General features: G+C 33.0%; 7 protein-coding genes and 3 long non-coding RNA genes across 38 annotated transcripts; 4 read left to right on the top strand and 6 right to left on the bottom strand.

Annotated features, from left to right (window-relative positions):
- Nucleotides 1-7230: 7230 nt before the first annotated feature.
- Nucleotides 7231-41366, bottom strand: atos (atos homolog atossa). Of its 4 annotated transcripts, none has more exons than XM_074139281.1 (15): nt 40508-40699; nt 33650-33742; nt 32398-32543; nt 21188-21564; nt 20672-20865; nt 20318-20597; nt 19894-20062; nt 12384-12494; nt 11791-12009; nt 11619-11703; nt 10238-10609; nt 9895-10067; nt 9620-9783; nt 8802-9016; nt 7231-7813 (listed from the first exon to the last, which is right to left on the bottom strand). In XM_074139281.1, exons 4-15 carry the CDS (start codon nt 21431-21433, stop codon nt 7648-7650), a joined length of 2394 nt encoding a protein of 797 aa, XP_073995382.1. In that variant the 5' UTR covers nt 21434-21564; nt 32398-32543; nt 33650-33742; nt 40508-40699; the 3' UTR covers nt 7231-7647. The 4 variants fall into 4 exon arrangements, with proteins under 4 accessions (XP_073995382.1, XP_073995380.1, XP_073995383.1 ...); XM_074139279.1 differs by lacking the exon at nt 40508-40699 and adding an exon at nt 33868-34114; XM_074139282.1 differs by lacking the exons at nt 33650-33742; nt 40508-40699 and adding an exon at nt 41209-41366.
- On the bottom strand, nt 34224-36743 carry LOC141459851 (E3 SUMO-protein ligase ZBED1-like). The gene is made up of 2 exons (XM_074139385.1): nt 35523-36743; nt 34224-34343 (listed from the first exon to the last, which is right to left on the bottom strand). Exons 1-2 carry the CDS (start codon nt 36741-36743, stop codon nt 34224-34226), a joined length of 1341 nt encoding a protein of 446 aa, XP_073995486.1.
- A 168-nt stretch (nt 41367-41534) lies between the features above and the next one.
- LOC141459816 (translation machinery-associated protein 7-like) lies at nt 41535-43972 on the top strand. 4 transcript variants are annotated; one of them, XM_074139333.1, is made up of 3 exons: nt 41535-41685; nt 41845-41917; nt 43037-43972. In XM_074139333.1, exon 3 carries the CDS (start codon nt 43041-43043, stop codon nt 43233-43235), a length of 195 nt encoding a protein of 64 aa, XP_073995434.1. In that variant the 5' UTR covers nt 41535-41685; nt 41845-41917; nt 43037-43040; the 3' UTR covers nt 43236-43972. The 4 variants fall into 4 exon arrangements, with proteins under 4 accessions (XP_073995434.1, XP_073995432.1, XP_073995435.1 ...); XM_074139331.1 differs by having other exon boundaries at nt 41557-41699; XM_074139334.1 differs by having other exon boundaries at nt 41581-41703.
- On the bottom strand, nt 43710-49043 carry LOC141459820 (uncharacterized). Its single transcript, XR_012461630.1, has 2 exons — nt 47698-49043; nt 43710-45527 (listed from the first exon to the last, which is right to left on the bottom strand). It is a non-coding gene; the product is annotated as an uncharacterized lncRNA (long non-coding RNA).
- A 160-nt stretch (nt 49044-49203) lies between these two features.
- LOC141459809 (cysteine dioxygenase type 1) lies at nt 49204-64210 on the top strand. 2 transcript variants are annotated; one of them, XM_074139320.1, is made up of 5 exons: nt 49204-49338; nt 56494-56837; nt 57612-57892; nt 63342-63511; nt 63590-64210. In XM_074139320.1, the coding sequence occupies exons 2-5, from the start codon at nt 56677-56679 to the stop codon at nt 63623-63625; spliced, it is 648 nt and encodes a 215-aa protein (XP_073995421.1). In that variant the 5' UTR covers nt 49204-49338; nt 56494-56676; the 3' UTR covers nt 63626-64210. The 2 variants fall into 2 exon arrangements, with proteins under 2 accessions (XP_073995421.1, XP_073995420.1); XM_074139319.1 differs by having other exon boundaries at nt 49214-49338; nt 56675-56837.
- A 988-nt stretch (nt 64211-65198) lies between these two features.
- or (AP-3 complex subunit sigma-2 or) lies at nt 65199-71692 on the bottom strand. Of its 3 annotated transcripts, none has more exons than XM_074139321.1 (7): nt 71554-71692; nt 71298-71397; nt 71111-71202; nt 70435-70618; nt 70052-70159; nt 68914-69086; nt 65199-65753 (listed from the first exon to the last, which is right to left on the bottom strand). In XM_074139321.1, the coding sequence occupies exons 1-6, from the start codon at nt 71592-71594 to the stop codon at nt 68970-68972; spliced, it is 642 nt and encodes a 213-aa protein (XP_073995422.1). In that variant the 5' UTR covers nt 71595-71692; the 3' UTR covers nt 65199-65753; nt 68914-68969. The 3 variants fall into 3 exon arrangements, with proteins under 3 accessions (XP_073995422.1, XP_073995424.1, XP_073995423.1); XM_074139323.1 differs by having other exon boundaries at nt 71481-71624; XM_074139322.1 differs by having other exon boundaries at nt 71298-71357; nt 71454-71568.
- Nucleotides 71693-71925: 233 nt separating this feature from the next.
- On the top strand, nt 71926-76370 carry LOC141459818 (uncharacterized). The gene is made up of 2 exons (XR_012461628.1): nt 71926-72293; nt 72718-76370. It is a non-coding gene; the product is annotated as an uncharacterized lncRNA (long non-coding RNA).
- LOC141459817 (uncharacterized) lies at nt 76341-91497 on the bottom strand. 4 transcript variants are annotated; one of them, XR_012461627.1, is made up of 6 exons: nt 91483-91497; nt 90589-90665; nt 79765-79883; nt 77373-77536; nt 76635-76720; nt 76341-76383 (listed from the first exon to the last, which is right to left on the bottom strand). It is a non-coding gene; the product is annotated as an uncharacterized lncRNA (long non-coding RNA). The 4 variants fall into 4 exon arrangements; XR_012461626.1 differs by lacking the exon at nt 91483-91497 and adding an exon at nt 91168-91182; XR_012461624.1 differs by lacking the exons at nt 90589-90665; nt 91483-91497 and adding exons at nt 85629-86312; nt 86411-86425.
- A 1472-nt stretch (nt 91498-92969) lies between these two features.
- On the bottom strand, nt 92970-99490 carry Mlc-c (Myosin light chain cytoplasmic). 2 transcript variants are annotated; one of them, XM_074139328.1, is made up of 7 exons: nt 99330-99490; nt 98291-98428; nt 95480-95558; nt 95367-95406; nt 94925-95065; nt 94268-94432; nt 92970-93247 (listed from the first exon to the last, which is right to left on the bottom strand). In XM_074139328.1, exons 3-7 carry the CDS (start codon nt 95480-95482, stop codon nt 93141-93143), a joined length of 456 nt encoding a protein of 151 aa, XP_073995429.1. In that variant the 5' UTR covers nt 95483-95558; nt 98291-98428; nt 99330-99490; the 3' UTR covers nt 92970-93140. The 2 variants fall into 2 exon arrangements, with proteins under 2 accessions (XP_073995429.1, XP_073995428.1); XM_074139327.1 differs by lacking the exons at nt 95367-95406; nt 95480-95558; nt 98291-98428; nt 99330-99490 and adding an exon at nt 95144-95299.
- Nucleotides 95861-202135, top strand: l(1)G0196 (inositol hexakisphosphate and diphosphoinositol-pentakisphosphate kinase). 16 transcript variants are annotated; one of them, XM_074139260.1, is made up of 28 exons: nt 95866-96710; nt 97001-97107; nt 103732-103899; nt 104082-104225; nt 107376-107466; nt 109485-109639; nt 110361-110462; nt 111426-111616; nt 111708-111902; nt 112587-112673; nt 113473-113658; nt 113746-113843; nt 114401-114538; nt 184679-184913; nt 185813-186021; nt 186100-186326; nt 186916-187052; nt 187576-187690; nt 188141-188268; nt 188370-188532; nt 189412-189494; nt 189590-189729; nt 194670-194837; nt 196717-196881; nt 199026-199113; nt 199209-199315; nt 199504-199659; nt 200232-202135. In XM_074139260.1, exons 2-28 carry the CDS (start codon nt 97033-97035, stop codon nt 200414-200416), a joined length of 3936 nt encoding a protein of 1311 aa, XP_073995361.1. In that variant the 5' UTR covers nt 95866-96710; nt 97001-97032; the 3' UTR covers nt 200417-202135. The 16 variants fall into 16 exon arrangements, 15 of the variants coding, with proteins under 15 accessions (XP_073995366.1, XP_073995361.1, XP_073995357.1 ...); XM_074139259.1 differs by lacking the exons at nt 95866-96710; nt 97001-97107 and adding exons at nt 102221-102288; nt 102532-102611; XM_074139262.1 differs by lacking the exons at nt 95866-96710; nt 97001-97107 and adding exons at nt 102314-102447; nt 102532-102611.
- The last annotated feature ends 274 nt before the right edge of the window (nt 202136-202409 follow it).

Genomic DNA, 202409 nt, shown 5'->3' with positions numbered 1-202409 from the left:
AAATTTTTTTTATAACATTCCTTTTGAAGAATAAATTCTGATGAATATATTAATTACTGCGTGGTTTTTTAAATTGTAGAACATGGCCCAGAAAAGTGTGAAAACAGTTCAGACACTAACCATCTGTAGACATCATTTCCTTGGTGTGTGGACGCTGCTAAACTGAGTACAGTACTGTTACATATGGTGGAAAGATTTAGCAACAATTCTCTTTGCTTTTTATCTTTACTGGACGTAGGTTGCTGTTTGTATGAATGTGAGGCATATGAGAAACGTTACGCTGGGTCAGAGATCTGAAGAAGTGGCTAGTCTCATTAAGAATGGTAACAAAAGTATTTGTTTTCATTATTTGCCTAATTCTACTGCATGATAAACCTGATTTCGAAAGTTGGATTACGGAATTTAGGAGTCAAAAAACTCTCCTTTGCTAATGGGAAACAGACGCGATTTTTTTGTGCCAAGACAGTACTACAAAAAGCCTCCCTAGCGGCACTTAATCGAACTATTAGAAAAATTTAGTTTAATCATTCGCCGCTAGGTAGCCTGACAATGCTGTAGTTTTCATCATCCAGTTTTATATTTAAACTGAATAATCATCGCTGATAATGAATGAAAGTGCAAAATATGTAAGGAATTCAACAAATATTGTACTTTGATGAACAAAATCAGTTACATTTTTACAGATACATTTCACATTCAGGTAATAACAAATGTTAATACTTAGTGATTTTTCAAAATAGCATGTTTTAAGATATTTAAAAAATAATACTTTCTTTTATTATAAACTAACTCCTGTTTGGGGTTTTAGCGAAGTTAACTTGTTTACATTTGGTTTTGGTTGATTATTATCGCTATATTATTTTGGTTACAAAGATAGCTTACATTTCTTTTTCATAAATTAGGAATACTAAAATTGTATTTATCGCACAAAGCATGAAACTTCATTTATGCTGTCTATAAAAATGCAGAATCTTTTAGGCAGTATAAATCTTATTTTTTGAAAGATGTTACTGTAAATATTTATATTTTGTTGTTTAATAGCCAGCTGTAATGAGCAGTCAGTTTTCTATCCTTATCCAGAGCTTTCCAACACTGTCCAGTTGGAGCTCAGTATAATGTTCTGCTCACATCTGAAATAATTATTTATCTCTCTATATTTTACATACAACAGCACGCCGATAATATTCTCATCTTGTCTATTGTGAAGAGTAAAGAAATCAAGAAAATCTACTTACCACTCGCCTGTGGAGGACTTTTTTTCAGGTAGTCTTGTCTAAACTCCAAATATGAATTCAGAGAGAAATCAGAGGGCGCCACTGATCAAGCAAGTTAAATAGTAGTTTCTTAAATAACCACTAGGTAGCTCTGCTGTCTGTACCACTATATATTCGTCAAAAGAAGCAAATTTTCTTCAGTAAGATTTGAGTGCAGAGGGATATACATCGTTCTATCGCTCGTCATTCCGAACTTATCTAATCTAGTTTTACATTTATTCACCTTTCGCTCTTAAAGAATCATGAATGTAAAGGTGGTATTGGTTGGAGAGATGTGTTCACTTCGATGGTCAAAGGGCAAAAATTTTCTAATAATATTGTTTACTTTATTTCTGTACAAATCAACAGACACCGCGTACTGTACCTAAAATAAAGCTATACCCATAGTGTTAGAAACAAACAAACCTGACAATTGCATCAATCATCATATTTAAGCACACTAAAAAAAAGGATATAGCTCGTAATTTTAGAATTTATCAATAAATACTTACTTATAAAAAGGGGTGCATGTATGATTTTTTGTTAATAATTGAAGAATGATCCATTTATGCGATAATCTTGACAAAATGTAACAATATTGTTGTAACAATAAACATTAATTCAGTTTTTTACAAAATAAAACTAAAAAATTAAAGTATTATATTGATAATAATAAATAAAGGATTCGACTGCATCCAATAAAAAGGTTTTTATATTATAGCAACTAGTTGAGCATTGCTCACTTTTTCACGCTAAATTGTCGCGATATCGTTATAGTGATGGTGTAGTTGGATTAGCGTTGACCTATAACTCGGATCCAACTTTCATGGAAATCTGCTTTATTGGGTTGCTAATATTGGTGAAAAGCAAAGTTTTTTAATGTTCATCCAATTATAATACATTTTAAGCCTTTGGAGAAGGATTTCAAGTTACCAAGAAAAATAAAATTACACGCTGATATAATTTTTAAAAACAAAGCTTGTATTTTTTAGATTATATAGCGCTGGAATCATATATAATAGAAAACTAATACTAAAAGTAATTACATTTGAGAAAAACATATTTCCTGGTTACAACTTTTATTTTCAATTTCTAACGACACTTTTGTAAAAAAAAATTTTTAATGAAGAATTGTTTCGATTTATTGTTTGTACGGAAATAAATTCTTTTAGTTTAGGACTTTTGGAATTCTTAAAGAGATCTCTTGGTGCTGGTTTATTTATTATCATTGCCATTTATTGATGTTTTCACTTATAAATTACACATATTAGATTTATTCTAATTCAAAAATAATATACATAACAAAAAATTCTATGGCTCCCAACTGATATTTTGAACGCGTCTTCTATTTGTACAATCATTCTTTCTTCTACTGCCCCTCTTTCTTCCGCTTTCACCAAGAATAATGCGACTTTTGAATCGGACAACGGATACAATTAATATCATTTTAACAAGTCCAGAGCGTGCTTCAAATTAGTCTAGAAAAGAAATTGGTTATTGATGAATGAAAATATCAGAACCATCAAATCAACCGTGACGTGATCCGCATCTTCATAGGCTTTTATCTTATAGGAAGAGACGTGAGCCGTGATGATGCCAATCCGCAAAATCTTCGTCGAAGTTAACTTATTCAGTTTGTTCTTTTATGGATATAACTAACCTTAACACTTCCACAATGGAAGTACTGATCCCCAAGATTTCTTTTTTTACTACCAGTCCTCTGCATGTAACACATCTTTTATTTTCGAGACTGACTCGAAGACATAACCAAGGACTCGTTTTTAGAGGTAGGCTACTTAAGGAGCCTGTAACCTAAGTGGGAGACCTAGGGAGGATTTGGGTTTCTATCAGTGGACGACCTCCCTGTTCTGATCTAGCGACGAAGATCTAAACACAATACCGGAGATATCCCTCCCTTCTACGACCCTTAGTGCTTTAAGGTCACCATGAGAGGCATAAGTTCTCCCCTTTTGTCTCTGATGATTCAGCTAAAATAACAGAGTACTCTGTCACCAATTAAATCTGATAACTTTGTCAGGAAATGAAAGAAATGTTACGAGAATGTCACTTTGCTGGTGACATGACTCGCGAACACTTTGGAATAAGTTGGCCATGTTAGGCAATTATGGGTTCTTTTTCTCTGCGTGTATAGCCCCCATTTTCTTGAGTTTTTTCAAAGTCAAACTTTCTGATACAAATCAATGTAATGTTTGCAATGGATATCGAAAACAGATTAATATTTTGTGCAGCAATATGTACTTGTGAGATAATAGTCAGTCCTTCCCTCTGCCGAAATACAATCTCGAAATTTTGAGTGATTTCTTGATTGTCAGGACCTCAGAGCACATATTTATTCATGGATGGAACATTCAAAATAACTATTAAAATATTTTTGGGTTGCACGAAAGATATCGAAATCGATATTCTATACACTCCCTTATCGTACTGGTGGCCTGCTTTGGATTTCTTGACACCGCCCGTCAGTAACAGGTATTCCAAGGAAATAAAAATCAACTGCGGCTTCCTTCCCTGGTGGGAAACGGGACAGAGCACCAATAATCAGGATGCATCCACCTTTCTACTGCCTGGTACTTGCACTGTAACCGTAGCCTAAGGCAACTCTCTCTGTTTTTTTTTTTTTTTTTTTTTTATGGAAGCCCAGGTTGGCTGACTTTTGGCTTGGCACTTTTTGTATAGCACGATAATCAATGTTAACCTTTCTATATAGTGTCCCCAACTGGGTTTCATTATTTTTCTAATAGCCGTGATGTTGCAGTCTAAAGGAAACGGATTCTTGTTTTCCGTCTTACTACATCTCAATTGCTTGTCTGCTAAAATCTCTCTAGCACTTAAGAGACCAGGGGAAATACCAAGAAATAGAGTTTGGTGGTAAAATCCAGGACGTGCCAATGATTTTCTTATTTCGCTGCAGTAGCTGGGGAAAAAGAACCGTCCTATGACTAATTTATTCGACTGCCATCAATGCTAAGCTTATTTTTGCTTTTGAAACACGTATGATTATTTTTAACTGGTAATGTCAAGCCAACTGGAACTTGACATTTGACTTTAAATGTCTGATAAAAGCTTATGATGGATGAAGTTTTGATCAAATTCGGATACCTGGACTCTTTTTCCTCCCTCCGACCGTTTATTACTGGAAACCCTAACTCTTAGCCATTTTCGAGAGATTTTGTGAACAGTCACAATCACAAAATTTCGAAAAAAGAAATATTCTAACAAATTCACTTTTTTTTTTAAATTTTAACAAACCTATTAAGAAAATGTAATGCCTGATCAAATAGAAATGAGACAAGAAGGTAAGTTAAGAATGCAAAATATTACTTTTTTCCTTTATTAAACACACTGACTCTTGAGATAAACTGTAAAAACGCCAAAAAAGAATATAGAAAAATTTACTAAATAAAATTCTGGAATCATTGGCTTTCGCCTAAAAGAAAAGCTACACATTACTTTTTATTAAATTTTCAAATTCCTTTTTCTCCGTTTTAATTCTGGAAATTTGGAAATTGTAATATGGAAAAATTGTTGAAGTTACGCTGACAAACATTTTTTGCACGTGTAATAGCCTAAAAACAATAGCTAGACTTACTTAATTTGGTGGTTAAATTGTAAATGCAAAATAATTTTAAAAGAAACTTAACCAAAACTAAATTTCCAGAAAAGTAATCATAAAAATTATAAATTTCTTAAATATCCACCAAATTTACAAACTACCAATTTGTTCTTAGACAAATATTTTTTTCTCTTCTCGATTAACACTTAAAAAACCTTTAATACAATTAATTTGTAATCCTACCTATTTATTGAAGTTTTTAATCACTATTACACTTTATAATGAAAAATATATAATTAATTCTACTTTTTTTTTTTTTTATTTCATACATTCTATAATCGATTTAAATTGTAATATTGAATTCACAAAGTGTTATAGGGATTATTATCGATTTGAATTTGTTTTGACGAACAGTTACAAAACCTATCTTTCTGTTAACGGACATACAAAGAATGTTAACGTTTCTTACTATTACTAGAAATGGCATATTTTTTCATCATCACTCTAAATATATAAACGTTTTTATATATAATAAGGAAGATTTCTAATATTTTTTTCTTTTTAACTACTATTATTATCGTTACTATTAAACTCGTTATTAAAAAAGATTACCCATTTATTATCTTTAGTTCCAATTTTAAAAGTTTGTCTCATGCATTTTACATTTTGAAAAAGTATTTTTGAGTTATGATGGAACCAGCGAACATTTCAATGTGTACCTCTATGATTGCTCACCACCTATCGATACAATATAATTTCTGTGAAGTTTCCCTATTTCGTATGTGGCAGTAAGAAGTGATAAAACCCGGGCCGATATTCAATAAGTTAGTCAAACTTTAGCCGCAAAGAAAAGAAAATGGGCATTTTCATTATATAAATAGGCAGAATGCACGATTTTTGTTTGGTCTGGGCACACTCAGATGATCACAACACCGCGCTACCAATCGAGAAAGTAGTTCAACAGTCTTGATTATCAAACGAGAATGAATAGCAGCACAAGGCAGATAAACCCAAAAATATCTGCTAGTGTAGGTTGGCAAGAGAAACAAACAGCTCTAATCCTTCCAGGTCAGATATTTCAGCTCCGAAAAATAAACTTTATCATTTAAAACAAAAGAGCGATAAGTGTTCAAAAGAAAGAACTTGGATCGAGCTATGACCAATCCGCGAAGATTATTATTGGAAAAGGCGCCGCCCTAAGGCTAAAAACCCTATCGACAAGTCGGAAATTTTGTGCAGCTAGCTATGGAACGAAATTTTTGAATTAAAAAGTGGCGATTCCCTGCTTTTGACTGTAAAGGGAGCAGTGCCTGGGTTGTAGGGCCACGGATGACTTAATACTTACTGTGTGTCTCACTCAGTCTGGTTCCAAAACTTGTTCATGGAATTCCTGACCTGACGTACTATCGGTGTTAGCAAAACATTCTTTTATCACTTGGTACAGTATAGGTAATGGAACTGTTCTAGACGGAAGTGCTTGAGCTAAAGTTTCTTGTGAACTTGTAAAAAAGCAATGGGGGTGAGGGAACGTTTCATATAAAAATAATTTAGGAACAGAAATAGTGTAGAAGTTTAAAGAATAACATTGGAGCTAGCTTTAGAACAAGCTACTTTTGACAAAATTGTGAACAAGAGTCCAATAAATTTTTATTTCTGGTTTAACGAACAGTGTAACCAAAACGAAAAATTTAAGTTTAACCTTTCTACGTTTTTTATTTAGATATTAGCCCATGCACTGAAAAACTTATATTCGTACTGAAAACCAACACTTGACGAGTAAGGCATGAATGAATCAATGAATAAATTACTGTGCCGACACCTCAATCAGAGCGAGGATGTGAATGTTACATAAACTGTCTTAAGTATTAAAATATTACTGATGTGACAGTCTTCAATGGTCTTTGTTTCAGACACAAGCTACGCTTTATTGGGCTGCGAATTATCAAATGATATAGATGTTGTATAAAAAAAAGAAGTGACAAATTTGGGTGAAACGTTCATAAAGGGAATGTATTTGTATTATGTATAATGGGGAATGTAAATGTGGAGGTACAACGATCAGGGTTCCACCATTATTAACTCACAATTATCAGAAAATATCTATGTTAGAAGGGACTGCTTGCTGTTATATGTAAAATTTTATTTTCATTTCGTATTCACTTTGTAAAATAGGACGCACAGCCATTATATATCAAATAGAGTTTACGTTTCGATACGAAACTTATAATAATTAAATTCAACACTTACATTATATTTATCGCTCTCTCTATATATATAAGTGTAAATATATATGTTAATTATATTATAAAAAGCACAACAAAAATATTACACATTAATTAGTTTGTGTTTTGATTGGCGCACAGTGAGGTAGTGGACAACAAACGCCTACTTGATTTCTTAACCTTCTTTTTTTTTTGTTTTACTAAATCAGTTATTAACACCGATTTGTATTTTTTATTTTTTTATATATTTTTTTGATTAATTATGAAAAACTAAATAGATCAATACATTCAAAGTATATCCTAAACTTTTATAAAATACAAAAGAAAATTAATTTTCTTTATAATAAAATTATTTGTTTAAATATATATAATATTGGTTTCTTCTTTGTTTGTTAAAACATCTTCGTCAGCAAAATATTTTTTTTTTTTTTTTTACTTTTTATATATATCTTTTGAAAGACATTGGTTGGTAGCATGCTAAAGACCAAAAAAATGTGTGATGTGGTGCTCTTTTTTATTACTACTGGTAATTTTGTAATTATCACAAATGCACACAATTTTTTTTCTTTCTTCATTCGTCTCACTTTTATCGCTGCTCTCACTTATTGGCTGAATATCTCGGTGATGATGGCGTAATCGTTATAGATTTTAAACAACCAGATTCAAAATCTAGACCAATCGAACTATCTACATCATATTGCCTGCTCAGTATCACCTGTATGTCTGATGTTAAACTCACACGTCCTGATTTACTACTTCTTAATCTGCAAAATATTAAATAAATAATAAGAAAAGTATTCAGAAACAAATAATTATATTAAACTCTTTTTTTTCCAAACACAAAGTGTTCACATAAAAGTTTTCTCAGTTATCTTAAATTGTAGAGGATGCTGTAGGTCTTTCCTAACCCATAAGAAACAATAACGATAAATCTAAGAAAGTCACGTAAAAAATGTTTAGGGTTTACTTCTGTAGAAAAAAGAAGAATGTTGGCTTTCAGGTTTACCATATGTTCACAATGCGAGAAATGAAATCAATTTTCGCAGGAATTTATTTCATAATATGTTGCAATGTGCTTAGGTCTGCCCAGCAACGATTTTATCGATCAACTTGCATGTGTTTCTTATTTCCGGTCGATTGATTAATTAGTCTGGTAAAGAGAATTAGACTTCCACTTGCAATGCTTGACGTTTAGTACCTCTATATATGAAAATCCGAAACCAGTCAGATAATATGAAAATAAATTCACAAGCACACTATGACGGATAAACTGAACTATTTTACAGGATATATTTAAAAATTGGTATGCACGATTTAGACTTTAAAGAGAATAGTTCGAAAGAATATGCTTGCAGAAGATCCTCCCTTAAATATATGTCGCAATACAAGCAATTAAGATGGCCGAATGATGCAAAGGATGGTCTACACAGGGATGGTAAAGCATGTAGCGAACAAAGTCGGCCACAACTGAGAGAAATGGTACACTCTCATAGATAAGATTACAGTCCTGCAACAGGATGTTACACCAGAAGAAGAAGAAAAGTCGGAAGTCAGACCATACCGTCATGAAGTAATACATACTCTTTAATTCTAAGTTTCGAATTTTCATCGACTTCCGCTTATAAAATCCGTTATCACCGAAGCTGGCTACTATCCTTGCAGAATGGAAGAAAAACAAATTAGCTCCCTCCACAGTGACAAATAGATTTAAGGGGGGAAAATGAAGAACCAAAAATTTTATAGTTTACATACCTGAGATGGATAAGATATCTAAGCTTGTTTGCATTTGGCGGCTCTGTTGAGACGGTTCTCTGCCTTATAAAGGTATGACTATTGGAAGGCATATCTGATACATCGTATCCGACTACGAACATTTTAATAACTGTGCCAAGTGGATTCAACAATGTTAGCTGTATGGTCCCGCTCCGGGGCACTGTATAACCTTTTTTACCTAAATTTATTTCACCCTGGAATTATTTAAACAAAAATATGGTGAGAATACTGAAACAACTTCCACTAACAGTATTAGATTTATAAATTTATAATTTTTGTTAAGACAAAATGTAAAAAATCGTGACCAGCGTTTCTTATTTATATTATAACTAGCGTTATAATATAGATTATACTACATATTATAATTAAATGAAAAAATTAAACTCCTGCTGTTAATTGCAGAGAAAATATTTTCTAATAAGACATCATTTCTGTATAAAATGCAACCAAAAATTAATAAATTATTAACATATTTAAATAATGAGATCATAATACCAGATTAAAATTTTATGACTTATTATTTATTTGAATTAATGTATCGATTTTTTGATCACATGAATAGTTAGAGCCAATCTTATTGTTAAAACACTTAATAATGTCATGATATCATGCTTCGTTAAGGTGTCACAATCTTTATACTATTTTTCCCTGACCGAAGCGTAGAGTGAAGATCTGACGACAATCACCATCGACATGAATATGAAATATTCCTTCCTCTTTGGAAATTATTCTTTCTTTTAGATATTGTGAATGTAACTGATTTTTCTTTACTAAGTTTTAGAAATAAATCAATTTACCAGATATGGTGCCGAATGAGGTTCAACTGAGAAGAATGAAACGGTAACTGGCAGTTTCAGATGTTGTGGACAAAAGTTTCCGCTCGCGCCGAGATCAGCTGTGAAGCCATCCACTTTGCAGACAGGTCTTAGCCTTCCACTCAAAATATTCTCTTCAAAGTTGCCTGAAACGTTAACAAGAGATATTTCAGGAGACTTTATTACAAAGAAAATCGTAATTAAACAATAAGTTGCTCTTTCTCTAATCACATGCAATGAAGAGAGTGACAAATTACCTAGAAGAGGTCTTGAATGGAGCGCTGCAGGCCTGTGCACCGGAGAGGATGCAGCCAGTCGAGCTGCCGCGACAGATGATACTGGAGGATGGAGGTTACGAGTTCTAGTTTTGTTTAAATTTACGGGAGACTCGCCTTCTGTTTCTTCGGAACTGGAATCTGTACCCCAACATCTAAACACGGAAAATGGAAAGAGAGGAAGAACTTAGAGACAAATAGCTTTTCTAAAGTGATAGCCAACATCCAGATGGCAACGTTCCGCATATAGAACAAGAAGAGTCGACTAAAATTTAAGTGCAAGCTACTACTAAATGGCACCTGGCAAAAAAAAAAATGAACTCACTGGGTTCTCAGTTGAGGGATGGCAAGTGGAGCATTAGGCCTGGGCGGCGGTGGAAGCGGGGGTGGCAGAGGAGGCTGGGCAACGTTGTTGTCTTCATGATGTGATATGTCTAATCTTGTGAAACGTTCTGCCAATTCTGTAGCTTTAGTTGCCGCGGAAGAGACCAATTTCTTGGAAGCACCTTCTGCTGAGGTGGCTGCCGCAGAAGTCACCCATTTCCTTTTTAGTGGATTCACTTTACTTCCTCTTGCGATTAGAGCCGACAGTAGTAATTCCGCTTTACTACTAGTACTGGACGCATCGTTTCCGCTGCAATTACTACGCTGGTGCAGCGACTCTTCTGGTAATTCTGCTTGACTGTATGTCTCACATCTGCAGAAAAGAAAGGATAAGCTTCGCATTAAAATCTCATTCATTGGAATAAAGTACCATTCTTGCATGGACAACTTCACAACTTCTTATAACGGCAGATTTATTTTAATAATCACTATTTGGGGGAAAGTAGCCTCGGCACATAAATATAAATAGTGGGGGGATAATAGGTCGGCTAATAGGCGAGCAAACTCTGATCTTAACTCCACTTGATGCCTCCCGATGCTACCGGAAACTGTACAAAAACTTTGCCACAGCCAGGATTGAATGAATTCTCAAAATTATTCCTCATCATATTGTGGTTGGTTGGAAGATGGGCAATAGTAACCTCAGAATATCTGGAAAAAGGCGTTAAAGGGGGGATAGTATGTTGGCACTAGGGAGTGTTCATTTCTGACAGCTGGCTGCCACTCTTCCTAGGCCTTTCCTCAGGGTCTGGGAAGATATCTGAAAAAGGGAAGAAATTTGGACGAAAACTCTCTAGGTTCTCGTAATTCAGCGATCACTCTAAGAATGTTTGAAAAGGGCGTTAAAGGGAAGGGGTATATAGACGCCGAAAAAAGGACTATCCCTGACAATCGACTTCCTGCTTTAATCTCCCTCAATGTTGAAGCAAAAATTGACTACAAAACCATTTCTAGAATTCAAAAATGGTAATACAAATTGTGTGAATATAGGGGAAGCGATCATGAGAATATGCGCTATGAAGAGAGTGGAGGTTAGTGGTGATTCTGGTCAAAACCTTAAAACTGAAAACAAAGAGACAATGAGAATGGAATATCCGCTTTGATTTCTTTCCTTTGAGATATCTATTGCCGTATGGCACCTAGGCCCGAAATGTGGTCCTCCTACTTTCCACATTAAGATATTTTGTATTGCAAACAAATTTTTAGATTATTGCAGATAACTTAAAAATATGTATTTGCGGTGAAAAAATAACCGCTAATGGATACCATCTTGTACAACAGTAGAAGGAAATTTAAAAAAAAGGAAAACAAAAATAGCTCACCTATAAACGTTATAAACATCGTGGACACGTGGTTGATTGAGATCAAAAGAGTTGTACTTAGAACTTGTACCTTCTTTAGGGTTACCTGTCAGGTTATAAAGATAAATGTAAACATCTAGTCAATAATGAGTTTTACTTACTTTCTTTTTGGAATAAACAAGTAACATAATACCTGAGCTGTGTTGTGGTGGCTGCTGAAGATGGCCAGAAGAGCTATGTTGTTGGTAATGATGATGATGATGATGGTAATGATGATGGTGATGATGATGATATGGCTTGTGACGTGACATCCGCTCGTCGCCAGACCCTCCGACACACGATTCTAGATCGTCCTCGCAATGATGTTTTCCAATATGTTTACACCCGCTCAACATTCTATCATCCAATACACCTGCAAATCACCATGCAAATCTCTTGTTACAACTTCTAATTTATTCTTGCTAAAATTAAGGTAAATTTAATTTACAAATTTTCCTACAACGAAATGTTATAAAATACGTAATTGTAGGTATAGGAAATGTTTTTCCCCAGATTTATGTTATGATAAGGGTCAGGAAGCTATTTCCCACAAATGAACATGTACGCCTATTAAATTTAAGCCAAAATCTCAAAATTTAGGTAATATTTTTTTTAAGAAAAATATCTCGAATAGAAGTTATTGGTTGGTCCTAAAACAAGGTGAACAGTTCCTAAGTCTGCTTTATAACTTGGCTTAATTTATTTTGTACTGGGATTGGGAATCACAAGCATTCCAACTCTACTTACCTGGAGTATGTGTAGAGCATTCGCTGCTTAGTTTACTGTTTAACGGAGGAGATTGTCTTTGTCGTCTGGTCGGTGAGGAGGATGCCTTGCTATCACGCCACATGGTAAAGCCTGCAAAATTTTATCAAATTAGCTAAATTTTTGTCGGAGCCTACTAAAAATAATAAAAGCAAGGGATGCGGAGAATAAACTTTGTTTAAAAAAATAGAACACCAGAATGAACCCCCGACTAAATTCTACACAGCTTCCCTCCTCTTCAAGCAAATAGATTCTATTAAACTCAGCAACTAAAACTACTACAACTGACGGGTGACTTTTTTAAATATTCTAAAATAGTGAGCCAACTTTGGCAAAAAGAGGAATTGTTGTTTTTTGTTTCTGGACCGATTCCTCGCTAATTTGCATTTTTAATATATTATTATTGACAGAATAATAGAATTATTACAATTTAAGACCGTGACTGATTATCCTTAAGTGGATTTACTTTTACTTTCTGGAAAAGAAGTGTAGCAAATCTCCTCTGGAGGATAACTACTTCAGCCAACCACAGCTACACGGTTTCTGAAGACGAACTCATGGACAAGCCAAGTATTTAACGTTAAAATAAATGTTCTAAGGCTGCTATAAAAATCATAAAAACAAAGAGAAATTTGATGATCTACATACATTTTGCATACATTTAAGCATTCTTTTTTTATTATACGAACACTTAAAAATTAATGGATGTACCACATAAGAGTGAGAGAGCGCGAGACGATAAAGGAAGCGGAATTGCCTCATTAGTAGGAAACGACTGCCTGACGATCTACACCTGTACGCAGTGTGCAAAGACCTTCGAGGAGAATAGCGGAAACTAACAACATACTGACACATGAACACATACAGGGTGACCAGAGTTATATGCTCCACCCACTTTTTTTTTTAACGGCGGGAAATTTCGAAAAAATAAAAAACGCGTATTTAACCATTTTTAGTCTAGTTTATTTTCAGTGATTGACCCATTTTTTTAAACCCCTGTATCTCGAGATACAGCATCCAACTTTTGTTTTTTAAATGGAACGTTATATTTTTTGTTGCATATTTTTGTAGTATTTGAGCTCCTAAAAACAACAAAAAAAATTTTTTTGAAATCTGTTAGGTTTTTCAAAAGTTATGTTAATTTAAAATATGAAAAACAAATTTCAGTTTACTGTCAAAATTACGTTATTTCTTTTAAAGAATCTTTTCAAACTGGGCACAACCAACGGATAGGCAAGCCAAAACTCTGGACTCCCACGCTTTGGTTGTAGCAGCACTTATGGTAGCGAAGTCAAGATCTAGGCAGGCTAGAGTAATTCGACGTTTCAGATCATCGATTGAAGCCACGGGTTTAAGGACACTACACTTTATTTTTTAGGTATCCCCACAAAATATAGTCCACTTGGGTCAAGTCCGGAGATCGAGGTGGCCATTGGATGGGACAATGAGTCCTTACGCACTTTTAATGGAAATTTCTGCCCAGCTAACCTCGAACCACTCTCGCCGGACAACCATCTTGTTGAAAATACATATCTATTCGACGTTGTAGATGAACATCTTCAAGCGGAACTGGCAAAATGTCTCTGAAAAAAAAGTTGGATACCTTTCACCAGTTAAGTTCTCTCTGTTTTTTTGTTGTTTTTAGGAGCTCAAATACTACAAAAATATGCAACAAAAAATATAACGTTCCATTTGAAAAACAAAAGTTGGATGCTGTATCTCGAGATACAGGGGTTTAAAAAAATGGGTCAATCACTGAAAATAAACTAGACTAGAAATGATTAAATACGTGTTTTTTATTTTTTCGAAATTTCCCGCCGTTTAAAAAAAAGTGGGTGGAGCATGTAACCATGGTTACCCTGTATATCTCATTAGACTTCCTCTATACAGCTGTTATATTAATAATTATAAAAATATCTACCAGGTAACAATAAATTTTAGGGAATAGTTTACTAACATTAAAAATATTCAATCAAGTCAGTTGTCTAGTCACAATCAACCTCAAATACAATATCTACTTAAGCGGATTATTTCGACAACATTTATCATTATATCAATTTGTTAATATCCCGGCCTGTCAATTCGAACAACATTCTAACCGACATCCCCAAAATAAACACACACACATAAAGGCCTACCGAAGAACTCACAGAAAAAAAGTATTAATCAGCCCAATCCAATCCAAGATGTGCAAATACGCAGCAAAGAACAGATGGCCTAGAAACTGTCGAGAACGAAGTACGTATTTGTATAGGCTCCTACTTCTTCAATCTTGGGCAATTACTTAAGTTGGTGAGCGTATTCATTCCTTTGAATACAATCCTCTCAACTTCTTACAACGTTGGACAAAACAAAACTAAGTATTTATGGGGATTCGAAATATATTACTGTTCTTTTTATTTTTGTAGATGATATCACCTAGAAAGTTTGGATTGCTAAAAGGAATGTGGATAAATTCTGGAACAATGTCAACTTATTTTTCATGATTATAAAATGTATATGCTCTGTTGTGAGGCTATTATCACTAAGAATAGACCCTTCCCATTGTATTACTTTACTTCAATTAAAATGATTTGAACTTTCTTCAGCAATGTTGTACGTTTCTCTTGCGGCCATTATGACGTATTTACGCTTTTTTATTTTGTTTTTAACATCTTCTTGAACGTTGTACAAAAGTGGCCGCAATAAATGTGTAAGGTTGTTTCCTCTCTTTTCTCGGTGGCTATAGCGTTCTCTAAGTGATGATTGGCAGGTCTCAGTGTGAGCCCATTATATCTAACCATGCTATTTGAAAAAGAAGGTCTATCTTAAAGTCTTTCCCACTTTTTTCCAAGAACTTCTTTCAAATCTAAAAACACTGTTTATATTTTTATCACAGATCCATTTATGGATACTACACTAAGGAGCTGGGAGCGCGTTATTTCGCAATTTATCCAATTCGAGGGATAGAATTAAGGGAAGTAAGATTTTAAAGGAGATTTATTTCGTATTCCGCATTAAAACAGTGGCAGAAGTACGATCAAGGATTACTCTGGTGGCATACGTCGGCGGTTGTTCTCATTTTTGGTTTTAAGCGGAAGTACGCGCGTTAAAAATGTCATCCAGCTGAACAGAAGAAAGCTCTTTCGAGTTACTCAGCATTTACTAATTTTCAAATTCTGTGTACATTTAAATGGTTTATTTAATTAAATGAACACCAGGCATTCTTCTGTTACGGTCTATTTTATGAATTTTTCCATACTGAAAATAATGAATTTCCTTTCTCAAGGATGGAAATCAGAAACTGAGTATGTAAAATTGTGCATAGTTCTACTCATATACAAGTATATGAGGTCAAAAAACCTAAAAGAAAAGTTATACTTAAAAATAATCACGTAATACCAGATGTTAGAGTGATTATTGAAATTAAACGATAAATAAAAAATGAAGTCCTGTTCAAATCTCTGGGTTATTTTTACTCCATGTCAGCTTTAAATAAACAGAATTACGGCTGTCTCAAAAATAATGTTTATTAATTCAAAATATACACATAAATAGTGAAAGTGCTGGGGATAATAAATTGCACTTTTAAGATTACTGCAAAATTGTCCATTATCATGTTTTTTGGAGAACCTAGGCGTTAGATCTGTTGAAAAGATTAAGTCTCACTATTAAGGGGTCCTTATATGCTAAGATTTTCTGTCATCATCAGGGCTATAGAAAATAAATATGAAGGAACGAAGATAAAACAGAGAACGATAAGAATTAATTAATCTTGTGTTATTAATCTTTCTATCAGAGGTTCACAAAATTTGAAGAAAATCATAATAACCATTTTCAAGAAAAAAAGGGCGAAATCCTTACTGTTAACTGAGATACTAGCCCGTTTGAGGAATTTGAGCTGGACTGCACCTTTTACTGTGAAGTGGCATTCAGCTGAAGGGATGTAGTCTTCTCACCCCAATAGTGCCCCCCTTAATAGAATTCCCTTGGGAAATGTTTCGAGTTAAATTCTAGAAAATCATGAGTGCAATGAGTAGATTAGGTTTGAAGAGAAGACTGGAGCCGTTTTCGATAAGATCTTGAAAAAAGGGAAAAGGTGAACAAGTGAATGCCTTTTTTATTGGAACATACAATATTTTTGGTACATTCCATTTAGTACTCCTCCATCAATATCAGGACAAACCAACTTCTCAACAAAATAATAATTACAGTTAGTTCAAATAATTTGGCTCATCACTGCATTACAATATGTTGTAAATCATGTCTAGTAAATGCCAAAATAAATGGAATAGAGATTTTGAAAATCAGTTTTTTAATCTAAACAGCCCTAATGTTGACAGAAAACTGAACTTAGAGCAAAGTCTGATCCACTGACAACCATTCTCCAAAAAAACAATAAACTCATTTACTTTGACTGAAATAAAATGATCAATACTTAAAAGAGTAAGATAAAAAAAAGTAATTACAAAAAAAATTATATATTATAAATGAGCTAAGCTAAATTTAAAAATTCTATGTTATTAAAAAAAAATAAATAAAATGATGAATTTACTGACTTCAAAAAAATATTCCACATTTTTCAGATGGTTGGACGTTATTATAGGTGTGTTGTGATCTATAGATGATGCGATGGACCAACCGGGTTCGGGAATTTTCTCCGGATACATAGATGGATCTCGCGGAACCAACAAGTTGTGGCCAAAGTAGTAGGTTTTCCCAATAGATTTTCCTAAATCATCCGCACTTATATACCCACAAATTCGGAAAATATTAGATAAAACTGAACTGGTTTTTCACACCTTTTCACGGCATATTTTTTTTTTACTAGTAGTTTCCATCATGGTTTGGTTTCTCATGTTTTTCAACTATTTTTCTTTTCTAATTGTAACATACTAGATAATTTTTTTTTTTTTAATTATGTTTATTGTTTTTCTCTAACACTATTCTTGTTCAAACACTACTCTAATCATTTTAATTTGTTTTGTTTAGAAAAGCCGTTATATAGGTAATGTTTCACTTTAGGTAAAGGTTCCAAAAGTCTGAAACAGAATTTCTAATTATGTTCTACAATGCATTTACGAGGAAAAAAATTTTTAAATAAATTAATAGCAAAAAGAAGGTGGAAATTTAGCATTAAATGTTTTTCTTTACCTTCCATTATTTTTCTGAAAATTAATTTAAAAACAAAATTGTTTATACAGAACAATAGAAATCAGGAAGTCAGAATTGAAACTGGAAAGAAGAGGCTGCTCCCAGCTGAGTCGGTAAACGTAAAATTTAAGATGTGTTCATCTGAGCCAATCTGTGTGCCCGTATTTAATGTGTTGGCACTTTTCTGGGTAGTGTGTTGTATTGTCTCTGTAACCGATGAATTGGGATAGCAAACGACTAAGTGGGAATTGTGCAGTTTATGATAAATTCACAATTAAGACACAATAATCATCAAGCATTATAAGACCTTAGAGAGGGTAAAAAATGAAGTATTTTAGTATTCATGATAGTCTTGCGGCAGTACATTTTTTTCTTAAGTAAACAAAAAAGTAACAGCTGGCCTCAAATTCAAAATAGGCTAAATTCGAAAAATAACCGCCTACCCACTTTTTACCTGTGGAGTTTTACATAAACAAAACAATTTCGCACCCATGATGCAGCCTTTGGACTCTTTTTACAGATTATAAAATCTTAGAAAAATAATGTATAATCAGACCATCTGACGAAAGCAGTTTTCTTGGCTGGATCAACTGGAGAAGAAGAGATGTCCTCCGGCAACCCTCTCGCGTCAGTTAATGATGAAATCAAAACTTGCAATTCCAAACCATTTTAATTTTTAAAAGTAAGCAATTAAAATTTCGAATAATGAAGTAAATCTGTAAACTAAATTGATGATGACTTTTCTTGTCAACAGTATTAAAAATGTTTTATTGAACCCAAAGAGTTATTTAATAGCAGTATCTTGTGGTCTAGGTCGTTGGGTATCTAGATTTCCCAGCTTAGGGACATCATACTTCTAAAGAATTCTATATAAAAGATACTTCTACTTTTATCGTGAAAATGTTTTCATGAACATACCTTCTACTGCTATTTATTTTAGAATGTAAAATAATCAAAGAAAGATAATGTAAGCTGGAGAACACTAGAAGAACATGGTTTATTTAAAATTCTGGCTGTAGGCTGATGACTTATTTAGAGGTTGTTCAAGGCAAGAAAGGTGACATTTATTCTGTTGCTGATAAATAGAAAATTATTTGTTCTTATCTCTCAAAATAAATTAAATTTGGATATATTAGCTAGTTGGTCAATTATTATTAATATTTACAAATATTGTTTTTATTTGAAAATTATGCAAACAGGAAAGGGAATCAGAAGCAGTCGTCGAACAAGAGAAGAGACACATCATGAACTACTTAGAAACGAAAATCAACTTTTATAAATGTTAAAAGTAATAAGTCGAATGAGTTAACTATTCAATAAAAACACCCTAATCTCCCGATTTCTTGCATACTAACACCCCTCAAACTACATGATTGTCCTGGTTACCATGACAGTTAAAAGTGGACAATTTGTTGGACAAATTTCTCATTTCACTCTCAACCTTCTTAAAAAACGTATTCTTTGTTGATATATGTAAAATTGAGTAATTTATTTATTTTCCCTAAACTATCAAGTTTAGTCCAACTGTGAGGTAGATGATAAATAACCGTACACTAACTTACACGCCCCTCAATAACGGAAATCTCAGTCGTATATTAAAAACTGAAACAATGAGCGCGTAATCCAGATAACTATAATTAACTAAATGAACATTAGTAGAAAGAAAGAGTACTGGGGATACATGGGAGATTGTGAATAATCCACAACAAAGTTGTATTTTGGCTTGTTTTTTCTTAAATAATTTTGAAAATTGGAAAATAAAAGAGCTCACAAAGTAGAGTAGCTTTGACGGTAATAACGGCCCAAGATTATTGAGTGGAAGTATCAGAGAAGACTCTCCCAGTCGTAATAGGATCAACTTTAAACCGACTTTGGCGAAAACAATCAACCGAGAAAAGACCATGACACCAGCCTGGACTGAGAATCAACAAGTTTAGTAAAGAGATTTACGTGCTTGATCTAGTTTCCTCAAAGGATCGGAGAATGTCAAATGAATAAATCTACTGAACAATAACAGAGTATCGTACTCCATACGTTCAATGTATTTTTTTTTTAATTTAATTTAATTTAAATTTGATACGAGTCTTCTTCTGAAGTTAATGTTTACTTTAATGATGCTTGTTCAACAACCCTCAAGTTTGAATTACGCAGATTTGCAAATTATCTCGTTGGGGAGAGAGAGACTACGTCCTCCTTATCTTTGTACTATTATATTGATCTTTACATAAAAATAACAATAAATATCACCGAAAATATTGTTTTGGTGTATCTCAAAGAAAGGAAAGTGAAAACAAAAAGTCATCTGAGGTTTCCAACTGGAATGAAGATACAAATTATTAATAAATAATATTCCAAATACCATGTCTAACTGCTGGTATTCTGGCAGGAGGATCAAGCAGGCATTGGCCTAGTTCAGCGAATACTGATTTGAATACGGTGACCGTGGCGTTCAATGTTGACTGACCTGAGTGCACTGGACAGCTGACTACTGGCATCACGTCAGTCCGAGGCAGTGATTTTAAACAAACCTGGAATGAAAATAATTTTTTTTTTTTTTTTTAATTTCTCAAAGTTCAAACTGATAACTTTTTAAAATTTGGAATCCTATTATATTTTAGTGAATAATATACGAGTACAATAACGACACTATTAAAATTAACTGATCGCTCAGTTACTCAAAGCGTACTCAGATACTCTAAACTTATTTCTAGTGAAAACTAAAATCTGGAATTCCTGCTGCAATCTGTGAAAGAAACAAGACTAAGAGCATAAGGAATACTAACCTTAATGGAAGTAGTAGGTGATATCTTGGCCAAAGGAAAATTGTGTTGTACAGGAGGTCTTGTAAAGCCAGAACAGCCAACCGGATGTGACAAGCGGTAACAAACATGCCTCACTTTGCCCAGACTGTACCAAGCCGACAGCTGCGAGAAATGTAGCTGAGATCTTAAAGCCTGCAGAAGTACTCTGTCGGATACCTCACTGCGACATCCACTACTGTTACCACTGCAACCCGCACTGTTGCTACTGCTGTTGCTGCTGCTACTGGCCACGCAGACATTTCTAGTGCGCAGCAATTTTGTTTTGTTTTATAATTGCATGAAATTAAATAAAATCACTTACTAAAATTTACTTACTTGGTATTAACCACTGACACGGTCCACTGTTCAATCAGTAGATCTGCTGATGACGGAATCTGGCAAATGTTGGTTGAATTAGCTCTATTTTGACCACACGAGCAATCCGGACACAACAATACATCTATGCACATTGGCGCAGAGTTTTCGTTCAATAAAGACATGTGACGTCTTAATTTTGAAGCTCTTTCACACTAAAATATAAAAAAGGTTATTTAAAATATAAGTGCTCGACAATTTACATAGTTAGAAAAACTTAATAAATGTTTAGCTATAATTCCAGATTTGATGAAATTCGGCTCATCGTTTTAGAGCTCTCTAAGATCACAATATAAGTTTCTGACATCTTCTTAGAGAAAATAGGCACAGACTCTTTAGTAAATAATTGCCTCACTTGGCACTAGTGATTTTTCGTTAACGTCTCTCCAGAAAAAAAAATCACCTAACTTATTCACATGGGTCCAGAATGTATAGTACTACTTAGACTACACTAGTAGTAACTGACATAACGCTTACTAAAAATGAGGAATCTTGGCATATATGATGAGTAGGAGAATTAGTGATGTGTGGACAATGAGGTCCCTCCTTGTAGCCTCGAGGAGTGCCCGGTTCGGCGAGCCTTCCCTCGATCAGCAGCATGCCCACATCCACAAACAGACCTGCATTGCCATTGTTGATGGCAGGGCCAACTCCACTGACCGTCGTCGAACTGCTACCGCTTCCACCACTGACGTTCACACATTCTGCCACAACTGAAGACATTTTGTTATGTTTCTTTCTTTCTTGTTTTGTTACTAAGTTTAACGTTCCTCTATCTTCTATACAGATAAGAAATGGATATTGTAAGTGAGAAGCCTTAAATCACTGCCGTCCCCTCCTCAGCACGACCGCCTCTGAAAAAGACAAGAAAATTACCTTAAAATCTCTTTCTTTTTATTGTTTTTTTTTTCCACCCCGTTGTTAGAAGGTTCGTCATAATACTTGGTGAACATTCACCAGTATGTGACGTTCAACTTAACAACGTTTTACAAATAAAGAAACCTCGATTGAATCAAAGTAAGACAAGTACAAATCTGACGCAAGGAAAAGTATTAAGGGGATGAAAGATGAGCATGTGCGGGACGTTTTGCCATAAATTTAGCTACAACCGTAATTAGCGCACTGGCAACGAAGCCTGAAATGGTTAAAATGCTCCAAAATTCTTACTGAATATAACTGACAATGGACAGGTCCATACAGGACACTAAAATGGTTCCTAAAATCGTTATTAACAGAATTCTTTTGAAAAGTATTCGAAAAAAAAGTTTTTTTTTAGGTATATTTGCTTGTAAAATTCAAAATTTGAAGAAAATCCTTTGACTTTAAACGGGTGAAATCTAGAGTGTTTCAGTTCTCCGAGCTTTCTCAAGGACCCAAAACAGCGAATTCCCCCTTAAACTTGATGTAGTACTTATTCAAGAATAGATATGAAATTCGATTGAAACTGCTTCAGATTTTAAAGAAGGGTCTAGGAGAGATAAAACCTGCACAATTTTGGAACCAATAAGAACTTAGAAAACATAATAAAGTTTCTCAAACTGTCAGCATTGTGAGAAAGTTTGCGAGTGATCAAGTCGACTTCTTTGTTCACATATAATTGTATAATTTTACCCAAAAGTTATATTAGCTTAAAACTGTTAAGTAACCGACGTTTATGCCATTTACCACGTTGAATTCAAAAATTCTCGACTTAAACAATACAAAATTTGCTAGTTTATGTTAATTTCATCCAATGACTTCATACAATAAAGTTTCCTACAGATACTAAAGAAATATATTATATATAAAAAGTACAAAGACAACTGTCATACTTATTCTCTATTTTGATGAAGACAATTTATCTTCATGTACGATTACAAACGTCATGTTATTGCTGCAAAGATGGACAATAGATCAAAATAAAATTCAATGAATCAACATGATTAAATATACAAGCAGTATTACCAACCTACTAATTTCAAGAGGGATTTTTGTATTACGAAATGTGATGCTTTTTTAATTTTTTTTAAATAATTTTTTTCAGACTTTGTAAATTAAAATTGACATTATTGTGGTTGAAAACACGCTTTCAGAGGTTAAGTAATAATGGAAATTGGGTTTAGACGTTAACGCTAAATTAAATATTTAGTTTTCCAAATTGTCAAACAAGTTTATCTTAAATGTATTAAAACTAAAAAAAAATGGCAAAGCAAAAAATAAAGAATACCTTTTTACATGCTAGACATGTGTCCTATCGCCCATTTCTAATACTTGCAATTTAGTGCACAGTATTTTCCTATGGTTACGATGTTTCTGTCACAAATTTTACATAATGAATATTTAATTGTGCCTTGTTATCAGCAGATACGTCAATAATTATAATATCGATCTATTGTTATTGAAATAATCAGCATACAAAATGGCACTCCTAATTTATTAAATGTTTTCTTTACGTTATTTGTCAGATCGGTGACCATAATCTGTGTTCTACAACAATTATTAGAGAGATATGCTTTACATTGTGTAGATGGCGTTTTGGGAACCATTTTTGAGTAAAGCAGGTAAAAACTTGGAAGTCTTTTTTCAAATACCCACTTCAATTGGCTGAGCATTTAAATCAGAAACAACGATGATATCTATGTGAAATTCCGAGTTTGCGCCTCTAGTGATTTTTTAAATTTTCTGTTCAAAGAAATACGAATACTTGGAACTTTTTTAAATTCACATAAATAAGTGCCCAATTACCATAATTTTTCTTAAAAGTGGAGTAAAAAAAAATGGGGGAAAAATTGTTCTAACTGTATAGGTAATACAATCATAACAACCATCATCATTTCGACCAACAAAAACCTCGTCACACAAGACAGGTCAACGTCACATTGATCGCCAATATGGATCCACATGAACACACACTTTATGTTGATCAGGAGTTCATTACTTATTACTATCATGACAGCAATAGCGAGGAGGTACCATCTGAAATATTTACCATTTAAAGGCTGCTCTGATTAAGAACACAAGTATTGCTCTTAAGTTGGCATCCATCTGATTATGGCGCTAATTGTGGGATTGGTGGCATAAAAAGCAATCGGCCACCTTCAGTTGCGGCCTTTTACACTGTCATAGAAAACAGTGGAAACTAGTGGCTGGTATTTGGCTCGCTTCAACCATTTACGTTGCGAGTACGAATCAGGATCGCCTGGGTGGGAGGAGATGGATTAGGAAAACAATGCCTAGTGCCAAACAGCAGGCTGGGAGCCGGTCAGTCTACGGCAGAGAATGTGCAACACAGTTCTTTATCAGGGACACAGGCAGCCCCCACTAGAACTCCGTCTGGTCAGCTGGCCGCCATCAGCTGACAATTAGTAATAATTATATTTACTCGCCATTTCTTAATATTTCCTTAACCACCTCTCCTCCTACCAGTTCAATGTTTTCAACGCAATATTGCTTGCTCATAAACAATTGTTGTTGTTATCAATGCTCTTACTCTTTCAATTTCAAATTAACGGTTTTGTACCCAAACAATGTTTTCAATTTCTTGGGAGGTTGCAATTCAGTTTTCAGTTTGACTATCAAGATATTGAAAAAAGATATTTTCACCAATAACCGGAAAGTAGAGCAGTAAATATTATTATGCCAAATAACCTCAGCTATCTGTTATCCTGTTGTCTTTTACTTACTAAAACTGGGCAAAATGATGCTCACTTTCTATATTGTGCGACAAAATGAACATCCATGTTTACTTCACATAAATTCTAGCATAAGGGCACAGCTGATTATTTTCAATTTAAGACGGACTATTTATTTATGAATGTAAAGGGCAAGGATACTATTATAAATTTTTCAAATAATGTTCTGGGGAAAACGTGTTTTTTGGGGAAAAAAAAAAGAAAAAAAAAGCAATAGTAATTCACTTAGAAATTAATCGAGCACCTGCCTACAGAATCGATAGTGGAAGAATCATCGCATTTCACAGCTGTTTTGGCTACTTCTCCTTAACGCAAGTTATTATCCAAATTTATAAAATTCTTTAAATCCTAAACTTTAGGGATGATGAATTTGATGCGGCATATGGAATTGTAATCAAAATAAAATCTTTGCAGAAATTGTTCTTTGAATAAAATTTATTTCTGTAATAGTATTGATGATTTGTTTGATGATGTGTATTCCAACGTGGCTCAGAACATTCTAATGTGGGTAGAAACCCCTTATCTAGGACATATTCAAAAAAAGGAGGTGTTTAATAAACATTTTCCTAAGCAGGAAAAATGACTGTTGAGACATGCGGGTTTTGCAGAATCTCCCAGATTGAGTTCCCCTGCTAAGTGTAGTATGTAGCAAAGAATTCCAGCCTAAACCAGTGAGCCCTAAACTGAACAAGCTCTGTGCGGCCATAACTGAACATCTAAAAATAGTTCAACTTGCAAGGACAATGGAGCCAAACTACAAAGCCTTCATTTAGTTTATCGAAGAGAAAGGCAAACAAATATCTGCGTCCACGAAAAACGGTCAGCAATACCACTAGTAGATAATATTATTTAGGCGACTAGGAGATATCCATCGATATGCGCCTCTATCTTGACAACACTGCCTTTCTCTTTTGACAGGACAATAACTCAGGGAGTTAAGAGATAACCTAACTTGTTGACTCACTCGCTCCCTCCACAACTATTTAAACAGTAACGGCCTTCTTTCAATTATTACTGTGGAAAACCGTCATCATATTCTGAACCAATGGGATATGTCCTAGTTGCTTCTTTAATTCTGCGCACTAATTTGTCGCCATGATACAGTTTGGGCCATTGAACGTTACAGGAAGGCCGTTCAATCTGTACTTCCAGGTTGGCCAACTCTAACTTATATATTCTCTCGGTTTGCAGCAATTAAATGGGAAATTTACCTCCTAACTGGCCATTTTTCTTTCTTCAGCTCAACTTCTATAAGAAAAACTTTCTTCCAGATTTCTTATTAGCTGGTCATCATAGTTCCATTGTGATTTATTTATTGAAAGAATCCTTTTAATGAATACATTCCCTCAGGAAAAAGGAGTATTCTTACGGAAGTGGGGCGCTCAGTAGTCAAACTGAAGTGAATTACAAGCAATGGCGGACGGACCCAAGTACAGTTCATAGCTAGAGCCCACCCTCTCCAACATATAAATATAAAATCCTATTCAAATGAAATATTATTTTTGAGCTTGCTGCGATTTTTCTTTTTCCTTTTTAATATTCTGAGTTTTTACGCAGACTATCCTCAAAAAACCTACTGGTCGTAATTATTCTGTGCTCGTCAAAAAAACTTACGTACTTTCAGTTAAAATTCTCAATCGATAATTTGACTAGAAGAAAAAAATAGAAATAACTCTAAAGACAGTAATTGAATCAATAAAAAATATTTGATTTAAGGGTTTTCCAAAATGGTGAATATTCTAACGGCCATGGAGGAGGAGGAGGAGAATTATGAGGAGGGGTGATTAAGGACAATTGTGTGCAACCAACGAAATAACAACAATCACCTGAAGGTCAAAAAAACTATTTACCAGATATAACCTTCTCTCGCGCTCGGTTGAGAATGTACAGCTGGTTTAGACGACAATATTTAGTAAATCTGATAAATTAATTTTCAATATTACAAACTGTACTGCAGTATAGTAAGCAAGGCTGTGGTAGATCCAAGAGATCAAAGTCTATACACTTTATTCCAAGATATTCTGCCTATCGTCGTCTTTTACTCGTACGATTCGAGTAACCTTCTTCTCAATCTCCAAATCTGGCTCTGAACATACTCACGTCTTCCCTGACCTCAATACTCAAAAGGTTTTTTTACTTTGAAACCTTTGGGAAGCTTAGAGGATCTAAGGATCTCTCAAGTCGTGATTTCTTGTGAAAACTCGGAATTCTAAAATTGGTAGGATTACAGAAAAATACCTCCTTTACTTAGGAGGAAGTGACGTTTAGAAAATCACAAAGAGGGCAGAACTTTTCATAAGAAAAACAGAAAAGTAATGTACAAGAAATAAATGCTGTCAGAGCGTTTTAATAATCGCCCTTATTCGTCCTTTTTGATGTTAGCGCTCTCATTTCTGGGATCACTGTGACGCAAATTGGCTACAATCCAATTACGCAGTTATACGCAGAAGGTGTTAATCACATTCTTTGGAGCAGATAACATTCATTACCCTATTCTTTATGCAATATAAATACAACGCCTTTCTACATTTATCAACAAGATATGTTGAATATTTACGCATTACTTCTTTTTATATTACGCTTATTCAGATGTGAACAAAATTGCGGGTGCTTCTTCGACACTGAACAAAATCACAAGCTTCTATTGGTGAGAAAAAATAAAAAACTGTTCGATTGCAATACCACCTCCTACAATTCGATAGACCTTAAGTGGAAACCTTGTACATATCCATTTCTTCAAAGTAATCTTAGTGAAGATGTTAAAAAAACATTCTGCGTGACTAACCTTACCACAAGGTAACAATAACAATTAAATATAGGCTTGGAGATGATGATGTATACACGAAATAGGAACTGAATGAAAGAAAATCACATGACCTTAAATTTTTATCAATCGGGGGGGGGGGGGGGACGAGTGTTCGAGCCAACTTCCGCCAACTAACCTGATTTTCCATACCAGCTCTAAGTAAGAGGAAGTATTGCAATTCTGTCGAATTTTAGAGTTTCTTTTTTTAAAAAAATCGCTAAAAGCGACAAAAATATATTCAGTGAAATAGCACTTCCGGTCAGCCAAATTTTCTTCCAATTTATACCAAGTTAAAAAAAAAAAATCCCAAAAAACTGAAATAATTAGTAGTTGGCAACTTTGTCGAGTTCAATGGCGGCCGGTGACATAAACCGGATATGTAAAATATGAACTAGCATCGATTTTGGTTTCTAAGTTATGCTGAACACACCACACTCCACAGATCGACAAACGAACAGATGAATTGGTGAAAACTTTTTTTCTTTTTGGACTCAGGGGGCTCAAAACGGACATTTTCGGTGGAAACACGGAAATCGAAATTTCGACACGATCACACTACTTCCTCTTATCTAGTGAGAGAAAGTGGAAACTGAGAAATTCTGATCTGATCATTTAAGCTAGAGGAATACGAGGACATGGAATTTTGCTTCTATGTAGGTGGTGGTCCAACATGCGTAGTGTAAGCTAGCCCAGTGACACAGCATGAATCATCATCTTCCACATTAGTGTTGTTGATCTAAATAGCATTACTAAGCTCTTACTACAGTAAACAAGATGACACCGCAACTGAAAGGGGTCCCATAACTCCGCAATTATCTCATTAAACAAAAATTAATGGATAAATTTTGCTTAAATCTCCTCTTGGCTTGACCTTTCGGGGAGAGGCGTTCCTTAAACATCAATTTAAATGAAGAGTACACAAAATGGCGCTAATAAGGAACCAGGGATTCACTCCTCTGGATAAGCGATTTTCGTTCTAACTCGGACTTTGTGCAGCACATCAAATACTGCGTAGGTCCATAGAAAAGGCCCTTAAGGGAAACAGCGCTTAAACGTTTCCAGGAAAATGTTTCATCCAGATCGTAATATTTTTACCGCGCAAAAAGTGAGCCATGGATCCGAGGAATAAGTGGTAGTCTGAAGAAGCGCGGGGTCTGCGTGAGGAAGTAGTTCTCGACTTCCGCTGGCTAATTTTTGAGGCTGTTGGTTCTCTGCCTACGGAAAAAAAAAGGGGTGTAAATGACAAATCGATCCATATTTCATGTAGATCGATTTGACCAAACCCTTAGGATAGAAGTCTCTTGGTTCTGCAATATTTTGCATTTGAGTTAATCTAACCACCAGATAATCAGCCAAACATTAATCAATTTGAAAAAAAAACAAGTTTTTTCATACTCAAGACAGGTTAAAACCTGTATTCATGTGTATTGCAAGCTGGAAAAGCTCACTACTGATCAAATAACAGTTGCTCAATCGCAAGTCTTTGTAGATAAAATAATATTTACCGCACAGCTGATTACGAGGGCAGTGGAGAACTAAGTGTGTCAAGTAATGCGAACAGAGGGCTGCCCTTCTCTCGCAGAGCTGTTACATCACGTGGTCGAGTGTCATTTCACGGCTTATATAACTCCCACACTGCACTTGCTTTTCGGCCGACTAATAACTTGCCAGGAACAAAATTCATGTTTTTTTTTCTGTTAACCTCATCTTTTTCCCTTGGTCATTGGAATGAAGTGAGCGATGGTGGGTTTACTTAATTCTCGGTAATAACCTTGCCAAGGACAGACGCACATACTGCAAGTCTTTTAATAACACTTCCATGACGTCAAAGGTAATGAAGCGCAGTCAGTCAGCAATTTTAACAGATACACTTTCAACCCTAAGCTCTGACTGGACAGCTCTTTATAAAAACAGAATAACTATAACAGTGGGAGAGGTAACTTTATTTTTACCTTCATTAAGACGACCAGCTATTAAAATTTTGCAATTTGAAATTTATAGATTTCATTGATAATCCGTTCTTGTTTTGAGGTAGCTGCATATGAAAGAGTTTTTTAGAAATTGTGTGCATGTATTTACCTAACACAAAGACAAAAATAGCAGAAATTTGAAATTTGACGGACATTACGGACCAACATTATTAACAAAGGACGTCACAAAAAGATTTTGGCGAAAATAGGTCAACCAGAATTATCACTTTAAAAAAACAGAAGTTTTTTCGTTTTGTTTTCAACATTTTCTCGAAAATAGCACCAACTATCTCCTGTAAACTTGGCATATAAATTGCACAGATGCAGACTTTTCTTCTTGCAACATTTTCACGGACAATTCGATTAAGAGTAATTTATCTTGGGAACATGGATGAGATTTCCCTCTAGAGTCATTTTTCAGTAATATATGGTCTTAATGGAGGGGGGGGGGGGGTTAAACTCGATTGCTGAAATCGAGTTTGAATTTCCACAACCAGAAGTATCTATTTACTGAATAGAGGTCACTATCTTGAAAATACTATAATCTTTCCCGGTAACCTTCGTACATACATACATTATTACCTAAACACAGAAATTTTCTTTTAACATTTGTCTTGAAAAGTTGGTATTAGGCCGACTGTCGGGCACAGCTGGGCCCTGTAAATTTTAGTGTAATGTGTGATACCAGGTGTAAATGTGTAAAGGGGTTTTAGTAAAGACCCATGGCCATTAAAGAAAAAAAAAATTCTATAATGTTAGTAATGATTAAATGTGACTTCAATGTTTGGTGCCTAATATTTAACGCGAAAAACCTTAGAGAAAGTCGAGTTTACTTACTAGTACTAGGGTTGCGTCTGCATTTAAGACATTAATGTAGCAAAGACATTGAATCTACAGCTAGCATTTGGAAAATATATTCTCTTAAACCGACTGAAACAATATTGTCTAACGATGAAAGAAAGTAGACATGATCGCCACAGTTTTCTTAAGAAAGCACGATGAAATAAAAAAAACTGAATCTGATTTCTTTATATCTTTGCTATGTTTGGATGTAATTTTCAACATGTTTAGTATAATATAAATAAGATTTCAATGTGTTAAGTTTTAGCTGGTATTGTAACAATATGACATAATATAAAGCGTTCAAAATGTCTTATTTCACAGATTAGTTTTTTTTTTTCTTCAGACACGAAGGCGGTGGTGTTAGCATGAAGACAATGTTGGCAACATTCGACACACTGACCTAAATAAGTTGCCTAAGTTCAGGGAGGGGGCCCTCTGTTAGAGAGAGAGAGAGAGAGTGAGTAGGTCCCCAGTTCTGTACTCAATAAATTGCCTAAACCTTTTGTCTGATGTAATCTGTCCTTGAGAAATGAAAACACAACAGTAAATGTGTTTGTAAATTATGGGGAAAAAAAAATTGGAAGGGAGAATAGATTAAAGGCCCAGCTGGAAGTAAGCGAAAGATATAACCTTCGATAAGTGCTAAACAGAAAACAGAGTAGTAACTTTTTACCAAAAACTAATTACGCAATTAAAATTAAAATAAATTGCTTGAGGTTATAAAATCCCTCTATCAGCGTTGATTGGTTAATCAATCCTAATACAGGTTATTCAAAATGAAAAATAATATCTGGTCTCACTTCAACTCTCTCTAACCGCTATTTACCTAATTCATTTTCTCAAAACTTACAACTTGTAATAAAGAGTTAATTGTTAAAAATATATCTTATCTTATTTTATCTAGCATATATTAGATAAAATATGATACGAGAAAAAAAATGTAATACATTATTATGGTACATGGGAAGAAAATTCCCTTCAGTAAGGTAACTATTAGGTTGTAAAAAACAAACAAAACAAAAAAATACCGGAAGTCCAGTTCAATAAGTACTAAGCCATTTTTTTCTACTCCCGATCTTAGAGAAAAAAAAACGTGTATCTTCAAAAATACAACTGACAAAATGTTTACTAACTGAATTATAAATAAATAATTAATAAAAAACAATTTGTTTTAAAAAATTGTTAAAAATAAAAATGGTTATTTATTACCAACTAAACAAATAGCATTCCAAGTTAAATAAGAAAAATAAGAGGAACGGTTTTCAGAAAATATAGTAAATTAACTTTGCACAGACTGAAGTACAAAAAACTGAATACCAATTTTTATGTACCGAAAGTGTGATTCGAAAAACTAAATTTCGATTCCGATAATTTCACACACGATTTTAATACTTGAATAAAAGCAAGAGAAAATAAAAACCTAAGAAAGCAGAAAAACGGTTCTAACTGATTTTCTTTAAATTTTACGCAATATCTAGGCATATCTTCTATCACTTTTTTTTTTTTTTGTCTAATAACGTTTTTAGGGCAGTTCTGCCACTATTGCTTGAATGTGCCATTTAGGTGAATTTATACATTTCTACCAACTATATAGAAAAAAAAAAAAAAAAACGGTTGAACCGGAAGTTGCGAACGTTACGTTAAATCTCTACAAAACTAACAGTCATACAAAAATTAATTGAATAATTTTAAAGAAAATAAAAAAGTTTTAATTTTAACACTAAAAATTAGCGATAAGTATTGAGTGAGAATGTGACACTAGAAAAGCAGAACACATTTTTAACAAAATTATCCATTTGAAATTCCCGGAGTAGTGAGGTTGTACTTTGTAGGAGGTGAAGGTTATCGCAATTTGAAAAAGAAAATCGATTAAGTTCAAATTCAATAAATAGGTTCCACAAGTTTTGGTCAAAATCGATTAACCGTAAATACTAATTGATGATTATAATTTTCACCATTCTCATTGCACACAGGTACTAAAAGTTTTTATTTGTAACATTTTTCCAAGAAATTACTTCTTAAAGCTTCTCTTGGGGAGAGACGGAGATGTTCTAGGGAAAGACATCGTTACTATATAACAATAATACGAAAGAAGTGTTCGCTGAGCGGATATACCACAATTAATTTCATTTCTTTTTTTTTTCTTTCAAATTCTAAGTTAAAATTATAAGAAAAAATTTATCGACGCAAACGCGGTATGAGAAAGTCGTGTGAGTGATATAACAGGTTTTATCTAGTTTTCTAAACTATTTAAGAGGGTGAAAAAAAAAAACAATAATCATAATATAACTGTAAAAATTTTTTTGTTATTTAAAAATATCTAATTAAAAAAATTAAATACTTTTAATAAATAATTTAAAAAAAAACAAAAAATACAAATATTTAAAGTGAAATCACCTGGGCGGAAGCTCTGAAAGGAGTAATCAATCCAGCAGCAGCTGAGTTAGTCAATACCTGCGTACAGAGCCATCAGCTGCGAGCAAACAGCTGTTCGCAAGGACAACAACAAACCAAATCGTGTATTGGTGGACGGCTGGTGGCCACTGAAATGTTACACATTCTCCATTTTAGAAACTGAATTCAAGCCTATTAAAGTTTTAAAATACATTTAAATTTTTATTAGTAGTCATTTTTTAATCTATCAAATTATTTAAATTTCATGAAGGTAATTTTTTTTTTGTATCCCAAAATGCGATGTTTAAATCAAATTGATAAACTATTGTTTATGCGTTAAAGTTGTAACGTACTCAACTAGGTACACAATAAATATTATTATTTTTAATTTATTTAATATTTACTTATTTATAATAGTTTAATATTCATGAAGAAATTAAATCGAATCAAGTTAATGGAGGAGGTTGGTGACCTCTGGTTTACAATGGTTACTTTGAACCCTTCAAAAAGACAATAAGGGTCAGGACAATAAGGCTTTTTTTCCCCCCTTCTTTTAAGATATGATTTACTTAACTTTTTTCTAATTATTTATTTTTTTAATTATAGGTTACATTTTAAAATTTATATGAAGAAATTCAATTCTAATATTACGCAATAATTTAAAAGTTTGTTTCAAATACTATTAATAAAAACAAAAGCTTATTAATGACGAAACCGAACACATCAATCTATACGTTTTACACAAACATCTTAAAATTTAATGTTTAATATAACGATTCCCCCCCACACACAAAAATTTAAAGTTTCGTAATATAATGCATTTCAGATTTAAGGAGTTGTGTTTTTTTTTTTTTAATCGATTCGTCAATCCAAAGGGAAGAACAAGTATGGCCATAATTTAAGTCATAATTTTTTATTCCCTTTTCTGACTAAACAAAACAATATATAAATATATATATACTGAAATTGGCAATCATCTTTTTTCCATGACAGATTTAATTCACAGTAAATTACTAAATAAGAGTTCTTTTTGGAAAAACAACCTCGTAAATGTATGTTTTATTTCCACCAAACAAAGATAATAAACTATGGATTAGAGTTGAGCATGCAAAGGTTCTGTAGGAAATGTATCTAAATATAGGCAAAGTCAGCTACACTAAGATATTCCAAGAGTTATAGTATATTTTTCACTCTCTCCTCCTGTCTAAAGTGGAGAAGGGTGCTGCGAGAGTTAGTAGCAGTATAAAGGACTTACCTTGTAAAATCAATTGTCATAAAACAGACCCTCTGATATCCAACTTTCTATAAATGTACATCAAGTTTGAAAACATTTTCCGCACAGATTAAACTGTAAATTATTAGATAAATTATAAGAGAAACTATTGAAAATATAAGAAACACACAAAGAACGAATATCCTCTGTTGCCAAGTGCATGTTTAGCTCTGTCAAGACTGGGCCCACTGCCAACTCACCTTCCCTGACTACCCCACTCCAATTTAATTTTTAACAACAGTAAAATAGTTTTTCTTTAAGGGAATTTATTTAAATATACTTTATTTGATTATTTTTCACATTATACTAAAGTAATCATAAACTAGAAACAAGTTTAAAATATTATTTTACGTTTTCCATAATACACTTATAGGTTGGCAACTCACAGCTGGTCAGGAGTCAGCTGTGTAGTGGATATCCTAACTATGACAGAGGGTTTTCATTGGCTAATTCTGCCTGTGCTGTGTAAACTAGATTTAGTGCGCACGCTCAGAACTGGTGACCCCCCACTAACTGTCTGTCTACATCTTGCACCCACACCGAACCAATCGTACTTTCATACTAGTGATGGGCTATACGAGTCCGCCTGTGGAATCATTGGATTTGAATCAACTCCAGGGTCGGAATCGATTCCAAAAACTCGTTCATCGATTCCAGTTGCCGTACCTATCCTATGCTTTCGTGCAAATATCATGCAATTTATTAAATATTTTATTAGTACTTAACTTCATCAGTTAATAACAAAACTACATGTAATTTGCAACAGTTTTAAAAGATATATAATATCTAATTGTTATTGACAACATCAAATAAAATTAGCTTTACACAAGAACAAGATTTAAAACAAAGCAGTTTTGTTAATATCCAGCAGGACCACTGGGAGGTTGAAGTTACCCTGCCAGGAGGGGAAATGAAATGGGAAGGAAATAAGGTTGTTAAAGGTATCAATGATGTTAGTTGGACCTTAAAATATGTACATGCAAACAAATTAAAATATAACAATGAACATAAACTAAGAAAGATTAACGAAATGAAATTATATTACTAAATATTTAATAATGAATAAAACTAAGCCGTCTATATATATATATATATATCCCAATACAAAACAAAATGAATAATTTTTATCACAGCATTATCACAGACTAGAGAAGGATTAAAGTTTAAAGCTACTTAGAACTTAAGAAATTAATTAATGTAAATTTTTATTCAGAAATAATATCATAGAAACATTGCTCGACTTTAATCTATTGCGTCTGTCAACTAATATTTGTCCAGCTTTAGAGAAAATCCTTTCGCAAGGAACTGAAGTGGCTGGAATGCATAATCTTTTCAAAACAACGTCATACAATCTGGGATATAAGTCTTTCCTCTCTCTCCACCAATCTAACGGATTGGCTTCTCTATTTAAAAAAGGTTCTGCCAAATATTTGTCTAATTCAATTATACTGGCAGATACTGGGGTCTGTTTCGCGTTTAACGTTTTAATTTTTGCATCGAATTCCCGCCAAAGACTAGAAGTAGAAGTTGTGGATGATGGAACATCGGTAGATAACGAAGCTTTCGGAATTTGAATAAATGATAATTTAGTGGCAAGAGAATGGTACATTTTCCGGAATTTAATGTCGCTCGAAAAACCTTCGTTTTTAAATCGCGGATCTAAAATCATCGATTGACCTATAATTTCTACCGATTCTAAATTGGAAAACCGATTTGAAATATTAGCGCAAATTACTCGAGCCATTGATTGTATTTCAGGTCTGTAATTTGTGTGCAAAAATTTTGAAACGTGATCGGTCATAAAGCGCGAGAATATAATAATTTTAGAAATTGTTATATAATTTTCCGAACTTACTTCGTCCGTAATTTCATTAAATATCTGCAATAACTGAACCGCGCTCTCTAATATTTCCCAATCGATTGTTGTTATATTATGTTCACCCTGTAGATTTAATAAAGCTATGGTCGCGATCAATGGCTGTTTGGTTTTTAAAACGCGATCAAACATTATAAATGTGGAGTTCCAACGAGTGGGGACGTCTTGTTTTAATTTTAATTTTGGGAAACCCATCTGTGTTTGTGTATTATGTAGCTTGGTCAGAGAATGAGAACTTCTTTTAAAATATTCTACTAAAGCTTTAATTTTGTCGGTCGTTACGCGAATTTCTGCGATTCCCGAATGGACAACTAAATTCATTGAATGGGCAAAACAAGAAATATGCCTCCAATTGCACTGCTTTACTGCCGAAACAATATTTGCACCATTATCAGTAACAACGGCAGTTACTTTATTGGTGAGTTCCCATTCTTGGACCGTGGATTGCAGGTGTGAGGCCAAGTTATTCGCTGTATGTCGTTCAGAGTAACTAGTACACTTCAATAAATGTGTTTGTAAATTTGTGTTTTGGTCTATGTAGTGGGCAGTTATAGCAATAAAGCTTTCATTATTCACCGATGTCCAACAATCAGTTGTTAAACAAACGGCATTTACTTCGTTGAATCTACTTTTTAATTTTGATTCTTCCCGCTTATAAATCATTGGGAGTAAACTGTTGGATATATACTTTCGTGAAGGTACATTATAACTGGGGCAAAGCAATTTAATTAATTTTCTGAACTCTTGATCTTCAACAATACTAAAAGGATGATATTCTTTTACTATCATTTTGAGCAATTGTTCATCAATTTCCTTGGACTTACTGGGGTGCAAAGGTTTGATTACTTCTACAAAGTCAGTCAAGGATTTTTGAATTACCGGAGCCTTATGGGCAGATGAAGAGAGAGGAGCGACATCTGCAACTTCTGAATGGATGGAAGCTAAACTAGTAGAGGGAAGCGAGCTTAAATTTTGAGTGTCTATAGAAGTTAAATGAGATTTCTTAACAGGGATCTCTTCAGTGCTTTGCTCTGTATTCTTTCTTTTATTGAATGATATAGGATGTTTTCTCTTCATATGTCTGAACAAATTACTAGTAGAGCCACTTGTAAAGCTAACGATTTCGTGGCAATACCGGCATTTAGCTTTGACAGAATCAATAGAATTAAAGTGATTCCAAATTTCACTGCGTTTTGGCATTTGTCTGAAATTAATTTACTAAAAATTAATAAAATATTAAATTTAAAAAATAAGAAACAATAGTAAAAAAGGCGATAATAACCCCGTAGTTGATGGGCAAAAATAAATAAATAAATAAAATAAAATAAATAAAAAAGTAAAAAAATTAAACTAATTTATTAAATATTTTGCTTTTAAAATATTTTCAAATATTCAATAAAGAAAAACAAAAGATAAAAATGAAATAATTATTTAATTTAGGAAAATATTAGTCTTTGAAAATATTTTAGAAATCAACAAAGCACATGCTCTTCAACTTAATTAAGATTTACCACTGGAAAACACCCTTATCTGCTTATCATCAGAAGACAGACACACATGAAATATTGTTATCAGCACGAAAGATGAAATTGAAATGGCCCTTATTGCTATAGCTACATATCTAGAGACAAAAAAATTATATTACCTAAAGAGCGTACTTACTACAGACTCCCTCCCACTCTTATTACCTATTTCACAAACATTCGGCGATTGGAAATATTTTTTAGCAAAATATTATTCTATTTATTCTAAGCAGATTCTTAAGATGATTTTAATTTTTAAAATTTATTTTTGTTTATTACTCTTATAAAATACGAAGAATTTCAAATAAAATATAATATACAAACACAGAATGATTTAGTATGCAGGTGGAGTCAGTCGTCGTTACCATGGTAACGGAACCGTTAAACGACTCCGGTTCCAGCTCCAGCAATTTCTATTGGCTAGAATCAGTGAACGAAAAAGTGGAACGAGTCCGGTTTCAAAAGGATTTAAATCACTCCGGATTCGACTCCACCAACTCCAGTGGATTTAACCAATGAAAATGCTAGAGTTGGGCCGGAGTCGTTTAACGGTTCCATTACCATGGCAACCACGACTGACTCCACCTGCATACTAGATCATTTTGTGTTTGTGTATTATATTTTATTTGAAATTCTTCGTATTTTATAAGAGTAATGGACAAAAACAAAATTTAAAAATTAAAATCATCTTAAGAAAGCGTTATTATGTTTTTTGTATTCAAATGAAACGAATATTTAACTACAAAATATTTCCAATTGATGAATGTTTGTGAAATAGGTGATAGAGTGGGAGGGATACTACAGTAAGTAAACCAATTAGGTAATACTACATTTTGGCTCAGTTTTACTTTGACCGTCATGCGGACATGTACACGTTTAAACTTACGCCAATGAAGATAAGAGTAAGAGTGTCCAGCGCTTAGTTAAAGATTAAGCACACAGCTTTTTCTTTTTGTAAAACAATAAGATAATATTTTAAAAGCTTGATATTCAATTCTTATTAGATAAATATTGTGAGTAATTATAATTTTGTTTGAAGGGTTAGAATTTTTATGGAATACTTTCCTACCCATTTCCGTTTCTCTATTGAATCCTCTTGAAGCAAGTTAACTCCAGTCTTCCAGTGGTCAAGCTAGATAATGACAAAATTGCTTTAATTTATAATTGACTAGCCTATTTTTGGGTTAATATTTGTGTTACGTTGTTAATTTTATATTTATCAGAGCAACTGGAAATTAGGGATAGTACTTAATGTGTGTAAAAGAAATATAGTTTTGTTATTAACTGGAAAAGCTAACTGTTAATGATATATTTTAATAAATTACGTGACATTTGTTCTTATGTTTAATCGTTCCAAAACCTCTGCTGTCTCATTTTCATTTTAATTTTTTTGGGGCGGGGCGGAATCACTTTTTTTTAAAATAGGGATTTGAATCAACTCGTTCCACCATCGGACTCGTTCCAATGGAACGAGTCCGCTCAAATAGCCCATCACTATTTCATACACACAAAAATGTCCCTAGTTAAAGAGAAGACACAATGAGAGGGCACGTCCCCGTTCATGACATAGACGGGAGAGGTTAGAAGAGTAGGGAATAAAGGCTGCACCGTGTTGCGGAGCAGTGCGACGTAGAGGCCGACCACTGAACTGTAACTATGTGGTATATGATTGTCGCCCAGCGTGTTGCACGGCCGAAAAACTAGCACGATAATTTGCTAAATTAGCCCAATATTTAACCATTAATAGAATAGAGCATCAATTCATCCTACTGTAATCACGGTAGCCACCTCAATAGGTTCCGGGAGATTGTCCAGGGAACACACACATCATTAGCTCTTAAAAGAATTTTCAAGGTTTTAGTTATATTTTAATTCCCTATAGAGCGCCATATTGGTCCTATTTCTGCTCTATAACTTATAAAACTACTTGAAAATCTCGTGAACACTTACATGATTTCTCTTTGCGCAGTTTAAGTAATTCTTTCTCGAAACTTTGAGAAGACCAATCATTATACAGGTTTGCATCATTGGTGTCATTTGTGAAAAAAAAAACACATAAAACTACAAAAATCAAATTTGGAATTTTGAAAACTTATTTAATTCAATTATTAATCATTGTGCAGTAATTCCTTACATATCACTGAAATAGAACTTTAGAGGAAAGCCCCAGCTACCTCCATTATTTTAGTGCAGAATGTAAAGTGCAGTTTTACGCTAGATTTGTGTTTTAGAACCTTGAGAATTGTAGAAGAACGACATTAAACTCACCAGATTTTATTAAAACTGTCCGGTAGGACAGTTGCATAAGGGTTGATCGTCAAAAAGTGCACGAAAAAGCGTAACGTTAAAAAACACCCAACTTTGACAATTTTTTTCTCTTTTTCTATAAAAGATAAAATTCCCAAATTTTCTTTAAAATATAGAGCAAACCCTCCTTTATAACTGAAATTTTTTTGCAACCACCCAGACCTAATAGATTTCGAGAAAAAAGTTGCCGAAAATGAGCAAAAACGGCATTTTCAGAAATTGTTGTTGTTCTTGTTCTTCTTCTTCTTCTTGTTGTTGTTGTTGTTACCTTTTTTGTAAACTACGTAGCGCCTAAACGCGTGAACCGATTTTCATGAATGAGGTGTCATTCGATTCGGAATTTTATGTAGATGTGCCTTTTGGGGGTCTCGTCTATATATAAGTAGTGAGTAATTTTAGGTTTAAAAGTTTAAAACTTTCTTTACAAAACGTAAAAAAATCACCGCTCTTGTTTTTAAGCCATTGAAATGTTGCAACCAGAGATTTAAGTAATAAAAACCTGCGGCGAAGTATTTTCGTTAGAAAACCAACAATCTGGGTCGACAACGGAAATATGATAATCCATGGATACTGTAAATGGGTTCTTCCGTCTACATTCTTATAACCCTTTTTAGTTATAAATTTTCCAGTTAAAATGACATAATATATTTATGAACAACAAAACAAAAACAAGCAAGACCTTGAGACGATTAAAAAGGGAAACTTCCACTATTCTAAAATTTACGCTGATAAAGAGTAGGAAACTCAAGTGGTTAAATCTGATGCGAACTTACTCTTAGAAGCAACTAAAAATCCTCATTAAATTTAAATTTTTGTACGTGTAATTATCTGGAACTAACCGAATTTATTTGTCTTAAAACGCTATCCCTATTCAACCGACTTTATTGCACCTTGGAATTTTACTTACTTATTGTGAGCTTATAGTACTATACAGGTTAATGTGGACGTGAAGTATTCTGATATCCTCCCTTAGAAGAAAGATGAAACACATCCCCCAGAAATGTATTGAAAAGATTCTTCTGTAATAATAGCATTGATTTTATCATATCATGCCGGCTTCGTGAGATTCTGATCGGTTTCAAATTTTCAACTATTCCTAGGCAATAGGTTAGTATAGAGAAATTTTCTACTTACTAAGTCAACTTCCCCACAGAACTAGATTCCAAATAAACTGAAAAATCATTTCAGTAAAATGACCATCCAGTAGTCCGATTTATACTAAGAGTTTAATCGTCACTTCTCCAAGTAAGCACTCTAATAATAATCAAATATGAACGTTCTGCATTTTTCCGTTATTGACAATATAAAACATATTATTTACAAAAACAATCTAAAATTTGTAGAAACCATTTATTCTAGCTCAGGGAACCTTAACCAAAAAAATCAGCTCAAACGCAATGTGTTCTCTTAAATAACAATTTTAATTAGATTCAAAATAACTTTAATCTCTCAGTACTTTTTGGAATAGGCACTAAATTGTAGAGTTAACATCTACGACAAACTAAAATCCAAGAAAGATTATTTGTTAAAATATTTCTTATGGAACAATTTACCAAAAAAAAGTCTTTGGATAAATTATTTAAAAAAACAAAAAAGAATCTTTAAATAACAATTATTTATAGAGTAGTAAATATTTGTAATGACTAAAGATTGTATTACTTTTTGAGGTTAACATCATATCCAAACGACACATTCTCAACTAAAGTTAAGAGTTAAGATATTTAATAATCAAATAATTAGATTTTTATGGAAATAAGAATTAATTTTTAGAAAAAAAAATTTCCTTCACAAAAAATAGTTATAATTAATAGGAATATTTTAAAACAAAAACTTACCTAAGTGTAATTCTCTATCTGGAAACCACTCAATTGTTAAAGTAAAGCTATTTTTGCCAAATAAAAATGTATAAAACATATTTTTTGTTAGGAGTACCATTTTAATACTTGGATAGAATATGTAAAATTATCACATAATGTTTCCAAACTTTAAAACTTCCAACGTGTGAGCCTTTTTTCCACAGATGACTTTACTCCAATAAACGATATAATTTATCGATTATACTATCTTGAAAATTGAACCTCTTCACTTTTATCTAAAAAAAAAAAATGAAATAAATTAGAGATTATTTAATTATTATAATTATTAAAGCACTTTTATTTTTGCATAGAAATGAAAGAAATGTACAAAGTCTTTAAAATAAGGTTTTTTTACTTTCTATAAACTATGATAACCTATCCAGCTGGTGATCTTAACCAAAGTTATAAGTAAAGTAAATCAATTATAAACTGCCAAACTTGAAATATAGCAGTCAGGTTTGTTTGGAATTGTAGGTGATTTCTTAACTTTTGCATGTCTACAATAATTATATATTTGTATTTGCAAAATATATACTTATAATCATTCTGCCTGAAACATATGCATGTAAGTACCGGTTGTAATGTTTTCTTTTTATTTTTCCGATTGTTTTTCAGAATTTCTAAAAGATTTAACGAGAATATTGAAACGAATCAAATCTGGTTGCTGATTACAGTGTAGAAATTGTGTGTAAGTGTATAACATTTCATTGTGTTGGTTAATCTACATATATGTGTATACATATATTTATTTAAATTTCATCTTCAGTCAAAATTAAAATTTATGAGTTATTTGAATAGCATTCTATTTATTAAGGTGATGTGAAGACAAGACATGTACCTGCAAATTATATTAAACTAGAAGAAATCTAGTGAATTAATTAAATTATTTAGAACTTGCTTTGTAATAAGGCATTTAGTAGTTTATTAGTTCTGTTTGTGCCGCCATATAATCCTTTATTATGTTTTCCATTAAAAGATTCTATGTAGTAAGACGTTCTTATATTTTCAATTTTTAGACGAAACGTTACTAAGTTTCGGCCTGTACAGTACTCATATTTCTGTTTTGGAATATCGTTTATTCTTATTCCACTTAATGGCTTTGACCAGTTTTGTAAAAAACCAATAGCCATATATTTTTATTAGCCCGAAAGGACCATTAAAATTGTGTAAATGTACAGGAATCATCGAATGCAAATGCCAATCCTACGAATCTTTTCGTATGTTCTTCTTTTCACCAAATTACTTTTTTCCATGTTTGAGATATTTTGAATAATGAAGATAGCTCTGGCGAATTTCTTTAAAAATTTTTATCCTCATTGCACTAGGGTTGGCCTCAATTTTTATTTGATACATTTTAACAGGACAGTTCGATTAAAGGGACACTTTGAAAGGAGTGTATATTTTTTTATCCAAAATACCATTTCAGTATAATGTAGACTCATCACTTATTCTATATTACAAAAGGGGATTTAATGATAAAAAAAAGTTCAAATTCATTGAAATTCTAAAATTACGGTATTTTTTCCTTTTCTGAGATTTTTTCTAAAATATCTACTTAAATTTTCTCTTAACTTGTATTTAGATCAAACGTTTTTATGACAATAATTTGAGAAAAATCGATTTGGGCATTTTGAACTGTGTAAAAATGATCTCCTATAAGATAAAAACTTGAAGATTGTCAAAGAGAAAAAGTCATTTGAGTATTCACATAGGACTTTATTGAACTTTTATGATATGAATAGATTACAAGTGCCTAATATAATCATGAATCGATTATATAACTAATAAATTCTTTTATATATTTCAGCAAAATGACAGGAAGGGACGGAGGTAAGAAGAAGCCGTTGAAAGCGCCAAAAAAGGATAACAAAGAGATGACAGACGACGAAAAAGAGGCCAAACTGAAGCAGAAAGAGCAGCAGAAGGCGCTGGCCGAGATGAAGGCGAAAGCAGCCCAGAAAGGTCCTCTAATTGGCGGTGGTATAAAGAAATCCGGGAAGAAATGACAAGGCAATCTTATATTTCCATATAAAAGATACTTTATTTCTGTTAATTTTATTTCCCTATTAATTACAAGTGATTTTTTGTTTACCTTTTGTTAACAGTTCTGTAATGGATGTTTTTTATAATCTAATATTGTACTTTCTTTTATACTTTATAAATCGACCAATTTATGACATAAACGGAACAATATGGTATCGAAATAGGGAACATCTCAGTAGTAAATTACTTTCACATTCATTAAAATTTAAAGCTATTCTTGTGAGAATAATTCAAGCGATTTCAAATCTATTTGTTACGAAAAAAACAGATAGTGACCAATGAAAAACATAAGGGAAACTTTTGCCAGATTTTGCTTTTCCTTATTTGTAAATTACTTAACTGAAATTGACCCCTTTGTCATAAGCTAATGAAAAAACAAAAAACTGAGAAATGTTAGACTTAATTTCTTTGTTATATAATACTTTTTTCCAGATAAAGTTCACATAAAAAACAACTTTCAACTAAAAAAGAATATCTTAATAACAATTTGTTTTCTTTTGGTAAAAAATGGGAATCAATGCATACGACTTAATTCTTGTTATAATGGACTGCGTGGTCTATTAATTACTTTAATTTTTACATTTTACCATAAGTGAAGATTCTCTTGAAACTGAATTATCAAAATTGAAGCTTTCACTTAAATGTAAAAACAATTGTAAACAAATTTTTTTTTATTATAAAAAAAAGATATATAAATCAATATTTTGTTGGTGTTTGTTTTTTGTACATTCTAATATGAAAAAATAGAATTATTGATTATTCTGATTAATATTAAAACTGTCTGGTAGTACAGTTGTGCAAGGGTTGATTGTCAAAAAAACAGAACGTAGAAGCGATATGTTGAAAAACACCCAACGTTGACAATTTTTTCCTCCTCTACAAATCTTTAATATAGTACGCATATCCTCGTTTATAAGCATAATCATTCCCAACATGGCAGTGAAAATTGATTTCAAGAAAAACGTTGCTGAAAATTGGGAAAAAAACGGCATTTTCAGAAAATTGTACTTAATAATTTTTATTGTGAAGAACGTAAGCGCCTCTTTACCCCTTTCAAGAGAAGGTAATGTTACACTATTTTATTTTTTATTCTAATTCCACTATTAGCCTATAGGTGTTTAAAATATGATAATGATTTAATGAATGCGAAGCTAGATATTAGGAATTAGATTTAGAACGTATTTGGAAGTATGAAAAGTTCAGCAGCTTCCATTGTCTTCAAGACTAATACATCATTACAATAGATTTTTTTAAAAAATTTGTGTTACTAATCTTTTTTTTCAAACGCTGATATTGTCAATCAGTGTACAAGATTTTATAATGATCTGATGAATGAGAAACGAGATATTTAGAGATTATGTTGGGACACTTTTAATACTTAAAAAAAGTATAGCTTCTATTATCTCTTAAACTAATGAATCGTTAAAATTGATCTTAAATTTTCTTTAAAATAAAGACCATAATCTTGTAATTTATAATAATTATCATAATTATAGTAATTTTTTTGCAACCACGCAGAATAGGTTTCGAGAATAACGCAGTTTCTAAATACGACTATTATTTAATTTGCCTAATATCTAATTTGGGATTCTGCATGTTTTTGTGCAGTGGAAATATACAAAACCCTAAAATATATGCTTGTTTTCATTGATTTTATTTAACTATTTTTATACAAAATTTTTATTTTTCATTACCATTTTAATTAACAAATGCACACCTTCTTGCTTGTTACTTCCACACTTATTCAGCAAGTGTAGTGTGTGAAGTAAACTTTTTGAAGTCAAATTCTCTACACTAACTGATTAAACTACCTCTGATTATGGAGTTAAATCTGAAAGCAGTTTTAAATAGAAAAAAAAATGATAAGGTAGATTAAAAAATATATTATAAAACAAGAAAATTTTCATGTCAGTCTACTCAAAGTAATGATAACAAAATAACCAGAGGCGTAAGGAAGTAAACCATTATTTCAGCAGAATCATTTAATGATAAAGTTATAATTACAGTAATATTTTGAAAAATCTTTTATCAAAAATTGAATTATAAGACAAAATCTAGGAAAATTTTGTAGTTATTTATAATTCATTTCAGATTGTATTTAACTAAAATTTCGATCTGCACAAAGCAATCTGTGTACGGCTCTGACATCTAGTAGCAGTGCGCTGATCTAAAGATAGGCTGTACAAGGTTACAAGGACGTCTGAACTTCCAACAATACACATCGCTCTATTCGTTTTGTTTTACTGTTTCCTTCGCTACAAAATAAACTATATTAGTGGGATAGGTATTGAGATTGCACTTTTCGATATGTATTTTCTTAGGGGACTCCAACAAAGTGACAGTTTTTTTTTTAATTTAATACTCCTGCAAAGGAGTTTATTTACTGAATTCACCTTATTGCACAAGCTGTATACGTTCAAAGTTGCCGTAATTATACAAGACTTATATTTTTTGGTTACATGCATCAATGTTGAATTTTCCTATATGTACTTGATATAATTTGTGTTAAAACATTTATTTATAATTATTTACAATCAGCAAACTAATGCAATAAGTTAATTAGCTGCCTCGTACAAATTGTCTTAGAAATAACTTGGAAGGAAGTGGCCAGCATCTCCTTCCTGGACCGGTTACTCTTCATCCTCTGAAAGAGGGCCAAAGCGCCTAATAGTAAGAGTCGGTAATAATATTGAAGCTGAGTAAACAATAGTTGTACCTGAAATGAATACTTAGAAAACCCAGGTGAATTTATTAAGGACAATTTGATTGTTGCCCCTTTGGCAGCGCTAGCCCATTGATGGACTTGCTGGCTGGGAAACTGAGAAACCGTTGGTAGTTCACTTCTTTCATTTGTGAAAAATACCACTAAAAACGATTGAAACTTAGTGGTCAAGATCTCCTTTTCGCTAATAATGCTTTACTGAACGGATTTCTTCATATTCTAGAGATCTTTGTCGAAATGGTATCGTAAGATGTTCACCTCTAGACTTCCTCACAGATGTTGTACATTTATTTAAATAATTTGATTGAATATTTCTTTTAGGGTGGATTTGAGGAGCGGATATGGGCAGGCTTTCATCGAAAGTCATTTCCTATTAATGAAAGAGTTTATAAAAGCTAAAAAAGTTAGTAAGCATTGATACGTCTCTAAAATTAGAAGATTGTTAATATAAAGGATAAAGGCAGAAATGGTTACAATGGAAAAGACAGAATATGAACGTTTATTAATAACATACACACGGTTTTCTTCTGCAATTAATCTTACAAGTTTCAATTTAGGGATTCCTCATCTGCTAAATATTAATTGGCCACATTTTAGGGGCCCTTAAGGTAGAACCTGGTTCCATTAAAAAGTTATTGTGGGTGGTTTGTGTATCACTTACATTCCGTAAAAAGAGCTGAAATGTGTTTTGCTAAAATTCCAAGTCTGAACAAAATTTCTGAATCTTTTTTTAAATTACTTCCGCAATATAATTTAATCACTTAGATCTGTGAATGTAAGACTTTTATTTGAATAATTTTGAAAATTCGTTTTTTGAGCAGTTCTGGATAGGATTACAATTTCTTCTCTTTTTTTTTGTAAATTCCGAGTATGAAGAAAAGTATCAGAAAGTTGAAAAAGTCGAGAGAAAGTTCAAACTAGATTTTCCACTTAATTTTCTTTGAATATTAACCCTTTTTTTTACTAACTCTGTTGATGGACCAAATTGAAGACAATGCTGTTATGAACAGTCCCCATTTTTTTTTTGAAAGCAGATGGTGTAGAATAAAATATAACCATAAATCTGATTACCTCCTCCAAAAAAAACTGGCCAGGGTAATGCATTAATTGGGAGAGTACAGTGGTGACTTGATCGGTAGAGGTGGCTGGTTTCTTCAGAGAGGGGACTACGTCTAGATGTAAGCAATAGTGATGGGCAGAACGAGTCCGTCTTTGGACTCGTTGGATTTGAATCAGTTCCAGGGTTGGAATCGATTCCAACAACTCGTTCACCGATTCCGGTCTCTGTACTTACCCTATGCATTAGTAAAAATGTCACGCAATTCATTAAAAAATATCATTAAATGTTAGCTTTCCCAGTTAATAACAAAACTATATTTCTTTAACACACATTGAGTACTATCCCTAATTTCCAATTGCACTGATAAATATAAAATTAACAACGTAACACAAAAATTAACATAAAAATAGACTAGTCAATTATAAAAATTAAAGCAATGATGTTTAGTCATTATCTAGCTTGACCACTGGAAAACTGGAGTTAACGTGCTTCAAGAGGATCCAAGGTAGAGAAACGGAAATGGGTAGGAAATTATTCCCATAAAAAAAATTCTAACCCTTCAAGCAAAATGATAATTACTCATAAATAAAGAAATATTTATTTACTAGGACTTGTATATCAAGCTTTAAAAATATTATCTTACGAAAAGAAAAAGCTGTGTGCTTAATCTCTAACATAGCGCTGGACACTCTTATTCTTATCTTCATTGGGTAAGTTTAACCGTGTACATGACCGTGAGACAGTCAAAGTAACACTGAGCCAAAATTTAGTATTACCTAATTGGTTTACTTACTGCAGTATCCCTCCCACTCTATCACCAATTTCACAAACATTCATCGATTGGAAATAATTTTTAGTTAAATATTCGTTTTATTTGAATACAAAAAACATTATAACGCTTTCTTAAGATGATTTTAATTTTTAAAATTTGTTTTTGTCCATTACTCTTATATAATACGAAGAATTTCAAATAAAATATAATATACAAACACAATGATCTAGTATGCAGGTGGAGTCAGTCCTCGTTACCATAGCAATGGAACCGTTAAACAACTCCGGTTCCAGCTCCAGCAATTTCTATTGGCTAGATTCAGTGAACGAAAAAATGGAACGAGTCCGGTTTCAAAAGGATTTAAATCACTCCGGATTCGACTCCACCAACTCCAGTGGATTTAACCAATGAAAATGCTAGAGCTGGGCCGGAGTCGTTTAACGGTTCCGTTGTCATGGTAACTACGACTGACTCCACCTGCACACTAGATCATTCTGTGTTTGTATATTACATTTTATTTGAAATTCTTCGTATTTTATAAGAGTAATGGACAAAAACAAATTTTAAAAATTCAAATCATCTTAAGAAAGCGTTATAATGTTTTTTGTATTCCAATGAAACGAATATTTAACTAAAAAATATTTTCAATCGATGAATGTTTGTGAAATAGGTGATAGAGTGGGAGGGATACTACACTAAGTAAACCAGTTAGGTAATACTAAATTTTGGCCCAGTTTTACTTTGACCGTCTAGCTGACATGTACACGTTCAAGCTTACGCCAATGAAGATGAGAGTAAGAGTGTCCAGCGCTAAGTTTAAGATTAAGCACACAGCTTTTTCTTTTTGTAAAACAATAAGATAATATTTTAAAAGCTTGATATTCAATTCTTAGTTAATAAATATTATGAGTAATTATAATTTTGAAGGGTTAGAATTTTTATGGAATAATTTCCTACCCATTTCCGTTTCTCTACCTTGAATACTCTTGAAGTAAGTTAACTCCAGTCTTCTAGTGGTCAAGCTAGATAATGACAAAACTGCATTGCTTTAATTTATATTTGACTAGCCTATTTTTGTGTTAATATTTGTATTACGTTGTTAATTTTATATTTATCAGAGCAATTGGAAATTAGGGATAGTACTCAATGTGTGTTAAAGAAATATAGTTTTGTTATTAACTGGGAAAGCTAACATTTAATGATATAATAATATAATAAATTGCGTGACATTTGTTCTTATGTTTAATCGTTCCAAACCTTCTGCTGCCTCATTTTCATTTTTATTTGCCTAAATTTTTTGGGGCGGGGCGGAATCACTTTTTTTAAAAATAGGGATTTGAATCAACTCGTTCCACCATCGGACTCGTTCCAATGGAACGAGTCCGCTCAAATAGCCCATCACTAGTAAGCAAAGCAGATCAGAAACTCTCAGTCGACCGAACGTTCTTTCTGTCAGTGGCACGTGAGCGGTATCAACCTGGTTCGTTAGCGGTCTATAATATTCACTATCAGGTATCTCAGCCTCATTTAGTAGTAATCCATTTTCTAATTTATTTACTACATCAAATAAGTTTTAAAAGTAATATCAGGCGACTTTTACTGCAAAACATGAAGGTAAAAGTTACTTTAAAAAATCTGAGTGGAGAAACGGAGCGGCTGTCACCATTTACATAATTATATTTTCTTCATCTTAGAATGTGGTAGCTTGCTTCAATATTATACACAAATCAAAAGATTCTTTTGAAGGATATGTAAAGACACATCTTCTCCCAGGCCACACCAGTATCATCTTTTGTTCTCAGACAAACCAAGGTGGTTTGATGAGAAATGTTCAAGATCAAATAAATCCTTTGGCAACTACATCAATTTGTTTTGTTTTTTTGATGGGGCCACCACCCCTACGTCGTAATCGGAGGACGGAAAGCATATTTCTGTTGACATTTTTCCTACAAAAAGTAGCTATACAAGGATCTCGAATTAGAGAACTACTTACTTAGTGCGCATTCATATAAACTAAATCTATAGGTGATTGATACTTGAACTTTTTTCATTTTCCAATTGTCTAATGTCAATTTCTGGCATTCTATTTGAACGTGGCATTTCTCTCTTAATCCAAAGAGATTATCTTTGAAATTATTACCTTCCTTGATATTAAGGTTTGAAAGAAATGGAGCAATAATCATCCACTATCTTCTATCAAAAAAACATAGTTGGAATGAATGAGTCACTGACCGTTGAATTAGCGGTATCAGTACATTATTTTATGTTCTGCATTTTCGAAATTGTTTCATCGTCAAAGAATTTGCAAGCATTACTTTGACCAGCCAAGCTGGAACTCTTGTAAGAAAAGCCTATTAGTTAAACAAAATCTTTTTTATGATTGTATCCTTTAGTGGATGAAATCACTTAAGGTGAGTGAATACATCCGCGGTAAACGACGATAGCAAACTATGTACGCTCAAATTCAATTTGTTTTCCTGGTTCTCCAGTGGATCTCCATTGATTAATCCATTTCGAGAAATTGGCCGCTTTTCGTTACACTACTTGATCTTAAAGAAGAGTAAAATTGAACCGAATCATGAGTCATATATTTCTTATAGATTGGCCATCAACTCTGGATGCCTAAGAAAAACCTCTTCAGTCTTTAATCGACCAGGAGGGTCAGGGCTTACCAGGCTTGGCTTCAGTTTTAGTAAGCTTCGACGTCTATGGTCATTAGTGCCTTTAGCAGTCTTATTATAATTAACAATTTAAACCATATCTGCTACGAAAGCTTACACTACTCTTTCTCACGTTAAAGTTACTAATTGAATTTTCTTAAAATTTATACTGAAAATTTAATTACAACCCGAAAAACTAGAAGATCTATTCATTAAAGTGGCACTTGGGTAGAGTTTTTGCCCAATGGTGGCACCCAATAAAAAAAAAAACACCAAATTAGGAGCCGCTATTTGAACATTTTGCTATTTTTTTATTCTTAAGTTACACAGATCAAGATGGATATAAGGAGCGCGCAACAACCACTCCCTCTACCCCATTCTTCCAATGGTACCAACCACGACTTGCTGAAATACTAAATATTTTATTTCCTTAACACCGACCATAGACAGAACGCTCAGACCATATAAAAAACACTTTTTTACACCCACTGTGTCTAAAATCGGTTATTTCTAGAGGAAACCCCAAAAACTTTGCACATATTTTAGATTTTCTCGTAAAATGAGGTTAACACTCATATTCTGTTCCTCCAACTCCTGCAGTTAAAGCATTAATTTTCTGCAACCTTGGAATTTTAGCCAGTTATTAATTTAATTCCCAGTAAATGCTTATGGTTGGTAATACCGTAGAATTACCAGAAATGACTAATGGGGAGCCCATATATTCCACTCCTGGAAATCTTCCTAAATTCATTTCCCTTTAACTTTTCAAGTTAAACTGTCAGACAAAATTTCAATATTACTGAGTATGTTCTTCACATTAGTTTGATGCCTATAAAAAATGGCTTCATCCAAATTTTTAGTAAACCTGCAATGCTATTTGGAACAGTTCACTGTTATTTGGAACAATTTTCCTGAACAAAATATTTCCCTTATATGTATATAAATATATATAATTTGAAAATACTTTTGAATTAGACGTCTTGTAACTCTGCGTGTAATTTTAACAGGCCCAACCAATACTTACGATATAATTTATCACGCTCATTAAAATTAAATTTTATTTACTATTGCAATTGATTGGAAGGTATTATTTGAATTGAAATAACAAAGTTAAAAGAAGGTCATGAGAGTATCACACCTAATTTTTCCAAAGTAGTTCCTTAGACTTTCTAAATTCAGGAATACTTTACATATAGATTAGCTCTAAAATTTGTTTTAAGAGAGGAATGGAGATAGCCATTCCTCTAAAGAGTCATTTTGTGAAAAGTAAAAACAATACAATTTTACAAATTATATTGTTTTGATTATTGCTAACGCCGCAAAACGCAATTAACCTGAGGCTACCAGCTGTAAGAAGAGTATGTAAGAAGTGAATATGCCTGAAAATACAGAGATTGTAGAAAATCTATACCAGTCCTTGAATGAACAACTTTCTAAAATTATAGTAAGAGAAAACAGTTGGAATGCTCTCTCCAGATTTGTTGATTATGGTTGATCAAGGTAATGGGTTTGGGGTAGGTTAATAACTAACATGACGTTGAAGCCATTACGCCCAGCTGAGAAGGGTCATTAGGTCGAGTCTTTTCTTTTTTGCTGTTGATCTAGTAATCATTTTGTTGACATTGAAGCACATCTTAATTATCTTCTATTGAGTGGAATTTTTCTATTGCACCACAAACCAGTTCGGTCTGTCAGAATTGCTGCCAGCCATTGATTAATTATTAAACAATTCATTCAACAATTATTCTTAAGAACTGTTGATTTTATAAATACGTTCTAAAACGCAAGACTTATGTTGAACGTCAGAATTTGTCAGTAAAAGAGAAAACACAAAGAAGGCTTCGGGTGCCAATGGGGTCTTGACGTGATTATAATTCTCGTACTATTTAATTATAATAAACTTCCTTCGAATTACACAGAAGATGGGTTTTTCAGAATATTGTGAAAGTAGAATTCAGGCCTTTATTGTACAGGAAACTGTGCGATTCCTGTGAAATGAAAAGGCTAAAATATCTAAAGATGAACTAAAAATATTATTTGGTTCTTGAAATATTTATTGTGCTTCAATGCCAAATATCAATAAAATCGTTTTATGGAAACCGAACTGTAAAGTTGATAAGTTCTACTTTTAAATTTACTTTATAAATTATTTCAATCTTGTGTTACTGTCAACAGTGTAGATTATATCAAAGAGATTTCGTTCGGAAGGTCTTGTTAATTAATAGCTATCTCTAGTTTTTTGGTTAGTAAACCGGTAGTCGTATAATAATCTAAAAGTTGAATAATATCACGCTGGAAATGGGGAATCCCTACAAGATTGAAATCATATTCGAGAAAATTATTGTCCGATTTACGATCAAGTTATACTCGTAACATTCCCAATTAGTCCTTCGGATGTCTTTTGCTGAAACGTAACTTATAAATTCTCAAATTCTCCTGATTATTACCCAATCATTGTTTTACTATTTTGGATTTTAAAGCAATGTTAACGTTGTCTGATACTGAGTTGGGGTTACTATAAATGTTGCTTTTAAGTATGTAAGAGTAAATGATCTATTATACTAATATTTTTATTTCTATTTGTTTAAACTTTTTTAAATTTTAATAGCTGGATCAATTTTGTCTTTTATTGGATATTAAGGTTTCCCAGTCAATTGTCTTCTTGCAGATAAAATTAGGAAATTAATTTCCAATAAATTTAAATTACTACAAGATGTTCAAGTATCTCCACTCATCACTAATTAATATATTTTGCAATGATTTCTGATTAATGACATAATAAAATTTTTAGTTGTTTCTTTACTTGGGTGACCACTTATAAACTTTTTTTTTTTAATTAATTTTGGTTAATTGATTTAAATCAATCCTTCAATACGCGGAAAAATATCTGTAAAAATTAATTACTGTTCATTATTTTTGGTTATTGATTCATTGTTTCAATAGGATGAAAAAATAACTGCCAGTTTCAGTTATGATATATTCCAGTCCACGAACAGACTAGACAAATGACACACCAACCCTTTAATGATGTAAAATATTACATTGTAAACTAGCTCTGAAGATGACCTAGTCCCTAAGTAGAAAGCTCGGCATAATGAAAATATATCATGACTGAAACTGGCATTTATTTTTCCATCCAATGCAAAAATTAAATTCCTGGACCTTCCGAATTTACAGAAAATTGCTTGATTGAATGTGGGCATTGGCTCAAAACGATTCTCTTCTTTATGAATTATGTACCATTTGCGGAAGTAGTTTTGACAAAAATAATCCTTTCCTAATAGTGGAGGAATGATAGAGATTTTTATTACAGTCATTACTCTGTTGTCTAATAATTAAATCGAGAGCTTAACTAAACCGATTTATTTATTACCTGTCATAATTTTTTCATAACACTAATGTTCTCAATTTTAAGACACTTTTATAGCTTACAATATTCATCACAAACAATAAAACATCATGCAATCTTACTGATATTTCCCTTTTGAATTTAAAAACCATAAAATCCGGAGTAATAGCACGATTTTCTCTCCTTACAATTTTCAAGGTCCCAATTTATTTATTTTTCAAACTTAAGACGGAAGACTACCTCTTCTTTTTAAAACATATGTTGTCTGAAAAATGATTGTAATTTAAGTTATAGATCTGTATTTAAAGTTATTGATGTATCTATTAGATTTACTAGGTTACTACACTTAATTGTATTGCACGGTTTTCTAACTGAATAATGTTAGTTACATTTTTGGGTCTTAAATTTTCAGTTGGTAAACAATTGTGAGTTGAACTATTAAAATTGTAGAGAGGGAATATCGTGTCAGTGTTCCACTAGATTTTCCAGTTATGCTACTGGACAAACCACAGACCTAGCCCTGAGAGCCCTTTTTTCGAAATAAAGTAATTTCAAAAAAATTAATTTCGAGAGAAGTTTGCTGAATGTTTTTTAGTCAAAACTTGTGTTTAAATTATCACAGTTGTGCCATCGTTTCAGTTGCTCAGTATCATCAATTCCAACTACGCAATCTCTCACAATTAACCTGTCAACATGAGAGCGCAACCTGCGTCCTAAACAATGAATCCCCTTTTCTGTTGACTGATTTGTCAATTTTATTTGTATTTTACTGCTGCATAAATTTCCTATTCAGTAAATCTCAAGGTGGCGTGATACAAATATCGAGGACGTTGGAATATTTGCCAATCGATCTCTCTGTTTTCAACGACTCTTGCAATAATAACTTACAATTAACTTAAATTTGAGTTTCCTACACGCTCGATAAATAAGATGATTTAAGCAAGGTGTTGCAATCGTCTGTAATCGGCGCCGACCGTAAACTTACGTACTTTACATACATATGGTACACAAATACTGCTGTAGAGTAAATGTTATTAAAATGTTAAATCAGTGTAATTACGACTGAACACTGTCCACAAAAGTATATACTACTTTTCCATTGTACCAAGTTTTGCATTTTTGATCATGAGTAAGGGCCTTTTTAACCTTCTCCATTTCTTGTAAGTGCAAGGAAGGTTAAGATTGGAACGAATTATCGATTTTGCGTTTTCTCCTAAAATACACTTTTGAACTCCACAGGAAAGGGAAACTTGAATAAGTACTATGGTAGTATGAAAGTGAGCCTGCTAATGTGAGTGGTCATCCAAACTCAAAACAAACAAAAAATCGTAGCGACTTAAAATTTGCTGTTGCGATTTAGGATGCAAAGAAGAATTCATGATTTTAATTTGTACCAACTATTTTTATAACCTCCAAGCTAATACCAGCAAAAAAGAAAAGCTTATCTTCAAAAGTGCAATTCATTTTACTAATTAAACTCATATAAGTGTTAAAAAAAAAAAAATTACAAATAAAAAATCGTAGGCGTCGAAAAAAACTTCTAAAACTGAAAAATTAATTCTGTTAAGTGGCACTTTCTGTTTTTTGCCTGGGAAATTAAAAATTTGAACAATTTTTTAGTTACCTTGGCCACACCCATTCAATTTATTAGTCATTTTTTCAGACTCAGAAGGGATATTTCTTGTGAAAACAAAACTAGATCACAATTCCTTCTTTTACTACTAGACCAAAAGTCCAAACGAAAAAATGTAAGTTTTGTATTTACTTATAATCTTACAGAATGCTACATTTGACGTATCAACATGGAAAGGTTAAATAAAAGTTGGAAAGCCGGTGTCTACCCTCTCCAAAACGTAGTGTCCATTGGACTGGTCAAGTAAGTTCCAGCGCGACCTACTAGAATGTGAGCAACTGTTTTTAGTGTCCTTCAAAGATCAATAAAAATCAACGTAGATTGTACCAGCAGCTCAATGAACCTGTTCATGTAAACAATAACAAGGATCCAAGGAAAAATCCACGATGAGTTGTTCATTCAGAATCTTCTTCTCCTTCAAACTTGTATGCTTTTTCATAGAAACAACTTTTTTACACAGCTTTACTGAATCGATTGTTAACTAAAATACGAAGTGTTTGTAGTATTTCATCGATAAGGGCTATAACATTTTCTTTTAACATCGTTTAATCATACCACACATTTAGTTCGATTATTTTTTTTAGTCATTTTCGCAGGAAAATGCTTTTAATGACCATTTTAAGTTGAGGGGGGTTAACCTTTACTATTAATTGGCTTTTAGCTGTTATCACGGCTCACTACTACCATTGCACCGAACCAAATTTTACTTTGAAGAAAATCTATTGAAAACAAAGTGACACTGTATAGTTTTAGCGATATTTTTCACCCGAAATAGCTTTACAAAATTCTTTAGTAAACTTTCAGTAAAAAGAAATCGAGTGAGTATTGGCACTATATCGGTTTTCACTGGTAATATCTGTTCTACCAGTCAGAAGTAGTGGTTTTAAAATTAATATCTATTAGTGTATCCACCGTAACTCTAAAGAAAAAAGTAGTAAGTTCAAATTCGGCACCTCACTTATGTACATAAGTATTTTGTTTTTGTTCTTAACGAGTTATGCTTTTATTTGGACAATTTTTTCTAGGAAAATGAGTTTTACTGCAGTGTTAGGGACGGATTCTGGTGTTATCAGAATGAAGTCTTGTACGAATTTTAAATTCTAAACAGATATAAATCCGTACAATTAGTGATGGCCATACAGTCGACATAAATCTTATAAACAAAGGAATAATGTTTTCTTTCCATTTGTTTTACAAATAATATAGACATGGATATCGGGAAGGTTACCACTTTGGAAGATGTATTGGAGCACCTTAAGGAAGCTTTCAGCGGCGACAAAGTGAACGTTGACCACGTGATGAACATACTGGAAGCGTACAAATCTAATCCCCAGGAATGGAGACGTTATGCAAAATTTGACAGATACAGGTATTATTTCTTTAGATTATAAAATTATAAATATATATTTTTAAATTCAAATCACAGCTGTTTGAAGAAAGTATTTTACCTTATCGTAACAGTTATGGTTGGTGAAGGTAAACAATAAAAGGTCAAATCGCAAAAAACCTGACAGAGTCCATCACAAAGCTCTGCACTATGTTTGTAGGGTTTCGTTGTTGTGAAGATGTAAGATGTTTTACTAAAATGGACTTTGAACAGATAGTGGAGACTTCAAATTGTGTCAAATTTATAAATTTAGCTCATGGTTTTGTTAACGAATTCTTTTTACTATTTGATACTATTGATGTTACTACTTGGATCTATAAGTGTCGATTCTTCTTGAGCAGCCTACTGTAATTTAGCAATCAAAAGTCCATATATTAGGACCACTTATTTTACGCTCTGTGTTTTATAATGCTAGGCAAAGAATTAGTCTAATTGCGCAGAATTTTATTCAGATTTATAAACATTCATGATACTTCATCTCTTCTTTATTTTATTTTGAAAGTTGATATTTCTTTTAGATCAATAAGCAAGACGGGGATCAGGCGATAATTGAGGATATTTATTTTAATTCTAGAATCAAACTCGGGGATGTGCTTCTAAAAGTATAAAGTTGAATTTTAAATAGGAAGATTTTTTTTTTGTCTGTAATTTATTCTTCTATTCTTTTATTGTTAGCTCCTCTCTCAGCTGTGAGTCTATCTTAAGTTGATAAGAGAGATGTTCATTTGCTAATAAAACAACTTGCTAAAATTTCAGGTATACCCGCAATTTAATAGATGAAGGTAATGGTAAATACAATTTAATGTTGCTATGCTGGGGAGAAGGTCACGGTTCAGCCATTCATGATCATGCTGACGCGCACTGCTTTATGAAGGTGCTGCATGGTAAACTCTCCGAGGTCAGATTTGAGTGGCCGAAAGAAACCTCGTCCCCGGAACTGAACGGCGGCCGACAGGAACTTGTAGCGTCTGAACTCACTCCTATGGTGGAAATATCCAGGAATACTTTGAATTCGAACGCAGTTTGTTACATTAATGGTATGTATTTGATCGAAATATATTTTTCTGTGCTCCAACCCGTACTCATACCATTGCTTAAACAATGATTCATGCGGTCTTCTTTTTACGTCAGAATGCATTACTTGTTGAGGCCAGTTTGAGGTTTTGCCCTTTACGTCTACATTAGACTTTATTATTAATTTTGAGTTGTTTAAACGCAATTAATAATTTAATTGAATAACAGTTCATTCAGTAATAATTGTTTGTAATAATTCTTTATTTTTAAAGGTGTTTTTTATTCCTTTATGGCTGTAGTTTATAATAATTGAATCATTTAGCCATTGTCTGTTAATAGTTATTTCTAAAAACAGAATTTGTTTTTCTTGAATATTGTCTATTGTGTGCAGGCCATAACATATCTCCCTTCCGCTCAACGCAGGAAAAATATTCAATCATTTTTGCAGCATTTATCTTTTGGTTGTAGGGATTTTATTTTGATTTTTCTATCAGCTCATTAATCCTATTGCTCAAAATGGAAAGTCTTACCCCCGAACTGACCGCAGAGATCACTCCTCTGAAGTCTAAACTCCAAAGCTTAGCACATGACTTTAAAGCTATCCTAGAGCAAGGGCGATCCATCACTGAGAACCCTTTCCAATTGTTCCTGTTCAAGGGCATGTGCAGGAAGTTAGATTCTTATTTTGACACCTTTCAGGCTACGTGGGATAGAATAATAGAGCTAGTAGTCTCCCGGCAGTTAACTAGCATCTTTCCTAGTCAGCAAGATAAAAGATAACAGTAGGCAGTGAAGCGTTATTATTAAAAAATTAGCGCCATCTATGAGCGTCATATGAATCCAACTCCTGTCTCGTACAATAAGAGCCACAAGTATATTTACAGCATATAGGTTTCTAGTGTGGGATGCTTGCTATCTAAATTTGGGCTGATAAGACCCGATAAGCAGCGTTGGGCAAGAACCTAGCAGTAATATCTAGCTGCTGTACTAAGTAGACCTCTTCCCCTACGGTTCTTGTAGCTTGTGGTCGTATTGAGAAATCTGCTGAAGCGAAAGATCCTGCCCCCTTTCGAGAAGGACCTATTAACTCAAATGGGGTTAGCAGAAAACTTCTCTCCCAAATTGACCGACCACATACTTCCACTGACAAGAGGAAGAGAAGTCAAGATATATTTTAACCAACATTGCTATTTAGGTGGCTAGCTGTACTGACATGGCGCTATCTTAAATAGCCGGACTATCAAGCAACTTGCCAAACTGCCTTCTTTAATTTGATAATAGTTCCGTTCATGAGGCCCAATTTTTTTAATTAATCTGTTTTCTTTGGGTGAATGTTTATATGTTTTGTTCTTTAGGTTGATAATTTTAGTATTTACAAATAATATTGTAATAAAATAACCATCCCACTCGTAAATTTTATTTTTTTATTTTGTGTGTGTGAAGAATGTAGTTGATAAGGCAGTGGTGGTACAAACATATCATACGATCGCGATATCGTGCGGGTCAAGTCGTTGTTACACTTAGTTTCACCTCCTTATCGGCGCGATAGTAATGCCAATCACAAATTTATTTTTAAATTTCACTGACTAGGAGAAGAAAGGGAAAAGGAAATACTAGAATAGTGCGTGCCATTCTGAAAGGAATGTAACCTCCTTTAATCACCATTATCTTCGAAAGAGGGATAAGTATAAATACTGAAGTGGTTCTTTAACAAACTCTATTCTGTTCAGTACTTCATCTAGGAATCAGAATCTTGTCCATTCTCTAGAAATGAAGAAATGGAGGCTTCAAGCCTTTGAAAGAGAAATCTATGCCTCCCTATAAACCCTTAAAAATAAAGCCTTATCAAGATTTTGATGCACCTATTCCAAGAAACCAATAAGACAAACGTAATAAAGCTAGCTACATTAAGGTGGTCTCCAAAATGCTGTTGGAAAAGAAATAGTTCCAGAAAAAGAGGTCTTAAAAAACCTAAATTATGATTGGTGCCTTAATGTAGGAGAATGCCAGAAATCTTTTAGAAAATGTTTAGAAATGGGAAGGTTGCAGCAAAAATTACTAGAAGACTGGCAAAAACGCATTGAAGATTCTAGGATCATTGGCCATTAATATGCGAGGCGCCTAGAAACAACAGAATTGGAAAGGAGGAATTGATTTCCACAGATTGTTTCCGAGTCTAGGTTCGATTTCTGGCAAAGCTGTCATTGAGTACACTATCCGGTAAAGTATTGTGATTTGGGGCGCCAGTGAACTCGATAGATCGATGTTTTAATTACGAAAACACACACACATTCCACGATCAAACATAAAATAAAAGTTGCAAAAATGAAAAATAAAACGCTAAAATTTTTTGGGAAAAATAAAAGAGAAATATTTTTAATAGATCATAAGGCGGAGTTCATGAATAGACAGATAACTTTTTCTATAATGTTTTAACCTTCATTTCGTGCGACAAAGAAATTATTAATCTCATATTATTCCTTCTTCTATAATGTACTTGTCCTTTCAAATTTACACAAATAAAATTAAATATTGCGATAAGAGGGTTCCCGATGAAAAACAAAATACTACAATTAGATAATAGATAGCGTATTTACAATCTCTTACCAATCTTACAGATTACCCAGAAGTGTTTTTATGTAAATATGGCGCTACAGAGAAGCAAGAAGGTTGGTCCATTGATTGCGAATACCGTGTCATCAATTAAAAGTTGCTTGAGTGGCCCTTTTTTTTGTTATTCAAATGAGATAAAAATCTTAAATTTTTAATTATGACAGCTAAAAATATATTATTAAGAGTGAATTTGAGTAGGGGTCCTTCAACATTGCGTGTAATTTTCATCTGACAAGATAGCTCGTATCTCTGCAAATTTTTTACGTACAAATTAAATTTATGTTTAAACTTACATTTTGTACTGAATGTATTGCAATAATACTGACCATGTAGAGTCCGCCTATCGGTTAGAGAATAATTGTTTTATACGACGTTATAAAAAAAAAAAAAATGCAAATATTATGTTCAGCCTCCGAACTGTTTTTCCTTGTCTCTGTTACTCCAATTTCTTGCCTTGTTCTCATTATTATTTCTTGGGTAAATCAAGACTAGTATCTCGGTATTACAATTCGTTTAACCATTCGAATGAATGGAGATGAACTAATTTTTCTTTTACTCACTTTTATATTATCTTTTATTGACTGTAAACTATTAATACTTAGAACTGAAATGGCGACGATTTGGTCAAAATAAAAAACAACTCCGAGATTATGCCGTTTCGACAAATTTATTGAATTCCTCAGGGTGAGGTTATGTGAGTTGGTTGAAAGTTCGTAGTTTTTTTCTGTTACTCTACCGACATAACCTCACTCCGAGGAATACAATAAATTTGTTGAAACGGCGTAATCACGGAGTTGTTTTTTATTTTGACCGAATCCTCACCATTTCAATCCTATAAACTCACCTTACTCAATTAAGTCCTTTTAAAAAAAAACTTCCCTTTTTAAAGTGACCGTCAGACCAATTTAGTTAGTTTTGCCTACTGCGTGACGATAAAAAATCCCGATAACTCAGAACAAAATCCTTAGACTAGTCACTGATCAAATTTGTAGAAAATCGTCTGACCAGAAATGCTGGTTGTCCCTTCTTTTTAAATACTTCAAATTGACTTTTTCAAAAATGGTTCGTATAAAGTGGGTATGTAGAAAAATCAAAGAAAACTTGTATCTTTTAAGTTTATTCCAGGTTTCAAAAAACTTTAATTACGTAAACCGGAAAATTACCTAATATACTTCTGGCGTAGATGTAATTGTTTCTAAAGGAGAACAGTTTTCTCCTTCAGAATTACTGCTTTCTTTTCCCGGACGAAGTAATCTACCGTGTCTATGTTACGTGACTGAACTTCCTCTATCTCTTCCTAGGCAAACCAAAGCGTCGTGCAACATTAACCAAGGTGGATGAAACTGCAGAAACTTTTGACGCCCCCCAGAAAGCTTTCATACATATTGGTTAGGAAAAGAGAATTCCCCCTCTTGAGAGGAGGAAGTTTAAAGCTCTATTTCCTAAATATTAAAATCTAATATCGAATATCTTTCATAATCCTATTTTTTTTTTCAACCGAATCAGTTGGCTGAATCTCCTTTCTACTGTAGAATTCTTAGAAAGACACAGGGTGTGTCACGTTGTGTCTTATCTACCTATTGTGCTAATCTAAAAAATGTTAAATTAATAAAATTAAGAGGGAAGAGACTCTAAAATTTCATCCTCATGTTGGTTGGAGTGAAACAGCACCAACCTGAAGCCAAAGAACACCTAAACATCTCATTTAATACTCAATCATCCTAAAAACAGGTGATGATATTTTACAGCATTCATTAAATTGCCTTTTGCTGTTAAAGATCTAATGCATTCGAATTATGCTTTTGTAAAATGAAGCCTTGGAAAATATCAAATCTCATTTCAAATCTAAATAAAGGTTAAGATGTAAAATTACGGTTGAAATTGTGTTTTTTAATTGATTCATTTATATTAATTGGGAGTAAATTAATTGCTTCCATTAAATTCTAAACTGCCATTTATCTGTGGTGTGCGATAATAAATTTCAATTGCGTGTATAAGATCCAATCAAAAACAATAATTGCATCAATATTATTCAGAATCGGTTAATTGGACGATCATAAAAACATATTTAAAAGGAATTTAAAGAAAAAAATACTGATGGAAAATTACGCTAGTAAATATTACGAGAGATAACCTGAGAATGGTAAATCAATTCGATAACCTGAAGAAAAGGTTATCAATCCTCATCAATTATCTCATTTTTGGGAACTGGAATGCTGTATGCGCAAAACCATCCCTAAAGGGACAACAAAGGCTAATGCAATAACTTATTTTATGAGGAAAACGAACATTCAGTAAATATTATGCAACTACTATTTTGTTTTTAGCAACCTCTTCTTCCGTTTGATATCTTGACCGCAAAAAATGGAACACTCAGTTCACCAGCAGACAGGACAGAAAACACACCAAACTTGAAATTACAATGTTAAAAAAATATTGCAATTTGTCAATAACATGATGACCTAGTCTCAAGGTCGAAAGCTCGGCAAAAATATTTAAATAATGACTGAAATTGGCATTTTTCTTTCTTTATTCTGGATTAATGAATCACTCACCATAAACAATGAACAATGACTGTCTAATACCATTCCGGTTGGAAGCAGGAAGTTAGAAGTCATATTTTGTTTTGGTAACTTTTTGAAAATTACTACAACCTGAATGCATTTTTATGAAACAACTGGTGAATTTATTTTGTATTTACTGTATGGCTGAAATCCATCACAGCTCGCGTTAACGGTGTACGTATTGTTATTTTTCTTTATTTTATAAATAATATTTAACCAAATAAACTATATTTATGCACCTATAAAAGCACGTACCAAACGGTTCTCTTTGCTTAATTTTGTGATGATGTTACAGATAGCATGGGATTACACCGTGTAGAGAATCCAAGTTCCAGCGACACTGCGGTCAGTCTACATCTATATTGCCCGCCTTTCGACGCCTGCCATGTATTTAACCAACAGACCGGCCATAAAACTAAATGTCCAGTTACTTTTTGGTCCAAATTTGGCAACAAACCAGATAGGGTAAGCTATTTGTCTCATATTTTAAAAGTAATAATAGTAGTTTCTAAAAAAAACTAAAAATTATATATTTTATTACAGAAAATCCAAGACCAAAGACCACCGGAGGATAATTAAATGTTACCTACTGGTGGAATATACAATAACATCTTGGAAATGAATTGTAAACATTCTACGATTTGTGGCATTCCATATTTCAACAATGTTGTCACAATTTTATAATTCGAGAAAAATACAAATAAAATTCGACAATGGGTGATACCATAAATAAACTCATCCAACTAGCGAGAGCAGAAAAAAGGTTCCTCTTTTTCTCAGTCAGGTTCTTTTATCTCGAATGCTCGCATTAGAAGAAACAAACTATTTTTACACACTCCATGAAACATTCTACCTTGATCTGTCTTGGCCTTCAAAATAAACAAGACCAACCTTTCTTCATTCATTATTATGATGGGCTTCTCCTCCTCCATTTGGTTGCAGGTTATAGTACTTTTGTGAGAAAAACTAAATACTTTATTCCCTAAACTTGCCGATATATCCCCAAGAACCAGAAGAAGGCTTCCACAAATTAGTATAATAAATAGTTCGCTGAAAATAGAATAAATAAAGATTTACTTGTTTTTTATATCAAAAATATTTCACAGATTTTAAATGTAAATTTATATATTTGTAAATTTATTTTATATATATGTATTTCGTAATTTAATGTGTTTTTATTGGAAGACATTTATATATTTGTATTAAAAAAATTGTTGGAAAATAAAAACGAAGGTAGAAACAAAGACTGTTTCTTTAAAATAAAGAAATTATCAGAAAAAAGTATATAATTTTCAAACCATTATTATCCATATGATAAAAGGCTCTCTTAAGACGTTTTCAGTTGTCAATCAGAAAGTAAAGAAAAATAGCAATCTCTAAAGTTAATTGCGGAAGAAAAAGATGTCTCGGGCTCTCAGGAACGTACTACTCTAAATATCTGCCTTTCACACCATTAGGATTTCTCCATGCGGAAGTGAAAATCGTCTCGGACAGGATGTGCGCACCTATAGTTTTACATTGCTCGCCAATTTTGTGGATATTCACTTTGTTAAAAGTCTTTTATCTCTATGGCTATCAAATCTGCTTGAATAATGAGGCCACATTGAGTCCAAATGGCTGGAAGAAGTTATTTGGTCGCCGAAAATGAGACTAAACAGATGATTAACGGGGGAACGAATCATTTTATTACAAACTGCGGAAAGAAAGTGTCGTGATTCTAGATTTTTATTTAAATGGACTTAAATAAAGCAACCAAACTGTTGGAAATTTCAAATTTTATTTTTTTGTTAAGAAAGTTTCAGGCCTAAAGCTAATAAGAACAATGACGGTTCAGTTTGTTCAACAATTCACCTATCTTTACTTTTTACATTATACTACTGATAAATTATGTACCATCAACACTATAATTTATGCTCAAAGTAATTGACAAAGATAAAATTAATCAAAAGATTGGAATATTAGATTATTATACATATATTAAAAATAACGATAATTATTAACCATAATGCACTATCATCCGCTGTTTACAAACGGAAAATATACGCAGGGTAAGCAGTACTTTATTTGTTTTTAGTTGTTCATTTTGTCTAGTAATGCTTGGCTAAACTGTTTTGGGTTATTAATATGGATTTAAATAAGAATGCCCACACAATAATGTAAGAAATAGTTTATTTAACAGATATAAAAACTCAATTGGAATCAATAATTTCCTTCAAAATATACAAAAACGAAAATATATTCATTTACATTACCTAACTTAAATAAATAAAACAAAAACAGAGTTACACGGAAGTTATATTTTTTTTATCTTTGTATTTTCTTCATGAAAAATTGAGTTTTTTTAATATTTACAATATAATTTGTTTTTATTTATCTACCAATTTAGTATTTACAAAATATATATAGTCTTTATTTAACTCTATTTTCTTATTTGATAGATAAGACTTAAATAAAACACAAACAAATTCAGCATGTGGATAGGACACAGATTTTACTTTCATTTTAAAACACACAGCTGATGTAAACATTATACTTGATTGTAAAGTTCTAGAAGCTACATAGCTGGCGTTAGCTTCAAATATTTGTGTCAATTCAATTTATTCTTCTCTATTTTAGATTTCGTGGTAATTTTTTGCAAGCATTCCTAGTGCATGTCAGCAGTGTTATTGTTCCCCGTGGAAATATTTGTCAGACAGGATCATAATCCCTAAAAAAAATATAGAAATTTTAGGGTTAATTCTCTTTAAACTGCACCACAAGCGGAGATGGGCAAAAATTTGATCAATTAAATTGAATTAAACCAAAATTAAACACAAGTTATAATAAATGTGAAATTTCGAGAAAAAAAAATTACAGAACTATATAAAATGCATGTTCACTTGCATCTTTTTCACCAATCTTGGCATAATCTACAGGGGACACTTCAGACTGAAGTTACTCAAGGAATTCCAAAAATAAAACAAATTTCTAGAGTAAATGTTATTAATAAAAGTTAGTGTATTTAGAAAAAGAAATTTAAAATAAATAGTTGCAGAAATTTTCATGAAAATCTGAGAAACAGAAATAGAAAGAGGAAGTTCAAGAACAAAGGATCAACGTCACAAGACCATGTAGTCAAAGAAAATATTAAAAACTTAAATTTCCTGCAATTTTACCATTTTTCCCTTTCATACTTACTTTCTCCCTTTCTTTTTCCTTTAGAGGTTTTTACTCAAATTATAAATTTCCAGAAAAAAATTAATGTAGACCCGATTATAATCAAATTCTTTCGGAAAAGTGATCAAATACATTTGATATTTCGAAAAAAATGTCAGTTTCAATCACAAAAGTTTTTATTAGAATTTTAATAAAATATTTGGGCAAGAAATTTGAAAACCATGTCCCTATTCTTTGCAAATGTAACTTGCAGAGATATGGTTTAATTGAACTTCATTATTTCATAACGGAACTTATGTTCTAAAGCAAGGTTACAACGTGACAAAAGAAAGAATACAATCTTGACGTCCTTCCAGTATTTATTTATTTATTGACTGCGTACAATTTCTATTATTTGTTATTTATTGTAGCTAAAACACTTCCTGTATGAGGTGTGTTTGTGTGAGTGGCCAACTCTATAATCTATTCTAATACTTCAATACATTTAATTATCTATAAATAAATGTATAGAAATTATAAATAGATAAAATAGTTATGGCTGGATAAAGTCAACTGACATTTAGAAAAAACTTAATAAATATATTTATAAACTGAAGACGAGAATTAGTGGATGGCATTGAACAATATTCATATTATTTGTTTATTTTAAGGCGCGACAACATCTGAGGCCATTGGTGCCTGGAGATTTTTTTAGTGTATTGCCAGCCAGCCTCCAGACAGAGTTCTCTCATCACAGACAAGTCTGTTAGAACAAGGGCTGTAAGAAGCTCCTAGGAAGAGAAAATCTAAGGGTCAGTAGTTGGATTCTGAACTCGTAATCTTCGCGATGGAATCCCAGTATTCGCTGTTAACCAACTACTCAGCTTTCCCTGTTATTTATATATTAATTTTCTAATGGAATATATTTTCAAACTTAAGAGAAAGCTCAACGTACATCGACTCTTCATGACAAGGGGAGAGAAGGTTGCCTAGCATAAACCACTCTTAAGACAGGAAGTTATCCGTTATGGTTCCTATTACCACTGTTGCCACATTCTATGAAATTGCCCTTCCACTAACTAATTTCTCCTCACCTTTGGAAGTATTTTAAAATTCTCTACCTCGAATTGATATTATGCCGGCCGCTTACAATATACTGAGAAGGTATTTTAAGGACATCCTCTGGTGTGCCATTTCAGTGTAACATAAGCACTTTATCACCTATTAAAAATTATTAAGGATTTATTAGGTAACCTAAATTTTTAATTTACAGAGAACTGGATGAACGGAAGTACTATCGCTGCGAGAAAGGTCGTGTAAGTGTTCTTTCCAGATTTCTCCTGAAAATATAGTCGTGTGGGTTAAAGATACTTAAGAATGAAAAATATTTTAGGGATTTTATTGGGTTACACGTGTAAAACTACCTTATAATATACTGATTGGCAGTATAATTCTATATAAATTTAGGATCAACTGCCCAAAATAGCATAATATAGTATTGCTTTCACTACATAAATTGGGAATACGCTGGCTATTGTAATATATTAAGTACTCTTGGAGCTTCAAAGAGAGTTCTTTCTACAAACCTGTGGGTGGTAACTAGTAAGGTTTAGTAAGCCCACAGTAAAACTCTACCACTAGATATAAACTCAATGTATGCTATGAGCATGCACACTGCCTCACCTAATTGTTGGGACCCTGTTTTGGAGATCACGTGCCCTTATTCCTCTCCAACTGACTAAAATAGAAAATCTAAGTAGACAATCCATGGTTCTCATTCTTCAGTACTCAAAGTTCAAACTGCTAAATTTTAAAAAAAAATATTTCGTTCTAGGAAGTTTTTATTTTTATAAAGTTTGAAAATCTGGCTTTTCTCTGAAAAGGGTAGACGGTACCCACCGTCTCTAAAAAAGTACCATTCATTAGAGTAGTTTTCAATGATAAGTGTATCAAATAGAAGATGTTAATCTACGAGGGTGAAATAAATGTACCGACTGGAAAAAAAAAAATTGTTGATGCCATTTTTGAGCTTTTCTGAAAAATCCATTCGTAAAGTGGTACACCTGTAGTAGAGAGATTTTCATCGCTAAATCACTGTCAGGTCTAACACATGTTAACGAAACATAAAGTTGAACCTTCTTGCGATTTTCCCTGTTCACAAACAAACCCTCTGACAATGTTTTAAATATTAACTTCCAGAATCAGAAGACCTCAACAAGAATACATAGTAGTAATCGCCTATTTTTTCAGGCGGGGCTTAACGTCCAACTAGGTGTCGTAGACGGAGGCGACTAGCAAACATACTTTACTGTAAATTTCTTTTGTTAACCATTAAATAAAATCCAAGGCCAAGACTGGGAATCGAACCCAGTACCACCACAATGCGTATTAGCTTTGCAGGTCTCGCCTCTTAACCCGCTCGGCTACCATAGCGCCTATCTCAACAAGAATATTCCTGGTGGAAACTCGATATTGAAAATGTAACGACAAGGGATACTCACCAAGTGGTTAGAAGAAGTGATAATAACAGGAAAGATAACTAATTTAAAAGGAATGAATGCACGCTATGTGCTCTTCTTTGATTAGTAACTAAATAACCCTTCCTCTTACAGAACCGGTAATGGATAGTGTTGCCTTTCACAACCAAACACACTCAACGACATTCGAGTCGTCCGTAAAATTACCACAAAGTGGTGCAAGTACTGACTCATTTTGTTTTATACGTATTTTACCTGCTAGCGTGTGGTGAGGTGAGGATAGAAGCAGCTTCGTCACCATGGATACGAGGTCAGAATTTAAGATCTTTTATAGCTTGAGGAAGGTCAGGTAATTTCATTTCTTTAAGTTGAGCTGGCAAATTGATATTCTTCACAGCACTAACAGCTCGCGCAGCCGCCAAACCAGTCTGTAAAAGAATGAAACAAATATAAAAACGTTTCAGTGATTGTCAACTAAATTAAGGTTTGAAATAAATTATTATAATCAGGTCTTAGGATTCGATTCTCTCAATAATTTCTAAATAAAGTACTTTCGATTCAGTACAAATCTGTACTCGATTTCCGCAGGATATAATTCAAGGAACAACTATTAAAACTACTCGTAAATGTTTCGAAAATATTAAAGGAAAACAACTTGTCTGCAGAACTACAAACTTCTACATTCTTAGGGACTATTCTTTTATTCCAATAAAAAATGCAATCATAAAAAGAAATCAGCCTTTGTTTAGTAAATTTAAGTCGCTAATAAAGAAAAAATTCAACAATGCTGTACTGCGTGACCACTCGACGTGATACTGCAGGCTGAGGAAACACTCGCAACGGTCTGGTAACAACGAATAATCTGTATGTTTTGCCAGTAATAAAAGGATCAGCGCCGCATATGTTCCGAGTGAAGCGCAAAGAACAGAAATTTCAGACAAGAAAAACTGATGCCTTAAGAGCTAACTGCAAACCTCCAAACGTAATTGCCTCTAATTGACAGAAGGAAGAGGCTCTAAGGAAGGGTGCTGCAAAATATTGTTTAGAATTATGGTTGGTATGCTACTAGATCACCATCAATTAAATAGTGATTTTTCGTTCGGTTCTTAAAAGAGAATCATAGGAAGGAATTAACTAAGTTGTTAGGGCTAGGCTCTCGCGCGGGAATTTCTGTTCTGAGTCAAACTGACATTCCTTAAACGTGTAGACACGTCGCTTGTCGTAAAGAGATCCCTGATCTGAGATTTTTTCATTATGAAAATATGAGTGGGAACATGAAAATTCAAGTTTCACATATTAACTTATATAATAGCTTACTTATAGTAGCTAACCATCAATGTTATAATAGCTAATACTACATTACTTATAATATTAGATTAACACAAACTCTAACCTCTTGCTTTTCTAACTTGTTTTGTTCTGAGATCCTAGATAATATTTCAGACATATTCGTTTCTAACACCATGCCACCCATGACTAATTCATTCAATATATAGTGCACCTAAAATCAAAAATGGGATAAATAAGATTAATATTAAATTTTGAAAAGGAAAAAAGAAGCAGAAAAATTTAATTTTTTTAGTGACTAAAGAGCATGGAAATAGCATGGAAAGAGCATGAAAAGAGCAAAATGGAAATAACACAGATCAAAGTGAACAGCAGATTTGACTTAATTAGCCATCCATTCTATATATGTAAATACGTAACTATTTATTTTTGATGTTAAAACTTTTTAAAAATAAAATAAAAACAAAATTAGAAAAGAATTTTGTTTACCTTATCCACATGGAATATAAGATCAAGTTCGCAAACGTTTTCAAAGCATTTATCTAAAGTTTCGACGAAAACTTGAATTAAGTCTAATATACCAAGTTCAGATTCTGATGAATCCACACAGAATACGAAATAAAGTGTAGCGTAATGTCTATAGATTAATTTATAATCTGATCCACCAATCAAACTGACAAAAATAAAAATGAAAACAAAGTTATTGCGAATATTTGTAGTAATTTTTTTAATACTATAATTTGAAAATTTGCATGAACACAACCTAAACTTAAAGTAGTCTCATTTATTAAGTGAATATGATGACTGTTCAATTTCAAACATGAAGAAGTTATAAAACATTAACCTCTAGATAAAAGGATTATGCAGCCTAAGCAATACATTAATCACTCTGACACAGTAAAGTTTAGTTGTGAAAAGTAAAACTTCAAAGGATCCTCTTAAAAGAATTAGAAATCTAGAAAATTCCATTAATACTTATAATATTTTTGTTTTTTTGATCCCAAAGAGAGAAGACAATCGAATATGTACAGAAAAAAAAGACAGATCAGAGTTTCTTTTCTTAACTAAGTTATAGGACCATTAAATAGTTTAAATATACCATTCACCCTTCATGCAATAATAAAACTTTGTTTCTATTTATTTAATTGCATTAATATTTACTTACCTTCCACCTTCAAGAAAATTACAAACATTATCATCTCTTTTGGAAACTAGCTGAAATGTCTCCTTTATTATTTGCTGTTGCATATCCTCTGTCTGGAATGTTATTCATATTTATTCGTTTGATTATATGAAGAGCAATTATATAACATCTGGTAACAAACATCATTTTTCTTGAAATATGTACTTACAAAATATTGATAGAACTTTGTCAAACGCGGTTTGCCATGGTTATTAAACACTAATATTGCCTTAATCATAATAGCATTAATTGTAGAAACATATATCAACCTTAAATTATGAAACCAAACAAAAAAATAAAAATTTTAAAATGGATTGTAACTAACTTCAGAGACAACACTGGAAACATATACCCCACAATCTCCAATCTGCTCCACTCGTGCACATACTACACACATTCACTAATCTCGACAAGAGAAATACTACCATCTGCAATCTCCGATCACAGAAATCTCCAGTACCAGCATTCATAAACCGATTACAGACAGTATTGCATTAATTAAAAGTAACAAGAATATTTCTAATTAATATGTAGATCTTCAAATGTTAGTACAGGCATTAGAACAATCTTCTTTACTGGCTGAAAAATAAATCAAAATAGTAATATTAACCTAATGAGTCGAACAGTAATGTCTCTAAATTACTGGTGAATTACCGTTAGAGATTAATTTCAGTTATTAATTAATTTTACTGCGATATTCAACTGCCATATTATATTCTTTTAATAAATTTTGTATAATAATCGAACTGTATAAATCTGATCGATAAAATATTTCACCCTTTGGCGCCAAGGTTTGTATAAATGTTTAGTCAGGATTTAAAAGTAAAATGTTTTGTATACTAAGGTAGTAAATAAGTGTAAAAGGAATTTTTTTTGGTTTTCTTCATTTTGTTGGCTGTTTTCTAGGTGGATCAAATTTTCGTTGGGGCGACATGAACTTGGAAATATTTAGTGGAGACTGTTGATTGTTTTATCATTCCCGAAATATTACCTTAGATATTATCAAATCACAAATGCCTTTAATTCTCATGTTTCAGATTTTCATCTTTCGTAAGATGTAGGGGGAAAAGTTTAAACAGGGAACTTCGCTAACTGCATGCAAAATAAATTATTGTATGTTTTATAAGCTTTGCTATTTTGCCGCGAACGTGTTATAAAAGGCTTGGTAAGTTTACTTTTTGATTTAATACAAATTTTGGATTCTCTGAAAAGTGAACTGTACATTGATTGATCAAAGTTAAGTGTAACATTGCCGGGATGGATGTTATTATTATAAAGAAAACAAATTTTAATAATGAACTCTTCTGTGGGTCTAATTTATAAAGTGAATGGACGTAAACGTGAAATCTTGAATCGTTCTGATACAGAATGAAAAGTAGGTGCAAAGATTTAATGAGTAAATTTCTTTCCTATATGTTCCCTTATGTAAATTATGCTGAAAATAGTTGAATGTTACATTTAAATTAGAGATCAGTAATACTGGATATGTTCTTGAGTTTGATCGCAAAAGAAAAGGTAAAACATTATAATCAATAAATTATTTGAGCAAGAAAAAACTCATGTGATGTTTCATTTGATTTTTTTTCCAGGCGCCTGCCAACTAGTCAACCAAAACTGCTAGCTACAAAAAACAAGCCAAAAGGTAGAGCTGTCATTCTGTTAAAATCTCAGTTTATTCGAGATCGTTGTTACTCTAATTTCTGATGGCACCGTTTTTAAGAGTGAGCGGAAAAGTGAAAGGAAGCAGTTAACCTAGTCGATCCTCTAAAAGGAAGTCAGTCAGGAAGTAACTTCTGAAGTGTTCTCAGAATGGATGAAGGAACGTGTGCCAAAGCTACAGAAAAGCCTCATGATTTTTATTGAATTAATACAAGTTTATGTTCCTTCATATTTATTTATTGCATTACTTATGTATTTGAATAATTTTTAAAACCATAATTTTAATTTTGGAAGCCATTTTCATATTGCAAAGGGCTAGTTGGATTTCTTTTTTTTTTTTTGCAAAGAATGATATAACAAAATACCGCAGTATGTAAAATTAATAGTAATTACAAAACAAACTCTTCTTATTAGGGAGGAGTTTCGACCAGATTTATTTATTTTCTTGTATTTGAAGCGCGTTATCATCAGAGTTATCGTCGCCCGAAGCTTTTTTCGGTGCATGCCGGCCTCCGGACAGCGTTCCTCGCTTCAGACAACACTGCCCGACACAGATGTAATAGGCGCCTAGGAAGAGAAAATCTACGGGCTAGCAGCTGGATTCGGACCCGGGATCTCCGCGTGGGAATCCAGTATTCGCTAACCAATCAGCTAATCCCTCTCTTGATTTTTTTTCTGTTAATGTCATTATTACTATCTGTAAATCATCTTGTTCTTAATTTTGATTTTTCATTTGAAGATGAATTTATAAGCAATTATTAAGTTAATGCTATAATTCTTGTAAATGGAAAGTGGAATGTATTAGATTTTCCGAAAGCTGAGGTATAACTAACGTCAATGTATGGTTACTTCAATTTGTTACCAAACTCATTAAATATCTAGCGCATCATCTAAAACCAATATCTTACGTGTACTTTCGTTCTTTTACAAGATGGGCCTTTATTTACTACTGCTGATTGTCACCTAAATTCGCTATCAATTACACTGCGTAAATCAGATTATTTTGATTCGTCTGCTAATATTTACAAACGTCTAAAATAGTCGGTATTATCCACATTGCTAACATCAATCCCAAAGATATATAAAAACAACTGTCTGTTGCTGTTCGTTTCTCTTGAAGAATCTTTGAAAGTCCCTCGCTAGAATCCTCCTAGTTATTTTATGGCAGACGAAATCCAACAGTGTCTATACGCAAGCCTCAAAGCCATTTAGAAGTCTTCGTCTCAACCGTGGGCGTTTCAAATTTCCGATTTGAAGAACCTCGCTCTTGCTAAGTCTTCGCAAGAGCAGAGATAGGTGTTATCTCTTTCTCATCCAAGCAAAACCTGAAATTTTCACCTCTAGCCATTTCCAATACATTCATATATCTCTAAGCCTGAAGTGTCCTCTTAACAGAACCAACTATAACTGTGACAGCCATCCGGCCCTGATTCAGCAAGTCGGGTGTATTTTGATCCTCAAATGTAGATTTCCGCTCCTCTTTGGCCTCTAGGGGGAGGGGACTATTTCATCAGGCCTACAGGTTTAGTGGGAAGTTTGAAATGTGTATTTCTTTGACTGTTAAGTAAAAATTGGAATTTTATTAAGGAATGTTGTATTGATATGTAATATATATATATAAAAAAAAAGTAAAAAGTAAAAATAAATGAAAATAAAAATTTGGTAATTTACTTTATTCTAAAAGCACTAATTGCTTACTTAAACAAAACAAAACAAAAACTCAAAAGATAATAATAACATGATTCACTACTACAATATACTATTTAATATTTCAATTATAACAGAACGAAATTTAATTTTATATCAAACTAATTGAATTTTAATGTTTAAAAAAAATATCAATGAATTATATGAAACAGCTATTTTATTGCTTTCTAATTGTAAACTTAAAACTTCTTAATGTAAATTATAAATCCTATGTGCTAGCAAATTGGACTAAAAATAATAATATACCATTTTATTGGTGTTATTCTCCAGGCAAAAAAAGTAAACGATCTTAATAAAAAGCATTTAGTGATTTTTATCGTTCTGGAGTTAACAAGTTAGTCAAAAAAATATTGAAATTCAAAGAATTGTTGGTTGAGGTGAATAAAAATGAGTATAACTCAGCGTTTAACCATTTGGTGGTAAATACCTTAATTGATCTAAATAAATAAGAAGTATGTGCTCAACTGGCTGAGAACGATACATGCAACTTTCAATGTTTTACGCGGTACTGGTTATTTTGAAGGTATTATTAAAACACAAAACATAATTTTAAGGTTTAAGCGAATCCATTCCTACACTTTCGCTCATCGTCACCATGAACGCCTTATAATTCAAACTGGCTATATGAAAGCAGATATATATCGAAATAAAGATAATGATGAATAACAATGATAACTTTGAACACGAGGGCACAGTTTTACAGCCCAAGATCAGTTCATGTATAAATACCGCGATTCCCTTGTTTATCCCGCTTTTTAATCAGAATTTCAAATGTTAACAAACTAGGTTTTAAACAGTCGCAAGTATGAGCTCAATTCTCCACCGTTTTAAAGAATAGACGTCAATTTTTTGTGAATGTTCTTCAAACAGATGGGATACTTTCTAGTTGTTTATCTAGTTGGTAATATGAACACATACTATACAATAAAAGTTCAGTATAATTAAGTAAATACTCCAAATAGTTTTAAATATAAATATACTATTTTTGTTCAACTCACTCAAAAACTATTACATGGAATGGTTGAATTTAAAATTAAATTTTATCAAACAAGGTGAGGTTGGAACAAAAAAGAAAATGAACAAATACAATTACTTAAATAATTAAGAAAAACATCATGCTTTTTTTTTTTAATTTTTTGAAATATTTTATTATTTTTTTGTATTTTTATTTGTTTTACATATATATTATTAATATATATAATACATAATATTTAATAATTCTGTTCACAATAAACCACAAGTCACCCGTCTCTTTCATTCATATCCATCTTTAATACATTATATTATATATTTAGATTTTTTTTGTTAATAGCAATAAATTTATGGGCAGGGAGATAATTAATAAATGTTTTCTTTAAAATACAACTAAATTTTTTTTATGTTAACAACTTATTAAGAACTTAATTAATAATTTTGTATTTAAAGTAATTTCACTGAACTTATTCACCTTAAAGTTCTCATAATTTTATCTCTTTAATTATCCAACAAAATCACAACAAATCCACATTTGTAAAAGAAAAGTGCAAAAAAAAAAAAAAAAATAGCTTACCTGCAATAAGTGGAAGTAGTAACTATAGAAACGCTATTTAAAAAATCACTATTAAAATTTAAAATTGCACTTTCTCCGTTTATTTTGAAATTTTTTTTCAAGATTAAAAATTTTAATTAATACGATTTATATTTAAATTTATATGTGAGGGTAATGTCTGTGAGTGTGTTTCCTTTAGTGTGAATTTCTCATAAATTAATTACAATTATATTTGGTTTATTAAATTAAACAATAGCATGTCTCATATAGAGATTTAATGTATCATTGTTATGTGGTAATAGTTCATGACCTGGTGGCAGTATTGAGAAGCCAAGATACATAAAAGTGCGCACCAACTGGGCTGAAACAGATATTATCGAAATATATAAATATATTTTTTAATTCATTTATATAAACAACAAACGGTTCTGTAAAAGAGATATTGTTAGAAGGAAGTCAAATGATTTGGGCGAAGGAAACATTGTACTTTTGACTCCTCTGATCTCTTTTGCTAAAGAAATGCTCAGGGAGATTAGGAGAATTATCGCAAGCTAGAAAAAGTTCTAAGATCACTAAAGATTATCATAAAAGCTAATGAATTAGATTAAATACCTCTGTCTGGGCGATCCTTCTTCAAACATACGATGATGTCTGTGCATTTTAGTACTTCCTCTGCATATTCAAGCAGGGTAATAAATCTGTAATTAGTAATAATATAATGTAACATGTATAATGTATAAGTTTTTCAGAAAGAATAAGTAACAGTACTGCAGGCACTGAGTACCTAATGTCCTTGCAATAGGAACTGAGGACTGGCTGAAAGTTTCGACTCGTTGGAGAAGAAACACGAGAAGTCTATCTTTCTATCATCTAAGTCTAAATCTAATCAACAAGAACAGGACTGCTATATGTAGAGGGTGGCAAAACAGACCTCTGAATTGCGATGAAATAGGGTCGACCCCTTCGCCATCTAATTGAAACTTACATCTACATCTAATGTTCTAGATTAAAGAATTACGGGTAGAATAAAATCAGATATTCATCTTCCTATAAATTTTGGAGAATTGAATTACATAGTACCATTTTCTTACGTGTTAAATATCTATGTAATCCAGGTAAATCAAGAAAATGACTAAATTGCGATTTTCAGATATTTTTTTGTTGCGAACGAAGCATCCATTTGCATTCAATGCGATAGCCAACTTATCGAGAATGCTGTTAATACAGGAATATTGAATTTTAAATAATGTTTTGGGCCTACCAAAACGATTAGTATGACAATTTAAATGGAAGTAATGTATTTATAAAGGAATAATTTTAAAAACTTCTTTTTTCAAATTTATTACTTACGCTTCTTTGGATCCATCAGGAAAAAATGAAGGACGAACTTGTATGTATAATCGTTTTCCAATAAGGAGAGTGTCCCAGATGGCCTCAGTTTGTTCTGTAAGCTTTAGTTCAAAGGTTATTCGTACACTACCCCCACGTCCAGATGCCTCAAACAACTCAGTTTCCTGCACAAATATTGCTATTATTAGAAACTTTCTAATATTACCAATTTCAGCATTAGTACACTAATAAAAAAATCTTAAAGGAAAAATGGCAAAGTAATAACAAGAGAAAAACAGCAAATATAAGGCAATAAACTAGATTAAAGTTTTATTTTTAGTAAAATGAGTTTCGCAGCTTCCATTTCCGGTCAAGTTAGCTTTTTTTCAGCATTCTGAATTTCCGGCCGAGTTTTCTCTATACTGACAATAATCTGTTCTAGTTACTTACATGGTTCACAAAAGCTTGTGGCTTTCGATATTCTTTACGTAAAGCTGACAAACAGGAAGATGGCGGCGGAATATACACTGGAATGTACCTCGATTAAGAATTGTTTTAGATCAAGCGAGTTGAAAAAAAAAAAAAAAAAACCAGGTCGCTCAACTAAAAGAGAGAGAGAGGGAATGTCTTACAGCCAGGTGAAGGTAGCGTGCCTTACAGATCTGCTGGCTCATTAGAGCACAAGTCTGTGAGCAAGTGATATCTTTTAGCATTGGGCATCTTTGATCAAAAAATCCAATAACTTATACAAAATTACTGCTTCTTCCTAAGATATTTTTAAAAGCAGTAAAGAAATGCACATATTTTTCAGGGGGCTTTACGTCCAACAACCAATTAAGTGTCGTGCACGGAGGCGACTAGTAAATCCAAGGCCTTGCACCGGGAATCGAACCTATTACCGCAATAAATATTAGCTTTACAGGTCTCGCCTATAGCCGGACGGCTACAGTGGCGCCTCTGTGAACTATATTCTTCAGATTATCTAGAAAAATTAAGCATTTGCCATAAGATTAAACTCTTTAAAAAGTTACTATACTAAATTAATGAAACGAAAGGAAACAATACAATCAATCTGACAAGCTCTACTCTTTCTTATCGATCAACCTATTTTTACGTCATGAAAAGTATGACGTCAATATTATATACATCAATATCAAATAAATATATATATTTAAAATAAAAACCTGCACCGCTTTTTATACAAATATTTGTTTCCCGTATAAATGCTGTCGAAAGCTTTTTCGAAATCATCAAATAGTAATCCCTAGATATTATGTATTTGTATGTATAATGTTTAATAAATGGCTATTATTATAATTATTTGTTTCCCATTCTTTTGATTTATTCCTCAGTTTATAAGGGTGATTTAAAATTGAAATATAAAAGAATTAACTTTAATTTTTAATTGTACGCTAAACGAATCTTTTTCTAAGGATGATTACCTCGCTTAGTAACAAAAAAAAAAAACAACACTTGATGAAGGACAGTGGTGATAGGAAGGATATCTCTCCTGGTAAACACTTCCTTTCTCCTTCAACTGATAGGAGGAACCAACGCGATCGTGACAACATGGAATATTTACCGGAAATACTTTTTTTGTGAGATTTCTTGAACACGCAAAAAAAAAAAGAAGAATTTTAGGGTGTTTATTGCCCTGCGAACAGATTGTACTTGTCTCTCCTATCGGCAGTGGGCAAGTTCGCTATCTTTTCAGCGCTCCATTCTTGGTGGAAGTAAATTTGTAAAATATATAAATTGAGAAAGAGATGGAGAAGGCAATGCCGAGAAAAAGACCAGTAGCATTCTCTCACTAATACCTTAAAAAGAAGCGACTACATCTTGAACAAAACATTCTATTCTACTCTTCTAGCGTTATTCTCATTAATCGAGTTGAGCTCTCTAGTTATGCTATTCAGCCATATAGTTATAATCTTAAATTTTATTAGTTCCCTAGGTTTTATTATTTTAATTAATTATTTTAATTTCTTTCGTATTAAGTTAGTGTAACGCTAGTCACAAACAATATAATATTTAATCTATCTATTTTTCTTACTAGCCATTTCTTAATCATAAATTACCACTGGAAAAAGCTTCTTTGTGGAATCACTGTAGCTAGTATCAAGCCCAATTACTTCTAAGCCCTGTAGCTTATCCCAAGAATGAAGAAATTCTCTGCGGAATTGCAACTTACAATCCCAGAAATCTTTCAGCAACAAAAAAACTGAATATCAAAATAAATAAATAAAACCAAGTAGCCTGAAGCAAAAAAAATGGTTTTTTCCAGGTTAGTCCAAGAACTTTGGGATTCTACTCAATTATATCTAATTGTACATTTGTGGTTTGGTCGTACGTGCTGGTTAAAGTCAAGGATACATTCTAATTAAAGTAAATATTAAGTTATGTCTATAGTTACTTGTGGTTTGTTGTGATTTTGAAGTTGGATGTGGGGGACATCAGGAGCACCACAGAGGCCCTGTGCCAAGCTGCACCTTGTAGTGGGAACCTGAGGCTTCTTCTTCCATGATGCCGGCCCTACAAAAACATCAACACTCATTAAATTCAAACATAAATATTTGCAATGGAAGCAAAAAAACAAAAACAAAAGTCTAGACTGGAAAGAAATGAATAAAAGCAAATATAGTACAAGTATGAATACAATATAAATCCAAGAAGAAGAAGAATATGGTGCGGCAGAAGATGTATACGCGGTCTGAACTGATGCAAGAGGTCAGAAATCTGGTGTCAGGGACTACCAAAACGATTAGTATGACAATTTAAATAGAAGTAATGTATTTATAAAGGAATAATACGGAGAGGTTGATACAGAGCGAGCGAGTAGAACTCCTAACCATATATTGTGTACTTGTGGAGCTCTAAAACTGTCACTATTTTTCCCCTCCATTAATCTATATAAAAGAAACCAAGTATGATACCCTCCCAAGACTTTCTTATTAAAAATGTCGTAATAAAATGGTCCTGTTCAAGGATGGTGACGTAAAAGTTTCACTAAAATCAATTTCCAAATCAGTAAATAGAAAGAAAAATTTACATTTCTAGTCCATATATTATTAACTCTCTATCCGCATTAATTGTGTTCATTTTTCAAGATATAACAAAACATATTTTAGTAAGACAGGCCTCACCGATTCATAGATAACTAAACACGTCTAGGAAAATGTTCGAGATAAAACTTAGAACTGAATTGATTAGAGTAAGACAAAGACGTGGAAGTGTTCTCATTTAGCCTTTTTGTCAACGGATACCATTTTTAATTTCTCTCACTTTACTAGTGTAAGAGGTGTGTCGATTTTCGATATCAAGTATTCAGTGGAAATATTCTTTTTAAGGTGTGTTGAGTGCAAAAAAAGTAATCTTTACACATTTTGAATTCATTTAAACATGTGTATGGATATAAACACCGTTATTTAAGAACGAAAAATATCAAAATGTTCAAATAGGATATATTCCCTTAGGTTTTAACTGAGATTACATAATAAGGTTTTGATCAGTCCGTTAGCCGGTAGTACACTTTACAGAATCGATTCTGCATTTGTTTTAGATTTAGCATCGATTTTCTTCAAACTTGTACGAATTGTATGCAAATAGATCTGTAACTATTACTTAAATCAAAAGAGGAAATTTCGATTTAGGCACTTCTGAAAGAGGGGCTTCTCTCTGAAGTGTTGCCACCTAGTTATATAAGAATTAAATGTGGAAAATTAGTACCTCTAAATGAATAATTGTTTCAACATTTTAAGGTGTTCTAGAAAATAACTTCTACGACTTTCTTGAAGCTTTGTGTACTATTTGTATGAACTGTAATATGTCCATTTGCGCAATGCAAGCTGTACAATCGACTGAAGCAATATTCTCGGTTGAAATAAATTTAAAAAAAGAAACTTTTCGTGTAACCTTTGTTTTATAACAAGGAAACAATGTTAAAAAGGTTATCTTCAATTTGTGGCAAACTGTGAAGGTTAGCCGATTACGTTGACCCTAATAAAACTCAACTGATGTCGGCCACTGTTAACTGGTCTCCATTTAGTGCGGTCAACTTTTAAGAAATAAGAAAGAAAATTTACAGAATTGCAAAGATGAAGTTAATGCATGATGTCTGCCTTAAAAGTTTCACATCATATCAGCTTCACGGCAAAAAAAAAAAAAGGTGATACCTAATGAACAATACCTACTACAATTTACAACAATTTTCATATTAATTTCCCAGATAACATGACCAAAAGAAACTAATAAAAATTTTCAGCAAAAATACGGCAAAAAATAATTCTTAAAACATCAAATTGTTTAAATAACTGCATCATGTTAAATTTAAAATGTTTTTTTCATTTTACAGTTTTCTAATAAAACACTATTCCCAACGGTAATGAGGTTAAAAAAACACAATGGTTATCAATGTTTTGAAGGTTGCGCTAAGGTTATCGGATAAAATTTCGGATATTTTAATATCATATCAAACACTTTTTCTTAAAAATTTCTTTAAAAAAAAGGGTTGCTTCTGGATTTTTATTTTTGTAAAGAATTATAACAGAAATTGTAATGCGAATGGTAACTAAAAAAAAACAAAAAACATATGTATAAACAAACCTTTTTGAAACTTTTTGCAGGAAAATTTATTTATGTAAGTAATTATGTGTGTAAAGTTAGGCATCTGTCTAAAGTGTCTAATTTTAGAACCATGTACAATATTATCAGCTGTACCACATTAAGGGTCTTTAAAAGCATTGCTTTTGAATTGAAAATAAGTTACATAGAAAAGTTTCGGAATGGTGTACAATGGTTGATTTTTTTTAAATATATACAGTCAAATAAGTTTACACGAAATACAGTTCTTGTTCTCGTTCTAGACTCTAGTTCGCTGATGTCAAAACTGCTTCACACGTACATCATACATACACTGGGCCAAAAAAGTCTGTGAACACTAACCTAAATTTTATTACTTTTATTATTATCTTATTAGAAACTTCTTTTATTTTCAAATGAGATATACTATTCGATAGAGAGAAACCAGAGTTTTCATTTTATATTCAATCTTTTATTTTTGTTCAGCAGGAATATCACAATTAAATGTTTAACAAAACAACACCCCAAACGAATGCAAAAAAAGTCTGTGAACACTTTGCAGAAATAAATCATTGTTACACATTGTACGTGAATTATAAATTTTAAAAACTTGTAGGACCTCCTATGTTCCTAATCACTTCCAACAAGCGAGCTTTCATCGATCCTAATAATTTTGTGGTCGTCAATGTTGGAATTTTATCCCACTCTTCTAAAATAGCGTTTTTTAGTTGTTCACGGTTTCTTATTCCTCGTTTATTTATTTGGCGGCTGATTTCATCCCACAAATGTTCTATTGGGTTAAGGTCTGGCAATTGTGGAGGGGTGTTTAGGCGCCAGAGTGTATTATTTAAAAGCCATTCCCGAGTTTTTAGTGCGGTATGTTTCGGGTCATTGTCTTGTTGGAAGACAAACGTTCCCTCCAACCCTAATTTTTTTGAATTTTCTTTTAAATTGCGTCTTAATATATCCACATACACATATTGGTCCATCATACCATTAATTAGATCTAACTTGCCCACTCCTTTAGCACTCATGCACCCCACACCAGAATGTTGCCTCCCCCATGCTTAAAAGTAGGCTTCATATTTTTCATTTTCATAGCTTCATTTCTTTTTCGCCACACTTTTTGTCGTCAATCAGACCCACATACATTGAATTTCGACTCATCTGAAAAGATTACGGTTTCCCAGAAACTAGAAAGCTTAGAAACATATTCTTTCGCGAAATCCAATCGGCGGTTACGATTTATTTTATTGATTAAAGGTTTTTTCCTCGGGACTCGACCGCAATAATCGTATTCATGAAATTTATTTCTAATTGTCTGTGGTGTTACGCTTACACATAACCACTTGATAATTCTTGACTGATTTTTTGAGCGCTTGTCCTGGGTTCTTCTCGAACAGACTTCAGAATTTGCCGTTTATGAAAGGAATTAAGTTTTGGTGGCCGTCCACTGCGTGGCCTACTAATCACATTTCCGTACTTTTTAATTATATTATGCACCGTTAAAGGGTTTTTTTGAACTATCTTCCCTATTTCTCGAATACTTTTTCTTTCATTTCACAACGTCACAATAAGTTCTCGAATTGGTCTGGGAACTTCCATATTAGTGGTTAAATATGTACTAATTAGATTATTTATTCACAGAACTGACTGTAGTGGTTTCTACAATGCAATAGAGAACTTTCAAACTTTATTCAATCGTTTTTATGTTTGTTATCTTAATGTTTTTACATATTTATACAGCTGTTCACAGACTTTTTTTGCATTCGTTTGGGGTGTTGTTTTGTTAAACATTTAATTGTGATATTCCTGCTGAACAAAAATAAAAGATTGAATATAAAATGAAAACTCTGGTTTCTCTCTATCGAATAGTATATTTCATTTGAAAATAAAAGAAGTTTCTAATAAGATAATAATAAAAGTAATAAAATTTAGGTTAGTGTTCACAGACTTTTTTGGCCCAGTGTATGTATTAATGTTGAATCAAACTACCTTTTTACAAAATAATTCTGAAGTTTGTCGTATATTTTAATGACTAAACTACATATGTTACAGGAATGTCGTGAAACTGTTCACACTAGATTAATTAATTACGAAGTGCCTAGTTTTTTAGGCGAAAAAATCTTTATATAATTATAAAATGGTGATTATGGCTCGAATATAGGCCACGGATAAAGAATTCGTGTGAGGCATGGCCCCCACCCCACCCCTTGACCACCTTCCTGTGCATCGATCTGAACTAAGATATTCTGCCAGCTGTGCGCTACCTTTAATTTCAATTTAATCTTGTATAAAGCTCCGGTGCATATGTAAATTTGTGAATGCTCTGGTTGAAAGCAAAGTTCTTTCCATTTTCAACATTTTTTTTTAGATTCTTCTTAAATTCTTTACTTTTTTTAAAAAGTAACAAGGGAAAGAAAATGTTCATTTTCAAATTTAACTGCCATTTAAACCATTATTGCAAGAACCAATAAAAAGGCCAACTAGAATGTATTGGTTATACTCAAAAATGATAGGTTAAAAAGAAAGAAGGTTATTGCTTTATTGCACATTAACTGGAAGCGTGGCCTCCAAATTACGTATAATCTAATTGCGTAGCTAAAATTGAATTTAATCTAAATAAAAAGGACGCTCAGTAATAACTTACAGCCACTACTGACAGCATGTTTTTGTTTTACCTTTTGCTTTTGTTCTTAAAAGATTACCAATTCGGCTGCCAACAAATTTATTTATAAGCATAATATAAGTTCGAGACACTTGTTTATTTTGTTTATTTATAAATGTATATTGGCCGTTATTATTGGGGTAAATTTCTTTTTCTATTAAAAAAAAACAAAAAAAAACTAGAGGATACTTTCTTAGAAATATATTGTCTAAATCAGAGTTAGTTATATGGTAGGAAATTGAAGAAAAACATTTCATTCGATCTGTCCCGTATAGGATACATTTATGAAATGGGTTACCAAAAGCCCTTGAAGAAGGTACAATCTTCTAAAAGTTCTGAACTTTTACTTTTAAAACCGATAACCAAGAGTGCTTCCACACTAAAAAACTACGAATGGGGCCTGACAGACAGGACGTCGTCAAGGGTGGCGTATGAACGTAAGAAGCAAGCGGAAAGCGAATAGTTGGATGAGTAGCGTTGATATAAGACACAGAATTTTGGGGAAGGTGATCAGTAAAGGTGCCCCTCTCCACACTGCTACATTCTCCTAATACAATTTCATAGAGGTCAAATAAAAGTTGTACATTTACTTGGGTGCAATTAGTTCGCCTGTTTTTTTTTTTTTTTTTTTTAGAAAACAAATCGTCCCAGCTGTTTTCTATAAAACGTAAAAAGAAAGTGAAAAATCAATTAAATCGATTAATCAATCGATTAAATTGGCTTTTCTTGTTGACGATTTTGACCATACTGCTCATTGTTAGATCTCATGGTAGCATATAAATCAATATAAAGTGAAATTGGTGCAATTTTTTTCGTTCTGCTAATTTCACATACATACACAAATATTAGATATATAACAACATACGCTTGCTGAACCTAGTTTTTATACTAATTTAACCTAAAAACTGCCATTTTGTGTGAAAACTGAAAATCTAAAAGCAGAATGATAAAAATTAATGTAAGAATACCAGTGATTAAGTATATTTACTAAATAAAATATTTTTGATAAACAAATAGTGAACTCAAATTACCTGGACGTGGGACTAGACAATATCATGTCAGTAAAATTATTACTGCAAGTAGTCCAACTTGATTTTATCACTGGTATTTGAAAATATTGTAATTTTCCTGGCATTGTTACTACTTTTTTTTTCTGTTTACAACTTATTGGGAAATGAATTGAAGATCACACTGTTTTGCTGCACGGTGAAAGTACTTCTAAATTACTAATCTAGTTTGAAGCTGTCGTAATACTGTCATACACATGATCACCAATACACAAGCAAATGTTATTGTGTGGCAGTTTGCTGCTACAAATACACGCTGTAAGTATACCGTGCAAGGTTTGTATTGCCAAAATATAAAAGAACTGTGTACAGTGTGTTAGTTAACTACAACAACAATCCCTAGCTACAGTTATTGTGTCCGAATCATCTACTAACTCCTTCTCTTAGGAGTGCACACACTCGTATACTCGTTATATATTAAAATCTGTTATTTTTTTTTGTTATTATATTCTGGGAGATGGGTGTATGTATAACCCCCCTCCTTCAAGAGCAGCCATTTCTCCCATTCTCTTGTCTAAAATATACATTTTCAGAAATACATCGGTACTGTCTCAGACTCATTCGTTCTATGTTATGGTGGAATGATTAATTGCAGTCACCATCTGTATCCTTTGCTTTTTACAATACTTGTTGCAGTTGTAGATATTACTAATAAAATGAAAAAATGAAAAGAAAAAAATCATCTTATAAGTCCTATACTTATATTAGAAAAAAACAAAACAATAAAAGAAAACTAATTGACATACGTCATTAAATTGTCACTCCCTTCTTATGACGTCTGAGAAAAGATGGTCAGATCTAAACTATTTAATAATTACTTTTTTGTATAAAAAAAAATTATTGCTTTGACATTTTCTGATCAAGAACAAATAGCCCCGTATGAACGGGGCCCCTCCAAAAAATAAGAGAGCCACTGATAGTCCACTAATAAAAAGGATTTAAAGATTTCCTCACCAATACATTACCAAGTAGGAAATAAAATATGGCTAGTATTGGCGGAAGGATCAAGAAAGTGGCAGAGATACTGCTAACAATGCTTTTTTAAACCTCATCTTTTGCCCGGTGATTTTTTTTACCGAAATTCTCATTTGCGGACTTGAAGATTTCAAAACCAAAATTACTTCTAGTGGTAGCAACTGCATGCACCCAAGACTAAAAAGAAAGCAAAGCAAAAATGATAAAAGCTGAGAAGTGAATAGAAAGAACGCCACATCATCACTGGACTGAAAACCACAAATTAAATACATCCTTGACAGTTAATCAAGCAAAAATTAACCATTAATTTGCCAGTGCATTCTTTTTACTCTCTTTTGTAAAAACTCTTCGCATCAATTTAATTGCAAAAAAGTCTAAAAGAGTTTTGATACAAAGAAATTTCCATTGTAAGCAATGTGGAAAGAAATACATTAGAAATGAGGAACATTTTCATTGCTTGCCCAGGAAGGTGCAAGTGCATTTAATATTCTACTCACTAGCGATCAGCTGTTTTCTATAAATATAAATAAGTAAGGTGTATTAATTATAACTTTATTTTCACTTTTGAAAACTGTTTTTAAAAACATAATTATAATTTTGTTTTTAGTTCGATAGAAAAGAATCTTTAGGTTAACTAGTTTTTTATTTTATTTTGTTAGACTCACGACATCAAAATGCGTATTTATATTGTATAGGCGATTCGGAAAATTGCAGCCGACTTGAATGTTTCTATTACTGCAGACAACAAAATTGAAAAAGTAATAACCTTAATTGAAACATTTTTTCTACTAGACCATTTAATTTGTTTTCCACTTGAATTATTTTCCATATATACGGTAACATAAAGAGAAACAATAATTTTTAAATCAATGAAAAGATATTATTTGATCATAAAAATTGTATGTGAATAATGATAACTTGAGGGTGATTATATTTATTACTCCACCACACATAGAACTCTTGTTATCGCAGGAAAAAAGATTATTTCTTATCAGTTTTATTTCAAGGAAGATTTTCAGCATTCTGTTTTGAAAACAAAACAAATAACAACTTACATAACCAATGGAATAGAGCTTTAAAAAAACATTGGAACCCATTTTTTTTAACAACTCTACTCCATATTAGGTAATGGGCGAGCGAACATGCCAAATTTTTGTATTAAAATTCAAGTATTAATTTTAGAAAGGCAAAAAAAGGTATTTAATCCAAAACGATATCAAAAGGATTAAGAAAGTAGCCTTTTAAAACCCAGAAATATCTAAAAGATTCTGTCAAAGTGATTTAATTTTAAGCCCAAATTAGTGTGTGTCTCTCTTCGGCTCTAATTTACATATCCAAGTCACGATCAATAAAAATCAATAAATTGTAAACCTTTAGTGTTTAAACGAACGATAAACACACTTGTGTGTGTGTGTGTGTGTGTAATATTGAGAATAAAATTAATTTTGTTGTAAAAAAAAACAAAAACAAATGCCCACATCAAGTTTTAAAATCTGCTGCCATATTTATAATATTTCTGCCATAATGATAACCTCAAGAAGTTTCTAATGGTTGGAGTGCGTTTGCCTTGAAAGATTGGTCAGCTTCCTTTCAATAACGGTCTGTTCTATTTCTCCTTACGTAATTTGTTTTTTTAATTCTCGGCGATCTTTAATTTTATTTTTTTTGTCTTCTCCTTCTTGGTAAACTATTTATGGTAAGCACACGCAACATTCTATTTCCTTTCCTTTAAATCAGTTACTACTTGTTCTCTAAATTCTTCATTAGTTAGTTGGCTTGCTTTTATAACCTAGGTTATTGTTTCTATTTTCTTTTAATGAGTTATTTTACATCAGCACATTATTTCTCCGTCTTTAGTTTGTACAATTTTTAAGAAAGAATTACTATATTTGTTTTTATTAAATTGTGGCACATGAATAACGGTAAATCAGAAGTAGTTTACACAAAAATTAACAAAAAACTCATTCTAACCATTAAATAAAAAGAAAGAGAAATCGATAATTTTTTCGATGTTGGACTTTTAACCGACAGTATAAACTCTATCCATTGGTGTTAATTTAACAGAAAATAGTTTAGTGTGTTCCCTTAATCTTCGTTTATCACATTTACGTACCTTTGGACTTCAATATACCTACTGAGTCATATAGCGTTTCTGGTCAACTCGCCCTAGCAACTAATCTAATCAATCTTTTGGCGTCCCTCAAAAAGAAATCTAGTCTCGAAATATCAAAACTGAACATTTTTTTTAAGTAAGATAGACTCGTACACATAAAAACTCTCTCGATGTGTGTGAAAGAGACCAATTCGTAAAAAACACTGAGGACTTCCGGCAACTTGAACAATTTTCCGGTTATCTTCAAAATCTAAATATCTGCACTTCCTATTTTTTTAAACAATACGAAGCAGATAGATAAATTGCTTATATCTCCTCTTGTCATCAATAAAGATCCTTGGATTACGCAACATATTTTTATATTAATTTTTATAACACTACACGAGCAATAAATGGGGATAAATAAAAAGGGAGATAATACATGCATGCGACGATTATTCTCGCAATTATAAAATTAGAATCTACAGACGCAATAAGCGTGCTATTTACATCACACATAGGTGTAATTTTTTTTGCTAATACTGGCATCAGCTTTTTTGGCAAACAAAACAATTGGTTGTATATACATATTATTATATATACTAACTTGTATAAATTCCGTAAAATTTGAATAGATATCTTAAAGAATTTTAACACATTTTCCTTTGTGTACGATGAGTGATTCAATTAAAAAAAGTTAAAAAACTAAATAAATAATTTAAGATACGCGTTTCTTGAAATTTTTCTTACACGAAAAACATTGCTTAAGCAAAAATATGAAGAACTGCTGCAACTATTTGAAAAATCTGATGTAAACATTTTCATTACTTTCTTTTAAGAATCAATTTCGAAATTTGAACTTACATATTTTGTCAAAAAAAAAAAAAACAACTTTAACCATATATGATTCGTTTTTTAACATTGATCAGCTTGTAAAACTGAACATTGCACTGAAATGGTGTTACAGATAACCTACTTCATTATTAGTATTCTTAAAATTTAATGCTTCTAAAACGCCCTAAAATGAACTTCCCTGAAAAAAACTATTAAAATGTAAACAACAGAACTACGTGGAGTAGTGCATACAAAAATTTAGAAGTAATATATGATCAATTTTCGAAAAAGTTCAAGGAAAGTGAAAAATCCATTCAGTATGATGGTACTTACGAGAAAGTTTTCTTACAACTAAAATTTTATCAACCTATTTAATCCTTCCTTAATAATATGCAAATAAACAGGGCCTTAAATTGTATTCATTAGACAGAAGCTGTCCAATCTCCCACAGGTTTGTATGAAAATCGAAAGAACCATTTTCGAGAAAACTTCTAATTTAGGAAAATGTCTACTGCCTAATAATTAAAAAGAAAAAGTTCTGTTCAAAAGAATCAATCCACAACCCAATTTCACAAATAAAAAAATCACTTAAACTATATAAACACCAAAGTTAAGTGCAATATGAAAATGATAATATAAAATTAACTTTTAAAAAAATAACACAAAGTAGTTGGGCTAGTCAACAATTAATAATAAATATTTCATGATGGGTTAAAATGCCTAACAAATCAATAACGATAGATTTCAACAAAGCACGGCAATTTCTACCAGTCAACATAAAAAAAACTGTCTTGCTATGTTCGCGATTATCGCACACCAATTTCCAAAACAAAGGCCAGAAATAGAGAATTTAGTCGCATATTTCTAATGAATTAAAGAAGAACATTTGGTTGGCCAATTACTGAACACAACCTAAATATCGCGACGTTTATTAAAACTTAAATGAACATAATATCATTTTCAGTGATTTTTTTTTGTTTTTGAGATACAGAACACACATTTTGAAAATAAACTTTTTCTTACCCAGGGAACTTCAAGATGGATATTTCTGATGAAGGAAGAACTTTCAATTCAAGATATCATTATTGTAAGCATGTGAACTAAAGAATACGTCGTTCAATAAACATTTTACAGTTACATATCTAATAATCCTAAAGCTAAATATTTAAAATTACTTTTATGGTAACTGATCTAACTAAAGCACTTCATTTATTTGAAGAAAAAAACACAATAGTGTCTGGCACTATTTCTGACATTCAAAATTACTGGAGTATAACGCTACCAATTAACGCATCGATTATGAAAAGAATGCTACGCTTGTAAATAATGTAAGTCGCTGATAGTGAGTATATGAGTGAATCAATTAAAAAAGTTTAAAAATAAATAAAATAGACTACTTCAGATTAGTTGTATTAAACAAAAGATAATATACTTAACGATCAAGTTTCAGTAGTTTAAGTAAATTAAACTGCATTATTGTAGCATTTTTCAAAGAAAAACCGCTACAAACTCCGAGAAATAATTAAAAAATTATCATTTATCATTCAGTTAAAATGGAAAATTCCGAAATCGAAAAAAGAGAGATAAAGGAGGATGAAGTACCAGATATTCCATTAAAAAACTAAATTTTTCAAAAACAACTTGTACCACACATATTAATACCATAATCCCATTTAAAATTACAACTTTTATTATAACTACGTAATTTTTTTTTTTTTTTTTAGAAAACTTAGAAATAACCTCCAAATCTCTCAAATACTTCGTGTAAAATTTAATAATTATTTTTGAATCTCCTTAACATTCAAGAATAAGTTTGACAAATTCTTAAATATTGTGACTGTTTAAAAAATTATATTATAAAAGTAAGAAATCTGATATCAAAACGACTTGAAAACAGATTAAGGGTCACTTGCTTACTTGAATTGGGGTGGCATTGCTATTCTACAAGGGGAAAAAATCAATACATTCTTATGAATTGTATAATGGGTTTGTTTACTTTCCTTAAAGAAAATTTTAAAGATTTTTAATTCCAAATAAAATATAAAAATTACTGAAATACCAAAGAAACTTTCTAAAATGGTGGTTACAAGTTCCTGATATGATAAAAGCTTAGAATTTGCTTCTTTTTTTTCTACTTACGTAGTTGAAATAAGTCCTGGCATATCGTCTAAGTAAATCTCTCTGTTTTTACTACTCAAACTCAAATTACAAGAAATACTCATAATTTTTTGTTGAAATACAATTAAAATTAATATTACACTTGAGTTTACTCTGATACAACTGACTTATCATTCCCGTCTTGTGTTGCTAAACACCAATGGTGACCAACTCTTACGTCATTTAAAAAAAAAAGATTTGATGTAAGGTTGGCCAACTTCAGAAAAAAAAGTAAGACTTTCAAAAAAATTATTTTATATAATTAAATTTTTAATTAGAATTAATATATTAAAGGCAGTAATTGACAAGTACAAAAATAGGAATTCCTAACCATAAAAAATTTGTTTCATCATCTTTAAATGTACCCCTCCATACAAGAATATTTATTAGTTCGCTATTAACTTTTTCTTTTACACAAATTGTTCTTGTAAAAAGTAATGGGAAATTAATTCAAAATTATGTTTTTAATGAGCACATTAATTACATAATAATCAAAACTAAACTATTACAGTAAGTTACCGTAATATAAAAACTAGGAAAACGACTTTCTCATACTACCAATTTTAAGATTCTATAAAAAAATTCTCTTAAAATTAAAATTACACTAGCATATATAATTATTATCAAAATTATTTAAGTTTGAAATTCTGTAACTTATTAAACTGAAATGACACCTTCTTACCTCTCTCTGAAGTGCCCTAAATCGAGAAGGCGTTTTCTTAGAATAATTGTTGTGAATAACCATGTACATATACAAAATGAATTCTATGTTTATAAAAGTAGCAGCCATTTTCGAAAATCTCTCTCGAGAAATTTTTTTTTTTAATCTTACCTTCCATTGAGTGATTTTGACCAAGTTGTCAAATGGGCACTTAAAAGATATATGAAGTTTGGGCTTCTACCGATGTATTATTAATGTTCACACTTACATTCACCATATTCTAAATAAACGATTTTTTCTGGAACTACGTTTAGAGAAAATCATAGATGCTATTTTCTAAAAAAACTAGAGCAATTAAAACATCGTTTCTGTAGAATTGTAGGCTTTTGTTTTTTGCTACTTCCGTTGAAAGTAACTCAGAAAATTATATCGCATGAGATTCCAGCAAATGTTTATTTTTGAGCTAGAATGTTTACGTTCAGAAATCCACACATAAACACACGCAATATTCTAAAAAACTAATTTTTTAGACTCAACATCTCGGATTGGATCATGTATTCAATAATCTGAAAACGCAACACACAACTTAAATCTAAAATTCTGTTAAACAATTTATTAATGCAAAGATTAATATACACAAATCTTTATAAAAGGTAATATAAGTAATTTCAAAATAATAACAATTATGCTCATAAATAGCATTTAATATTTAAATAAAAAGTTCATAATTAAAACTGTATATTTTTGTTGAACAAAATCAACCGCACATCACCATGTGTACAAACTCTTCATAATTCACATTTCCCTGGGTGTCCTCCTGGCCAGCCAGAAGTTGTTCTACTTCTTCGTCGGTTAATTTCTCTCCTGAAAATAAGAAAATTATTCAATCAAGTTAAAAGTTCCTTTTCAGATAATGAAGTAACTTCTGTAATATTTACACAAAAGATACAGGTTTCCTGCTGTATAAATAAATTTCCAGAAATAAGGACCAATTACTACTTCAGGGATGGACATCCCAATCTATCAATACGTACTTTCACATTCAAGAACTCACGCAAAACGCTTAGTTGGCCTAAAACGATTCTTGGAACTGGATTTTTACAGGAATCAGCAGTAAGGCCTGAAATATCTATTGTGGTTTCTTCAAGTATTAAGGTATCGGGACACAAATTGCAATCTATTGCGGCAGACAATGATGGCCGTAGAGCACAAAGTTTAAAATGTACCAGAAAAAAGAGAATAAAGAATTTTAATTGTTTTCTGTATAAACTGAAGTAACAGGATAAAGTTGGCAATCATGATTCTTTCCTGTATTTTAAACACATACTGAAGTTGTTTGTAGATAAAAAAAAAAGGTTATAAGTGAAAGAAAATATATATTTTTTTTTACAAAAACTAAATTCCATTTCTGAAAGAATAATTATTTCATAATGATTTATTAAAGACATCAGATTTGTCAAAACATTCATTTGGAAATCTCTTAAACCGAGTGAACAAGTTGTGAAAGTTTTCGTACATTTCCATTTTTTTCGTAAATGAGTAGTTCGAACGATGTAAAACTCCTTCACCTGTGAGCACAACGAGAATGCTGTTTACATGACAGCGAAACGAAAATAGGAAGATTGGGAGAATAGAAGGAGCATAAATGGTAAAATAGAGAGAAGAAAATCTGTGACTAGACACGATTTGTAGGCAATTGTTTTGGCAGCTGCTTGTATCGTTTTTTTTTTCTCCATGTTTTGAAATTATTAAGCAATTCTGCTGACAGACGCTCCAAGAAAATTAGAACAACGAAGCAAGGATTTGTGAGAACTGAGAACACATTGCTAAGAAACCAACAATTACTTGTCTTCTTACGCTACTTCCACAATACTAAAATCTTACCAAGAGTTGTGAGCAAATGGCGTAATTCCGCAGAAGAAATAAAACCGTTTCCATCTTTGTCAAAATGTCTCAATCCTTCGATAAAATCTTCGGCTGTATCGCTTGTCCTAGCTTTTGAAATTGCTTGGTAAATGGGTAGAAATACTTCAAAACTTATTCTTTCATCTGCGAAAATATATTAAATTCCATGTATAAAAATTTATTTTTTAAAATGACAGTTAAAATTATATGTCAGCTGCTAAGTTTATGTGTAGCTTCATCAAATGTAGCTTTTGGCGTTCAAAACATTTCTAGGTTGATCTAGGGTACTGAGAAGCATTCTCTACATTAATTTCTAAAAAATCTGATAAATGGCACTCTACAATGTATTTTTTTTTTTAAATTATATTTGTTCAATATCGCTCTTTGTTGTAATGAATGATACAACAGTTATAAAGGAAGTGCAATTTGTATGTGTGCACACAATAAAAGCTAAATCTAATTTTGTATTTTTCATTTTAGTTATTTACAGTCTTGTTCAACACAAAATTTACTTAAATGGGATTAATATTAATATAGCTCTAAGTCACTCTAGCTAGAGCTTGCTGTACAGTTTAAGGACACTTTAATAATTCTCTTCTCTTCAGCCTTAATTATTTTTCTTAAAAATATAAGTACCTGGCTTATGTTGATGAGTAAATTTCTTAACGTCAGATTCTGTTGGATTCTGACCAAGTGCTCTTAAAGCATCACCAATTTGAGATACATGAATCTTGTTATCTCCGCGGCTATCGAACAGTTGAAAAGCTTCCTGGAATTCTGAAATAAACAAATTTTTATATTTAACGTTCAAATGATTAAAAACTAAAAAAGATATACAGGAAAACAAAGGCCTACCCTCCATGGAAGTCATAACCTTATGTACAATTTCAAATCCGTACATCATCTCTAACTAAAGGAAATGTACAAACAAAGTGTTAAACTTGAAACTAAGTAACTAAACACCCATAGTCATATGAGTAATAGGCAAACAAAAAAGTAACTTTGAAATGGAAGACCAAATAAGGTAAAGTTGAGAAGGTTGGGTGTGTCGTAACAAGTACATGACCTAGTTACTTACCGGCCAACTGGTCTTCCGAATATGAAACATAGCTGATATTCTGAAAAAAAACAACAAAAAATTTAATGGTATGCTTATAGTGTGTGGAAATAAAAAAATAATAAATAAGTTACCATTTTGTTAATTTACTTGAGTCTCGAGGGTGTATCCAATTAATAAAGGTTAACAATTCTAAAACACTTCATGGGCCAGCTGTTAAGAAAAATAATCGATGAAATTTACATCGATTCAAAGTATGATAAAGAAAACAATTTTTTTACTTCAAGTTGTTAAAAATAATATCACAATCTTACTTATTACTTTAATTATGATTTTGTAAAATTGTTATTGTATGATTTCATGAGAAAACCTTAAAATATTTCTAAAATAAATAAGTACAAAAATTTCTGTAATTCAATATATCCCCAAAAAGTAGGTGGAAATTGCATTTCTGTTCCAAATTATATAATTTATAAGATGTACCTCATATTGATCCATTTTTGCACATCAGCTAAATCTATTTTAAAATGTTAGTACGCACTAAACACTGCAATGTCGATGGGCATCTACAGCTGTCTAACATAAATTTTAAATTATAATTTGTAATCTAGTACTCTAACTTTACCGTTTATCTTGAGTTACGTTCATGCTTATTATGAACTTAAGGAAAATGATGTCTTTTGAATTTTTAGTGGTGTACACCGTATTCGCACTTGATAGGTTTGGTTAGGCTAATCTTGTTAGACTTGCTATTATTAAAAATTGCATTTTATTTACCAAGATTATTTGCTTTATGTTTTGATTTTTTATAAAAGCAGATCTCTAATTAAAGCTTGCAGTCACGGTATGTTAAACCAATTGTTCATTATGAAGAAACTTATAAGTATCAGTATTCTTTAAAAGACAGAAATTACGTTCAAATTTAAATGTACTTATAATTTCTTGTTTCAAACTAACTAATGTTACTAATTTCGGGAGAAACTCTGCAACAACTGCTGAGACTAACGTAATTTCAGGTAGTACAATTATTAGCCGCATAATTTGTTTAGTATTGTTGATCAGTATTTCTATTAATGGCAAGAGTGCTCACTTGATACATTTTACGTTTTAATGAGGGGGTAACTTTTTACTTCAATTTACTGCTACTTAAGAATAGTAACTTGGACTATTATAGTTGTAATCGAAGTGTCAATGAAAGACTGAACTAAGAATACGAGGTGATGGATAACAAGCACAGTTTTTTTTATTATTGAAAATTAAGAAATGTCATATACAGAACTGGAACATGGATATCAAGGCTTACGAAAAACTCGCCCAGCATTTTATGGCGGAGAAGAAAGTAGCGACTTAATCAGAGGTGTTAAGGTGAGAATTTTTAAAATTTGGCCAGATTTCGTTAAATTTCTTCATTTCCAAAACATCAGATTTTTAATTTGTTTCTCTCTAAATATTCTTTTATTTTTTTCTTTTAATAATTTCTTCAATATTAATCGCTTATTTTACTTTTAAATATTATTTCCCCTAACTTCTTAAAAGAGATAGGATTTAATTATTTTTGTGAGAACTAATTAAATCCTTTTTTTTTTGCTTTTTTTCTTTTTCATTTTTTGAAAATGCGAGCAACAAATAACAAATAATTATAATTTTGTAATTAGATTTTCTATGCAGCTCAAATGGTCAGTAAAAGATGCTAGAGCCATTCACAATTCCTCGTATTTATATAACTGATGCAGAAGGTTCAGAAGAGTATTGTTGGTCTACGGTATGCTTATTTGATATCCATATTTGTAATGACTTTTATCTAAACTTATTATTTGTGTGATATCTTGAGCAACGCCTTGCAGTTTTCTCTTATCATCTATATATTTTTTGTATGTTTTGTTTGTTATTTGATTTAACACTGCAGAGTTTTGCTTATTTATCTGTCATTTCAATATTAGCCAGAAAAAAAACAGCAAACAGAAGAGTGTATACAACCACAAAATATATATGTATAGCTTTTACTTTTTTTAGGAATGTGTTTTGACATGGTGAATTTTTACATTTTATATCAGGATAACAAATGTTTTAAATTTTAATTTAGACTGTTCGTAGTTAAAACTGAATAAGTATCAAGAATCAGCTAATTTGGTTTGTTTTTTTCAAAAGATTATAGGTTCAAATTTAGGATTTTTTCTTCTTTTTTGCTTAATTAAAGATCATAACTTTTTGATTGAGATTGATACCTATTCTAGATTCTCCTTTAGTTTTATCTGCAATGTTTTCCCAAACGGATTCTAATATTTTGGAAAAAATATAATTTCGTTTGTATTTATTTCAGTACTTTATTTATTTTAGAAGAAAAGCCTTTCTATTAAACTTCTAAGAAATGTTTTTGTGAAATGTATTTTTTGTTCAGGGCTACAAAACAAGGCATTTTGAAATTTAGACTAAATTAAAATGTATTTAATTTTTAAAGGATTGTAGTAGTTAAACAAGTATTAAATTTGAAATTGTATTGTTTTTGAATACTTACTTGTTTGTATAAAGTATTTGTATTTTTTGTACAATATACAATTTTACAATTTAAATATTTTGGTAATTTCTGTTTTAGCTAAAACCATTCGCAAATTAGAATTCCATAATTTTATTCAGACTAATAACTTTTAAAACTTAGTAGCCCTGAAGAAATAACAAGTTTCACGAAATATTGGCTTAGATAGAAGTGTAGTGCAAACCAATATTCAGAGCCGAGCAAATATAATTTGGTTCGATGGGCCAATGTTCTCTTTGGTGCTCCCAGGGTTAGTGAGGAGGACACTTCGATGGATTATGAATTAAAATTTTTTTTATATTGAAACATGCAATGGGCTCTGATTCATGTGCAATATATCCAAAAGACGCATATTGTGCGTCTATTCAGAACTAGTAACATGTTTTTATGTAAAAACGTAGGCTTTTCTTACCTGTCGTGATTGCAGTATCATCTTCTCTGGTCTTAGTGCCATATTTTCCATGTCCTTGAATTAACGAAACAGAAGCTGTTTTTTATACTTCTGCACAGGCGTTCTTGAGTTCATTAATCCATCATGTGTTGATATTTTCTGGATTTATGAAAAAAAAAAAAAAATACAGTGAAAAAAGGTATCAAGGAATGATTCAGTCAGCAATACTCTGCAAACTAAATCTCCAGTGTTAACCGACTATTCCTGCTCCTAACCCTGAAAGCCAAAGTGAGTTTGTTGCTTTAATTTATATTATTTCAGATTCGTTCGATTCACATTCTTTCGCCGAAAAGGATTAACATTTTTATAAGAACTAGGCCTTTTGTAATTCTTTCTAATATGACTTACTAGTCGCCCTGTGCTGCCAGCAATCTAACATTCATCGCTCTTCAGACCCCTGGTGCAAGTCTCGTATTTTAATAAATTTGCTTCCCACCAGAGCTAATGGGAATTATAAGCCAGGTTATATATTTTGCTTGCATTGTTCAAAAAAAAAATACGGGGAAAAAACATACCAATTACCTCAGAGACTTTTTTTCACTCTGATCTTGGAAGATCCATTAAATTTTAAGATTTTTTATTACCCTTTTGGAAAATATAGCTTTTCCGTTGGGGGAGGTCATTTTGGTAGTTAACTAAATTTAATATACAGAAGTATTGGCAAAGTGGTAGCTAATTCTCCGATTTGGACTAGCCTCAATGAGAAAATATTCCGAAATCCCCGGGAAAAGGAAGATAATCTTTGAACTAATTTCTATAATCCTCAGCTACATTCAGAATTATAATTGGTAGGAATCCATCAAAAATTTGCCTAATTATAATTTTATTTTTAAATTTTAGAGGTTATAGTACTGCGTTTTCTTGAAAGGTGTATTTATGTTGGGTCTTTATTTTTGAGCCAGAAGAAATAAAAATTTTTATTTTTGAGACCAGAGAGTTGGAAAAAAAGGAGAGCAGTGCGTTAATATTTAATTTGAACTCAATAAAGGCTTTTACTTACATTCTTCTGTTCCGAGTTGTACACTCCATTTTGGTGAATTCTTGTACCTTTTAAACTTTAATGTCGTATAAATTTTGAAATTATCATTTGGTCCATCACCTTTAGCTCTATTTATAGATTTTGTTATTGAAATTTAGCAAACATTGTACAGAAAATAATTTTGTTTCGTTCAAGAGATCGTCACTACGATTAAAAGATCATATGTTTAATAGCATCAAATTTCATAGCTAGCATTGTTGGTTCACCAATTTTGTTTACCAAAAACACCCTTTCTCCACTACAATTTTTCGTAATTGTTACTTGGTACATTGTTTCTTGTGATTTTCTCTCAATTTTTTTCTATTCGCCGTAATTACTTATACAATGCTTTACTATTGAGATTTGTTTTTCAGGAACTCGTTGCTTATTCGTTATCCTGATTGCATCTCTTTAAATCAATAATATTTAGAGTATGTTGCGACTTGTTTTTCGTAATTAATATTTTCTTGGTATCTATTTTTATTCTCCATCATTATTAAATTGTTTAAAGCAGTTTCATTTTTATATTTAATTTTAAATAAAATGTCTACTTTCGCTAACTGCTCTTTCCCCTTGGGAAAGAGGTTGTTTGGGAAGTATTAATTCTCGGAATTGTATTTTCTCTGCCAGTATAAGGCAGGAATCTTTCCGTATCTCTATTTAGACGTTGATTTTCTTAAGTGCCGTGTAGAGATAAAATTTAAATATAAAAAAAATTCTTAAAGATTAATCAAATTCCCCATAAATGTTTATAATTCTCTCCACAAACGACTTTTTTTCCCGTAATACCCTGCAGGGGTTGGTGTCTTTAGCAGATCTTGCTACTTAATAAAAAAAACAGTTATGGAAAATTACAAGTACAGATCGAGGGAGTAAATCAAAGCCAAAACAGCAACTATAGCGGGGAGTTAGCAGTGTGAGAGATTACCTCTCCCTAAGCATCTATTTGGCCCTCTAATTCAAGGAAACTAAATATTTGAAGATACTTTACTATTTATAAGAATTGCAGTTAGAGTGGCTCTCTTTTTGTCCCACTTTGATCCTTATTTGTGTAAAATAAAAATAATTAATTTTGGAACACTTATAAAAGCATGACTGCATTAAAAAGTTACATCATGTACTTTAATCAAATCTGTCTCTTCTATTTTGTTTTTGTTTTTTAACCAGAATCTTATTAACACAGTTTGAATTAACACCTGTTCTTGTTCTAAAGTAAAGGTTTAAGAGCAAGCCATTAAAGATGATATTAAAGGTATCTTACAATTTAGGAATCTATAAACTTAGTTTTTTCTTAAGGTAAAAAAAAAAGAAGGGAAAAGTGTATTATTATATAATCACGTTAATTTGTTATATTTATGAAATCGAACATTATAAATTAGAAATGAGGTATATGGAACAAACAAGTTATAAAAGAATATGTTTCTACCAAATGTTTAGTTTTTTTAAAAATTCTTACTGATTTAGAGTTTCATTCGGAGCATTTTATTGTTAGCGATGAAATATTTTGTATACTTAAGCCTTATAGCTGATTATAATTGTTAAATGGTAAAAGCAGTAACAATTTCCTCCCATTCTTCTTTGTAGGCGGTTTCTAAAGTTTCCTTGTTTATTGATTTTTCCCCCTTAACTGAATTTTTATATTTAGCCCAATGTTTCATTAAAAATCGTGGACTTAACTTAATTTTTCGACAATAATAAGCAATAATTCCTTTCTTTGTCAATTCTCAGCGACTTAGTCATGATAAACTTAACATTTTCTTAAAATTCAAAATTTGCCGCAAAGAATCCTTAAAATTATTATTTAAATATCTTTATAGAATTTTTTGCACTATTTTATAAGAACCAAATGAGCAACACAAAGGCTGTTTCTCTCTCATGTTTAGCCCTGCAGAATTCATTTACATCCACCTGCAACCTTATCCAATTAACTATAAAGAAGTTATTTCACTTCTATGCATAAACATTCTCTACTTATTGGAATGATCTCTGATTCCAGTATTCCTTATCTGAATCTCATCTTGTACAATAATGTATTTAATAATCACTATTCAATTTATACTTTAAATATTTATTACAATTATATCGGCCCCACATGACAATCACCCTCTAACATAAATTGCAATACCTATCTGTGAGCAGACATTCACACATAAATATTTTAATTGTAGCATTATATCCCTTAAATGCATCTTCGAGAAAATAACAATAAATGTTGACTGTTTACGTGTTTTACCCAACTTGGCTAATAGCCAACAGTTTTCGTAAGACCGTTTGCTCTAATTTTACTTACAAGAAAAAATTAAATAAAAGAACCCTATAAGCAACGTCGAATTTCCTTTTATCACTAAGCTTAAGAAGGGTAGTTATCACTAATTACTGAGAAAGAAGAATTATAATTAAATCCTTAAGGTTGATTCATTTTTTCAATTCTTATTTTAATATTGAACGATTTTATTTTATTTTTTTAAATTGAAAATAATAAAAATGATAATACTGATGCGATTAGATAAACTAATTTTACTTTAGATAATGCTTTGTTTGAATTGTTTTATATATACTGTTATTGCTCCTATAAGTAATTTCTGTTTTTGAATTTATTAAGTTCGTTAATTTAATATTTCATTTAATTTCAAAATAATATTTATTTTTAATTATTAATGGAATCACTTCCAAATTATAAATATTTACAAATAGATCGAGAACATTGGTGCCGCTGGTGTCAATTTGGTCTCTGTTATGAGTATGAGGTAATATGCACATTAAATGTTATTTTAGTTTTTAAAATTTTCCGTAGCAGAAAATAAACTTACCACTGATGGTTAAATATATGTATGTAATGAGGTTATCATCTGTTACTTAGTTTTTAGTTTATGTATTTAAAATGGCCTAAATCACTTTTTATGGAAAACAATATTTTTTTAATTTTTAATTCCAAATTTAAGTAAGTTAATTTTGCTAAGAAAATAATGTTGAATGAAAAAAAGTAATTTAAGTTTTTCTTTCACTTTTTGAAAATAATAAGGATTTCTCCAGTACTATTTTCGTTATATTATTTCCAAATATTTTACAAGATTTACATTATTTCTATGTTTTTTGTAAGGTAAATGCGAGAATAATGTGCTCCTTTTCTAATTTCTAAACGATGAGTTTTAGTGATTTTTAAATGTCTGTTTAAATATTTCAGTGCTTCCGATTTTCAAAAATGTTTACTATAAATCGGCTCATTTAATTCGCTCCAGAACGTCCAATAAAAGTAGAAATGAGGTAAAAAAAAAAAAAATTACTAACTCAATTTTATGGAACTAATAAGATAAACTAGTTGATATCTACTTTTAGAATAATTTCTTTACTTTTTATTTTTGTTTGTCTGTGGGGAACAGCCTTAAGCCATCTATCGTACTGTATACTGCTACTCCTCAGATATGTAACATCACTATCAATGTAGAAAGACAAATCGAGACTTGACGGCTTGTATATCATGTGGGTTAATTCAAATAAATGTATTTATTAAGTGGCTTCCACATAGTTGCTAGTATTTGATAAAATTTGGCACATATAAAATTAAGAGGAGGAATAATAAACAGGAGTAAGTGACCCAAAATCCGCCCTTAGGTATGTGAGAAGGGCAAGATTCTCGAAGGGAACCAATTTGAGCTTTTAATTTGTTATTTTTTTATTTATTTTTCCAAACATTGCCACTTATGTTTTTTTTTTGACGCGTCGGCTTCTTAGGCCAATAGGAAAAAAAAATCAATAAACTTAAGCCGTTCAATAATCGAAACAAACCTGAGTTTCCATTATTTCCAAATCAAAAAATACTACTGCCTACATTCAATTTTACTGCACAGCGTAACATTCATACTTTGGTTATTAAGTATCAAAACTATATATAGTTTTTGCATTTATGATTATATTCTGTCTGCATGCCACTAAAAATATCTTCCATTCATTTGGTAAGTTGTGGATCTCTGATCTAGGTATTTTTACTATTGAATACATCTGTCCATAACATCTTCTAGCAGAAGATTCTTCAGGTTTATCTACAATTCGCTATGCCACTATCAAACGACGATCCTTGCTGTTGATGCTGACTTTAAAACTTCAGTTTAACCATTTTCAGTTTACTGTTGAACTACTTCAAGAAACTTCACCGATTCACTTTCATTCACGATTCTACAAAAACCCGAAATTCCCCTCGTGTACCAGACTCCTGGAGTCTGGGTAGGGGAGAGAGCCACTGGCTGATTTTCGCACTGTTTAGCGAGTAGCCAGCCAATTAATTCTGCAATCACATAAAAACAATACGTTAAAACTCCTTTTTTATAGTTATAAATCTCCACTAATAATGTTTAAAACAAAATTTATTTTTTTTTGTTTCTTCTAGAGTAACAATTCCGACGGAGAAGAAGAGAATGGAGGAAAACAGGTGGTTGTTGGTATATGCGCGATGGCGAAGAAGTCGGAATCGAAACCAATGAGGGAAATTTTAACTAGATTACAAGAATTCCAGTATATCAGGATATTAGTTTTTCCGGAAGATGTTATAGTTCAGGTAAATAGTTTTTCCTTTCTCCTTATTTTCGGTCCTTCAATTTTATTAGAAACATTTGGTGACAACTCACCAATAGATTTGTGGCGATATTTTGGCACAATTCAAAAATTGTTTTTTTACAATATTAAGGCACCTAATAAATATTATCTGTTACTATATCATTTACCTTAAACATTTTATAGAAACCAGTAGAAGAATGGCCGTCTTGTGATTGCCTGATATCGTTCCATTCAAAAGGATTTCCGCTAGAAAAAGCAATCCAATACGCTACTCTTAGGCATCCATATGTTATCAACAATCTCCACATGCAATACGATATTCAGGTATTGAGTATATATATGGGTAATTTAGAGAATATGGGCTGAACAACCATTTTTTTTTTCCATTTTTTATTTTATTTTATTTTTATTTTGAAGCGCTTACAAAGTCATATCAGAAAAGAAAAGAAAATTATTTTGTTAGTATGTAGAACACTTGTGATGCTTGTAGATAATTACTGCAAAAAAAAGCTTAGTAAGAAACTAATATTACTGAAACTGTAACAGTTTGATGAGTGGTTTAATTTGTTTTTTAATTAAAATATATATATATATATATGCTTTAGACTTCTTGTCTTTCTAAATACATAATAAGAAAGCGAACTAAACCGAAAAATCCATTTAGATGGTGGTATTTTAAAGAAAGCATCCAATTCGGGCAGTAATTGAGGGATTCGCGAAAACTGAAAATATTAACATTGCTGATTTTATCCGTCATAGCGCGCATATTTATTGGGTTACCGAACGGTTTTGGTCTTTCATCCACTGTCAGAGGTAGATTTTCTCAGTTTGGTATAGAGAATTTGAATTCAATTATGTTTCCATCTAACAGTACACAAGTTTAGAACACAGAAAGCAATAATTTACCTAAACTGAAAGCCAATACATTGATCAACACGAAAAATATTTTTTTTTTTTGAGGGTATAGTGCGCTGCAAGCTTCGTAGAACTACGAGGGTCGTTTGAAAAGTCCGTGCAAAGTCAGAGGGATAGCACTACTGGCGCCTATCGAGGTTATGTTTAGTTAGTAGCATCTCTTGGAAGAACACACACCAAGTTTCAACCAGTCTATTTCTTTGTGTTTGGCATTCGTTTGAATCGAGGAAGTCGAGTGATTTTCAAAAAATGGATGAAAAAGAATTTCGTGTGTTGATTAAACACTACTTTATGAAAGGCAAAACGCCTCAGGAGACTAAAGAGAAGCTTGATAAACATTATGGTGACTCTGCACCTTCGATTAGAACAGTTTATAAGTGTATAAGCCTAAAAGGAGACTATGTTGAAAAATAAAAAATGTTTACCCCAAAAAATTAAGTAGTTTTTATTTTTGCACGGACTTTTCAAACGACCCTCGTATTGTGTCTGCTACTTAAGCCGACCAATAAGCTAACTCCAATACTAGACCTCTGAGAAAGCTCAGCATCTGGAAGAGCTCTCGGTAATTTATATCTTCTTCCAAAACCTAATACCTTCCTATCTATATAAATTTTGCGTAAAAAACAGCTTCGCAGATCTCGTCAAAAGGTGAACAGGAGTCTCCTCTCCACGGAACTAAAGGCATTTTAAATGGGAATACTGTCGTGGGACTAGAAAAATTGACGCTGCCCTCTGTATTGACTCAAATCTCGAGCTAAATAGCTTAAATAGCTACATTTTTAGACTCAACTGTTTAGCGGCACCCTCAATGCTATCCAGCGAAAATAACCAGCTGTTAAACGTAATAAATTTACTCAACAACCTAATTTCTTGTGCAAACGATGACATCCACATAGGTCATTAACTTACTAAATCCTGCTTCCTGCTATTCATAAACTTACCTACTCATTATCTCTTTATTAAATACAAAGCATCTATTACGCCTAGTCTTCCTGTCTACCATTTTGGTTTTAGCGAATCGCTTATCGTTGTCGTAGACGCATTTCTTTGCGTAATTAAGAAAAGCTGCATTTCTAATGCCATTATTTCAAGATTGTCAAGACTAGAACTAGTTTGTTACAAAGGTTTTAGTGCATGAAATCATAGCTGGCATTTAATATCAAATTGCTGTTCTATTTGTAAAAAAAAAAAATCAAATAAAGTAATCGCCTATTCCTTCAGGCGGTGCCTGAACGTCTTAATGCCAAATTACTTCTCATAGACGAACGGAAGCACGAACTTTACTATTAACAATTTGCCTAACAAATAAAAAGTGGCCACCTGTGTTACTTGAATTGAGGTTTTCTCGTTCATCTCACCAGCAATGGTGTGCTTCTGAGCGTAGTTCGCCAGTCAGGCTAAGCAATGAATATTTTCAAGCAGATATGACTGGTGGACATTATCTCATTGCGCCGTCATCAAACTCCGCCTCATTAAATAATCTAGATTTTATAAATTGTAGCGTTAGCGAAACGTAATGCGCTTACCGAAGAATTTGGCATTTCTTTTTAACTGGTGATAGCACTCTTCCAAAACTACAAAGATGTACTGTCCTTGATTTCCTGGATGGTTCCAATCAATTTCTCTAAACAAAGGCCAAACAATATATGTAGTTGACAGAACACATCACCTTGTTGTCAATTTCTCTGTCAATTTCAATACTTTTAAGCAGCCATCTTGTTAAGTGGGCGGAAAGTGTTTAATGCCTCAAAATCTATTTTCTGGTCTTCGATTGAAATTAAAAAGTAATGTTAGCCAATGAAGGTTTATATTTTGATGAATAAGTTGTAAGAGAGTTTACATTTACCTACTTTTGTGCCTCAAACTTTTGTAACAAACTCAGGTGGAGTAGTTATTTCTAATTTTAAATTGACTGAAATTTTAATTAATATTAGGGAATTTTTGGCAATAATGAAAGAATTCTGGATTTTTAATAAATTCATACAGAAAAACCAAAGAATTAATTAAATAAAATAACAATCTCACATCTAACATAAATTTAACCATAATAAATATTCCGTTTTAACCTGCGGAGTTTATTTTCTTTATAGTATTAAAAGGTTATGTAGCACACAGAAATCAGAACAAGAAAATGTTAACCACTGATACATTGTGCGATGGAGCTGCGTCACAAGAAATAAAAAAAATCGTAAGAAAAATGATTCACGATAATTTTTTGCTTATAAAATTAATCTAATTTACAAATGAAATTATAGTTATATGCAGTATATTGGGGAACTATAAATTTGCATTCGGGTTACTTTTATGGTTTTGTTACAAAACCACTGTCACGCTCCTTGCATCCGAATAATTTTGTGGTCATTTATTTCTTCTCCTTAAATTATAAAATGTTAATTTTTCTATGAGTGAACACAGTTTGTTCTACACAAAAATTTGAATAAAATTTAATATTCTTTACCAAGTACAATACTATTTAACTTAATGTAGTTAATCATTAATAATAAGGATGAAAAAAAATATTTGACGATACTTTATGAATGAATGTATATGTTTCTGTTATAGGATAGAAGGAAGGTATATTCCATTCTTGAGAGTCAAGGCATTGAAATACCTCGCTACGCAGTCTTGGATAGAGATTCCACAGATCCAAAAAGTAAGTCGGAATATTTCTTTTTTACTCTCATGGCGGAAGATTTCACAATCTTGAATTAAATATGAAGTTTTTCCTGGAGTTTAGATCTAAAACTTTTTGCGATCATTGACCAGTTTTTGAAGAACTTATCAAAATATTTTTGGCCAAATATTTGACTATTTTAAAACGCGTTTGAACAAAATAAAAAGTTATCTGTGGAATATTTTTTAATGGACGTATCGTGAGAACCAAATAATTGACAAAAGTGAAGTGGCTCTCTCGGAAATTACAATCAAATTGGCAAGGTCTTTAAATCCCCGACTGGCTAGCTTTCTTAGATATTTAGACCAAGGAAGTTGGAAAATGAAAATCCTGCATCTCCATTCGCGTTGGAAAAACATAGAAATATTTAGCAGCGACAGCTATTTAACCATTACATCACTAATATCCTAGAAACTGTTCATATGTTAATATGTGAAGATTCCAAGCGGGCGGTACAACCTACCTCCAAAACTCCATAGAGAAGTTATGTTTCCTGTTTAAAGCGAGCCATTTCTTGTTAAGTATAACGATGTCGTTTGAATGAAGTTTTAGTTAGAAAGTATTTGAGATTGAACGGTTGGAGAGCTAATTTTGGGTATAAATAAGGTAAATCTTTTATTGTTAATTGAGCAAGTTATCTGTGGAGCCGTAGTACGTATGTTGTTATGTTTTTTGGGGGGGATCTCTGGAACGAATCCCCAAACGTGGATCATGGAAATGTCTTTTTGATGTATATACATGGATAAGGGAGTGACTGAAAAACGATTACAGTTCCAAATTTGTACATGGCATTTTTTTTTTAATTTGGACCAATATCAATTTTATCGGAAGTACCCAACTCTACTGTAATCATAACTAAATAATGTACCCCTTCACGCTCTCAATTAAATCGAGCCATGTAACAACTCAAATTAACCAGTTCCTTACATCCCAATTAATATTAAAATATCACACTGTGTAAATAAATTAATATCTCATTCCAGGCAGTGGCGTATCCTGGAGGCATGCAATTTAAAAAATCGTATAATTTACAAACTTTGGCTTGCGAAAATTAATTCTGTAGATTTAGATATATCTAATAAATGCCTTAACAAGATTAACTGCAATGACACATATTTTAATGATTCGTTATCAACTTGACATAAACACTATGAAGGGTGTCCGCAACTAATGTTGCACTTAACAACCACAACACACTTACTTTTAATCTCTTTGATGGTGGGACATTTTTTTAAAATTGCTCCTACTTTATTGTATATAAATATCTCAGCAGTGTTGTAACCTATTAGGCACTAAGCTGAGTCTACTTAAAATATTTTTCAATGAGCTATTATAACTTTATTTCAGCCTTCAAATGCAGATTTGATCAAATAACATAACTCATTAGTTTGAACCTGTGTTGTGCTGGTGTTTTAAATTACATTTACTACGTCAAATAATTTAGTTTGGTTGAAGGATTAACTGATTTTCACAGTAACCGGGTTGTAATGTGTCGCTATCTTCAAAAAACTGAAATATATAGCGGCTTTTAAAAACATTGATCCGAGTTTTGTTTTCAAATTGTAATTGTATATAGGCCTTTTACCACGTTTTAAGAGCGCATGTTCATCTCCTTTTTTAACGCAATTAAAGCTACCATTATTTTTGTAGAGAACGACCGGCGCCGCAGCTCTTTTGAGTGCAGATGTTTTGTGGCTCTGAATGTTTGAGCTTTAATGAACCTTGATACTGATCTAAATTAAATTTTCTTGTCGTGGGGTTTGGTGGAAGTTATTTATTTATTTTTATTTTTTTGGTTTATTTTGTCAGTGTTTATTTAAGTAGTAGAACTGGGATCAAATCTAATGAAATAGAAGATAAAAAAGATTCAAGTGCATGCCTGGTTCACGAAGAATATGCCACTGACCCCAGCATTGTTCATTTTCTTTTGATTTTTTTCTTGTAATTTTGGGCATCTTTTGTTTTTTGTTTGTTTGTTTATTTTTAAAAAAATTTAGATCATGAACTAATAGAATCCGAAGATCATGTAGAAGTTAATGGTGTAGTTTTCAACAAACCTTTTGTGGAGAAACCGGTCTCCGCTGAGGACCACAATATCTACATTTACTATCCTACGTCGGCAGGCGGAGGTTCACAGCGTCTTTTTAGGAAGGTTGGTAATTTTTCTTTTCATTTAATAATTAACCATACAAGAACAAAAAAAAAGAGCAGGATTTCACAGTTATTTTTTCATAGGTGCTAACTTAGTTCTTAAGGGAGGAATATCATTACCATAAGAAGTAACTTCTTGTTTTCTTGCCCTGGCAAGTCTATGTACGCTAGTCTAAAGTAACAACTTAGAAAAATTATTTATGATAATTATCTTAAGTCGCAACCACCAGGAACTCAAGTTTAAAAACAATCTCAAGGCTCCTAATTAGAGGAAGTATCGCGGTAGTAATAAGTAGATTCGAAATTCATCAACAATTCAGGTTTATCAGATCAATTACTACTCAGTTTCCCTAACTTCTAATTGGCAATCACTATTTTCTTTTAAAGTTATATAAGTATAAATATTGTATTTTATTCTTTTATTTAGCAAAAATTTAGTCAGGAAACTACCATGATAAGCTTTTTGCTTTTATAACCAGTATTCACACAAGGTGTATCTGGAGACATTGCTAAATTGCTACAGAAGAAGCAAGCGCCCATTTGCTTAGACAAAGCATAACTTATCGAAGGCTAGTGATGGGGCCCCTCTTCCTATAATTAATAGAATTTACTTTATCCGATAAGTCGCTCCCTCGTAAGGAGAATTTTTTTGGCCATTGTAAATATTTAATAAACGACTACTGCACACTTTTTTGACAGAACTAATATATGTGTTTTTATAGATTGGCAGTCGAAGCAGTGTTTACTCTCCAGAGTCGAGAGTCAGAAAAACTGGATCATTCATCTATGAAGATTTCATGCCAACAGATGGAACAGATGTTAAGGTAAAATTCGGAGCTATGTCAGAAATGAGCGAAGGAGAAAATTGAAGCTAAAGTCTTTATGTAATTTTGCAAAACACTGAATTTCAAATTTCAATATCTCGCTTTACCATCACCACAACATAATGAAAACCTACACAAATGTAGACAATACTAGCGCCTATATACTGATAAAATACAAACTCTAACTGTCTGTTAGTTTAGGAGAAAATTGAGGCTAAAGTTTTCACAGTTTGCAAAACACTGAATTTCAAATCACAATATTTCCTTCCACAGTCATCAAAACATAGTGAAAACTTACACAAATGTGTACAATACTAGTGCCTATATACAGATAAAATATAAACCCAAACGGTCTGTTAGTTTAGGAGAAAATTGTGGCTACAGTTTTCATAGTTTGTAAAACACTGAATTTCAAATCAAAATATTTCCTTCCACAGTCATCAAAACATAGTGAAAACTTACACAAATGTAGACAATTCTAGTGCCTATATACGCGTAAAATACAAACTCTAACTGTCAGTTAGTTTAGCAGAAAATTGAGGCTAAAATTTTCCTTTGTTCAATACAGCCTTAATTTAAGTTTGCAATATCTCACTTTATATCGACAGATTATTATGAAAACTTATAAATTCATCTACTTTAAGAGGTAATATTAAATTTTTGAGTACATTTCTTTAGAGGGTTGAAGGAAATTTCACGAGTCGTTACAGTACTTTTCATTAATAGATCAAAGATAAATGAATACATTAGTTTTTATTGAGGGGGATAAGAGAGGTTATGCCATGTTTACATTACTTTCTCGAATGGGGGCAGAAATTACTGCGTTTACAGTATTTCTTACTACGAAGGGAAGAAGAGATTTAATACTTAATACTTTTTCGCTTTTATGTTTGCAATTAACACTATATTTATTGTAAGGATATTTAGAAAAATAATGTACTAATAGTTAAAATGATTTGACAGGTATACACAGTTGGTCCAGATTATGCGCATGCAGAAGCTAGAAAGTCGCCCGCATTAGATGGAAAAGTTGAGAGAGATAGCGAGGGTAAAGAAATAAGATATCCGGTAATATTAAGTAATGCTGAGAAACTTATCTCCAGAAAAGTTTGTCTAGCATTTAAACAAACAGTTTGTGGATTTGATTTATTAAGGTATACAAAAAAAAATCAAAAAATGTATACATTGAATTTGACCTTTAAAAGAATATTAATATAAAATACATTTTTTTATTATTTCATTTAGGGCGAATGGTAAATCATTTGTTTGTGATGTTAATGGATTTAGTTTTGTGAAAAATTCAAATAAATATTATGATGATTGTGCCAAAATACTTGGCAATATGATATTAAGAGAATTAGCACCAACCTTACATATACCGTGGTCAGTACCATTCCAGCTTGATGATCCACCAATTGTGCCTACAACTTTTGGAAAAATGTGAGTAATGTTATTAAAAGAACTTAAACGTTAAATTCATTTTTTACACGAGTTATAGATAAATCAAGAACTTTATTAGCAGCAGAAATGAAAAACCTTTTCAGGACTTGATCATATAAATGATTTTCTTAGATATGTTTGCCAAAAAAACAAAAAAGAAAATTGGGAAATGCAAAATGGGCGGAGTTGTTTTATTGTCCTTGACCTATTCCTCGCTAAATTCAATCTTTATTATAAATATTTTACGGTCACTAAAAGCTAATACAAATTCTTACCATTTGTGAAATTAAAAAATAACCTGGTTAGGGTCACACTTTAATGTTGTTTGTTTTCATCGTTCTTGTGTCATGCATTGAGGTTGATGGTACACTTGTTTTAATTTTTTTAGAAACAGTATTTAAAAGTAAGTAATAAAACTCATTTTTATGACATCTATTTTTATTGATAAACGCGTAAGTAAACATAAATTGTTCTATTCTGAATTGTACACAATAATTATATCTAAACTTCCTTAAATAATTACCTATATTTAGTTTTAAAAAAACAGAAACAAATGTATTCAAACAAAAAATTTAATTTTCCATATAAACCCTGTATGAACCAGTAGCTCAGAAATCTCGCAATTAAGTATATATAAAACGGAAGATTATTCTGCTTAAGTAATGGATTTTTTTTTTAATTTAGGATGGAGCTGAGGTGTGTAGTTGCTGTGATAAGACATGGTGATCGGACTCCTAAACAAAAGATGAAAGTGGAAGTTAGACATCCTAAGTAAGTTTGGTTATTTGACGTATTTGATCATAATGCAAAAGAAATTGGTACGAAGATATTTCGCGTGGGGACCACATTACGCAAGTTTAGTCGAATAGAGGAACAAAGTTCACAAGATAAATTTGATCAGAAGATAGAGCAAGTCTGTCTGCTAAGGTGTTGCAGATAGAGCAAGGAACTGTCTCCTAAGGTTTTGCAGCCCAAGGGTTCATTTCACCAACCCATTGAATGTCGGAATTGGAATAGCTTCCCGAAGTACTTTGGCGCGGCCATAGTTGACTGAATACGCGGAATAAGACGTGTAAATGGGTATATTTTCAAATATACACTTTAGGAAGAAATAATCTTATTCTAAGTGAGTGCATATTTGGCGAATGTGCGGGCACCAACATGGGATTACATGCAAGTCATCGCAAGTAGTTACCGTACTATTATAATTGTAAATCGTTGCAGCAAGTTACAGTCGTTTTTATAACAGAGTTTTCCCCTCTGGCCTTATGATGCCAAGTATATAATATCGCAACCCAACGATTGTAACACAAATAAGCAGGATCTAGAAGCTCAAGTTTCCTTCACTTGCTAACACAGTTTGCACAGGCCTTCATATACTCAAACCTACTCAATAAAAGAGAAGAGACCCAACCCCCTTGCAGTACTAAAAAAAGTTATGCCTACGTACAAGTTCCAGGGTTTTCTTCCATGCTAGAAACCTCGTATCACAAAGTAGCGATTACAGCGCTAGTGGGATGGAAACTAAAAAAATATTATCTTTCTACATTGACGTATCTTCTATTTTCAGATTTTTTGAAATATTTGAAAAATACGGTGGGCAAGTGAATGGCCATGTGAAATTGAAAAGACCAAAACAGTTGCAAGAAGTTTTAGATATAGCTAGATTTTTATTGAATGAAATAGAGTTACGAGGAATACCAGAACTTGCGGAAAAACAAGCTAAACTAGAACAATTAAAGAGTGTTCTGGAAATGTAAGTTGTTATTTTCTTTTGATTATTGTAAAAAACAAATAAAACCACGATGATGTTTCTTTTTCTATTGTGATGATATTTTACAAGGTACGGTCATTTTTCTGGCATCAATCGTAAAGTGCAGATGAAGTATCAACCAAAAGGACGACCAAAAAGTTCTAGCAGCGATGATGGTGAGAATCAAAGTAGGATATTAATTTTGTTTTGTTTAATTCAATTTAATTTTTTGCTGATGATCATACTAGTATGGTTCAAAATTGCTTATTTAGTAGTTGTTTTTTTTGTTTTTGTTTTGAAATAGTTTCACTTTAAGTAACACAGTAAGTATTAGGTTCACTGATGCTTTCATACCGGAAGAAAAATTACTGCATTTTTACAAATAAATAAAGAAAAAAGCCTTGGAAAATCGTAATAAAATTACAATGTTTTCTAGTTTAAAATTACATTTAGTGGCCGGTCGTTCTAGTAGAGTAGCAATGGAAGTCACATCTATTGAATGGTCTTTAATCTGTTGACATCTTATCCGCCAACATCAGTGACAATTCTTGTTACCTCAGGCGAAATCAAAACGGATATTTTCGGTGAAAGCTAACATCATAATAATATAATAATCATATAACATGAACTCATTATCTTAATTTGTACTTATTAAAAAACAAAAAAAATTATTCCATGCATGAGATTTGCTTTGCTGTTTATTTATATGCACCATGTTATAGAACAATTTATAAAATTTGTGCAGATGGACCAAGGGAACCGAGTTTGGTGTTGATAGTGAAATGGGGCGGAGAACTAACACCAGCAGGTAGGATACAGGCTGAAGAATTGGGAAGGATCTTCCGGTGCATGTACCCAGGTGGACAAGGTAGACACTATACCGGTTAGTTTCATTTTTCGTTACATTTTTCTCACGCTGCTGCTTCCGACGAACATCCTTATTTCCGCCGAGTGATTAATTAAAATCCTTTTTCAGTCCTTTGTTTTTTATTTTTATTTTTTGTAAAAAATAATGACGTTCACAAAGAAATTGAAAACAGATTGCCTAGCTTTCAAACATTCTCATTTATAAATTAGCAATAATTTATTGGAAAAGGCACCTACCCCTCCCTCACTTCATGTATTAACTTTGTTATAGTTTTTGATTTTTGTTTATTTAATAATTCTCAATTTTTTTTTACTAGTAATCTTGTTTTTGAGTTATAATATTTTCGATTGTATATATTTTGTTTAAAAAAAGAAACACCACGGAGATTTACCGTCGGCATAATAATTATCGGATTAAGTGAATAATATACTGCAATAGTCAATACTTAGTTTTTTTTTTTCATTTTATTAATTTTGTTCTGTTAGAATAAGTACCACGTTTTTCCTGTATGCGTATTGCAAATAGTGAGCGCTCTAGTTGCAACTTGCTTAGTTCCCTAAACGGCTGGTGTAAACATTTAGGTAGAGATGACTGATATGGCTTAATTTTTCTTGATTTATACTTAGACCCGTAAGCTTTACTTTGGTTAGTAATTGAAAGGAGCTATGAAATTGGCAAGTGTAGCTTTGCTTAACAACTTAGGCTATCAATGGTTAAGATAAATTTTCAGATTTTATTCAGCATGAAAAAAGTCGATGATTAGGCAACTTTAATTGCGTATTATTTTTTTCTTTTTTTAAAAAAACTTTAATTGCTTCGGATTTTTCGCAATAATCAGTCTCTGGATGAAATGAATCAAATTTGAAGTGGTTAAAAGTGCCGGCACCTTGGCTCTGAATTTGTATTTTCTGTTATACCTGTACATTTTCGAGCAGTCTGCTCCTTTGTTTTCAACTAGGAAGAAATGAGCGAATGAATTAAAATTTTGCCGTATTAGTCTTGAAGATGATCTGCTTAAATGACGTCTTAAACTCCAATAATAGATGAATACCCATTCCCCCTCATACCAAAAAATCGAAACATCAAAGTCAGGGATAATACTGCACCAAAAAATGTATGTCAAAATGGTCTTGTTCAATAATTTCTAATATCTTAAAGGGATTCCTTTTAATCTATTAATAACATAGAAGCAGGTTGAAACAATAACTGGTGAATTGTATACTATATTTCTTTACTTTCTGTTATCTTCTGGGTATCAGATGGGCGCACACATAACTTCCACTTGGATCTGTTCGGATTTACTGTTCTGTGTTAAAGACTCGGAATTCTTATGCTCTCATTTGACTGGTACAGGAGAATGTTCCATGAAACCTGAAGAGTTAGCTTTTCTATTAAAGATTGTTTGATTTTTATTTCTTATTTAAAGATGAGGTACCTGGTCTTATCAAGATTTCGGTGTACAGACTGGCCAAATCGAGAGCCGTCATTTCCTTCAATTTTACTAATTCATTTGATCGGTGTTTTTTTTTTGTGAATGTCATATTTGATCATTCTTAAGATTGTTGTACACTAACATCTGTTTGGCTTCATGTAGTGACTAACAAACCACATATGTAATATTGTAATATGCAAACTGTAATTGTGTTATTCTTTTTGTCCTGAAGTCACTTTAAAGGATTTTGGAATTGGTATGTACAAGGTTAAGCTTTATATATAGTTGGAACATCCAGTTTTTCTTTCATAAAGGCGCTTTTTCATCTCTACGAAATATGGGATGTTTCACTCATTTCTGTTTCGGATTTCTGTTTGTAGCCATCTATACTGGATGATCTTATCTTCAAGGAAGATTGCCAAAGTAGTAGGGAAATGGGGATTCTGGCACACGTAAAATGTGCACCTTTTTTGTGCAAAATGGCCGCCATCCCAACTCCGCCCACAACCTACACCACCCATACTTATTGAAGAATCATCGAATTCAACAAGAGTATCGGCCACGCCCCCCCCCCTTTATTGACTAATCATCGAATTCGACGAGGGCTTTAGGCCACGCCCCCTACCCTCTCCTTATTGATCAATAAGGGCCCCATTTCACAGCAAAACAATGACCCAAAAAAATTTCAACTCTCAATATCATCTCAAGTAATGGATCTGTCCTCAAGAAAACTATAGCATACTACTCAGTAAAACAGAGTGTGTAAGAGCAAAAAATTTCATACGAATAATCTGTTGTTTACTGTGGGAATTATAAGGGCCCAATTTCACAGCAAAACCATGACCCAAAAAAATTTCAACTCTCAATATCTTCTCAACTAATGGATCTGTACTCAAGAAAACTATAGCGTGCTACTCAGTAAAACAGAGTGCGTAAGAGCAGAAAATTTCATACGAATAATCAGTTGTTTACTGTGGGAGTTATGAAGGCCCCATTTCACAGCAAAACCATAACCCAAAAATATTTCAACTCTCAATATCTTCTCAACTAATATATCTGTACTCAAGAAAACTATAGCGTACTACTCAGTAAAACAGAGTGTGTAAGAGCAGAAAGTTTCATACGAATAATCTGTTGTTTACTATGGGCCCCATTTCACAGCAAAACCATGACCCAAAAAGCTTTCAGTAATCAATATCTTCTCAACTAATGGATCTGTACTCAAAAAAACTATAGCGTGCTACTCAGTAAAACAGAGTGTGTAAGAGCAGAAAATTTCATACGAATAATCAGTTGTTTACTGTGGGAGTAATAAGGGCCCAATTTCACAGCAAAACCATGACCCAAAAAAATTTCAACTCTCAATATCTTCTCAACTAATGGATCTGTACACAAGAAAACTATAGCATACTACTCAGTAAAACAGAGTATGTAAGAGCAGAAAAGTTCATACGAATAATCACTTGTTTACTGTGGGGGTTATAAGGGCCCCATTTCACAGCAAAACCATGACCCAAAAAAATTTCAACTCTCAATATCATCTAGAGTAATGGATCTCTACTCAAGAAAACTATAGCATACAACTCAGTAAAACAGAGTGTGTAAGAGCACAAAAATTTTATACGAGTAATCTGTTGTTTTCTGTGGGAATTATAAGGGCCCAATTTCACAGCGAAACCATGACCCAAAAAAATTTCAACTATCAATATCTTCTCAACTAATGGATCTGTACTCAAGAAAACTATAGCGTACTACTCAGTAAAACGGAGTGTGTAAGAGCAGAAAATTTCATACGAATAATCAGTTGTTTACTGTGGGAAATATAAGGGCCCAATTTCACAGCGAAACCATGACCCAAAAAAATTTCAACTCTCAATATCTTCTCAACTAATGGATCTGTACACAAGAAAACTATAGCATACTACTCAGTAAAACAGAGTATGTAAGAGCAGAAAGTTTCATACGAATAATCTGTTGTTTACTGTGGGAATTATAAGGGCCCCATTTCACAGCAAAACCATGACCCAAAAAAATTTCAACTCTCAATATCTTCTCAACTAATAGATCTGTCCTCAAGAAAACTATAGCATACTACTCAGTAAAACAGAGTGTGTAAGAGCAGAAAATTTTATACGAATAATCGGTTGTTTATTGTGGGAATTATAAGGGCCCAATTTCACAGCAAAACCATGACCCAAAAAAATTTCAACTCTCAATATCTTCTCAACTAATGGATCTGTACTCAAGAAAACTATAGCGTGCTACTCAGTAAAACGGAGTGTGTAAGAGCAGAAAATTTCATACGAATAATCAGTTGTTAACTGCGGGAGTTATAAAGGCCCCATTTCACAGCAAAACCATGACCCAAAAAAATTTCAACTCTCAATATCTTCTCAACTAATGGATCTGTACTCTAGAAAACTATAGCGTGCTACTCAGTAAAACGGAGTGTGTAAGAGCAGAAAATTTCATACGAATAATCAGTTGTTAACTGCGGGAGTTATAAAGGCCCCATTTCACAGCAAAACCATGACCCAAAAAAATTTCAACTCTCAATATCTTCTCAACTAATGGATCTGTACTCAAGAAAACTATAGCGTGCTACTCAGTAAAACGGAGTGTGTAAGAGCAGAAAATTTCATACGAATAATCAGTTGTTTACTGTGGGAAATATAAGGGCCCAATTTCACAGCAAAACCATGACCCAAAAAAATTTCAACTCTCAATATCTTCTCAACTAATGGATCTGTACTCAAGAAAACTATAGCGTGCTACTCAGTAAAACGGAGTGCGTAAGAGCAGAAAATTTTATACGAATAATCTGTTGTTTATTGTGGGAATTATAAGGGCCCAATTTCACAGCAAAACCATGACCCAAAAAAATTTCAACTCCCAATATCTTCTCAACTAATGGATCTGTACTCAAGAAAACTATAGCGTGCTACTCAGTAAAACGGAGTGTGTAAGAACAGAAAATTTCATACGAATAATCAGTTGTTTACTGTGGGAATTATAAGGGCCCCATTTCACAGCAAAACCATGACCCAAAAAAATTTCAACTCTCAATATCTTCTCAACTAATGGATCTGTACTCAAGAAAACTATAGCGTGCTACTCAGTAAAACGGAGTGCGTAAGAGCAGAAAGTTTCATACGAATAATCTGTTGTTTACTATGGGCCCTATTTCGCAGCAAAACCATGACCCAAGAAAATTTCAACTCTCAATATCTTCTCAACTAATGGATCTGTACTCAAGAAAACTATAGCATACTACTCAGTAATACAGAGTGTGTAAGAGCAGAAAATTTCATACGAATAATCAGTTGTTTACTGTGGGAATTATAATTTCCCCATTTCACAGCAAAACCATGACCCAAAAAAATTTCAACTCTCAATATCTTCTCAACTAATAGATCTGTCCTTAAGAATACTATAGCATACTACTCAGTAAAACAGAGTGTGTAAGAGCAGCAAATTTCATACGAATAATCTGTTGTTTACTGTGGGAATTATAAGGGCCTAATTTCACAGCAAAACCGAGACCCAAAAAAATTTCAACACTCAATATCTTCTCAACTAATGGATCTGTACTCAAGAAAACTATAGCGTGCTACTCAGTAAAACGGAGTGCGTAAGAGCAGAAAGTTTCATACGAATAATCTGTTGTTTACTATGGGCCCCATTTCACAGCAAAACCATGACCCAACAAAATTTCAACTCTCAATATCTTCTCAACTAAAGGATCTGTACTCAAGAAAACTATACCATACTACTCAGTAAAACAGAGTGTGTAAGAGCAGAAAATTTCATACGAATAATCAGTTGTTTACTGTGGGAGTTATAAGGGCCCCATTTCACAGCAAAACAATGACCCAAAAAAATTTCAACTGTCAATATCGTATGTATGTAGTTGTAGGTCAAGGAACATCAATTAGTAAAGGTACTAAAAAGCACCCGGTTTCTCGAGTTACCCTATTGTACGATGTGAAAGGTAAATCTACAGTCAGCCGACGAATGGAGCCATGTACAGTACTTTCCTCTGCGGAAGAATATTTTTTTTAGTTTTGTGGATCACGTCGGTTGCCAGAGCTGGGTTTTCCGTCACTAAAAGCCATTTACTGATGAGTGTGTGGCAACTTATTAAAAAACTAGATATACCGATCCCTTTCAATAATAACTTACCAGGTGAATCTGGGTAGAAAGCATTCCGGAACCGTCATTCTATTATTGCATCTCCGGTAGGATAGTTGTATAAGGGTTGATCGTCAATAACCATGAAAAAGCGTAATGTTGAAAAATATTACATTATTTAGGTAAGCCAATTTAAAAACCGATTGTTATTAATTATGAATAAGACTGATTTTTTTGTTAAAAATCTAAGTGGAACAGTGATTTAGGTATTTTGAATTTTTTAGGTCGTTTCAGGAATATACTTGTTGTCAATCACTGGTCCCACCCCATGTCAAACACTGGTACCACCGAAAATTCGGTATGTCAATAACCGTGCTATTGAAATACTTTAAAAAAGTAATAATTTTTGGTTGACATAAAAATCGAATTTACTGAATACATAATACAATCTAAAGGAGCGGCACAATTGTACCAACCAACACCTGGAGCCAAAATAACGGAAGATATTCTAAACGAAACTCGATTTTTTTCTTAAACTCTAAATTACCGGTCCCTTCACCCTATTTGTTTGTGTGAGTGCTTTTTTAAACTCATTTTTCGAAAAAAATAAGCATACGCTTAAAAAAACTCTTTACGAGTCTGTTGTTTTTTTTAAACTTCTCTGTCATAAACCTATTTATTTCAAACATTATTCTGAACAAAATTATTATTTAACAGTTCTGAGATCTGAGTATATCTATACCGATTTAAATCTTTAGATCTTTTAAAACGATTCCTCTTTTTTTTCTGATGGTGCGGATTTCAGCCTCGTCAAATTGGATGATAGGTAGGGGTAGAATGGTGCTGATGGGTATGGCTTACAGCTTCGTTGAACTCGATGATTACCCGGATAGATTTGGAGGAGTTTGGAAACTGTAAGGTTATCCAGAAGGGCCAAAATCACAATTTAAAAAAACTGAGCGTAGTAAAATGAAAAATTGAGTTCAAAGCCGTGAACGAGTAAGTACAAGAAAAAGATGATGTGGCACCTTAGGGCATAAAGATGGCAAGATTACGGTGTTGATACATCTTTAAGGAAAGGAGAGATATAAAAGATGATAAGGATGATCTGAATCGTTGAGTTTTAGACAGAATATGAGCAGGCAAAGATCTTTCATGAAATTTCATTATGTTCCCACTTTCACGCCTGTGAAAGCGCCTGCTTTTTAAGCCAAACTGAATTCGAAGTAAAAGTAGCTGTTCATGTTTAGTGAAGTTATCACTGTTTAGCTGGATTTTCATTATTATTTATTTTCATTAAAACCATAAGGTAAATTACTTCAAATTAATCTCCCTTTCATTATATTAGATGTTTCAATAAGTTCCTCATGAATGTCATGACGTATAAGATACTAATTACATTTTTTTAAAAATAATTCCATTTATTAGGTTTTTATTTAAACTTTGCATAATACTAACTGAATTATTAATATTAATAATCGATGAAATAATATTAAGTTAGGTTGGTGTAGGCTGTATAGTGGAGTGTCTATTCTCCGATATAGTTTAGATGCAAGGAACCTTTGATGTTGCACACCTTTACAAATAAAAAAAAAAGACAAATAAAATAATACTAATTTATAAATGACATTTCTAGAACTGCGAAATTACTTTAATATTTATTTAATTAGTTGATTAATTACCCAACACATAACGGCAAAGAAATTGCCTTTATAGAAGTTATTCTTTCAAAAAGAACCACGTTCAGCAACTATTTAAATTTGCGAGGTAGGGTTAGTTAAAATGAAAAGTTTTAATAATACATGAATAAATAAAATTCTTCAAATGTGAGGTTATGGAAATAAATAAGCCTCCTCACAAATTAGCAAAGCTAATTTGCAAATCAAATTGAAGGAAAGTCGACAGTTAGCAGTTTGCTTGGTATAAACTTCTTTATTTTGCAAGATGCTTAGAAATTGGTAAATTTTGATGCTATTTTTTTTTTTTAGTTTATTAGTTTAAAATTTCTAGCTCTTTTTAGTAGAGGGAAAATGGAGGTTCTGGCGCACCTAAATTGTGCCAGATCCAAACACCTCCAAATCTGTCCGGGTAATCATCGAGTTCAACGAAGCTGGAAGCCATACCCATCAGCACCATTCTACCCCTACCTGTCATCGAATTTGACGAGGCTGAAATCCGCACCATCAGAAAAAAAAGAGGAATCGTTTTAAAAGATCTAAAGATTTAAATCGGTATAGATATACTCAGATCTCAGAACTGTTAAATAATAATTTTGTTCAGAATAATGTTTGAAATAAATAGGTTTATGACAGAGAAGTTTAAAATTAACAACAGATTCGTAAAGGGTTTTTTTAAAAGTATGCTTATTTTTTTCGAAAAATGAGTTTAAAAAAGCACTCACACAAACAAATAGGGTGAAGGGACCGGTAATTTAGAGCTTAAGAAAAAAATCGAGTTTCGTTTAGAATATCTTCTATTATTTTGGCTCCAGGTGTTGATTGGTACAATTGTGCCGCTCCATTAGATTGTATTATGTATTCAGTAAATTCTATTTTTATGTCAACCAAAAATTATTACTTTTTTAAAGTATTTCAATGACCCGGTGATTGACATACCGAATTTTCGGTGGTACCAGTGTTTGGCATGGGGTGGGACCAGTGATTGACAACAAGTATATTCCTGAAATGACCTAAAAAATTCAAAATACCTAAATCACTGTTCCACTTAGATTATTAACAAAAAAATCAGTCTTATTCATAATTAATAACAATCGGTTTTTAAATTGGCCTACCTAAATATTGAAAATATTGATTACTGAAATTTTTTTGGGTCATGGTTTTGCTGTGAAATGGGGCCCATAGTAAACAACAGTCTATTCGTATGAAACTTTCTGCTCTTACACACTCCGTTTTACTGAGTAGCACACTATAGTTTTCATGAGTACAGATCCATTAGTTGAGAAGATATTGAGAGTTGACATTTTTTTGGGTCATTGTTTTGCTGTGAAATGGGGCCCATAGTAAACACCAGATTATTCGTATGAAACTTTCTGCTCTTCCACACTCCGTTTTACTGAGTAACACGCTATAGTTTTCTTCAGTACAGATCCATTAGTTGAGAACATATTGAGAGTTGAATTTTTTTTGGGTCATGGTTTTGCTGTGAAATTAGGCCCTTATAATTTCCACAGAAAACAACAGATTATTCGTATAAAATTTTGTGCTCTTACACACTCTGTTTTACTGAGTAGTATGCTATAGTTTTCTTCAGGACAGATCTATTAGTTGAGAAGATATTGAGAGTTGAAATTTTTTTGGGTCATGGTTTTGCTGTGAAATGGGGCCCATAGTAAACACCAGATTATTCGTATGAAACTTTCTGCTCTTCCACACTCCGTTTTACTGAGTAACACGCTATAGTTTTCTTCAGTACAGATCCATTAGTTGAGAACATATTGAGAGTTGAATTTTTTTTGGGTCATGGTTTTGCTGTGAAATTGGGCCCTTATAATTTCCACAGAAAACAACAGATTATTCGTATAAAATTTTGTGCTCATACACACTCTGTTTTACTGAGTAGTATGCTATAGTTTTCATGAGGACAGATCTATTAGTTGAGAAGATATTGAGAGTTGAAATTTTTTTGGGTCATGGTTTTGCTGTGAAATGGGGTCTTTAAAATTCCCACAGTAAACAACAGATTATTCGTATGAAACTTTCTACTCTTGCACACTCTGTTTTACTGAGTAGTATGCTATAGTTTTCTTGAGTACAGATCCATTAGTTGAGAAGATATTGATTACTGAAATTTTTTTGGGTCATGGTTTTGCTGTTAAATAGGGCCCTTAAAATTCCCACAGTAAACAACAGATTATTCGTATGAAACTTTCTACTCTTGCACACTCTGTTTTACTGAGTAGCACGCTATAGTTTTCTTGAGTAAAGATCCATTAGTTGAGAAGATATTGAGAGTTAAAATTTTTTTGGGTCATGGTTTTGCTGTGAAATGGGGCCTTTAAAATTCCCACAGTAAACAACAGATTATTCGTATGAAACTTTCTACTCTTGCACACTCTGTTTTACTGAGTAGTATGCTATAGTTTTCTTGAGTACAGATCCATTAGTTGAGAAGATATTGATTACTGAAATTTTTTTGGGTCATGGTTTTGCTGTGAAATGGGGCCTTCATAACTCCCACAGTTAACAACTGATTATTCGTATGAAATTTTCTGCAGTTACACACTCCGTTTTACTGAGTAGCACGCTATAGTTTTCTTGAGTACAGATCCATTACTTGAGAAGATATTGAGAGTTGAAATTTTTTAGGGTCATGGTTTTGCTGTGAAATGGGGCCCTTAATAAACAACAGATTATTCGTATGAAACTTTCTGCTCTTACACACTCCGTTTTACTGAGTAGCACACTATAGTTTTCTTGAGTACAGATCCTATAGTTGAGGAGATATTGAGGGTTGAAATTTTTTTGGGTCATGGTTTTGCTGTGAAATGGGGCCCTTATAATTCCCACAGTAAACAACTGATTATTCGTATGAAATTTTCTGCTCTTACACACTCCGTTTTACTGAGTAGCATGCTATAGTTTTCTTGAGTACAGATCCATTAGTTGAGAAGATATTGAGAGTTGAAATTTTTTTGGGTCATGGTTTTGCTGTGAAATTGGGCCTTTATAACTCCCACAGAAAACAACTGATTATTCGTACAAAATTTTCTGCTCTTACACACTCTGTTTTACTGAGTAGTATGCTATAGTTTTCTTGTGTACAGATCCATTAGTTGAGAAGATATTGAGAGATCAAATTTTTTTGGGTGATGGTTTTGCTGTTAAATAGGGCCCTTAAAATTCCCACCATTAACAACAGATTATTCGTTTGAAACTTTCTACTCTTGCACACTCTGTTATACTGAGTAGTATGCTATAGTTTTCTTGAGTACTGATCCATTAGTTGAGATGTTATTGAGAGTTGAAGTTTTTTTGGGTCATAGTTTTGCTGGGAAATAGGGCCCTTATAATTCCCACAGAAAACAACAGATTATTCGTATGAACTTTTCTGCTCTTACATACTCTGTTTTACTGAGTAGTATGCTATAGTTTTCTTGTGTACAGATCCATTAGTTGAGAAGATATTGAGAGATCAAATTTTTTTGGGTCATGGTTTTGCTGTTAAATAGGGCCCTTAAAATTCCCACAATTAACAACAGATTATTCGTTTGAAACTTTCTACTCTTGCACACTCTGTTTTACTGAGTAGTATGCTATAGTTTTCTTGAGTACAGATCCATTAGTTGAGATGATATTGAGAGTTGAAGTTTTTTTGGGTCATAGTTTTGCTGGGAAATAGGGCCCATAGTAAACAATGGATTATTCGTATGAAAATTTCTGCTCTTACACACTCGGTTTTACTGAGTTGCACGCTATAGTTTTCTTGAGTACAGATCCATTAGTTGAGAAGATATTGAGAGTTAAAAATTTTTTGGGTCATGGTTTTGCTGTGAAATGGGGCCCTTATACTTCCCACAGAAAACAACAGATTATTCGTATAAAATTTTGTGCTCTTACACACTCTGTTTTACTGAGTTGTATGCTATAGTTTTCTTGAGTACAGATCCATTACTTGAGATGATATTGAGAGTAGAAATTTTTTTGAGTCATGGTTTTGCTGTGAAATGGGGCCCTTATAACCCCCACAGTAAACAACTGATTATTCGTATGAACTTTTCTGCTCTTACATACTCTGTTTTACTGAGTAGTATGCTATAGTTTTCTTGTGTACAGATCCATTAGTTGAGAAGATATTGAGAGATCAAATTTGTTTGGGTCATGGTTTTGCTGTTAAATAGGGCCCTTAAAATTCCCACAATTAACAACAGATTATTCGTATGAAACTTTCTACTCTTGCAAACTCTGTTTTACTGAGTAGTATGCTATAGTTTTCTTGAGTACAGATCCATTAGTTGAGAAGATGTTAAGAGTTAAAATTTTTTTGGGTCATGGTTTTGCTGTGAAAGTGGGCCCTTATAATTCCCACAGTAAACAAGTGATTATTCGTATGAAATTTTCTGCTCTTACACACTCTGTTTTACTGAGTAGTATGCTATAGTTTTCTTGAGTACAGATCCATTAGTTGAGAAGATATTGAGAGTTGAAGTTTTTTTGGGTCATAGTTTTGCTGTGAAATAGGGCCCATAGTAAACAACGGATTATTCGTATGAAAATTTCTGCTCTTACACACTCCGTTTTACTGAGTAGACAGCTATAGTTTTCTTGAGTACAGATCCATTAGTTGAGAAGATATTGAGAGTTGAAATATTTTTGGGTCATGGTTTTGCTGTGAAATGGGGCCTTTAAAATTCCCACAGTAAACAACAGATTATTCGTATGAAAGTTTCTACTCTTGCACACTCTGTTTTACTGAGTAGTATGCTATAGTTTTCTTGAGTACAGGTCCATTAGTTGAGAAGATATTGATTATTGAAATTTTTTTGGGTCATGGTTTTGCTGTGAAATGGGGCCTTCATAACTCCCACAGTTAACAACTGATTATTCGTATGAAATTTTCTGCTCTTACACACTCCGTTTTACTGAGTAGTATGCTATAGTTTTCTTGTGTACAGATCCATTAGTTGAGAAGATATTGAGAGATCAATTTTTTTGGGTCATGGTTTTGCTGTTAAATAGGGCCCTTAAAATTCCCACAATTAACAACAGATTATTCGTTTGAAACTTTCTACTCTTGCACACTCTGTTTTACTGAGTAGTATGCTATAGTTTTCTTGAGTACAGATCCATTAAATGAGATGATATTGAGAGTTGAAGTTTTTTTGGGTCATAGTTTTGCTGAGAAATAGGGCCCATAGTAAAAAACGGATTATTCGTATGAAAATTTCTGCTCTTACACACTCCGTTTTACTGAGTAGACAGCTATAGTTTTCTTGAGTACAGATCCATTAGTTGAGAAGATATTGAGAGTTGAAATTTGTTTTGGTCATGGTTTCGCTGTGAAATTGGGCCCTTATAATTCCCACAGAAAACAACAGAGTATTCGTATAAAATTTTGTGCTCTTACACACTCTGTTTTACTGAGTTGTATGCTATAGTTTTCTTGAGTACAAATCCATTACTTGAGATGATATTGAGAGTTGAAATTTTTTTTAGTCATGGTTTTGCTGTTAAATAGGGCCATTAAAATTCCCACAATTAACAACAGATTATTCGTTTGAAACTTTCTACTCTTGCAAACTCTGTTTTACTGAGTAGTATGCTATAGATTTCTTGAGTACAGATCCATTAGTTGAGATGATATTGAGAGTTGAAGTTTTTCTGGGTCATAGTTTTGCTGTGAAATAGGGCCCATAGTAAACAACGGATTATTCGTATGAAAATTTCTGCTCTTACACACTCCGTTTTACTGAGTAGACAGCTATAGTTTTCTTAAGTACAGATCCATTAGTTGAGAAGATATTGAGAGTTGAAATTTGTTTTGGTCATGGTTTCGCTGTGAAATTGGGCCCTTATAATTCCCACAGAAAACAACAGAGTATTCGTATAAAATTTTGTGCTCTTACACACTCTGTTTTACTGAGTTGTATGCTATAGTTTTCTTGAGTACAAATCCATTACTTGAGATGATATTGAGAGTAGAAATTTTTTTGAGTCATGGTTTTGCTGTGAAATGGGGCCCTTATAACCCCCACAGTAAACAACTGATTATTCGTATGAACTTTTCTGCTCTTACATACTCTGTTTTACTGAGTAGTATGCTATAGTTTTCTTGTGTACAGATCCATTAGTTGAGAAGATATTGAGAGATCAAATTTTTTTGGGTCATGGTTTTGCTGTTAAATAGGGCCCTTAAAATTCCCACAATTAACAACAGTATTCGTTTGAAAATTTCTACTCTTGCACACTCTGTTTTACTGAGTAGTATGCTATAGTTTTCTTGAGTACAGATCCATTAGTTGAGATGATATTGAGAGTTGAAGTTTTTTTGGGTCATAGTTTTGCTGGGAAATAGGGCCCATAGTAAACAATGGATTATTCGTATGAAAATTTCTGCTCTTACACACTCGGTTTTACTGAGTTGCACGCTATAGTTTTCTTGAGTACAGATCCATTAGTTGAGAAGATATTGAGAGTTAAAAATTTTTTGGGTCATGGTTTTGCTGTGAAATGGGGCCCTTATACTTCCCACAGAAAACAACAGATTATTCGTATAAAATTTTGTGCTCTTACACACTCTGTTTTACTGAGTTGTATGCTATAGTTTTCTTGAGTACAGATCCATTACTTGAGATGATATTGAGAGTAGAAATTTTTTTGAGTCATGGTTTTGCTGTGAAATGGGGCCCTTATAACCCCCACAGTAAACAACTGATTATTCGTATGAACTTTTCTGCTCTTACATACTCTGTTTTACTGAGTAGTATGCTATAGTTTTCTTGTGTACAGATCCATTAGTTGAGAAGATATTGAGAGATCAAATTTGTTTGGGTCATGGTTTTGCTGTTAAATAGGGCCCTTAAAATTCCCACAATTAACAACAGATTATTCGTATGAAAATTTCTGCTCTTACACACTCCGTTTTACTGAGTAGACAGCTATAGTTTTCTTGAGTACAGATCCATTAGTTGAGAAGATATTGAGAGTTGAAATTTTTTTGGGTCATGGTTTTGCTGTGAAATGGGGCCTTTAAAATTCCCACAGTAAACAACAGATTATTCGTATGAAAGTTTCTACTCTTGCACACTCTGTTTTACTGAGTAGTATGCTATAGTTTTCTTGAGTACAGGTCCATTAGTTGAGAAGATATTGATTACTGAAATTTTTTTGGGTCATGGTTTTGCTGTGAAATGGGGCCATCATAACTCCCACAGTTAACAACTGATTATTCGTATGAAAATTTCTGCTCTTACACACTCCGTTTTACTGAGTAGACAGCTATAGTTTTCTTGAGTACAGATCCATTAGTTAAGAAGATTTTGAGAATTAAAATTTTTTTGGGTCATGGTTTTGCTGTGAAATGGGGCCCTTATAATTCCCACAGTAAACAAGTGATTATTCGTATGAAATTTTCTGCTCTTACACACTCTGTTTTACTGAGTAGTATGCTATAGTTTTCTTGAGTACAGATCCATTAGTTGATAAGATATTGAGAGTAGAAATTTTTTTGGGTCATAGTTTTGCTGTGAAATAGGGCCCATAGTAAACAACGGATTATTCGTATGAAAATTTCTGCTCTTACACACTCCGTTTTACTGAGTAGACAGCTATAGTTTTCTTGAGTACAGATCCATTAGTTGAGAAGATATTGAGAGTTGAAATTTGTTTTGGTCATGGTTTCGCTGTGAAATTGGGCCCTTATAATTCCCACAGAAAACAACAGAGTGTTCGTATAAAATTTTGTGCTCCTACACACTCTGTTTTACTGAGTTGTATGCTATAGTTTTCTTGAGTACAAATCCATTACTTGAGATGATATTGAGAGTTGAAATTTTTTTTAGTCATGGTTTTGCTGTTAAATAGGGCCATTAAAATTCCCACAATTAACAACAGATTATTCGTTTGAAACTTTCTACTCTTGCAAACTCTGTTTTACTGAGTAGTATGCTATAGATTTCTTGAGTACATATCCATTAGTTGAGATGATATTGAGAGTTGAAGTTTTTTTGGGTCATAGTTTTGCTGTGAAATAGGGCCCATAGTAAACAACGGATTATTCGTATGAAAATTTCTGCTCTTACACACTCCGTTTTACTGAGTAGACAGCTATAGTTTTCTTGAGTACAGATCCATTAGTTGAGAAGATATTGAGAGTTGAAATTTTTTTGGGTCATGGTTTTGCTGTGAAATGGGGCCTTTAAAATTCCCACAGTAAACAACAGATTATTCGTATGAAAGTTTCTACTCTTGCACACTCTGTTTTACTGAGTAGTATGCTATAGTTTTCTTGAGTACAGGTCCATTAGTTGAGAAGATATTGATTACTGAAATTTTTTTGGGTCATGGTTTTGCTGTGAAATGGGGCCTTCATAACTCCCACAGTTAACAACTGATTATTCGTATGAAATTTTCTGCTCTTACACACTCCGTTTTACTGAGTAGTATGCTATAGTTTTCTTGTGTACAGATCCATTAGTTGAGAAGATATTGAGAGATCAATTTTTTTGGGTCATGGTTTTGCTGTTAAATAGGGCCCTTAAAATTCCCACAATTAACAACAGATTATTCGTTTGAAACTTTCTACTCTTGCACACTCTGTTTTACTGAGTAGTATGCTATAGTTTTCTTGAGTACAGATCCATTAAATGAGATGATATTGAGAGTTGAAGTTTTTTTGGGTCATAGTTTTGCTGAGAAATAGGGCCCATAGTAAACAACGGATTATTCGTATGAAAATTTCTGCTCTTACACACTCCGTTTTACTGAGTAGACAGCTATAGTTTTCTTGAGTACAGATCCATTAGTTGAGAAGATATTGAGAGTTAAAATTTGTTTTGGTCATGGTTTCGCAGTGAAATTGGGCCCTTATAATTCCCACAGAAAACAACAGAGTATTCGTATAAAATTTTGTGCTCTTACACACTCTGTTTTACTGAGTTGTATGCTATAGTTTTCTTGAGTACAAATCCATTACTTGAGATGATATTGAGAGTAGAAATTTTTTTGAGTCATGGTTTTGCTGTGAAATGGGGCCCTTATAACCCCCACAGTAAACAACTGATTATTCGTATGAACTTTTCTGCTCTTACATACTCTGTTTTACTGAGTAATATGCTATAGTTTTCTTGTGTACAGATCCATTAGTTGAGAAGATATTGAGAGATCAAATTTGTTTGGGACATAGTTTGGCTGGGAAATAAGGCCTATAGTAAACAACGGATTATTCGTATGAAAATTTCTGCTCTTACACACTCCGTTTTACTGAGTTGCACGCTATAGTTTTCTTGAGTACAGATCCATTAGTTGAGAAGATGTTGAGAATTAAAATTTTTTTGGGTCATGGTTTTGCTGTGAAATGAGGCCCTTATAATTCCCACAGTAAACAAGTGATTATTCGTATGAAATTTTCTGCTCTTACACACTCATTTTTACTGAGTAGTATGCTATAGTTTTCTTGAGTACAGATCCATTAGTTGAGAAGATATTGAGAGTAGAAATTTTTTTGGGTCATAGTTTTGCTGTGAAATAGGGCCCATAGTAAACAACGGATTATTCGTATGAAAATTTCTGCTCTTACACACTCCGTTTTACTGAGTAGACAGCTATAGTTTTCTTGAGTACAGATCCATTAGTTAAGAAGATGTTGAGAATTAAAATTTTTTTGGGTCATGGTTTTGCTGTGAAATGGGGCCCTTATAATTCCCACAGTAAACAAGTGATTATTCGTATGAAATTTTCTGCTCTTACACACTCTGTTTTACTGAGTAGTATGCTATAGTTTTCTTGAGTACAGATCCATTAGTTGATAAGATATTGAGAGTAGAAATTTTTTTGGGTCATAGTTTTGCTGTGAAATAGGGCCCATAGTAAACAACGGATTATTCGTATGAAAATTTCTGCTCTTACACACTCCGTTTTACTGAGTAGACAGCTATAGTTTTCTTGAGTACAGATCCATTAGTTGAGAAGATATTAAGAGTTGAAATTTTTTTCGGTCATGTTTTTGCTGTGAAATGGGGCCCTTAAAATTCCCACAATTAACAACAGATTATTCGTATGAAACTTTCTACTCTTGCAAACTCTGTTTTACTGAGTAGTATGCTATAGTTTTCTTGAGTACAGATCCATTAGTTGAGAAGATGTTAAGAGTTAAAATTTTTTTGGGTCATGGTTTTGCTGTGAAAGTGGGCCCTTATAATTCCCACAGTAAACAAGTGATTATTCGTATGAAATTTTCTGCTCTTACACACTCTGTTTTACTGAGTAGTATGCTATAGTTTTCTTGAGTACAGATCCATTAGTTGAGAAGATATTGAGAGTTGAAGTTTTTTTGGGTCATAGTTTTGCTGTGAAATAGGGCCCATAGTAAACAACGGATTATTCGTATGAAAATTTCTGCTCTTACACACTCCGTTTTACTGAGTAGACAGCTATAGTTTTCTTGAGTACAGATCCATTAGTTGAGAAGATATTGAGAGTTGAAATATTTTTGGGTCATGGTTTTGCTGTGAAATGGGGCCTTTAAAATTCCCACAGTAAACAACAGATTATTCGTATGAAAGTTTCTACTCTTGCACACTCTGTTTTACTGAGTAGTATGCTATAGTTTTCTTGAGTACAGGTCCATTAGTTGAGAAGATATTGATTACTGAAATTTTTTTGGGTCATGGTTTTGCTGTGAAATGGGGCCTCCATAACTCCCACAGTTAACAACTGATTATTCGTGTGAAATTTTCTGCTCTTACACACTCCGTTTTACTGAGTAGTATGCTATAGTTTTCTTGTGTACAGATCCATTAGTTGAGAAGATATTGAGAGATCAATTTTTTTGGGTCATGGTTTTGCTGTTAAATAGGGCCCTTAAAATTCCCACAATTAACAACAGATTATTCGTTTGAAACTTTCTACTCTTGCACACTCTGTTTTACTGAGTAGTATGCTATAGTTTTCTTGAGTACAGATCCATTAAATGAGATGATATTGAGAGTTGAAGTTTTTTTGGGTCATAGTTTTGCTGAGAAATAGGGCCCATAGTAAAAAACGGATTATTCGTATGAAAATTTCTGCTCTTACACACTCCGTTTTACTGAGTAGACAGCTATAGTTTTCTTGAGTACAGATCCATTAGTTGAGAAGATATTGAGAGTTGAAATTTGTTTTGGTCATGGTTTCGCTGTGAAATTGGGCCCTTATAATTCCCACAGAAAACAACAGAGTATTCGTATAAAATTTTGTGCTCTTACACACTCTGTTTTACTGAGTTGTATGCTATAGTTTTCTTGAGTACAAATCCATTACTTGAGATGATATTGAGAGTTGAAATTTTTTTTAGTCATGGTTTTGCTGTTAAATAGGGCCATTAAAATTCCCACAATTAACAACAGATTATTCGTTTGAAACTTTCTACTCTTGCAAACTCTGTTTTACTGAGTAGTATGCTATAGATTTCTTGAGTACAGATCCATTAGTTGAGATGATATTGAGAGTTGAAGTTTTTCTGGGTCATAGTTTTGCTGTGAAATAGGGCCCATAGTAAACAACGGATTATTCGTATGAAAATTTCTGCTCTTACACACTCCGTTTTACTGAGTAGACAGCTATAGTTTTCTTAAGTACAGATCCATTAGTTGAGAAGATATTGAGAGTTGAAATTTGTTTTGGTCATGGTTTCGCTGTGAAATTGGGCCCTTATAATTCCCACAGAAAACAACAGAGTATTCGTATAAAATTTTGTGCTCTTACACACTCTGTTTTACTGAGTTGTATGCTATAGTTTTCTTGAGTACAAATCCATTACTTGAGATGATATTGAGAGTAGAAATTTTTTTGAGTCATGGTTTTGCTGTGAAATGGGGCCCTTATAACCCCCACAGTAAACAACTGATTATTCGTATGAACTTTTCTGCTCTTACATACTCTGTTTTACTGAGTAGTATGCTATAGTTTTCTTGTGTACAGATCCATTAGTTGAGAAGATATTGAGAGATCAAATTTTTTTGGGTCATGGTTTTGCTGTTAAATAGGGCCCTTAAAATTCCCACAATTAACAACAGTATTCGTTTGAAAATTTCTACTCTTGCACACTCTGTTTTACTGAGTAGTATGCTATAGTTTTCTTGAGTACAGATCCATTAGTTGAGATGATATTGAGAGTTGAAGTTTTTTTGGGTCATAGTTTTGCTGGGAAATAGGGCCCATAGTAAACAATGGATTATTCGTATGAAAATTTCTGCTCTTACACACTCGGTTTTACTGAGTTGCACGCTATAGTTTTCTTGAGTACAGATCCATTAGTTGAGAAGATATTGAGAGTTAAAAATTTTTTGGGTCATGGTTTTGCTGTGAAATGGGGCCCTTATACTTCCCACAGAAAACAACAGATTATTCGTATAAAATTTTGTGCTCTTACACACTCTGTTTTACTGAGTTGTATGCTATAGTTTTCTTGAGTACAGATCCATTACTTGAGATGATATTGAGAGTAGAAATTTTTTTGAGTCATGGTTTTGCTGTGAAATGGGGCCCTTATAACCCCCACAGTAAACAACTGATTATTCGTATGAACTTTTCTGCTCTTACATACTCTGTTTTACTGAGTAGTATGCTATAGTTTTCTTGTGTACAGATCCATTAGTTGAGAAGATATTGAGAGATCAAATTTGTTTGGGTCATGGTTTTGCTGTTAAATAGGGCCCTTAAAATTCCCACAATTAACAACAGATTATTCGTATGAAAATTTCTGCTCTTACACACTCCGTTTTACTGAGTAGACAGCTATAGTTTTCTTGAGTACAGATCCATTAGTTGAGAAGATATTGAGAGTTGAAATTTTTTTGGGTCATGGTTTTGCTGTGAAATGGGGCCTTTAAAATTCCCACAGTAAACAACAGATTATTCGTATGAAAGTTTCTACTCTTGCACACTCTGTTTTACTGAGTAGTATGCTATAGTTTTCTTGAGTACAGGTCCATTAGTTGAGAAGATATTGATTACTGAAATTTTTTTGGGTCATGGTTTTGCTGTGAAATGGGGCCTTCATAACTCCCACAGTTAACAACTGATTATTCGTATGAAAATTTCTGCTCTTACACACTCCGTTTTACTGAGTAGACAGCTATAGTTTTCTTGAGTACAGATCCATTAGTTAAGAAGATTTTGAGAATTAAAATTTTTTTGGGTCATGGTTTTGCTGTGAAATGGGGCCCTTATAATTCCCACAGTAAACAAGTGATTATTCGTATGAAATTTTCTGCTCTTACACACTCTGTTTTACTGAGTAGTATGCTATAGTTTTCTTGAGTACAGATCCATTAGTTGATAAGATATTGAGAGTAGAAATTTTTTTGGGTCATAGTTTTGCTGTGAAATAGGGCCCATAGTAAACAACGGATTATTCGTATGAAAATTTCTGCTCTTACACACTCCGTTTTACTGAGTAGACAGCTATAGTTTTCTTGAGTACAGATCCATTAGTTGAGAAGATATTGAGAGTTGAAATTTGTTTTGGTCATGGTTTCGCTGTGAAATTGGGCCCTTATAATTCCCACAGAAAACAACAGAGTGTTCGTATAAAATTTTGTGCTCCTACACACTCTGTTTTACTGAGTTGTATGCTATAGTTTTCTTGAGTACAAATCCATTACTTGAGATGATATTGAGAGTTGAAATTTTTTTTAGTCATGGTTTTGCTGTTAAATAGGGCCATTAAAATTCCCACAATTAACAACAGATTATTCGTTTGAAACTTTCTACTCTTGCAAACTCTGTTTTACTGAGTAGTATGCTATAGATTTCTTGAGTACATATCCATTAGTTGAGATGATATTGAGAGTTGAAGTTTTTTTGGGTCATAGTTTTGCTGTGAAATAGGGCCCATAGTAAACAACGGATTATTCGTATGAAAATTTCTGCTCTTACACACTCCGTTTTACTGAGTAGACAGCTATAGTTTTCTTGAGTACAGATCCATTAGTTGAGAAGATATTGAGAGTTGAAATTTTTTTGGGTCATGGTTTTGCTGTGAAATGGGGCCTTTAAAATTCCCACAGTAAACAACAGATTATTCGTATGAAAGTTTCTACTCTTGCACACTCTGTTTTACTGAGTAGTATGCTATAGTTTTCTTGAGTACAGGTCCATTAGTTGAGAAGATATTGATTACTGAAATTTTTTTGGGTCATGGTTTTGCTGTGAAATGGGGCCTTCATAACTCCCACAGTTAACAACTGATTATTCGTCTGAAATTTTCTGCTCTTACACACTCCGTTTTACTGAGTAGTATGCTATAGTTTTCTTGTGTACAGATCCATTAGTTGAGAAGATATTGAGAGATCAATTTTTTTGGGTCATGGTTTTGCTGTTAAATAGGGCCCTTAAAATTCCCACAATTAACAACAGATTATTCGTTTGAAACTTTCTACTCTTGCACACTCTGTTTTACTGAGTAGTATGCTATAGTTTTCTTGAGTACAGATCCATTAAATGTGATGATATTGAGAGTTGAAGTTTTTTTGGGTCATAGTTTTGCTGAGAAATAGGGCCCATAGTAAACAACGGATTATTCGTATGAAAATTTCTGCTCTTACACACTCCGTTTTACTGAGTAGACAGCTATAGTTTTCTTGAGTACAGATCCATTAGTTGAGAAGATATTGAGAGTTGAAATTTGTTTTGGTCATGGTTTCGCAGTGAAATTGGGCCCTTATAATTCCCACAGAAAACAACAGAGTATTCGTATAAAATTTTGTGCTCTTACACACTCTGTTTTACTGAGTTGTATGCTATAGTTTTCTTGAGTACAAATCCATTACTTGAGATGATATTGAGAGTAGAAATTTTTTTGAGTCATGGTTTTGCTGTGAAATGGGGCCCTTATAACCCCCACAGTAAACAACTGATTATTCGTATGAACTTTTCTGCTCTTACATACTCTGTTTTACTGAGTAATATGCTATAGTTTTCTTGTGTACAGATCCATTAGTTGAGAAGATATTGATTACTGAAATTTTTTTGGGTCATGGTTTTGCTGTGAAATGGGGCCTTCATAACTCCCACAGTTAACAACTGATTATTCGTATGAAATTTTCTGCAGTTACACACTCCGTTTTACTGAGTAGCACGCTATAGTTTTCTTGAGTACAGATCCATTACTTGAGAAGATATTGAGAGTTGAAATTTTTTAGGGTCATGGTTTTGCTGTGAAATGGGGCCCTTAATAAACAACAGATTATTCGTATGAAACTTTCTGCTCTTACACACTCGGTTTTACTGAGTAGCACACTATAGTTTTCTTGAGTACAGATCCTATAGTTGAGGAGATATTGAGGGTTGAAATTTTTTTGGGTCATGGTTTTGCTGTGAAATGGGGCCCTTATAATTCCCACAGTAAACAACTGATTATTCGTATGAAATTTTCTGCTCTTACACACTCCGTTTTACTGAGTAGCATGCTATAGTTTTCTTGAGTACAGATCCATTAGTTGAGAAGATATTGAGAGTTGAAATTTTTTTGGGTCATGGTTTTGCTGTGAAATTGGGCCTTTATAACTCCCACAGAAAACAACTGATTATTCGTACAAAATTTTCTGCTCTTACACACTCTGTTTTACTGAGTAGTATGCTATAGTTTTCTTGTGTACAGATCCATTAGTTGAGAAGATATTGAGAGATCAAATTTTTTTGGGTGATGGTTTTGCTGTTAAATAGGGCCCTTAAAATTCCCACCATTAACAACAGATTATTCGTTTGAAACTTTCTACTCTTGCACACTCTGTTATACTGAGTAGTATGCTATAGTTTTCTTGAGTACTGATCCATTAGTTGAGATGTTATTGAGAGTTGAAGTTTTTTTGGGTCATAGTTTTGCTGGGAAATAGGGCCCTTATAATTCCCACAGAAAACAACAGATTATTCGTATGAACTTTTCTGCTCTTACATACTCTGTTTTACTGAGTAGTATGCTATAGTTTACTTGTGTACAGATCCATTAGTTGAGAAGATATTGAGAGATCAAATTTTTTTGGGTCATGGTTTTGCTGTTAAATAGGGCCCTTAAAATTCCCACAATTAACAACAGATTATTCGTTTGAAACTTTCTACTCTTGCACACTCTGTTTTACTGAGTAGTATGCTATAGTTTTCTTGAGTACAGATCCATTAGTTGAGATGATATTGAGAGTTGAAGTTTTTTTGGGTCATAGTTTTGCTGGGAAATAGGGCCCATAGTAAACAATGGATTATTCGTATGAAAATTTCTGCTCTTACACACTCGGTTTTACTGAGTTGCACGCTATAGTTTTCTTGAGTACAGATCCATTAGTTGAGAAGATATTGAGAGTTAAAAATTTTTTGGGTCATGGTTTTGCTGTGAAATGGGGCCCTTATACTTCCCACAGAAAACAACAGATTATTCGTATAAAATTTTGTGCTCTTACACACTCTGTTTTACTGAGTTGTATGCTATAGTTTTCTTGAGTACAGATCCATTACTTGAGATGATATTGAGAGTAGAAATTTTTTTGAGTCATGGTTTTGCTGTGAAATGGGGCCCTTATAACCCCCACAGTAAACAACTGATTATTCGTATGAACTTTTCTGCTCTTACATACTCTGTTTTACTGAGTAGTATGCTATAGTTTTCTTGTGTACAGATCCATTAGTTGAGAAGATATTGAGAGATCAAATTTGTTTGGGTCATGGTTTTGCTGTTAAATAGGGCCCTTAAAATTCCCACAATTAACAACAGATTATTCGTATGAAACTTTCTACTCTTGCAAACTCTGTTTTACTGAGTAGTATGCTATAGTTTTCTTGAGTACAGATCCATTAGTTGAGAAGATGTTAAGAGTTAAAATTTTTTTGGGTCATGGTTTTGCTGTGAAAGTGGGCCCTTATAATTCCCACAGTAAACAAGTGATTATTCGTATGAAATTTTCTGCTCTTACACACTCTGTTTTACTGAGTAGTATGCTATAGTTTTCTTGAGTACAGATCCATTAGTTGAGAAGATATTGAGAGTTGAAGTTTTTTTGGGTCATAGTTTTGCTGTGAAATAGGGCCCATAGTAAACAACGGATTATTCGTATGAAAATTTCTGCTCTTACACACTCCGTTTTACTGAGTAGACAGCTATAGTTTTCTTGAGTACAGATCCATTAGTTGAGAAGATATTGAGAGTTGAAATATTTTTGGGTCATGGTTTTGCTGTGAAATGGGGCCTTTAAAATTCCCACAGTAAACAACAGATTATTCGTATGAAAGTTTCTACTCTTGCACACTCTGTTTTACTGAGTAGTATGCTATAGTTTTCTTGAGTACAGGTCCATTAGTTGAGAAGATATTGATTACTGAAATTTTTTTGGGTCATGGTTTTGCTGTGAAATGGGGCCTTCATAACTCCCACAGTTAACAACTGATTATTCGTATGAAATTTTCTGCTCTTACACACTCCGTTTTACTGAGTAGTATGCTATAGTTTTCTTGTGTACAGATCCATTAGTTGAGAAGATATTGAGAGATCAATTTTTTTGGGTCATGGTTTTGCTGTTAAATAGGGCCCTTAAAATTCCCACAATTAACAACAGATTATTCGTTTGAAACTTTCTACTCTTGCACACTCTGTTTTACTGAGTAGTATGCTATAGTTTTCTTGAGTACAGATCCATTAAATGAGATGATATTGAGAGTTGAAGTTTTTTTGGGTCATAGTTTTGCTGAGAAATAGGGCCCATAGTAAAAAACGGATTATTCGTATGAAAATTTCTGCTCTTACACACTCCGTTTTACTGAGTAGACAGCTATAGTTTTCTTGAGTACAGATCCATTAGTTGAGAAGATATTGAGAGTTGAAATTTGTTTTGGTCATGGTTTCGCTGTGAAATTGGGCCCTTATAATTCCCACAGAAAACAACAGAGTATTCGTATAAAATTTTGTGCTCTTACACACTCTGTTTTACTGAGTTGTATGCTATAGTTTTCTTGAGTACAAATCCATTACTTGAGATGATATTGAGAGTTGAAATTTTTTTTAGTCATGGTTTTGCTGTTAAATAGGGCCATTAAAATTCCCACAATTAACAACAGATTATTCGTTTGAAACTTTCTACTCTTGCAAACTCTGTTTTACTGAGTAGTATGCTATAGATTTCTTGAGTACAGATCCATTAGTTGAGATGATATTGAGAGTTGAAGTTTTTCTGGGTCATAGTTTTGCTGTGAAATAGGGCCCATAGTAAACAACGGATTATTCGTATGAAAATTTCTGCTCTTACACACTCCGTTTTACTGAGTAGACAGCTATAGTTTTCTTAAGTACAGATCCATTAGTTGAGAAGATATTGAGAGTTGAAATTTGTTTTGGTCATGGTTTCGCTGTGAAATTGGGCCCTTATAATTCCCACAGAAAACAACAGAGTATTCGTATAAAATTTTGTGCTCTTACACACTCTGTTTTACTGAGTTGTATGCTATAGTTTTCTTGAGTACAAATCCATTACTTGAGATGATATTGAGAGTAGAAATTTTTTTGAGTCATGGTTTTGCTGTGAAATGGGGCCCTTATAACCCCCACAGTAAACAACTGATTATTCGTATGAACTTTTCTGCTCTTACATACTCTGTTTTACTGAGTAGTATGCTATAGTTTTCTTGTGTACAGATCCATTAGTTGAGAAGATATTGAGAGATCAAATTTTTTTGGGTCATGGTTTTGCTGTTAAATAGGGCCCTTAAAATTCCCACAATTAACAACAGTATTCGTTTGAAAATTTCTACTCTTGCACACTCTGTTTTACTGAGTAGTATGCTATAGTTTTCTTGAGTACAGATCCATTAGTTGAGATGATATTGAGAGTTGAAGTTTTTTTGGGTCATAGTTTTGCTGGGAAATAGGGCCCATAGTAAACAATGGATTATTCGTATGAAAATTTCTGCTCTTACACACTCGGTTTTACTGAGTTGCACGCTATAGTTTTCTTGAGTACAGATCCATTAGTTGAGAAGATATTGAGAGTTAAAAATTTTTTGGGTCATGGTTTTGCTGTGAAATGGGGCCCTTATACTTCCCACAGAAAACAACAGATTATTCGTATAAAATTTTGTGCTCTTACACACTCTGTTTTACTGAGTTGTATGCTATAGTTTTCTTGAGTACAGATCCATTACTTGAGATGATATTGAGAGTAGAAATTTTTTTGAGTCATGGTTTTGCTGTGAAATGGGGCCCTTATAACCCCCACAGTAAACAACTGATTATTCGTATGAACTTTTCTGCTCTTACATACTCTGTTTTACTGAGTAGTATGCTATAGTTTTCTTGTGTACAGATCCATTAGTTGAGAAGATATTGAGAGATCAAATTTGTTTGGGTCATGGTTTTGCTGTTAAATAGGGCCCTTAAAATTCCCACAATTAACAACAGATTATTCGTATGAAAATTTCTGCTCTTACACACTCCGTTTTACTGAGTAGACAGCTATAGTTTTCTTGAGTACAGATCCATTAGTTGAGAAGATATTGAGAGTTGAAATTTTTTTGGGTCATGGTTTTGCTGTGAAATGGTGCCTTTAAAATTCCCACAGTAAACAACAGATTATTCGTATGAAAGTTTCTACTCTTGCACACTCTGTTTTACTGAGTAGTATGCTATAGTTTTCTTGAGTACAGGTCCATTAGTTGAGAAGATATTGATTACTGAAATTTTTTTGGGTCATGGTTTTGCTGTGAAATGGGGCCATCATAACTCCCACAGTTAACAACTGATTATTCGTATGAAAATTTCTGCTCTTACACACTCCGTTTTACTGAGTAGACAGCTATAGTTTTCTTGAGTACAGATCCATTAGTTAAGAAGATTTTGAGAATTAAAATTTTTTTGGGTCATGGTTTTGCTGTGAAATGGGGCCCTTATAATTCCCACAGTAAACAAGTGATTATTCGTATGAAATTTTCTGCTCTTACACACTCTGTTTTACTGAGTAGTATGCTATAGTTTTCTTGAGTACAGATCCATTAGTTGATAAGATATTGAGAGTAGAAATTTTTTTGGGTCATAGTTTTGCTGTGAAATAGGGCCCATAGTAAACAACGGATTATTCGTATGAAAATTTCTGCTCTTACACACTCCGTTTTACTGAGTAGACAGCTATAGTTTTCTTGAGTACAGATCCATTAGTTGAGAAGATATTGAGAGTTGAAATTTGTTTTGGTCATGGTTTCGCTGTGAAATTGGGCCCTTATAATTCCCACAGAAAACAACAGAGTGTTCGTATAAAATTTTGTGCTCCTACACACTCTGTTTTACTGAGTTGTATGCTATAGTTTTCTTGAGTACAAATCCATTACTTGAGATGATATTGAGAGTTGAAATTTTTTTTAGTCATGGTTTTGCTGTTAAATAGGGCCATTAAAATTCCCACAATTAACAACAGATTATTCGTTTGAAACTTTCTACTCTTGCAAACTCTGTTTTACTGAGTAGTATGCTATAGATTTCTTGAGTACATATCCATTAGTTGAGATGATATTGAGAGTTGAAGTTTTTTTGGGTCATAGTTTTGCTGTGAAATAGGGCCCATAGTAAACAACGGATTATTCGTATGAAAATTTCTGCTCTTACACACTCCGTTTTACTGAGTAGACAGCTATAGTTTTCTTGTGTACAGATCCATTAGTTGAGAAGATATTGAGAGTTGAAATTTTTTTGGGTCATGGTTTTGCTGTGAAATGGGGCCTTTAAAATTCCCACAGTAAACAACAGATTATTCGTATGAAAGTTTCTACTCTTGCACACTCTGTTTTACTGAGTAGTATGCTATAGTTTTCTTGAGTACAGGTCCATTAGTTGAGAAGATATTGATTACTGAAATTTTTTTGGGTCATGGTTTTGCTGTGAAATGGGGCCTTCATAACTCCCACAGTTAACAACTGATTATTCGTATGAAATTTTCTGCTCTTACACACTCCGTTTTACTGAGTAGTATGCTATAGTTTTCTTGTGTACAGATCCATTAGTTGAGAAGATATTGAGAGATCAATTTTTTTGGGTCATGGTTTTGCTGTTAAATAGGGCCCTTAAAATTCCCACAATTAACAACAGATTATTCGTTTGAAACTTTCTACTCTTGCACACTCTGTTTTACTGAGTAGTATGCTATAGTTTTCTTGAGTACAGATCCATTAAATGAGATGATATTGAGAGTTGAAGTTTTTTTGGGTCATAGTTTTGCTGAGAAATAGGGCCCATAGTAAACAACGGATTATTCGTATGAAAATTTCTGCTCTTACACACTCCGTTTTACTGAGTAGACAGCTATAGTTTTCTTGAGTACAGATCCATTAGTTGAGAAGATATTGAGAGTTGAAATTTGTTTTGGTCATGGTTTCGCAGTGAAATTGGGCCCTTATAATTCCCACAGAAAACAACAGAGTATTCGTATAAAATTTTGTGCTCTTACACACTCTGTTTTACTGAGTTGTATGCTATAGTTTTCTTGAGTACAAATCCATTACTTGAGATGATATTGAGAGTAGAAATTTTTTTGAGTCATGGTTTTGCTGTGAAATGGGGCCCTTATAACCCCCACAGTAAACAACTGATTATTCGTATGAACTTTTCTGCTCTTACATACTCTGTTTTACTGAGTAATATGCTATAGTTTTCTTGTGTACAGATCCATTAGTTGAGAAGATATTGAGAGATCAAATTTGTTTGGGACATAGTTTGGCTGGGAAATAAGGCCTATAGTAAACAACGGATTATTCGTATGAAAATTTCTGCTCTTACACACTCCGTTTTACTGAGTTGCACGCTATAGTTTTCTTGAGTACAGATCCATTAGTTGAGAAGATGTTGAGAATTAAAATTTTTTTGGGTCATGGTTTTGCTGTGAAATGAGGCCCTTATAATTCCCACAGTAAACAAGTGATTATTCGTATGAAATTTTCTGCTCTTACACACTCATTTTTACTGAGTAGTATGCTATAGTTTTCTTGAGTACAGATCCATTAGTTGAGAAGATATTGAGAGTAGAAATTTTTTTGGGTCATAGTTTTGCTGTGAAATAGGGCCCATAGTAAACAACGGATTATTCGTATGAAAATTTCTGCTCTTACACACTCCGTTTTACTGAGTAGACAGCTATAGTTTTCTTGAGTACAGATCCATTAGTTAAGAAGATGTTGAGAATTAAAATTTTTTTGGGTCATGGTTTTGCTGTGAAATGGGGCCCTTATAATTCCCACAGTAAACAAGTGATTATTCGTATGAAATTTTCTGCTCTTACACACTCTGTTTTACTGAGTAGTATGCTATAGTTTTCTTGAGTACAGATCCATTAGTTGATAAGATATTGAGAGTAGAAATTTTTTTGGGTCATAGTTTTGCTGTGAAATAGGGCCCATAGTAAACAACGGATTATTCGTATGAAAATTTCTGCTCTTACACACTCCGTTTTACTGAGTAGACAGCTATAGTTTTCTTGAGTACAGATCCATTAGTTGAGAAGATATTAAGAGTTGAAATTTTTTTCGGTCATGTTTTTGCTGTGAAATGGGGCCCTTAAAATTCCCACAATTAACAACAGATTATTCGTATGAAACTTTCTACTCTTGCAAACTCTGTTTTACTGAGTAGTATGCTATAGTTTTCTTGAGTACAGATCCATTAGTTGAGAAGATGTTAAGAGTTAAAATTTTTTTGGGTCATGGTTTTGCTGTGAAAGTGGGCCCTTATAATTCCCACAGTAAACAAGTGATTATTCGTATGAAATTTTCTGCTCTTACACACTCTGTTTTACTGAGTAGTATGCTATAGTTTTCTTGAGTACAGATCCATTAGTTGAGAAGATATTGAGAGTTGAAGTTTTTTTGGGTCATAGTTTTGCTGTGAAATAGGGCCCATAGTAAACAACGGATTATTCGTATGAAAATTTCTGCTCTTACACACTCCGTTTTACTGAGTAGACAGCTATAGTTTTCTTGAGTACAGATCCATTAGTTGAGAAGATATTGAGAGTTGAAATATTTTTGGGTCATGGTTTTGCTGTGAAATGGGGCCTTTAAAATTCCCACAGTAAACAACAGATTATTCGTATGAAAGTTTCTACTCTTGCACACTCTGTTTTACTGAGTAGTATGCTATAGTTTTCTTGAGTACAGGTCCATTAGTTGAGAAGATATTGATTACTGAAATTTTTTTGGGTCATGGTTTTGCTGTGAAATGGGGCCTCCATAACTCCCACAGTTAACAACTGATTATTCGTGTGAAATTTTCTGCTCTTACACACTCCGTTTTACTGAGTAGTATGCTATAGTTTTCTTGTGTACAGATCCATTAGTTGAGAAGATATTGAGAGATCAATTTTTTTGGGTCATGGTTTTGCTGTTAAATAGGGCCCTTAAAATTCCCACAATTAACAACAGATTATTCGTTTGAAACTTTCTACTCTTGCACACTCTGTTTTACTGAGTAGTATGCTATAGTTTTCTTGAGTACAGATCCATTAAATGAGATGATATTGAGAGTTGAAGTTTTTTTGGGTCATAGTTTTGCTGAGAAATAGGGCCCATAGTAAAAAACGGATTATTCGTATGAAAATTTCTGCTCTTACACACTCCGTTTTACTGAGTAGACAGCTATAGTTTTCTTGAGTACAGATCCATTAGTTGAGAAGATATTGAGAGTTGAAATTTGTTTTGGTCATGGTTTCGCTGTGAAATTGGGCCCTTATAATTCCCACAGAAAACAACAGAGTATTCGTATAAAATTTTGTGCTCTTACACACTCTGTTTTACTGAGTTGTATGCTATAGTTTTCTTGAGTACAAATCCATTACTTGAGATGATATTGAGAGTTGAAATTTTTTTTAGTCATGGTTTTGCTGTTAAATAGGGCCATTAAAATTCCCACAATTAACAACAGATTATTCGTTTGAAACTTTCTACTCTTGCAAACTCTGTTTTACTGAGTAGTATGCTATAGATTTCTTGAGTACAGATCCATTAGTTGAGATGATATTGAGAGTTGAAGTTTTTCTGGGTCATAGTTTTGCTGTGAAATAGGGCCCATAGTAAACAACGGATTATTCGTATGAAAATTTCTGCTCTTACACACTCCGTTTTACTGAGTAGACAGCTATAGTTTTCTTAAGTACAGATCCATTAGTTGAGAAGATATTGAGAGTTGAAATTTGTTTTGGTCATGGTTTCGCTGTGAAATTGGGCCCTTATAATTCCCACAGAAAACAACAGAGTATTCGTATAAAATTTTGTGCTCTTACACACTCTGTTTTACTGAGTTGTATGCTATAGTTTTCTTGAGTACAAATCCATTACTTGAGATGATATTGAGAGTAGAAATTTTTTTGAGTCATGGTTTTGCTGTGAAATGGGGCCCTTATAACCCCCACAGTAAACAACTGATTATTCGTATGAACTTTTCTGCTCTTACATACTCTGTTTTACTGAGTAGTATGCTATAGTTTTCTTGTGTACAGATCCATTAGTTGAGAAGATATTGAGAGATCAAATTTTTTTGGGTCATGGTTTTGCTGTTAAATAGGGCCCTTAAAATTCCCACAATTAACAACAGTATTCGTTTGAAAATTTCTACTCTTGCACACTCTGTTTTACTGAGTAGTATGCTATAGTTTTCTTGAGTACAGATCCATTAGTTGAGATGATATTGAGAGTTGAAGTTTTTTTGGGTCATAGTTTTGCTGGGAAATAGGGCCCATAGTAAACAATGGATTATTCGTATGAAAATTTCTGCTCTTACACACTCGGTTTTACTGAGTTGCACGCTATAGTTTTCTTGAGTACAGATCCATTAGTTGAGAAGATATTGAGAGTTAAAAATTTTTTGGGTCATGGTTTTGCTGTGAAATGGGGCCCTTATACTTCCCACAGAAAACAACAGATTATTCGTATAAAATTTTGTGCTCTTACACACTCTGTTTTACTGAGTTGTATGCTATAGTTTTCTTGAGTACAGATCCATTACTTGAGATGATATTGAGAGTAGAAATTTTTTTGAGTCATGGTTTTGCTGTGAAATGGGGCCCTTATAACCCCCACAGTAAACAACTGATTATTCGTATGAACTTTTCTGCTCTTACATACTCTGTTTTACTGAGTAGTATGCTATAGTTTTCTTGTGTACAGATCCATTAGTTGAGAAGATATTGAGAGATCAAATTTGTTTGGGTCATGGTTTTGCTGTTAAATAGGGCCCTTAAAATTCCCACAATTAACAACAGATTATTCGTATGAAAATTTCTGCTCTTACACACTCCGTTTTACTGAGTAGACAGCTATAGTTTTCTTGAGTACAGATCCATTAGTTGAGAAGATATTGAGAGTTGAAATTTTTTTGGGTCATGGTTTTGCTGTGAAATGGGGCCTTTAAAATTCCCACAGTAAACAACAGATTATTCGTATGAAAGTTTCTACTCTTGCACACTCTGTTTTACTGAGTAGTATGCTATAGTTTTCTTGAGTACAGGTCCATTAGTTGAGAAGATATTGATTACTGAAATTTTTTTGGGTCATGGTTTTGCTGTGAAATGGGGCCTTCATAACTCCCACAGTTAACAACTGATTATTCGTATGAAAATTTCTGCTCTTACACACTCCGTTTTACTGAGTAGACAGCTATAGTATTCTTGAGTACAGATCCATTAGTTAAGAAGATTTTGAGAATTAAAATTTTTTTGGGTCATGGTTTTGCTGTGAAATGGGGCCCTTATAATTCCCACAGTAAACAAGTGATTATTCGTATGAAATTTTCTGCTCTTACACACTCTGTTTTACTGAGTAGTATGCTATAGTTTTCTTGAGTACAGATCCATTAGTTGATAAGATATTGAGAGTAGAAATTTTTTTGGGTCATAGTTTTGCTGTGAAATAGGGCCCATAGTAAACAACGGATTATTCGTATGAAAATTTCTGCTCTTACACACTCCGTTTTACTGAGTAGACAGCTATAGTTTTCTTGAGTACAGATCCATTAGTTGAGAAGATATTGAGAGTTGAAATTTGTTTTGGTCATGGTTTCGCTGTGAAATTGGGCCCTTATAATTCCCACAGAAAACAACAGAGTGTTCGTATAAAATTTTGTGCTCCTACACACTCTGTTTTACTGAGTTGTATGCTATAGTTTTCTTGAGTACAAATCCATTACTTGAGATGATATTGAGAGTTGAAATTTTTTTTAGTCATGGTTTTGCTGTTAAATAGGGCCATTAAAATTCCCACAATTAACAACAGATTATTCGTTTGAAACTTTCTACTCTTGCAAACTCTGTTTTACTGAGTAGTATGCTATAGATTTCTTGAGTACATATCCATTAGTTGAGATGATATTGAGAGTTGAAGTTTTTTTGGGTCATAGTTTTGCTGTGAAATAGGGCCCATAGTAAACAACGGATTATTCGTATGAAAATTTCTGCTCTTACACACTCCGTTTTACTGAGTAGACAGCTATAGTTTTCTTGAGTACAGATCCATTAGTTGAGAAGATATTGAGAGTTGAAATTTTTTTGGGTCATGGTTTTGCTGTGAAATGGGGCCTTTAAAATTCCCACAGTAAACAACAGATTATTCGTATGAAAGTTTCTACTCTTGCACACTCTGTTTTACTGAGTAGTATGCTATAGTTTTCTTGAGTACAGGTCCATTAGTTGAGAAGATATTGATTACTGAAATTTTTTTGGGTCATGGTTTTGCTGTGAAATGGGGCCTTCATAACTCCCACAGTTAACAACTGATTATTCGTATGAAATTTTCTGCTCTTACACACTCCGTTTTACTGAGTAGTATGCTATAGTTTTCTTGTGTACAGATCCATTAGTTGAGAAGATATTGAGAGATCAATTTTTTTGGGTCATGGTTTTGCTGTTAAATAGGGCCCTTAAAATTCCCACAATTAACAACAGATTATTCGTTTGAAACTTTCTACTCTTGCACACTCTGTTTTACTGAGTAGTATGCTATAGTTTTCTTGAGTACAGATCCATTAAATGAGATGATATTGAGAGTTGAAGTTTTTTTGGGTCATAGTTTTGCTGAGAAATAGGGCCCATAGTAAACAACGGATTATTCGTATGAAAATTTCTGCTCTTACACACTCCGTTTTACTGAGTAGACAGCTATAGTTTTCTTGAGTACAGATCCATTAGTTGAGAAGATATTGAGAGTTGAAATTTGTTTTGGTCATGGTTTCGCAGTGAAATTGGGCCCTTATAATTCCCACAGAAAACAACAGAGTATTCGTATAAAATTTTGTGCTCTTACACACTCTGTTTTACTGAGTTGTATGCTATAGTTTTCTTGAGTACAAATCCATTACTTGAGATGATATTGAGAGTAGAAATTTTTTTGAGTCATGGTTTTGCTGTGAAATGGGGCCCTTATAACCCCCACAGTAAACAACTGATTATTCGTATGAACTTTTCTGCTCTTACATACTCTGTTTTACTGAGTAATATGCAATAGTTTTCTTGTGTACAGATCCATTAGTTGAGAAGATATTGAGAGATCAAATTTGTTTGGGACATAGTTTGGCTGGGAAATAAGGCCTATAGTAAACAACGGATTATTCGTATGAAAATTTCTGCTCTTACACACTCCGTTTTACTGAGTTGCACGCTATAGTTTTCTTGAGTACAGATCCATTAGTTGAGAAGATGTTGAGAAATAAAATTTTTTTGGGTCATGGTTTTGCTGTGAAATGAGGCCCTTATAATTCCCACAGTAAACAAGTGATTATTCGTATGAAATTTTCTGCTCTTACACACTCATTTTTACTGAGTAGTATGCTATAGTTTTCTTGAGTACAGATCCATTAGTTGAGAAGATATTGAGAGTAGAAATTTTTTTGGGTCATAGTTTTGCTGTGAAATAGGGCCCATAGTAAACAACGGATTATTCGTATGAAAATTTCTGCTCTTACACACTCCGTTTTACTGAGTAGACAGCTATAGTTTTCTTGAGTACAGATCCATTAGTTAAGAAGATGTTGAGAATTAAAATTTTTTTGGGTCATGGTTTTGCTGTGAAATGGGGCCCTTATAATTCCCACAGTAAACAAGTGATTATTCGTATGAAATTTTCTGCTCTTACACACTCTGTTTTACTGAGTAGTATGCTATAGTTTTCTTGAGTACAGATCCATTAGTTGATAAGATATTGAGAGTAGAAATTTTTTTGGGTCATAGTTTTGCTGTGAAATAGGGCCCATAGTAAACAACGGATTATTCGTATGAAAATTTCTGCTCTTACACACTCCGTTTTACTGAGTAGACAGCTATAGTTTTCTTGAGTACAGATCCATTAGTTGAGAAGATATTAAGAGTTGAAATTTTTTTCGGTCATGTTTTTGCTGTGAAATGGGGCCCTTTAAATTCCCACAGTAAACAACAGATTATTCGTATGAAACTTTCTACTCTTGCACACTCTGTTTTACTGAGTAGTATGCTATAGTTTTCTTGAGTACAGATCCATTAGTTGAGAAGATATTGAGAGTTGAAATTTTTTTGAGTCATGGTTTTGCTGTGAAATGGGGCCCTTATAATTCCCACAGTAAACAACTGATTATTCGTACGAAATTTTCTGCTCTTACACACTCCGTTTTACTGAGTAGCACGCTATAGTTTTCTTGAGCACAAATCCATTAGTTGAGAAGATATTGAGAGTTGAAATTTTTTTGGGTCATGGTTTTGCTGTGAAATATGGCCTTTATAATTCCCACAGAAAACAACAGATTATTCGTATAAAATTTTGTGCTCTTACACACTCTGTTTTACTGAGTTGTATGCTATAGTTTTCTTGAGTACAGATCCATTACTTGAGATGATATTGAGAGTTGAAATTTTTTTGGGTCATGGTTTTACTGTGAAATGGGGCCCTTATAATTCCCACAGTAAACAAGTGATTATTCCTATGAAATTTTCTGCTCTTACACACTCCGTTTTACTGAGTAGCACGCTATAGTTTTCTTGAGTACAGATCCATTAGTTGAGAAGATATTGATAGTTAAAATTTGTTTGGGTCATGGTTTCGCTGTGAAATTGGGCCCTTATAATTCCCACAGAAAACAACAGATTATTCGTATAAAATTTTGTGCTCTTACACACTCTGTTTTATTGAGTTGTATGCTATAGTTTTGTTGAGTACAGATCCATTAGTTGAGATGATATTGAGAGTTGAAGTTTTTTTGGGTCATAGTTTTGCTGGGAAATAGGGCCCATAGTAAACAACGGATTATTCGTATGAAAATTTCTGCTCTTACACACTCCGTTTTACTGAGTTGCACGCTATAGTTTTCTAGAGTACAGATCCATTAGTTGAGAAGATATTGAGAATTAAAATTTTTTTGGGTCATGGTTTTGCTGTGAAATGGGGCCCTAATAATTCCCACAGTAAACAAGTGATTATTCGTATGAAATTTTCTGCTCTTACACACTCTGTTTTACTGAGTAGTACGCTATAGTTTTCTTGAGTACAGATCCATTAGTTGAGAAGATATTGAGAGTTGAAGTTTTTTTGGGTCATAGTTTTGCTGTGAAATAGGGCCCATAGTAAACAACGGATTATTCCTATGAAAATTTCTGCTCTTACACACTCCGTTTTACTGAGTAGACAGCTATAGTTTTCTTGAGTACAGATCCATTAGTTGAGAAGATATTAAGAGTTGAAATTTTTTTGGGTCATGGTTTCGCTGTGAAATGGGGCCCTTAAAATTCCCACAGTAAACAACAGATTATTCGTATGAAACTTTCTACTCTTGCACACTCTGTTTTACTGAGTAGTATGCTATAGTTTTCTTGAGTACGGATCCATTAGTTGAGATGATATTGAGAGTTGAAATTTTTTTGAGTCATGGTTTTGCTGTGAAATGGGGCCCTTATAATTCCCACAGTAAACAACTGATTATTCGTACGAAATTTTCTGCTCTTACACACTCCGTTTTACTGAGTAGCACGCTATAGTTTTCTTAAGTACAGATGCATTAGTTGAGAAGATATTGATTACTGAAATTTCTTTGGGTCATGGTTTTGCTGTGAAATGGAGCCCATAGTAAACAACAGATTATTCGTATGAAACTTTCTGCTCTTACACACTCCGTTTTACTGAATAGCGCGATATAGGTTTCTTGAGTACAGATCCATTAGTTGAGAAGATATTGAGAGTTGAAATTTTTTTGGGTCATGGTTTTGCTGTGAAATATGGCCTTTATAATTCCCACAGAAAACAACAGATTATTCGTATAAAATTTTGTGCTCTTACACAGTCTCTTTTACTGAGTTGTATGCTATAGTTTTCTTGAGTACAGATCCATTACTTGAGATGATATTGAGAGTTGAAATTTTTTTGGGTCATGGTTTTACTGTGAAATGGGGCCCTTATAATTCCCACAGTAAACAACTGATTATTCGTATGAAATTTTCGGCTCTTACACACTCCGTTTTAATGAGTAGCACGCTATAGTTTTCTTAAGTACAGATCCATTAGTTGAGAAGATATTGATTACTGAAATTTCTTTGGGTCATGGTTTTCTGTGAAATGGAGCCCATAGTAAACAACAGATTCTTCGTATGAAACTTTCTACTCTTGCACACTCTGTTTTACTGCGTAGTATGCTATGGTTTTCTTGAGTACAGATCCATTAGTTGAGAAGATATTGATTACTGAAATTTTTTTGGGTCATGGTTTTGCTGTGAAATGGGGCCTTCATAACTCCCACAGTTAACAACTGATTATTCGTATGAAATTTTCTGCTCTTACACACTCCGTTTTACTGAGTAGCACGCTATAGTTTTCTTGAGTACAGATCCATTAGTTGAGAAGATATTGAGAGTTAAAATTTTTTTGGGTCATGGTTTTGCTGTGAAATGAGGCCCTTATAATTCCCACAGTAAACAAGTGATTATTCGTATGAAATTTTCTGCTCTTACACACTCTGTTTTACTGAGTAGTATGCTATAGTTTTCTTGAGTACAGATCCATTAGTTGATAAGATATTGAGAGTAGAAATTTTTTTGGGTCATAGTTTTGCTGTGAAATAGGGCCCATAGTAAACAACGGATTATTCGTATGAAAATTTCTGCTCTTACACACTCCGTTTTACTGAGTAGACAGCTATAGTTTTCTTGAGTACAGATCCATTAGTTGAGAAGATATTAAGAGTTGAAATTTTTTTCGGTCATGTTTTTGCTGTGAAATGGGGCCCTTTAAATTCCCACAGTAAACAACAGATTATTCGTATGAAACTTTCTACTCTTGCACACTCTGTTTTACTGAGTAGTATGCTATAGTTTTCTTGAGTACAGATCCATTAGTTGAGAAGATATTGAGAGTTGAAATTTTTTTGAGTCATGGTTTTGCTGTGAAATGGGGCCCTTATAATTCCCACAGTAAACAACTGATTATTCGTACGAAATTTTCTGCTCTTACACACTCCGTTTTACTGAGTAGCACGCTATAGTTTTCTTGAGTACAAATCCATTAGTTGAGAAGATATTGAGAGTTGAAATTTTTTTGGGTCATGGTTTTGCTGTGAAATATGGCCTTTATAATTCCCACAGAAAACAACAGATTATTCGTATAAAATTTTGTGCTCTTACACACTCTGTTTTACTGAGTTGTATGCTATAGTTTTCTTGAGTACAGATCCATTACTTGAGATGATATTGAGAGTTGAAATTTTTTTGGGTCATGGTTTTACTGTGAAATGGGGCCCTTATAATTCCCACAGTAAACAAGTGATTATTCCTATGAAATTTTCTGCTCTTACACACTCTGTTTTACTGAGTAGTATGCTATAGTTTTCTTGAGTACAGATCCATTAGTTGAGAAGATATTGAGAGTAGAAATTTTTTTGGGTCATAGTTTTGCAGTGAAATAGGGCCCATAGTAAACAACGGATTATTCGTATGAAAATTTCTGCTCTTACACACTCCGTTTTACTGAGTAGACAGCTATAGTTTTCTTGAGTACAGATCCATTAGTTGAGAAGATGTTGAGAATTAAAATTTTTTTGGGTCATGGTTTTGCTGTGAAATGGGGCCCTTATAATTCCCACAGTAAACAAGTGATTATTCGTATGAAATTTTCTGCTCTTACACACTCTGTTTTACTGAGTAGTATGCTATAGTTTTCTTGAGTACAGATCCATTAGTTGATAAGATATTGAGAGTAGAAATTTTTTTGGGTCATAGTTTGCTGTGAAATAGGGCCCATAGTAAACAACGGATTATTCGTATGAAAATTTCTGCTCTTACACACTCCGTTTTACTGAGTAGACAGCTATAGTTTTCTTGAGTACAGATCCATTAGTTGAGAAGATATTGAGAGTTGAAATTTTTTTGAGTCATGGTTTTGCTGTGAAATGGGGCCCTTATAATTCCCACAGTAAACAACTGATTATTCGTACGAAATTTTCTGCTCTTACACACTCTGTTTCACTGAGTTGTATGCTATAGTTTTCTTGAGTACAGATCCATTACTTGAGATGATATTGAGAGTTGAAATTTTTTTGGGTCATGGTTTTACTGTGAAATGGGGCCCTTATAATTCCCACAGTAAACAACTGATTATTCGTATGAAATTTTCTGCTCTTACACACTCCGTTTTACTGAGTAGCACGCTATAGTTTTCTTAAGTACAGATCCATTAGTTGAGAAGATATTGATTACTGAAATTTCTTTGGGTCATGGTTTTGCTGTGAAATGGAGCCCATAGTAAACAACAGATTATTCGTATGAAACTTTCTACTCTTGCACACTCTGTTTTACTGAGTAGTATGCTATAGTTTTCTTGAGTACAGATCCATTAGTTGAGAAGATATTGATTACTGAAATTTTTTTGGGTCATGGTTTTGCTGTGAAATGGGACCTTCATAACTCCCACAGTTAACAACTGATTATTCGTATGAAATTTTCTGCTCTTACACACTCCGTTTTACTGAGTAGTATGCTATATTTTTCTTGTGTACAGATCCATTAGTTGAGAAGATATTGAGAGATCAAATTTTTTTGGGTCATGGTTTTGCTGTTAAATAGGGCCCTTAAAATTCCCACAATTAACAACAGATTATTCGTATGAAACTTTCTACTCTTGCACACTCTGTTTTACTGAGTAGTATGCTATAGTTTTCTTGAGTACAGATCCATTAGTTGAGAAGATATTGATTACTGAAATTTTTTTGGGTCATGGTTTTGCTGTGAAATGGGGCCTTCATAACTCCCACAGTTAACAACTGATTATTCGTATGAAATTTTCTGCTCTTACACACTCCGTTTTACTGAGTAGCACGCTATAGTTTTCTTGAGTACAGATCCATTAGTTGAGAAGATATTGATAGTTAAAATTTGTTTGGGTCATGGTTTCGCTGTGAAATTGGGCCCTTATAATTCCCACAGAAAACAACAGATTATTCGTATAAAATTTTGTGCTCTTACACACTCTGTTTTATTGAGTTGTATGCTATAGTTTTGTTGAGTACAGATCCATTAGTTGAGATGATATTGAGAGTTGAAGTTTTTTTGGGTCATAGTTTTGCTGGGAAATAGGGCCCATAGTAAACAACGGATTATTCGTATGAAAATTTCTGCTCTTACACACTCCGTTTTACTGAGTTGCACGCTATAGTTTTCTAGAGTACAGATCCATTAGTTGAGAAGATATTGAGAATTAAAATTTTTTTGGGTCATGGTTTTGCTGTGAAATGGGGCCCTAATAATTCCCACAGTAAACAAGTGATTATTCGTATGAAATTTTCTGCTCTTACACACTCTGTTTTACTGAGTAGTACGCTATAGTTTTCTTGAGTACAGATCCATTAGTTGAGAAGATATTGAGAGTTGAAGTTTTTTTGGGTCATAGTTTTGCTGTGAAATAGGGCCCATAGTAAACAACGGATTATTCCTATGAAAATTTCTGCTCTTACACACTCCGTTTTACTGAGTAGACAGCTATAGTTTTCTTGAGTACAGATCCATTAGTTGAGAAGATATTAAGAGTTGAAATTTTTTTGGGTCATGGTTTCGCTGTGAAATGGGGCCCTTAAAATTCCCACAGTAAACAACAGATTATTCGTATGAAACTTTCTACTCTTGCACACTCTGTTTTACTGAGTAGTATGCTATAGTTTTCTTGAGTACGGATCCATTAGTTGAGATGATATTGAGAGTTGAAATTTTTTTGAGTCATGGTTTTGCTGTGAAATGGGGCCCTTATAATTCCCACAGTAAACAACTGATTATTCGTACGAAATTTTCTGCTCTTACACACTCCGTTTTACTGAGTAGCACGCTATAGTTTTCTTAAGTACAGATGCATTAGTTGAGAAGATATTGATTACTGAAATTTCTTTGGGTCATGGTTTTGCTGTGAAATGGAGCCCATAGTAAACAACAGATTATTCGTATGAAACTTTCTGCTCTTACACACTCCGTTTTACTGAATAGCGCGATATAGGTTTCTTGAGTACAGATCCATTAGTTGAGAAGATATTGAGAGTTGAAATTTTTTTGGGTCATGGTTTTGCTGTGAAATATGGCCTTTATAATTCCCACAGAAAACAACAGATTATTCGTATAAAATTTTGTGCTCTTACACAGTCTCTTTTACTGAGTTGTATGCTATAGTTTTCTTGAGTACAGATCCATTACTTGAGATGATATTGAGAGTTGAAATTTTTTTGGGTCATGGTTTTACTGTGAAATGGGGCCCTTATAATTCCCACAGTAAACAACTGATTATTCGTATGAAATTTTCGGCTCTTACACACTCCGTTTTAATGAGTAGCACGCTATAGTTTTCTTAAGTACAGATCCATTAGTTGAGAAGATATTGATTACTGAAATTTCTTTGGGTCATGGTTTTCTGTGAAATGGAGCCCATAGTAAACAACAGATTCTTCGTATGAAACTTTCTACTCTTGCACACTCTGTTTTACTGCGTAGTATGCTATGGTTTTCTTGAGTACAGATCCATTAGTTGAGAAGATATTGAGAGATCAAATTTGTTTGGGACATAGTTTGGCTGGGAAATAAGGCCTATAGTAAACAACGGATTATTCGTATGAAAATTTCTGCTCTTACACACTCCGTTTTACTGAGTTGCACGCTATAGTTTTCTTGAGTACAGATCCATTAGTTGAGAAGATGTTGAGAATTAAAATTTTTTTGGGTCATGGTTTTGCTGTGAAATGAGGCCCTTATAATTCCCACAGTAAACAAGTGATTATTCGTATGAAATTTTCTGCTCTTACACACTCATTTTTACTGAGTAGTATGCTATAGTTTTCTTGAGTACAGATCCATTAGTTGAGAAGATATTGAGAGTAGAAATTTTTTTGGGTCATAGTTTTGCTGTGAAATAGGGCCCATAGTAAACAACGGATTATTCGTATGAAAATTTCTGCTCTTACACACTCCGTTTTACTGAGTAGACAGCTATAGTTTTCTTGAGTACAGATCCATTAGTTAAGAAGATGTTGAGAATTAAAATTTTTTTGGGTCATGGTTTTGCTGTGAAATGGGGCCCTTATAATTCCCACAGTAAACAAGTGATTATTCGTATGAAATTTTCTGCTCTTACACACTCTGTTTTACTGAGTAGTATGCTATAGTTTTCTTGAGTACAGATCCATTAGTTGATAAGATATTGAGAGTAGAAATTTTTTTGGGTCATAGTTTTGCTGTGAAATAGGGCCCATAGTAAACAACGGATTATTCGTATGAAAATTTCTGCTCTTACACACTCCGTTTTACTGAGTAGACAGCTATAGTTTTCTTGAGTACAGATCCATTAGTTGAGAAGATATTAAGAGTTGAAATTTTTTTCGGTCATGTTTTTGCTGTGAAATGGGGCCCTTAAAATTCCCACAATTAACAACAGATTATTCGTATGAAACTTTCTACTCTTGCAAACTCTGTTTTACTGAGTAGTATGCTATAGTTTTCTTGAGTACAGATCCATTAGTTGAGAAGATGTTAAGAGTTAAAATTTTTTTGGGTCATGGTTTTGCTGTGAAAGTGGGCCCTTATAATTCCCACAGTAAACAAGTGATTATTCGTATGAAATTTTCTGCTCTTACACACTCTGTTTTACTGAGTAGTATGCTATAGTTTTCTTGAGTACAGATCCATTAGTTGAGAAGATATTGAGAGTTGAAGTTTTTTTGGGTCATAGTTTTGCTGTGAAATAGGGCCCATAGTAAACAACGGATTATTCGTATGAAAATTTCTGCTCTTACACACTCCGTTTTACTGAGTAGACAGCTATAGTTTTCTTGAGTACAGATCCATTAGTTGAGAAGATATTGAGAGTTGAAATATTTTTGGGTCATGGTTTTGCTGTGAAATGGGGCCTTTAAAATTCCCACAGTAAACAACAGATTATTCGTATGAAAGTTTCTACTCTTGCACACTCTGTTTTACTGAGTAGTATGCTATAGTTTTCTTGAGTACAGGTCCATTAGTTGAGAAGATATTGATTACTGAAATTTTTTTGGGTCATGGTTTTGCTGTGAAATGGGGCCTCCATAACTCCCACAGTTAACAACTGATTATTCGTGTGAAATTTTCTGCTCTTACACACTCCGTTTTACTGAGTAGTATGCTATAGTTTTCTTGTGTACAGATCCATTAGTTGAGAAGATATTGAGAGATCAATTTTTTTGGGTCATGGTTTTGCTGTTAAATAGGGCCCTTAAAATTCCCACAATTAACAACAGATTATTCGTTTGAAACTTTCTACTCTTGCACACTCTGTTTTACTGAGTAGTATGCTATAGTTTTCTTGAGTACAGATCCATTAAATGAGATGATATTGAGAGTTGAAGTTTTTTTGGGTCATAGTTTTGCTGAGAAATAGGGCCCATAGTAAAAAACGGATTATTCGTATGAAAATTTCTGCTCTTACACACTCCGTTTTACTGAGTAGACAGCTATAGTTTTCTTGAGTACAGATCCATTAGTTGAGAAGATATTGAGAGTTGAAATTTGTTTTGGTCATGGTTTCGCTGTGAAATTGGGCCCTTATAATTCCCACAGAAAACAACAGAGTATTCGTATAAAATTTTGTGCTCTTACACACTCTGTTTTACTGAGTTGTATGCTATAGTTTTCTTGAGTACAAATCCATTACTTGAGATGATATTGAGAGTTGAAATTTTTTTTAGTCATGGTTTTGCTGTTAAATAGGGCCATTAAAATTCCCACAATTAACAACAGATTATTCGTTTGAAACTTTCTACTCTTGCAAACTCTGTTTTACTGAGTAGTATGCTATAGATTTCTTGAGTACAGATCCATTAGTTGAGATGATATTGAGAGTTGAAGTTTTTCTGGGTCATAGTTTTGCTGTGAAATAGGGCCCATAGTAAACAACGGATTATTCGTATGAAAATTTCTGCTCTTACACACTCCGTTTTACTGAGTAGACAGCTATAGTTTTCTTAAGTACAGATCCATTAGTTGAGAAGATATTGAGAGTTGAAATTTGTTTTGGTCATGGTTTCGCTGTGAAATTGGGCCCTTATAATTCCCACAGAAAACAACAGAGTATTCGTATAAAATTTTGTGCTCTTACACACTCTGTTTTACTGAGTTGTATGCTATAGTTTTCTTGAGTACAAATCCATTACTTGAGATGATATTGAGAGTAGAAATTTTTTTGAGTCATGGTTTTGCTGTGAAATGGGGCCCTTATAACCCCCACAGTAAACAACTGATTATTCGTATGAACTTTTCTGCTCTTACATACTCTGTTTTACTGAGTAGTATGCTATAGTTTTCTTGTGTACAGATCCATTAGTTGAGAAGATATTGAGAGATCAAATTTTTTTGGGTCATGGTTTTGCTGTTAAATAGGGCCCTTAAAATTCCCACAATTAACAACAGTATTCGTTTGAAAATTTCTACTCTTGCACACTCTGTTTTACTGAGTAGTATGCTATAGTTTTCTTGAGTACAGATCCATTAGTTGAGATGATATTGAGAGTTGAAGTTTTTTTGGGTCATAGTTTTGCTGGGAAATAGGGCCCATAGTAAACAATGGATTATTCGTATGAAAATTTCTGCTCTTACACACTCGGTTTTACTGAGTTGCACGCTATAGTTTTCTTGAGTACAGATCCATTAGTTGAGAAGATATTGAGAGTTAAAAATTTTTTGGGTCATGGTTTTGCTGTGAAATGGGGCCCTTATACTTCCCACAGAAAACAACAGATTATTCGTATAAAATTTTGTGCTCTTACACACTCTGTTTTACTGAGTTGTATGCTATAGTTTTCTTGAGTACAGATCCATTACTTGAGATGATATTGAGAGTAGAAATTTTTTTGAGTCATGGTTTTGCTGTGAAATGGGGCCCTTATAACCCCCACAGTAAACAACTGATTATTCCTATGAACTTTTCTGCTCTTACATACTCTGTTTTACTGAGTAGTATGCTATAGTTTTCTTGTGTACAGATCCATTAGTTGAGAAGATATTGAGAGATCAAATTTGTTTGGGTCATGGTTTTGCTGTTAAATAGGGCCCTTAAAATTCCCACAATTAACAACAGATTATTCGTATGAAAATTTCTGCTCTTACACACTCCGTTTTACTGAGTAGACAGCTATAGTTTTCTTGAGTACAGATCCATTAGTTGAGAAGATATTGAGAGTTGAAATTTTTTTGGGTCATGGTTTTGCTGTGAAATGGGGCCTTTAAAATTCCCACAGTAAACAACAGATTATTCGTATGAAAGTTTCTACTCTTGCACACTCTGTTTTACTGAGTAGTATGCTATAGTTTTCTTGAGTACAGGTCCATTAGTTGAGAAGATATTGATTACTGAAATTTTTTTGGGTCATGGTTTTGCTGTGAAATGGGGCCTTCATAACTCCCACAGTTAACAACTGATTATTCGTATGAAAATTTCTGCTCTTACACACTCCGTTTTACTGAGTAGACAGCTATAGTTTTCTTGAGTACAGATCCATTAGTTAAGAAGATTTTGAGAATTAAAATTTTTTTGGGTCATGGTTTTGCTGTGAAATGGGGCCCTTATAATTCCCACAGTAAACAAGTGATTATTCGTATGAAATTTTCTGCTCTTACACACTCTGTTTTACTGAGTAGTATGCTATAGTTTTCTTGAGTACAGATCCATTAGTTGATAAGATATTGAGAGTAGAAATTTTTTTGGGTCATAGTTTTGCTGTGAAATAGGGCCCATAGTAAACAACGGATTATTCGTATGAAAATTTCTGCTCTTACACACTCCGTTTTACTGAGTAGACAGCTATAGTTTTCTTGAGTACAGATCCATTAGTTGAGAAGATATTGAGAGTTGAAATTTGTTTTGGTCATGGTTTCGCTGTGAAATTGGGCCCTTATAATTCCCACAGAAAACAACAGAGTGTTCGTATAAAATTTTGTGCTCCTACACACTCTGTTTTACTGAGTTGTATGCTATAGTTTTCTTGAGTACAAATCCATTACTTGAGATGATATTGAGAGTTGAAATTTTTTTTAGTCATGGTTTTGCTGTTAAATAGGGCCATTAAAATTCCCACAATTAACAACAGATTATTCGTTTGAAACTTTCTACTCTTGCAAACTCTGTTTTACTGAGTAGTATGCTATAGATTTCTTGAGTACATATCCATTAGTTGAGATGATATTGAGAGTTGAAGTTTTTTTGGGTCATAGTTTTGCTGTGAAATAGGGCCCATAGTAAACAACGGATTATTCGTATGAAAATTTCTGCTCTTACACACTCCGTTTTACTGAGTAGACAGCTATAGTTTTCTTGAGTACAGATCCATTAGTTGAGAAGATATTGAGAGTTGAAATTTTTTTGGGTCATGGTTTTGCTGTGAAATGGGGCCTTTAAAATTCCCACAGTAAACAACAGATTATTCGTATGAAAGTTTCTACTCTTGCACACTCTGTTTTACTGAGTAGTATGCTATAGTTTTCTTGAGTACAGGTCCATTAGTTGAGAAGATATTGATTACTGAAATTTTTTTGGGTCATGGTTTTGCTGTGAAATGGGGCCTTCATAACTCCCACAGTTAACAACTGATTATTCGTATGAAATTTTCTGCTCTTACACACTCCGTTTTACTGAGTAGTATGCTATAGTTTTCTTGTGTACAGATCCATTAGTTGAGAAGATATTGAGAGATCAATTTTTTTGGGTCATGGTTTTGCTGTTAAATAGGGCCCTTAAAATTCCCACAATTAACAACAGATTATTCGTTTGAAACTTTCTACTCTTGCACACTCTGTTTTACTGAGTAGTATGCTATAGTTTTCTTGAGTACAGATCCATTAAATGAGATGATATTGAGAGTTGAAGTTTTTTTGGGTCATAGTTTTGCTGAGAAATAGGACCCATAGTAAACAACGGATTATTCGTATGAAAATTTCTGCTCTTACACACTCCGTTTTACTGAGTAGACAGCTATAGTTTTCTTGAGTACAGATCCATTAGTTGAGAAGATATTGAGAGTTGAAATTTGTTTTGGTCATGGTTTCGCAGTGAAATTGGGCCCTTATAATTCCCACAGAAAACAACAGAGTATTCGTATAAAATTTTGTGCTCTTACACACTCTGTTTTACTGAGTTGTATGCTATAGTTTTCTTGAGTACAAATCCATTACTTGAGATGATATTGAGAGTAGAAATTTTTTTGAGTCATGGTTTTGCTGTGAAATGGGGCCCTTATAACCCCCACAGTAAACAACTGATTATTCGTATGAACTTTTCTGCTCTTACATACTCTGTTTTACTGAGTAATATGCTATAGTTTTCTTGTGTACAGATCCATTAGTTGAGAAGATATTGATTACTGAAATTTTTTTGGGTCATGGTTTTGCTGTGAAATGGGGCCTTCATAACTCCCACAGTTAACAACTGATTATTCGTATGAAATTTTCTGCAGTTACACACTCCGTTTTACTGAGTAGCACGCTATAGTTTTCTTGAGTACAGATCCATTACTTGAGAAGATATTGAGAGTTGAAATTTTTTAGGGTCATGGTTTTGCTGTGAAATGGGGCCCTTAATAAACAACAGATTATTCGTATGAAACTTTCTGCTCTTACACACTCGGTTTTACTGAGTAGCACACTATAGTTTTCTTGAGTACAGATCCTATAGTTGAGGAGATATTGAGGGTTGAAATTTTTTTGGGTCATGGTTTTGCTGTGAAATGGGGCCCTTATAATTCCCACAGTAAACAACTGATTATTCGTATGAAATTTTCTGCTCTTACACACTCCGTTTTACTGAGTAGCATGCTATAGTTTTCTTGAGTACAGATCCATTAGTTGAGAAGATATTGAGAGTTGAAATTTTTTTGGGTCATGGTTTTGCTGTGAAATTGGGCCTTTATAACTCCCACAGAAAACAACTGATTATTCGTACAAAATTTTCTGCTCTTACACACTCTGTTTTACTGAGTAGTATGCTATAGTTTTCTTGTGTACAGATCCATTAGTTGAGAAGATATTGAGAGATCAAATTTTTTTGGGTGATGGTTTTGCTGTTAAATAGGGCCCTTAAAATTCCCACCATTAACAACAGATTATTCGTTTGAAACTTTCTACTCTTGCACACTCTGTTATACTGAGTAGTATGCTATAGTTTTCTTGAGTACTGATCCATTAGTTGAGATGTTATTGAGAGTTGAAGTTTTTTTGGGTCATAGTTTTGCTGGGAAATAGGGCCCTTATAATTCCCACAGAAAACAACAGATTATTCGTATGAACTTTTCTGCTCTTACATACTCTGTTTTACTGAGTAGTATGCTATAGTTTACTTGTGTACAGATCCATTAGTTGAGAAGATATTGAGAGATCAAATTTTTTTGGGTCATGGTTTTGCTGTTAAATAGGGCCCTTAAAATTCCCACAATTAACAACAGATTATTCGTTTGAAACTTTCTACTCTTGCACACTCTGTTTTACTGAGTAGTATGCTATAGTTTTCTTGAGTACAGATCCATTAGTTGAGATGATATTGAGAGTTGAAGTTTTTTTGGGTCATAGTTTTGCTGGGAAATAGGGCCCATAGTAAACAATGGATTATTCGTATGAAAATTTCTGCTCTTACACACTCGGTTTTACTGAGTTGCACGCTATAGTTTTCTTGAGTACAGATCCATTAGTTGAGAAGATATTGAGAGTTAAAAATTTTTTGGGTCATGGTTTTGCTGTGAAATGGGGCCCTTATACTTCCCACAGAAAACAACAGATTATTCGTATAAAATTTTGTGCTCTTACACACTCTGTTTTACTGAGTTGTATGCTATAGTTTTCTTGAGTACAGATCCATTACTTGAGATGATATTGAGAGTAGAAATTTTTTTGAGTCATGGTTTTGCTGTGAAATGGGGCCCTTATAACCCCCACAGTAAACAACTGATTATTCGTATGAACTTTTCTGCTCTTACATACTCTGTTTTACTGAGTAGTATGCTATAGTTTTCTTGTGTACAGATCCATTAGTTGAGAAGATATTGAGAGATCAAATTTGTTTGGGTCATGGTTTTGCTGTTAAATAGGGCCCTTAAAATTCCCACAATTAACAACAGATTATTCGTATGAAACTTTCTACTCTTGCAAACTCTGTTTTACTGAGTAGTATGCTATAGTTTTCTTGAGTACAGATCCATTAGTTGAGAAGATGTTAAGAGTTAAAATTTTTTTGGGTCATGGTTTTGCTGTGAAAGTGGGCCCTTATAATTCCCACAGTAAACAAGTGATTATTCGTATGAAATTTTCTGCTCTTACACACTCTGTTTTACTGAGTAGTATGCTATAGTTTTCTTGAGTACAGATCCATTAGTTGAGAAGATATTGAGAGTTGAAGTTTTTTTGGGTCATAGTTTTGCTGTGAAATAGGGCCCATAGTAAACAACGGATTATTCGTATGAAAATTTCTGCTCTTACACACTCCGTTTTACTGAGTAGACAGCTATAGTTTTCTTGAGTACAGATCCATTAGTTGAGAAGATATTGAGAGTTGAAATATTTTTGGGTCATGGTTTTGCTGTGAAATGGGGCCTTTAAAATTCCCACAGTAAACAACAGATTATTCGTATGAAAGTTTCTACTCTTGCACACTCTGTTTTACTGAGTAGTATGCTATAGTTTTCTTGAGTACAGGTCCATTAGTTGAGAAGATATTGATTACTGAAATTTTTTTGGGTCATGGTTTTGCTGTGAAATGGGGCCTTCATAACTCCCACAGTTAACAACTGATTATTCGTATGAAATTTTCTGCTCTTACACACTCCGTTTTACTGAGTAGTATGCTATAGTTTTCTTGTGTACAGATCCATTAGTTGAGAAGATATTGAGAGATCAATTTTTTTGGGTCATGGTTTTGCTGTTAAATAGGGCCCTTAAAATTCCCACAATTAACAACAGATTATTCGTTTGAAACTTTCTACTCTTGCACACTCTGTTTTACTGAGTAGTATGCTATAGTTTTCTTGAGTACAGATCCATTAAATGAGATGATATTGAGAGTTGAAGTTTTTTTGGGTCATAGTTTTGCTGAGAAATAGGGCCCATAGTAAAAAACGGATTATTCGTATGAAAATTTCTGCTCTTACACACTCCGTTTTACTGAGTAGACAGCTATAGTTTTCTTGAGTACAGATCCATTAGTTGAGAAGATATTGAGAGTTGAAATTTGTTTTGGTCATGGTTTCGCTGTGAAATTGGGCCCTTATAATTCCCACAGAAAACAACAGAGTATTCGTATAAAATTTTGTGCTCTTACACACTCTGTTTTACTGAGTTGTATGCTATAGTTTTCTTGAGTACAAATCCATTACTTGAGATGATATTGAGAGTTGAAATTTTTTTTAGTCATGGTTTTGCTGTTAAATAGGGCCATTAAAATTCCCACAATTAACAACAGATTATTCGTTTGAAACTTTCTACTCTTGCAAACTCTGTTTTACTGAGTAGTATGCTATAGATTTCTTGAGTACAGATCCATTAGTTGAGATGATATTGAGAGTTGAAGTTTTTCTGGGTCATAGTTTTGCTGTGAAATAGGGCCCATAGTAAACAACGGATTATTCGTATGAAAATTTCTGCTCTTACACACTCCGTTTTACTGAGTAGACAGCTATAGTTTTCTTAAGTACAGATCCATTAGTTGAGAAGATATTGAGAGTTGAAATTTGTTTTGGTCATGGTTTCGCTGTGAAATTGGGCCCTTATAATTCCCACAGAAAACAACAGAGTATTCGTATAAAATTTTGTGCTCTTACACACTCTGTTTTACTGAGTTGTATGCTATAGTTTTCTTGAGTACAAATCCATTACTTGAGATGATATTGAGAGTAGAAATTTTTTTGAGTCATGGTTTTGCTGTGAAATGGGGCCCTTATAACCCCCACAGTAAACAACTGATTATTCGTATGAACTTTTCTGCTCTTACATACTCTGTTTTACTGAGTAGTATGCTATAGTTTTCTTGTGTACAGATCCATTAGTTGAGAAGATATTGAGAGATCAAATTTTTTTGGGTCATGGTTTTGCTGTTAAATAGGGCCCTTAAAATTCCCACAATTAACAACAGTATTCGTTTGAAAATTTCTACTCTTGCACACTCTGTTTTACTGAGTAGTATGCTATAGTTTTCTTGAGTACAGATCCATTAGTTGAGATGATATTGAGAGTTGAAGTTTTTTTGGGTCATAGTTTTGCTGGGAAATAGGGCCCATAGTAAACAATGGATTATTCGTATGAAAATTTCTGCTCTTACACACTCGGTTTTACTGAGTTGCACGCTATAGTTTTCTTGAGTACAGATCCATTAGTTGAGAAGATATTGAGAGTTAAAAATTTTTTGGGTCATGGTTTTGCTGTGAAATGGGGCCCTTATACTTCCCACAGAAAACAACAGATTATTCGTATAAAATTTTGTGCTCTTACACACTCTGTTTTACTGAGTTGTATGCTATAGTTTTCTTGAGTACAGATCCATTACTTGAGATGATATTGAGAGTAGAAATTTTTTTGAGTCATGGTTTTGCTGTGAAATGGGGCCCTTATAACCCCCACAGTAAACAACTGATTATTCGTATGAACTTTTCTGCTCTTACATACTCTGTTTTACTGAGTAGTATGCTATAGTTTTCTTGTGTACAGATCCATTAGTTGAGAAGATATTGAGAGATCAAATTTGTTTGGGTCATGGTTTTGCTGTTAAATAGGGCCCTTAAAATTCCCACAATTAACAACAGATTATTCGTATGAAAATTTCTGCTCTTACACACTCCGTTTTACTGAGTAGACAGCTATAGTTTTCTTGAGTACAGATCCATTAGTTGAGAAGATATTGAGAGTTGAAATTTTTTTGGGTCATGGTTTTGCTGTGAAATGGGGCCTTTAAAATTCCCACAGTAAACAACAGATTATTCGTATGAAAGTTTCTACTCTTGCACACTCTGTTTTACTGAGTAGTATGCTATAGTTTTCTTGAGTACAGGTCCATTAGTTGAGAAGATATTGATTACTGAAATTTTTTTGGGTCATGGTTTTGCTGTGAAATGGGGCCATCATAACTCCCACAGTTAACAACTGATTATTCGTATGAAAATTTCTGCTCTTACACACTCCGTTTTACTGAGTAGACAGCTATAGTTTTCTTGAGTACAGATCCATTAGTTAAGAAGATTTTGAGAATTAAAATTTTTTTGGGTCATGGTTTTGCTGTGAAATGGGGCCCTTATAATTCCCACAGTAAACAAGTGATTATTCGTATGAAATTTTCTGCTCTTACACACTCTGTTTTACTGAGTAGTATGCTATAGTTTTCTTGAGTACAGATCCATTAGTTGATAAGATATTGAGAGTAGAAATTTTTTTGGGTCATAGTTTTGCTGTGAAATAGGGCCCATAGTAAACAACGGATTATTCGTATGAAAATTTCTGCTCTTACACACTCCGTTTTACTGAGTAGACAGCTATAGTTTTCTTGAGTACAGATCCATTAGTTGAGAAGATATTGAGAGTTGAAATTTGTTTTGGTCATGGTTTCGCTGTGAAATTGGGCCCTTATAATTCCCACAGAAAACAACAGAGTGTTCGTATAAAATTTTGTGCTCCTACACACTCTGTTTTACTGAGTTGTATGCTATAGTTTTCTTGAGTACAAATCCATTACTTGAGATGATATTGAGAGTTGAAATTTTTTTTAGTCATGGTTTTGCTGTTAAATAGGGCCATTAAAATTCCCACAATTAACAACAGATTATTCGTTTGAAACTTTCTACTCTTGCAAACTCTGTTTTACTGAGTAGTATGCTATAGATTTCTTGAGTACATATCCATTAGTTGAGATGATATTGAGAGTTGAAGTTTTTTTGGGTCATAGTTTTGCTGTGAAATAGGGCCCATAGTAAACAACGGATTATTCGTATGAAAATTTCTGCTCTTACACACTCCGTTTTACTGAGTAGACAGCTATAGTTTTCTTGTGTACAGATCCATTAGTTGAGAAGATATTGAGAGTTGAAATTTTTTTGGGTCATGGTTTTGCTGTGAAATGGGGCCTTTAAAATTCCCACAGTAAACAACAGATTATTCGTATGAAAGTTTCTACTCTTGCACACTCTGTTTTACTGAGTAGTATGCTATAGTTTTCTTGAGTACAGGTCCATTAGTTGAGAAGATATTGATTACTGAAATTTTTTTGGGTCATGGTTTTGCTGTGAAATGGGGCCTTCATAACTCCCACAGTTAACAACTGATTATTCGTATGAAATTTTCTGCTCTTACACACTCCGTTTTACTGAGTAGTATGCTATAGTTTTCTTGTGTACAGATCCATTAGTTGAGAAGATATTGAGAGATCAATTTTTTTGGGTCATGGTTTTGCTGTTAAATAGGGCCCTTAAAATTCCCACAATTAACAACAGATTATTCGTTTGAAACTTTCTACTCTTGCACACTCTGTTTTACTGAGTAGTATGCTATAGTTTTCTTGAGTACAGATCCATTAAATGAGATGATATTGAGAGTTGAAGTTTTTTTGGGTCATAGTTTTGCTGAGAAATAGGGCCCATAGTAAACAACGGATTATTCGTATGAAAATTTCTGCTCTTACACACTCCGTTTTACTGAGTAGACAGCTATAGTTTTCTTGAGTACAGATCCATTAGTTGAGAAGATATTGAGAGTTGAAATTTGTTTTGGTCATGGTTTCGCAGTGAAATTGGGCCCTTATAATTCCCACAGAAAACAACAGAGTATTCGTATAAAATTTTGTGCTCTTACACACTCTGTTTTACTGAGTTGTATGCTATAGTTTTCTTGAGTACAAATCCATTACTTGAGATGATATTGAGAGTAGAAATTTTTTTGAGTCATGGTTTTGCTGTGAAATGGGGCCCTTATAACCCCCACAGTAAACAACTGATTATTCGTATGAACTTTTCTGCTCTTACATACTCTGTTTTACTGAGTAATATGCTATAGTTTTCTTGTGTACAGATCCATTAGTTGAGAAGATATTGAGAGATCAAATTTGTTTGGGACATAGTTTGGCTGGGAAATAAGGCCTATAGTAAACAACGGATTATTCGTATGAAAATTTCTGCTCTTACACACTCCGTTTTACTGAGTTGCACGCTATAGTTTTCTTGAGTACAGATCCATTAGTTGAGAAGATGTTGAGAATTAAAATTTTTTTGGGTCATGGTTTTGCTGTGAAATGAGGCCCTTATAATTCCCACAGTAAACAAGTGATTATTCGTATGAAATTTTCTGCTCTTACACACTCATTTTTACTGAGTAGTATGCTATAGTTTTCTTGAGTACAGATCCATTAGTTGAGAAGATATTGAGAGTAGAAATTTTTTTGGGTCATAGTTTTGCTGTGAAATAGGGCCCATAGTAAACAACGGATTATTCGTATGAAAATTTCTGCTCTTACACACTCCGTTTTACTGAGTAGACAGCTATAGTTTTCTTGAGTACAGATCCATTAGTTAAGAAGATGTTGAGAATTAAAATTTTTTTGGGTCATGGTTTTGCTGTGAAATGGGGCCCTTATAATTCCCACAGTAAACAAGTGATTATTCGTATGAAATTTTCTGCTCTTACACACTCTGTTTTACTGAGTAGTATGCTATAGTTTTCTTGAGTACAGATCCATTAGTTGATAAGATATTGAGAGTAGAAATTTTTTTGGGTCATAGTTTTGCTGTGAAATAGGGCCCATAGTAAACAACGGATTATTCGTATGAAAATTTCTGCTCTTACACACTCCGTTTTACTGAGTAGACAGCTATAGTTTTCTTGAGTACAGATCCATTAGTTGAGAAGATATTAAGAGTTGAAATTTTTTTCGGTCATGTTTTTGCTGTGAAATGGGGCCCTTAAAATTCCCACAATTAACAACAGATTATTCGTATGAAACTTTCTACTCTTGCAAACTCTGTTTTACTGAGTAGTATGCTATAGTTTTCTTGAGTACAGATCCATTAGTTGAGAAGATGTTAAGAGTTAAAATTTTTTTGGGTCATGGTTTTGCTGTGAAAGTGGGCCCTTATAATTCCCACAGTAAACAAGTGATTATTCGTATGAAATTTTCTGCTCTTACACACTCTGTTTTACTGAGTAGTATGCTATAGTTTTCTTGAGTACAGATCCATTAGTTGAGAAGATATTGAGAGTTGAAGTTTTTTTGGGTCATAGTTTTGCTGTGAAATAGGGCCCATAGTAAACAACGGATTATTCGTATGAAAATTTCTGCTCTTACACACTCCGTTTTACTGAGTAGACAGCTATAGTTTTCTTGAGTACAGATCCATTAGTTGAGAAGATATTGAGAGTTGAAATATTTTTGGGTCATGGTTTTGCTGTGAAATGGGGCCTTTAAAATTCCCACAGTAAACAACAGATTATTCGTATGAAAGTTTCTACTCTTGCACACTCTGTTTTACTGAGTAGTATGCTATAGTTTTCTTGAGTACAGGTCCATTAGTTGAGAAGATATTGATTACTGAAATTTTTTTGGGTCATGGTTTTGCTGTGAAATGGGGCCTCCATAACTCCCACAGTTAACAACTGATTATTCGTGTGAAATTTTCTGCTCTTACACACTCCGTTTTACTGAGTAGTATGCTATAGTTTTCTTGTGTACAGATCCATTAGTTGAGAAGATATTGAGAGATCAATTTTTTTGGGTCATGGTTTTGCTGTTAAATAGGGCCCTTAAAATTCCCACAATTAACAACAGATTATTCGTTTGAAACTTTCTACTCTTGCACACTCTGTTTTACTGAGTAGTATGCTATAGTTTTCTTGAGTACAGATCCATTAAATGAGATGATATTGAGAGTTGAAGTTTTTTTGGGTCATAGTTTTGCTGAGAAATAGGGCCCATAGTAAAAAACGGATTATTCGTATGAAAATTTCTGCTCTTACACACTCCGTTTTACTGAGTAGACAGCTATAGTTTTCTTGAGTACAGATCCATTAGTTGAGAAGATATTGAGAGTTGAAATTTGTTTTGGTCATGGTTTCGCTGTGAAATTGGGCCCTTATAATTCCCACAGAAAACAACAGAGTATTCGTATAAAATTTTGTGCTCTTACACACTCTGTTTTACTGAGTTGTATGCTATAGTTTTCTTGAGTACAAATCCATTACTTGAGATGATATTGAGAGTTGAAATTTTTTTTAGTCATGGTTTTGCTGTTAAATAGGGCCATTAAAATTCCCACAATTAACAACAGATTATTCGTTTGAAACTTTCTACTCTTGCAAACTCTGTTTTACTGAGTAGTATGCTATAGATTTCTTGAGTACAGATCCATTAGTTGAGATGATATTGAGAGTTGAAGTTTTTCTGGGTCATAGTTTTGCTGTGAAATAGGGCCCATAGTAAACAACGGATTATTCGTATGAAAATTTCTGCTCTTACACACTCCGTTTTACTGAGTAGACAGCTATAGTTTTCTTAAGTACAGATCCATTAGTTGAGAAGATATTGAGAGTTGAAATTTGTTTTGGTCATGGTTTCGCTGTGAAATTGGGCCCTTATAATTCCCACAGAAAACAACAGAGTATTCGTATAAAATTTTGTGCTCTTACACACTCTGTTTTACTGAGTTGTATGCTATAGTTTTCTTGAGTACAAATCCATTACTTGAGATGATATTGAGAGTAGAAATTTTTTTGAGTCATGGTTTTGCTGTGAAATGGGGCCCTTATAACCCCCACAGTAAACAACTGATTATTCGTATGAACTTTTCTGCTCTTACATACTCTGTTTTACTGAGTAGTATGCTATAGTTTTCTTGTGTACAGATCCATTAGTTGAGAAGATATTGAGAGATCAAATTTTTTTGGGTCATGGTTTTGCTGTTAAATAGGGCCCTTAAAATTCCCACAATTAACAACAGTATTCGTTTGAAAATTTCTACTCTTGCACACTCTGTTTTACTGAGTAGTATGCTATAGTTTTCTTGAGTACAGATCCATTAGTTGAGATGATATTGAGAGTTGAAGTTTTTTTGGGTCATAGTTTTGCTGGGAAATAGGGCCCATAGTAAACAATGGATTATTCGTATGAAAATTTCTGCTCTTACACACTCGGTTTTACTGAGTTGCACGCTATAGTTTTCTTGAGTACAGATCCATTAGTTGAGAAGATATTGAGAGTTAAAAATTTTTTGGGTCATGGTTTTGCTGTGAAATGGGGCCCTTATACTTCCCACAGAAAACAACAGATTATTCGTATAAAATTTTGTGCTCTTACACACTCTGTTTTACTGAGTTGTATGCTATAGTTTTCTTGAGTACAGATCCATTACTTGAGATGATATTGAGAGTAGAAATTTTTTTGAGTCATGGTTTTGCTGTGAAATGGGGCCCTTATAACCCCCACAGTAAACAACTGATTATTCGTATGAACTTTTCTGCTCTTACATACTCTGTTTTACTGAGTAGTATGCTATAGTTTTCTTGTGTACAGATCCATTAGTTGAGAAGATATTGAGAGATCAAATTTGTTTGGGTCATGGTTTTGCTGTTAAATAGGGCCCTTAAAATTCCCACAATTAACAACAGATTATTCGTATGAAAATTTCTGCTCTTACACACTCCGTTTTACTGAGTAGACAGCTATAGTTTTCTTGAGTACAGATCCATTAGTTGAGAAGATATTGAGAGTTGAAATTTTTTTGGGTCATGGTTTTGCTGTGAAATGGGGCCTTTAAAATTCCCACAGTAAACAACAGATTATTCGTATGAAAGTTTCTACTCTTGCACACTCTGTTTTACTGAGTAGTATGCTATAGTTTTCTTGAGTACAGGTCCATTAGTTGAGAAGATATTGATTACTGAAATTTTTTTGGGTCATGGTTTTGCTGTGAAATGGGGCCTTCATAACTCCCACAGTTAACAACTGATTATTCGTATGAAAATTTCTGCTCTTACACACTCCGTTTTACTGAGTAGACAGCTATAGTATTCTTGAGTACAGATCCATTAGTTAAGAAGATTTTGAGAATTAAAATTTTTTTGGGTCATGGTTTTGCTGTGAAATGGGGCCCTTATAATTCCCACAGTAAACAAGTGATTATTCGTATGAAATTTTCTGCTCTTACACACTCTGTTTTACTGAGTAGTATGCTATAGTTTTCTTGAGTACAGATCCATTAGTTGATAAGATATTGAGAGTAGAAATTTTTTTGGGTCATAGTTTTGCTGTGAAATAGGGCCCATAGTAAACAACGGATTATTCGTATGAAAATTTCTGCTCTTACACACTCCGTTTTACTGAGTAGACAGCTATAGTTTTCTTGAGTACAGATCCATTAGTTGAGAAGATATTGAGAGTTGAAATTTGTTTTGGTCATGGTTTCGCTGTGAAATTGGGCCCTTATAATTCCCACAGAAAACAACAGAGTGTTCGTATAAAATTTTGTGCTCCTACACACTCTGTTTTACTGAGTTGTATGCTATAGTTTTCTTGAGTACAAATCCATTACTTGAGATGATATTGAGAGTTGAAATTTTTTTTAGTCATGGTTTTGCTGTTAAATAGGGCCATTAAAATTCCCACAATTAACAACAGATTATTCGTTTGAAACTTTCTACTCTTGCAAACTCTGTTTTACTGAGTAGTATGCTATAGATTTCTTGAGTACATATCCATTAGTTGAGATGATATTGAGAGTTGAAGTTTTTTTGGGTCATAGTTTTGCTGTGAAATAGGGCCCATAGTAAACAACGGATTATTCGTATGAAAATTTCTGCTCTTACACACTCCGTTTTACTGAGTAGACAGCTATAGTTTTCTTGAGTACAGATCCATTAGTTGAGAAGATATTGAGAGTTGAAATTTTTTTGGGTCATGGTTTTGCTGTGAAATGGGGCCTTTAAAATTCCCACAGTAAACAACAGATTATTCGTATGAAAGTTTCTACTCTTGCACACTCTGTTTTACTGAGTAGTATGCTATAGTTTTCTTGAGTACAGGTCCATTAGTTGAGAAGATATTGATTACTGAAATTTTTTTGGGTCATGGTTTTGCTGTGAAATGGGGCCTTCATAACTCCCACAGTTAACAACTGATTATTCGTATGAAATTTTCTGCTCTTACACACTCCGTTTTACTGAGTAGTATGCTATAGTTTTCTTGTGTACAGATCCATTAGTTGAGAAGATATTGAGAGATCAATTTTTTTGGGTCATGGTTTTGCTGTTAAATAGGGCCCTTAAAATTCCCACAATTAACAACAGATTATTCGTTTGAAACTTTCTACTCTTGCACACTCTGTTTTACTGAGTAGTATGCTATAGTTTTCTTGAGTACAGATCCATTAAATGAGATGATATTGAGAGTTGAAGTTTTTTTGGGTCATAGTTTTGCTGAGAAATAGGGCCCATAGTAAACAACGGATTATTCGTATGAAAATTTCTGCTCTTACACACTCCGTTTTACTGAGTAGACAGCTATAGTTTTCTTGAGTACAGATCCATTAGTTGAGAAGATATTGAGAGTTGAAATTTGTTTTGGTCATGGTTTCGCAGTGAAATTGGGCCCTTATAATTCCCACAGAAAACAACAGAGTATTCGTATAAAATTTTGTGCTCTTACACACTCTGTTTTACTGAGTTGTATGCTATAGTTTTCTTGAGTACAAATCCATTACTTGAGATGATATTGAGAGTAGAAATTTTTTTGAGTCATGGTTTTGCTGTGAAATGGGGCCCTTATAACCCCCACAGTAAACAACTGATTATTCGTATGAACTTTTCTGCTCTTACATACTCTGTTTTACTGAGTAATATGCTATAGTTTTCTTGTGTACAGATCCATTAGTTGAGAAGATATTGAGAGATCAAATTTGTTTGGGACATAGTTTGGCTGGGAAATAAGGCCTATAGTAAACAACGGATTATTCGTATGAAAATTTCTGCTCTTACACACTCCGTTTTACTGAGTTGCACGCTATAGTTTTCTTGAGTACAGATCCATTAGTTGAGAAGATGTTGAGAAATAAAATTTTTTTGGGTCATGGTTTTGCTGTGAAATGAGGCCCTTATAATTCCCACAGTAAACAAGTGATTATTCGTATGAAATTTTCTGCTCTTACACACTCATTTTTACTGAGTAGTATGCTATAGTTTTCTTGAGTACAGATCCATTAGTTGAGAAGATATTGAGAGTAGAAATTTTTTTGGGTCATAGTTTTGCTGTGAAATAGGGCCCATAGTAAACAACGGATTATTCGTATGAAAATTTCTGCTCTTACACACTCCGTTTTACTGAGTAGACAGCTATAGTTTTCTTGAGTACAGATCCATTAGTTAAGAAGATGTTGAGAATTAAAATTTTTTTGGGTCATGGTTTTGCTGTGAAATGGGGCCCTTATAATTCCCACAGTAAACAAGTGATTATTCGTATGAAATTTTCTGCTCTTACACACTCTGTTTTACTGAGTAGTATGCTATAGTTTTCTTGAGTACAGATCCATTAGTTGATAAGATATTGAGAGTAGAAATTTTTTTGGGTCATAGTTTTGCTGTGAAATAGGGCCCATAGTAAACAACGGATTATTCGTATGAAAATTTCTGCTCTTACACACTCCGTTTTACTGAGTAGACAGCTATAGTTTTCTTGAGTACAGATCCATTAGTTGAGAAGATATTAAGAGTTGAAATTTTTTTCGGTCATGTTTTTGCTGTGAAATGGGGCCCTTTAAATTCCCACAGTAAACAACAGATTATTCGTATGAAACTTTCTACTCTTGCACACTCTGTTTTACTGAGTAGTATGCTATAGTTTTCTTGAGTACAGATCCATTAGTTGAGAAGATATTGAGAGTTGAAATTTTTTTGAGTCATGGTTTTGCTGTGAAATGGGGCCCTTATAATTCCCACAGTAAACAACTGATTATTCGTACGAAATTTTCTGCTCTTACACACTCCGTTTTACTGAGTAGCACGCTATAGTTTTCTTGAGTACAAATCCATTAGTTGAGAAGATATTGAGAGTTGAAATTTTTTTGGGTCATGGTTTTGCTGTGAAATATGGCCTTTATAATTCCCACAGAAAACAACAGATTATTCGTATAAAATTTTGTGCTCTTACACACTCTGTTTTACTGAGTTGTATGCTATAGTTTTCTTGAGTACAGATCCATTACTTGAGATGATATTGAGAGTTGAAATTTTTTTGGGTCATGGTTTTACTGTGAAATGGGGCCCTTATAATTCCCACAGTAAACAAGTGATTATTCCTATGAAATTTTCTGCTCTTACACACTCCGTTTTACTGAGTAGCACGCTATAGTTTTCTTGAGTACAGATCCATTAGTTGAGAAGATATTGATAGTTAAAATTTGTTTGGGTCATGGTTTCGCTGTGAAATTGGGCCCTTATAATTCCCACAGAAAACAACAGATTATTCGTATAAAATTTTGTGCTCTTACACACTCTGTTTTATTGAGTTGTATGCTATAGTTTTGTTGAGTACAGATCCATTAGTTGAGATGATATTGAGAGTTGAAGTTTTTTTGGGTCATAGTTTTGCTGGGAAATAGGGCCCATAGTAAACAACGGATTATTCGTATGAAAATTTCTGCTCTTACACACTCCGTTTTACTGAGTTGCACGCTATAGTTTTCTAGAGTACAGATCCATTAGTTGAGAAGATATTGAGAATTAAAATTTTTTTGGGTCATGGTTTTGCTGTGAAATGGGGCCCTAATAATTCCCACAGTAAACAAGTGATTATTCGTATGAAATTTTCTGCTCTTACACACTCTGTTTTACTGAGTAGTACGCTATAGTTTTCTTGAGTACAGATCCATTAGTTGAGAAGATATTGAGAGTTGAAGTTTTTTTGGGTCATAGTTTTGCTGTGAAATAGGGCCCATAGTAAACAACGGATTATTCCTATGAAAATTTCTGCTCTTACACACTCCGTTTTACTGAGTAGACAGCTATAGTTTTCTTGAGTACAGATCCATTAGTTGAGAAGATATTAAGAGTTGAAATTTTTTTGGGTCATGGTTTCGCTGTGAAATGGGGCCCTTAAAATTCCCACAGTAAACAACAGATTATTCGTATGAAACTTTCTACTCTTGCACACTCTGTTTTACTGAGTAGTATGCTATAGTTTTCTTGAGTACGGATCCATTAGTTGAGATGATATTGAGAGTTGAAATTTTTTTGAGTCATGGTTTTGCTGTGAAATGGGGCCCTTATAATTCCCACAGTAAACAACTGATTATTCGTACGAAATTTTCTGCTCTTACACACTCCGTTTTACTGAGTAGCACGCTATAGTTTTCTTAAGTACAGATGCATTAGTTGAGAAGATATTGATTACTGAAATTTCTTTGGGTCATGGTTTTGCTGTGAAATGGAGCCCATAGTAAACAACAGATTATTCGTATGAAACTTTCTGCTCTTACACACTCCGTTTTACTGAATAGCGCGATATAGGTTTCTTGAGTACAGATCCATTAGTTGAGAAGATATTGAGAGTTGAAATTTTTTTGGGTCATGGTTTTGCTGTGAAATATGGCCTTTATAATTCCCACAGAAAACAACAGATTATTCGTATAAAATTTTGTGCTCTTACACAGTCTCTTTTACTGAGTTGTATGCTATAGTTTTCTTGAGTACAGATCCATTACTTGAGATGATATTGAGAGTTGAAATTTTTTTGGGTCATGGTTTTACTGTGAAATGGGGCCCTTATAATTCCCACAGTAAACAACTGATTATTCGTATGAAATTTTCGGCTCTTACACACTCCGTTTTAATGAGTAGCACGCTATAGTTTTCTTAAGTACAGATCCATTAGTTGAGAAGATATTGATTACTGAAATTTCTTTGGGTCATGGTTTTCTGTGAAATGGAGCCCATAGTAAACAACAGATTCTTCGTATGAAACTTTCTACTCTTGCACACTCTGTTTTACTGCGTAGTATGCTATGGTTTTCTTGAGTACAGATCCATTAGTTGAGAAGATATTGATTACTGAAATTTTTTTGGGTCATGGTTTTGCTGTGAAATGGGGCCTTCATAACTCCCACAGTTAACAACTGATTATTCGTATGAAATTTTCTGCTCTTACACACTCCGTTTTACTGAGTAGCACGCTATAGTTTTCTTGAGTACAGATCCATTAGTTGAGAAGATATTGAGAGTTAAAATTTTTTTGGGTCATGGTTTTGCTGTGAAATGAGGCCCTTATAATTCCCACAGTAAACAAGTGATTATTCGTATGAAATTTTCTGCTCTTACACACTCTGTTTTACTGAGTAGTATGCTATAGTTTTCTTGAGTACAGATCCATTAGTTGAGAAGATATTGATAGTTGAAATTTGTTTGGGTCATGGTTTCGCTGTGAAATTGGGCCCTTATAATTCCCACAGAAAACAACAGATTATTCGTATAAAATTTTGTGCTCTTACACACTCGGTTTTACTGAGTTGTATGCTATAGTTTTCTTGAGTACAGATCCATTAGTTGAGATGATATTGAGAGTTGAAGTTTTTTTGGGTCATAGTTTTGCTGTGAAATAGGGCCCATAGTAAACAACGGATTATTCCTATGAAAATTTCTGCTCTTACACACTCCGTTTTACTGAGTAGACAGCTATAGTTTTCTTGAGTACAGATCCATTAGTTGAGAAGATATTAAGAGTTGAAATTTTTTTGGGTCATGGTTTTGCTGTGAAATAGGGCCCTTAAAATTCCCACAGTAAACAACAGATTATTCGTATGAAACTTTCTACTCTTGCACACTCTGTTTTACTGAGTAGTATGCTATAGTTTTCTTGAGTACGGATCCATTAGTTGAGAAGATATTGAGAGTTTAAATTTTTTTGAGTCATGGTTTTGCTGTGAAATGGGGCCCTTATAATTCCCACAGTAAACAACTGATTATTCGTACGAAATTTTCTGCTCTTACACACTCCGTTTTACTGAGTAGCACGCTATAGTTTTCTTAAGTACAGATCCATTAGTTGAGAAGATATTGATTACTGAAATTTCTTTGGGTCATGGTTTTGCTGTGAAATGGAGCCCATAGTAAACAACAGATTATTCGTATGAAACTTTCTGCTCTTACACACTCCGTTTTACTGAATAGCACGATATAGGTTTCTTGAGTACAGATCCATTAGTTGAGAAGATATTGAGAGTTGAAATTTTTTTGGGTCATGGTTTTGCTGTGAAATATGGCCTTTATAATTCCCACAGAAAAGAACAGATTATTCGTATAAAATTTTGTGCTCTTACACACTCTGTTTTACTGAGTTGTATGCTATAGTTTTCTTGAGTACAGATCCATTACTTGAGATGATATTGAGAGTTGAATTTTTTTTGGGTCATGGTTTTACTGTGAAATGGGGCCCTTATAATTCCCACAGTAAACAACTGATTATTCGTATGAAATTTTCGGCTCTTACACACTCCGTTTTAATGAGTAGCACGCTATAGTTTTCTTAAGTACAGATCCATTAGTTGAGAAGATATTGATTACTGAAATTTCTTTGGGTCATGGTTTTGCTGTGAAATGGAGCCCATAGTAAACAACAGATTCTTCGTATGAAACATTCTACTCTTGCACACTCTGTTTTACTGCGTAGTATGCTATGGTTTTCTTGAGTACAGATCCATTAGTTGAGAAGATATTGATTACTGAAATTTTTTTGGGTCATGGTTTTGCTGTGAAATGGGACCTTCATAACTCCCACAGTTAACAACTGATTATTCGTATGAAATTTTCTGCTCTTACACACTCCGTTTTACTGAGTAGTATGCTATATTTTTCTTTTGTACAGATCCATTAGTTGAGAAGATATTGAGAGATCAAATTTTTTTGGGTCATGGTTTTGCTGTTAAATAGGGCCCTTAAAATTCCCACAATTAACAACAGATTATTCGTATGAAACTTTCTACTCTTGCACACTCTGTTTTACTGAGTAGTATGCTATAGTTTTCTTGAGTACAGATCCATTAGTTGAGAAGATATTGATTACTGAAATTTTTTTGGGTCATGGTTTTGCTGTGAAATGGCGCCTTCATAACTCCCACAGTTAACAACTGATTATTCGTATGAAATTTTCTGCTCTTACACACTCCGTTTTACTGAGTAGCACGCTATAGTTTTCTTGTGTACAGATCCATTAGTTGAGAAGATATTGAGAGTTAAAATTTTTTTGGGTCATGGTTTTGCTGTGAAATGGGGCCCTTATAATTCCCACAGAAAACAACAGATTATTCGTATAAAATTTTGTGCTCTTACACACTCTGTTTTACTGAGTTGTATGCTATAGTTTTCTTGAGTACAGATCCATTAGTTGAGATGATATTGAGAGTTGAAGTTTTTTTGGGTCATAGTTTTGCTGGGAAATAGGGCCCATAGTAAACAACGGATTATTCGTATGAAAATTTCTGCTCTTACACACTCCGTTTTACTGAGTTGCACGCTATAGTTTTCTTGAGTACAGATCCATTAGTTGAGAAGATATTGATTACTGAAATTTCTTTGGGTCATGGTTTTGCGGTGAAATGGAGCCCATAGTAAACAACAGATTATTCGTATGAAATTTTCTGCTCTTACACACTCCGTTTTACTGAATAGCACGATATAGTTTTCTTGAGTACAGATCCATTAGTTGAGAAGATATTGAGAGTTGAAATTTTTTTGGGTCATGGTTTTGCTGTGAAATTGGGCCCTTATATTTCCCACAGTAAACAAGTGATTATTCGTATGAAATTTTCTGCTCTTACACACTCCGTTTTACTGAGTAGCACGCTATAGTTTTCTTGAGTACAGATCCATTAGTTGAGAAGATATTGAGAGTTGAAATTTTTTTGGGTCATGGTGTTGCTGTGAAATGGGGCCTTTATAACTCCCGCAATTAACAACTGATTATTCGTATGAAATTTTCTGCTCTTACACACTCCGTTTTACTGAGTAGTACGCTATAGTTTTCTTGAGTACAGATCCATTACTCTAGATGATATTGAGAGTTGTAATTTTTTTGGGTCATGGTTTTGCTGTGAAATGGGGCCCTTATATCCCCCACAGTAAACAACTGATTATTCGTATGAAATTTTCTGCTCTTACACACTCGGTTTTACTGAGTAGTATGCTATAGTTTTCTTGAGTACAGATCCATTAGTTGAGAAGATATTGAGAGTTCAAATTTTTTTGGGTCATGGTTTTGCTGTTAAATAGGGCCCTTAAAATTCCCACATTAAACAACAGATTATTCGTATGAAATTTTCTGCTCTTACACACTCTGTTTTACTGAGTAGTATGCTATAGTTTTCTTGAGTACAGATCCATTAGTTGAGAAGATATTGAGCGTTAAAATTTTTTTGGGTCATGGTTTTGCTGTGAAATGGGGCCCTTATTGATCAATAATGAGGGGGTAGGGGCGTGGCCTTATGCCCTCGTCGAATTCGATGATTAGTCAATAAGGAGGGGGGGCGTGGCCTATACTCTTGTTGAATTCGATGATTATTCAATAAGTATGGTTGGTGTAGGTTGTGGGCGGAGTTGGGATGGCGGTCATCTTGCACAAAAAAGGTGCTCATTTTAGGTGTGCCAGAATCCCCATTTCCCTACTACTTTCCGACACGACTTTTATACTTGCAACATCAACATTGTTGATGTAAAATCATTAGTCTGAAAGTTTATTTAATTTGACTTTTATGTTCATTCTTATAACAAAACGCTCAAATGACTCCTAACGATCGTTTATCATACGTTGCCCTTCTAAACTAGATTTCCCAAATGTCATAGAAAAACTTTTTCTATCAATGGCAAAAATAGCAGAACGCGCTTCTGAGTTTTTTCACTAAGAAATAATTTGATGCATAATTTGGTCGCTTATCAGATAGTACTTAACCATTCTTTTTAACGATAGTACAATACATGGCGGAACCTGTGGCGGAAACATCCAACATTTCCGCTTCCTTCTGGATAAACTGAATACCGAAAGTAAAAAGTAAGAAATGTAACATACACGTAATCTGATGTTTTCCTGCGGATCCATAGCTATCTAATGAATTATTTTCTTTTTTAATATTATTGGCATTTATTTAAGATTTTTTTCGTTCGTTTAAACGTTATTTTTATTTAATTAATTTTTTGAGATTTTTTTTTTTTTGAAACGCTATTTAAAAAATATGTAATATATTTTATTGTTGACATTCCCTGATAAGTTCTGAAATCATTTATTTTGTTGAAAATGTACTAATTTGATTTTTTTTTTAAAAAAAATGCGGCAAATTTAAAATTGACGTTAAATAAATAAGTAAAAGTTATTTTAATAAATTTGTACATAATTTTAATGAAATGATTAAAAAAAAAAAAAAAATTCAAACTAATAATCTGAAAACTATTGATTTCATGAATGTAGAAGCATGCAGCTTGAGAATATGTAAGAGCAACCTTGGACCAACTGTTAAAATTCCATTTTCTTAATTTTTTGAAATTTTCCTAAAAATAATTCCAATTCCTTAACTTTTGAAAAATTTCATCAGGTAAGTATTATCACATTGATCTTTTTCTTTGTTTTTTTTTTTCTTTCTTTCGCTTAAATTTGCTAGCACTGTAAATTATTAACACAAATCTAATTAATTTTTTGTTCTGCATTTTTCTTTTAATTTTTTAAGTTGTGTACTAGTTTAATTTTCGTTTTAAAATTGAAAAGATTTAAATTGAATAATAAAAAAAATAGAAATGTACAAACATTATTTATTTGTTTTAAAAATATTGAAACAATTTTCTTGGTGAAACTTTATTAGTAGCTGCTTTTGTTCAGCTTCTGCCACATTTTGTTTTAGTATTCATTCTTCTATGAACTTTCCAAAAGCTGGTCGACAAGTGTGTGCATGATAGAAACATGAGTAAAAGACAAATTTTCTTTACCAAAATGATGAATCAAACATCTGAGCTTTTGATGCGGGGGTGGGCCATTGCTACCCTTTACAATCATTGCTTCTCAAGAAACTTTACCTCTCTGGATCGTGCTATACAATGCCAAAAGTGCGCCGAGCAGCAACGTCGTCGCACTGGCAGTAATTTTTAATTCGGTACAGTTGCGCCTTTTCCAGATAATATTGACACCACTTTATAATCTTATTTCCATTGGAAAGTCCAATATTTGCTTACAAATATTCTTTCTTAGAATTGTTGGTAAAAACCGTTTTCAACGGGTATGCTTAGTTAAAGCAGCACTTTTTTCATTTCACCAACGCAATCCACGTGGAGGCTATAAAGACTTGAATCCAAATTCCCTTCCCCCAAAAGATGAACATTCCTAATTTATTGCATTTTAAAGATAGATGATAATCACAAACAAATCAGATATAATGTAAACAAACCATTCTGTAAGAACATCTCTAAATTATTTTTTGTCATTTTTAAAGTAATTATATATTTCTGTGAAACAGATGGCACATCTGTTAAGTCGCTTTTCCAAGTAGAAAAAAAAAAGTTTAATCAGGTATTTTTATATGAAAAGAGATTGTTTACTAACTTATTTCCCACTATCTGTGTTTTGTACATGTACATGTTTTCCGTGTTTAATAAAAGACCATTTCAACAATGACCGTACAAAAAAAAAGGACCTTAGACAACTATTTCTTGTTTAAAGGGTTGTTCTCCTCTTAACTGATTTGGATTCAATGGATTGATGCTATTCATCCAATTCTAAATAAATGAGCAAAAACAAATCCATTTTGAAATTGAGTTCTGTTCTCACTTAGCGCTTATCCGACGTCAGACTAGAAGAGAGTTTTCCATTCACCTAAGTGATACGCCTAAGTGCTCCCCAGTTTCAAAATACTCTTTTCCAAAAGTCAGCCTCAAAGAGGAATTTTAATGAAGCTAAATTTGGAGTTATGAAGACATTGCTACAGCAGTTTCAGCAGGAGAATTGTCTGCCAGAGGAATGTATGCCTTACTTCCAGCTTTTCTGAGAATTATCTCCTGAGCCAACTCAGGATGAAAAACTAATCTCAGGATGAAAAATCTGAGATAAAGTGAATGGTTCTTCTTATTAAACTGTTTATCTTTAGCCTCTTTTATCTTTCTATCTGTAAAATTTTTCATTGTTTGTAATCTTGAATAAGACAGCTATAAGGAAACAGAAATTGGTATGAGTGATACAATCAACAGATGAATGAAACAGAATCTTCTTCTTCTTGTTTTTAGATAGACATCTTATAACCTTGTAATTGTGTTTACACCTGTAGGAACTATTCCAACTCTTTTAGAAATTCAAGCTGCTATGAAGTAAATAATAAGTTAGCATTTTGTATGGTAATAAGTGACAATGTAATAGTAGGTTTTAGTTTTATGTTTACTTATTTAATTGAAAAGTTCATTTGTTTAGGAGAGTACGCTGGCACCCAAGGTTTAGGTTTGTTGCGATTACATTCAACATATCGGCATGATTTGAAAATTTATGCATCCGATGAAGGCCGTGTACAGATGACAGCTGCAGCTTTTGCCAAAGGTCTCTTAGCTCTGGAAGGTGAACTGACACCAATCTTAGTGCAGATGGTGAAATCAGCGAACACTAATGGGCTTTTGGATAATGATTATGATGCCAGTAAACATCAAGATGTGTATGTAGTTATTTTGTTATTATTAGAAATAAATAAGCCATTTATTGAGCTTTAATAAGTAGAAACGAAATCTTTCTCTAATGAATACAAACTAAGGTAACTAGGTTTTTGTTAGCACATTCTAAACGGAGTGGCTATTAGCCCGATTCACTAAGTTCTGAATATAAATGTAGCCATCTTTAATTTGTTAATGGTAACTGGATTTGAATGTTTATGATATGAGCTTCAGTTAGACTGTTGTTGAATAGGCTAACCTACGAAGTATTTCTGCAGGCCGTGTGAATTGTGTAACAATGGGGTTTCAGGGTAAAGGTTGTTCTCATGGAACACTCGCAGGAACCCAGAAGAAGTGTTTCTTTCCACGAAGTTGAAAGTAAAATAAAACTATTTCATTAATAAAAGTCAGGTTTCTGAACCTAGGGTAGTAAAACCTTAAAAAAATGTGTTCTCAACTCATGTAGGTATAGTTTGGTTGAAACAGCACAATACAGGTATAAAAGTTAGCATCAAACGTGTACTTTGAGGATAAAAGTATTATTTCAATCCGGAAAGTTGTAGTGTAATTTGGACAGATTCCATCATTTGCTCTTCTGAGTATTACATCTTTTAAAGAGGATAATAAATCTATTCCCAGCTTTCTGTTCGTTGTGAGAAATACAGGCCATTTATCTTTGAAGTGACTAACTTGATTTTCCATCACTTAGCCCAGTATCGAAAATATGTTAAGGAAAACAAAGATCACCCTAATAGGGTGAACACCGATCTTTGGTGTAACATCACACTAATAAAATTAGATATTTTTAATTTAATAACTGTGTGATCAATTTTAAGTTATTATTGTATTTTGAAGTTGTTCATCAATTATTTGAGTACAATAAAATAAATATTTGTTTATTTAGTGCGAAAACCAGATTACATATGTTAATGCAACAAGACCGTACCTTCACACCGGAAGATCGTGCTGCCATCAATCCATGTTCATCGGTATCAATCGATTTGGCGTTAGATTTTGTTAAAAATCCAGTAAAATGTTGTGAAAAGGTGCACACTCTTATACAACGACTAATGAGTATTGTTCGTCTGAAACGAGATGATCCCAAAACTAAAGGTTAGTTCAGCCTACATTCATCTATTTGTCGTATTTTTAATTGCAACTATAGTATAATGGATTTTTTTTTTTTTGCAGATGCTATACTCTATCATGGTGAAAATTGGGAACTAATGGGTAGACGTTGGGGAAAAATAGAAAAAGATTTCTGCCTAAAGAATAATACATTTGATATTTCAAAAATTCCAGACATATATGATTGCATTAAATATGATTTGCAACATAATCAACACACTTTACAGTTTGATAATGCGGAAGAATTGTATATAAATTCTAAATATTTGGCAGATATCGTAATCCCACAGGTATAGTTATTTATATTGAGTTATTGACTGTTCATCCTGTTTTGATTCATTAATCTAATAAGAGGAAGAAAGATGATTGCCAATTTCAGTAATAATTGTTTTATTTGTATTATTGCCAAACTTACGACCTAGAGACTAGATTATCTTCAAGTCTGTGGAACATATTTTATATAAGCAGATTACAATTTACATTAATTTGGTGAAAAGTAGTTTACAAAAATTTATTACCTCATACTTATGAAAAATTATAATTTTGTTTACAGTGTAGGTATTTTCTTTAATGGTTGGTATATTTGGTCCTGACTGCTTAGGTACTGAGTTGTCGGTTGTAAAATGTTCTGGTTTGTGTCTAGTCAGTACTGCTAATAGTTAAAAAAGTGATTTTTTTAACGTCTTTGGCGTCGCTGACTTGTTTTATATAAGTGCAGTTTTAAACCAACCTTAAAACTTATAAATCTTTTATAACACCAAATTAAGTGTAGAGTATTTATTCTTCCCATTATTCACTATTTCACAATTAAATTGAGTTATTAAATAACTACAAATGCTGTATACACAAGATGTATAACCACAACATAATTTTCCACAGGAATATGGAATGACAATGAATGAAAAGTTAATGATTAGTCAAGGTATATGTACACCCTTGTTGAAGAAAATCAAAGCTGATCTTCAAAGAAATATTGAAGAAGCTGGCGAGGAAAACGTTAATCGGCTAAACCCAAGGTATTTATTTATTTAGAAACTGGTAAAGCCCAGATACGAAATACTGTGTACACTTTGAAGTAATATAAAAAATAATGAAAAGATAACTTAATAGAAGATATGACAGTTATTCTATTTATAGTGTTACTCAAAATTTAAATAAACCATGTCCAATTACAAAAGGTTATAATTGAAATTACCACTCCGCTTATTAAAAGTTCCTTCCTAGGGGGTTCTATACAGCTGATTGAATAATGCCCATCGTCCCATTCCCTACACTGCCCTGTGCTGCCTTTAACGAGAGTACACTGCCTGGAGGCCGATAGTGCCGTGAAAAAAAGCACTGGGAGCCAAAGTTGATGTGCCTTATTTTGAAAAATGAAAAATAAAATTATTTCTTTTAAGATCAATGTAATTATTTGTGGAAAGTAAGCTGATGAACAGTCAGTTATTAATCGAATTCCAAATGTCATTTTATAGCTTCAATGGCCTTAATTATTCTACTTTCTTTTTTCATTCATTAATTGTTCGAAATCTTTTTCAGATATTCTCATGGAGTTTCGAGCCCAGGTCGCCACGTAAGAACTAGATTGTACTTTACAAGTGAGAGTCATCTTCATTCATTGCTGACAGTGCTCAGATATGGAGGACTTATTGAAGTACGATGTATTTACATAATAATTATTGATTCTCGTGACACTTGAAGCCCTCTGATAAGGCGCCTGTTAATTTTAAGTCAAACATCCCACCGGCTAAAAGATAATTTTGGTTCCTATAAGTTGCAGTGTCTGATATTTTTTGTTGGGTTTCCATGATACGGATATCCCAAATTAAAGTAAATGAAAACTTTTTGGAGTCTTCTTATCTTAAAACGAATATTTCTGATGAAAATCCGAAATTAACAATGTCACACGAGCGCACAGTAAGAATCAATACAAAGTAATCAATTTTTAAAGTTAAATTAATTCTTTTTCGTGCAACTTATTAATAGCAAAATAAGAAACAGTATGAGTCATTACCTGGCCATAAATTTAAATCAGGAGAATTAAATACGAATCAAATAGTGAGCGTGTTTAACGTAATTTTATTTTCAATTATTCTTCTTTCAGAATGCAAAAGATGAACAATGGAGACGAGCAATGGAATATGTGAGCACCGTGTCAGAAATTAATTACATGTCCCAAATCGTGATCTTACTCTATGAGGATCCCACCAAGGACCCTTGCTCAGAAGAAAGGTACTAAGTCGTTTGTTACGATCTCTGTTTACCCTCTACAGTAGAACGCCCAACATTCGGTCTCTTACCAAGAATGTATATATGTATATCAATGATTACAGGTTTCATGTAGAACTACATTTTAGTCCTGGAGTAAATTGTTGTGTACAGAAGAATTTACCTCCCGGGCCTGGATTTAGGCCGCATTCCAGAAATGATCATCCAACAAATAAAGGAAACCATTTATCATCAGAGCCGGCGTCTTCAGCTGATAATTCTCCATGTGTAAGTTACTTTTAAAAGAGTTAAGTGACCTTCCAGCACAAATATATTTTTCCTACTATGATATAAGATGTATGAAAGAAGGCCGAGCTAAAGACACGTTCTAGCACTTCTCAGTTATCTTATCTCCTTCTTCGGCGCTCGTAAGTTATGCGAAGATACTGATCAGTTAAAACGTAGAAAATTCTGTGCTTAGAAAGAAGAAGAAAGTATTCGTTATAACTACTACAAAAGCGAAGAAAAATGAACCCGTTTATAATCATATATCCCGGTAAACCAATGACACATGATTTTTAAGTTCAGTCAAGAACAAAAACCCTGCAAATGTATGATGCAAAATGTTGATTGGCGTTTGCCCAATATTAAATTTTGATAAAAGTATGATATGAATTTAAAGTTACATGTTTTCCTATTTATTTTAGCGCAGCTTTTCTCAAACCATTAGGTCGCGTTATTTTTAATAAGTGGCGAAGATCCCAAAAAATCAACCGAACTCACTGAAATTTTGTATGAATTATAAAATAATTATTGTGAGTGAGTGTGTTTTACCTCTACTCCTGCAAAATTATTTGTATTGAAGCTTGGTGGTAAGTAGTCGATCTCTATGCCCTCGACTAATTTTTAATTTTATTGGTCATTGTTGCTAGTCTTACATTTATATATAAATATTCAGTCTGTCGGTTGAAGGCTAGAAAGTAAAACAAAAATCTCATGTTATTTTATTAAAAAGTCAATGTAAAATGTATCTTCTGTCTTGACTGTTTTGGTATTGAAACTTTTAGTTAGGGTGCCTTCACTTTACAGCCGCTCCCTAATTGAGTATTCATGTGAGTATTTGATGCCTGTCTTTTGAAGTATTAAAACTTGAACCTGTTCTTACAGGATTCGCCAGGACCTTCGTCGCCAGTGGTAATACGTAAACAATCACAAACCACAGTTCAAGTCTCAGAGCCAATTCCGATTAAGTAAGTTTTTTTTTTATTTGTAATTTGTGGAGAGAATGTTGAAAAAAAATTTCTTTGAGTTTTTTTTTTTTGTAAAACTTGGAATTTTTCTTCAGACAAGCTTCCTATTGTGAAGATGTGGAAGAGAAAAGATCTTTGAAAAGTCGTCCACTAATGGTAAGTCCAAGTGCTCAAGAGACTAGATCTAGATCTTTTGAGCAATCAAGACAGCCGGTAGTGCCAGACACCACTGTTGGTAAGCGATTTCTTATTTACTAAAAAGCATTGTAAAGTTATTTTCAAAATTGTGTTTTTTTCCCCTTTAATTTTAGCTTTTCTTTTCTTTTTTTTTGCTAAAAATATTTTCTTGCTTTTGTTATTTGATTTATTTCGTACTAATATTTGCTAATTTTCTAGTAAATGTTTGACCCACTGCACTTAGGGAGGTAAAATGGTGCGATTTATCCCCCTCACATTCAAATATTAAAAATAAATAAGCTGGGTGAACTTCCCTTATTGGTCTCTCTGCAGGGCGATTTCGCATAATGAACGAAATGCTTTTCTTAATAGGTAGAATAAGTCGACTTTGGCATTGGCACCGGATCGTATAGACCGATGGATAGATATTGGGAAAACTGCTAGTTGCTGTGACCAATAGTCTTGGCTAACATGGAGAGACTAAATGGTATAAGTACTGGCCCTCAGGACTGTCCTCCAGCTCAATAGGTCTAGGTTAAGTTCTAGGTTTCTGTCGGAACCCTTTTACTGTTAACTATATGATTTAATAGTGACATGATAATTTTATTTATTCATTTTAGATTCTTAAAAGTAATGAATTAATGTTCTCTTGAAGGAGAGTTATGTTTGAGATAATTTTAATGAATGTTGCGACACAAAAGAATCAATTGTGGCCAGCAAAATAAAAAAAATCTAATTTCTTACAATAAAATATAATAAGAACACGAAGGCATGCCCTACATTCATATAAAATGCGTCATCATTTGTGGCGATAAACTCAGTGCGTTTATGCAGTTATACTGTGATCACCCTTTTTTCTTTTTTGTCGATATAGTTACTTTGCAATATCTCGGGGAGGAAAAACCAAGGCCTGTGGGCTTTACCCAGGAGCCACTCTCCAGAATTAAGAGCCTAAGATTAAACGGACGGGTCTGGAGGGCGAGCTCTAAAGTCGGGGAGTCACAATAGATCCATAGAGGTCGCGGTGGCGTAGGCCTTGAGGGGTCGCCCTAATTTAATCTAATCTACTGAAAATAGAACATTCGCACGACTTTGCCTCCTCGGGTGTGCACTCTAGGCTCATCTAGCCCTAGATAAGAAATTAAATGAGTGACAAACTAATTTCATTCAATTTTTAATTTGTCTAATTAGTTTGATACGCAATGTGTATTTTATTTTATTTATTTTTTTAAAAATAAATAACGTCTTTTAGATGAACAATTACTCTTTTTTTTTATTACTGAACATTAACTTTCATAAAGAATAAGTAGTGATGACGAAGATAATTATAAATAAAGCCATCATGATTACTGATGAATTGATTTGTGTTAGCGAGTGTGGGTGTTGTATGATGATGATGATGTTCTTGTATAATGTACTCAACATGTGTGTTGGTGTGTACGTGTGAGAACTCAGACTCAGGTTGTGCCGTGCTCTGAATCCCTGTGATTTTTTTTGGAACCATCATCATCCCCAATTACCACTAAGTGTATGACCCCACCATGAATACAGTACGACAGATATCTGGTGACCACCCTTGTTATCTCTGTAACTTTTTATTTCTGTCTTTATCGATTCCTTCTTCTCCACTGCTTTTAAAATGCGCTGGTCTTTTTTTTTGTTTTGTTTTTTTATAACTTTAATGGCCAATTTCTCAGTTAGTGTAATGGCTAAATAAATAAAAGTGTTCTATTTTTCTTGGCATGTTTGTCTTTTGCGTTGTTTATTCTTTCTTAATAATTATCAACTTAATATTTGCTTAAACGAAAAATTATGTACATTTAATTATTTTGTTTCTTTATCTAAAAATAATTTCATTTAAAAAGCTTACTTCTTTTAAACTTCTAATTAAAACTTTTGAAGCGTCTTATTTTTTTTTTAAAAAAAAAATTTAATTTGCGTCGTTATTATTGTTATTTTATAGTTTCTAATCGTAAGTAATATGTCATTCAAAACAAAAATTTAAAAACCAAATAATCTTTTTATTGTTCAGAATTCAAAATGTGAAATTTACCATATTTCACGAAATATGAGTGTTATTTGTTGGCTGTGAAACAGTTTTTCATTTTGTTAGTTTTGATGTACCCAATTTTCTTTTTTTAGAGTGAAGTAGATGAAAAACCACACAAGCTAAATTTGAAATCAACTTTTTTAAAATTTACTTTACGCCCAATACAAAAGTTACCATGTATTTTATTTCCCAAATTAATTACAATTTGTTCTACTGCTTTATTCAAATTTCTTAATGCTTCAGTAAATTTGTTTTGTTTTTACTTCCATTTTCTTTTTTTGCTTGGGCAGTTTTTTAATTAAGTTCACCTCTTGATTTATCGTTATGCTCTCTTACTAAGGTATGAGAAGAAGAAGTGTTGCGATCACTTCAAGTTTTCGTAATCATTTCCCAACGGAAATACACGATTTGAGATCCCCAGAGATGTAATAGGATCGCAGTACATGTGGTTTCAGCAAATGGTCAGCAGTGAATGCTCTAGAAAGAACGAATCATCATAAGAAGCTGAGCCTTATATTTTTTTTGAGTAACCCCTTCAGAGCAGACAGTAATTTAGCGAAGAAAAGCTCTCATTGGATAGTAATTTTGATATTTTCTTGGAATTTACATTTTCTCAACTTTGCCAGAGAGATTCTTTTTAGGACAGTTCTAGTGGAAGGATAGGTGGACGTGCTTCTCTAGTATTGTTTCAGTGGGCATGCTAACTGCCATAAAGAGGTTATGTAGTTGGTAGCCCTAAAAAAGAAATGAAAAATATTCCAGTCTATCAAGATTTCTTGTTCTCAAAAATATTAATTTCTAAAACTGTTTTTTTGCAATTTAGAATCTTACATTTTAGCTATTTTTTTTCGAAATATTTAGACTAGATTCGCACAAAAAATATTTTTATTAGTGAACGAAGGTCCATGCAAATAGAGTTTTTACAAATTTTTTAGTAGCATGCTGTTGTAGGAAGTCAAAAATTTCAAATCTCTGCTCTCTCTCTTTTACTTTTATACATTAGAAGAATTTTATATTAAGCATAATTAAAAACATTGTATTCATTGTTCTGAGGAAAATCTAATAGAAAACTGAAAAACTGTCAAAGGTTGCTGCTTATTTTCCAGTTGTTCTTGAAAACTAATACGAAAATTGCTTTTTGCATGTTTTTTTTTCTTTGTTTGTTGTAAATGGCATCTGTTTAAGAGTTATTCCTCTTCTAAACCTGGTCTGTTTGTATTTGTTTTAAACTTAATAGTTTTCAATTTAAAATTAAGTTCAGTGGTTTTTCATTTGTACAACTTTAAAATCGCTTTCTTTGATATAGTCTTCCTTAAATGAATAGCTTAAATTAGCTTTTCGTATTTTGGAAATAACTGATTTATTATTTGAGTTAACTACTAATAATATTTAAAAATAGCAGTTGGTCTTATGTTATGCTCAAGAAAACAGTTTAATAAGTATTATAGAGCAATAAAAATATCCAAAATAGTGCACAATGCTGATTAATTTAGTAATGTTCCTTTTTTCAACTTTAGGAGCCCCCAGCTAAATTAAGACGGGGCTAGTTGTAACTACCCCTAACCCTGAACAATTACTTTTTTTTAAGCTACGTAATTCCTACTAGTTGAAGTCAATTTATATAGTATACATATAATTTATATATATAATTATTAATATAATTATAATACATAAATAATAATATATTATTATTTAATACCCTTACATAATCAGCTTCTTCCTTTATATAAGTAGGAATTACTTTTAAGCAAAAGTCAACATTTACCGTAACATCCTTGATTTTAACTTTCCTACCGACGCGTTTTTTTTTTTTTTCTTAATTAAGACTGGTTCCGGATTTTCATTTTTCGGAATTCATGAAGTCAGTCATCATTGCATTTACACTGGCAACATTGAATCAGTTCGTTTAGGCTAACGCCTTACCAATTTTTAATGTTCATTAGAAATAATTAATAATTTCACCAGATGGTAGCATAAAAGAGGTGATTCAGTGTTGACGGTTTAAATTTGCGGTACCTCCCATATTTAGAATAAAATTCGGATTCAATTTGAACAGAAAAATACTACATTATTCATATATTTTTAAAATATATAATTATAAATAATATATATTTATTTAAAACTTTTAAAAAAAAAAATCGATGCTTCACTCTTCATGCGTAATTTAAGAACTGGTCATCGAGATCTTTCTAGCGGTTCTTGTTCTTTAATTTGTTGTATATTCTTTTTTAGTTTTTTGAACTTTGAAAGATCCACTCTCTTTAAGCACTTCGTACAAAAATAATAATTCAAAGTTAAAAAAATAATAAATACCAACTTGGATTTCCAGCAAAACTTTTAATTTATTTAGGACTTCTTCTCTGAAAATATTGTTTCCTTTTTTCTGTTTCTTCTTCTTTTTTTCTTTTTTTTTTTTTTGAATATGGGCCGAGGTTGTAAGGTGTCCGAGTTGAGAAGGGAAGCTTGGGGCGGCTCGAGGTCCTTATCGTTGCCATCAGCAGCAGAGGAGGAGAAGGTTAGGTCGAGAAGATGTGTTGGTAATGAAAAGAAATGGCGTATAGCAATGGTGGAATCAGATAGCATGCTGACTGGGCTGGATCTTGCTCATGTCTCCATCGTGGTAGTGGGGGGTGGTGGTGCGAGAAGATCTTCTAGTGCCACTATTGGTGGCATGATGATGGTGGCATCATCAAACAACGGCAGAGATAACATTGGTGGCCGACAGGATGGTGGTGGGCCAGTGAAAGTGTTGCCGCCATTCCGTCTGGACAATTCAATACAAATGAAAAATAAATATGTATGGCAACAAAAACAAGAACTTGAGCGACAACGACAACAACAACAACAACAACAATCCAACAATAAACATGAGAATTTGTTGTTGAGACCAAGTCGCCTCTCACTGCCCACACCATCACCATTACTGATTGGTGCCACCATACAAACAGATCGCAGGCAGAGGCACAGCATATCTGGCCTGCGTCCTCACCATGCATACTTACACAAGCCATCAGCGTCCTCGACTACGTCCAGTGTCTTCAGCACTGCGGTCATCAGTGGAGCTGCTTCTGCGCCAAACCTCACTGATATCATATCCAACACAGCATCAGTTTCAGGTAAAAACAAAACTAAATAAACAGAATAAAATATTACTGTTATTATTATTACTGTTTACACAATTAGTTATAAATATTTCATTTTCTCTAACTAGATTAGAGGAAATATTGGGATCTTTCCTCATTTTTCACCAGAATTATCACCTTGTGAGGCCCCCTGAGTCAGAATTATCGATTTTCAGAAAATCGTCTTCGTACTTGTGAAAACAAGTTTAAATAAGAAAATTCTAGGAAGCTTAAACTTTAAATTTCGTTTGGGACCCCCCGGCAAAACGTTCGCGGCCAGAATCCTTCAAGCGGAAGTAGAAAGGAATTTTCCACTTAATTTAAAAGATTTTCACAATTCCTACAGTTTTCTGTTAACTTCGTTCACACATTGCTTACACACACAGCAGTTAGTTCGACCGTTCTTTGAAACATTTTTCAAGAAAATACCAAGGAAAATACTTTTAAAGTTTTTGATGTTGGAGAGGGGGACTATCCCCCTCGTTTCATCGTTTTCACGTTTTTGCCATTTCTTTGTAATCACGATTTTATAAACTTTATATCATTATTGTGAAATAAATGTGTTTCAAAAGTACGGAATTTGAAGAAAATTAATGAGTGGAATTAAAAATTGCAGTAAAAGAATTTTTCTTTATTCTTTCTACATCATTCTTCAGATAAGATTCGTACAAGATTTAAGATCGTTACAACTAGCTCTTCTACTAGATCTTAAAATTACAAACAGTAACTGGGAAATTGGCCTTTAAATTTTTATTTTTTTTTTAATGTTTGGTTGGGTTGGCAATGCTGGACTATATCAACGATTATTTTACAATTTTTTTACTACGTAACTTTTCAGTTTTTACTTTCTCTTACACAGCGCAATCTCTCGTCTTTTCAGCAATCGTGTCAAAATACTTTTTAACGAAACATCGAATTAAAATTTTTTTGAGGACGAACGTTTTTTCAAAACAGGAAACTGTGGCTTTCCAACACTGGACATGAATGTACATTTCCGCTACTAAAAGGAAGAAGTTCAAACCTTAGCTAATTAACTTTGAAACCATCTGATAAGAAATGTTCATTCTTGCATTATCAATTGCGTAAGAACTTTTTTCCAGTTGGCTTAAGGAGGGATACTCTTCATCCACAAACGAATGGACCCTATCCCGCAGTATTGAATTAAGTTCATTTCTGATGATTCACACACGAAATGCAAACCTATTCAAAATGCCACCACGCGCAGAACTTTATATAATTTTTTTTTTTTTAAAGTTTTGCTTTTTCGAATTATGGGGAAGACCCAGCAGAATGCCCGAATATGCCATCTTTCTTGAAGTATTTATGATGTTAAAGAACACCCATTTTTCATAGCAAGTGTTGCCAATTCGTTCGTTTTCAAGGATGGCACAATTTGTGGGGATCTTTCTGTAGATTTTAGGCCCCATACCAGTTGTCCATTCAATTGATAGCAGACATAGTCCGCCCCGTATTGTTGAAGTTCTGGATCTAGGTTGAGCTTGTACTTTATTTTGTTCTATCTAAAAGTCGGTATTGAAAAGATAGAATAGTTTTCTTAAAATTTTCTCTATTAATTCTTAATTAATTATATTAATTAAAAATGATGTGTTTGTAAAATAGATGATGTGCTAATTTGATGCTGGAATGTATTTCAAATCATAACAATGCTTCCACTTAAATTGAGTTATTAATTTTATTTTAATTTATTATTATTATTATTTATTTATTTATTTTAAGGTTATATTACTTTAAGGTTATATTACTTATGTACAGATCAAACACAGTATTACGGTACATTTTTTATTTTGTAAAGAGGAATATATTTAAATAATTACAACTCTTTTTCTTTTCTTTTGGAATGGCGTGCATTTAGAGGGTTGTGGTGGGGTGCCACCAATACGTCCGCTGGAGACGCTACATAATGCATTATCTTTGAAACAACTGGACACATTCCTGGAACGAGTCAGTCGTAATATGAAAACTCCTGTTTCCAGTCCGCCAAAAGTGCCATCAAGTCCTCGACCTTCCTCACCAACTGGTAACTTTTCTTTTTATAATAAATACGCATAATATGCAATTCGCTTTGAAAATATCATACATCGTTTATTTTTTTATTATCTCCTGAATGAACCTAAGTAATATCATGTTTATAATTAATAATACCATTATATGAGGAAATATTGTCTATTATTGTAGAATTTTCAATGAAAATATATGTTTTGACATTCTCTGAATCGATAAATCTATATCGACTGTTAATAAAATGGGAATTGTAGTAGCTAAGATTTATGAATGGAATTGTCAACTAGTCTCTTTCAACTCGCACTGTCAGAACTTGAAAACCAAACCCTCAAGTTAAAGTTTGACAATTCCAGTCTCAATATGTGAGTTAATGTCCCAATATTTCGCTGTACATTCAATCTTAATAGGATGAAAAAAAAATAATTGCCATTTCAGTCGTGATACATTTATTCTGCCGAGTTTTCGACCTAGGGACTAGGTCATCTTCAGGGCTAGTTTACAAAGTAATATTTTTACATTACAGGGTTGGTGTGTCTTCTGTTTTGTCTGTTCATGGACAGAAGACACACTAACCCTGTAATGTAAAAATATTACTTTGTAAACTAGCCCTGAAGATGTTCAATCCCTAGTGTCGAAAGCTCGGCAGAATAAATGTATCACGACTGAAAAGGCAATCATTTTTTTTTCATCCTATTGAAACTATGAATCAGTCACCAAAAATAATGAACAACAATTCAATCTTAACACAATTTTAGAAAGAGATGATGGGAGAGAGAGAGAGAGAGAGAGAAATAATGAGTGTCGAAGTTAACAAAGTTCATAACTATGAGAAAATTGCCAATTCAGGAGATAATGGGTTTGGACACGACTCTGGATTTTATTTAATCTCTCTGTCCTGATTGAAGTTATTGCTAATCACCGTCTATTTTATTCAATTCTTATAGCACAGAAGTTTTACTTGTATTTACAAGCAAGTTTCACTATTTCATTTAATAGTATCAAAATATTTTCAGGTTCAAATTCCAGTGAATCAACTAACGATGATATTAACGATTTAATTGAAAAGTTTACCGCCCGTCCTATTGAAGATTTCAAAAAAAGATGAAGCATTTGTTAAAAAAAAAAATAGAAGTGTACATAATTTTAATTTAAATGTTTTATATTTATAATTTATAGTACTTGGCAGGACTTGAACGTATGCTAGTCGAGTCCAAAGGTGTTCAAATGGGGGGGGGGGTGTATTTTACCTTTGCATTGATCATAGGCTGCTTCTAACAGGAAGATCTCCTCCTGCTGCTGCTCGGTGAATGTCTTTGAGACACACACTAATTAATAAAGGAGGTTAGGCACTGGACACGGAAATTCTTCATTTTAAAAACATTTTTATTGGTGATCTCCGTTCCTTGTACCGTTGACGCCCTTCATCAAGAGCTTTTGGAGATTAAAAAGGAACTTACAAATATTGGAATAATGAAACAGATAATTAGTGTTATGAAAGGTTTGGACATCATTTTATAAGTGTTAGGAAGTATTGATGAAGCCAAACGAAAGAAGGGAAGCTCCACATGGGATTTGGATATGGACTATATCAAGGAATTTAAAAGCCAGGAGAAAGTGGAGATAAGAGATTTTGCGAATTGGCATGTGAACCTGGTGCATAATAATAATAAAAAAAAGTAACAATGTGATCTTAAATAATATAACAAATCCCTTCTCTCAGTGGCTGGACGCCTCCAGTGATGGATCTGTGTTCCTGGAACATTCTTGGTTATGGTCCAATCTACACCACATGCGGACTGTTTGCTTAGACTTGAAGTAAACGTGTGTTATTTCTTATATGTTTCCTAAATTCTACTGTAGTTTACAAATGTGATAGACTATTCTATGGTCTTCTTCAGGGTCTATTTACTAGCAAACTCTTAAGGAAGGGATCAGAATTCGATTCCAGGGAACGCGAAAACTGTTCTGAATCAGCAAAAAAAAAAAAATAGGAGCTTAGCTTGAGGCAGAGATTTACTTTGTTCTAAGTTTAGGCTGAATAATGGATACTGTGGGTGTTATTTTTATTACTTTGGAGCGGCTAGTTGTACTTTGTGTGACAACAGAGTTTGTGTTTTCTTGATAAAAATTGTATGTATGTATATAAAATCAATGATATAGGTACAGGATGGTCGGATCCTCCAAGTTTCGTGTCAAGCAGTGGTGCATCTTCGCCTACACCTCTTCCAGAATTCTTTCTAGCCCAAAGGTATGTTACATACTTAATAATAATCATTTTTAGAATAGTATCCCTTTGCATTTCTCCTATAGAATTTATTTTGTTTTTTTAAAAATATTTTATAGACTTGCCAGCAACACTAATAGCAACTACTACAGTCATCGAGACAGCATCGAAGTGGCGGAATTTTATAGTCGATCCGTGGATAATACACATTTTGCACCCATTGTCGGTAAGTGTCTTTCATTATCTTATTGACTAATTATCATATTGTACTTTAATTATAAAAATGTTAATTGTTTGACAATTCTGAAATAAGAAAACAATCTTTTACAACGCTAGTTTTTATTTATTCGTGCATATAAAACAAAATAAATCAAAATTTAAAATCTGCCTTAGAATTGTTTTCTATAATTTCAGTTGAAGATGGTGAAAGTGGAGAAGTTACCCCAGTATCGGGCGGAAGTGAGGAAGATATGTGTTCTGAGACGTTATTACATGAAGCCGATACAACAGTAATACCTACGGACACACCTAGATTACGTTTGGCAGATATATGTTGGGATACACCTCAAGGTATTTTGAAATTAGCAATTTTCTTCGCTGGAAATACTTATTAAATGCGTTCAATTTGTCTGTAGCTCCGCTCAGAGGCACATTGCTTCCCTAAATATAACTCCATATTTCTCTATATCCCTGACTGATTTCATTCAGAATCATCCCGAGCCACTGTCCAATTATACTACTGTGCCTCCTCCAAACTATTTTCTGACCATCAATTTGGCTTCAATTACCGCTCAATCAATCAATATTTTTTAAAAAAAGAATAAATCTTCAAAATTGGTATCAGAGCATTGTGTTGTCAGTGTTATCCCATGCAGTTAGGTCTTTTGGTTGCTTCGTTTTGATGGGTGGCATACCCAACCAGCGCAAGTATTTAGCTCTTGGCCAACTTGAGCCTTGATTAGCAAGAAGTTCTGGGTCCAAAGAAGTAGGCTTTTTTTTTTTTTCAATCTAATCTACCTCGTTAGGAAACGCATTGAAACTAGATCAGATCAAGTACTTTCAGTGTTAACATGATGCCAGATCACATGATAAGAGTTTTTATTGCTGTTTTGTCTTAATTTTTTTTTTCTCTCTCCATACAGAAGGAAGCAGAGCGGAAGGAGAGTGTCCGGATCAGAACGTTAACACGCCTACACCAACGCCTAGTAGATTTGTGTGCACAAGCGTAAACGAACCTGTTCAACAGGAACCTGCACTTACATTAGCTACTAGCAGTGCGGAATCAACTTCTGTCGGATTTCATGTTGCGTCACCAACTGTTGAATGAAATAGGTCTAGCCAAAAGAGACAATTGAAACCTTCCCTCAGGAAGAAGGACAAAAAAGCTAAGACAAGTACCTAAAAAAAGGAGCATACAAATTCAGATCGTATAAAAACAAAACAAAACGAATGTTTGTACCAAAATAGAAACAATTAATTCAACAACATTCAACTGTTGATATGGTAACGATCTGTTTTTAATGCAATTATTTTATTGAAATGAAACAAAACAAAATCCGTTATGGGTTTTATTATATGATTTTCACTTTATTATTGTGATTTTAGGTTTGGTACTTGATTTTTAATTAATTGATCTAATGTAAATAATTATTAGTACAACTATTGTTGCTGTTTTATTTATTTTAAAATGTTTTCAAAGGTTGATGAGTGAGCAATTATTTATTTATATTTTTTTAATGAAATTTTTTACTGAAAAGAAATAGATAATGACATTTCAGATCATAATGTTTCCTTCTTTTGTTATTGGACATTCTTTTAAAATGATTGCGATATATCTCTGGATCCTGAATTTCAAATTGGGATTACGTTGCTCAAATTTATATATTTTAAATATTTTTACTGCATGAGGTTGCTTGGAAAAGCGTGTTTCACATGCAAAAGGTGGATTTATGCAGAAGATCATATGGGCTACATACCAGATGGTATTTTTCCTACGACGGTTATATTTTTATTTAATTTTAACGTAAGAGTCATTCATTTATCGACCTCTCTCTTCTTACCTTTTCAATTTGTTTCAAAAGCAAACTCAGAGAAGCTTTTCTGGCGTCTTCTCTTTGCCTTTTCACTAGTTGTGGTACGATCTGATCTTTGATAATTTTTATCAATTGGCCAATTTATTGATGGTGGATTAATAGTTTCCAATGTTCGTTCAAACTATTGGGTTCATTGTGTCGTTAATGCTGTGAATTAAGTCTGTTCATAATTTTGTAATTACCAAATTTTGGTTGAGAAAATCGATAAAATTTGTCAAATTTCTTAACTTCAGTTCTCTATATGAAAAAAAAAAAAAAATGAATATTTTACAAATATTTATATAAACTTGCCCTCCTCATGTTCTTACCTGGAAATTTCACCTATTCAAAATTCGCAATAACTTTGTTTACAAACCAAATCATTTCAAAATTAGTTTAAATTCCTTAATAAATACCAGAAATTGGCAGGTTTAGGTAATAAAAATATTTAATAAAGTTGACTAAAGTAAAATTATTCAATCATTCGTGTTCTAAGTCAATTCGCAAGAACGAAAGAGTCGATCTCTAAACAACCCTCTACTTGTCTAAAACGAGCCTACAACAGGAATAGATTGCAATATTCCAAAAAAATTATTAGCAGTTAAAGTTCAAAGATGTATGGATGAATATGCAATACTGTAGAATACTTCGGTCTAATAAAATCTTGACAATATTGTATTACAGAAAAAATAAAAGTAGTTATAACAAAACGCTTATTAGGTAAAAAAAAAAGAACTCTATTCTTATATTGAAATTTTTATTTTTGAAAACTTAAGATGGCAATAAGGTGATATTCACATTGCTTCTAGAGTTGTTTTAGTGCATTTAGGTGTGAAATTTATTTAGCTTAGCTAGTTGATCTCATACATTTTGTAATAATGTCATGGATTAAAATAAAATCCACTTGTAAAACAAAATTATTATTGTAAATAAATGTAATTAGCAATGCAAAATATATTTCAAGTTTAAAACAACTTATAATTTTCTTTCGTTATTTACTTAACATGAGTGAAGAGCAACCACCAGTTGTTGGTAGAATCAGGTTTTTTGAGCGCTGTAATTGCGAACAGGAATCAGCTGAAGTTGCAATAGAAAAATCTATATGCACACTCTTGAAATGTATCATTTTAAGAAGTAATGGCTTTAGAGTGATGATGTTCTTCACTTCACTACTATTTAATTCAAAATGAGATATATAGGTATATATTCTTAGAGGTAGAAACATGTTTTCTCATATGGAATTCATTT

This window comes from Rhodnius prolixus, unplaced genomic scaffold, assembly GCF_049639745.1.
Source record: "Rhodnius prolixus isolate KJV_2025 unplaced genomic scaffold, Rpr scaffold_23, whole genome shotgun sequence".
Taxonomy (NCBI): domain Eukaryota; kingdom Metazoa; phylum Arthropoda; class Insecta; order Hemiptera; family Reduviidae; genus Rhodnius; species Rhodnius prolixus.
The sequence above is the reverse complement of the archived record's forward strand: the minus strand, read 5'-3'. Positions and strand labels throughout refer to the sequence as shown.

Excerpts from the sequence above, each read along its gene's own strand:
- LOC141459816 (XM_074139333.1), top strand. The coding sequence starts at position 43,041 with ATGACAGGAAGGGACGGAGGTAAGAAGAAGCCGTTGAAAGCGCCAAAA.
- LOC141459851 (XM_074139385.1), bottom strand. The coding sequence starts at position 36,743 with ATGCCAAAACGCAGTGAAATTTGGAATCACTTTAATTCTATTGATTCT. Across the intron at positions 34,344-35,522 it reads TTAATGAAATTACGGACGAA|CATAGGATAGGTACGGCAAC; the intron begins GTAAGTTCGGAA and ends TTTGCACGAAAG.
- or (XM_074139321.1), bottom strand. The coding sequence starts at position 71,594 with ATGCTGGTACTGGAGATTTCTGTGATCGGAGATTGCAGATG. Across the intron at positions 71,203-71,297 it reads CAAAGTTCTATCAATATTTT|ACAGAGGATATGCAACAGCA; the intron begins GTAAGTACATAT and ends ATAACATTCCAG. Across the intron at positions 69,087-70,051 it reads ACAAGTTAGAAAAGCAAGAG|ACTGGTTTGGCGGCTGCGCG; the intron begins GTTAGAGTTTGT and ends ATTCTTTTACAG.
- LOC141459809 (XM_074139320.1), top strand. The coding sequence starts at position 56,677 with ATGGATATCGGGAAGGTTACCACTTTGGAAGATGTATTGGAGCACCTT. Across the intron at positions 57,893-63,341 it reads CGCAGTTTGTTACATTAATG|ATAGCATGGGATTACACCGT; the intron begins GTATGTATTTGA and ends ATGATGTTACAG. Across the intron at positions 63,512-63,589 it reads TTGGCAACAAACCAGATAGG|AAAATCCAAGACCAAAGACC; the intron begins GTAAGCTATTTG and ends ATTTTATTACAG.
- atos (XM_074139282.1), bottom strand. The coding sequence starts at position 21,433 with ATGTCTTCAGTTGTGGCAGAATGTGTGAACGTCAGTGGTGGAAGCGGT. Across the intron at positions 10,068-10,237 it reads ATCCCTCAACTGAGAACCCA|ATGTTGGGGTACAGATTCCA; the intron begins GTGAGTTCATTT and ends TTCCGTGTTTAG. Across the intron at positions 9,784-9,894 it reads CCATTCAAGACCTCTTCTAG|GCAACTTTGAAGAGAATATT; the intron begins GTAATTTGTCAC and ends TTAACGTTTCAG.
- Mlc-c (XM_074139327.1), bottom strand. The coding sequence starts at position 95,192 with ATGATGTACGGATTTGAAATTGTACATAAGGTTATGACTTCCATGGAG. Across the intron at positions 95,066-95,143 it reads GGTTATGACTTCCATGGAGG|AATTCCAGGAAGCTTTTCAA; the intron begins GTAGGCCTTTGT and ends TGTTTATTTCAG. Across the intron at positions 94,433-94,924 it reads TACTCATCAACATAAGCCAG|ATGAAAGAATAAGTTTTGAA; the intron begins GTACTTATATTT and ends ATATTTTCGCAG.